A 288358-nucleotide genomic window follows, 5' to 3' on the forward strand; every position below is an offset into this window, starting at 1 on the left:
TAGAAAGCACTAGTGCTTGAGATTTTAATGGATTTTGAAAATTTTACACCCCACCCCACACAAGCTTTTTACTTAACACTGGTCTTAATTATGAAATACCTCATTTGGAAGTACTGGATACCCTTGAACATTAAGGGGTGAATAGGTGCATTTAATCCAAACCAAAGACCAGTGTTGGGGAGTAACGGAATACATGTACCGCCGTTACGTATTTAAAATACAAAATATGAGTAACTGTATTCCGTTACAGTTACCGTTTAAAAAGGTGGTATTTAGAATACAGTTACTTTGTTGAAATAAATGGATTACACGGCGGTACTTCATTTCATATTGTGGCGGGTCAGGCCTGTTTGGGTTTTGTTTGACAGCTACGTTCTGCTGTTCCAGGCGGCAGCGTTACGGTTGCCATGGTTACAGGGTGACGCTCTCTCTCTGCGTGTTTCCTGGGTGAGAGAGGCCTTTTTGTTGTTGTTGTGCTAAGCTAATAGGCAGAATGCTACAGGTATAGCTCTAAAGAATGTAGCATCATAGGCAGTGTAGTCCGTGCTGCAGGGAGAATGGACTGCTGTACACGTTATGTGTCTGTGAGCGAGGGAGGGAGAAAAAGGAAAAGTACGAGTTGTCATCGAGCAAAAACGGGAGCTGGAAGCATGCAAATATAATAATAACCACTGCAGCCAAGAAGAGTGCCTGACGAGCCCAGTTGTAAGTAAGCTATTAAGACTCGACTGTACACCGTGTTCGTGTTTTCCTCCGAAACAATAAGTTCCGTTGAAGCAGCCTTTCAACGCCTCTCTCTGTCTCTCGCTAGCAAAGTTGACCCAGACAACAAAGTAAAGCTAGTTTTCAGCTATGAGCCCGACACGAACCCGACGTATTAGCCAGAGCTCCCTTTCCTACGGTTCGGAGCCGTGGACCTTCAGTAACAGTAATAAATCACAGCATTAGTACATTCACCTAGTTGTAAACAGCATGATAATATATTAAGTAATCCAAAGTATTCAGAATACGTTACTCTCATTGAGTAACGGAACGGAATACGTTACAGAATACATTTCGGGGCATGTATTCGGTAATGGAATACATTTTAAAAGTAATCTTCCCAACACTGCCAAAGAGTGAGTGAAAAATAAAGTTCCACAGCTCTGGAAATGGGCTATAAACCATGTTGTCCAGATTTACACTCTCCCGATTTATGTCACCACAACCCCTACCGCCTCCTTATGCGAGCTTTATCGCTCTTTCAAACAGACTGTTTGCTCTTGCCGTGGCCACAACATCAAGGTTCAGACACCACAGTACACATTGTGCATATCTCATTGATACCAGCAGCTTCTGGCAGTATCTGACACCCTGAGATGAAAATGGGTGGAAGTACTACATCTTTTAAAAGCTATTCTGCCCATTGTAAACAACAGCAAACTGGAAAGGTTAATTGCCAGAATAACTAAAGATGTCCGAAGACCTGGCGAGTCTTCTGCTGTTTACTCACGACATGCTAAAAGCTGAATTTCTTTTTTTCCTTTTCACTGGTGTAAAATATGATTCTGTTACAATATGTTGAAGAGAATTTGCCTTGAAATGGAATGTAAAATAGAGCTATCATGTCAGGAGAGACCAAAGAGCTCCAGCAGGAAGCAACTTTTCAGTTTCATTTGGTCTTGCATCAGTTAGCTCTATGAATATGTTGCTATACAACGGTATTGAACAGAGGACAAAGATTTGTGCCCTGCAGGCTATAAACACATGCACTCTCTGATAAACAGCTGGGGGAAAAAAAATGTGCAGATTTTGTGTGGATGTTGCCAAAAAGCTTCTTCCTCTGTCACCGTCAGATATACATCTACACATCTACACATCTCTTCCTTTGGCTTGGCAGTAACTGCACGCAGGATTTTGTTAAACCTGAACTTTTCCTTGCCTCAGTGAAAAGTATATGAAAGAGATGGAGTTAAAAGAAAGCTGCAAACAGAGCTCAGCCTGAGCTCGATCGCTGCTGCACAAACTGATGTTTTACATCTACGGGAGTGGAGGTGGTTAACAATCGCAGGTATTAAATGAACGGGAGTCTTTCCCTCTTGTGGATGTTCTAACTTGATAGTGTAATACAGATTAGGCACTCTGCAGTGAGATAGCATAAAGAAGAGGTTGCTTTTGCATGTAAGGTTATGCTTATTGAAAATGTCTAATAGACATTAGCTACAGCTGCCCTGCACCCTGCCTACTGTCAGACACACTGTGTGAAACGTGTTCCAATTCCCTCAGGTACTGAACCGGGGCAGCCCTGGCATTTCCATCCTAATAAAAACAATGATGAGAAAAATATGTTAATCTGCTCGACTGTGGTTGGCCGAAACAAACTCTGCTCTTTTAGAAAGGCCACACGCTCCTGTGAGTAATCACCTATGGCATCTGAATCCATTTAGCTGTAACCATTATGGCTCTCTATTTGACCCATGCGTGTGATGTAAAGATTGATATCTGGCTAGCTTGTCATTTTATGACAGAGCTAAAATTATCCTTAAGTGTCGGGTCACTATTTACAAGTAACGGCCCAAAGGGAAAATCTTTCAGGAGGAACCATCATTGGCAAGTTTGAATAATCCTGTTCAGTGATGCGAAGTGCTGAAAATCATCAGTTTTACGCAGAGGACTAAACCCAGTAAACCAGAGCATATCACAAAATGAGCTGAACTGCTTTATAGAAATAGTATAAACAGTTGGGCTGTTGGATCTTGACCAATAATGGCTCCAAGGGAAGGATTTAGTCAGGCAGAGGCACTCTTAATGTGACTAATCACAGAAGAATACACAGTATGATACAAACACTGTAAAGAAAAATGTATTCGGTACAACTGTCAGTTATTTTCATGAAAACAATAACAGTGAAAAATAAATATACAATAGAGGCTTGCAGTTTTAAGCTATGATAAAAAATGGAGGTGGTTCAAAGTAGAAAAGGAAACAGTCAAACTCCAGTCTTCTGCATGAAGGTGCTAAAATTAGCTTGTGTTTTTAGAGAGGGGTGAACTACTTATAGTTAATAGTATGTACAGCTAAGACATTAGCATTGCTTATTCTGGCAAGAGTTGACAACTTGACAACAATACTGAACAGCTGCTATGTAGTGTGCATGCACCTTCTGTGTACTGGTGATGGCAGTTCTGACAATGCAGCTACCGGCAGCACTGCATAATTCGAAGGAGGTTTTAAAATGGGAACAGGTTCTGACAGACAAATGTTCCAATTAGAGTGTCAGTCAGCTCATGTGATGACAACAAATCATTATTAAAGGATAAACATGTGGGGAAACAGCTGTAAAAGTTTGTGTTGGGCTGTTTTATGTTTTTAAAATGATCTGGATTCTACTGCTCTAAGAACGATTGCAAGATTTACACTCACACTGACGTTTATTCACCAGTATGTCTGAAGCAATGTTCTCATCCTACACAAAATATAACACAACACAACACGCGCACACACACACACACACACACAACATTACAATCAAAATCATGAATCGCGCATATCGGTTAATACCGTTCCTACGTGGAGAACAATGGACATCTGATCTGTCAGCCGTACATGAGAATCTCACTGTAATTACTAAAAAAAAAGTGGGTTATCACCAAGAAATGAGAGTTTATTTTTCAAACTGATGTATGATAAGTTTACTGGTGTGTGTAAAATATCTGGAGATGTTTTTGTCTGGTGTTTTGCTTTTTTCTTTGTATTGTAAAGCTTAGTGCTAAAAAGGTCACCTATTAGAATATTTAAATATAAACTACAGCATTACCATTATGAGTCAACACTTTATGCTTTTTACATGTAATTTAACTCCTTTTGGTAATTTATTCAGTTGAGGGGTTGGTAAAATTTACTATCAAGAGTAATTTTAAGCAATTTTTGACCAGAAAATCTGTACAGAGCCGCAAAACATATTCAAGCCTTGTAATTAAACCTAAAATTTAAGATGAACCTATCAGTATAGGGCTATTTATTACTTTAACTTTGTGTTTTCATTTCAATAATACCCTTTATTATTTACTGCATTTATGAAATTATAGAAATACAATAAATTAATCAAAAATGTTTAACTGTTATTTACTTAATTTAATTACCAAATGAACGATTGTGATGTGGATGAAAAATATAATAGCTTGTTGGGTAAATGAATCAGTTTAAAGTAACCTACTTCGATTTTAAAAATTATTCTGTAAACTATTTTAATAATAGTAAATGTTTTTATGTGGGTTTTTTTTTAAAGGCTAGTTTCAATTTAATTTTAACTAAAGGTTGAGCCATAATTTAAGCATTAGCACTGAAATTAAACACATTTGTTTACACACTATTAAATTCTCATTAATTCTGAATCAATAGGTGGACTCAAAAATATTTATGGATATACATCCATGGTAGCCACCTCTACAGCTTCAACAAGATTAAGAGGATAATGTGACAGGTGCTCGATGTAAGCTGTAATTCAGATGTAAAAACATTAGGAATATGAACTACACACATTTAAAACTGTAGAAGATGATCCATAGTGAAGATAAATGAAGAAAAAAAAATTCCCATTTTGAAATCCATCCATCCATTCGCTTCCGCTTCTCCTTTTCAGGGTTGCGGGGGGCGCTGGAGCCTATCCCAGCTGTCATAGGGCGAGAGGTGGGGTACACCCTGGACAGGTCGCCAGTCTGTCGCAGGGCCAACACACAGGGACAGACAACCATTCGCACTCACATTCACTCACACATTCACACCAAATGGCAATTTGGATTATCCAATTAACCTATCCCCACAAGCTGCATATCTTTGGATGGTGGGAGGAAGCCGGAGTACCCAGAGGAAACCCACACAAACACAGGGAGAACATGCAAACTCCACACAGAAAGACCCCGGCCTGATGTTGGAATTGAACTCAGGACCTTCTTGCTGTGTGGCAACAGTGCTAACCACCGTTTTGAAATCCATAGTTTGTTTGTTTTTTGTATTCTTTTTTTTATGAAACCCACAGAGAGCTACTGGAGATGGGTAAAAGAGCTGCATGGAGTTCAAGAACCACAAGATACACCTGATTCTCAGCATGTCTTTCTCATTATTTTTGGAAAGCTGTAAATACTCACCAAAACAAATTAAAACAATAATAATAATTAAATAAATTCAATAAGACAAGGTGCTTTATACTGTAAAGACCCTACAAAGAGAAAACAGAAAACCCCTACAGTCAATTAAATCCCTATGAGGAAGCGCTTTGGTGACAGTGGGAAGGAAAAACCCTTTTAATGGGAAGAAACCTCCTGCAGAACAAATTAGTTGTAGTAATGGTGTTGTATTATGTTCAGAGATGGGCAGTAATGCGTTACTGTAATCCGATTACCTTTTTCAAGTAATGAGTAAAGTAAGGGATTACTATTGCAAAAAAGTAATTAGATTACTGTTACTTTTCCGTAAGCACGCTGCGTTACTGCATTATTAAACCTGATTTTGTTTGTGTGAGCGTCTCATGACAATAGCGTACGAGTGTGCGACGCCCGTGGTAGCAACAGATGTGTGTAGATTAACAATGGTTAATATGGAGTGCAGGAGAGAGTACGACCATACAGCACTTAAAACTTGGAAGTACTGACATTACTTTGAGTTTGATCCCATAAAAAGTGACAAAAACAAAATCTGCATAGAAAGAAGTTTTCTTCCAACAGCAAAAAATGTAACTTCAAATCTAAGCAAGCACCTAGCACACTGCCACGGGAATGTGAAATTAACAGAAACCCCCGGATCCCCCCCACTGACATGACTGGGCAAACCTCCACCGGCCCCACTCCTGATCTAATGATCATCAAATTAATAATCAATATCTTTGTTTTTTTCCCCAAAAACGTCCATTTAGAGATGAAGACACAGAAAATGTTAGGGGTTTTTCATGCTTCTCCTCATTCTAACTTTTTTTTGTGTGTACTGTTATGCGTGTACAATATCCTCTGTGTGGTGTGCCTGCACAACAACAAACTTGGCCTGCTGTATTTGCTCTAAGACAATAGAAGGCTTAATCTTTAGTCAGAGTTTAAAAAGACAAAAGTAAAGTTGTTTCAGCTGACTCAAAATTAGCTGTGTTCTGCTGTCTATGAGATACACAACAGAACTAAATGTACACCGACTAAAGATGCCAGGTTTTACCGCAAGGTCAACAATTCCTTACACTAAATATTAATTTTAGTGTAAGTTTAAAGTGGATTTGTTAAATACGTTAACATGGCTTTAAGATATCTAAATGCTCAAAACGCACAGCAGAAAGGTGTCAGTGAAGTCTTTGTAAAAATGAATGACAAACTCATACAGCAGTATCTAAACTGAGCCACCATTGTAGGAGGTGAAGGCACAACTTGTTTAAAACTAAAAACGATGTTGTTATTTTAGGCACTACCTTCAGTCTAAATGCACCAATAACACGCGGCATGCCTTCCATTCTTACTCTCCACTCTGGCATGGTCTCAGTGTTGTAAAAAATCACTTTAATAAAAGAAAAAAAATGGCTGTGCCGGTGTGTGTGCCCTCATTGTGGCTAATAAATCAAATGACGTCAAAAAAAAAAAAAAAAAAAAAATATGAGTATGAGGTATTTGTGTCCCTGATCCTTTTATGGGGAGAAGGGGCATGTGGGTGGGTGACAGGTTGCCAGCAGAAATAACAACCTTGTGGCTGAAATATGTCTGCCAGACCAACTTCCTACTGTGTGTGTGCAAGTGTGTGTGTGCGCACATGTGGGTATGTGTAAGACAGACTGTATTTAGTCATGCTAAGGGGCAGGACAAAGATACAAAAAACAGAAGCAACAGTAAGTGACAAGAGGCGGGAGGGCAAGAAAGGAGAGATTAGTCATTATCAAAGGGAGAAGTGTAACACACACACACAAAGCAGAGTCATGTTTCCATCACTTCAGAGAACATTGCATTGACTGATATCCTGGAGATTAATTCAAACCGCATCCATGCCATAAATATAGCAGCACTTGCCATTCCTAACATTCAGCCCGACTTTAAACCAGGATTTTACCGTGTTTACTGATTTATGTTCTCAAGACTCGTCCCCATAATGGAGCCAAATATCCAAAGCATGAGTATAAAATCCAGACTATGAGTAATACAAGTACACACAACCCTCTCAAGTCTCCACTAAAATGCATTGTTTCTCTGTTTGTGGCCCATGAAAACCTAAGACCACCTCCAGCGTGCACTGTGTGCAGCCTACAGGGCAGACATCTTTGTCCTCGGTTCAATAGTCCTGTCACCGGCCCATGAATTATGGAAGTGTTTGGAAGTGACAAAGCACAGCTTACAGCCAAGAGACAGTTTCACTGAGTTGCGAGACATGATGGATGTGTGCAAGTTCGTGTGCGTGTATGTGTGTATTTATAATTCTGTGTGTGTTAATCCATTCACCACGGTCCTGATAAAAAAGACACAGATTGCCACTCTCCTCATCTCTGCTTTTCTTCTTCGTCACTCTGCCAAAGCAGCGCGTCCATCACAATCTCTCGTTTCTACCTTTTTCTAAGACGCAGCTGCCACAATAAAACAAACTGAGGTTTTCCTTCTGAGCACTAGGCACAGTCGGCCTGGTGAGACCGTCTTTACTTATTATTCTCCTCCAAAGTAATGGAAAACTGGGATCGTACTTTGCAGACATATAATAGAGTGGCTTCACGGCTACGAAAAATATACAAAGTGGATATCTGGGTCCTGTTGCTTGCTGAAGACCATGTGACTAAAGTACTAAATAAGTGGGTCATGTCATATAAGGTAAACTGCGGATGTCATTTTTGGAAGCAGATTGTTTCTTTTCTAAAGCAAAACTGTGTCACATCAGGTTACTATAGCAACACAGGTAGATATAATTCAGACAGGGACTCTCTAAAACATTGATAAAGAGATGTGGATACACATTTGGCTCTTTCCAACGAGGCTCTTTCCCAACACTTTTTCTTATTTATTGTGTAAAAATAACCTTGGGTTTGACAAATGACTGTGTCTAATGATTATAATACAATTATAAAATTCAAAAAATGAAATGAGAGCCCAATTATTGATGATAAATCACTCACATTCTTAACATACAGATGTGATAACTCCTTAAAAAGGTTAATTTTTTTTAAATGTAGATTACGTACTTTGCACAAAAGCTTTGCTCTAAATGCAATTTGAAACAGGAAAACTTTGTTTCTTCTGAAAACTTTGGAAAGAAAACATAACTACATCACAGAAACAGCCAGGAGCCCTAATAAGCAGAACACACATACACTCACAACCACACACACACACAACGTCTCAGGCATAAACTGAGTGTGTTCCCTGAAATGCCCTGAAGTTGTTATCTTAAAGTGGCATCCTGGAGCTTTAGGGTGGGCGGGTGCGTGACTTGTGGAGCAGATTTATAGTGTCCCTAAAGAGTACTAAACACACACATACCCCCACACACAAACACTGAATAGTGACACAGGCATGAAGACAGAACATTTTCTATATGCCAGTTACTGGTAAAGACACACCCAGGGAAAAATATGCAAATGAATATAAGTAGAGTTATAAATATTACATATTGTGCAGTAATTGAGAAACACTCACGGGATTTTTGGTTTTGATAGTTTTTTTCTTTTTATTTCCTGGAGGGAAGCGTGGTTCTGCATGCAAGAACAAAAATCAGAGCCCAAACACACATGCATACATGTAATTTTTATCCAATGTTTAGTGGGTATCGTTCTTTGTGTTCAAGCATAGTCAGCTGGAGATAAAATGTCTCAGGGTTTCCTGGCTGGAGTCGTTCCAGGGAGGTTGTGGTTACAGTGATGTGTGTAATAGACTACTCTGCATCAGGGGTAGCCTCTGTCTTTGATTATTTTGGGATTATAGTTTCTCCTGTCTGACTTGAGCCACATGTTCCAGACACCAAGAGTAAAATACCCTGGATGTCCCCAGCTCACTATCCTCTTCTTAGCGTGACTTCTATTTTTAAAGCTCTAACTTTCTAAAACCATGCATAAAACCCACTCAGGTTGAACCTGAGACCAGCACAATAATAACCTCATGAGATGGAGCAGTAAATGGAACTGAGAAGTGGAGAGGAGAAATGTATGCCCCTTTCTCTGCTGGAGTGGAAAACACTGACCTGCGTCTAAATCATTAACGAAAAGAGAGGGAAAGGAACTTAAAGAGATACTCACAGAGTATCCTGCCGATTTTCTACAGCAGAATAACAAAACCTGCACATGAATTGTAGACAAACAGATTGTTTCTTGAAAATATTCTGCTTCACTGAATTTTTTGAAGCTACTCCCTGCTGTAATTCAATTTCAATTCATCCATCCATCCATCTTCATCCGCTTTATCCGAGGCCGGGTCGCGGGGGCAGCAGCCTAAGCAAAGAGGCCCAGACCTCCCTCTCCCCAGCCACCTCCTCCAGCTTATCCGGGGGAACACCAAGGCGATCCCAGGCCAGCCGAGAGATATAATCTCTCCAGCGTGTCCTGGGTCTGCCGCGGGGCCTCCTCCCAGTGGGACATGCCTGGAACACCTCACCCAGGAGGCGCCCAGGGGGCATTCTTGTCAGATGCCCGAACCACCTCAGCTGGCTCCTTTCGATGTGGAGGAGCAGCAGCTCTACTCTGAGCCCCTCCCGGATGGCCGAACTTCTCACCCTATCTCTAAGGGAGAGGCCAGCCACCCTTCGGAGGAAGCTCATTTCTGCCGCTTGTATCCGTGATCTCGTTCTTTCAGTCACTACCCACAGCTCGTGGCCATAGGTGAGGGTAGGGACGTAGATCAACCGGTAAATTGAGAGCTTCGCTTTTACACTTAGCTCCCTCTTCACCACGACGGACCGGTGCAGCGTCTGCATTACTGCAGCTGCAGCCCCAATCCGTCTGTCGATCTCCGGCTCCCTTCTCCCATCACTCGCGAACAAGACCCCGAGATACTTGAACTCCTCCACTTGGGGCAGGAACTCATCCTCGACCCGAAGTGGGCACTCCACCCTTTTCCGGCTGAGAACCATGGCCTCAGATTTGGAGGTGCTGATCCTCATTCCCGCTGCTTCACACTCGGCTGCGAACCGTTCCAGTGCGAGCTGGAGGCCCTCACCCGATGAAGCCAACAGAACCACATCATCCGCAAAAATCAGAGATGAGATTCTGAGGCCACCAAAGCGAAAGCCCTCCGCCACTTGGCTGCGCCTAGAAATCCTGTCCATAAAAATTATGAACAGAACCGGTGACAAAGGGCAGCACCGCTTTCCCCTCCTGAGACGCCTGGCGGTTTGCCAGAATCTCTTCAAGGCAGTCCGAAAGTCTTTTTCCATGGCCTCTCCGAACTCCTCCCACACCCGAGTTTTTGCTTCAGCCACTGCCCGAGCCGCATTCCGCTTGGCCTGTCGATACCTGTCGGCTGCCTCCGGAGTCCCACAGGCTAACCAAGCCCGATAGGACTCCTCCTTCAGCCTGGTGGCTCCCTTCACCTCTGGAGTCCACCATTTGGTTCGGGGATTACCACTACGGCAGGCACCAACCACTTTGCGGCCGCAGCTCAATGCAGCAGCTTCGGCAATGGAGACGCTGAACATGGTCCATTCGGACTCAATGTCCGCAGTCTCCCTCGGAATGCTGTTGAAGCTCTGCCGGAGGTGTGCGTTGAAGATCTCGCGGACTGGGGCCTCTGCTAGACGTTCCCAGCACACCCTCACTACGCGTTTAGGTGCACCAGGTCTGTCCAGCGTCCTCCCCCGCCATCTGATCCAACTCACCACCAGGTGGTGATCAGTTGACAGCTCAGCCCCTCTCTTTACCCGAGTGTCCAGAACATATGGTCGCAAGTCTGGTGATACGATTACAAAATCGATCATCGACCTACGGCCTAGAGCGTCCTGGTGCCACGTGCACTTAGCCAGGCCCGGGGACGGTGCCCGACGGCGAGCGTCTGGTAGCTGGGCCTTTGTCCATGGGGCCCGGCCGGAGCCCGAAGAGGAGACATGGGCCCATCCTCCCGCAGGCCCACCACCCGCCTCCTGCGGAATTTCAATTCAATTCAATTCAATTTTATTTATATAGCGCCGAATCACAACAAAAGTCGCCTCAAGGCGCTTCATAGATACAGAGAAAAACCCAACAATCATATGACCCCCTATGAGCAAGCACTTTGGCGACAGTGGGAAGGAAAAACTCCCTTTTAACAGGAAGAAACCTTCGGCAGAACCAGGCTCAGGGAGGGGCGGGGCCATCTGCTGCGACCGGTTGGGGTGAGAGAAGGAAGACAGGATAAAAGACATGCTGTGGAAGAGAGACAGAGGTTAATAACAGATATGATTCAATGCAGAGAGGTCTATTAATACATAGTGAGTGAGAAAGGTGACTGGAAAGGAAAAACTCAATGCATCATGGGAATCCCCCGGCAGCCTACGTCTATTGCAGCATAACTAAGGGAGGATTCAGGGTCACCTGGTCCAGCCCTAACTATATGCTTTACCAAAAAGGAAAGTTTTAAGCCTAATCTTAAAAGTAGAGATGGTGTCTGTCTCCCAAATCCAAACTGGAAGCTGGTTCCACAGAAGAGGGGCCTGAAAACTGAAGGCTCTCCCTCCCATTCTACTTTTAAATACTCTAGGAACAACAAGTAGGCCTGCAGAGCGAGAGCGAAGTGCTCTAATAGGGTGATATGGTACTACAAGGTCATTAAGATAAGATGGGGCCTGATTATTTAAGACCTTGTATGTGAGGAGCAGGATTTTGAATTCAATTCTGGATTTAACAGGAAGTCAATGAAGGGAAGCCAAAACAGGAGAAATATGCTCTCTCTTTCTAGTCCCTGTCAGTACTCTTGCTGCAGCATTTTGGATTAGCTGAAGGCTTTTCAATGAGTTTTTTGGACATCCTGATAATAATGAATTGCAGTAGTCCAGCCTGGAAGTAATAAATGCATGTAACACACAGCCTTTTAAAGTGTTGTTATTTTTGACCTTATGAGCTGGATTTCTTTAAACAATTAGGAAAACGGTTCATTTTTAGTGGTTCCTGTTACTTTAAAATGCAAAGCAGTGGGATAATTTCACCCAGAGAAATTAAACTTAACCTTTTTTTTTTATCAAATGAGTGGAAAAACTTTAGCAGATCAATCTTATCTGGTTTTAATATGAAGAGATCAGTAATTACAAGCACGTTAACTCAAGTATTCGGCACAATTACAGTCTTCAATTAATTAAAATTCAACCTCACAGTTAAAATCGAGCGTTAGAATTAAACAGAACACTTGTGCTTAAACCTAAGGAAAAAATATTTTGCTTTATTTAACCTTGATTCAATCACATCTAAACTTTAACTAAAAAGCTTCCCAGGATGGCAGGAATACAAGGTTTTAGCAGAAAAAACAAATAAATACTACTAAAGTCAAAAAAGGACTACAACACATGGCATATTGCAAATTAAGAGCCTTGTTTTCCCAGAGTTAATGTAAAAGACAATATGGTATAAACCTTCCCTTTGCTTCCTGTTCCAGTTCTGATGGTCATGATGGAAATGCAGCCACAATAGCATCAGGGGTAGGACAAAATATCAATATGGCAATATATCATACCACTTCCTATTGAATGTTAGTATTTTACTGATGCACTGTGCATTCCAACAGCTTTTAGGGGCAGCATTGTGTGGAACCGTACCCACAGGACAGTCAAACTTTCAGGAAATCCTTATAATTCTACTGCCTTTATTTGTATTGGCAACATTCAGGAAATTTTACTCCTATATGATCCTATTCAGCTTGATAAATGCCCCCAAAAAGCACAATTTGCATGCAAAACTCTTTTAGGTGTTTCTAACAGGCATCGACACCCAGCTGAACGTGGCACTTGTAAAAGACCGTGTAATACAGCACACTTCACTGGACAGTACCAGAGTTTCCACACAGGTCAGGTTGTCTTCAGCCTCAGCACTTCATTTCCCTTCATTAGGCCGACTCTCTGTAAAGCTGTCCTCAAGGATTTGACATACATTCTAATTTGTTGCACTTTGAAGTCTGATTAATTCAAATTACTGAAGGAAAAAGGAAGGAAAGCCGAGGACACGGGAGGCAGCGAGAACAAGCGAGCGTATAGATATGTTACAGAGCAGAGTGAAGAAGTAGCACAGTAATCTAAATACAGCAAGTTTTAAACAATCCTAATTACAGAAAGGCTGATAAACTCGTTTTAGCTGAAGAAGCTAGCAAGTGATTCTGTGTGAGATATCTTTGGCGTGGCCATATTTATCCAAAAGTAAATGTGACATAATAAAACAACATGCATTGAAATTATAGCTGCAAATACTTGTGAGTCTAGTTTATATGACAGATTGAGAGCTGTTCCAGGGCAGCTCAGTAATATTTTGAGTAAACTGCATTACATCAGAAACAGAGCAACTGGCCGAGTTTCTAAGAAGAGGCTGACAAGTATATTCGGAGTACAACTACACTGCACAGAGGATGATAACGGTGAAATTAAGCATGAACCTGGCCATTGTGGAGAAGATTTATTGAGTCACATCCATCATTACAAAGAAGAAAGTGCAAAGACAGTTTTACTACGCTGTTAAGAGCAGGAAATAATGAGAGGTTCAGCCACAGGCCTTAAAACTGCATGATGAATTTAAAGATTCGAGTAAGTTCATCTTTTTAGCACTGAGACTGGAAGCTCTAGTACAGACTGACAGATTCATCTGAGTCACATTTGATTTTATTTTTATGAAAGAGCTGTAGTACAAAATTGTTGTCAAAATATGCAGATTTTGGCATTTCACTGTTAGCATTTTCACACATCTTCTCCATTTCTGACTGCACTTAGTGACCAACTTAGCCCACACATCCGTCGCAATTTTTAAAACTAAGCATCTTTCAAAACCTTGACCTTGGAGAGTGGCAATAAGAATTAGTCTCATCTGTCGTCAAAAGGAAGTCAAATTGTAGAGACGTGCATGACAAAACAACCCTACTGCTCACTCACCTCCGTAAAACACCTTCCCGTTCAGCCTCAGTTGGAATTTTACATACTTAAATCAAACTTTAAATTCATTTTGTGGCTTAAAGTGGAGTTTGCTTGTGACAGCAGTATAAATATGCAGCATCTGATTCTTAATTCAGAGCTTCCTCGTGCTTACGAGGTCAAAAAATAATAAAAATGCTGCTCAAGTCACGGTTTTTAAAACAAGACTTCCAAAACAAGTGGATGACGGTACGGCAGGTACATTCAGCCTACAATAAAATTACAACTTCTGTTGTTAAATAGAGTCCCTTTCCTTTTTGCATGAATAACTGATAATGATTCACATTGCTTTTGACAAAAACGATCGGTTTCTGATGCAAAAAAGTTGTTGCAAAAGGTTTAAGCTTGGCTGAGGTGAGAAAGCTGTCATAATGAAAAAGCAGCTGTGACCTTGCAGTGGAAATGGCTAAATGATGATGCACATAAAGTGCTCCAATCTGCAGAGCTTCTATTCTAACTGCCCTTCCTCCAACTAATGTATTTAACTGGCACTTATTTACTGATTTCAAAGATGAGGCAACCCACTGAAGAATTAGTCTATAAAACTGTATTTTATGTTCTGATAATCTTCTGGCTTCATCTGCATTCAGTAGCTATTCAATATCCCATTAACTTCTATTAAATGATTAAAACTCAACCATTTCTTCTACCAGCATTTTTATTTATTTTTTTAAATACTTTGGGAGAGAACTACAGTATATACACATGCAAGTGTCAATACAGCCGATGCATTGACACTTAACATACAAAACTGCCTTTACACCCTCATTTTTAATTTCCAGATAGATATTCTTACAATAGCATAACTTTAAAAAGTGAACAATTTCAGCTTAAGTCTACTTTGCTAGATCTGACTGTTTAGTTTCACCAGTTCTTGTTTCTGCTGCTACATACAGTTTGCTTTAAAGCTCACTGGATTTTATTCATAAAGCACAATATCCAGATTACCTTAAATACAATTTAAGGTTTTAGGAAGGTAATGTCTTGGGGGGGGTATATCAGGTTAAAAGCAGAGGTTAGGTAAGACTCTCCATCAGCTTTGACATTCACAGATGACAGGGTAGGGAGCAGATGGAAAAAGTGGAGGTATACGCTGGAGAAAGAAAGAAAAAAAGATGACTCAGTTGAAGCAAGAGAAGAGGTGGTAAGGAGTTTAAATACCTAGTGTCAGTGACAACGCAACAGGTAAAAAGTACAGGCAGGGTGTAGTGGGTGAAGATGAGTGTCAAGGGTGATCTGTGAAAGGATGGCAACAAAGGTGAAAGGGAAGGTTTGCAAGATGATAGACACCCCTTCTATGATGTGTGGTTTGGAGGCAGTGACAAAAGGGAGGCAGAGCTGAAGATGTTAAGAGTTTCACTGGGAGCGCCGAATAGAGACAGGATTTAAAATTAGTACATCACAGAGACGACTCAGATTGGAAACTTTATCTCCAGACTGCTCAATTTGGAGACAAGCCTTAGCTTTGTTTCTGGGACCTTTTCAGCTTCTTTATGGCCCTTACTAGTGGCATGCACCTCTTGTTCTTTCTAAGAAACTTGATGAAATTTCCTGTCATACAGATTAATGTCCAAAACAAGGACTTTAGTTTAAATATCTAGAGTCAAACCTTTGATTATGCAATCAGAAATGGGATGCTGTAGTCATGCTGAAGAATTTATTTTGAAATTTCATGGGAAAAGTGAAAACACACAGGAAAGGAATGTGATTTTTTCCTCCCCCCCACAGGTGATGTGAGGCTTCACTCCTGGTACAGCATCCATTTTTCTTCATCTTATGCCTTTTTGTGTCCCAGCACCGCATCATAGATCTTCCCAGTGAGGCAGTGCCGGATGTTGGTGAATCCGGCAGCAGTCAACAGGGCAGCATACTGAACATCTGTCCTCTCTCTGCCCTCCGTCTGCACCAGCATGTTCAGGGAGTAAAGCTGAGCTGTAAGCGGGCCAGAACCGTCCTCACTGAGCAGCGCCTCCACCACCAGCACAGCACCTCCTATAGCAGGGATAAAGATACCTGCTTCAGTTCTTTTTTCCCCCCCTTTAAATAAAGTGTCCTGGCAAAGCTTAGTGACAGGTTTGCAAGACAAAAAAAAAAAAAAAAAAAAAAAAAACACAATAACCACACACACGTTAAACCAATCGATCCGATGTGATTACCCCTACTAGGTGTTGCTACATCGGGACACCTTTCAGATGGTGATTATGGTTAATGAGTGGCATAAGCCAAATCTGGGCCCAGGTCTGCTTTTAAACCCCACTTCCTTCTGTAAGCTGGCACTGTGACACTATTCACTATCCAGACTCTCATTTTTCTTTTGCTGCCCTCTCTGTTCTGTGATAGAATCGGCTGCTTTGTGTCTGACTTTGATCAAAGTCAGAAGGACAGATTTCTCTGGGATCAGCTGCATTGTGGGATACAATCTGCTGTCTCATTTCAAGCAGACGAGAAAAAAAAAAAAAAAAAAAAAAAAAAAAAAGAAAGTGCTCATCCCTTTCACACTCAGATATGCTCAGACCTGGTTTGCAGGCTTTATAGATTCTCTGGAGCAGCTCTACGCAGCGTTCGTCTGTCCAGTCATGGAGGATTCTTGCCAGAATATAGAGTTCAGCTTCTGGTAGAGAGTCTTTGAAGAAGTCCCCTGAGAAAGAAAGAAAAAAAACACATCCATATGAACATTTTAAAACTCCCTCCATTGAATTCCTAAGACACAGCTGCATTTCAGTCATCCAGTTCTAATGAATAGGTTATGTGAATGGGAGTTCTAGGCTCTGAATTTAACCCTATAAGTCAATGCTAAAGTGGAAAGGATGCTCTTGAACAGGTGAGCCATATGCATCTAGACATGCAGCAGTAAACAGAGCGGCCATGATTAAAAGTGTACGTTTGATACGTGTTGGTGGAACGAGTATGTCGAGTTAGTGACTCAAACTAGGCTGAGTGCTTCCCTTTGATTTAATTATTCCATGTAATTAATAATTCTGTTGACAAGCCTTCAAGTAGTAAGACATGATTCGATTAGTGGTTTACATTCTCAAACCTAATTACTACTAAAGGATGATGTCCATTATAAAATGCGTGCAACCTAAAAATTACTAGAGCATATCTCCAGCTGCTGTCTTGTGCTGATAGTTATCAGGAAAAATTTTTACTGCCAACACAGCACCGCTGCTGTAATATCAGTGTCCAAGCAGTAGCAATTTTTTCTATGCCCATTGTAAGAGTGTCTGCATATTTGCAAGTTGTGAAATAAAGCACACTGAGGCCAACACTCCTAAAAAGGCCATGTCACAGCTTCCATTGTGCTCAACACCATGATGGCTAGGAAAACAGCAGGAAGCAGTTTTGTGTCTGGGTTTAAGATTACCATCTGCTGCAAACCTGCGCTCTGCCTTACAATAGCTGCTGTGCTGAAGGTAACAATATACATTAAAAAAGGAAGCAGGAAGTAAAACTGTAGTATTCTACCCAATGTTTTCCAGCATGCCACACCAACTCTGGGAGAATTACAGACTCATTTGACAACATCAAAATTCTCATTGATGCAGACATTATGCAGTAATGACAGGCATTACAGACCAATATGGTTCAGACTTACTGGCCATTTTGTTAGGTACACCTGTTCAGCTATTTGTTAAATCTCTAGACAGCCAATCACAAGTAACTTGTGATTGGCTGTTTTTATCCAATTAGACATTGCCCCTGCTAAGTTCAAACATCAGAAATGTTGGAGAAAGGATTTGAATGCAGCACAACCATTTGTGTCAAACAGGCTGGTTTGAGCATTCTGAAAATGCTGATCTACTGGGAAGGGTAGGCACAGAACTTTGTGTAAACACAAAAGCATGAACCCATCCTATGATTCAAGACCTCTGCACTGAATCATACTTGTTATTAATCGCTGGCTCTCTTCCACAGCATATCTATTATCCTGTCTTCCTTCTCTCTCCCCCCAACGCTTCGCAGCAGGCATCCGCCTCTCCCTGAGCCTGTTCTGCCAGAGGTTTCTTCCTGTTAAAAGGGAGTTTTCCCTTCTCACTGTCGCCAAAGTGCTTACTCATAGGGGGTCATATGATTTGGGGTTTTTTCCTCTGCATTATTGTAGAGTCTACCTTATAATATAAAGCACCTTGAGGCAACTGTTGTTGTGATTTGACGCTGTATAAATAAAATTGAATCCTGCTTTGGATCAGTGGTTCAGACTGATGTAATGTGTATGAGATATTTGCTTGACACCCTTTGGGCCCTTTAGTACCAACTAAGCATCACTGAAACACCACAGCCTACCATGTGTACCCAACAAAGTAGTCAGTGAGTGTATATTTAGAGTTGGCCGACATGGATACCGAGCTGGATATTATGCAGGTGAAGTCAACTTGCTGAAAACCGACCAAATGTCTGCTTTTATGTTTACCTTCAACTATTTTCTAAAAAAGCTGGAGAATTTGTTTTTGCAAAAGTCACTCAAACAGAATTATGAAAAAATATTCAAATTAGAATCCATTTTTGTGAACAAGGAAACATGTCAACTAGAAAAATGAAATGATTCACTGATGTCTTTTGGGTAAGAACTGAAGAAAAAGTTTTAGCTACACAAAACCCTCATTGTCATTTCATTGGGATGGTCACATAGCTCCTGTCTTTAATTTCCATAACCTCAGTATCAGCCAGTTTTGTTGACAACCCCTTGCTCTGTTTATGCAATTTGCATATTTAGATCTTATCAAAATGCAACAGAACTGAGATAATGAGTCCTTTTAAAACCACATGTAAACACAAGAGCTCAGAGTGTAGACGGCTTGTCAATAACAGATGTGAATTATGTTATGGACACCAATCTATTGAGAAGAAAAAGGAAAGAAAAAACGCATAACAGAAAAACATGTTATATTGAGACTTACTCGATAAGTAATAATGGTGTTACCTTCATGAAAGCTTATCCTCTGGTCATCCTTGATAAAGTGTTCCTTCGACATGTGCACCACCTTGGGGAGGTCAAAGATTGTCACAGTGCATTCTGGGTAGGCTGACGTGCAGTGCTTGGCTAATGCCCCGCTGCAGCCTGGAGAGGGAGAATTACCATTAGTTGCAGCACAATGAATACAGTATTCATTAAAAGGACTGCATCACTCAAAAGTGCAGTCATAGAAGCGGAACAGATGCTTTCAGGTAGAATCTGGTTATTTATTTGCATGATTTGTATGCAGTGGCTTTGGGAATATGGTTGAGCTAACATTCATGCCAATAAAGCAGAGCAGAACAAATTACTTGATTCGACTAATCAGTTTTAGTCTGATTAGACATCTGAATATCAACCTTTATGCTGAATGCATTTGAAATCATTTTAGCTATGCAAGCTGCCTGTTCTCTCAAGCAACAGTCAGTGCACAAATTCCACAGCAGTTCATTTCATTATTGAAGTCTCTTTAGGCTGGGTAAACAAATGTTTCAAGCGCATAGAGGATTACTTTGTTTTCCACTTTGGTGACGGTCCAACTTTTCCTTTAGTGCCATTAGTAGGTCAAACCCTTCCACCAGTGAGGATATGGTGAGCAAGCAAATTTTTAGACCAGCTAAACATGAGCATGCAGGCATCCTCGGTGTGCATTTTAACACGACATTAGCATTTAGGAGTTCAAAAGAAGCCATTAGTGTTCCTCTGAGAACTTTGACTGAAAATCGGACTTTATGAGATGGGAAGAGGCTTTGAAATGAGGAAATGAACAAACGTGCACATGGGTGGAAACAATGACTTAATGTGAAAATATGAATCCTTCAACTTCAGGCTTTGGCAGCATCATTACCATCAATTATGCCTCATAAAGCAAACTGAATTTAAAAATTGAGAGTGACCGATATGGAAAGATTGGACAAGAGAAAGTTAGATTGAGAATGTATTGATGAGACCGAGTGAGGTAGAATACAAGATCAAAGGATTTCACTTTACACAAACCTACAAAGGCAATCAGACTCTGGGTGGTGTGTTTGTGGGCATATAGGCCAAACCATCGAGCCCTGTAGAGCCTTCCTCCTAGCTGTTGCTGCTATATTGTATTCTTACAGAGCTTTCTATAGCCCCTACAAACATCCACCTAATACCATATTTGGCTCACATCAAACAGGGGTCAGTAGAGGAGAAAAATCAAAATCAAAGCGCAACAAGGTGAAGCGAAGCAAAACCAAACACAGTATGCTGTTGGAGTCCCCCCAGCTGACCCGACTGTCTCAGTTTGTTAATGAAATCCTTTGATGACAGTTTGAGATTATAGCAATACAACAGTTATTGCTGCATTTTAAACTAGTAAATGTCATGAGTGCAAGTTTCCCGAATTTTTGTCCACATGGTCATTTAAATAAAAATCATAAAGAATTAGGATTTTATTCTCATGGAGGCTTTTGTTCATTGGACAGTTTAAATCCATCAAACTCATTCTGGTTTGCACCCCAGCAGTATTGTGTCAGCTGGATATTGTTGACTACATCTGCAACCAACGCAGTCACAGAAGAGTTACTGAAGGGGCAACTTTATTTTGCACATCCCTCACAATGGGGAGTACTGCTCAGCCTGTGAACAGTCAAGTAATGCCTCTGTTGCTCTGGAGCAGCTTTCAGAACAAGTGTCAGCATAATCACATTTTCCCTTTATAAACCAGAAGGTCTTTTTCAGGCTGGGGAATGGAGCTGAAGAGAATTCCCTTTGGGGAAGGCCTAATACACCCCAGAGAGATGCATATTGACGAGTGTGCAGATTGAAGTGGAGCCATGCTAGGGGTTAGAGGTGAGGATATATTGGCCTTAAGATGTAAATATTTGACCGCCTGTCATTTGGAGTTGCCTCAATTTTATGGATGAACCAATTTAATTTCAGTAAAGTCATCAGAATGACACTGCTGCTTTAACCAAGTGGCATTTCCTTAATATTTGAGATTTTGTTTGCAGTCTAACATTAAAACACCCTGTCCATCAGATATATTCTGATGTCTTAAAATGTGTTTGCAGAGAAACAAATTGATTAACATGAAAGTAGCTTGAAAGGTTTCAGTTTGCTTGTTATGCAGTTACCATTGATCCAAAGGAAACAATTAGTTTATGTGTAGGCGTGTACCTAGACATAGCTAGATTTGACTCCTAATAGACCAAATGAACCTCATTCACTTTGAATGGTGTCAGGGTTTGGGACACAGCTCACATGTCTGTTATAGTGAAGACATGTGACTTAACATTCATATCCCCACAGCAGGGTAGAAAATGTTTTCCCCACAAAGATTTGGCTACTTTTGAATGTCCTTTCTACAGTCAGAGCCAGCACTACCAAACCAGTTTCAGATCAGCACAAATGCCCAAATGTATACATGCAAACCAATTCCCAGAATTGGGCTAATTTGTAAGACATTACAAATTAGCCCAATGAATTTGTTTCAGTAGTTAACTTGGCCACATAAAGATGAAAATAACCTTTTTTGCTGCGACTACCTCTTGATACGTTTCACACATTAGCGGCATAGCCTAGAAGCAGACATTTCAACAGCTGTAAACACTAACAAGCTATAGTGGGCTTGTTTTTTGTTCCTTTCCTAGTTTTGTCATAATTTTCATTACTGTTTATAATAGTGTTTCTTAAAACCTTATTCCGCAAGTCTCTCATTAGAGAGATTCCCTTGGGGGGGATATATAGAGAGAGATGTCTTGCCTAGATGGCAGTTTACATTTTAGAGGTTTAACAGTGGTTGTAACCTTTGAGTTGATTATCCATTTTAAACAAAAACATGCCTTTTAAATTGCCATTAAATGTCACATTAAAATAAATGTAAATAAACCCAGGGAAGGCTCTTTCCAGAGATGTGCACACAGTGTGGTTTGTAATCCAAACCAAATCAACTAGTTGACAGAGTGCTGGACAGAAAGAGCTCCTGAGCAGCAGGTGTGCACAGACACAACAGATGCTGTGTGAGACTGTCTAGATGGGATGCTGCAGTTGTGCCCTTGAGGCTCCTACCATTTCCCCAAGCACAAACTTTTCAGGGATGCAGCATCATGCATAAGCATGAACATACAAACCCATGCTGAGAAAGCCACAGAGGGGTGGGTAAAACACTGTACACATGTAGGGTTCCATGTGGGAGAGGCTGTTCTTTTATTGGCTTCACAGCGCCCCTATGTGGTCAGTAGTGGTGCTACAATGCAGCCACCTGTGGTACAGTGATAGTCAAAGTAGATGTGGCATCTGTTCTCAGTGAACTAAAGGTCAGTATGGGTTCAGTGTCTGTTTAGTAGTTCACCTAGTTTGTACAGCGCAGATTCTCTTAAACATGAATACTGGACTTTCAGGGATAAGCATCAACATTTTAATGCAAGCGCCACATTGAAGTCAGGTGGCTCTGCCCACTGACAACAATTGGTGCATTGTAATATCACCCAGTACTGAAGTACAGAGCTGAGAATACACTGAGCTCTTAGCTCAGCTTGATTCACATGATGGAAACTGACTCAATATCTCAGACAAAAGCCTTTTCCAGCTTTTATTCATAGTATTTAATTCCTGTGACTACCCTTTTATTTGTTCCTCTATGCTTCTTTTTGATCTGTTCCATTGTTGGCTGGCTTTCCTGCATATCTTTACAAGCTCTGTTCTTATTGTGTTTGTTCAGTATTTCTCTCCCTCAAAGTTTATTCATTGTGCCATTTGCTCCCCTTGTAAAGCATTTTGTAAGAAACCTGCTATTCAAAATACACTATGAATAAATCTGACTTAAAGCAGAACACACAGAACAGTGAAGAAAGCTTCCTTTCAAGTATCCAAAGACGGCTGACTGCTGTGAGCAGCGTCTAGTTTCACATTCGCATATTTTTTTTAAAAGAGGCACACAAGCTGTTCGGTTCAACAGTTGTTACAATTGTATTTACTGGCTTATGCCTAATTCTAGTTTGTGGGAAACTTCTTGTGATAGGGTTAATAGGATATACATTTGTCATGCGTCTCCCTACCTGTAGAATCAAGTTAAATACAATCCACCAAAATGTTGGTGGTGTGTAAAGTGTAAAAATATTTGTTGCTCCAGTCTTGTCTGGAATGACATTCTAGCTGCTTAACCCTGGAAATCTGCATTTTGTTTAATGAGTCAAGTGTTTTGGTAGAAGCAGTACTCCAATGCACTGCAAAGCAGTTCAGCACCTGGACTCCACTGTGCTGATGTGATGCTGTTGTAATAGATGGAAAATGTGGCCTGGCATAATCTTACTGAAATGTAGAAGGCCTTCCCTGAAAGACATTTTAAGGAGCGCATCTGTTGCTCTAAAATCTGCATATGCTTTTCAGCACAGATTCTCATTTTCCAGATTTGGAAGTTACCAATAGTACAGATACTAATCCACTCTCATATCATCACAGATGATGATGAGGCATTTGAAAAGAGTGCTGATAAGCCAGATGGTTTCTTTTTAATTCATATTTTTCCAAGAACTTAAACCACCATCGCAGCTAACAAATACCAAGTTTTGGCCTGTGAGGAGATTAACCCAGATGCTGGTTCTGTTATACTGTAGATGTTCAAAGTCTTGACATTGAGGAATAGTCTGAGATTTTTCCACTTTGCAAATGTAATTCTTTGCAGACCGAGTATAAAAGAGCATCCTAGCTGAGTTTCACAGAAGGTGGCCAGCTTTTCAATCTTAACGACCTGTTGCCAATTAACTAATTCCAAGTCTTCTTTCAGCTGCTGAAATAATTCCAATAAATAAATAACGTTTAAAAATACAAACTGAGATCGGGTTGCCTCGAATTCAAGCTGACCTAATATTTTTAAGGAATGAATCCGTTTAAACATCTTTGTTGTTTGCGCAGGTTTTTTTCTTCCAGATCCTATCAGAGCCAAGTCATGGTTACTAAAATTTAACTGAAGTCCTTGACTCAGAAGGTGTGGGGAGATCAAAGATGCGTACACTGCAAATGTGTGGCTGACCCAGCAGCTGCTCAGTTAGGACAAACTTGGACGGACTTATGGAAATCAGATAAAAACTTACCTCCAAGGTCGCAGATGACTTTGAAAGGGGAAAGGTCAAAGGCTGTGACCACATCCTTACCACAGATGTTCCAGATGGAGTGCATTAACTGCATAAATGTCACCATTTCCTCATCCGACCTACACACACGAGAAACATTAATACTTTTGTCTCAATGCATTGTAGCAAAAGCTTCATTTTCTGCAAGCGATCGCCAAAAGGAGGCTTCTTGCTGCCACACGCACGCACACACACACACACACACACAGCCTCTCGTACAAAGTCTTGCCCTGTGGAGACACCATGTTGTGTGCGTGTGAGACAGGGTGAGGCAGAACAGAAGAGCCTGTGGTGACTGCTGCTGCTCTGAGGAGTCTCCACCTCATCAACCAGCACTCCACCCTGCCATGAAGGCAATGTGCATACAAACAGCCTCCAGTTTGTAACAGAATTTATCCAAACTTCAGGGTAGCAAAAGCCATTTCCATCTGATGCACAAACCGGCTTCAGACGACACAGTGACCTCAAGAGTAACTTTGAAAGTGAATCATTGTTGCTTCAGACACTGACTGCACTGGATGGGAAAAGATGAAATGACTGTGAGGTCAAACAGCAGACTGTCATCTTCAATTTGAAAACATTTGGGGTATAGAATGATGAATACCCCCCAACGACAACCTTCAGTCGTTTTCCTTCATGAGGAATACATTTACTCTCATCCCATCTCTAGTTCCATTGAGTAAAATGTGCTTAGCCTGGTTTTCTGTCCTCGTCCACATCACGATATTAGAACTACATGACGCGTCTTATATTATTCAGCATCCCCCAGTCTCCATCATCTCTGCACTTGCTGGAGACCTAGCTAATGGCTTTCTGTTGCTCCAGCCTCTACCATCCTGGCTGCAATAGAATAGTTTGAGCAGCAATGTTTAAAATATGATTCACCAAGTGTTGTCATGTTTTCTGACAAACTATTACAGTGTATTCCTGCACCAACAGTTGATGGGAGACATGTGAGCCATGTTCCATTATACTGGAGCCAGTATAAAGTGCAATCCCACAGGTTCAGATGTTTAAATGCCCCAAAATGACAGCAAAGGTAAGCTTGTTTAGATTAAGAGTTATGGGGGGTGGCTGTAGCCTATTTCAAAGATCATTGGGCAAGACGTGTGTACACACACTGTACAGGTCAACAGTCTATTGCAGAAATAAGATTTACACCCATTTAAACATACGGGCAATTTAGAATTGGTTACTCCAGCATGCATATCTTTGGACTCTGGGAGGACGCCAGAATCCCCACACAGCACATGCAGATTCTACACAGAACTCCAGCCAGCTAGTCTGCATTTTAGAGCCCAGACAATATACTGATGGGGCCCATATTTTCAATTTGCAGATCTACTGTAGTGGCATTTATCATGGCAGATAAATTAAAGTTCCAAAAGGCAAACAGATGCCTTTCAGCCATGCTATGAATTATGTTTTATAGTTTGTTCACCAGCACAACTTTCCTGCTGGTAACAGCCACAACCAACCCAAGTCAAGTCAGTGAGAGGATTACAAGTAATCCATGATTTTGTGACAATCCCAATCTTATTAAGGACTCAAATAACCAAGTTAGAGAAATCAGTTTTGCTCAGTGCTTCAACATCTGTATTTCCTGTCAATTTCATCCAGAAGCACAAATTCAGCCAGTGATCGTTTCCATTTATATGCAATCCTCAATTTGACAAGAAATTTGATTCTGCAACCCTCCTGCAGGGCTCTAGACTAACTTTTTGACATAGGCGCACCGGTACGCCCAGCTTTAAAAATTTAGGTGTACCGGCACAAAAGTTAGGCGCACTCAAATTTTTCAACCGCATCGCTCAACACCGCAGTTTTACATGTGCACTTTCTGGGGGGGGGGGGGGTCCATACAGACAATATTAATTTCTAAATTATTAACTAACTTGTGCTTAAAGTCAATATTGTAGAAAATGTTAAACTTAATCATCATCTTAGCCTCCTCTGACGACCTGTTTGCTGCTGTCTGTTGCTGAAAGGCAGTGGGGAGAGGGGGCACTTGGGCAGTGCATTTATTGCAGCATATAATGTGTTTCCTGGATACACTGATTTTTCAGCATTCAAAGATTGATGGCACTGTGTCAGAGCACTGGCTATGAATTTCAGACGGTTCAGGCCTTAAGAAAAGATGAAAAGAACTATTGATAACTTTTTTGTTATTACCCACAGCTACATCCACTTCTGTCGGGCGTAGGCTGCTCACTAGGGCTGGGTATCATCACTGATTTCTATAATCCATTCGATTCCGGTTCTCAAAGTCCTGATTTGATTCAATTTAGCCTCAGACAGGCAGAAATATTATAATCCTGATCATTTATCACTACTGATACACATGAGACTTCATCAGAATTGTGAAAATCACAGCAGATGCCTTTGTGTGAAAGTAACTGAGAATAAAACACAGAAAAACATGGAGATTTTCCTGGTCTGGCTTTTTATAGCAGATAATCTTAAAAATATTCTGCAATAGTGCATAATTTTAAGAAGTTTAAATTTCTTCAGTATTGAACAGCAGAAATTAGGCTTTGTCCAAGGTTATTTAAGTGAAAAAAAGAAAAAGACAGCGCTGTAAACAACGGTAGACTGGTGGGTAATAAGCGAATGGATAATGCAGAAAACAGATTTGAATTTTGGTTGAAGAGAGACGAAACCTGCAGCTCAGAATCAGCGCAAAAAAGACGTAAACACAGAGCGGACCCGACGCATCAGAATCGCTAAGCTCCGACAGCGTGTCCGTGTACGGGCCGTCGGGTGAGAAAGCCGAGAAAGACAAAGCTGATTCTGATGCGGGTCTGCTCTGTGTTTACGTCTTTGTGTGGAATCCGTTAATGAATTGATATCGCTTTATTCAAGCTACTCACCTCCCTCTTCCACCTGGACCACGGCCAATCAGAGAGGTCCCGCCCCAGACTATCTCTGATTTGTTTAGTCCACGATAGGGGCATAATGTGTGTCTGTTGTTGACCACACGGAGAGTTGCAGAGATTTTTTTTGTTACCCGAAATATTTTGTTGCACCACTGAAAAATTTGGTTGCATTTGCGACCAAATTAGAGATGGATCGATCCGATATTACATATTGTATCGGTCCGATACTGACCTAAATTACTGGATCGGATATCAGAGAGAAATAAAAAATGTAATCCGATCCATTAAATATCAAAAAAGCACCTCACAAAACTTGCTACACGGCGTAACTCGGCTCATAACCGTAGCACGTCAGAGTGGTGTGGTCACGTGATAGAGCGGCTGTGTGTATTTGTAGCCTGCTAGCAAACATTTCATCTCCGAGGAAGTTATCTCAGAGAGAAGTAAAGCAAGTGTGTAAGTTCATCTCTGAATGTTTGTAAAGCATTCCCGCGTTAAGCTTAACAACCGATATATAGAGCAACTGCCTCTTCTCTCTCTCTCTCCTGCTGCTACTTCAATGTGAAACTGCTTAATGATCAGCTGATCGGCTTTTCTGTCGCGAGTCCGTCTCTCTTCTTTGTTTTTGGCCCACTTTGCACCAGAAAGAGGAAACCAGCGGCTGAACAACAACAGCACGTTTAACCTTGATAAGCTGTTGTTAGAATTTATTTATTACTTTCTACACCAGGATCTTTTTCTACATAGCTGACGGCTGGTAACTGTGCAGGGGCGGATCTAGCAAAGTTTAGCCAGGGGGGCCGATAGGGCATTAACAGGGAAAAGGGGGCACAAAGACATACTTTTCTTTCTTATTCTCATTCAAAATATCTAGCTTTTAATTATTAAAAAATTATCTGAATCTTACACCCAAAGTTTTAATCTGATGTAAAATGTATAGAAGTCCATTACTGTCTATAGTAACTGTTAAGTCTAATATACCCTAGTAAGCTGTAGTACTTTTTCCTTATGGAAAGTACCATCTGTGAATTCTGCAATTCTGTTGAAGAAAAATGTTGAATCTATTTAATTATTCTTGAAAAATAATTTATTTCTGTGAATTTTTTTCACCCTGCATCAAATTAAAGTTGATTACATTGATTAAGCATCATGAGGAAGAGGGTGGTTCCCTATTTTCAACCCTATTAGTTAGGTTGCTTAATATTTCTGCTAAGTACTCTTTAAAATACCAGAATAGGGAGGATGGAGTAGGTTTAACTTTATTAGCTTGATCAGTGTTGCTGATCTATGAGATAGTTTGGGTGCAGTGCATTTTTTTTTTAACATACAGGTATAACAAACAGAATAGCTTTAGTGTTGTTTTTTTTTTTTAACTTGAGTATGAACTTATACAAAAAGCAGCAAGATATTAAAAAACAGTTTTATTGATTACAAAAAAAACACTATATCGGATTCATATCGGTATCGGCAGATATCCAAATTTATGATATCGGTATCTGTCATAAAAAAGTGGTACCGTGCCATCTCTAGACCAAATTGGTCGCACTCTAGAGCCCAGCTCCTAGTCAAATAAAACTCATCTTCAGAGTAAAGTGTTTTACTCTGAAAGGGCATGTGTAACAGATCGCCAAAGCCAGACCCCCTGTTCACTCCAAATCATCTGCTTTCTCTATTATAAGAACTCGAGCTCTAGATGAGACTTTGCTGTAAATTATTCAGGTGCAGTACATGACTGGTTAAATGGCTGTGAGTAAACAGGAGTGACTCATCCAGCCAGTTTTGAATCATCCTGCTCCCTGCTGCAGCACTCCAAGAATGCACTGATTTCAGTGGTTGTTTTCCCCCTTACCAATTTACCCACAGTATTCACAGGGGGAATCAGCTGGGACAAACAACTGCTTCTCCACATTAAACTGTGTGCAGGTGCAGAAACTCTCATGTAGGGCATTTTCATTTACAGTCAATTAACATTCAACTGCAGAGTCATCAGCACAAAGGTGTATTGTTTTACTCGCGTATGCTTCATAGTTTTTGCATGCATCTTTGTTAATGAGGTTTATTCAGTTATATCAGCTGCAGTTTCAGAGTACAAAACGCTAAAAACTTTAAATTTAGCTTTATTGATATCCTACTTAATGTGTGCCCAGGTTTACTACACTAACAACATCTTTACTTTGGTGCTTTTCAGTCCTATGGAAAATAAACCATCAAAGTTTTGCAAATCATGCCATAAGGATGTTTTATTTATATTTTTATTTATTGCCATTTGTTTCTGGCAGTGATTTACATTTACGGCCTCAGGGAGACTGCTCAAAACCTATTAGCAAACAAAGTGTGAATTTTTATTGCATGTGACCCCTGAACACAGCCATCGAGCAGATCGGTGAAGCGTTAAAACTGTGGGCACTAGATTCTATAAACACACGAGTCCTAAAGGACAATGGCGGTTGCATTCTCTTTGCCCCAAGCTTCCTCACATCACTGCCTGTCCACACCCCCTCTGTCTCACTCTCCCTCACACAATACCTGCCTTCAAATGAATTCCAGATTTATTTATTTTTTCCCTTTACAAAAACAAAACTGACAGACAGGCTTAAGATTGAGAGACATGGATGGAATGCAAATGTGGTAAAGTGTGCATTTCGTCAGTTTACCACAGAGAGAGCTTCTCACCTGTAGATTGCGTCAAACAGGTCTCCAGAGCTGACTCCAAAAGCCTTTTCATACTGGGTTCTTCCCTCTCTGGGATAAGGCAAAGAAAGAATTACTTTATATGACAACCATAACATGCAATTATCTGGTTACATGAGACTTTACTAATCATATTCAACTCCTATGATACGTGAGCATTTCACAGTCAGTTCATAAGATTATATCCCAATTTGGTAAGTGGCACATGCTTTGTTTAGCTCCTGCAAGATCAAATTAGTCATTTTGATCAAAGTGTCTTTGTCCTTTGGCATCTTCACTGAATGGTTTTTCAGCGTTTTAGATGAACTACAGCAACCGTTCATTCAGTCACACTGCCTGAAATCTGCTGGCAGCCCACCCCCGGATATGAGAATCAAATCAATTTTAGGATGATGTTAAAAAAAAAATAAATCAGGAAATCCAGCCCAAAATCCACAATCTTAAGCTACAGGTCAAAACTTACATTCTCACAGCTCATTGCTGACTCACTTTGGTATGCTTTTATTCTCAAAGTAAATCTTAAACTCCAAGCATGTGTCAAAGTTATTAAATGCTTATAGAAGTACTTTAGTGTGCCGGGCATTGTTCAATTTTCTAGCACTATATAAAGCATAGATTAAATATTTTACATAAAATACACAGTTTAATAGAAACTGAAGAGCTTACTGCTGTAAAACTAAAAAGGTAATGATCTAATAAGCAACAAATATCACTAAGTGCTTGACAAGTGGTCTGTCAAGTATTGAGAAAAATCATATTTGAAAATTGGTTTGATCATTAAAAAAAACATTTTGATAACATTTAAAGTGGATGGCAGTTCTCAACCTACACACTGGATACATTTCTAAGCTTGTGATGTGGTGATGTTCAGTGTACCGACCTGACGGCATCAGTCAGATGGTGCCAGCAGAGGTAGATTGTTTTGGAATGGTATTGGATGGACTGGTAGAGGGACAAAGGACTGGAGCGCGTGAGGAAGAGCCTGGCCTGCTCAGTGTTACTGTAAGACACTGACACAGGTGGGAGAAGGGGTGGAGTAAATTACTGAATGAATGCATGCATGCATGCAACCCTTTTACTTCATATCTGACATGACGTGATATGTGAAGAAGGGGAGGTGCGCAGGTAGGAAGTGAATCTCCAGACAGATAAATTACAATAATCGATCACAAGTGTTAAATTGTGGGCTTGTAAATTCCAATTTTCTTCCACATTCATATTTAAAACTAGTTCAACCTTAAGTGACAATTAGCAATGAGAACTGCTACATGGCTCACTTAAGTTGTATTACTGATGCGTGTCAGCTGACCTTTCCCATCGTCTTGGTGTCTTTTGAGGAGCTGCATGCCAGTGCAGGCAGCCAGCAGCCTCTCTGTGCCATCCAGACTCGCACCCACAGCCTGACTGATCTCTGCTGCAGACAGGGAGCGCTCTGAACCCAATAACACCTCAAACACACCCAGCTCGCAGGATGTGAACAATGTCTAGGTCAGTGAGCAGAGAGAATAGAGATAAATGGTGAGGCAAGATAATAGAATAAATGGACTTCTAAAGAATGTTATTAATGAACTTCTACTGGGAAGATTGGGTTCATCTACACAGATTAATATAGATGAAAGTACTTTTGGCCAGTTCCTCTCAGAGCTGCTAAGTCGTCCTGCACGAACTACATAACATATCAGAGACTACTGGTGAAGGGGGAAAAAGGGCACATGCCTGCTGTTTTGACGTAACATACCAAACATAGGTTATTAATTTTGCTGACATTCTGGCTCACATTATTTCCAGCATTTTTTGGTCCAATTATTCAAACAAGTGTTTGAAGTAAAAGGACTTTCCTTTCAGAACCCTTTAATTTTGTTTCTTAAATACTGTAATTTGCCAGTCAACAAGCTTCAGCATGCAGCATCTTTGCACTGTATGCGATGGTTTTCGATATCAAGACCTATATAGTTTAATAGATGATGTACTTATTATTATGTTGGAATTTGTGTTACATAATCAACCAATTAGTTAATGCACCACTGAAATGTCAAGTTTACAATCCAACACACACGTCTGCATTTGACCTGTATACATATACGATGTACGCATGTTACCTTGGAGATCAGGAAGCCTTCGATATACTCCATTATTCTTTTAGGGTACACGTCTGCAGTAGGCAACACCTTAGTTGGAACCATTTTCTCACTGTCAGCCATTGCCACAGATCAATCTTCCAGACAAAAGAGAAACGTGCCTTCTCAGTTGTTACACCTGCAAGAAGTTTGCATGAATGGCAGTAAGAAAAGAGGCAGACTAAAACTACACAGCGTGCCCACCCAGCAGCAGCAACGAGTGTAGCAGTGGGCTAAGCTGATTACAGCCAGATAACCTAGATTAGAGCATGGGCTCAGTGTGCCAGACAAAGAAACAACTCTGAAAATACTGCTGCCTTGTTCATTCTCACTCAGCCACTGCATTCTCATACCAGACCCAGTTTCTACAAAGATTTCATCACCCCAAATCCAACAGTGTGGGATAGCCAGCTCTTTGACAGAACATAAAAGAGCAAAGTGTGCTGCTTACATTTCATACATTAGCACTAAAGTGATACTATGTCACCACGTATTTCTTAGAAGCACACATTCATTTTCAGTTCATTAATCATTTAATCTGTGATGGTCATACTTACAGCCACACAAATATAAAGCCAAGAACCAAGACTTAATACAACATAACTGAGCCTCCTTAGTTTCTGATACACTTACAAACATATTCAGCACACGTAACGTTTTGTACCATATTTTTTTTCCTTTGTATTTAATGTAATGCACTTTCTATCTGTTGTGCACACATTTGGTTAACTTTATGCTCTACAACGTTAAACTACATCACACAAAGGGTTTTCTCTTGTTTTACCAGAGCTGTGCCAAAGTCCGCTTGGGTTCTGAGGTCTGCTAGTACCAAACAATCTTCTACCCGCCACTGGAGCACTATTACATACAAGAAGAGCTAATTGGGACATACCAAGTGTTGCTACATCATGGGGAGGGGAGAGGAGTATTTAACTTAAATACGCTGTTGATTTTCTTTGCTTTCTGAGTTAGTTATTTTGAATATGGCGATTTTTACATAAATAACTAAAAGCTTTTGTTTTTGTTTCTTTGTTATTGGATAGGTTTTCAGTGTTTGTTCCACTTGATTGCCTAAATTGGCCAGTACCAAAATGATCAATATTCGGTTTGTTTGTTATTTTGTATCCTGGTGCTTCACTAGAGCTTGAGTTTAGTTGAGCCCCTTTAATGGTCTAGAACTATACTTGACTTTGGAAAAAGTATTTTATTTTGGGGGTGGAAATAAAGCCCACTGTTCCGAAACCTACTACACGACTCACACATGGTGGCAGTGCAGTGATCAGCCACCTTTCTCTTTTTATAACTATATTTTTTCTATTTTGATGTTGTTTCTAATATGGCACCAGACAGTGGATGAAGATATCAACTAGCCAACATTAAAGGAACTAGCCATGATCATCCGGGCCTTGATGCCACAGCAGGAGGTCAAATTGAAACAAGATTCTAGGACAAAAACTGTTTTTAAGGCAATTCAGCAGTTTTAGCTCTTACAGAAGAAAGCACAGGCTTGCTCTTCCCAGAGCCCACTTCAGCTGATCCAGAACCACAGGAAGTTGTGATCTGGTGGTAAACCACCACCAGGTCCAAGATAAGACACCTTCCACAAAATAAGAGAGCCAGTATTCCCACAGGTCAGTCAAAAACCTCATGAGCCAAGGTTACAAACATTTGCAGAAAATACTGAGCCTTCTGTCCTCCTTACCTTTGAGAGAATTAGAGCCTGTAGAAATATGACTGGGTTTTCTGCCTCATTCTTCTGTTGAGGCTGGAGGTGCTGGACTATACAAGGATGCTGATGAGTCAGTTGCTGAATGTTGAGGCTGCAGACGTGTGACCTTTTCCTGTGGTGTTGGGAGATCTGCCTGTTCTTTATAACTTGTTAAAAATCAATATAAAGCTTTAATCCTGCTGGCTGTTACTGAGACCAAAGTTAACTGTCAACGTGATCACTTCCCAACTTATCACATCTTACTTATGTTTGATGCTAAGGAGTCACCCTGGAAAGTCTCAGCTGAGGTTGCTCCAGATGTTCCCTCGAGACTTCAGATGCAGCAAAATTAACCAACCTTGTCAGCCATCTTGTTAAGAACTAAAGAGAGACAGTCTGTTGTTGATGCTGAGTGCAGGGAGGAGTTTTACCCAACAGAGACATCATTAACCATTACCATTGCAGCAGCACAAGAAATGATAGTTATACAAGCAGGGAATATCACACCCACTACACCTGGCTTGTAGCCACAGCCATAGGAAGTGACTGGACAAGCACATGACCACTGCGACCACTAAACATTATTTCAGTCACCCGGGATCAGATGTTGCTTTTTTGTATGACTGGTCCCCATTGTCAGATCCCAAATGCCCCCACCCACCTAACAGATCCTTGAAATGACAACTCTGCTCCTGAATCTGGGTGTGATGGCCACATTTGTCTGTGAAGGTTCTCAGTCATCCAGGTCATCGTAGTCAAAGGAGCTTGCAAAGAAAAGCGTCTGGACTTCTTTAAGTTACTTGAAGACGTTTCACCTCTCATCCGAGAGGCTTCTTCAGTTCTAAGGTCAAATGGTGGGGAGTCCCAGATTTAAACCTAGTGGGAGTTTCCCCCCACAGAGGGACAAAAGGACCCCCTGATGATCCTCTAATCGCCTGAGCCAAGGTGTGGAACTGGGTGTGGGTCCCAATCAGCCAGAGTTTCGGGTGAGTTCATTGTGAAACCTGGCCCCACCTTATCATGCGAATTCCTGAGGTCAGATGGCCCAGGGTGTGAGTGGGCATTAAGGCGTCTGGGAAGGGATCTCAAAACTGGATTATAGATGGCAGAGAGTTGGTGTCGTAAACCACCGCCTCTGTTCAAAGATGGTCGCTCACAGTGGACATAGATGGCTTCTTTCACAGCTGAATCTTGTCCTGTGGAGGTGGCGGTGGAGGTGAGCCACCTCCACAGGACAAGATTCAGCTGTCCATCTGCATCTTAAGGATAAAGGACACTCTTTCGAGGATGCCAATGTTCACATTTTGGACAGAGAGGACAGATGGTTTGAAAGAGGAGTGAAAGAAGCCATCTATGTCCACTGTGAGCGACCATCTTTGAACAGAGGCGGTGGTTTACGACACCAACTCTCTGCCATCTATAATCCAGTTTTGAGATCCCTTCCCAGACGCCTTAATGCCCACTCACACCCTGGGCCATCTGACCTCAGGAATTCGCATGATAAGGTGGGGCCAGGTTTCACAATGAACTCACCCGAAACTCTGGCTGATTGGGACCCACACCCAGTTCCACACCTTGGCTCAGGCGATTAGAGGATCATCAGGGGGCCCTTTTGTCCCTCTGTGGGGGGAAACTCCCACTAGGTTTAAATCTGGGACTCCCCACCATTTGACCTTAGAACTGAAGAAGCCTCTCGGATGAGAGGTGAAACGTCTTCAAGTAACTTAAAGATGGCCACATTTGCAGTCAGAGCCATAATCAGCAACCTTATCCCAAAAACTGACACAGTGTCTGATTTCATGTATCACACTCTTAGTTATTAAGCTTTGTAAAACACTAGATGTATTTTTAGCACACGTTTAGCTAACTTTTGTATATTAAAAAGTGCACTCTGATTAGCCAGTTTTTAGACAAAGCTATGGACTTTGTCTTAGATCAGATTTTGTTTCAACATGACTTTGCACCACTGCACAAAGCAAGGTCCATAATGACATGGATGTGTGAGTTTGGAGTGGAAGAACTTGACTGGCCTGCACAGAGTCCTGACTTCAACCCAAAAGAAGACCTTTGGGATGAATTAGAGCAGAGACTGTGAGCCATCCTAGCGAAGTTTGTGTGTTTAAAACCATGGCCTCATGCTTAATCAGACTGCTTCCTCAAACAGCCACAAATGGCATAATACCAGCATTGCATGTTTTGTAGGCCTCAAGTTGACTGAAAAAAAAAAAGAACTCCCTTTAAATGAAAATATTACATATTGTTGAAGAGTAGGAAAAAACGTAGCAGAAGATCAGAAACTTGATTTTAAACCTTCCATTTAAGGTTCATTATAGTAAGGAAATTGCAGGTTTAACTGGGGAAAGAAAAAAACAAAAAGGTCTCAGCTTGATTTTTTTTTTATTTTAAACAACTTGCAATGTGCGCAAGACATGCTCTAGTGGATCATGAGCACATACAGGCTTTGACACAAGTACAAATGACAAAGTGTCAGCAAAACTTGGACATCCTCTGAGCAAGTAAATGTCAAGAACAGTCTGTACAGTAATTAGTAAGGTTGAAGAAATTTACCTGTCACTACAATTGGTCTGTAAAAGCAAGAGAAACATCCTCATAGTACACTTTTACAAATGCATCCAAGAAACTGCTTCATCAAAGAGCTGTGAAGTGTTGAAGAAACTAGACAGGCCTCAAATCCCTCACTTGCACTCTAGATCGACATCTGACTGTGAAAGAGCAAGTACACTACCTGCAGAGTTGGGTTTAATATATCATCAAGCCTTCAAACAAATCAAATCACGTCATTCAACTTCAAAAGCAAAAATGTTCTTTGAAATGTACACAAAAGTAATTCTTTAACTAAAACTATGTGCTGTTATTCAAAGTTGACACAGTCACAGAGAGCTGTTTGTGTTTTTCTCTGAACTATTATCAGCAACAAAGCCAATACATAAGTAGTACTTAACAAAAAAAAATGATAACATAACCAGTCATTGTACCTTACAGTCTTAAAGCAGGCATGTGTTTCATCATTTGAGAATTCTCTCCCCCCCACTGTAATTGAGCAGCAGCCATTTGTTATGGCCTGGTAGTCACCTTTACAGTGTTCGGCAGCTACTGTAACATGCAAGTGCTTGTTAGAACAAACCTTATGTATATTAATATCAGATCCTGTGTCTTATTTTCTAAAAATCTGACTACAAATCTGGACAAAAATAATAATAATCATGTCTGAACTCTCTGTTACTCACTGATGCGTCACAGTCATGGAAAAATTTGTTTTATGTTTTAATGAGAGAACAGACTGTCGATGTAATAACCTGTGGACCAGGATATAGCCTTTAACTTAAATTTGTCCAATCACCCCTTTAAAACTCACTTTTTTAGAATTAATTTTTAGATTTATGTTTTAGTGTACTTCAATCCAGTTTATACATTTTACTTCACACAGAAATAATTTTCCAGGAAAGGGAAAAAAGGTCAAGTTTATATTTTGCATCACTAACTTTTGTGAACATGCTACACTGATTATAGTGAAAATTTAGGTTGTCAACAACATCAATCTGAGAACAACTTGGGTAAAAATCCACAGCAACAACTAAGGTTCACCTGCATATACAGTCTGTAAAGTTGGAAGTTCTTCACCTAACTGAGGAACCAAAAGTATCTAATCTTCTCTGAAACTTGCTGAACTTGAAATGTCAGTCCAGAAATAGTGAGTACAAATGAATAAAATGATAACTGTCATCCATGAGTTTAGCGCCGTCTGGAGTGGCTCCTATCCCTGCTGTTGCTGTGTCTCCTGTATCGTCGACTATGACTGTGACTCCTCCGGTCCCTGCCTCTATCGCTGCTCCTGCCACTGCCTCTGCGATGACTATGCCTGTGACTCCTCCCTCTGCTGGAACTCCTCTCAGTGCTGCTCCAGCTCCTCTCTCTGCTGGAGCTTATGCTCCTGCTGCAGTGGCTGTGGCTACATCTCCTCCTGCTCCTATGATGACTGTAGCTCCTCCTTCGGTGGCTGCAGCTCCTTCTCCTCCTGCTGTGCGACCGTTGCCTCCTTCCTCGGCTGCGAGAGCTCCTTTCCCTGTGGGAATGGTCTCGTGCTCGTTCCCTGCTGCGCTTTCTGCTAAACACTTCTTCCCTTCTTCCCTCCCGGTCCTTTTTTCTGTCCTCCCCTTCTCTCCTTTCTTCCATTAATTTATTCTTCCCTGAAACTCGGGAGTGAGCACCAGATTTGGACATCTGCTTTTCTTTGCTTTCAGCTGACTTCAATCCATTCACCCCACTCAGGACCCCAAGTATCACATCATCTGGATTACAGATATCCTCAGTCACTTCAGGGCCACTCTGATCCTGGATGCCTGCAGCTTTGCTGCTGTTCTTCTTCAGCAAGTTGGAAAGCAGTCGCTCCCTGAGCTCCTTCTCTCTCCGCTGTAGCTCCAGTGCTCGCTCTTTCTCCACCTCCACCCTCCGCAGCTCCTCCTCTTGCTTGCGGCGACAGGCCTCCAACTGTTGAAGACGGGCCAATTCCTCCTTCTGTCGAGCTTTCTCCTTCCTCTCCTGCTCTTCACGCTCAGCCCTTTCTTTCTTCTGCTGCTCCTGTTTCAAAGCCTGATGAGGAGAACACAAAAGACAAAGATAAACGAAAGCATATGATTTAGGAGTCGGTTGGGGGGGAAGTATCACAGGCGTAACACTTTCCCAGGAGTTGTATTGTGCAAGTCCCAACACATGCAGTACTCTGGTTGTCAAAATGAAATCCAAATTAGAAACATTAGTCATCAGTATTTTTCTTTTTCTGCCCCAATGTATCAAAGTCCTATATGAGGTCCTCAAATGCTTTTCTGATGTCTTGTACCTTTAATAAGTGTGAAAATCCTAAACTCAACAGCAAACCCTTTTTTGAAGGGTTATATGCCATGTGTATTTGTGGCTGTGAACTTGTAGTGGGCTTAGTAATAAATTTCACATCTATAAAAGAAGAAAAACAGCACAGTTCCTAAAAAATAAAATTATTCCTTTATGCTGACATGGTCGGGTCAACTTTTATCAGGCAAGAGAAACTTTGCGTGATTCGCAGTTCAAAACAACCCTAACTGACTCTATACCAGTGCTCTGTGCAATCTCCCATTTCATCCTCTGTCTGAAACAAGACGCTTTAGCACCTCTTGCTTTAATATTACCCACTCTTTAATGCTGAGACTTTGTTTGCAACTCCAATTGAAACCACAGCATACAGACGCATCACTCCATGTTCCTTATAATAGTACTTTAAAAAAAAAGAGAAAGAAAGCAAGAAAAGAAATGGTACTAGGTCACAAAAAACAGAGGTAATCCAATGAAATTTTCAAAATATAATACCCTAGCATACTAAAAAAAAAAAAAAAAAAAAAAAAACAACTCTTGGTGTGATCCGAAGCTGTGCAAAGAACAGACAGAACAAAACTGGGTTGGGGAAATGACATCAAACACGCATACCCGGTGTATTTTCAGGATACCACAACTTTTTTCTGATTGGCTGCCCCTCACAAGCATTAGATAGGGGTGCTGCTCACAGCCAGAGCTGTGTGCCTAAGATCAGCGGTCCCCAACCATTTTTGCGCAACGGACCAGTTTATGTCTGACAATATTTTCACAGACCGGCCTTTAAGGTGTCGCGGATAAATACAACAAAAGAAAACCAGTATCTGTACTAAAAAAAAAGAAGAAGAAGAAGAAGAAGATTTATTCATAACACAGGGGAAAAGACCCAGGGAAACCGAGTTAACGATAAAAACGGTTAAAAACATAATGATAGAAACCGATAAAAACCCAGAAACCCATAAATTTCACACCCGAGCCTCAGCTCTCGCGGCCCGGTACCAAACAACAGGTTTGTGGCCCGGGGGTTGTGGACCACTGGCTAAAATGATAATATTAAGGACAATCCCTGTCACTACTACCAAACAGCCAAGGATAGCAAAAAATGTCTGAAAGAGAGCAGCCTGGCTGGCTCTGTCACATGTGGATTACTTGTAAATATGCCAATCTCACTATTTGAAACTTCTGCAATTAATAATATAAGCTTCCACTATTATAATCACTCTCAGAAACAAAAATGGAAAAGCAAGATAGTTACATTTTAAAGATCCAACATGAATACTCATATGGGGACAGACACTTAAAGTTGAGCTGTACACACTGCAGAAGTCTTAAATATTGATTAAGCTATTGGGGTTCAACAATAAAACGCAACGTTCTGCTGGACCATTGTCGGGGACTGCAGAGTACTTATTCAGATGCGTATAGTGTTGCATTGTGTAAATTGATACCTTAGCCCTGGCCAGCAGCTCAGCGATGAGCCGTATCGATTCCAAGTTGCGCTGAGCCAACAGCAGTCTCCTCTCTTCCAAGGCAATCTTCATCTGCAGCTTCTTCTGCTCCTCCTCTTGCTGACGCCTCACTTTCTTCAGATTCCTGCGCTCCTCCCTCTCTCGCAACTTCTGCTCTCGCTTCCGTAATCTTTCCTCCTTCTTCCTTTCCCTCTCCTCCTCTTCCAATTCCTTCTGTTTCCTGAAAAGGTGGTTCAATATGCTCTGTGAATATTTTTTGTTAACTTTTTGTCAACTCTTATCAAACCAGGTGGTGAAGTTGTTAATTTAAAAGCCACCAACTCCATCAAATACTGAAAATGAATTCCCCAATTTATTTATTTTTTATTCCTCATATTAAGTTGTTTAAACAGAATTTCTATTTTTTCCCCTCTAACATTTTTTCTCTTTAACTTTTCAATATAGTCCAATTTTAGTCCATGTTCCTATGTAGGCTTCCATCATACCTCTCTTCCTCCTTACGCCGCTCCTCTTCTTCCTTCTCTCGTTGTTTCTGCTCCTCTCTCTGCCTCTCCAGCTCCTGCAACTTCATCCTCTCTAGGTTTCTCTTCTTCACAGAAGCATCGCTAAGGTGCTTGCTCGTGTCAAAGGTCACCTGAGGATAAGAAACGCACATCATATGAAGGTTAATTGTCACAACAGCTTTTCATATTAAAACAGCTGAGCACTTCAGTTGACGTCATTGGTTTGACTGAATGTAGCTATTAAACTATGTGTATGTGACTTTTGTTGCTGCTGCCGCCAAGTCTCTCTTGGAAATGAGATTTTTTACCTGGATAAATAAAGGATTAATAAAAAAAAATAAATGGTCTTTATTTTGGTAAAATTATACACACAAAAAACCCCAAAACAAAAGTATGTAAATTTTTATTCAGTCAGTAATTTAACCAACTTTGGAGGGGATAGTGGCTAAAGCAAAACAAAATATCATCCAAGAATACCAGATTGATAAACCCATTGGTGAGTTTAAGGGCTTATTCAAGTGCTTCACACATTTCAGAGTGGTTTACTATGATTACAACATTTTATAACCATGCTTAGTCAGGAACAGTCATTCCAGCTCTTCATTTGAAAGCTAAAAATATTACATCCATGGCAGATTACTGTGGCAACACAGATTTTAAATAAATGAATAATGGACAAATATTCCAGTGACACAGCTACAAATACAACATCTTTTCTGCTCTACAAGTTTTAAGCTATTGTCACAGTGCATTTAACATTTTCACATAAGAAGAAAAAAAGCTACACTCACTGGTAGCCTGAATGGAAAAGGAGGTTCTTTATATTACATAGAATCATTCATTTATCAGCATGTTTATCAAACAAACCTCCCAAGACTGCATGGTTCTCTATACCTGTCCTGCTTAATACAACCATATTTGAAAGGGCACTGCATTAGAACACCTTAATAATGAGTTAAACTCCAGTTCTTTCAAAACCCTGGCATTTAAAGTTTGTACGAAGAAATTTCTCTCCCAGCAGTGTCTGAACATAATTAAGAAAACAACATTTTAGGAGATGGATTAAAAAAGAAAGTCCTGGCATGATTGGTTAATCAATTAAGAGGTAGAAAATAAAATCAGCTTTAATATGTGTAGGCAGAGGCTTGACACTACTGTAGTCTGCAGTACCTTGATGTTGCAAGCCACGGCTTTTCCATCATCTCCTTTCATCATCAGCTTCATGCTGCGCATAGTGTCCATGGCTTTCGTGAAGCCACAGTATTCCTGATACTGGACATACGCTTCAAAGTTCAGATGGCCCCCAAAGCTGAATGTGTTGAAGTTCTTGCCCATCATTTCCTCTCTATATGGGTCCAGCATGGGAATGTCAACATTTCGTACCTTTAAAAAAAGAAAAAAAAAAAATACTAATGTCTTAACTTTTTATATCAACATTTATAAGTTTCTTGTTGTTTAGTTAGGCACTGCTTATATCTTTTTTCTTTTTTTTTTAAATTATGAACTAAAAATGTGAATATTAAAAGCTTAATTTCCTTTTAGCTACACAGAAACATGAATGTGAATCACCTTGCCGAATGTCTGGAAAACTGCAACGAGGGCTTCTTCTGAGGGCCGATCTGGGTACTGGCTGTCCTTCTGACTGAACCAGCGGCAAGGAAGCCCTTCTAGGTGGATGGTGTCAGGCCTCTCACCTGGTAGCGTCTCATTCATGTCCTTGGCATCACGGAAAAAAGAATCCCAATCGTGACGTGTCGGGAAGTCCACTTTATTTTCTACTGCACGAACCTAAATGATGAGAGGGTGACATAAATATACTCTGCTGTCGGTTTATTAGTGCAATTAAATTCAACCTGTAATCAATCTATGGTAGATAATGTTATAATACTTAGAACTAGCTGCCTTGCCTTTGGATAGTTGTTTATTTTCAAGGTAATTTCTTTGAGCTGCCAAATTACAATGTATTGACAAAGAGTTACAAACATTCAGAACATTTAAGTAGCAACAACAAACTCCAGTGACTCCAATAACCATGCAGTTACTAATTATAAGTACTGCAATGCTTTACATTTGTTCACCCTTACCTTCAGTACATCAGTAAAGCCACTGAGTTTGATGCTCTTCCCATCCAAACGACTTAGCAGGCTCTTGACTACAGTTTTGTTTTCCACTTCACCTTCAAAGCGGATAAAGTCCATTGTGCTCTTGGAGATTCGCAAGACTGAAAACTGCTCGGGAGCCACCATGGCCTTCACCCGCTCCATTACCTCCCAGTTGGAGATGCTTTTGCCTGGCAGCTTGAGCTGGGGCAAAGCCACGCTGATGGTCATTTTGGCAATAGGCTTGAGGTACAGGTTGTACTCAGCAGAGAGGCACACTGCCTCTGTGGTATCATGTACAATGGTGGTCATTGCTGCAGAGAGACACAGAAGCTGCAGCAGGGGGGAGAAAATAAAGATTTAGTAGTTATTAAACTCTCTTAAAACACAAATAAAACATAAATAAGGAGCAAACTCAAAGTAATAAACTAAACTGCGCATGTGCTATGAGTAGTCCTCCAAAACCAAAAATCAAACTGCGGTAAACATCGGCTCAAATTCAGGCCTCGTGCCAAACGTTTAAAAACCATTCTCAACATTATAAAACCCGTTATAGTTAGCCTTCGCATTTGGTTTGTTATACAGCAGTGCCACAAAATTAAAAAATTAGAAAGAAAGAAAATTACACAACAAATACCACGTTAAAGCATAAAGCCCCTTGCGCCATCACAACTTCATACGGCTAACCGGCTAACCAGCTATTGTGCATTGACGTTAAGTTAACAGAGAGCATATAGGGTGACACAACGACAACAGTTTGTAGAAATAATAATGAATATAATAGTGTCAGGAGGACTACGCTACATATTTCTGGGGAACGGTGTTTACCGGTTACACAAACGTTAGCAAACTCAATGTAACATTAGCTGAAAGCTAACGCTAAAGTATTTTTGCTATGAAATTAACTAAACAGCGATCTGGTTAACGTGATTAATTTAACGCTATTACGTGCAAACTGCGCATTATTATTTGTTTACTGATTATTATTTGTTAACGTTACGGTTTTTACGAGTTGGGTCCTAAAACGTCACCGCTTTAGACAACAACATGCTAACGTCAGCTAGCACAGAAGATAACAGACTAGCCACAACCTACCAAAATCACTTAGCCCCCCTGTAAAAACCGAAAATGCAAAACACAACAAACACGCTGTTGTAATTTAAGTTGAGCCATACACTTGAGAGGCATACAGAAAATCCAACTACATGCTACTTCCGCACGCAATGAACTCCGACCTTCTAGAAGCCTATACCAGCGCCCACAGCGACACCACATGGATGAATATGGCGGTGAGAAAAATGGAAAAAGATCTCTTAAATTGAATTCAGTTTAATATTAATATTCATAGCAATTTTCTTCTTGGGCTGCCTGGTCGCCGGGACAGTGAATCATTTGCCTTCATTGCACCCATTTCCTAGCATGTTCTTTTTTTCCCCCTTTTTTTTTTAAATTAGCAAAATCAACATACAACAAAATGCACCATATATTATACATTTAGAAAATACAAATTTCAACCTTTGTACAAAGAAAAAGAAGATACAAAGACGGGGTCATAAAAGTTAACAGAGTATTAACTCACTAAATCAAAATCTTCCGAAAAGGAAACAAGAGAATGCAGCCCTTTTCTTTTAAACTAAAGTCAAAGATTTAACCAACAGGTTTAGGTTGTTTTTCCAGTAAAGCAGGGTTGAAGTAGTGTATAATCTTATAATATGTAATTACGTCTAAGCAAATTTGGAGAATAAAGACTCCTTAATGAAGATCTCAGAAACGTAATAATGTTTTTATCATAACCAAACTGAATACCATCTATATATAATTGCCTTAACTTGGGGGAGATGTCAAAATATATTATATCACTTACGACTATGTTTTTAAATGACAATGGAATGGATTTTGTAATCCGATTAAAATTACTTTTAGAACATTGGATATTAAATTTTTGGCAAAAATCGTGATGTCCTAGAGCATGTCCCTCCTCATCTACAAAATGAGCAATTGCCCAAACACCTTTCTAGAACCAATCTTGAATAAAAATAGATTTTCTATTCATCAGTATATATCTATTGTTCCAAATCGGGCTGTTATGTAGAGTGAAATTATGTTTAAATATAATTTTCCAATACAGAAGGACCTGTTTATGGAATTCAGAGACTTTAACAGGTAACTTAGTAATTTCAAAGTCACATTCTAGGAGAAAATCGATACCCCCAGTTTGTTAAAGACCTTACTTGGTATAAGAAACCAAATGGAGTGAGGATTATTTAAAAAGGATTTTAACCATTTAAGTTTTAAAACACCATTCATTATATCAAAGGCCTAGCATGTTCTTCTGCTACAACAACTCAAGGCTACCTTCTACTCAAGGCTTTTCGTAGAAGGTATAGCAACCTGGGAGTTTGTCTTCAAACAGCAACCATAATCTCCACCCTTTGGCTTCTGTCTCAAACTAGTATTTCAAATTTTTTCTCAAAATACATTTTTGACTTTATTCTCAAAATTGTCAGCAATATTTTTTTCTTAATAAGTCCTTCCTGCCTGGGAGCTCCATGTTCAACATCTTTTGTCCAATATGTCCACTCTCCCTCCTCTGCACATGTTTAAGCCAGCCTTGCCTCTCTAACTTTGTTCTCAACCTGAGGTCTCCCTCTGACGTGCTCATTTCTAATCCTCTCCATCTTCTCAACAAAAATCTTAACTTCTTCAGCTCTGGCACTTTTGCCTTGGCCTCCTGTCTTTTTGTAGTGTCACCATCTCCAAACTAAGCATCATAACAAGTCTCACTACCATCTTGTTAAATCTTGCCTTTCATATTACATATGAATATATTACAAGGTCTTAAATAATCAGGCCCCATCTTATCTTAATGACCTTGTAGTACCATATCACCCTATTAGAGCACTTCGCTCTCGCTCTGCAGGCCTACTTGTTGTTCCTAGGGTATTTAAAAGTAGAATGGGAGGGAGAGCCTTCAGTTTTCAGGCCCCTCTTCTGTGGAACCAGCTTCCAGTTTGGATTCGGGAGACAGACACTATCTCTACTTTTAAGATTAGGCTTAAAACTTTCCTTTTTGCTAAAGCATATAGTTAGGGCTGGACCAGGTGACCCTGAATCCTCCCTTAGTTATGCTGCAATAGATGTAGGCTGCCGGGGGATTCCCATGATGCATTGAGTTTTTCCTTTCCAGTCACCTTTCTCACTCACTATGTATTAATAGACCTCTCTGCATTGAATCATATCTGTTATTAACCTCTGTCTCTCTTCCACAGCATGTCTTTTATCCTGTCTTCATTCTCTCACCCCAACTGGTCGCAGCAGATGGCTCCGCCCCTCCCTGAGCCTGGTTCTGCCGGAGGTTTCTTCCTGTTAAAAAGGAGTTTTTCCTTCCCACTGTCGCCAAAGTGCTTGCTCATAGGGGGTCATATGATTGTTGGGTTTTTCTCTGTATCTATGAAGCGCCTTGAGGCGACTTTTGTTGTGATTTGGCGCTATATAAATAAAATTGAATTGAATTGAATTTCATTGGTTGACACCAGGTATTTAAACCTATCTACCATCAGTACCTCTCCTCCTTGTATGTTCATGGGGTACATGGCGGTCTGATGATTAGTGCTGTCGGCTCACAGCAAGAAGGGTTTGAATCCAGTCTGGAGCCGTTCTGTGTGGAGTTTGCAGTTTTCACAGAGAGAGAGAGAGAGAGAGTATGCATGGTTTCTCTTTGAGTACTCAGCTTCCTTCCACTGAGACCTTTTCTGACGAGGCTTCAAGGAACAGTAGATGGGTCAGATGCATCTGTGAGGTCTTCACTTGTTTTTTTTTACCGGGCTCACAAATTATTTAAGACTTTTGGTGTAAATAACCAAGGTTTATAGATACATATATATTAGCAGTATTTAAAAAGAGAAAGAACACACACCCTGCTATATATTTCAGAACACACATAATTAATATAGAAACGTTGGCAATTGATTGTAATCGCCCGCAATTTAATTACTTATTAGCAAATCGCTGATATGGTTTATGCAAAAAAAATGTTGATCAGTACCATAAAAGGGTTCAGGCTGGATTCACTGTACTTTTTTATATCTGCCACAAGACAAACAGCACTCTGATGACAGTACACATTTGTTACTCACTTGATATCTATTTGGCACTGTTTGTGACTCATTAGGGTTTGTCTGAAAGCCATCATCACTGTGGTAACTGTGTGAGATAAAAATGGACTGGACTTGGATTGGTCCAACAGTGGAGGCCCCAGGCTAAAAAGTTGGCACAGTTTCCCTGAAAGGATGGCAGAGGAATTTGCATAATAGGCATTACTCCCTTCACTGTGCATGTAGGTCAGTTACTGCAGTCAAAAAGGCTCTCTATCCTGTCCTGATCAGCAGTCATCTGGTAGAAAGCCTGCCTAAGGCAAATCTGGATTCTACATAGCCAGAAAAAAAGCACATCGCTTCTGACCTCTATAAATCTTTATTTGACTTCTAGATCAGGGAAACCCCAGAGATTACAGAATCATCAAAGGAGCTGGCTTAAGAGCATTCAGTTTTATATAAGAAACATATTGTGTGATACACTGTGACTGTTTACATATAATCCAGCTTTTATATGGTTGGTTTGATCTGGGAAACACGAAGCAGAGAACTGACAGGGTGCCAGCAGGACATCAGAGCAACAAGAGGATTGGCAGATCTGTCGTAATCTGTTCAGGCTCAGGCACTGAGAAATGTATCGTATCCCCCACACACATATGAAAGCTTGTGGGCATTAAATTCCTCTGTACTCTATACTTTCTCTAACCAATGACAAAAATAGCATAACAGGGAAACACAAAACTGACTGTCCTCTTAGGTTCTCTTAAGTATATTAAGATAAACATGATAAAATCAGATTTTCAAGTATTTGCAAAAATGGATTAAATAGAGTTTATATCCCAACAACAGCAGTGTTGACTTTAGGTCAGTCTGCATAACAAGAGGTGCAAAATAAGAACTGGATGTTAATCTGTCTGGTGGGCTATGTGGACAGGAAGTTGTGGATATACTGTAAATGCCGGAGCAAAGCTGGGGTCGTCAGATCATCAATTATTCAGCACCAACAGGCAAGGACAAGCAGCTGGTGTCAGCAGGAAGGGCGGATGAAGCGACTCGCTTCAATTGTATTTTTAATCTATCCTGGTAACGTTAACATGAGTATTCACAGCTGCTCTTTACATTTTAAACCTTCTCATTATTACCGAGGCCGTTTCTTTATGCAGTCATTCTCTTGCATCAATGGGACGATACAGTGTAGTTGACAAACTTAAAAACTTTAGTTTATGTAAATAAAAACAAAACTTCTTTATTTCACATGTATGGATGAGACATTAATCCAAAAACAAAAGTGGCTCGTCAACAGTGATTTCACACCACACAATCACTTCACAGCGTTTTACAATGGAAACACATTTTCTTTATACAGACATAAGAATCAACAGTGTGCTGCATTTCCATTTCCTCTACTCATGCCGCTGAGAAAATGACATAAAATCTCTACATCAAAAGTGTCAAGACATAGAATGACACGAATCGCCGTGATAAAAGTACAAATGCTACAAATTAGTAACAGAACATTCATGAAATTCGGGAGGAAGAAAGGTTCACATATTTGGGAAACCACTTGAGAAATCGCTGCTAAACCTATGGCACATTCTGGCCAGAGTCCTTAGAGAAAACAGAGCTTGATGAATAGATGACAGTGTGCATGCAAAGTCAGACTAATATATGGGAACAATATTGACTTTGTCTCAGTTTCATATGATGTCGTTGTTTCCGGCGGATATCTATGACCGTGGTTGCCTGAACCTTTACCCTTATGAACCAATGAATCCTGTGTCACATATTTGGAGTAAATATAGAAATGAAATGTCAGATAACAAAGCAAAACTCTGCAACTGACATTCAGAGAGCAATATCTAAATATCAGTGTCTGAACATTTGCATACACACCACACACAAAGCAATGTAGAAACAAGTGAATTAGCTTCAGAAAATTTGAGGTACGTTATCGGCAGTAGAAAAATGTATATAAAGTTGGTGACTGTGCTTCTACTAATCTGTGTTTTTGTATAACTAATTGGAAACAATTAAACAATTCTTAGCAATATCTCCCCATTAGTGAACCTATCTCTTTTTGGTTCCAACTTTAAATAAACAAAAATGAATGGAGAAATAACTTACCAAGCCCCTTTTGAATATCAGTTAACTTTGCATTTAAACGGATAAAAATCTGATCCCCTTTTGATGTTATAACTAGAATTAAAAAAAAAATAGATATGATCTGGGACCCAAATGGATTTTTCTACTACCAATTTTAAAAAGTGACAAGTGCAAACATGATGACTGTACACTGTTGCTCGTTATAAAAAAAATCTGCGATTTCAACTGTCTGAATATTAAAATCTGCCACTTTAAAAAATTAAATATTTGTTCACATTACAGGAATGTACAAAAAAACCCAAAACGTCAGCACCATCTAATTTCAGACTAATAGTGTGTGTAAATATATTACTCTGCAAACAGAAACACGGTGAGGAAACAAACCAAAGTGCTTCAAAGTGAAAACTTTCTACAATACTGCTTGTTGCTTTTGCATTTTTATGAACATAACTGTACTGTAACATATTTAAACTATGTTTGTGATGTTAGTTGTCCAAATTAAATAAAGGGGAAAAAAAGTCAGAACAAAATCAAGTTTGAAAGAATTCACAGTAGCCAAGGCAAATAAACTGTCACGTGACTGTACCCTTCCCTCAGTGACAAACAATAACTGCAACAGGAACAAAAATAAACTAGAATTTTAGAAAACATAATTTTGTAAAATGTGTTAGTTTCTGCACTTTTAGATTTTGTCACTAAAATATCTGACCTGTCAGATAAAAAAAGATACCTATGCTACAAATAAAAACACCTGGGGGTGGTGTACAGCTCTGTGTCGCTGGCTTAGAGTGGTGTCGATTTATCCAAACAGGTTGGACAGCGGTCTCGTTCGAAGAGGACTGCTGTGTAGCTCCTCTCCTCTTCCCACCTCTCCTGTGTCCCTGAAGGAGGCGCTGTGGATGATCTGGGCTCTGTGGCGTCCTCTGTGCAGCCGGGCATTCAGTCGGCTCAAAGACGTCTTCCTCTGCATCCCCCCTTTACTCTTCCCGTTCCCCGTTCCATCTTCTGATGCCTCTGTTGGTGAATTCAGCAGCCGGAGCGGGTTCAGATTCCCTTGGAGGACTTTGGCAAATCTCCAGCCCCGACCTCCGCCGCTGCCGCTGTTGTTGTTCTCACTGTCTGACTCAGGTCCCGGTGAGGTGACCACTCCTTCTTCCAGCAGGTCAGCGGCCAGCGGTGGGGACAGGTACTGCATTGGTCTCCTCCCGCTGTAATCTCGAGCTTCAGGGTCTGCATCCCAGTCTGACAGCAGGACACGAACCACCTGTCAACGCAAACACACCGCATGCAAACATGAGATGTCTCGTTTTCATGGATATTAGAAAGCGACCATGTAGCAGCCCGGGTTTGAGTCTGAGCCCTTTGCTGCATTTCTTTCCCTCTCTCTCCCCACTTTCATGTCTGTCTACACCGTCTCTATCCAATAAAGGCTAAAATGCCAAAATAATAATAATACTAATTATTAAAAAAATGAATAACTAGACATTTGAAACTTGTCCACAACTGGGTGTTCCAACAGGGCAATAATCCCAAACACAAATAAAAACTAGAAGGTGTCTGTGAAGGTTCTCAGTCATCCAGGTCATCGTAGTCTAAGGAGCTTGGAAAGGAAAGCATCTGGACTTCTTTACATTGCTTGAACATAAAGAAGTCCAGACGCTTTCCTTTCCAAAAAAAAAAAACAAAAACAAAAACTAGAAAGGATAAAGAAGGCTAACATTAAGCTTCTCGTAGGAGCACTGACCTGTAATAGGTTCTAAATGAATCAACTCTGCACAGGAGAGTGGTCAAATATCCATATGGCTACTAAAAACATGTGGTTGAGGTGCAACTTGCTAAGGAATATTGAACCAAATAACAGTGCACGTTTGAACCCCTATGTATACTTTTGGCACTATGTCGATTGCAGAATATCTAAAATAAGCTCAAACTTCTTGTCATTAACAATATATGATGTACAATCATTCCATCCTGGAAAAAAGATTCAAAGAAATCCTTAAAAAACCCAAATTACCACCCAGGATGAGTGTGTTTAAACTTCTGTCTACAACCATAGTTCAGTTAACTTGTTTTGAGCTAATGTTTCTAGCCTGGGCAGATAAAGTGTAGGTAATTATGTACTGCTTCACTGAGCAGGTGTAACACATGATACTACTCCCTGCAACCCACCTGGGTGTGTCCATGCATGGCGGCCAGGTGCAGCGGTGTGTAACCAGCACTTGATCTCACATTCACATTCACAGGTATAGTGTTCTCTTTGGCAAAGGTGAGCAGCTGAGACAGCAGCTCAGCTTTGCCCTGCTTAGCTGCCCAGTGGAGGCAGGTAAAACCAGTCACAAAGTCTCTCTTGGTCACCAGGCTGGGTTCGACAGCAAGCAGGGGCTGAAGGCTGTCCCACAGGCCGTCTGAGGCGCACAACATCCACTCGTGCTCTAGAGGGTCCAGGGTTACCGAGGCGCAGTCCTCGTCAGTGGCTGAGGAGAGGAGGGACGCCGAGTCACCTTCGCTCTTAACCGAGTCCCGGAGGCGTGACCCACGGTTGATCAGAGATCTCCGCACCTGACAGAACATACAATAGCCGTGGCTTTTGTTAAGATTTTTGTGTCACAGCACAAAATGTAGTCATTTAGAAATTCCCAGCACACTGTTACTTTCTACAGAAAGCTGCCATTCAAAGAAAAAGAAAAAGGGCAAAAGCAACAAATACTTAATGATGATAAAAAGCACTGTGTCCTACCTGAGGAGAACTACTCATCATCAGCTCTATGAAGTTCCTGCGACTTCCTTTGGGTGTTTGGATATCTCCTATATGGTCCAGTCCCTCCAGAGCACTGTCTTCAGACAGGCAGCTGGTCAGCATGGCCCGCTGTGAACCTCTAGACACCCTGCGTGCCCCTCTTGTCTGCTGGTTATGGGATCCTCCAGGTTGGGCCTGGTCGAGATCTGGCATCCCAAGAACTGGAGCTGACTCTCGTCTCCTTCTGTCTCTCAGCTTCACTTCACCTCCTCCACCAGGGATAGGAACTCCTGTGCTGGTCTTGCTCTGGGATGGGGTTGCAGGTTTCTTATTGCCATTTGTCTGTTTGTCATTGTCCAGTGGAAAGTGGACACCTGTAAGACCATTAATTTTTTTTTGTGTTCATTCAACTTCATGCAGACTTTTGATCACATGCTGCAGAATTTAACAGGCTGTTGTTGTTATTTTTCTCATTGGTGTCATTAGTATCCTGAACCTTAGGGATTTTGTGTTTTTGGCAGGAAATGATTCCAAATTAAATTGAATCAAACACTATTTTGTACGGTGAAATAAAAATAAAAAAAGCAGTAGGCTATGCGTATATTGGCCTGTAAAAACAACAAAATAATTGCCAAACCTTTTATTTATTCGCGTTGTATTACTCAACAGACTGAACGACTGGTTTTGTTGTTTTGACAAATAAACAAGTAGACAGTACATAAACAAAAATATAGATAAAACAGCCTACGTTACACGCAAGAAAGCAATTCATGGATAAAACACGTGCGTAAAAATCACGCAAACACAATGGATCCGTCGTCCTCACCTGTTTGGTCGCCCTTATCATGATTGCCGTTGACACAGTTGTTGTCCAGCGTCTCTTGGATGTTGCCATTGCACTCCGCACCGTCGTGGCCATCTACGTCCGTACGCATCACCGACGCCCCGCTGCCTTCACTGTTCAAACACACAAATTTCACGCCGTTTTCTACCTTCACGAAACCCACGCTGTCAACAATGCTTTTCAGCACCTCGCGATCCACCCCTTCCTTCGACTGTTCATTCAGCGATAGGAAATGATCGATCAGCTCCATCTGTTGGACCCTCCCTCCTCTCTCCGACAGGAACTCCTGCACGGCTTGCACTGTGCAGCGGGACGCCATCATCATCATCGTCCTCGTCCTGAACGACTCAAACAGAGCGCAAAGATCACTGGGTTATTTGCGCAAGAAGGTTTAAAAATGAGCCCATTAACGCGCTCATTCGCTTAAGGAGAGGATGACAGCATCTTCTTCTCTGGCCTCCTCCTCTCCTCCATGGGAAGACCAGTGTTTAGCTCTGTCAGACAGGGGGCGCTCACATCGTCTCACAGGCAAGGGGCAAGAATCATGTCGCGTTCCAGTGCTCATCGGAAACGCGGGCTTCCCAGACGACTAGTTATTTAAAAGTGACCATAAATACTGCGTATACATAATATATAATAAAATACACATTTTTTCCCGGTCAACACACACACAGTATTAATAATAATTACACTGCACAATTTGAACTTTTCAAAATAATATCCAAGGTTCATCCAGATTGCATTATGTTCATCCTATTTACGGCTATCTTTCATGCCCAGTTGGAGTTTCTTTATGCATGCAGTGAGGAAACCGGACTCAATCTCCTTGTATTTTTGCAAAATCTTGGCCAGATTAAGAGGATTCTGATCCTAAAACATTTACCTCACAAAGAAAAGTAATAAAAGTAATCCACCGCAGAACTTGATCTTTCAGTCCTTATTAAAATTTTACAAAACAACAAAAACAAGAGGTTATTTGAGTAAACAAATACACCTTAACGGTCAGGAAGTAAATTCAAGGGGAAGAGCACAAATTATTGACCTAAAAGGTGCAAATTGAACCTTAAGCTTATTAAACCTGTACTTATTTGTTATATTAAGATTTCAACCAAACAAACACAAAAGATAATACAATATAAAGAATAGAAACAGAAACAGGACAAAAACAAATGTTTCTTTTAAACAATGGAAATCATTCTGTTCCACATTTTTATATTTGTTTACGATCTGATTTTTAGACTGTTTTTAAAATGACATAGTGAACAGAACAATCTTAATTCCTCATTACAGTTACTCACATTTACCCATATAACAGATACACCCTGTATTTGTTTTTAAATTGTCCTGGCCCTTGCTTTTAAAATATATTTTTTATTCTTAGTTAACATGCTTTCCCTCTAATTTAAAACCTCCAAATACAGTTTAGAAGGAGATTTTTTTGTGCTTTGTACAATATCGGTGGAGTCCGAAGCTCAATGAAACAGTATGTCTGTGAAACAGTAGAATTTTAAGGCATGCAATTTAATGGATATTCTAATGCCTTGATCATAATAATCTGATAATCTTTAATCTATTTATAATTGCTTTAGCTTTCTTCTGTAGCATATAAACCGGATTAGTTAGTTGGTCTTACATGCATTTCCCCATAGCTATACACAGCAGATCATATATGGAACAGTTTTAAATTAATATAATATATATAATGATTTTTCATTTCATTATTTTATTGTAATGATCACACCTCAAAAAAATCTGATTTCATACTCTTTAATGTTTTGTCGGTGCAAACAGTCCTCAAAGTAAGCACTGGGAAAATTAAATTGCGCTGTACCATTATTAGAAAAGGGGGGCGATTTTATTACTGTATTATGTTTTTCTTGCTTTTCAGCATTATCTTATCTTTTATTTTTGTAAATTACATGCTGTAGAACATTTAAATATTGGAGCCTCCGCAAAATTTGCCATAACTTGCATGACTCTCGATATAAAGAAAATTTAGAAATCGTCCCATTACTACATTGTCTTTAATGGTCTCGTCTGTCCAGTTGTCGACAGCAGTGGGGCGGTACTGAGAGAGATTCTTTGAGAAAGAAGTCGATCCTTTTCTAATTTTTTATTTTATTTTTTAAAGTTATTTCTGAATCTGTTTACGACCCATCTTAAGTTATGGCTTCTTCGGATGTTGCACGGCAGCCGGTTAGTATTTTTTATTTATTTTTTACTCTGTGTTGTCGACAGTTAACTTCTTTCTAGACAGTTGAGCAGGGAGTGTCCGAGGCTATCGTTAAGTTAGCTCCTAGCCTGAAAACTTTCAGTTATTACACTTATGGAAAACATTCATGTTTAAACAGGGCAAAGTTTAAAACTCGACAACATATTTATCGTGTGCTATCAACACAAGCACTGAACCTTTGTTTAAAAAGATCCCTGGTTATGCCTTTCACTACGGTAAACGGCTGAGAGGGCGCTAGGTGGCTAAGGCTACACTAGCAGTGCTACATTAGTTTCATAGAATCGTTAACGTTAGCTCCGTGATAAGCTTTTGAAAATATGTGTGCAGTTCGTGCCTGCCGCAAGTATTTGTACGTTGCGGGAGCTTTGTGACACAAATATCATTGATTATTAGCCCTCACAAATCTGAATGAAAGTTGGCGTTTTCGACCTCCAGCAATGACAAGGATTCAGAAATAAAGCACAGCACTGCCCACAGAGTTATTAAAGGTTCTTAATCATAGCATATCTAAATCAGTGCTGCTGACCACCTACACTCGGGATGTTTCATTAATTTAGACTGGAGAAGGTCTGACAAAGTGAACGACGGTGATATTTAAAGTTATCTCAGGCTTTTGGAAGTTAGGTGGATTTATCTTATTGTCCTATTTAACGTCTTCTAACCGGTTTTGTGCCTCTTTGGCCCACACACAGGCTTTAAAAAACAGATTTATCTGATGAGGCAAAGAATAAAGACAAAAATCTTGGCTGGACTAGACTACTCGGTGCAATATGTGATTCTGTTTGTTTGTATGTGCAATATTTTGTGAAATAAGAGAGGAAAAAAAGCATCATAATGTTACAACCCAGCTTTTTCTGTCAAATTTATTCCACAGGATAAAGGAGTCCGGTCCTTGTCTCTTGCTGGCCATGTGGGCTTTGACAGCCTTCCTGACCAGCTTGTCAACAAGTCCATCTGCCAGGGCTTCTGCTTTAATATTCTCTGCATCGGTACTGTGTCGCTCACACATACATACATAGATGAAACTCTGCATACATTATGCAGAGTTTCTTTTTGCTGTTGATGATGAGCTAATTTATTTATTTATTTATTTTTTGGTATTTAGGATAAAATTAAGACATTTTTATTATTTGTTATGTCATTAAGGCAGGAGTAATGGACACTTTTGTTGAACAAATTGACAGGAATAACCGAACATAGACTCTCTCAGAAAGTTTTATTGCCTTTATAAAATGTAGGTAGATTGTCTGTCATTAAATAGTAATAGAAATGCATTGCTAAATTTTATTTTGCATACAAACATTCAGTTAATGATGTCAGTTTGCAGTTCTTAGTCAGGTATGCCTGCTGTTAAAGCTCCTGCACACTTGAATTCATTGTGCTAAAAAGTTTGTTTCAAGTTTAGTTACCAAAGATTGCATCATACTTCTCTTTTGTGCCCCTAGGTGAGACGGGTATAGGCAAGTCTACACTGATGGACACGCTATTTAATACCAACTTTGAGAACTTTGAGTCATCCCACTTTGAACCTCAGGTGAAGCTCCGGGCTCAAACGTATGACCTGCAGGAGAGTAACGTCAGACTACGTCTCACTGTGGTCAACACAGTTGGCTTTGGAGACCAGATGAATAAACAAGAGAGGTACGAGGAAGAGCTGAGTAGGTTATTAATGTTGGAGGATTGTGACTGCCGTGAAGTGATTTTACTGTCGTTGTGAACTTGCCAGTTACTGATGATCACTTTATGTATGTCTTTTAGCTACCAGCCTGTGGTGGACTACATTGACAGGCAATTTGAGAGTTATCTCCAGGAGGAGCTAAAAATCAAGCGTTCTCTTCACAACTACCATGACTCACGAGTCCATGCCTGCCTTTACTTCATTTCCCCCTCAGGCCATTCACTCAAATCCCTTGATCTGGTCACCATGAAGAAACTAGACAGCAAGGTAGGAGAAAGGACCACAGTGTTTTCTGCATGTCAGAGGGTATAATAAATGTGTTGTATTTCTCAGTGTCACTGTAATGTAATACTTCAGAAAATCTGTCAGTTTTAAAGTTATTTTCTTTATTTATGAAGGAGAAAAAGTAGCAAGTCAAGTTGTTTCACGCATTTTGTGTAATTGATGGCGAAACTTACCTGTTTCTGTGGTTGCAGTGCTACTAAGTAGCATAGTTAATAGCAGGCTTAAGGTCTAAAAAAAATCTAGCCTAGCAACATTTCAGTCAGACAGCTCACATTTGAAATGTATTATTGCAGCACAAGAATATAATTGGCGTTTAGCATCTAGATATGTTACACTTGTTCATTGGGGAGTGATGATGTACTCCAAAGGTTAAACCGTAATTAGAAGGGCATGTTTGGTATTTGATCTGAGGAGAGTCAGGTGTGTTGATGTGTATGTCACAACATACCTTCAAAACTGACGTCACAACTATTGGCATGCGCCATGCTGTGGTGTAGTTTGGGCTTGTCGTTTCCCTTTTCGATTCCCTTTTCGACCTGACACACAAATCTATGATCATGTTGGTTTTTAACTACCATTTAAGTAAATATCAGAACAGAAGCTAAGATTACCGGAATATACAGATGAAGAGATTATACGTTTTGGAGGAAAAAAACCAAACCAAACCAACTTGCTTTTCATGTCTTCTTCTTTTGACTTTTCTACTCTTATGCCAGCACTAATGCCAAGATTTTTTTAAAATGGTAAATGGCCTGTATTTGTATAGTATAGCACTTTACTTCGTCCCTAAGGATCCCACAGTGCTTCACACTACATTCAGTCATCCACCCATTCACACACTGGTGATGGCAAGCTACATTGTAGCCACAGCTGCCCTGGGGCACACTGACAGAGGTGAGGCTGCTGGACACTGGCGCCACCGGGCCCTCTGACCACCACCAGTAGGCAACGGGTGAAGTGTCTTGCCCAAGGACACAACGACCGAGACTGCCGGAGCCAGGGCTCGAACCGGCAACCTTCCGATTACAAGATGAACTGCCAACTCTTGAGCCACGATCGCCCCGTGCTGAATTCAGGAGAAAACCTATCATTCAGGAGAATTCCGAACTGAGCTGGTTTGCTCCAGGTGCCAATATAAACAATGACGGGGCTGTGGTGACGTTGCATTTGGTGTGCGTTGACCATAAACCAGGCTTAAGTTGTCTACCTGACCTGGACCACTGCCCTCGGTCCACAACAGGCCAGTGATTACCAATGAGGAAAGGGGCAATAATACAGTAGACATTCTGTAAGGCACCATTTCATTACAGTTAAAAGGGTAAGACAATGACAAGAATTGTTGTGTGGAGATGAGTAGTAAAAAAATAGAATATGATGTAGACCATATACTAAAAGCATTGTAATCTCCGCATTTAGTTTGGAGCTAAAGATGACAAATTGAACATTATAAAAGATGGATGCTCTGAAAAATCAAGCCTATGCTGAAGTGCCGTAAACGTTTTATGGCCGCCAGTGGATAATAACTGTGGTTCCAAAAAATAATTTATAAAAGGTTATCTGAAAACCGCCCTCAACTTCCTTTCTTTGTGACCTCAGTAAAACACCTTATTGTTATTTTTAGGTAATCCTGAATAATAAAAACAAAAGTTAAAAATCTGGTCAAGAGAATTATGGAGGATATGTTCAGTTTCAGATCCTCCTCTCTTGTTACACGCAGTTTCAAAAGACCAAGGAGGTGATGGCAAACGCTGTTCAGCTCAGAACAGGATTTCACAAACCACTGGCTGATGTCACTGTGGTTACATCCATCTTTTGTACTGCTGGCTTAACTTTGATAGCTTTGTCTTCAGTGAACTACAGGGATAACAGGAGATTAATGATGCGTTCATGATGCATTTGCAGGAGATAAATTTCAAACTTGGAAGTGACAACTGCAAATGGTGCCTTCTTTTAGTGCTTCTTTAGTAGGAATACACTGTGAAAACATTTAACATGAAGACAGATTATATGTGGTTGTGTGTGGGAGAGATGGTGGGAGTTTCTGTATAAGTTACTGCTGAGGTTGTTTTTATGTCTGACTGCTGGGAGAGGTTCACTGTCCAACTAACTGAACCCCCTTCTGTCCATTCCTCTTGAAATGGTTAGAGACTTTCCCATGCTCCCTGTGTGTAGCAACTTTGTGCTTTTTGTGTGTTTGTGTGGTTTCGCTGCTCTGGAGTGTCGGTAACCCTGGATTTGCGTGTGAAAGGGATAGAAGCAGCACTGGAATGCTGTAATCACCTCACGCACACACACTCGAGTTGTCCTTCTGTGTCAGTGTACAGAACCACACAGAAAGAGCCAATTGTTCAATCTGCAGCAGTGACAGACAGACAGTCACTCACTCAGACAGCTGTTGGATCAGATCTCTTAAGACTTCTCTGCTGGGGTCAGTGTGTGTATTCTGTATGTGTGTATGGGTGTGTGTGGTCTGGCCCCAGAAGCTCGCCCAATGACAACAAGTCATTCCAGGTCCCAGTTTGGTTTGACAACGTGACACACAGGAATGCGGGACAGCATGGTGAACTGCTGGGCCAGAAATGACATTCAGAAAACATGGTTTTTATAACACTTAGCAAAAAATAGTTTTAGGAGAAAGAATTTCTGATAAAGAGAGAGACAACAAATATAGTTCCCATTCTTGTTGAGTGATACTGTTACCAGTCTGATGACAGGATGTATTTAATGTGTCTACATGTACTTTCATGGTATGCTGTGCTGTGAAAACGACTTGTTTTAGCTCAATTAGTGGATGCCTGTGATATCAGGAGTTGCTCTTTTTATTGAAGATAACTTTGTGAATTTAGTGTTTTTGAATTTTATATATTGTCTACATGCAGCTTAAAGAGAACAGTAGTTGCTGTCATGGTATTTAGTTCTTATTGAGAATAAGAGTCTCTAAAATAATGTGATAGCTGTGATGAAAATACATTTATTTGTTTATATTTTTCAGTATTAATCTCTATATAAATGTCCTTTAGCATACTGAGAAGAAATGCAGTGGTTTGCATATCTTAGTTCTCAGTGTCATTGAACCATATCAAGCTACTGATATCAGTGCGGCCTTGCATTCTTTAGTGGATTTATCATTTTGTGCATTTGGGGCATTGGATGTTAATCGAGATGAAGGTCTGCCTATGAAAATGGAAGCTAAATTGTGACTCCATCATAACAAAGACATGGTGAAAATATGTGTGATGGTAAACTGGATTATCAGATTATCATTTTGTTTTTAATTATTATTATTATTTTATTTCACAGATGGCATGAAAAGTTATTTTCTGTAGCTGGCATGTATTTGTAAAAAATACTGTCACTATGCTTATCATGAACATTTATCACATCTGTCTGTAGGTGAATATCATTCCAGTGATTGCCAAGGCCGACACCATCAGCAAGAGTGAACTGCACAAGTTCAAGATCAAGATCATGAGTGAGCTTGTCAGCAATGGTGTCCAGATATACCAGTTCCCACTGGATGATGAGACAGTGGCCAAAGTCAACACTACAATGAATGTAAGGAAACACAGACACACAGACTTTTCTCAGATACAGGTTTAGGTGAATGTTTTTACTGGCAGAAATGTTCGAAACATATAATTCAAATTTCAGACACACACCGTGTGTGTTTTGTTTTGTCAAAGGAAACATTTCTGAGATGTAAAAGGCATCTGTAATTTTAAGTGAGAATATTAATGTAGGCGTTTGATCTACAACAGCTTTAGTTAAAGTATTGTTCCAAGCTGTGTCTTTTGCTTCAGATGCATGAATCTGTCTTGTATATGATTTTTCCTTTAAGGGTCATTTGCCATTTGCTGTAGTAGGCAGCACAGAGGAAGTTGCTGTTGGAAACAAGATGGTGAAAGCTCGCCAGTATCCATGGGGTGTAGTGCAAGGTAGGATGCATTACTCTGTTTATGGATTACTTTAAAGCTTTGGCAGTTCACCTTAACATTTTCCTTTACTGTGGTTTTCACTGGCTACACTTTGTTGTTCCACAACTTGGTTTAGCTCGGGTTTTCTGGGTTCTTGAGTATTCTTTTTTGTGGACCTTCTGTAGGTGATAGAAGAGATTTGTTGTGTTGCCATCAGGTGCGGGAATAGTTTATGGCATAGCTTGCAAATGGGCGTCTTCCGCTCTGTCGGTGCTGTTGAACCCGAAATGTAACCAAATCACAGACGTACCCCCTCTTTTCGGTAAAAGTGCTTCTTCTTGGGGTGCCTGTGTAGCTGTCTCTGCCTGTTGCATGTCCGGGCATGAAACTGCAACCTGTTGCGCGTCCATCGTTTTGAGTTGCCATAAAGCATCTCGCAAATCCGGGTGCACATAAAGCAGCACCATGTTGCAAAACCACAAGACGGAGTTTCTTTACAAAAAAATATAATTTTTTTTTTTATACTACTCGTGCATAAAGTTAGAGTATGTATAGTGACAAGACAACACTAATATATTTGCAACAGGCTATTTAATGATACATTTTATGTAATAATTCATACAATTAGGTTAGGAACGATAGAAACTATAGAAGACAAATGGCACGATAGACACTTTTCTATCGTCCACACGATATATATCGTCATATCCCCCAGCACTACTTGAAACTATTTTTTTTTAACTTGAAGCTTAGAATGTATTTTATTATGAAGAATAACCCTTTGATTTCTTTGATGTGTGTGTCAGTGGAAAATGAGAATCACTGCGACTTTGTTAAGCTGAGGGAGATGCTCATATGCGTAAATATGGAAGACCTGAGAGAGCAGACCCACACTCGGCATTACGAGCTCTACAGACGCTGCAAGCTTGAAGAGCTTGGTTTCAAAGACACAGACTCAGAGTGCAAACCTGTCAGGTATGACGTCACAAACCCATGCATACATCCACAAAATGAGAAAATGCACGGGCATATGACTTACAGCCGAGTTATGTGTGTTGCAGTTTGCAGCAGACGTATGAGGCAAAGCGTCAGGAGTTTCTGGTGGAGCTGCAGAAGAGGGAAGATGAAATGAGGCAGATGTTTGTGCAGAGGGTAAAGGACAAGGAAGCGGAACTAAAGGAGGCTGAAAGAGAGGTATACAGTGCATACATGCAAACTGATGTCCTCACAACACACCTTAAGCAATGTGCTTTTTGTCCTGAGTTTCCTATTCTTTATATTTAATAGACAAATAAAATCTTGCATCAGCTGAAGAGGTTAAAGTAAAAATGTGTTTCCTATTGGAAAAATAAAGTCAGCTTTTCCATTTTTCCCCATTAATTTATTTATATTCCGCTTTCAGTTTTATGCTCTATTATAAAAAAAAATTCACTGATGTTTTGTTTTCACCCAATCAGTCTACCTTTCTACACTGAAAATAAGACTTGACTTTTATTATGTAATGAACATGTGTTGTCACATCTCATTCTTTCAGCTCCAGAGTCGTTTTGAGCAGCTCAAGCGCCTCCATGCAGAAGAGAAAGCTGCTTTGGAGGAGAAGAAGCGGCTTCTTGATGACGACCAAAGCTCCTTCGGCAAGAGAAAAGCTGCTGCCCAACTCCTGCAGGCCCAGAGCCTCACTGCCAATGGCAAGAAGGACAAAGACCGGAAGAAGTAAGAGAATTCTGCAAATACCAGTGCCTGTGCTTTTATGGAATACTGGGAGGCGAGTCATACTGGACATCTGAGTAATGTGTTAGGAATAAATGGATGCCACATTGTTTTTTTGGAAATGAAAATTATCAACATACAGAGGGCTGAATTCATCAAACCAAAGAAAAAATGATGGCTTAAAATTACAGTTTTGATTTTTGTGAAGGCGATGCTCTCATGACTCCTCGAGTGATGCCACTGACCAGCCAATCGTTGCATGCAGTCTGTAGATGTCATATTTTTAATACCTGCTCAGATTGCTTGGAACCAGCTGGTCAGGTACTATTTTAGTATCTGGTACCAGGTACTATGACCTAATGGAAAACCCTGAAAAGTCGATCTGAGTAGGTAATAATGGAAAAGGAGCTATTGTTGCCTCTTAGTGCTCCTGTTGTTAATTTCAGAAACACCTCTGCTCCTTAACTGGCCAGATCAATACCCCAGACGTTTACCTGGCGTGATGCTATACTTTGATTAAAAAGTCTTCCTTTATACATATATAATCATAATATCATAATATTGTGAGTAAGCACCCCTGCACAGGTCATTAATTACTTGTTCTCTAAGAGACAGTGCAGATGAAGACATACTCATTGAACTCAAGGGTATCAAATCTGATAACTAATGAGGATGTTTAAGATCTGTGCACATGTAAGATGTTGTTTAGGTTATTGTCACTGATTAACTGCAAACGGGAAATTCTGTAAGTTGCTCATATGTCTCTCTCTCGTTCTTTTTTTCAGTTCTGGTTTCATGTGAAGATTCTCAGTTGTGACCAGCAAAACCGGTGACATTATACCCCACGCCCTTTCCACACCCCTGTTGCCAGTTGTAACACTAAAGAAACCCTCCACATAAATCAGTTCAACAAAGTGCAAAATGGGTTTTAAAATGAATCATGTATTTAATTTTTTTATCTTTCTAGCAGTGAAGTGGTTCCTGTGAGGTACAATTCACTTTCAGCTTGTCAGCACCATATGTAATAATCCGTCACCATTTTTGAAGGTTTGTCTAGTGTTTCTGTCATGAAGTGTCACAGGATATTATATTTCCCTGTTTCTTTCTAGTTTTCTATATTCTCTTTGTTTGGTACACCACCTTGATACTCTAAATCTTTAATCTGAACATACTAGCATTAACCAAAAAATAAAACCCAAAAACACTGTTAGGAACCTCGCACGTTCTCTTGCGGTTGTTCCAAAGGGAACAAATTGGTTCAGAGTGTTTCACTTCTCTGCCGAGGTTTACAGTTAAACGGTTTTCTGAGGAGGGTAAAACAGAGGCTTGGATTGGGATTAGGTACATGTTACTGTGTATTTTTATACATATATATTTTGTTTTACTTGCTCTCTTATTTTCATTTTTATTTTATTTTTTTTATATATTGACACAAACCGTTGACGCTTGCTGTCCTGTCTGTATGAGAAGAGCTGACTCATGGGGGAAAAATGCATCACACCGAGTCGCTGTTTGAGGGAGAATTGTATTTCTTTGAAGACTGTATTCTACATATTTCTGTTCATCGCTTTTTGGACTTTTTAACTGTGTGAAACCCTTTCTCAGCAATACTCCAGCATAAACCGCTGCTGGGTTCAATGATTTAAAAAAAAAAAAAACTTACTGTATTTACACTAGTTAAAGGTAATAGTGCCTTATCTGTATTAAACCTAAAAACTACGTTATCCAGTTTGTGATCACATCCAGGGAAACACATCGATGCCTACTGGATAAATGCTTGCCTGAGACACATTTGTACTACACTTATATTTAAGGAATAAACAGTATTATATGGGAGCTTTTCTTCTTTTTAAATAAATCTTTGTATTTTTATGATGATGGATTGTGTTTGTCTACTTCATTAAAGGCTCGGATGTTTATAGGCAACACATCTGCTCTCTGGTGAGCTGGATTGGTATAATTCCATTATAACCTGCCCATCAATGATAAGAAATCAAAGTAGATCTTGGTTTAAAAATAAATGTAAAAAAAATTTGTAACAAACTGAAGGATTTCTTTTACTAATATCCTTGATTTATCAGGTGCACAAGAACAAAGCCCCGTCCACCCACCTGCCTGCTGTTTAAAATGTGTTTGTGAGGGGCAGCCAATTAGAAGAAAGCTGGCTTGTTTAACACATGGATGTGCTGATGGTACTGCACTAAGGCCCAGTGTAAGACGAAGGTTACTGTGAACTCATGCAAGTATAGAAATATAGAATTTGTGAGCTTAATTGATTATTTTTCTGATGATTTCTTGTTCTTTTTAATTATTATTATTATTATTATTATTATTATTATTATGCTATTTTTTTGTTTTGCAAATGTGGTGGTTTACCTGGGATTTGTGAAGTTAAATAATTGAGAAGCTGCTGATTTGTGTTGGTGTACAAATCCAGCAGTGGTTCTGTTCTGGTACAGCGTGAGGTTCAGTCTGTGATATAATGAGGACTGATTTAACCGTACCCACAGTCTGTTTGCATTGGCTTCAAAGATTTGACAGTGGAAGAGCTACAAACTGAAATGTTATGTCCATGTGTAATGGCATCACCGCAGTCCTGCCAAGGAATTCCCCCAGGATATCTAATTGTGGAGATTATTACACTATTAAATGTACTGTTGGTCTGACATTATACACTGTATTTGGGGGAAAGCATTTCTTTAGCGAGGCCTGTTTTTGCCTCACTAAAGTTTTATTGTTGGTTGCTGACACTACATCTAATCACTGGAATAACACTTTTAAGGCATTTGAGCGTTTTCTTTTATACTAAAATAAAAGAAAATGCCTCCATCTGTGTGGTTCAGTTAGAAGAAATGTTAGATGTCTACATTTCATTTTCCTTTTCTCAGAAGATACGTGGAAGAAGCTCTCCCTTTGCTTTAGAGTAAGATTTAGTAGGTAACAGCAGCTTAACATCTCCCCTACCCACCTCTTGCTATATCTGAACACACACACACACACACACACACACACACACACACACACACACAGGGAGTGCCCTATATTGCCTGATAAAGGACTTGTTCCCTGCAGCGTCTTACCCTACAGCACTCTTTCCCTTAGTGCGACTCTGGAGCTGGCACACAGACAGGTGGAAAGACAGCTCTGGCGTATAGCAGAGGAATGTTGATCGATTCCTTGCAGGAGCCTGCAGCAACTCACTGGTATAATAAGCTGAGAAGTGGATACCTAGAGGAGAACCATTTCACCCAGGAAAACTGGAGAATGGGCACGTGTGTGTGTGTGTGTGTGTATACAGACACCTTCAGCTGCTCTCTAGGAGATTCAGCTCCCAGGTGGGAAGTGATTTCACCCAGTTTTCCTGGAAGAACACAATCTGTGCTCTGCAGAAATCTGAAAAATCAAAGAAAAAAAGTGCAGCATGCCCTCTCTCTGCTTTAAACGCAGCAGTTTGAGTGTTAGAGTCGAGTTTTTTATGAGTGGGTTTACAGCTAAGATAGCTGTCATACACCTGCACTCGCACATGCAGACATTCCCGTACACACGCGCCTGTCACCTTTTGCTAGTCACTCTAAATGCAAATGGGGGTGATCGCTGGAGACAGGCTCGACTCATGGAAAGATAGGGTTGTCATTTAGGGGGAGTGCCGCTGACGCTCTGAAATTTACCAATTACACACCTCATCCACGCCAGCGTTGGCATTTAGAGGCCAAGAGGAAGAAGATAAGAAAGGAGGAAGATAGAGATTTGAGAATGAGTCAAAGAGACAATGGGGGGGAAGAAGAAAAGAGGAAGAATGTCTCCTTTATTCCTAAACACCCTTCACTAATGATACGCCGACAACCATACCTGGAGTGTTGCTCTCACAGCTTTTCACAAGATAATTATAATTATAGCAAGATACAATATGACTCTCCAGGATGGATTCTCTAATGGCCAGCTGTGAAATCTTAATGGGCTATACAGGTAATGTCCTTGTTTTTGTACCAGGAGCACATAAATGTGAATTGATTCCGCCACTTCCTCTTTCATGACAATCATAAAGCTGCAGGCAACATGTAGGGAAAAAACACACTGAACAGCTGTTTTAAAACAAAGGCATTTATTGCGAAAAATGCACTTGACATGAAAAAACAATCAAATCAACCACGGGTCATCAGTACAAGACGATGTATAATGATCACATGGTAGAGAGCGCTGGGCGTGGCCAGCACAGAGCATGACTTCAATGGCACAAAAGGCCTATAAATATTCTGCACAATATAGAATAATATATATACTTTTTTTCCTCCCTCTGTTTCTCTCACTGCTCTGCTGGACTCTTTCCTGGAGAGGCATGAGTATCCATGCTCCACCAAACTGTTTTTTTTTTTAATTTATTTTTTTTAATAAAGTTTCTTTTTTTATGTAAAGAGCTACATACAGATGCCTCCTCCCAACCTCTCTCATCACACACACAAACACCCAAGTATCCATAGGAACAAATATGGCCAACATCTAAGTCAAGATGGCAGGGTGACACAGCTCAGGCTTCCTGGAAGGACAAACCAAAATTAACTATTATTATTTCAAATTCATAATCTGAAACAAGCTCAATCGAAACAGGAGCGTCGTACAAAATCCAATGATGTGTTCGCGTCCAGTGGGAGCTACCGCTGCTGTTCAAAGCCTGTTCACATTTTCCACAACCAGGAAGCTGAGGCAAACGACGAGCTTACATCACGTAATCAAAACACATGAAGACAGTTTGCAAAAACCAGCGGTTCAAGTTATTTTGTGTAAAGTGACCACCGTGCAGTGGTTTTATTCCTGACTTTTTGACTCTTGTAAACGCTTTCTCCTCACATCACCCACCCCAAAGAAAACAAAAAAAACAAACAAGAACAAACCGGGCAAACAAGGACTTGTGCTTAAGTTTGACTCTATAGAAATTAAAGTCTAGTTTAGCGGGCATCCAAACAGATCCAAACTTTGCTCAGTGTTTCTTCAGAAACTGTTCTGGGATCCGCTGGTTTTCCGTCTTTGTGCGGACTGAAAAGCAACCAGCAAACTTATCACACTGATACAAACAAAACAAAGAGGGAAAGAGGGCACTGATCTACCTAGAAGGAAAAGTAAGAGCGTATACTTGTGTTTGCGTGTGTATTGACATTTGTAGGCACTGGGGTTTGACTGACAGGTTTTGAAGGCCAATGTAGATATGTTCAGATTGAAGTTTCCCATCACAATATCAAAAAATTTGGCATTTACTTTCCCTTTTGTTTTTTTCAAGGTAAATAAACTGGCACTTTTAATCGACTGACCCCAAACGCCCCACTGAAACACATACAAAGATCATAGTCTGGTACACTTGTATAAAATAACATCATAAGACAAAATTGACCAGTTAAACATTAAACGTGTTAAGAACTGAAGCGAGTTTCTTCATATAAGTAATGTTAACGGAAACAGCCCAGCCCTAGTTTGTATGTGTTGGAAAAAACGTTAATTTAGAGTCCAGTATATTTATTTTGCTTGTTTTTCAAAATTATATGCCTACTGTTCAGAAAGCACAAGTATCTCATAGCATCAAAAGTATCCGGGAGGGAAAAAAATGGTTTCTAGTAATTCTACGTTGTAGTCTGATGTTATGTGCTTTTTTCTTCAAGTATCCACTGATTTCGCTGGAAGGTCTCAGATTTGATCATTTGGTCTGATAATTTGTGGAAAACACAGTAGCTTCCAAACATTTTATCCTCTAGAGTTTGTGGAATTTCCTCTCTGAGGAAGAAAAAAAAAGACCAAAATGCGACAAGTTTTGTGCCATTTATCTTGTGGATGTTCTTTAAATTAGCTAAAATTGTATGCATGTTCAAAAAAGTGCTCTATAAATAAAGATTCTCAGAGCAGCGTAGATACCTTTTGGCATCTACACTGCTCATTTGATCAACAAAATATAGCACAATGTCAGTTCGACTTCAGGGACATCAATTTGTGCAGGTAGGAAGCATGAGGAACCATTGTGGTGCACATAAATGTGACAGCAAGACAACCCACCACAAAGGGAATTACAGGAATTATTAAAGGATTTAAAGGCGGTGGCCACAGACCATTCCTCTCTCCTCATTCCTCCTTACTCATTTTTCAGTAGTTTTTATTCTGTCTAGTGTCCTTCTCACTACTGGCAGCATGTGACGATACTAGCAGGTTATACTACAAAGGGAGTTTTCTGTGTCTTCTGACTAAATACCGTGGTAACTTGTGTTGATCACAGTGGTCAGGGTCAGGTTCTGTTCAGAGTTTTGGTTTAAAATTGACCGGGAGCTCCACTTTCTCGCTGATTCTTTTATTTACAGCATGTTTTAAGTGGAATGTAAATTGTCTGCAGGGTGAATATGTATTACGTGCGCAAGCTGTGAACATCATGAATGAATCAGAGCGTTAAAGGTTCAGCAGTGCAAACTGGGCACTGGCATGATACATTTATTTATTTGGTGTTGCAGAAAATCTATAAATGTTGTTATACTTCACACGAATCTGCTCTTAACTCTCTTTTAGACTGCTGGAACTGCAGCTACTTTGCTACTTACTTTGTTCTGCTGACAAACTAAAGCAATTTCCATCCAGATGAGCAGACTCAACGTTATGGCATGTCTGTACGTGATCATCCATCATGACACTTTGACACAATTTAGCAAGGATGGCTTAAAACTGATACGTAACTTTGATGTTTAATTGTATCTATTTGAAAGTTTCAGAGCTCTGTGATTATTTGGGTTTTATGGAATAAGCTAAAGCAAAGAAAGCCTGGCTTTGTTGAACTTGTGTGCTGTGCTGTGTCTCCCAGCACAATCTCAAAAGTGTGGAGGAGATGGACCATTTGATGAGGAGACCTGGACATCACTGACTGGCATCAGCAGACTACACCACAATCGCCATGTCAGCTCTTGGTGGCATCATAAAGTTTGCTACGGCATCTTCATGCTCTTTCACATCTTTCACATGTGCTCAGTGTGAACCTGAACCAAAGCAGGTGAAACTGATTCACAATGGTTTGTGCTTCCTAACTGTACAGCATGACATCCCTGACATTTATTTACTTTAGTCTGTACTGTGATGATCAAATGTTCCCTTAATGAATGCATTTTTTTTGTGTGTTTTTCTTCCCACATAACATGGATGTAGGAAGGAGACTCAACAGTGCTTAAGCCATAAAGGCTCTGTGCTTAGGATCAGGTTAGAGCCAATTAGAAATCTAAGCGGTCAGCCAATGAATAACCCTCGCCTGTGTGTTTAACTCTGCCTCGTTTAAAAAAATAGGTGAGGAAGTGCCTCGTGCCCTGTACCTGCGCTCTTTGACCGCCTCTTTCTCTCTGATGTACCGCCGTGCACACAGCGAGTGAGTCAGGCTCTGAGTGTTGCTGTGCTTTTGTCTCCACAAGCAGGAAAACAGGTAGGTGGTTGTGGCAGAACGTAAACCAGGCAAGCCTGCATCTAAACTCTGGATACGAAAGAATCACAGAAGCAGACAGACTACACTTTCACTAAAGCGGAACAAAATTATTTGACACGATCTGAGTAACAAAGTCAATTCTGGCAGTTGCATGATGAAAGTTTGTGTCCTCTGAGTTTCCCCTCTCAGCTATTCTTTCACGAGCATCGAGTCTGTGCAGTTTTGGTTTGGCAACGTTGTCTCAGGATAGGTAAAAAACTGTCAAGGAAAAAGCTGAGGACGAGGAAATACTCTTCGCAATCTTTGTACTTATTTGATGAGAACTGTCAATACTGGAAACGTTGTGGTTTTTTTACATTTCAAGCTGACATCTGAAAAAAATGTTTTAGTCATTTCGCCCCACCAAAGAAATTTCTTTCTTAAAGAAAAATCATATTTGCGCTTAAAACAAGTATGTCACAAGCAGCAGTGGAAATCCCCTTTGTCAAGTAAATACTGTACATTAGTAAAATACTGTAAATGTAGATATTCTGGAAGGTTGTATCAAATATTACCAAGTGCATTTCTTTTGTTTCTAAACTCATACAGAAGTTCAAAAACAGCATTATAAATACAAATGAATTCTTTAAAGGAGTTTTGGTGTAACTTTGTGTTCCTTTTTACATTCAACAATTCAGCTTAATCCAACTGATGGGGTCTGTTTAAATCAGATGTAATAAAAAAAAAACTTGAATAAAAATAAGCGGTTCACCATTATGTTATGATATAGAAATAGAAAAATTAATGACCTAATTAAGACTTTCTGTGACACTGGCTTTTAAATTACAAATCCTGTGACAGACAGCATGGCAACATAAAATATCTATTTCAACATTTTTTAAAAATGTAATAATGCTACATGCATCGTTAACAAATAATATATCGGGTTGAAAAGAAACATACTGGTCGTAGATTCGACACAGAGATGTGCTTACAATGATTCTGGAGTGTAGGCTTATGTGCTTCCTCGTCACCTGGCTGTATGTTCTCACTTCTCAGACAAAGAAAGCACCCGAATTCAAGTTCTGAGGTCTCAGAGGAAAAGCAGAGCTAATGCTTTTTTGAGCTAGTGTTTGCTGGTGGATGATGCCGAGGAGGAGAATTGGGAGGCGGGGTTCGTCTTTCTGTGCTCTTTCAGTCGGCGTGCCTTCAGTAGTCAACATCACGGGTCTGGAAACCGAGTCTGATGGAACCCCTCTGACCCAACACTGGGCGGATAATGGGAAAAGCTGCCCTGCTTCCTGTGTGGCTGAGCTGGTCGAGGCAGGGACGAGCTTTCCTGTACATTATCAGTGTGTATATGTGTTTGCGTGTGTAGATAAGTTGGACTGATATGGATTACTATAGCCAACACCAATAATTAATAATTAATAATATAATTTCTTTATGGATTAATAAAGTATTCTCATTCTGAATTATATTTTCCAATAGAATCCAAAACATTTTAATTCCAAACAGATTACTTTGGCAAATATAAATAACAAAAAAATCTCCTTTGTTTTCGAGGTTAGCCGCCTCTTAAGGCCTTGTTGAGCTTTAATCCAATAAAACAAAGATAAATCGGGGGAACCTAATATCAGCCCAACCTTGGATTTTGTGTGTGTGTTCATGTGTTTTATGACTCAGTAACAGGAACAATGTGTGCATTCATTCGTCCACTTTTTGCAGTTCAGAAGCTCTCGACAAAGCTGCCTGGAAACAGGCCGGTCTGACCCGTCCTCTGCAGAGTGCCTTTGTACCAGCCGTCGTCCCTCTTCTTATGGACGAACACCACGTCTCCCTCCCGCAGCTCGATCTCTGCCTCGCTCTGGGGTGGGTACGGAACCACCACACGATACCTGCCTCACGGAAACACAGAGTAGCAAAGTCAAGATCGCATGCTGGGACGATCCTCCTAACTAAATGATATCAGCCAAATGATCAAAATCTCTGAGCAATGTTTCCAGCTCCTTATTGAATCTATGCAAAGAACATAAATTCCGAAGGCAAAGGGGGGCCAACCAGATACTAGCAAGGTGTATCTGATAAATTGTCAGTGAGTATAAATGTTACAATTTCGATGACTAGTTAGTCACTTCTGTGGAATATCATACTTCATTTTTTATATTTTGACAATGCCCTCACCCTCTAATATAATCTACAGTTTCACACACAGGTGCAAAATAGCAGCTCTTTTGAGTGACTGACGAGTCGCTTCTTGTTACAAGAAAAAAAAAAATCAAAAATTTTACCTATAAATTAAACCGTTTCTTTTTTTTTTGAGAACCAGAGATTAATTCCACAGGCCCGTTAAATCTTCCCCAGTGAATGATGTTTTTGTAAGTGCGTGATAAGTTGTTGTGATAACCATAGCGCTGATGTTTTGGTGTAATGCTCTCAAACACAGGGGACGAGATTTGTTTTCCTTCTCTGCTTTTTTCCTCGCACAAACAGAATAAGCATCATTCTGTGATAACCAGCATTCCCATTACACCAGCCTCCTGCTGACAGTGATAATTTCATGCTAAATGCATTTTTCCCCCTCAACGTCCAGCTGAGGAGTCTTTAAGTGCGTTCCAGCATTTACAGGTTTTTTCTAAGGAGGTACAAAGTGTGTGTGTGTGTGTGTGTTAGTGTGTGTTCATGGGAAAGAAAAAGAATGAATGTTTTCATGAGTAGGATGGCTTACAGGGAGCTGTCTATGTGTACACAGGCTTTATTCATTTGGTAGTGCTCAGATTGTTTTTGATTGGCTCTCTTATACACCTCTTGCCTGCCAGTCAAATCAATGCACATTACTGTAAGCAATCTGAGTCTGCCATGCCTGAAAACAGTCGACCATGCCAGGAGAAGTGGCTATCCGGTCAGACGAGAGCATCTTTCAGTGCTGGAAATTCAATACTTTCCTATTGAAATCAGCATTGCTATAGAGAGTAGAGCTCATTTATTTATGCTTTGAGCACTAAAATGCTTGATGTCAAACCTAAGGAAACATTTACAGTCTGTAGAGGACACCGTTTTATTGCTTAAAACCTTTGCTTAGTAAAGTAATCAAAAGTTTAGTTACATAACTTTAGTGTTGTAAATAACATAGCTAAATTACATCGCTTATTGCATTTCTAAGAAGGTAACCAGTGTTTTGTAACCTCTTCTATTTCACAGGTAACACTCCTAACACTGTCTGTGTTTCACCATAGTATTGCGATGTGTTCTTATTCAACACTTAAGCTCGGGTACTTAAGCTCACATATCGCAGTAAGTGTAGAACAACTAACATAGATGGCAGCATATATAACAAAAAACTATCACCTCAAGAGCACCAACTGGTCATGAAGGCACCTCTGGAGAGGCTCCCAGCTTTGTTTTCACCCACTGTCTGCTTATGGTTTATTATCCCACACTCTCACAAGATTTTCTATCTTGTCAGAAAATATTTGCTGTCATTTCCAGCTGGTCAGAGTGTTCATTTACTCGCAGTATTTGCGATATTGTCAGTGTTCTGCTCTCGCACATATCCAAATATTACCTTGGTTAACTTTTTAATCTCTCTGGAGAGAAACAATATAACGGATTTGTTTGAGGAATATTGCATCGCCTGCAGCCTTGTTCTGCACAGTGACAATAAACTTGTGCTTGAGCCAAGTTCATAAAAGCGTCACCTTGGCCTGCAAGCGTGTTTGTTTATCTGTGTTTATCAAGTGGCAACCTCCGGGGCTGGAAAATAAAGCCAACATGGAAGTGCCAAACACTCCTTGAAGGCTGGCATTAAAACCAAATAATCCACATGTTAAAATGCCTGGATACACAGCAGAATTTAACATATTCTGGTGCAAAAAAAAAAAAAAAAGGTTTTTGTCTTTAGAGCCAATATTCCTTTTTATGAAAACTGCAGAGGTTGTGAATTTTGGCCATGTGGCTGCTTTAAGTGACAGGCGCTCAAAGAGTTTGAGCATCCGCCTGTTACTTGATCCCTCTCTCAATCAAGTTGGTGGTATTGGTGTCTTCTGCAGAGTTTTTGATGTCTGTGTCTATACAAACTATGGATTCAGCTTGAGAACCAGGCTTACCTTTATTGACTGATAATTTATTACTCCACCTCTCATCCAAACATCCAATCCAAACCCCTCTCTCAAACATACAAATGTTAAGCTCGTAACAGCAGGTGGCTAAATCCACCTGTTGTGTACAGACTATTTAAGTGTGTTTTCATGTGTCTGTGTGCCCACCTCTCTCTGGACAGGGGTTTGGGTTCAGGTCGGAGGACCATCAGAGCATTGCCAGCACGTGTTGCCGGGGGTGACATGGGGAAGTTGGTATCCAGGGAGCCGGACTTTCTGTGCAGAGGCTCCAGCCCAATTGCCCCCGCCATGTCGCTCTCGATTGGACATGAACCGGCTCGTCCTTGCGACGCCATCGGACAGGAACCTGAGCGGGCGTGGTGGTGATGGTGGTGCACGGGGTCGGTAGCCACGGCGCCTTGACCAGTGGGGTCATGGGTGGGTGGGGAGGATGGGGGTGAGCGAGGTTTCTTCTTTGCTGCGGCGCCTGATAAGAGTTTTAATAAACCTCCTGCTTTCCTTTCCTTCTGAATACAGAGGCATGAAGAAAAAGATGGAGGGGAGGATGGAGGGATAGAATAAGGGAGGAACAAGAAAACAAATAACTCAGAGCTAGTAAGGGTCATCGTTTTTCTATATAAAGATATATTTCGGAAGGCCTTTCTTGATAAGAAAGTAATAAAAGTGATGTTGTAAAACAACAGGTCAAGAGGGTATTGTTTGTTTCCTATAACTAAATAACAAATACATTATAACATGGAGAAATACAGAGAACAATAGAGATGGCAAAACAACGCAAGCTTTACAAGTGTCAGAAAATTTCTGGTATGATTTACAACACATTAAATATTTTTATGCATACTGCTTTGCTGCCTCTTACGTTGGAAAGGAAAGAAGAGTATCTATCAAAATATTCCAATTACAATATTTGGTGTAACTAAATACTTAAATTCAAGGCAAAGCTAAGATTACAAGTGTGGTCAAAAGTTTAGATACATGTTTACTTGGGCATGAATGTCGTGGCTTTTAATGAATTCTTTGAACCATTCTTTTTCCAAAGAGGAATGATTGTACAGCATACAACTTGGAACTTTAAAGTTTAAATGTAACTATTTTGGATCCACTCCACAGGCTCAAATATATTCATACACCAGCAGTCTCCCGGTCATGGCAGGCTTGAGCCTTGTTGTTGCTGGGTTGTCCGTCAGCATCCTAACCAACGCCATCTCATCTGAGGGTAACAATCTGGATCTTCTTCCGGACTTTAGCAAAGTGGTGAAACAACCAAAGTTAATAGGCCTTGATCTTGTCAAGTTAACACACATTGTAAAATCTTCAGCACTGCTTATTAAAAGATTTAAGAACATGTATGTATATATTTGAACCTCTATGTATACATTTTACCCTATGTGGATTAGATAGTATCCATAATAAATAAAAAATTGTGCCCCAAAATTCTTGTTTTTCAAAGTAATCAAAGCTGTATGATCTACAATTATTCCCCCCTGGGAAAAAAAAAAAAAACAGTTCAAAGAAATGATTAAAAGCCTCAAATGACCATGGCATTCAGACCCATGATGAGCAACTTCTGACTACCAAGCTATGATTGACAGTTTTACAGGTGTCCCAGTGACAGTAAGCCAAAAGTAAAACTACCATTGTTCTTAGTTAACTAATATTACTGTTAATTCTTTCTTTATTAATCACTATGAAGTATTTCGTGTAAGTCTGGAATACATTGAAAATGCAGCTTGAGTCTCCTGTTTCCTGCATTAGCATGCCTTACACTCATGACTTAGAAAGAAGGAACCAGTGGATATGTGAGATTGTTAAGAAAAATGTGTTCATTGTGTTACACTGAGTGCTAACTGAGGAAAGTGGTTGGGTATGTGATCTTCAAGCTGATTACACATGCAGCTGACTATGGTGTATTGATTATAGAGCAAGCGTTTCTTAATGGTGTCTGTGAAGGCAGATTCATGCCTTTTCATACAGGCTTCACTGTGATTGATCACGGACGTGCTTGGCAATACTGTCCATTCAGCTCATACAGCTTGCTGTGATTTCACACCCTTAATCATGATGACACGAATCAATAGTAAGGATGTCTGAGCAGGATTTCAGCTGTTTTGGAGACGCACACAGAGAATTCATATTGGCTCTACCTCTGTCTCACCTATTTTGGTTGCTAGATCAATCATCAGCTCTTTTTTTACGTATATGTATATATATGTATAAAAATCGGTATAGGTGCCACTTCTCTCTAGTATCATGCTACATTCTTCTAATTATATGCGTAATACCTTTTAACTGTTTAAAATTATGAAACACCAGACAAAGGTTTAGCTTTTGGTCCTCCTTTCTTGGCTTTGTTTTTTGCTTTCAGTACACGCGAACTCTCACTTTTGACAGTGAATCACACAAAGACGTGTTCTTTGTCCTTAGACTGAAACTACAAAAAAAAGCGACATTGAAATTCAATTCTAAAAAAAAAGTCACTTTTTCAAAAAGTTATTCATGAGGTTTCCAGATCGAGTACGATCTGTGAACATATGTCCAACTCTACCATCTTTCAATGTAAAATAGTGAACAAATGTTAAAAAAGAGTCCTCCCAAAAATTGCTAAAACAGTTTGAGATCCAGAGCAAATCCTGCTAAAAAGCAGACAAACAAAAACAGAGAAACCAAACTAATCATGTTTCCTTAGGGAGACTACACTTCTTCCATGTAATTCAAATTTAAGATATCGCTGTCTATATATCTTCAGTGAATTCTGCTCACTGGCCCATGTGATAGTTCTGCCCAGCTGTCACAGTACATTCGCAAGCCTTGGCAGATGGCTTTACAATACTGTCGTCTACTGAACCAGGCTTGACGGAAAACCTGTTCTGCATGAAGTTGTGAAGACTAGAAGCCGTCATTAAATATGGAGGGCGATAAGAGTAATGATCTGTCACAGAGAAATAGCCAGAACACAACACTTTCGGGAGGATTACTTCTTCTTACTAATTATAACTAATGAGCACAAAACTGCACTGAAATGTGTGCTCAAGCGAAGAAACGAACAAGCAAAAATACTAGTTAAAAAGGCACTTACGTCAAAACTTTGTTCAGCTTGGCTTGTTTGTTTCCTGCATGAAATACACCTACTTTGGCTGGTCAATAACTTAATTTGGACAGTTTAAAAAGGTCAATTGTTCAGGTGTAAATGGCTTCCTGTGACAGTCTGCAAATTAAACTCTGTTCCTTTCGAGAAAGCAAACGTGTAGAGCATGTCATTGTTTAAACTTAAATCTAAACAGGGTCGAACATGCTAACCTTTAAAACTGCTGTCTAACTGGAGTTCACAGGAGTTTCTGAAATTGAGTCCATTAACTCTGAAATTCATCCACTCAACAGCTTATTCAACCTAGGGTCAAAGGGGGCTATCATTAGCAAAAAAAAGGCTAAAAAAAAAAGGTGGCGTATACTCTGGACGTGTTTTCAGACCACCTCTAACATCCACATTTATGGCCAATTTAGAATCACCAGTTAAAGTAACGTGCATCTGCAGAGGCCTTGTGGGAATAACGCGGGCCCAATGAGAACACGCAAACTCCACACAAGAACGGCCCCATCGACCAGGAGGTCCACACCAGGAACCTTTTGCTGTGGTCAAAATTACAAATAATCCCTAGTTGCAACCCTCAGATGGTAAATGGTAATGGTAAATGGCCTGTATTTGTATAGCGCTTTTACTAGTCTCCCCTAGGGACCCCAAAGCGCTTTACACACCCAGTCATCCACCCATTCACACACACATTCACACACTGGTGGAGGCAAGCTACAGTTGTAGCCACAGCTGCCCTGGGGCAGACTGACAGAAGCGAGGCTGCCATATTGCGCCATTGGCCCCTCTGGCCAACACCAGTAGGCGGTAGGTGAAGCGTCTTGCCCAAGGACACAACAACCGAGACTGTCTGGGGCTCGAACCGGCAACCTTCTGATTACAAGGCGAACTCCCAACTCTTGAGCCACGATCGCCCAGATAAATTCAATTATTACATCTTGGACAACCAAATTCCATTAGTGATGATTGAGTGTTTTGATGATAACTGTATTAAAATAACTGATAAAATCAAGCAAAACAAAAAAGGAGACCAATAATAATTCAGTCCTAAAGACCAAACTTATTATGGAGGTGGAATGGTAAGAAAAAAAGTGCTTGGGAAAGCATTAGGGGAGGCTGTAAAACACTTTGACTCAGCAGACCCACTACAGAAAATGAACCGCATAACCTGCTCCTACACTCAGAGAAGCAGCGCTTTAGAGATGTGCATTCCTCTAAATAAAGACATATGTTTTTTTCTTGTTAGATGCCTAAAAAAATATTGCTTCTTTAAAAACAAAAGTGCTCACTGTCTGGATAACATACAGCTGTCTCGAGTGTACTCTGGCATGGTATAACACGCATAAGATGTTGCACGGCTTTGGCAACACAGGTTTTCTTCCTTTTCATGCAAATGCAGATTGTCTGGAATCTAATTTGGGAGAGCGAGGGGGGAAAATAAAGATTAAAGAGATAGAAGAAGAATGGAAGGATGGAGGAAAAAAGGAAAAGAAGTCAGAATGGGAACGAGGTAGAGAAGAGGGAGAAAAAGAAGAAGGTCAACAGTGGGTGGGAAAGAAATACAGGGGGCAGGATAGAGAGAACAGAGAGGTTCAGGCATAGAGATAGAGGGAGGGAGGCGGGAGTGAAATGGCACAAAAAGTGAATAATCACTCCCTCTCTTCTTTCATCTGCTGGCTTAAAGGCTTAATCTGCCTCCTGCGAGTGTGTGCGCTCATCTGTGTGTGCGTCTGTTTACACGAGTGTGTCGAGGCCCTGGTGTTCTTCCAAAATAAACCACGAGGGGGCAGCAGCTACTCGCATTTAATCGCTTGCGACTCTGCCGTCCAGTCTGTGATTTGCACAGTATGTAAATAAATACTGTTGATGCTTGTGTGTTAGTGACCTTGTCTTACACTTTAAATGTGAGAAAGCTGTGTTAAAGTCGCAGTGTTTTTAACTTCACTTATGAAAGTAGGCACCATGGAGATCGGGGTTGAAAGGAGTAATGCACTGGATGCCACTTTCTGTCCACCCACAGAGCTAATTACTCTGCCATTTTATTCACCCACGCTCAACACTCTGCTAAGGTTTAAAAAAAGAAGAAAAATTGAGAAAGATTAATCAGGAAATTTTAAGAATGAACATTTCCTTCATATTCATATATCTTATTTAGTTTGATGTCATTGTTTTCCCTAGTCACAGCTGTCGCTTTAAGGACAAAAGAGCCTCTGGGTATAAGGATCAAGGTTCCAACATGATTTAATGACACCGCTATACAGCTAAATGTGAGACTTTTCCAATCAATCTCCAAAGTGTTTCAAGGCATTTTCAGACTTCCTGCAATCACTTCTGACAGCCTTTTTCTTGGCGGTTGGCCTGTGAGGGCAGGCCTCGTGGACGTGGTGTACAAATGCATTTCAGTGTCCGGCGTGATATGCGTCTGTAATGCTGGCTTGCGCTCTAGACAGTGTGTCGAACAGAGATTACCCTAAACTGCGTCTGGCAGAGAGTTATCATAGCTGCTTCATCATTTCCTCTGTAACAAAGTCAGTGCAGCCTCACCGCCACGCTGATTTCATACCTGATGTTTCAGCTGTGCCAATGCAACTGCGAACGAGCCAGTGCAAAGGGATAGTGTCATATAATGGGACAAAAGATGTCAATACCCAGTTTTTTAACCAATATTAATTAGGTTGTAACAAGCCCGTTTGTCTTCGGAAAAAAAGAAGAAGAATTATCTGGCTTTCCTCTGAAATTTTAATCAGCATTTAGATGATAAATGGATGTTACAACTACAGAAAAATCCATACTGAGAGGCTCTTTTGGCCTCAGAGACAGCTCAGAAAGGATGTTTAAGCCAGGTGATCAGTTAAAAGCTGAGAAAAATCTTCTTAAACTCTCCAAATATATGATTTTAGGAGGGTGGTGCAGCGGTGAGCTTGGGTCTGTACATGTACCTGTGTGTGCACAGGGAACTGTGCTTGTTTGGCAAATGGTGATTTGAAACTGACCGTAGACGTGGGTGTGAAAGTGTAGTTGTCATTTTAGCTATCTGTCTAGGTTCTACTGCGCCTCTGGCCCTATATCAGCTGGGATAGGCTCCAGACACCCTAAGAAAACTGTAAATTGGTTAAGTTGTTAAGAGAAGACCATAGTGTGTATAATTTTAGTGATAAAAGGCAGCATTCTTTAAAATCATAATGAAATAAAGGATGTCTGTCATAAATAGCCATTTTAAATGAATTACATGTAGTTGTAATATATTTATTAGTATGTGGAACACAAACTCCTAACAAAAAATGAGAGGCATTTCATCTATGAGTGTGACAGTGTCAACAAGGCCTCTGCCTGCTGTTCCATAGTCAATGAGCTGTTTGTCAGCTAGCCACGTAGTTAGATTAGCTGTCCCAGACAGTGAAGCCAACAGTGAAGCAAATGGAGCTGAGACAGATGTGAGCTTTCGGTGCCATCATTCACTGTCAAAGCCGCCCGACTTAACATCCACAGCTTTAACGCTGCGGTTCTTATAACATATAGGATGGCACTCAGAGTTTGTGCCAGCTGCCTGGGTGAATGACACTTACCGAGGAAGAGGACATACACAGCACAGATTTCACACCTACTTAGCTGTGAAAGGTGAAAGACAAAACACATTTTCTCCTCGCGTGGTGTGAACATTAATTAAACTATATGTGATGAGTATTAATAGGAGGAGTATAATGTCTGGAGACATAAAAGTAGAAGTGGCACCAATTACTTGTTCCCTCAGTTACTATCCGTGTAAATGAGAAGAGCTGGGCGGTCTGAAATGAGGGAATTTAGGTGCAGGCAAAAGACACAAACTGACAGATGAGTTTTGCCATGTTGAATTTCCAGCCGTGAAAAACGATTCTGTGAATATTTTCATTAATAATTTTGGTAATTCTGGTATATTTTTCTGTGTTCATGTCCATAGATATGAAATATTCTTGCCCTGATATAAATGCAGTCATTTATAGTTATTTTATGATTAAGAGGTGTGACTTTCATTTCTCATAGAACCTAATTCCCACAAAAACAGTTCAGTTTTGTAATTATATATGTGAAGAAAATAATGAAAGCCATATTGTAATGTAAGACATCCAATTATTCCATTAGAGGAAAAGTCCTTGTGGCTGTAATTTCACAAAATCCAATAATTTTTTTTCAAAATCTGATGGCAAACGTTTGTACAAAAAGACAAATATTGAAACAAGCTAATAATATTTGCTCTCTGCTGTAAAGTGTCTTCAGAATTATCAGCGAGAATGAGCCTCACCTTCTCTGCTTTTGGCGCGAGGACGCCTTGGGCTGGGGTGTGCGAGGGGCCCGGCGATGGCGGTTGCAGTGGACTGGCTGACTCTCCGTTGAGGAGCACCGCGGACACGTTCGGAGGCGTGAGGCAGGAGAGAGGGGAGGAGAGGGGGAGGATGGGGCGCGAAGCCGGGGAAGAGAGGGGCGAGGGCCCTAAGCTGGGTCCCGGAGACACCATGGAGAGAGGACGACCCGATTGGCCAGGGCAGCGCGACGGGGAGGAGCTCTGAGAACGAAGGGGAGATATGGCCACCGTGGGGCGTTCCGGGCTTGCAGCAGAGGGACTGTGGACTGGAAGACACAAAGATGCAGTGTGGATTAGTATAAATGAGAGGCCTTCACTGACTGCAGCCGTCACTCGGTATTAGGCCCTGGAGGGAACAAATCAGTGGTTTGACATTGACTCTCACTGAATAATGACTTAATATTGCAGGAGAGGGCTGGTTTTAAAATTGTGTCTCGGAAATAATAGGGCTGCCTGTATCTGTAAGCAGTTAGCATCATTATTACTTTCAAAGTCATCTTAGCTTGTTTAAGATGTACCCGTGCTACCTCACCCCTCTGTCTCCTGATACTCCTCATATACTTGCTAACACTAAATTACTTGATACACTATTGTGTCCAAGGCTCTGGTGCAATTTGCACAGGATAGAAAACGTAGGAGCAGTACAGTCAGCCGATTGTCAACACCCATGTTGGTGCAAATATGCAAAGAAGTTGTAACCACTTTAGTTCCTACATGAGAAGTCTTCCAAAACTGCAAGTTTATAATGTCTGTTTAGAAACCAACTTGTCCAACAGCTAAGATAATAGTCATTATAATGTATTACTTCATGCATTTTTAATTATGTTAATTAAATTTATAATGTAGGAAATGCAATTTAACACTATTAGGCCTGAGTTAAGCTGTTAGTTGAAATAAGGGACATTTGGTTCTTGAGAGAATAGATAGAGTGCACAAATATACAAATCCACGACAACATTCAGGCAAGCATGTGAGTGTGTTTGTGTATGCATGTGCACGCACAAATGGACACGTATGGTTGCTAGCCACCTGCTCTTCTATACTGCAGAACAGAGGCAGAAATCCACAGAGAGGTGTACCGGTCATGTGAAAAACCACAGAATGCCAGAGCTATGCGCATACTTTCTTTTGTAATTGAGAACAGATGCGTGTGTGTGCATGTTCGTGTGCGTGCGTGCGTTTGTGTGCGCATATATGCGAGAGGGAGCGCAAGAGAGGGAGAGAAAAACAGAGCGAAAGGAGAAGCTCTGTCATTACGCCTCCATAAAACAAAAAGCACAGTGATGTCATTCAGCTGTGTGTTTTGTGAGTCTGTGTGTTCACTTGTGTGTACGTGTGTACGTGGGAGTGCTCGTGTGTGTATGCGCGTTATTCTTGGCTGTCTCCTCACAGTGTGTACTCTTTAGCTTCCCAAATGAAACACTCACCATTATTTTCTCAAAGGGAGAAAGCAAAGATTCAAAGAGAGAACGAGGTTGATGTGATCGAGACCTTGTATGGACACTGCTGTGTGTGTTTCTGGGAACTGTGTGTAAGGGTGCTTCTGGCAAAAGCAGTAACACTGCATGATCAGAGTGCTTAGAAATGTCTCTGTGTTGTGTGCAGACGTCCAGTGTCTTTATGTGTGAGTGCATGTAGTAACACTGACATTGTGCTAAATTATCCAGCTGAGGTACAATGTGTTCTTGTACAGCCTCTCTGAACATAAACTCCCATCTTTAGTGTTGTTCCTTAAGGTTTATGGGGTAAAATGCAGTGATCGAGTGTATGTGTATGATACACATTAAATAATGTGTTTTTTTCTAAATTTAACAAAAATGTTTTAGTGTCTATATTTAGGTTTTGCTGCTTTACTGAGGACTGCAACCGGTTGCAATCAACATGCTGCAGATACAGACGATACGATTGTTGGAAATGCATTATATTTACCCCACAGCATACCCTCTGGGCCATTTTATTAGGTATACCTATTCAGCTGCTTGTTAACGCAAATATCTAATCTGCCAATCACGTGCAGGCAACTCAGTGCATTTAGGCTTGTAGACGTGGCAAAAACAACCTGATGAAGTTCAAACTGAACATCCAAATGGGGAAGAAAGGTGATTTAAGAGACTCTCAACCAAACTCCCTGAGAGAAACTATCCAGTGAGCGGTAGTTCTTTGAAAATGCTTTGCAGGTGCCAGAGATCAGACGAGCAAGACCAGATGGCTTCAAGAGGACAGGATAGCAACAGTAACTCAACGAACTACAGGTTTCAACCAAGGTATACAGAAGAGCATCTCAGAAGGCACAACATGGCAAACCTTGAAACAGAATACTTTCAAGCAAAAGACCAGAGAAGAGCATCATTCAAACCCCACAGACTACTAGGATGACATGTCCTTCCTTCTGATTGGCTGCTTTCAGCCGGATAATGTGCCACGTCACAGAGCTTACATAATTTCAAACAGATTTCTTGAACATGACAACGGGTTAACTGTACTCAAATGGCATCTCCAGACACAATTTGTCAATCCAATACAGCCCTTTGAGACAGGGTGAAACAGGAGATTCACACCAAGTCTGTCCAGTCGACAAATCTGCAGCAAGTGTGTGACGCTTTCATGTCAATGTGGACCAAAATCTCACCTTGTTGAAGCTATGCCACGAAGAATTTAGTTCGTTCTAAAGGCAAAGGGGGAACCAACCTAATACTAGCAAGGCGTACCTAATAAAGATGATGAGGGTATTTTATGAATGTATTAAAGCGAAGCAGGGTTATAAAAAGAAACCTTGGTTATCATGTTGAATAATAAAAAAATCACCAGCTGTTAAATCAGTGTTTTTCTCTGTCTGGTTTGGGAAAACCTGGGTGGATATGTGCACTTTGTTCATCATTATTGCACAACTGCTTGCCAGCACAATATACTTTAAAAGCCAAGTGTGCACATACCTTTGGATATTTTGTCTATGTGAACGATACTAACTGGGTTTCATTTATTTAGGCACATTTTTCTTGTTTGCTTTTATTTAGCTGCTGCCAAAAACAATCAGCACATGACTAACAACATGGAAGAAGCTGAAGATTAAAGAGGTTACTTGTAAAACTGCATATGGTAGCTACTTGAATTAATGACTGTTCAATATTCCATTATTCTGTGATCAAAGACTACGGCGCAACAATGCTATAGCACCCCAAATAATCTGGACTTGGCTCCTTTAAGGCTGGAGGCTGCTGCTGAGCAGTTTTACTGAAGCACATTAAAACTGTAAAAATACTGCACATCCCCGTATGATTTCTTTTTACTGAATATTTCTTTGCAGCAAAGATTCAGTCATCTGTCATTTAAAGAGGCTTTAATGTTTCCCCTTCTCCTGCAGAAAACCTTATTCTTTGTTTCTCAGAAGTATACGTCAATTTCAGACTAACTGATTTATCATCAAAGTAAAATCTTTTACCGATCATAGAACATACTGCCTGTGTCAGTTTGTTAGTCAAACATTTGCTTTTTGCTAACTCTGAACTTGAAACTAACAGTCCTATTAGCCTGAAATCTCTAATGCTGCAAAGTAAAGTTTTTAAAGCATATTACATCTCCTTTGCTGTTACCCTGCATTAAAGAAAAATAAACATGCGATTAAAGCAATACATCTATGTGACTTTTTCTCTCACACGTCACAACATCCCACCTGGATGCAGTAGCCTTAACCTGGCCTGGCAGGCTAGGCTCAGTACAGCTGCTTTTACGAAATGAAGGGGAATGACACTGTTATGCTCTGTTCTCTGCTGTATATAGACCTTTTTCTGGCTTATAGATTGTTCCATAATGAAGAAAGGTGGTTTAGAATAGAATAGAATAGAACAGCTCTTGTCATTATGACAAGCTAACAAAAGCACAAGAAAACAGATATGATGTCTACTTTAATTGTTATATTTGGGTTTAGTACATTAAAATCCAATTAGTAATTTTTTTTCTCACAAGAGGAAAACTTCTGACCAAGTAGAAACATATAGATTTAAAATGTTTCTGCTCACCCAGCTGCATTGAGGTGCGTGCTTGGTTGACCGTATGCTGGCTGGAGCGCAGGCAGTTTTTCAGCTGGGCGGCAGCAGTTTGTGGTGAAGAGGCGGGACTGATGCTGTTAACAGCGTTGGCTGAGTTTACCAGTGGGGTGCCAGGACGGGACGAAGAGGGCCCCGGGGATCCTGGAGACGAGGGGTCTAAGATTTTACTTGCCACCTGACTGCAGCCACTTCCTCCTCCTGGGCTGGACAAACACGAGCTCCGAGTAGCACCAACTCCAAATGGAGCCCTTCAACGAAAAAAGGTGAAAGCGATATAGACTTTTTATTAAATTTATTTTATCATTTAATTACAACTGCTTTCTACGCTACTTGTGACCCATTAACATTTACTGCTCTGAAAACATCAGTCTCTTTCAATACAGTGACTTTTCTTCTAGTGCCACATTAAGATTCATTTCAGTGGTTTAGAGTAAAAACTGTTGAACATATTGCCTTGAAATTTGATGTACCACTGGCCCCTGACAGTCCTCTTCTGTTTATTTGCTCAGTAACTCAAATACGCATTTAATGCTAAGTAGCAAATCAGAGCTTGAAAACCTCACTTTAATGTGGTCAACTCCAGCTGTGTATTCATCTCAAGCTGACTTGAGAAAGTAGCTTTACAATCCAAGACCAGAAGCTATCTCCATGTATAAAAATAAGATGGAGATAGCTTCTGGTTTGAAAAGTAAAGCCAGTGTGGAAGTGCCCTAAACATACTACCATTGCAAAGGAAAATCTGATTGGACAGATTTACCCAATGATATATTAGTTTAGTTAACATCCTTTTTATGGTCTCTAGCGATAGTCTTCTTTAACACAGCATGGTGTTTCCATTGTAAGTTAGCCATATTTAAAGTAAAAACAGAAAAAAAATGAGGGATAAGTCTTTAAAAATGGCTACCCCAGTCCTTACCAACCTGCAGCAACTCTGGGAACTAATTCTGGCCTTCTGGTGAACGATAAATGCAACTAGTTAACAGATAACAGAATTGCCTTTTTCACTAATTAATCACAGTTAATTGCCATATTATCAGAAATTAATTGCATTCAAATGCAAATGTGATCCCATTCAGATTTAAACTGATAGACTGGTAGCAGATTGATAGTGAATGCAGTTTTATCACAATCTTATTGCATCAAAGTCACTTTAAAGACAGCAGCTGACTACAAGTGGTTGCAGACCTGGTCCCTTTCTTTGAAACAACCATTTCAAAGGCAACAAGACTTTAAGTTCATTGCACGCAGTCACAGTAATTTGGTCATGCTGCAGTCTCTAACCGCTGCTTTCCCTAGTGAGACCGTAGCACAATGGGGAATATAACTGAAAAAACAAACATCATATCATACTTAATAAGCGACCGAGACAATAAACTCATCAAAAGTTATGTTAAATGTTAATTATGAGCCAGTACTGAATCCAAAATTAAAATCTGCATGCTTCCCTGTCAGTACTATTACCCTCTGTCAAAGTGAAAAATTCCAGTACTATTATCTGACCGGTGGATCAGCACGAGAAAGTGTCCTGCTGTAACATATATGGGGTTGCAGACTGCTCATGTTTCTGTCTGCAGAGTGCTGAATGGCAGAACAGTGAGCTGAACATTATTGACGCAGCGGTATTCACACACTTATGGTTGCCCATCGACTTCCCGTCAGACACATACAGAGTTATGGCTTTCTCTCCCCGTGTGTGTTTTTGCCAAAAGAAACTGCAAAGTTATCCACTGTTTCTTCGACACACTAAATTCAGCTGCTTAAAATGTGTGCTGGGTTTAACTCAGGTCTTTTAGCAGGCGTTTTTGGCCTTGCTTATGAGTAAGTTTGAAGATTTCATACAAAAGAGGATTTTTTTCCCCCCAGTATGAGTTCAAGATCGGAAATTAATCCGGCAGCACAACAATCAAAAGGCTTCTTGGGAGTCTTATGTTTAATCACATGCATTTGTTATGTATACTCACGGTTTGCATTAACCAGGATAATGAATTCCACAACAAATAGGCAAATATTCAAAGTGAAATTTAAATTTGCCAGTATGGGCCACCTGTGTAGCTCTAAAATAAACATGCATTTATGTGTTTGATCAAGTCAGTGTGTTTCTGTGTGCATATCTTTGGCAGCTTCTCATTATCATACTGAGAAATTTCTGAGCTGCACTGCAGACAAAGGGGGATGGGGGTAGGGGGGGTGTAAGGAGGGAGGAAGGCAGAGAGGGAGAGAGTATGCTTGCGTAAAAATAACAAATTGCCTCTCATTTGATTACTCGCCCATCCTGTCTTTCTCTCTTTCTCTCTTCTTGGGATTGCATAATTACAAAATGTGAAGCAGCCATTCATATCCACTGGAGAAGGACACCTGCTGTTTTTACACCCGCTTCATGTCTTTGTATCATTTTCTTTTGCTTTCTCTTCCTTCTTCTCTCTCCTGCTCCTCCTCCTCACTGTCAATTTCTCTTTCAGCCATCTTCTGTTTGAATTTCTTTCCATAATTCCCCCCCTTCTTCACCTTTTCCTTTGTCAAACCCATTCTATTCCCTTTCAACCGTTTTCTTCTCCTCTCACATTTTGCTTCCCTCCATTCGCTTCCCCTGTTTATCCTGCATAGCCTCATCATGCTCTCCAGCTTCTCATTACCTTCCTCTCTCTCATTTTTTTGGCTCTCTTTTCTTCCATTACTGTTACTGTGCCTTGCTTTCGTTTTCTTCTCTCCTTTTTCTTGACTGCATCATGGAGCGGAATACAGATGAGATATAAAGCAACTGAAAATGTTTTAATGCATATGGGAATAATGAGGGTAATTAAGTTGCAAAATATTTCAGCACACCATTTTTACTGGTTTATTTGTTTTGGACAGCTACGAGAAGTAGCTGTACTACTAAGTAACGACGAGGATGGTAATTATAATAATGACGACAGTCGCAATGATCTACGGTGAGGCTGCGGAAGCCAAACACTAGAACGGTAGAGCCAGTAGTGTCGGACTGGTTAAATTTTATGATGTATTTAATTTAATCCTCACGTAACAACATATAATTTAAATGAATTAATTAAGAATGGATTAGATCAAGATTAAGACATTTTTGCACTCAAACATAACTACACTTTGTTTCTTTTTGTCTTCACAGCAATATACAGTTTCCCTCCAAGCAATGGCTTCCCAGATCATACTTCTGGTAAATGTGCTGGCTCGACCTAATCATTTTGGTGGTTTTTGTAGCCACGTTGGAGATAATATGCACAGATTGCACCTTTCTCCAACTAAAGCCCCCCAAAATTACCTTTTTGGGTGTGCCTTTGTGACGAGAGGCAGTCTGAGTGCAGAGAAACACATGTGCAATTGCCATGCCATAATACCGGGCAAATTGCACATTTCAGTCTGCAACTAAGTAATGACTGCAAAAAAATTACACAGTAAATTACAACAACTATGCTACCATTCACAATGCCTTTGTGAGAGGACAAAATTGGGGTGTGCGTCTGATTTGATTGCAATGCTGGGTACATTAAAAAAATAAGAGGGCAAAAAGGCTTTAACAGGGCATAAAGAGATTAAAAATTTAACTCATGTGCCCTCTGCTCATACTGTGGAGAAATTCAGTTGAACTTACTTGTCCATCTTCGGTGAACGAGGTTAACTGTACTCTAAGCTTCATCACCACAGCTATAACCCTGATATGATTGGCAGTCATAATAAGAGCTGGTGGAATTCTCTAAAAGCTAAGGTGCTTTAATTGTACCTTTATTACTTCTTTGAGGCCCAGCATAACTAAGACTAATTCAAAAATCAAACATAATGCACCATTTGGGTGTTTGTAAAAACAAGCCATCACCAGGTAAATGACCACTTTTACCAATATGTTGAACCCACAAGTGCACTATAAACTTTATGCTGTCATAAAATCTGCTTGTTAAGTAATTGTTGTCTTGTATGCAGCTCGTTGTAATGTGGATTTAGAAAAGATTATAGGCTCTATTAAATTGATGAAAGTGAAGTTGATGTAGCACAGCATAAGATACTTTTATTGCCTTTTACTTCAGTCACAGAAGCTGAAAGCCTTGCCTTAATAAAGGCTAGACTTCAAATGGATTTTGCACTCAGCAGGAAGCGAAAACATAAATGGACACAAGGGTGAGCATCAAGTCTCGCTGTGACAACCATTTCATTTCACTTTACTGTTTTGCTTTTCAGCTTTGATAATGAAGTAAAAATGCTCAGTGTGGGGCCCCAGTTTATTTAGCTTACATCAAACAACAAGGTAAGAACACCCGGGGTAAGTATCTCTGTTATCTGTCTTCAGAACACTGTAGTTTTACCACAGCAGACAAGTGGATGGATGGACACATCTCAACAACATCTGTCATTGCATAACTAAGTTGCCAAGTGTTCATGCAGTGGTAGTTTCTTTCACTACTTAACCACATGCATGCAGTACTTTCCGCTCTCACCTGGACACAGGAGTGACATAGTTTCCCGGGAAGACGCCAGAGGCAGCAGTTCTCAGTGACGTGCCTTTGAACCATCCGTCTTGACACTTCTCTGTCACCCGATACATCTCCCCTTTTCTAAGCTCCAGCTCGTCAGCCTTCTGGGGTTTGTAGGCATATAATGCCAGGTATCTGAGAAAGAAAAGTGACAAGTTGCATTGCAAAAGCGAGTCATATAATAAAAATATTTAACTCTAAAGGAAATCTTGAACAACTGTTCACCTAATTATAAACTCCCACTGGACATCTTCTTCTTAAAGCATGCATGTGGATTAATGCGAGTGAACAGCAGCAATTCAATCTTTTAATAAGGCAGTGCTGTTTGGTCCTTCCACTATAAATCACCTGTTTTCGCTGTATATTTAATGTCTGTGTATTACTGTCTCCCTTAGAAATAGAGGGAAGGAGTGGGACTGCAAACACGAACAGTTGTCAACTATTAATAACTGGTTTAAGTGAGACTATGATTATCACCCTAACACTGCAAATAAATATATACATGTACAGCCCTATAATGTAAACCTGCAGTCAGCTGAGATAGAAGAAGTCACTTGGATGAGTGACGAAACGTTTCTCCCACAAAACGCTACGTCCAGATGAACAGAATCAACTTTTGGAGATTTACTTCCCTGGATGATTGAGCATGCATCAAGACGATATAATGTTTTACCTTTACTTATCCACTAATGTGTCTAAGAATAATTTCTGTTATGCAGTTGTACAGTTGTTGAGTACTAAATAAGAATGAATATATTTAGACAGATCTTACAATAGCTTCAAGTTCCTGTTATGACAATTTGAACTATAAGACGACAAAAACACTGTTAAAAAAGAAAACATCAATTTTTTGCATCATATCTAAGACGTAACACCTTTTTTGCATACTTCCTATTTTTACAGGACAACACTTTTTTCTGTCTGAAGGACCAGTGTGACCACTAGAGGTGAATGGTACACTTTGCCATACGTGTCTTGGTTTATGTGTTTACACACATATTTATTGATCAGTGTAGTATTTTGAAATGTCCTAAATGTGACTGTATATTGAGTTTTGTGGGTTCCACAACTACTACATATACATGATATCCCGGTACCGGTGCTGGAGTGCACTCATAGTTGGGTGGTGCCAGACTCCAACAGAAGACGATAATACCAGAAAGTAAACAAGTACTATATATGCTGCCTTCCCGTTTCCATGGTAACAGATGTAGGGACTGTCTTCGGTCTCCCCATGGCAACAGGAACAGTTGCCAGGTCAAGAGGAAAACGTCCGACCTCATCAGTAGTATGAACTCACTCCGGATGCACGTGTGCATATTGTGTGCGTGTGTGTGAGAGAGCGCACGTCTGAGTGTGTACCTGCTACTTGGAAAGTGATATTATTAAATCTGACAATGTTGCTGTATTTGGCTCACATCCTGCAGGAAGGACACTGGTTAATAGTAAACAGCACACACACAGGCCATCACACACACACACATACACACACGCGACACACACTTCTACTTCTATACAAGTGAAGATCTTCACTGGTGTAATGTTGTTCTTGGCACAAATGTATGGGTTTCTTTTTTAACACAATATCTTTGCTATTTGTTTGAAGAATGATTTATAGTAATAATAAAACAAACAAGCAGATACAAATAAATCCAACAAAATAATACAATAAAAAAACAAACCCCCTAAATGTCCCAATTCCCACTGACACTTTAAAAGTTATACCAAAGTAAACACTTTTGCTGTGGTTTACACTAAATAGTCAGTTTTTCTGTTCGAGCCCAAAGGTTTCTCTTTTTTCACCCTGAAAAAATAACGCTATTATCGTTTTGTAATTTGAAAGAATATTGAGTTTCATTGATGTTTGTCCATTGTTATTATACCATAGTTCTAATTCTAACCTTGTATGCCGCGCAGACTAAGCATGTGTCCTCACTTTCCAAAAATATCCTCACCCTCAAGGTCTCACTCTCAAAATTGGTCCATGCAACAATGGAAGCACAAGAGAACAAGCACATGCTCACCTTGAAGAGACCTTTATTTTCCTAGTTAATTTGTAGGTTAGTTATGTGGTAAAACTAGGTTAGCAGTGGCACTTCCCCAGGACTGCTGACCACCTAAATTTTCCAAAGGATTCAATGTAGTTTTTGTGTGTTTGTGTAAAGATAAAGTCTCCAACTGCAGCAATAAATGAATTTATCATGCACATCCTAATGCATAACACCTCTTTTTATGTTGCAATGTATGCAATGTTAGTGTGATAGTCATAGTCTCACTTTTTGTCATAATCTTTATGACAGAAATCTTTTTTGTGTGCATCTCTCATCCCTCTTGACATGGTCATCCTAATGAAATAACAAAAACCTGTACAGTAAAATGCTGTTAAGAGCCTTGTCACGAAACACTGACGTAAGCATCGCACAAGTGAAAAAAAAGCATAACAGAGGTGCAATTTTACTTTCTGGGGAGAATTTCATCATTGACCAGTGGAGGAGCGAATGTGCAGAGGTGGTGGAACACGGCCAGTATCTCAGAGCACAACAAAGGAAATATTTTTAACGCTGCCAACAGGCGGCTTGTGAAATCAAGCTTGGATCTGAGTCGCACGTATGCTGTGATAAACAGGGCAGGTGGAAAAAAGAGAAAAGAAAGTCACAGCTGGGTGAACTCACAGCACTGAGGCATACTCACATGTTGAGTGGGAGCTGAACCTTGGCATGGGCCAACAGCTCAGAGGTTATGGATGCCACTTTGGGGGGCACCAGCACCCCTGCCGAGGAGGGAGATGGACCTGGGGGAGACGCATCCTAAAGCAATGCAGAAAGATATACAATGAAAATGCCTACAACCCACATGCAGATTTACAGTATACATGCTGAGTATTATTCACAGAATACAAACTGAACCCACGTCTGAATACAACCAGAGGCAGTATTTGCAAGAGCAATGCGTCTCTAGTGAAATGCTGTAAATAAGAGAAATGATTTTATTTACATGGAACTGGACGGGTAGGTGATTGGGGAATAAGTTATTAAATCTAGAGTAACGGAGTGGCTGAAGTGAACTCTGATTTGTGAAATGCAAGCAATGCCTTAGAGGTGAAACCAAGGAATCAGCAGGGGCAATACACTGGCTGATATTAGTTCCCCGCAGATATATATGTCAAGCAAGGTATTTGTTGACTGTTTAACTAGAAAGTGCACAAAAAATCCAAGTGATTTTCACTATACACTTTTTAAATACAAAACAAGCATAGTACTTGTACATAATGGGGCCACATTACATCTAATTAAGTATTTTTTTTATGCTCAAACTGATTTTCCCTCATATAAAAGATCTGCTGCGTTCTGTAATTATGGGGTCTGTGTACATCACAGCGTTTGCATGCACCTGGATGCGTGCAGCCGCTCTGGGGTCAGAGGAGCTGATGAGGACTGGGTGGGAGATCTCCATGCTGTGTCTGTTGTTGAGCTGGGCAGCCCTCTGGCTGACGGATAGAGCGGTAAACGAATGGCGCTTCTTGGCGTTCTTCTTTCCTTCGCCTCTCCGATGGCCAAAGCCGTTTCCATTAGACGGGGACGCGCTTGGGGAGGGCCCGGAAGGGCAGGGGCCCAACGGGGCCGGCTCAGAGCTCGGACCCGGTGCATTAGCTGGTATAGGTTTGTCAATCTCCATCAACTGCTTGGCTGTTTCATTTAACTGCGAGGAGAGCAGAGGAGAGGAGAGGGGGAGGGAACTATGAGAGAGAAGACGTTCAGGTGTTCGATTTCAGACCTGAGTGGTTCAAGTACATCTCCAGTACATTCAAGTGTGTTTGTGTGGCTCTCTTGCTGCTTGTTCTCGCTGGCAGCTTTTCAAACCAGCAGCACAAGAATCATCACTTACAACAGCAGGTCTGGTGAGACTCCCTCTGTGTAACACTCTGACAGTAGCTCAAACACACAGATACTCAAATAACCCACAGAAAGGTGAGCATTCACTTTGCTTGCCAGAATTTACTCCTTTTCTTCTCACCAATAGATGCTCTTGTACATTAAATGTTTCAAATGTTTATTTACAGAGTATTTCCAGTAAAAACAATTTTTTTTCGGGGGGAAGACACAATCAGCCTGATTCACTAAACAGGGGACTGACCTGCAGAGTGTGGAGGCCATCTCCAAATAGCGCTCATAGGTGTCGTTAGCTGTATGGGTAATTTACAAAAGCTGTGTTGTTTTCTAAACACAGGTGCAGTCGGCTCATTTCAATATAAAGCACAAAAAATGAGACATGCTGCTTTTTGGTGTTAAATATTGGAACAATTAGCAGGAAATTATGTGCACAATAAATCACCTACGTTGCACTATTGATTTAAATATTATCCTCCCTATAATTTGCACCTTGAAAGAGGAATTCCCAGAAATACGTATGCAAGACTTTTAGTGGCAAAACCCCAGAGTTTCCACCTTTTACACGCAATCTTGACACTGCACTCTTTTGTAAATACCATTTTTCTGTTGTTTTGGTAAAACATCCTTTTAAGACATGGCAAAATGAATGAATCCGAAACCTCATTAACTGGGTGATTAAAAAAAAGGTTGGCTCTGTGACTCTAACATCTGGTCAGAGCTCTGGATTTTAATAATGTGTCAATTTTATTTATTTATTTTTTTTTCAACCAGAAATCGATGAGAAAGAAACACCTACTTTATTTATTTTTTTTACTTTAAGGTAGAAGACGCAGGTTGTGGTCTGTTTACAGACAGTGTGATTCACTGGCAGAGGAGAAGATGCATCATTTTGTTGAGGTAAAGAAGGAAAATAATTCGAAAAAAATAAGCCAATAAATTACGCGTGCAAAGTATCAAATTCCAGGTTCCCTTACAGCTGATAAATAATTTTACTTATTAAATCCTGATTTATAACAGTTACACATGCGATACACTATATAATATAAGTATTAGACGTCTAAATTATGGATCGCTGTGCAGGGAAAAAGCACCAGTATAGGAGGTAAAAGCACCTCTGTACTTCTAATCAATCTTGATTATTTGTGGTCAGGCACTGACCCGCAACAAGAAGTTTGTTGGTGTAGTCCTGATCATTGCCGTTTCATACTGTACTCAGTATGTATCATATTATCACCGAAGGAGCAAAACGTGTTTATCGACATAAAAAAGTAGTGAAAATATGAGAATGAGTGTTCCATAGAAATTGAATTATATTATGTTATTATCTGCAATACTTACCAAGCGTTGGAAAACCCCCTATATGAACTAATCTGATTGTGTTTTCTATGGACGTGAGCACGTATTTGATCGCAAATGGGATTACTGAAAGGAACAATTAGTATTTTTTTGACCATTATGGAGCTCTGAGGTAGATTAAGCTGGCAGTGAAGTTGTTTTACTGTCACACGTTCCTTGTACAATCCGATTAGTCATCCAAGCAATCATTACAAGAATCTGCCGCTCATTAATTCTTCTTACTCCGGTGCTTACGCTGCTTCTCTTTGTTACTGAAGTACCTGTTGCTTGCAATTCAACCTCCCTTCACCTCACTCAGACGGAAACCCTGCAGCTTTTACATAAATACTATATACACATTATAACCTGAGTATTTCACTTTTGTTACCTCAGTGAAAGTCTAACATTTCCTCTTCACATTTTTCTTCAGTGTAAAGCAAGGGTCTTTAAAGTGCTGCCTACCGGCCAATGGCAGCCCATTGTTACATGCTGTGCAGCCTGCAAGCATGCCAAGGAAAGAATGTACATGTACATGTACAGTGGGGCAAAAAAGTATTTAGTCAGCCACCGATTGTGCAAGTTCCCCCACTTAAAATGATGACAGAGGTCAGTAATTTGCACCAGAGGTACACTTCAACTGTGAGAGACAGAATGTGAAAAAAAAATCCATGAATTCACATGGTAGGATTTGTAAAGAATTTATTCGTAAATCAGGGTGGAAAATAAGTATTTGGTCAATAACAAAAATACAACTCAATACTTTGTAACATAACCTTTGTTGGCAATAACAGAGGTCAAACGTTTACTATAGGTCTTTACCAGGTTTGCACACACAGTAGCTGGTATTTTGGCCCATTCCTCCATGCAGATCTTCTCAAGAGCAGTGATGTTTTGGGGCTGTCGCCGAGCAACACGGACTTTCAACTCCCGCCACAGATTTTCTATGGGGTTGAGGTCTGGAGACTGGCTAGGCTACTCCAGGACTTTCAAATGCTTCTTATGGAGCCACTCCTTTGTTGCCCGGGCGGTGTGTTTTGGATCATTGTCATGTTGGAAGACCCAGCCTCGTTTCATCTTCAAAGTTCTCACTGATGGAAGGAGGTTTTGGCTCAAAATCTCACGATACTTGGCCCCATTCATTCTGTCCTTAACACGGATCAGTCGTCCTGTCCCCTTGGCAGAAAAACAGCCCCATAGCATGATGTTTCCACCCCCATGCTTCACAGTAGGTATGGTGTTCTTGGGATGCAACTCAGTATTCTTCTTCCTCCAAACACGACGAGTTGAGTTTATACCAAAAAGTTCTACTTTGGTTTCATCTGACCACATGACATTCTCCCAATCCTCTGCTGTATCATCCATGTGCTCTCTGGCAAACTTCAGACGGGCCTGGACATGCACTGGCTTCAGCAGTGGAACACGTCTGGCACTGCGGGATTTGATTCCCTGCCGTTGTAGTGTGTTACTGATGGTGACCTTTGTTACTTTGGTCCCAGCTCTCTGCAGGTCATTCACCAGGTCCCCCCGTGTGGTTCTGGGATCTTTGCTCACCGTTCTCATGATCATTTTGACCCCACGGGATGAGATCTTGCGTGGAGCCCCAGATCGAGGGAGATTATCAGTGGTCTTGTATGTCTTCCATTTTCTGATGATTGCTCCCACAGTTGATTTTTTCACACCAAGCTGCTTGCCTATTGTAGATTCACTCTTCCCAGTCTGGTGCAGGTCTACAATTCTTTTCCTGGTGTCCTTCGAAAGCTCTTTGGTCTTGGCCATGGCGGAGTTTGGAGTCTGACTGGTTGAGGCTGTGGACAGGTGTCTTTTATACAGATGATGAGGTCAAACAGGTGCCATTCATACAGGTAACGAGTGGGGGACAGAAAAGCTTCTTACAGAAGACGTTACAGGTCTGTGAGAGCCAGGGATTTTCCTTGTTTGAGGTGACCAAATACTTATTTTCCACCCTGATTTACGAATAAATTCTTTCCAAATCCTACCATGTGAATTCATGGATTTTTTCACATTCTGTCTCTCACAGTTGAAGTGTACCTCTGGTGCAAATTACTGACCTCTGTCATCATTTTAAGTGGGGGAACTTGCACAATCGGTGGCTGACTAAATACTTTTTTGCCCCACTGTAGTTCATCGGCACTTCATGCCAAATTAAGGTATGACTTGGCACAGAACAACACCAAAGGAACAACTCCTTTCAATTTTAACTCTTGTATTCTAGTCATCAAAGCAGACTGAATATTTAAAACTTGCTGGGCTCAGAAATATCTATGAAGCAGTGAGTTTCTAACAATAAATGTCTGAACAGAGAGATGACATATAAGCTGACACATCTGATACATTAACAGACATCGTCAACCTTGGCATCCTCCAACAAATTCCCTGAGCAACCCCTGGAGAGATACGTGTGGTATATAAGTGTGTGTGTGTGTCGGGGAGAGAGAGACTCAGACAAAGTGTGTACAGGGCCGCCCTGTCTGGGTTCAGTGTTGGTGATGTTGCATTTCCATTTTAATAGATATGCTAATCAAAGCCAAATCATATGCTAATGAGCATGATGGATTGATGCTGCAGATATAACTCAGTTTGCTCTCATGAGGTTGACTAGAGGACACACACACACACACACACACACACACAGTCAGGAATTCATCCAACACTTTCACTAAGTGACTTACACAAACACATTCCAGTTACTGTCTGTGAATGCAACAACTAGACGGATACACAGACACATATGCACTTTCAGCTTTTCCACTGAAAATGACGCATTAAATGACAGAGGTGTGTGTAGGTGTGTGTCTGCGTGTGTTTGAGTGAAAGTGACAGAGTCAAATAAAAGAGAGCGAGGTTTTGATAGGCGCAGTTCTTCATTTGGTGCTTTTGGCTGAATGAAATCTCCAAGGTCATCTATTATGTGTTGAGCTAACTGTAACGTGTGCCTTTTGGAGAGTCAGTTCCTCTCTAGGGGTAATACTGAGACTCGAGCTGATGAGCTGATATCTGCACTGGAAAAGGGTAAGCCAGCAGGACACTTGCATGTACTAGCACAAGCACACACACACACACACAGACACACACGCAGAGAACTGGTGGCAGACATGTGCCAACTTCCTTTTGCTGCAGGGATACATAAAAGTGGAAACTCTCCACAACAAAAACAGAACAAAACAAAGGAAGTCCCAAAATGTCTCCCGTTACCATCATTAAACTTAAATCAGTCATAGTCATTTAGCACAAACTTATGCACACTGAGCTCACATCTACCTGAAACCACATCAGCTCCTTCAGCTCCTGCTGCAAACTTACACAACACAGACCAGCCCACTCATTATATATCCACTCAAAGTCATGTCGGGTACAGTATATTCAAATGCAAAGCATATCTACTCCTTTACATCATCCACCCTACTGTTTTCAAACATTCAGGACCATCCAATAAATCCACCCAAACTTACCGAATCAAGCGAATCACAAATTTAACGATACATTTCCTGCAGTCAGTAAAATTAGACAGTTCCTGTCCTCTTGTTTTAATTCTCTTTTCAATACAGTTGAGATTACAAATAGAGAAGTGGTGATGCAAACTCTTGCATAAGCTCTGAAAGACCTACAGACATTATCAGATAACACGTATATAATGAAAAATTAATTATTTTGGCATGGCTCTTAACACGTGAAATGTACTGACATGAAAAGATTAGAGCACCCGGCTCTGCACGGCTTCCCATGCAATTAAGCTGTTTAAAAGAATAGTGTCAAAAAATAACACCCTTTCCCTTTAGGGGAGATCTACTAATGCAGAGGAACCCAACAAAAAACTCAAAGCTTTCTGGCAAAAAAAAATGTTGGTACAACTTTTGGTGCAAACTGGTGCAACATCAACCAGCAATGCAAGTGATCTGGAAGTGGTATTTACTTCATATCCAGTAGGGCAGACACACAGGGATCTTAGTATACTAAGTCAGCTCATGTCTGGCATTAGAATCTATCTCCACACGGTTCTTGAGTGTGAAAACACAAGCATATTATTTCTGTTTGTCAAGCTCAAATAACAGAGTCACGCACAGGTCAACGTTTGCAAATGCACACTCTATCTGTATAGTATAAAAGACTTCAAGAACCAACCTCTTACCCACAATTATTTCCAAGCAAATCTAAACCAGCTGTGACCCTTTAATATAAGTACCCGAGATATTAAACACATCCACCTCAAACCGCTTCATTTTTACTAAACACTTTGATGCCACCATTTCTAATTCACTCTAAGCTTCTTTTAAAAAAAAATCTGCTTTCTGTTATCACAAAAAGTTACCACAAATCCCAGTAATATCTGTTATAACCCAACAATATGAGCTAAATGGGCTGTAATTTTTTCTTGAGCCAGCGGCCAACAGCCTTATGCAAAAACAAATAGCTAATGACAAGCTGTGGATAATCAAGCAAGTGCAGGACTCTGCCAGACGCACTGCTGCTTTGCACCTGCGGTAGGCACGCCACTTGAGTAGAAGGTCCTTTTAAGTGGCTCGCAATGATGTAGCAACTGCAAAAACAATTTGCCCATATGTGGCTCACACCACCTCTCAATGAGGTCTGAGTGATGGGATGTTATTGCATCTTTGTTGCATTAAAATCTGGAGCTGTCTACTTATGATTGGATCACTCAAAATTAATGTTAATACCTGGTCTGAACAGGGCCACAGATCGGCAGAGGCTCCAGCTGGGTCCTCCTTATTGGCTTTTAAATGATGACACGCACGCGCGCGCGTGCGCACGCACACACATCAAGCACTCGCCCGTCTGCTCGCACGTCGTCAACATGCCCCTGCACCCCCACTGTGTGAGAGTGATGGAGAGGGCTAAATTATTGATGCATCTCGATCTAATAGGAACCCCTGTGCGTGTGCGTGTGGGTGCGTGTGTGTGTGTGTGTATCCCAACACGACTCAGCCTATGGCTTAACCACCATCACCTAAGAGAGTCCTTTTCTAGAGTTGTTAGCTAATTTCAAGGACATTGTGTGTGTGAGATTGTGTGGCCAAGAGTACAAGCATGAGTAGGCTGCAAACCCAGACAGAGAGAAAAAATGAACATGATTCAGAGAGCAGTATGATTAAAGTTTAGAGAAAAAACACACCACTGATTTCATATACACATGTATATGGATCCTGATTGTAACACATGTGCTGTGTTGTACTACTAAGTGTTTTATATAATATGTGCTTTAACCCTTTAAGACCTACCATAGAACCAAGTCTGCCAGAGCTTATATTATATTTTTACATGCTGTAGTGCCATTTTTGGGAGCATTTCAAGTTGCTATACATCAATACAACCATTACAGCCTAGATTTTAATAATATGTATGAATTAAGTGCATAGTGATTACATAAATTGCAAAAAAGTGCAATAAACTACAAAAAAATTGAAAATCGTTTTTGTTTTTTTAACATATATTTCTAGTTAGAGAAATTTAAGAGGCTTATCCCTCAAAACTGTAAATACAAAAAAGTTGCACAAAATAGTTTCCCACCACAGGAAATTTATTTTGAGTGCCTTCATAGTTTTATTTTTGAAATACACCAATTTTTATACACTGCAGGAAAAACGAAAATAAATATTATAGTGCAAATTTGCAAAAAAGCAGCATATGCATCAAAATAAACTATTTCCAGCAGTGCAATATGAGTCCTAAGCATCCCAGAAACGACACAGAAAGTCATAAAGTCAAACATAACTTTTAAAAACACCAGTATAGGCTCATTGAGGCCTGGACGATAAAAACTACATTTCCGCGAAAATGACGTCACTTCCGGTTTCGGGCAGGTCATGGCGGACATGCGATAGTTCGTGCTGACGTCTAATCCAATGTAGGAAGTGTTATGAACAGCTGATCGGATGGCAAACCGTGTTTCTGGAATATTATGTTTTTGTTGCTGCAAGCGCTTTTTATGCAGTTTTTGCAAAGCTATATGTGGAAGGAAACTGTGACCGAGGGCAAGCTGATGGTATAAGATGTAAGTACAACTCCTCAGGTTTCATATGCAAAAGAAATTATTGCGCTAGCTCACGTGGTTGCAGAGCTACCGGGATTTAAAAATAGTTACGCAAAACAGAGCATGCTGCTCCGACCGGTTTTAAAGGGTTAATCAACAAGAAAAAGCAATATAATGTAAAAAAAAAAAAAAAAAAGCAGCACATAGGATGACTCCATCCTACAGCGACTTGCCTCTAATCTGTGCATTAAAAATCTGCTTTGACTTTATAAAGAAGACAATGCAGCTACTACACTGCAACTGAACTCCTGGCACTCCCACTGTTTTGAAAATCACACACACAAAAGCTCTTTCTGGTGTGGGTGAATCTCCTGTCATTTCTGAAGACTTCATCATTTGTTTTGGACAGGTCATGCGAGAATCAGCGTTTTTACAAATTTGTGGTGTCGTAGAGATAAAAAATTGCAAACACACTTGCTACCAATGCTTTTTTCCCCCCACAACATAAAGCCTTAAATGTGATCCAGTTATTTTTTTTTTCAGTTGCACAGCGATTAAAGTAAACTATATTTTACTCTTGACAGCCATGGCACTATGAAAGAAGGTAGAATGTTTGGGGTGTTTTCAGCATTTTACTGAGAGAAGATTCCTTCAGCCAAGTTTCAAATAGCATTACAAACTATGTTTGCATTTCTGAGGGTATTTATGTGTTTGTGTTGTGCTTTTCTTTAGATACAGACAAGTGACAAATTAAAGGAAAATGAAACCTTCGCCGCTACAGAGAAAGGATCTGGCAGCTATTATGCTGGGGAGCTCTTGCTGGCATGGTTAGGGTCTGTTTGTGTCCTAAAGCAGGGATGTCAAACTTATGGCTATTGGGCCAGAACTGGCCTGCCAAAGCGACCAATTTGACGCACTCAAAAGCCCTGCAAAGTTGTGAAATGTTTTAATTTGGGAGTTTCCATTGCATTTTGCATCCTGAGGCATGCAAATCATTAAGAACGCATCATGTCTCGAAAGTGGTTTTCGGAACTGTTATTTTAATCCAAACCAGAGTTCTGAATCCTTTTTAATTTTACAGCACTCTTGCCCACAAAGGCATCGGACATGTCATGCAATACCATGCTGAAAAAGACGGATAAACAACAAGAGCGATGCTGTTAAGTTTCTTTGAATTTAGTACACTGAATGAATGGTTATTAATACAGAAAGAGAGAAAACAGAAGTCCTTGTTTGTGCCCCCAACTGATTTGTACCTAAGATAACAGAAACTCTAGGTACGCTTCACACAGGAACATCGAGGTACCTTTGACTTAGTCTACATTTTGGATTCTCTGGTTCGCTCTCGCTTTTTATCACTTAAGAAATATTGCCAAGAGTTCCACTGTGTCACACTGTGTAGATTGTCATCCATGCCTTCATTTAATCACATCTGGATTACTGTTTACTTGTCTTAGCAAGGCTTCCTTTGAACGTCTCCAACGCCGCTGCAAGCCTTCTGACTAAGTCTTCTAAATACTCACATATCACACTGTTGCTAAATCAGTTGCTCTGGCTCCCCATCAACTTCAGACTTCACTTTAAGTGAAAATGACTTGACTTTTATAGCTCTGCGTGGACAAACACTGCCATACAACAGTGAACTTTTATATCCATACATCCCCAGCAGGTCCCTGAGGTCATGTGATCAGGACCTGCTGGCTATACAGCGTACGTGACTGTGAAATAGGGAGATAGGAGACAGAGCTTATGCAACAGTGGCGCCCCCGAACTCTGCTCTCGCTCTGAGTCTGAGATCTGTGGACTTGGTGATCTCTTTTAAAAGGCAGCTAAAAACTCTGCTTGTTTTTCAGCTTTGTTTTTGGCTAACACTTTAGTTTTAGGTTTTTATTATTGTTGTTGGAAAGCACTTATTCATCTTGAAAGGTGCTATATCAATAAAATTTTACTAAATTGTTTAAAAAAAGACATTAAGTAGAAATGAATGGATGTTTTCAGAAAGTACTTGGATTTCTTTAAACTTAAAAAAATCAATTTTTCTGGTTTTTACGTAAGTATTTTAATTGTCTGGCCCAGAAAATCTCTTGTGGTCGAGCTAAAATAAGGCAGACTGCCTTGCCTGAGAGGAAAGGGTCACTGCAAATCAATACAAAGCTGTGGTGGCGCAGCCCCTCACTAAGACACTTAAATTTGTCGCCCGTCTGAAAGTGGTCAAGCCTTAACATCCTGATATGGAAGCATAATGTGGAATCTCAATGCACAAACATCATGATTAATGGAGAATAATGAACACACAATATGCCTCCTTTCAGAGTGAAATCCCAGTGTTAATTAATATTAATGCTGGAGGCTTTACAACATTTCATTAATCAGCCAAGAACATGTAACCATCTCCTCTCACATCCTAACTTTAAAGTGAGCACACACTCCGTGTGTCCCTGCTCTCTGCACTTATGGTAGTGAAGTTATTAAAACCAAAGAAAATAAATAATAGATTACTCATTACCACTGGCAGGGGATTTAGACAAGAGATATGCTTTCACTAAGTACAGAGAAGAAAGTGCAGCTGTGCTAAAGAAGAATAGAGTTAATGACTACAGTAGTAGCAGTACCTTTGGTAAAATTTATAACTGGATCGGAATGCAATTTAGTTGAAACCTACTTGGTATCAAGAAACAATAATTTAGTAAAGGTGAACATATTCAGCTTTTTTACTGGCGACTATACTGATTTATCTTCCGCTCGCTAACAAATCTGAACCAGTCAGCTTCTTTCTTTAACATGGAAAGCTTCTACTTGTCAGTGTTCGGCACATTCCACAGTAGACAACAAACAGCGTTTTATCACTCTTTCAGTGGACACATGCAAAACTAACTTTAGAAGCCTTCATCAAGCGTTCGATAAAAGGAGATCGCATTTTCTTCCTCTTCTCTTAAAAGTAGCAATGTGGCAATGACAATAGATGTGACAGCGGATGTTTTGCTACAGCATCATCGACACTTCTGCAGTGGGTTTGTGTTTGTATGTCATTTTACCTCCACATAAAGAATTGGGAAGATGCCAATCTTGTCTCCCAGCATGCCTTCTGCCCAGTTCTCATCTACTCGCCTGATTACTGTCAGCACCTCATCCTGGGGAGAGAGGAAATGAGTGAAGCTACAAACACACACAAGTATACACCGTATACCACACTTCCAGAACAATAGACATTTAACTACTTTTGATATGCTGCAGACAAAACAACGTTTATTTGTTCTGCCTTTGCATATAAAGCGTTTATGCATAATGACGTGACTTTTTTTTAAAAAAACATGAGCTACTTATGAAAGCATGATCAAATTATTCCAAGTGATACCTTGCTGCCTTGTTGAGGTCCCTGGAAATATATTTAATAAATGGCAAATCAACATTTTTCAAGGCTGTTTATGTTTATGTTGGAACGGCAACTCAGGACTGATACAATTCCAGCATGACACACTGGCATCCTTGCAAGCCACTGCATATTAACTACAAACTGTAACCCTTTTTAGTGACTGCAAGCAGGCTACTGAATTCAAATTACTTGAGCTGCTCCCATTTCAAATGCGAGCTAAAAATGAGCTAAATATGACACTCTGCAGAAATATTTAAAATGACTGCCTTAGGACAAACTTAAGGTGAATACTGATGCATCTATTTTTCCTTTTTTTTCTACATCTGCGTGCCCAACCCAAACCAACTTATGTAAATATGTACCTTTGTGTACACTTCCATCTGTACATTGTTCATATGATATAATATCACATGTAATATAATAAATATATGATGTTTTCCCCGCTGCTTCTCCTCTCCTCACATAAAGGTCTTGGTTAGACCGTTATGGGATGGCAGTGATAATGCTAGCAAATGACTCTGTATTAGTCATACTGAGTAATTACCTCTCACACTGAGAAAACAATATCACACACACTGGTTCTGCATGACAACACGCATACAGAACTCCACGGGGGCATGTGTCTCTGTGTGAATTATGGTCTTGCATGATTTTCAGTTGTTAACCTGTTGATTAGTTTAACCCTAAAGATCAAAATAATGTGATGCCCCAGCATTATCTGTTCTCCTGGATGCAGAGAGCGGTGTGTCGGAAACAACGTGTGTACACTTTACATTACCGTGATAGGTCTTAAGACGCCCACACTAGACTGAACATTACACTGTAATTTAATAAACTATCTTGTTCTCTTGCTGCAGACACATTTAGAGTGCAAAGACAGAGTGGAGGTGTCGAGCCTTCAGTCCTAGCACAAATGAGGCCTGTGTAACAGCGGGAAAAAAATGATAAGCTCAGAGGAACACGACATTATGGAGAATACAAATTACTGTTTACACCAAGCCCGACCTGGACGCGCACTGCTCAAGGACTGAGTGCCTTCTCTCATTTCCATCCTATTCAAAGTATAATTTGAGTGATATTTTTGACATCGGCTACTCACATTATCTACCTCTTATATGATGAAGGTCATTAAGATCAGTAAGACTGACACAGAAAAGTCCCGAGGATAGTTAATGCCAGTTCTACATGTATTTGAGCTTAACAGTGTTATAAGATAGAGACATCATTACTGGCAGCAACATGATACCCAACCAATTAACAATCTGCTTGGCCACAAAGAGCAGAAATACATGTTTTTTTTCATGCACTTCCAGTTCACACTTATGATGACGCACAACCACAAACGCATTAGAAGTACTGGAGAGCAAGCTCGGATTTGTAATAGACATTTTGACACTCCAATCACAGATCCACAAGCAAAAAAGAACCCATGCTACACAGCTGGTTAGGATCCAGGCACTGTTGGGAGTAATGCCTTACAGAGCAACACGTTATTGTAATCAGGTTAGAGTTTTCAGTATCATAGTAGTGTACCATGTTACTGTACTAAATTTGGCAATTATATTACAGTCTTAATTATGTCATTACTTACATGACAAAGGTTCTTCAGTTATCTGCATGCTGTATGGATAGACAGGCTATAAAGCTAAAACACATGCTTCTCGTTGTGCACTTGTGCTACAGTCATCTGATTTCAGTTTGTGTGCCGGAAAATGGTGGAGCAAGCTACAACTTTTCAGCAGTGGAGGAAATTGACATTACAGTGGTCCCTTGCTATAATGTGGCCTTGCTATTTTGCGTTTTTTCTTTTTTTGTGAAAAAGTTTGCATTTTTTTTTTTTTTTTTTTGCATTGTGTTCTGCGTCCTGATTGGCTGTAGACCATTGTCAATCAATCTCGTGCTGTGTCTCTTGTACAGTACAGAATGCGTTCAGCTTGTCAAATTTACATAACTCTTCGATCGCTAGCAGTGTGAGTACGTTTTCTCCACAACAATATTGACGAAACGTTTTACGCCGTTCAAGACACCTGCAGTGGCACCCAAAAGGCAGAGGGAGATGCTGACCATCGCACAAGAAGTTGGACTTCAGGACATGCTAAAGGAAGGTAGAAGTTACCGTATTATTCGGACCAGAAGGCGCATTAACCGAAACAAAACAGTCAGATAAGTCAACTTTACTCAGCTCATTCTTCTTGCTTCCTCTACTTCTGTACTATTAATTCATTAATGTTGAATTCTCTCGCATCTGCTCTATTCCCGTGCTCTGGACTTGAAAACCGGGTTTGATCTTTGGTTTCATTCTACAGGGTGGGCCATTTATATGGATACACTGTAATAAAATGGGAATGGTTGGTGATATTAAAGTCCTGTTTGTGGCACATTAGTATATGTGAGGGGGCAAACTCCTCAAGATGGGTGGTGACCATGGTGGCCATTTAGAAGTCGGCCATCTTGGATACAACTTTTGTTTTTTTCAATAGGAAGAGGGCCATGTGACACATCAAACATATTGGTAATGTCACAAGAAAAACAATGGTGTGCTTGGTTTCAACGTAACTTTATTCTTTCTACAGCATGCTAACACAAAGCTAGCCAAGAACCCAGAGTGATGGTACAGCTAAGCTATGCTGAGCCCAGCAGCCAGAGCCTGAACTTCAACAGTCTCTTTGTGATGGTTTTCTTTGCTTTGTGTTGTCAGCTTTTTGTTTAAATGTAAACAATAAAGAACGATCTTTTGTGTCCTCATTGGGACATAAAGCCTTTGTGTTGGTGTGTAGAACTGTAGCCTGGAGTTTATATTGTTAGCTGGTAATTATGTAACAGTGAGTTTCAGATAATTTTACGGAGTAATGAGAAAGTAATGTGACAGATGCTGTAACGACTCACTGTCTCTTCAGAGTAATTAAGTAACGTATAGCAGCAGAAAGGTAACCAGTAATTTGTAAAACATTCTTTTTTATTTTTTAAAGTAACAACCCCACCACTGGATGCAGGGACATATACCTGACCAGGTGTAGAAACATATACTTGTTTTTCACTGATGTGCTGCTTGTGCTATTTGTGAGCCACCAAATCTGTCTTGGCTCATTTTCAGATCCAATCTACATTTTTACATATAAGAGAAGGTTAGGTAGGGTTATGTAGCAAAATTCCTGAAATAGCCCTTCCCAATTTTGCAATGCAGACACAAAGCACATATCTGCTTCAATAGAAAGGCAATAGTGTCCTCCTGGTGGTTGTTCCTCTCTGGCCTTTGCTTTGGAAAATACTTTTAATATTAATTTCACATCAAACAAACCAAAACCCCACAATGGATTTTACTCTGGAATCCCAAACACTTCTCATACTGCCTAAAAGAAATGCAAATCCACATGAAAAAGAATAGATTAGACCCCACCAGTACATAAATAGTGGTATTTTAGTGGAGTTTTTGAGTATAATCATGGTGTAAATGCTGTCTTGGCATTAAAACAGAAGAATATTATTTGAAGATGGGCATAGAGAGTATCAGTTGCCAGAACTTTCATTCCCCCCCCCCCCCCCCCACCCAAAAAAAAGAGTCAGTGTTAAAATTCAACTTCAGCCAAATCCTCGAGGAGACTGGTAATGATTGCAGTGCAGCAACTCCCCGCTACTTGTCTGTTGTCTCCATAGTGGAAAACCTCATAACAAACACAATACACAATCACTTACACTGATGAAAAGGTGTAAAATAAAAAAAAAAAGTGGTGTAAACTGTTAAAATGAGAGAGAACAAAGTAAAACATGAAACTACAACTACAGTTGCTTTAAATACCAGCACCTTCAAGTAACACACTACCACAAATAGTAATACTTATTCTGGTTTTCCGCTCAGACAGATCACATGACTTTATAACAGCAACAAAGGCATTAGTTTTCTAAGTCAAACAATTAGATTTCATGAACAGCACTGATCTTATCAGAGACAGCAGACTATTTTGTTATCTGTGGACTCCACTGAGGAGAGCATGCACTTGTTTCTCTGTTTGAAGATGTTCCAGTTTACATTCTGTGAACCGATCTGTACAGCAGGGTCTGAGCTAATAAATTATTAGTGCCCTACAAAGAACCAGCCTGGTTTAACACTACAGATAAGTGTTTTCTCCTGCTACAGTATTTATGCTGTTGTAAATTCTGAACACATCAGTCCTTCGGATCTTTTCACTGATTTAAGCATGCAGCCTTTTTTTTTTAAAAGAAATGTTATTCTGTGTCGGATATTAAAAAAGCATGTGTATACTATGAGTGTGTGCTACCTTGCTGAAGGCCAGACAGTCTTTATCCTGGTCCTTGTCTTTGACCTCAAAGTCATACAACGCTTTGCCCTGGGGTGGAGTTTGGCTCAGGGGACGCAGCAGTTGGATGTAACTAGCAGGCAAGAAACCATGACAACCATTGAGCTCGCCGTGGTACCAGTTGTCATCCACCTTGCGTCGCAGGATGATGATGTCACCTTTGGAAAACTGGAGGTCGCCCGGTTCCTTGCCCTCATAAGAATAGAGGGCTTTGCCGCAAGGTAGCGCTGGGATATTCTGTGAAGCATACACACAGAAGCACTTAATATCAGAAGACATTTATAACGTTTTAGAAGGGCATCAATATAAAGCATTGAGGAAAGGTGTGGATGACATGTGCTATTGGGGTGCTTTTTCATGTTAAATACTATTTTTGTATCTCTTCGGGTTTTTAAAAACCCTTCCAATAAATCTTAGAAGATAAATTCTGTAATATACACTCTGAAATCATAACCTACATGATGAAGGGGTCAAAACAGAAGCTAAAAGGATTAGATTAGAGCACTTGGTTGCTGGTGTTTTGAAATGATTTGCATTTTTCTCTTATATTTCAATATGAAGAATGCTCTCCAGTACAGGAGTTATTAATATAAAAGGTTCGACAGCAGGTGTTCTTTTGACATAAACATCTTACACAGAGCAGCTTTAAGAGCTTTTTTACATCTCTACAGAAGACTAAAAGCATTTCTGTTTAAAATTAGTGCAACTGTGCTGAAATGTTAGGAGATAACTACACTCGCCAAACCTTGGGGTTGACAGATTACAGGGTAATGCTTTTTTATTAAATTCTGTTAAGATGCAACAGACTTTCCCTTTGTGTCATGTCCGGAATAAATGGGCTTCAGGTCTGTTTGCTAATTACAAACAAGGTGGTGACCCCTGCAGCGATGAGTAAATTAAGTTAAAAAAAAAACCCTGGAGGTAAACATGCTATAAACCAACTTAAAACACTGGCAAATCGAATATATTACAAACTACAGGCCCTGGAGACAAATTTGTAGAAATTGAGAATTGGATATGTGCTTGAAGGTTCATTTTATTCCCCCCCAGCAGTATGTGAGATATGACGGGTTATTAAAATGTTTGCGAGGTAATTGCTGCTCCCACCTTGGGCCAAACATAGTAATTTTCAAAATGCCAGAACGGCATGAAGCACGACTCCCCTGAGTTTCATCAAAATCAGGTCCGTGGTGTCTCACTTATCAAATGTCCAGGAAAAATGCACCAGTTATCCTCCACACATCAGATACATGAAGCAAACTTGAGTAAAATGATTAAAACGTCACACTGAACTCAATTTGTGTTAAAACTGCATTTAACTAGTGTGCTTTTAAAATCATTTAAAATGATGATTTGCTAGGCAGATACCCACTATGCATAGGCCCATCACAGGTACACAAGACCGTAACTCTTGCCCTATGACAGCGGATATAGGTTTCAGACCTGCAGACTCTGCAGGTCTGCAGCCCTAAATTGGAAGCTAATGGATGGATGGATACTGTATGAAATCCTTGGGGTATACATTTTGCTATATGTGCTGCTCTGTCTGCAGCACATGTAACAGAACATGAATCACAGCTAAGCAGATGGCGTCTTAATTGTAAGTTACTGACTAGCTCGTACAATAAATTGCTGGAAAGTTCATGAACAATTACCTCATCAATCCTGCCTTTTCAATATGACTCTGACATACATATATATTTGGGTTGTCAAAAAAAATGAAGACTCAGATAGTAATTGATTATAAAAAAATAATATTGGATTAGACACTCCTTTGCAACAGTATTGATATTGTTCACATTGAATTCAGGCAGGTACATAGCCCTCCCCTCACTAGCAGTTATAACAGATGATTTGTAAGGTCAGTAAAGCTCCTGTTTCGAAAACATTAATGTTTTTAACAGTTATATCATAAATGTGGACATGTTTGAGTCAGCCATTTCTTTTGGGAGCACCCCGACAGCCACATTAGCCTCTTGTTAGGTTATGATTACGGTAGTGGCGAGTGGCTGTGACTAATGATGAAAGGATAAAGTTAATGTGGGAGTCATTCAGCTAACATTATCGGTCCTGCCTGTCTGTAATAAAACAGTCTTAGTTTACCAGGATAGCTTGATTATTTGTGTCCAATGAGACATCAGAGAAGGAAAAGAGTATGGTGCAAGTCACCAGAAGCACGAGATAAATATATACTTTATAGTAATGCTACTGTATTATTATTATTATTATTATTATTATTATTTATTTATTTATTTATTTTTATTATTATTATTACTTGCTTTAGGTGAGTGTTGTGAGTGTTGTTGTTGATGTCATTATTTGTATTTTTCTAAACTTTATTTAAAAATAATTTATATTTGTCTTCCTGTGGTGTATTGAAAAAGTATTGAGAATTGCGTTTGAAAGTTTGAAATTCTCCCAGTTAAGAATAAACATGAATAAATAAAAATTCAGTATAGGCATCAGCCCAAAAGCTCCAGTAATGGTGGGACCTGCATGATAACACAGCACTGGCATATCTGAATATCTAGCTGTAAATACTGTAAGATGCTATTTCTAACTTACAATAATAAAGACTTCGGTTTAGAGTGCTAATATAAGTAGCAGCCTTTTTTCCCTGTTAACATATTCTCCCCTTTACCTTAACTTGCACCCCTTATGCCTTAGAGACGATTAGCTTAACTCCATACCCAGTTTTCTCTGCCACATTGAACCTAGGTTGACATGAGAGGTGTGGGTGCATAAACACAAGATGTGCTCTGGATGCTCTTGCCAAATATTAGCTGTTCTCTTAATTATTTCTTTTTGTACTTGGAAATGTAAGCCACTCTGTTGAGCAAACCCATATACAATATGACAGCGACAATAGGATCTGACATTTTTCCATATCATTTTTAGCACAGTAGGAAAAACTATCTCTACACTGTAACACAATTACAATGCTGTTTCTTTATTTGGTGTTACATAATGCTGCCTATTGAAAGGATCATCATCTGGTGAGATATTATGACAGTTTTCTAGTATGCTCTAGCATAATATCATGTCTGTAGATAATAGAATGAAGACATTTTCATAGAGACAATACCCCTTAACCAGCTAATTATAAGTCCTCAGTCGCACAGGCCTTGAGACAGATTAGCAAGCATCTGGCAAGTGAGAAAAATAATGTATTCCCCTGACCTGTTGCTAGTGGTTGCTGGAGATTGCTGGTTGATGCTAGGTGTAATTAGTTGCAAAGAGGGTGCTGCAGCACAACCTCCTTGCAATTGCTTTAGTAATTGCCACGCTCATTCATTGCCTGCACTCACTATTTTATTTTGAAACTTGAAAAGGTGTAACACAAACCAGAAACTTTGACTTCAAGGTAAAAGTTGTACCTTACTGCTGCAACCGTCACATTTCAAAAGGCACAACTTTTACTTTGAAGGCAAAAAGCCTCTGTTTCCAGTTTGTGCCGCACCAAGCACATTTTCACAACCTCTTGGTGAATAGTTTGCAAGCGTTTGCAGCCAAGTTGGCATCTGCCATGCAAACTATGGGCAGCCACGGTAACCAGCTAGCGACGAAAACAATCCCAAGAAGTTTTTTGGTGCAGCACCACAGGCCTCTTTGCTACCGATTTCACACTAGCGATTTCCAGCAGCCTCAGAAACCACTCAGCAACTGGTCATGGAATACTTACTTTTCCCTAGCTCAGTGACCAGCTGTTGGCAAGGGTTCGCTGACCAGTCTCTAGGTCAATGGGCTTCTACCTGTTTATTTCAGAGCGACTTTTAGCAATCTCCAGCAACCACTCGCAACTGATCGCGCAACACACTTTTTTCTCTCACAACCAGCTTTTGTGCTCAAAAAATCTCAATTTTTCTCTGACGGTGTGTGACCCTTTAGCAAATAACTGTGGGTTGAAGGTGAGCCACTGTTGGAGAAATTATTTAACCTGCCTACGTGGCATGCTATAGGGGAAATCTTGACAGCAATAGCAACAGCAAGTAAGGGGGAAAGGCTAATATAGTCTAGATTCAGCAAGTGAGATAAAACTGTCATTTCCATATAACCAGTGATACATAGATATACATCATCGCAGTACACCTATATTTACTTTCTCTAACACCACACACACACACACAAACACTGCAGCGTTCAGCAGATACTTAATACACCGAACATGTTCTTGAAGGCAAGCGGTCCTGAAAGGGAGTTTATCTTAAAGAAGATCCAGGTAAACAAACAGCACTGTGTAACAGAAGAGACAATGCATGAGAGTGAAAACGTATTTTCTTCACAGAGAAGCTGTTTACAATAACACAAACACACGCACACACACTGACATTTTATACACTCACATATAGATGGATTCTCCCCAGACAGAGCACCGAAGAGAACAGCCTGAGGCTCCCCTGCCTGACTGTTTTGAGATCAGTGATGACGCAATAAGAGGAAACACACACACAGACACACGCAAACAACTAGAAAGCAAAATAAAATACCAATGCTGCTTTAACTATTACTACTGCTACTTCTCTCTTCTACTGTAACACATTTAATACAGCTTGTGTTTCACTACTATACAAAACAACACTTGATCAAAGAAGACCTTCCACTAAACTTATTCTCCTCCTCTCCTTAGTGCCAGACCTGCCGGCACAGATGTTGGGCAGAAAGGTGTGGATTGAGGTCGGGTGTGTTTAAAACAGGGGTGTGAAACATAAGACCTGGGGGCCAGAATTGGCCCGGCAAACATTACCTTTCGGACCACTGGACCGCTTTAGAAAAAGTGAAAGAGGGCATAAAGTTTGCATATTTAAATGCATTTTAATAAGTTTTACAGTTTTTTCCTGGTGATGAAGACCTCCCCCATGACAATTTATACCATACCAAAATAATCACGTAAAGGACAAACAGTTAAATGACTATCAGCAATCAAAATGTCTGTTTTTTTATGGGTCCACAGTAAAAAGAACAGAATTTTCTGTGAAATATCAGAAAATTTCTGTTTTACAATTACAGCTCAGTCTGTGTTTTACAATTACAGCTCAGTCTGTGCAATGAGCTATCAGAAACGTTTCTGCAATTTCACACATTTCTTTCATTTACTACACAGGCATTTCTTTACCGTGTAAAAAATTGAGATGTATTGTTGAAATTGCACATTTTTACTTATATTTAGACATCTCGGGGATTAAATGTGTAGCTGAACTGTTACCACTGAAAGAAAGAGGAGTTTCATTGCTCCGGCCCACTTAAGATCAAAATGAGCTGTTGTGTGGACCATGTTGTAAAATGAGACATTCCTAGTTTAAAGGATATTCTTCTTCTTTCAAACCAAAATAATACATACGCACAGGGATTCCCATTTATGCGCGAGGGCATTCATGTCAGGTTAAAACAGGAAGGAGCTTTTCCTAACCTGCTGCCACAAAGCGCAGCTCCTGGTGCTCCATCTGTCTCTGCACAGGATGTGTTCAGGCACAGTAGCAGTAGGTTGCTCATGTTTTGGAAGTGCTCGGAGCCCAGCGCACAATAAAGCACACAATACAACAGCTGCATGTGCAAAACACAAAAAAAATAGACAACCTGCGTAGACAGCTGGTACACAGCTGGATTCATTAAAAGAGGAATCTATTCTGTAAGTAAGAGGTGGTCGACTGAAGGATGCAGCTAAAACACTTCCTCTTAACTAAAACGACGTGACCTGATATTTTAGTGGACGATTTTTTTGGCAGATAACAAAATGTAATAAACTACTTTGTCCTTATTTTAATGATACGCTGTAAAAGTGTAGCTTCCAGCATTACATCAACAATTCATCTTCATGTTATTAAAAAATGTAATCTGAGTGGCCTCACATTTCCAAGAAATATTCGCCACTTAGATTGGTTTTATAAACTGTGTACATAGTTTCAAGGAGACGTACTTCAGCGAGGCTGCAATTCATTTTGAGAAGACTCCCCCAAAACTGGGAGTTTCGCTTAAATAGTTGCAGATGGCAAAGATGGTGGTGGAGATGTGAGACATTGTAATCTGGCAATAGAAAGACAGTACTGGAGGAAGAACAGCTACATCACACGAATTTCTTAGTCTTTGTTTCCCTTTGGAAGACTCACTTGTTTCTTCTCACCGGTGCCCCTACAACTCTCATTTTCTGCTCTCCCTCTATGTTCTTCTTATCCTTCCTCCTCTGATTATTTTCACCTTTCTCTCTTTCCCTCAGCCCTCCTTCCCTCTCTTCAATCTTTATTTGCCTGCCCCTGGGCCAACAGACTGGGTGGTAGAAGCTGCCGCATGGCTTAATCAGGGAATTGCTGTGTTTGCTGCTCAGTGCCGGGAGGAGGGCGATGGCTACGCTCTCTCTGCTTGGCGATCATCTGAGACTGCAATACATGCCACAAGAACAAAGCCACTTTATCAATCATCTTTGGAGGAACAGTCTTTGCTTGGCAGTTGTTTTTGGTAATAAACTGATATGTATCATTGTGATATATTAGTATTAGTAGTGACAGGGTGGTGCAGAACTAGACAGTTCTAGGTCTGGACATTATGACATGGAGATTCAGAGTTTGCATGTTCTGCCTGTGCGGGTTTTCTTTAGGTACTGGTTGTGTGTATTTTAGTTGCTTCCCACTTCCCAAGTGTGAGATTAAGTGGTGATTCTGAATTGGTGTGGATGTGAGTGGGAGTGGCTGTCTGTCTCTCTGCTAGACCTGTAACAGACTGGGTATTGTGTGTACAAATGTGAACACTTCTTAATCTTTTATTTCAGATGTTTTAAATCCCATTGTACCGGGTGTATAAATTCAAGTACCATGCAGTCTGCCTTTACAAACATTTGTGAAAGAATGGGCCATTTCAAAGAGCTGGTGAGTGGTATTGCTGCAAAGTAAAAGTTTTCAGGAGCCACAGCAACTAAGCCACAAAGAAGCACACCATGTAAAGTTACAGAATGCTGAGCCATATAATGTGTTAAAGTTGCTAACACTCTGCTGACTCAATAATTGCAGAGATCCAAACCTCCACATCTGGAAAAAAAAAAACTCTGTTAGTGAGCATTTAAGCAGAAATTTTTGTGTTTAAGCGCAATAAACACAACCCAGCTGAACCAGATGTTGCCACTAATAACACTGCTGTCCTCCTGCAAGTAAAAAGTGTATTCTCTGTTAAGAAAGATGTAAGGTAAATGTTTTCATTACACAAGATACATAATCTGCCGCTGAAATTTAATATAGAACACATTTCAAAGCAAGAAATATAAAAACTAACTAATATAAAACAATAAAAACAGGATTATTGAAACACTGAAAACAATCTAAAATGTAGGCGCACTGTCTAAAAGGCCAAATAACTGAAATAAAATGTAGAGAAATCAAAAAAATTGGAGTGCAAGAAGTTTAATTTATCATTTATTAATTCAGCTGGAAACATTTAACTTCAACACTCTTCAACACACACTGTAGCTAGCTATTCAGTAGGTAATTTGGCATACACCAGTGCTAGGGTTAACTAGATGCTTTCAGCTTTCAAGTTGCTAAATGAAAACATTACTCTGCTACACACTAAAACCTTAACATTTATGTACAAAACTAAACTTAAAATTCCAGGAACATTACATTTAGAGGACTTAAATATTTCTTTTTACTGAATTTGAACGTTCCTTCCACCCTAATGTTTCTCTGCTGCTTTCATTCCACCCATTACCCCAATTGTTTGACTATAACGCTATTAATGCTTTTCTAAGTGTCTCTGCAGCACTGTAAAAACCCTTTAACATGTTAAATTTACTGTATAAACATTCCAGCACATATGAAAAGGTCCCTGAGTCAATCTGTTCTCTCTAATTGCATCTAATTGAGCTGTAATTCATCCCTTGCAGCTCAACACAAAACTTTGCTCTGCTACGAGGTACCCTTACCCTCATAATTTAGACATTATTTGAATGGCTACAAAGTATTTAGAAATGTAGTTTTACAATTACACCTTTGTATATAGCCACTTTTATTGCAATTTATTTCCTATGAATAAATTAAACAAAATAAACCCCTTTCATTTACAAATAAAACCCTTTAGATAAGCTAGTTCCAGCTTCATTTTTGTAGAAGATTTATATATTTTAAGCTGTCCTACTCTTGAATATTTGTAGTAGCAGATCAGGGGGTGCAAAATCTCCCCGGCAGAAAATTGCATTCTACATGCACAACACAAAGTTTTTAGAATTAATTACAATTTTTTACATCATGGCCATCCGGGAAAACTGCTTCACCTACAAGATTAACGTCAAGCGAGAGTACGGTAGGGATTAAATGAAAGCTAAAACTTATCTACAGTTTTGTGTTGAATTTAACTCCGGTGGCTCGTGTGTTGTCTGTCAGGCTGTATCTCGAGATAACATTTTTTTTCTCCATTTTCCCATGAATTAATGATAAAACTGAGGCAGCAAAGTTTAAAACCCATCACTGAAGGTTGCTGTAAGGTAAGTGACAGCACTCTCACACTTTTCTTTTGATTACTTTCAAGCTCAGCGGTGCTTTCCTGCAGTCCTCCCACCATTGTGAGAAAGGAAACCAATCTATCCTGAGCTCTCAGTACATGTGTGAAAGGATCAGAACTGCGTTGGTGGGCAAAACCAAGCCAGGACTCTCAGTGGGGAAGCAGAGGGAGTTTTTTGTGTCCTTTCAGCAGCGCAATATTCTCATCAGTAAAAACACACATGTACACACACAGAGACAGACATACACACCTCTCCAAATGGTAATTACTGCAGCAAAAGGGTAAGAAAGTGTTCGGAATACTTTTGTGTGTGTGTGTCTGATTTTCCTTGGTGACATACAATAAATGCTGGGACGCCCATCTGTTACATCTCTGAGTGTGTGCTTGTGTATGTGTGTGTGTGTCTCCTTTAGCCATAAGGTATACACAGGCGACTTGTCCCACATGTGAGTGACTGCACCATTCAGCGGGGCTACTGTGAGACAAATGCACACACACACTAAACAGATACACATGGTTACTGGGTTGAGAGATGCGTGTTGTCCACCTTATTGTTTCAGCTTATTGTTTTAAAGCTTTTCATTATGAATGATAATCAGAGACAGTTTTCACAAAGCACAGTGTACTTCAATGAAATGTGCAGTTAGTATAGTTACAGTTAGTGCAGTAATCATCCATTTAAGTCACCTACTCTTTAAATTTAAACACTTTTTATTTGGACACCTCTATTAACTTGTGTGTTTGTCAGAACAAGCACACATATGTAATTTGTAAATAAAATAACATTTTCCCAGTTTTACATTGGTTATACCACCTGACATAGAAAGTGTAGCAGCCTACATATGAGCTGAATTCTGCTACTTTTATCAGTATTTAAGAGAGAGGCACAAACATTTTCATCCACCCGTGACAAAATATTACTTTCACTATAATAAAGTAATAAATATTACTTGACAATTATATTCACAATGATAAAATTATTGGTATCTATTGAGATTGTGTAGACAAATGACCTCTAACCATGTGTCATGACAATGGTCCCTGTCACACAGTTTGATCCATGACCATCTGGCAACCACCTGTCATAAGGGAAAAATGAATATTCCCCAACCAGTTTAGAGTGGTTGCCAGAGATTGGCAGTTGCTGGGAAAATGATGCTTAATTTGTTATCATTTAAATGCCATTCATTCAAATGGAGAGTGGTACTACCTGATAGTTTTGGGTTTACATACAATATATTATTTCAATGTTCTTAAAACCAAATCTATTTAAAGTGAAGAGGTTTTATAGAAACGATAAAACCATGAAATTAACACATTGTTTTAATAGAAATGATGCACAACTGCGTGTCACTTCAGTGACCCATATACACACACAACTACATACACACATACACATTCACACACAGTATTAATGACCTTATTATACAAGATTCACCTGCTCGAACAATAAGTTGCACCATTAGCTGCTCTTATCCTTGCCAGCTAAGTGACACAACTAAGATTTTACATGAGTGAAATGGATATAATCGTCACATAGAAATAAATACACAAATTAAGTACACTAAAATAGAATCTATGAAAATCGAATACAAAAAAAAACAAACTTATTATTACCTTTGTACCGGACACGAGGTTAATAATGTTTAGGCAAAACATCAGCACCATTAACAGTAACAGCATCATTTAAAGTTATTTAAAATGGCTTTAATTCATTTAGTGAGACCAGCCAGCTCTTCAAGTTTTGGGCAAATTTGAAGACTAATTTTCCAAAGACAATTTATAAGTAAATTTGTGTTCTTTATCTTTGATATACATTTGTTTAAATGTCAAGCTAACTACAGCTGATCTACACATTTAAGGTCTACTGAAGGTTCTTCCTCACATAGATGAGCTAATACTACAGCATTACTGCATTCAACACGGCAGCATAAACAACTGCTGATGTTGCACCGCAAGTAGAAAGAGTTAATAATGTCGCCCATGAGAGCCCCAATCTCACAATGCTGACAATGGTGTTTAACATTCACTTTTAAAAATGGGGCCAACATTGTTCTTCACAACAAACATCTGCTGCTGTGATTTGTGTTTTGTGAAAAGGATTTATAATCAAGAACTATTGATTGAAATAAAGCTTGCTTTATGAGTTTGGCAGGTTGAAAGCTTCATCGGGAACGCCTGGCCTTCGTTCTGAAAGGTTTTTCTCACTTGTGGGTTTTCATTGACCTGCACTAAAGAGCTGAATGCTTCCGCTAAACACGCACGCAGACGCACATGTGTGAACCAGCTGTTACATTCGTAAGAATGCACACAGATTCCACAGGCAGAAGAAATGCAGTTGACTCTGACAGACTGAAACAACAAATGACAACAAAACACTAATATTCATTTATTCATGTAAATCTATTCATTTATTTGCTGTGAATGATGGCAAACACTGAGTCTCAAATAAATAAACGTTATGTAATGGTAAACAGTGGTGGTTGTTGAGGTTGAGGATATATTAGGGAAATTATTTGGTGATCTGTGACCGTTGTGACTAATGTCCTTTGAAATGGTGGCACATCACAGCACTCCTGGCTCAAAGATGTCTTGTTATAATGCACAGATTACTATGTAATTCATCTATCATTAGTCTTTATGTTTGTCACTTAATGTACAGCTGTTTTTCGTAGTTGGTGTTACTCCTCAGAGGAAATAGGGACAAAGAACTGACAGACGAAGCTTCTGCAGGGAAACAAATGAATATGCTGTGCTCTTCAAACTTATAGTGAACAGTTGCAGGTTATATACACTGCTGAGACAAACATTGCTCAAGCTCTAGTGTCCACTTCATGATTCCAAAATTCTACATATCAACTACAACCGAATGTATTAGAAGAATTGTTTGAATAACTTCCCTTTGTTGCCAACAGAAACCTTTGTACATTAAAGATAAGTTTAACTTCCAAACTTAACATTTTCCATTTTTAAGTGCTCTGATTGTGTACTAGGCTCCGAGTGCTGTAAAAATGCGTGACAAAACAGCATCACTGTGGCTGAATGGATCCTGAAGCTGCTGACTTGTTGCTTTTGCTGTGTGACCGATGTAAAAAGAGCCCTCTCAAAAGGCAGTTAAAGGTGTATTGTCAGTGAGTGTGCCCCAGTGTCACTTGGCAGAAAACTGGATTAATCTTTTGACCAGCTGTCACTCAACGGCAGCTCTTGCTCTACTGGGCAAATATACCACTCACTGTCTGTTCTTAAACTTGGCTTCCAGCTGGTATTGTAGATGTTGAGGCAGTTTAGAGGATTTGTCAAGCCAAGCACTCCTGAATGTTAGATGACAATGAGGAGTTCCGCTTTACTGCTGCACTTTGTTATCACCATCTGTGGCTGAGATCTTACGACCCCTTACGTTGCCTTTTTCGAGGCTCAAGTCCCCAGTAACATAACTTAAAAGGTTATTTTTTAAGAATCCAGAATTATTTTCAACTATGCTGAAAGTAAACTGTGTTAGGCACACTCTTCCCTTCTTCTTTGTCACCAAAGAAGAGGAATTATTGTGTACACAGCTTACATGTATGTGGGTGGGACAGCACATATGGGAAGTCACGCTAAATCACATCCTGTATTGCCATTAACAGCAGTGATTTCCCTGGCGTGGTGCACTGACTGTATTAGATCCAAATTGAGTTTTTCTATGAGAAAACTAATGGCCTGGAACATGCTGGGTTGCAGCTGTGAACCCATGGCAGCCCAATATGTTGTCATGAATGTCTCGATTAAAGTTACATTTATTTATTTATTTTTTCAGTTTATGGCCATGTTGAAACTTTGGCAGACACTAAGTCCTTTGTGAGTGGCACTGTACAATTTTATGTGACACATATTGATTTAAAGTTGCAAATGCAACTACAGTGCCATAAATAAAAGTGAAAGTACGATGAAAAATCTGCTCTGGTGGTATGAAATGTACTGTAATCCACCAATGAGTAGCTCAGCAGAAGACAGAAACTCTGTGCACCCGCACAAAAATAGACCCAATATTCTAACTGCTACAAAAGCGTGATACACATCACTACAGCCTCTTTTCATGCTGTTTTTGCAAGTGAAACAATATGTAGATTTGTTTTTCAATATGTGCACAAAAGGCAAGCTGAAACAAAAAAAACGAAACCCCAAAAAACAAAAACCATACACCCACAAAACATGCACTATAAAGCAGAATACTCCAAAACAACAAGAGTCAGGCTCTTTTAGGGACTGACATCTACAACATGAGCTTTAACACTCTCTAATTTTCAGATCACGTAGCACAGTCATGGTTCTAACTCTGCGTTTCATTTTGTTGTTTATAAAAGTCTTGTGTATTATGAAAGATTCTTTTGGACGTGGCCTCAAGGGTCACCAGATACAGCTGGCAAAACTGCAGCTACTCAGTCTTGACATTCATCTCATGGAGAGCAGCGGTCATCACACTGCAGTTGACTTCACTGTTCCCAATTTATCAACCTTATTATTAGATTTAACAGATATTCCGACTTCAGAAGCAACCTCATGCCAGATTTTGACTTTATGGGCAATACTGCTTCATAAAGTTATTTTATCACAAGTACTCTGCTCAAAGTAGTGGCACTATGAAGGGGAAGAGCATCAATACTGTTGACTTATCCTAAAAAAGAGAGACTAATATGTAAAAACTTTTTTTTTTAAAAAAAAGCATCGGTCTTACAGTAATGTCTATACTGCCTGCTGTGAACTGAGACTCAATTTTAGAGGTTTCGCTTCAGTGGCGACATCTGCATACTGGGTACGTGGAGAAGCTTCAGGTTAAGTGAGCTTTGAGGGAAATATGGAATTAAAGCAACTAAACGGCCATGTTTGGAGTACTGGAACACATTTCGTATCCTGGATTCACTCATCTGTCTACTCCGCTGCTCAAGAACACCGAACCGCTCCGTGTGTGAGTGCAAGTATGTGAAGAATGGTAGATGGGACAGGATGTTCCACTCGGTTCATATCCCCATCCATTTTTTCCAGCACCAAGCCATTCCTGTGTCCCCTGTAGTACGTTTATTCACCTCCCTACAGACACACACACACACACACACAAACTCTCTCTCTCTCTCTGTTTAACTGTGATTACCCTGCTCGCTCCTCGCTCGCTCACCCGTCCTTGGAGGGGCAGTGGGCCATTACAACTTTTCTCCTGCACAACCTGTGTGTATGTGTATATATATATATGTGTGTGTGTGTGTGTGTGGTAATAGCATAGTAAATCTGCAGAGGTCTTTTTCCACTCTGCTGTGAGAGCGGCATTCGATCATACGGTGCCGTTTTATTGGAGCAGACACTCAAGCACAACACAAACACACAATCCTGCACAAAAAAGGGGATTGCACACATGTTAAGCTGAGGTAATTGGCAGAAACCGCCTTTTTTTTTAATGAAAACACGTGACCACGCCCACACACAGTTACAAAATCACAGCGCTGGTGCAGGAGAATATCTGAAGATGAGAAAACGCAAGAAAATATTTATTTATATACATAAAATCTGAAGCAGCAAATTTGCACCATTATACAACAAGTCTCATGCTGACATCAGTGCATACACACACATGTGCATACACACACACACACACACGCATAGAGGCTGTCTGGCAGTAATTCAGTGCACTATTGATTCTATTTCCATCTATAATTCATGGTACAACGCACACCTCAGCTTAAGTGCAGAAACACACACACACAAACTGCCAGTTTCTGAGAAGCAGGAAGAGAAGAAACACAATACCACTTGCTGTACATAAACTTAAACCCACTGATACACACACACAGTCGCACACTAGTCTAGCCAGCAGCTACCACGAGTTCATTCATCTTAACCTTGTCTTCACCTCCCCATCATTCCCTCATTCTTCTCTCTACATGTCTCCTCTCTTTCTTCACTCTCAGCACATCACAAAGCTCAGGTGCCATTCTTCAACCCTGCTTTGGATTATCCTCGGGTTTTTACTCCCTTCCACTTCTTAATCTGAGGAAGCTTTTGTGTCACAAATGAAAAAAGTTTAATCCTCTGTGAAAATGCTTTTTTAAAATGTAATGGATAGTTCCCTAGTAGATGTCTGTACAGCCATAACAACTTACCCTAACATTAAACCAGGTGAAATTTTCAAAGTTATCTTAAGGTGAGTTGCTTTTGCATCCAAAAAGGGAAATGAGTCCTCGCAATGTGACTTAGTAAACAGATGTCCCCACAACATGAGAAAAACAAGTAAACACTCCCATACACACTTGCATGAATACTCGTGCCCCATTATTACCATATGGGAAAAGCCACTTCCCAAGTGTGTTTGCTTTATTGAAATTACTGGGTCACTGAAGCAGCATGAATGAGGAGCTCAGCAATCAGCATAATTCATGTGCGTGCTGCTGTGCTGAGGTCAGACATGCTGGCATTGGGACTGTGTGCATTCTTCACTGTATTAGGGATTCTATATACATAAGATGGGACCAGAGCCCATAAAACCTTGGAGACGTTCTTTGCTTATTTTGTGCAATAACATTCATTTATAAAGTGAAGTGCTCACACTAACAGGAAACTATAACTTTTTTCAGGATCAGAGGAGAATTATGTCGTGAAGGCGACTTGGACTTTTCTGGTTACTGATGAAGTTAACAGTTTAACAGGATCGCTAAAGTACACTCACCCATGGCGCTTCAGTCGAGCTAGTCTTTTCTAAATGAGAAGGTTCGATCAGAAAATTATTTCTCTGTCCATCCGGCTGCCTGCTTGTCTGTCTCTTACATTATCACCATGTAAAACATATATATCTGAGTGCTTGATTGTTCAATGTTTTTTAGGCTCTCACCATAACTACTTAAAAACAAAAACAGAAAAATAGCCCTTTTTATTTATTTTTAATTTGTGTTTTGTTTGCATATTGTGCCTTGGGGGTGGGGCATGTACAGGCCATGTATATGTCCTGTGCATATGACAGAATTGACAACACGGTTAACTTTAACAGTGACTCTAACAAGAAGACACAATCCAATTTGTGGCCATGTTAGACCTTGATTGAAGCACAGGATGATGCACTGCTCAGTAATGGATACTTTTTAAGTAAAGGTTTTACTTTCAACTGGGAGCAACAGTTGACAAGGGACACTCAAGGGTTTTTTTTGGTTTTTTTTTTGACATTTTCATGATCTAAAACTATTAACATATAATCGGTTTAATTTGAATTTTATTGATGAGCATTCCTAAAAACATAAATATGAATGAAAACAGATAAGAGCACCAACTGCTGCCTTCGGAGCGTCTTACACCGTAAAGGTGTGGAAAGCACAGACAAACAGACTGTTTATCTCACTAATGGTGGAAGCAGTAGGATATTTCTTTGTTAATTGGGACAAAGACAGCAAGACACAATTTAGCTACTGTAGTTCGTTTTTTCCTTCGTGCTACGTTTCACACGTTACTGTTTCATAAAGCTGACAAGACAAATCAAGATTGCCAAGAATAGCGTGCATGCCTATATCTTTATGAATATTAATCAATAATGGGATAATTTTATGTATGATCTACAATGATAAAGAAAAAGAATGACAGAAACGCATGGGACGAATGGTATAGTGCCAATATCATAATCTAGGAACTTGTGTTTACTAAGAAGAGCCAAGCTCCCGCTGGCTTCACTGCAGTTGCACCCTGCTGCGATGGCACTTCTGATTGATGGAAAAATAACAACTTTTTGTGTTTCTTGCAATAAATAAATGAAGTCATTATCACCAGAAAATGTTTATTGTCACAGAAAAATAGGATAAATTCACCAGTTATCACAAAACCTTAGACAAATATTGCAAGCACAAACATCTTGGATTCCATAACAATCTGATATATTTATAATGTATACAGTTCTGTGCAAAAGCCACCTGCATTTCTTTATATTTTGCAATGGAAATGGGAAATATGTGTAGTGATTTATTGAAATGTGTACAAACATACATGTAAATACAGTATAAATGCCAAAAAACAGAGTTTATACAATTATGATGAGATTGAAAGTCAATATTTGGTACGAACACCATTATTCTTCAATGCAGCCTGAACTCACTTAGACAAGCTTTGTTGTAATTTAAGTGTTCAGTTCTCCAGGCTTCTTAAAAGGTATTCAGAGCTCTTCTTTATTCTGTTCTCTGTCAGGACTGCTTCAGTACTGTTGAGGATCTACTGCTCACAACCATTTAAAAAAAATAAATGATATATATATTTAAATATAATAAAGTCTGTCTGGTTGTGGCTCAGAACTTTTGCACAGTACTGTAAAAATCAAAATTAAAATAAAGAGAAAGTAGAGAGAAATAAAACACAATTGCACTGCTGGAGAATTTGCTGTATGTCAGAAAAATCTGAGATAAAAAACCCCACTGATTTATGTGTGGAAAGTAAATATACCGCAATGATTGCAAGGGAAAAAAACACTGCCAGACACAATGCATACAAATTAATAAACTTAAGATACTTCATTGCACTGCTTCAGCTACACAGGGGTGTTTCTCCTCTACTTATCCAGAATCTCTTTTCTCAGAGATCATTTCACAAACATAAATTTAATTGATCAAAAGTTGCATTTTTTAATATTTATAATTCATTTATTTCATAGTTTATTAGTAGGAGCAACATGTGAGCATAGTGCTTTATGTCTCTGACTTGATGTCGCGATACGTATCCACGTTACATAACAGAGGACGTTTTAAAATCTGTGAAGTAAGACAGAATAAATGCTACGATTCTCCCAGAGCTGAGACAGCCTGTCAAAAAGAATTATAATTGTTTTAGCACACACGCACTCTTACAAACACACTGTTATCTTTAATCTCTCCTCCGACTTTTGTACAATGTCACACAAACTTTCATCTTCACATTGAATATTCTTTGTGAATATCGTCAATGATCTACTTTCACGCCTGAATGCCAGGGTTCTGCATTGAGCGTTTCTGACTGAGTGAATGACTGAGTAGAAGCGATGACAGAGAGCGAGGAACAGAGCGAAAGATGGAAAGGAGACTCGACAGCAGGCTTTAGTTCAGAAAGCTCGAGGACTGCATGCATATTCATAAGGCTCGTTTCCATCTGAGCTGTGAGAGAAAAAGTAGCCCTCTAAAAAACACATATATGCACAGCACGCTTAAATACGCAAGCACTTCAGTGACAGTGGAGTTGTGAAAATGATGGCGTCTTACCTGATTAAGTATCCAGAGGGTTGATCCACATGTTAAGGAAGGCAGAGGGGAGGTAAAAAAAAACAGAAGAGAAGAGGAGAATAAGTATAATTAGTCTATGAGTTATTGACAAATGAATATGATTGTCTATCCCATTGTGTAGATATAAGAACAACACTTGTGATAACAATAATTTGCAAAGCTCCATTCAAAAATGACACCAAAGCTTAGTTTAAGCTTTCAAATCATGGAGCAAGTCCCACAGCTCCCTGAATGATAAAATAATCCACGTAGAACATGACATGCCATCTGGTTAGCATGTGGCTAACAGCTGTCTCCATCCTTTTTTTTTTAATACATTTTAACTTTATTACCTTTTGTGCAGTTGCTGTAAAAACAGTCGAAACAGCAACGGATTTGACATGAAGCAGGCAGCTCTTTGAACTGTTGTATTTGAAGATTTTTTTTCTTTAAGTTACACTACTTCAATATAGCGCATGAGTGGATAAACTTATACAATAACGAGATTCATTATAATACAGAAAAGGCTGACGTTTCAACAGTGTGAGCAACAAGCTGTAAAAACAAGCCAAATCAATCATCAAATATAATAAATAATCTAAATTACTCCAGTAGAGTACTGCGTTGTGAAGATATTTTAAATAGAAGCCTCTTGTGCGCCAGGTTTGAGCGATGGATCTCTGTGTCAGAAAGGTAACCTTTCAACCCTAATTTCATTTTGGCGAAGCAGACAAAGTGAGTCAGATCAGGTGAGCAGGGTGAATGGAAAACAAATATTGTGTTAGTGTGATCCAAAAAAGCCCTTTCAATGCTCTGCGTGCTTCAGTTCAGGTAGTTTTTCCTCAATTTTTTCTGTGTTTTACAAAAGTGATTTACAAGTACAAAATATTTATGACCACAATTTGAGCCCATACGTTCGTCCCAAATAACAAGACTTCTCAAGTTGTGGAATATAAGTCTCAGTAGACTGAGTTTTCAAGATTAACTGTCTTCTTTGTTTTTTACAAAGACATGGAGAGGTCAACATGCATCAAAGGACAATAACTGCTTGCAGAAAGAGACAGGACAGCTTTATACTTGCAATGACAATTTCATTCTGTCCTTGAAAAATCGTCAGACCCACTACTGAAGCAAAACACCCCTAAGAACAATACCCTACACCGTCTAGCTATTCTGTTTGTTTGGAAAGGGCATCCCTATGTCCAGGTGTCCCCAACGTCCCGACCCGCACAAATATGAAACCACAACACAACAAATGATTAGCATAACAGTTATTAAATTAAATTAAATCACATAAGTGAATCATGTAAGTAATTACAGTTATGTCACTTGTTTATTAATAAACTCTCAACTGCACTCAGACATATGTGTTTTAAATTTACTCTGTTTAAGTGGATAGTGGATACGTAACACCAATCAGAAACGATTTGGGTCATTCCTGCCCTTAACTGTGCAGTACCTACTTTAACTTAAATGTAAGTCATGTAAGAAAAAAAAATCAACAGGACACAACAGCAAATACAACATACAAGATACCTTGATGCATGCTCAGTAATCTCGGTAAGGTTTCTCCAACCCGCAGTGAGCTGAGACTGAAGAAGTTACATCAATGAATCATGAAACGTTGTTCCCACTAAAAATGCTACATCCGATATGAACAGAATCAGCTTCCTGGGTACACACATCTTTTTTGTCACAGTTTACAGGAAACAGTATTTTGGTGAGAAGTAAACCACAGATCCATATGTTAAATATCACAAACAAGACTGACTTTTTAAATCTTCAACCACCGTTTGCATTTAGCACGCCACCTTGTAATTTCTACTTGCAATAAAATGCAGAATTCAGCCTCCAAGGCTTTCAGGTCTGGAATTATGCCTAAAAGATGTGGTTGACAACACTGTTAGTCCTGTCATCTGAAGCATTCAAGTAGATACCTTCATATCACCAGCTGATTCAGTTGTTCAAACCTTAAAAGTTTAAACGTTTGTGTTCTCAAATGAGTTTTTACATTAACAGACCCATATTCAACCCTTCCGAAAGATTAAGAGAGCCAAATCAGCAACGAGGACAGAAATAGATGCAGGTGAGGTTGCTAGGGATAATATGTTGTCATGGATGTGTCCTTTGAATTGATCCCCTCCCCTCTCTAGACCCCTGTTACTGTGGCGACAGGGGGCCTTGAGTGACGGACAGTTGCTAAAGCATGTCGATGGTTGTTAAGACTAGTAAATGTGTCAATCAGAGTCATAGATATAAAGAACTTAAAGGATCTAATCATGGCCAGAAGAAGCCCAATCCACAGCGAGTAGAGTGCGAATCACATGATTTGCAAAAGAATCATTATTTAGACGGGATTGACATTTTTCACTTGAGAAAAATAAATTAACTCATTAGTGATGTTTACTACACAATACAAGCTGAGATCAGGCCCTGCAACTCTGAACATTCACTAAATGAGTGGCTGGATGTGCATAAATAATGAATAATTGAGCAAGTGAGCACTAATTACTTATTAACTCTCCCCATCAAAAGGCAAACCCTCATTTATTAAGGAAAAATATGAGCGCTGGAGCATTTTGAATAACAACAGGGAAACATAAGCTAGCTTTGTCATAGTTTGATTATCTTTCACTCCAAAGAAAAATAGCCCATTAAAAAGATGAAAAAAAAATTAAATCTAGGATGCGTGAATGTTGTGCACTGAATACTAATACTATTAGAAAGCTGTTTTCTCCATGTCAGCATCAGGCTTGAGGATATTGTAGGAGATTTTTGAAAGTCTATATAAACCCTGGTCTCAACAAATTCAAAATCCATAAATCTCAACATGACAAATCCAAGCAAAGGAAAATGCTGTTTAAATTGATCAACTCTACTCCAAAACCCATAACTGTCAAAAACAAAAAGTTAAATTAAAAAACAAACAAAAAAACAACATAATTATTCAATTACGCCTCATTTAAAATTGATCATCGATTACTATAGAACGATTCAAGAACAAAGAAAAAAGTGGTTTTAGTCAGCTCTGATAATATTGATACATTCTGACAGGGTTGTGTAGGTGGATTGAGTTGTCAGATTAAACAATATTTTATCACAATATTTAATTTTCTATCAGATGATATCAATACATATAACAAAATAAATAAAATCAAAAAGGTTTTCTTTTTATTCCTAAGTGTGGAAATGAGTTCGATAAACATACTGTAGAACATCAGTTTTGTTTATTCTGGGTTTTTGTGGAGTTTTCATAGTTTTCTCTTTTGTATTTTGTATTCCTTAGTTATTCTTTAGCACTGCTGTTATTTTCCAGCCTTTAGGTTTTGTCTTTGTGCCTCCCTTGTGTTCCTGGGTTGATGTAGATGTTGTTTCCTGTTTTGATTTGACAGTCCCATGTCCTATGTCAGTGGGTCTAGTTTTGCTTCCTGTTGTCCTGTTATGTCTAATAAATCTCAGCTTCCTCCAGTTTCTCATTTCCTCGTTATCCCTCAGTGTATTTTAGCGCGGTGTCATACCTCCTTATGTCTGTAAGTCTCTCTGTGTTCCTGGTTTCAGAGTTAGTTCCATGTTTCTAGTTTCCTTGAGTTTTAGTTCACGCTTCTCAGTGTTCTTTTCCTAGTTTTCAAGTTTGGGGATTTAGTTTGTTTTTTGTGCTTATGTTTTGGACATTTTTTCCAGCAATAAAGCTGCCACGTTAAGTTCACTTTCTGTGTCTGAGTCCTGCATTTGTATCATCCTCCCGATGTAAGACAAAATCTAAAAAAAACCCCAAAACTCTAACCTGTATCATTTCTTTTTTATAGATTCAAATATTTGTAATAATTACATTTATTGTTTTATTACCCAGCCCTATATACACTCTATAATTTGGCAATTCCAAACCCAAGAAGCAGTGTCCCTGTAGTCTCTCTATTTCTAAAGCTACTTGCACTAAATCTTTAACTGGTCCAGAGAAAATGTGAGACATAAGAGACAGTGACATATCCATCCATTCAACAAAAAAGTAGACCTAATATACAGTCGACATCTGACAGAGATGAACAAGACTTAAGAGACGAGGATAGTGTGACCCATAGCTCTACGGCCTAATGTTAAAGTGTGAACTGCGTAGGTGCATGTTAATGTCAAGAGCTGCGCTACACTGATGGGTGCAGTGTGTCGAATCAGAGATGTTAACCAAGAGTCTGACCCTGCAGTCTCAACACAGGGTGAGAACGCTGTACATCTCTGCACCTCATGTGCTCCCATTACAAATTTACAAGTGCATGCACACACACATACATCGCTGCATGTACACACAGGCATGAGCACTGAAGTCAAAGGGAACAAAAAGGTTCTTCCCCCAGGCTCTTCACTGAAGACTTGTTGCAAAAGGAGATTCCTCCACCATGTCGTCAGTGTGTTACACAGTACACCCAGTAGTACACAAACACACAAACACACACTAGCTTTGACAACAAAGATGATTGGAGGATGGCTGTTGGCAACAACCAATTATCTCGCAGTAACACGCAGTGTCTACCTCCCTTATATTCCTTCCTCTTTCCAACACCTCACCGCCGTATGTCTCTATCTTTATATCCACCACCTCCTCACACCTCCACCTGGTGTGGTGCACGGTTCCTTCCTTATCACATGTCACGTCTTTCCCTGTCTCTCCTTATCTCCCTCTCCCTATCTCCCCCACCCCTTCTCTCATCCTGTTGCTTCAGGGTGTTATGTTTATTTCTGATGTTTCTCAGTTTTACATTAAAACATTTTCCCTGACAACAAAACCAAAGATATTTAAAAAGAGAACAAGCGAAGCCAGAATCAATGCCAGTGATGCACTGTTAAATCATAATAATGCAATATCATAGAGTAGTGCAGTTCAATGAGAATGAATAATTCTTTGGACATATTTTTATTTTTCGTGTCTATATCAGTACATGGTTTTAAACATTAATATCACTTAGTAATAAAAAATATGTTACCATACATCCAAACCCTACATTCTCAATAATGGTTGGAGTAAATGTTTATCTTGCAACTGTGAAATGTTACAATTGTATTTGTAATCAACACATCCTCCTTTTACTGTTTCTTGTTTTCAGGTCACCAATATATTACAACACTCAGAGAAAGGACCTATTTTATACAAACTAAATATCTTCCTATAGCCAAGCTCACCAAAAATGTATCATGTTTCATAGCAAACACTGCAGCATGGTTATAAGGCAGATGGGTAGGGGGTGTTGTGTACTCAGTGGTGGTCCAGTAAGGCTCTTTTTTACAAATCAAAACATATTGATCCTATTTCCTATTATGCAATATAAAAAGCCAGAGTTTTTTCCCCCCTCATGTGACGAATAACATTTTTTTGGTGGTGGAATGGTCATGATCAGAAAATCAAAACTTTCTTAACCATTTGTCTTATTCAGGTTCATGGTAGGGATGGATCCTGTCCAAACTATCTTAGAGAGACACTTGAAATGTTCAAATCACTTTTAAAAATGCACCTTTTTTCCAAGGGTTTTTAGGAGTAGTACCACAGTCAGCTTGTAGTCAGTTTTAGTCAGCTTTTGGTTGTTCTTAATCTTTTTTATTTTTGTTCATTTTATTTTTATTTATTGTATATTTTAATGTTATTTTACTCATTTTTATCTTTTTTTTCATTATGTATTTTATTGGGGTTTTTTTTTTTAGTTTTGTCTGTCTGTTTAATGTATGGTTTTTAACATTTATCTCTGCTTTCTACTGGAAAGCACTTTGGTCAACCATGTTGTTTTAAAGTGCTCTATAAATAACGTTGGATTGGATTCGATTGGAGAATGGTGGGGAAGACCCTGGGCAGGTCACAGATTAACACACAGAGAAAGACACACTTTTAGAACCATCAAATAACCGAACATGTATGTCTTTGGACTGTGGAGGAAGCTGAAGTACCCAGAAAGAACTCATGCAGGCAAGCAGGAACATGCAGATTCCACAGAGAAAGGCTAAAGCCTGGATTCAAAACCAGGACCTTCTTTGCAAGCAACAGTGCTAAACACTACTCTATGTGCTAACACCTCTATGCCACCCCTAAACTTAAGGCCAAACCACCCTGAGCATGTCTGATCTCTTTAAAAAAATAACAATAATAAAAATACTTTTATATCATTGATGTTTGTCTTGTTGGATATAGTATTGTGAACTTTTGTACATGGGTCTCAAACCTGTCAAGGTGCATAACAAGAGTTCACTTCAAATATGAGCTTCATTATTAGGGACTTAAAAAGAAACTCAAAAACAGAAAACAAACTAAGAAAAAAAAATGGCTTCACAAGTCAAACTTAAGGCTCTTGGATGAAATGGATTATCTTGCATGCCTGCCTATGTCAGTGTTGTTCGTCTTGCAAACCTGAGTGAGAATGCGGTTTAATTGTATGGAAGTGTATTTTAGCAGGCAGCAGGGCTACGTAGTCTACAGAAAAGTCCCAAGGTTGAGCTTTCTGGCCTGGGATTATCTCTTCATCTGTGTTTTCACTGCTACTTTCCTAATGTCTTTCTGACAAATCAGATTACAAAATGATCAGTTAACGAATTGAAGTAGAACTCAGCAAATGTTATTATATCTGTTTCTAAATTCACTATCTTATCAGAGGTAGCGAAGAGCACTGAGGGTTCTTAGGTATCATATAAATTGAAATTGAATAAAAGGGGGGAATAAATTCATCCTAACAATGCACAGGCAGACGGTTGGCGAGATTTAACTGTAGACTTGGGAGTCTTCCATCACTGGGAACATGGCAACGAGAGAGAAACAGAGAGTGGAAGGGATGCACTGAAAACGTTCTTATCAATGAGCGACAGTTCATTTGTTTTCCCACGGCACAAGTACCGCTGCCCCTGAATCTTCACATCTTGTTTTAAATACCCCTTCACATTAAACATATAATTATCTCACTGACTTATTTAAGTGTGTGTTTAACAGGTCTCTGTGGACAGGGAAAACCACATCAGTGTAGTCATTTTCACTCATGGGGAGCTCCTTTAAGTAAATCAAAGGAGAAGTACAATCTCATTCAGCAACACTGCAGAGATCCCTGGTTAAGTTCTCTTGAAAGCCAAGTACATGGATGAGCTAAAAGTTGAAAAACAAATAAAAACTTTAAATATATTCAATTTTTGTATGAAATAAGCTGATTTTCATCAAACGATTATTCAAGCGACTACTTTCAAACAGACTAGACAGTGCTTCTGAAGCTGATTCTACACCTTTCATGTTTAATGACAGAGCGGGATATGTATTATTAAAAGCAATGTGACCATGACTTGCCTCCAAAACACATCACATCACCAGACACTTCTCTATCCAGGGCCTCCCCTGCTGCCAACTTCAGCTCTCGCTTGTTTGATGTCTGTGGACGTTGACTCTATTGGACTGAGATCAGATGATTGATTCTGCCACACAAAAATGTTCCACCTCTTCATTCTGAATAACTCTTTAGTTGCTGTTGCTGCAACTTTGGGCCTCCTTAACTATGCAATGTCACAAAACATGCCTGTATATCTTACTCATCAGTAAATCCCAGTGTGCCAGTTTCATTGGGAGCCATACAAGTTGAAGCCATACTGTAACTGTTTCCTTCAACTATATTTTAGAGGTGATGTCTTATGCTTTGGATGAAGAGATGTTCCTTTTTTTCCTCCACTTTTTACCCTTTCAATAATTGTGATTGTGGATGTTTTTTTTTTTTTTTGTTTGACCAGTCCACAGAACTTTCTTTGAGGACCCTGCTGGTTTATTTTCTGTGTTTCTGTGAATGGTCACTTCCTTTTTCAAGGTTACCAGTGGATTGAATCTTGATATGAATTCACTAAAGTTCTGGTCATGTAGGCACAAATGTTATATTATGTTATATTTCGGGAAGTAACAAGAAATATTGTTGTATTCCTTATTACTTCTCAACATTTGCACTGTTAGCATTACTGTAGATGGGCATTTTGAAGAAATGCTGATAACACTGTTGAATTAAATTAATCTCTGTTTAATTTATTTTGTGCCAAATCACAACAACAGTTGTGCAAATGTACTGTTTATAAGATTGGGGAAACCTGCAGACAGCTGAGACTGAAGAAGTCACTTGGATGAGTGACGAAACGTTTCTCCCACTGAAAACGCTACGTCCAGATGAACAGAATCAACCTTTGGAGAAACAACTACAGTTGTTATATTGTAAGGTACAGACCGTACAATAATAACAAGAAAACAGAGAAATCTCCAACAATCATATGATCCCTTATGAGCAAGCGCTTTGACGACAGTGAGAAAGAAAAACTTCCTTTAACAGGAGGAGACCTCAGAGAAGCGCATCTGCTGTATCCGGTTGTGGGTAAGTGGATGAAGACAGGACAAAGACATGCTGTGGAAGACAGCCATATAATTAAATGCAAATTTGAGTTCATCCAGGTCTTTCAGATCTCCTGCAGTTTTACTATTTGGTGTGTGTTATCTGGCATCATGGATAGATAAAGTTGGGTGTCATCTGCATATCAGTAAAAATTTATGCTATGTCTTCTAATGATACTGCCTAAAGGAAGGATGTATAATGTAAACAGAATTGGTCCTAGCATTGAACCCTGTGGAACTCCATAATTAACCTCAGTGTCTGAAGAGGACTCTCCATTTACATGAACAAATTGGAGTCTATTAGATAGATATGATCCAACCACTGGAGTACCTTTAATACTTACAGCATGCTCCAACCGCTGTAATCAAATGTTATGGTCAATGGTATCGAATGTTGCACTGAGGTCTAGCAGGACAACCACACATAAGTCGACTGTCAGAGGCCACAAAAAGATCATTTGTAACCTCACTAAAGCTGTTTCTGTACTGTGATGAGCTCTGAAACCTGACTGAAACTCTTCAAATAAACTCCTCGTCTGCAGATGAATTTCTGAGATAAAAGGAAAGCTGGAGATTGGACTAAAATTACCTAAGACAGCTGAGTAAAATGATGGCTTTTTAAGTAAATTTAACTCATGCCAGCTTGAAGGCCTGTGGCACATTATTACAGATAGGTTGATCATATTCAAAACTGAAACATTAATTAATGGCAGAACTTCCTTGAGCAGTCTTGTAGGGATGGGGTCTAAAAGACATGTTGATGGTTTGGAGGAAGTAATTACTGACGTTAACTCAGAAAGATCAACTGGAGAAAAAGAGTCTAACTAAATACTAACGGTACTGAAAGTAGCTGTACATAATGTTATATCTGTGAGATGGTTATGACAATTTTTTTTTTCTAATGTTTAAAATTTTAGTTGTAAATAAATTCATGAAGTCATTACCTGGTAAATTTAAAGGAATGGTTGGCTCAACAGAGCTCTGACTTTTTGTCAGCCTTGCTACAGCGCTGAAGAGACACCTAGGGTTGTTGTTATTTCCTTTAATCAGTGATGAATAGTAAGATGTTCTAGTTTTACACTATATACTATATAAATATAAATGACATGAAACTGCAAGTTTGGATCACCCAAAAACCCTGCAACATCCAGTATCTATCCATCCATCTTTACAATTTATCCAGCCATGATTATAGGAGATGCAGTTTTGGTATGATACCACCAGTCCATCCAGTGTGTAGCTCTTTAGCTAAAGTCGACGGACACTTTTTTTTTTCCGCCACCTATATATTTTTCAGTTACTTTGAACCTACCCATCTGATATTTGAAAAACACTTAGGAAGATAATGGCTATGACGAATATAAATGAAAGCAGACGGGCTTATCAGTTCTTTTGCATTTTGCTGTGAGAGGTAAAAAGCCACTAGCATTTGTGTTGGGAAATCCAAGTGCAACAGCTAAAATACCTCTAATATACCTCTTTTATATCCATCTATTCCATTGCCTGCCTGTTGCATTGTTAAACCTGCTATCATTGGGATTATTGCCTTTTTATTTATTACTTTATCTATGATAGTATAGAATACATTTTTATTATTCTTTTACTCAAGTAGTATGGCTGTTTGCCTGTATATACACCAAGTTCAGTTGTGCTTCCAATTTCGTTGGATGCTTATGCTTACAATGACAATGAAGCTTATCTTATCATATGTGAAACTTTGTTTTCATCCATAAGCCACGTAAAAGTGAAAAACACACTGTCAACAAATGCAGCTTAACGCCAGAAATGACCACCACAACAACAAAACAAACACAAAATTATTAACACCAAATAATATAAACACAGTCGGTTTTACTCTGATGTGAGCGAAGGAGTGACGGAGTGAATGAGTGAGATGACATTGATGATACAGTCTCAATGATAAGGACCATTTCTACATATTCTCTCTTGTGGAAAAGTAAACTGTATTTTTCCCGTCTTTATGCAAATCTACATTTCAAAGTGCACAAAATGCATAATTTTGTGCCTCCTTGCACCTTGTTACTTTGAAATGCTAATGATGGTGTTGGTTCATGCTTGCTCTCTGTCTGCGCATGTGCGAAAGTGAGAGAGATGTGTGGCAAAGCGGTTAGCATAGACTCGCTGCTGACTGAATGACATCTTCAGCTCTCGTCTGTCCCATTTGCTCTCATTTGTTACACACGCAAACCCAAATTTCTAAGGGGAAAAAAAACTCTTCCATTCTCTCTCTCTCTCTCTCTCTCTCTCTCTCTCTCACACACACACACACACACACACACACACACACTTGCATTGCCCTGCATCTATCTTGATGTACAAGAAAAGTGAGGGTCCATCCAGCCATTATTCTTCATATATCAAATCATAGCTTCATGCCGCCTCCCCGGCTATAACACCTATACAACACTCATACACACACACACATGCACACACACACATTTTTTATTGCTGCAGTTACTTAAAAAAGGTCATGACCTATGAAGTGTCATTAATCATGCAACATGAACTGCTTTGACTGGAGTGCTTAGATTTAACAAGGGGCGGGACTCACCTTTAAATGTGAGAGAGTTATAACTGAAATGATTTATTTTTGATGCAATGTTAAAATGCACGAAAAGTAGAAAAACTGCATAGGTTACCTTCTTTGTTCTTGTTTCTGTATGTTCAGTTCAAACATTTATATTTGAACACGCAAAACTCACAATACCCATCTCGTCTTTCAGCATCTCTCACGACTGAGACTTCAATTCTCCCTTTGCAACGTTAACAGTTATGCATTTGGTTTGACGTCTATTCAGAGCTGTGTGTGGGTGTGCCTATATATGTGTGTCAGGGCCCTTCCTCTCTTGGGAGCCAAGCGAAGGGGGGAGGTCTACAGAAGATGACAGTGAACAGTAAAAGGGAAAAATGACTTTTACATTATCTACAGAATATGCTTCCTCGGGGGGAAGAAACGGTAAGGTTTCTAAAATGAAATCTGATTGCCAAGTGATCTATAGAAAATGCAGTGTGAAAGCTGAATTAATGAGCCTTAATGTAAATCCCGAATTCTACATCCGAGAGCTCATTTATAAACACAGAAATAAATCACGCTCTCACAGGATGTATATGCCGCGTTCCTCTGCAGAAGTCAGGATTGAGTCTTCTGACACAGTTCACTTCAATCCATATCAAATTACTCTAATAATTATACCCTGTCATAGCAGACACCGTGGTCTAATCAGTGTTTGTTTTTGTTTCTGAGATCAGATGAAATGACAAGCAGCTAATGAAGTGTGCTGTGCTGTTAGACACAAAACAAGAAGAGGCTATTTAGCTCCTCTTTTTACAATCTCAGCAGACCGTGACATTATAAAACCCCACAAAATGACTGCTTTCACAAACCTACACAAATTTAGCCTTGACAGTGAGACAACAGCCCATGTTGATTGACTCCGTAAAATTACAATACCAACGTGGGTTTGTAATGCTGTAAAAACAGACATTTTTACTTTTTTGTGATAATTTTAGCTGCAATTTAAATAGAAGGAAATATTTCGAGTCCTTAAATGGTGCAAAGAGAGATGAATGCAACAAAGATGACCCTGCTCAGAGAACTGCACTTAAATGCAATTTCTGCACACTGCTTTTTACCAGTTGTTTTGGCACTGCTTGTGAAATTATTTCTTCCACTGTGAGGTGCTGACAGGTCATTATGAGACCAAACACAGTGGTTATACTTTATACATTATATATAATGGCTTATATTTCCACAGCTGGGATATGCTCCAGTCTCCCACAACCCTAAACTGGATAAGTGGTTAAAAAAATAGATGGATGGATGGTTTGTATTTCCTCCTCATTATGAGCATCCACCTAGCCAGACTAGAATGTAAGCAGTCCAGCTTAATAGCCTGATCAGCTGTCATGCTCAGTTCACATATCTGCTTGCTTGGTATCTATCCCCTGGTCTTGAATAAGGCATGAGTCTTATAAAACTAAAATCATAAATAATGTGATTTTTGTAAGACAAAAATCTCCCAGCACCATCCATTACAATCCTACCCTAGTTTTCCAGTGGTTCTCAGAGATAATTGAGGCTAGCCGCAGAAACGTGTCTGTGTGTGTGTGTGTATGTGATTTGTGTGGATGGTTTGTGTCTGTGTGCTGCTTTGAGACAGCAGTAAGCTTGCAGGGCGACGTGGAGGGATTGGGTAGCAGCGTGTAATGACTTTGGGGGTGAGGGGTGGCCTGGATCAGGTGGCGCATTATGTGGGTGGGCCACTAGCCTGCATGGGGCCATATCCACACACACACACACATTGCAAAACCACTAGATATACTCACTGATATATCTAATATGCAGTGATGTAATGTATACTAACTGACACAGGCAGGAAGACACAAATCTAGGGCATTCAAACACACACAAACACACTTTGTGTGCTCAGAAAATCTGGTATAACACAAATATGGATTCTTCTCTGACCTTTTCCTGACTCATCTTGACCTGATAATAACCCTTAACCATTAGCAGACTGTAAGTGTGAGTATGTATCTGTTTATGAGTGTGTGTGTGCACACTTCCATCCTCAGCTGCTCAGCTCATTCAGTCCTCCCCAGTGTTCAGCTGCTTGACTAAGCAACAGTGTTTTCACAGATTTATCATCCCCAGCGAGTTGGACAGTGAGATCTCTACATGTTATCTTTTTCACAGGCTGTGGCTACACTCTGTTTAACCATTTAATATTCAGTCCCATGAACCAAATCTTTGCTACACTGTAAAGAAAAAAAACAGAGATAAGTAAATTTTGACATTTTTGACGTCCATTTGTTTCATAAATTGCATATGAAATAGCTTCTTCTATCTAAAGTTATTACATCTGGTAATTATTTAAATTAAATGTATTTATACAATGCCAAATCACAACAACAGTCGCCTCATTGTAAGGTGACGACTTAACAATGCAGACCATAACCCCAACAATCAAATAACTCCCTTTGAGCAAGCAACAGCACCAAAAAAAAGACCAGTAATTTGCAATGTGGGTTTTTTTGGTGGCAGTTGTGTGATCATAAACACAACGAGAAGAAAACCGCTAAAGACAAAAAGTAATGGAAGACATTCAAGTCAAAGAAATAGGGGTTAAAGTGGGCTTTCCAACACCTTCAGTTAATGAGTAATTAAATCTAATCAAAATCCAGCCAAGGGAGTTCATTTTTCAGTGTGGTGGTCCTTTCAGCTGATGCCACAGAGACAGTTAGATCTGCTCTGCACACACACTTTTTTCTGTCATTCCTGTGATGCATTCACAGTCCAGATGGATAAAGTTATGTTTATCTAGCTGGCACTAAAGAAGAGGAATGAGCATAACTGTAACTTTTTTAAGTACCTAATAATTTCACCATTTCAAACAGCTCAATATATATGACACAAACTATTTCTCTGCAGCTTTGCTCACAATCTGTCTGCCAGCTAATCTGCAGTGGCTGTATTTTCCAGGGAGGAGAAAAATGTTAATGCGTGATTATTTCACTCTCAGACATGGAGAAAAATGTCACATAGAGAAATACTTTTCAAAGGTAATAACTTTTCAGCAAGTCACATTACATAATCTAGAAATGTGTAATTACATGTAATTACATAAATAATCAGATACGGGTCTGTGCGTGTTGTTTCGTTGAAGTGGATGTTTCATATTCTGAAATGTTTTTGGAAATAACACATTAAAAAGTAACAATTACATGTTTCTCAAATTTCATTCTTTTATTGTGCAGGCTGAAGTGCAGTGTTATGGTACACTGTATACTGATGAACGATGTTGCACTGGTGGAGGGCAGATTGTGGAATCTTATGTCACTACTAGGTTAGGTCCTGAATCAGAGGCATCGTAAAAGACACTCCAATGATTCTGACCTGAAATTTATATTTAACCTCCTAAGACCCAAACTCCTCCACAGCATGCAATTTTAATTTCTCTTTGATATCTGGGCATATTGGGGCCCGATAAATGTAAAAACAACGAATTACCAGATTTTTTTTTTTTACCTTATTTTTGTTTTTATGAAATATCAGAGCCACATATGAGGATATTAGTTTTAAATTTTGATAGAATAGTAGCAGTATAATGTCCTCGTAAGTGGATATCAGGCCCTTGAAGAGCAAAATTGAGTATTTTGCTCTAAATAACCCAAAATGTGATGTCCACATATGTGGACGCCAGGTCCTAGGAGGTTAAAAAAATATTTATAGTATTTTTTCCAGTGGAAAAAGCTTTTAAAACCACATTTATGTGCAAAATCTGCAAACTTTTACGCATTTTTAATCACATTTGACTGAATTTTCTGTTTTCATGTCCATCCGACTTTATAATTATATATAATAAATTATTATAATTGCAATAATTTATAACTGATTACAGTGTTTCAGAATGGCTGCTGAATAACAGAGTGTGCTTTTAGAAGGTATTATCAATGATTTTCTTTAGTAACGCCAAATTCCACCTGGGGTTTGGAAAAGAGCCATAATAGCTCATGTAACATGGACCTATTACAGTAGAATGTAGTTGGCTAAATCCACAAACCAGTAAAGTTATTTACTTACGCTGAATTAGCGTAAGTAAATTATTACTTCAACCCACTACACAAGAACTCAGGGTTCCTCCACCTGCTAAATCCCACATTTACTGCTGCAAAGAACCCTTCAACCATTTTTACCCAGAAGGAAAACAAATAACTAAATCCATAAATAAATGGAGCACAGATGAGAGGGGGAAACGTGCATCAGTTTACACAAACAATTCAGACCACTCTGCACAGCTGCAGTTATTTATAGGACATTAAATTTGCTACAAATAATAATATACTACTAATAAGATGATGATGGATGAAGAATAAGTCTTATACAATTTTTGCACAAAAATGTTCATGTTAATATATCAGATATGTTTTTCTACATACAAGTAATGCAAATTCTGTAAAAAAAAAAAACACAAAAAAAACAAACAAGTCGGTTGTTTTGCTCTATGATAACATTTGGCTTCATTTTGCTTTGCGTCTTCACTTCATCTTGACTTGACGCATCTGCTTAAGCATGCATGAGGTCTGCACATTTTAGCCACATATATTTATTTTATAGATATCAGTTTATGTGTGGGGAAGAAGTGTGTGCATGGTTTTGTGAATGTACACATCCTTTATACAAAAAAATAACATATACAAAAAAATCTGATACTAAAAGGGACCTTTTTCTTAGAACTCATCTCATTGAATAATGTTAGTCTAGTTTTTTAAAGATTAAAAAAATATTTTAAATTTAGAAAAGTTTTGGTTTTGGAAATTAAACTAACAGAAAACTAGTAATTAGAAGTGCATGTACACACTGCATATTATTTATAATTAATAAGCGGAGTACACATAATTCCTCTTGGGAGTCATGAGCAATTCTTTTGAGATAATTACTGAGAACTTAAATTCATATATTCTGTCTGTGTGGTTGTTTTTCTCCATATACACATGTGCAGTACAGAGTATCAGTGGCTGGAGACGGGAGAGAGAGCTATCAGTAATGGAGACAAATATTCCTCAAATCCCTTCAGACAATGCATAATTCATTACATAGGGGTTTGAATTATATATATTGATCATCAAATATTTACAATATTTATGTTTCTTTTTTTCTTTGAAACAAAGGATGCTGGATGTACTTCTTTGCATTGGCTTCATGTATGGAGAGAAAAAAAGAGATAACGTGAGATTTTGGTTTCACAGGGATGCCTTAAAAAACTACTCTCTTCCTTCAACTATTGAATTTTTAAACTACAATAATAGATCCTTTCCATCAATCTTTATGTATTTATTTACTGGTAACTTCTACTTTATGTGATATAATTTCCCTTCACGTAAATAAATGTTGCTTATCCTGTCTGAGATTACAGTAAAACCACTGAGAAGACTGATGTAGTAATCAGATGATGAGGGTGTTACAGACCAGACTTAAACCTTTGTAAGCTCTCAGATACATGCAGACAGACATATGCAGACATTTGTCATCCAAGCCTACCTATATGTCAGACAAACACATCTGCTAGATCTCTGTGGCTTTTCAGCCAGGAGATATTGGTGGGGTACACATACAGTTTTACAATATATTACAATCCAGCCCAACAGGCATAAAAATAAACACTCTTTGCAAAGTTTCACAATATTCTTTAAGATGTTCATTGTTTTGTCCACCCCTGTTGAAATTGCCCAAATGAATAGTGGATTAATTCCTCCCAAATAGATGGATTTGGTGATGATAAGAAGCAGATTAACTCTGTGTCAGTGAGAGAAGACAGAGGGGGGAGAGAGAGTATCAGGCGAGGTTATAATTCTTTTTAAAGGAGATTAAACCTTTATTTTGGCAAACATCTTACTCAGGAGTGATCCCTCTTACATACACACACACGTGCTGTAGGGGAGTGCGATTGGGAAGTGGGCCAGATTAGAGGGATGGAGGGAAGACACCTACTGGGGAGGGGGGAGTGTAGCAAATAGGACAGATGCAAGGCCATAGTGGGTCAGATAACGCTTCACTGATGGAGACAGAAAGAAATCTGATCCTCTGATACTTTTTCATCCATTCTCTCTCTCCCTCTCTCTCAGTTTCTCTGTATGCGGCTACCTCTCTCTCTCTGTGTCATGGAGCCACTGAGTCTTGCAGTCAAGCGTGCAGCTGTCAGCCACTTTGTAACAGGTCAGCAATACGCAACCCCTCCATCACCAAGAAAATCATGCTGCATACAAGGGGTGTGATAGCACGTAAAATACAACGTGTGGTGCATTTTACAGGAGAGATTAATAATAAGGTAAAGCTTAAGGGTTACTGTGTAACCATTTTCAAATTTTAAAGTGTATTATTGCACTGTAGATGATCATTTACACTGAACTGCAGCTCAACATAGCACACATGAAGAAACACTACAGCAGGGCTCAAGCCTTGGGGGGGATGGGGGGGCTGAAGGCTGCAGACCTGTGATATACTTAATTTTTTTCAGTTTTCTTGGAAGCAACCAGTTAGACTAGGAGCTAGATAAGTGTCACAGTCCATGAAAAAAAATGTGATAAGAGTTTATAATAAAGGAACCGGATTAGTTATAAAGAAGAAGTGAACTTGATAAGAGACATTCATGAATGATAAAGGGAGAAGAGGATTAAAGGAGCGATAGTGGATTACTGCCACTGTCATGTTACTTCTGAATGCTTTACGGGTCATATGTACGTGAATAGTGCCGTTATGTCCATGAGCTTAAGAGTACAGAGCAGCGAGTAGGTTGATGCTTTGTTTGTTTCCTGCCCACATGCAAAGGCACACTTGCACATCTCACCAGCAGATTTGCAATAACACTGTAACTCTGACTAACACTTTACATTACAGGAAGATTAAAGTTGAAAATTGTACCCTTTGGGAGCCTTTGGGAGATAATCGGCAAACTAATATAGGTTTTGTTGTCAAATAAATAGATTTAAAAGATGATATTTTGTGGAAATCAGCTTTTTGGTCTGTCACTTGCTAAATATACCAACAGATTCAGTCATCTGGGAAGAAGCCTGGCTGGAAAACCTATTTATTCATGATAAAAGGCTGCATTAGAAGAGTATTAATATAGGCATAGAGTTTATCTCCTAAAAACTTTCCCCCAAGGAAAGAGTGTATATGGGTTCAGGGCCTCTTTCAACCTCCATTGCCTCGGTAATGGCCAAATATGAGCTAATGAGAAAATGTTGTTTTTCTTCTCTGTGGGAAACCAAGGATAAGATCATCTGATATGAAATGAAAATCACACGACACGCTAATATACGACATTTCAATTGTGGGACAATGCGCGGACATCCAACAGAAAAAAGAAAACAGCAGGAGCAACAAAGGGTGAAGATTTCATGAGGAGCGAGAAGGATGGGATACACAAGTGATAAAAAAAGGAAGGGGAAGGGAAGAAGCAGGCTGTTGTGTCAGATGGACAGGCAGATGGTCGGAGGGTGCAATTCCAATCAGCCTGGTGACAGGGGTGAATCCTAAAACACTAAATCCAAAGAAATCCGTATGATAAAAACACACACATACTGTATCCTCACAGCTAAAGGTTACAGTAAGCCCTCCTCTCGCTAAAAAACACCATTTTATCTCCTACAAACAGTCGCTTGCTCCTGAGCGTGACAGCGAATTTCTGACAATAATTTCACATGAAAGTCTGAATATATTTTAAGAGTTCTTATGAAGTCATTGGATATTTTTGCCCCCAGCTGATTTTCATGTTAGAGTCACAAGTCTGCATTTAAAAAAAGGAACTTGCAGCTGGAACTGATACTATGTGAAGATACTTTTGGCTCCTGCCTTATTCCCCAATGGGTTGCCAAAGTAGATGGATCCACATAGTTGATTTGTCAAGGATTTCACGCCGGATGCCCTTCCTGATGCGGCTCTCCCTTTTATCCAGACTGGAGACTGCCACTAAGCTGGATTTCTGTCTCCTCCCAGAACTGAACCAGTGATCTTTATGTAACCGACTAAAATGTACCTCATCTATTGATGAACTGTAGTTGACATAATAATGTAATGGCTCTTCACCCCAAAGAGCCAATCACCTTTTTTTGTAACAGGTGAATGAGGAATCATACGTTAATTGTGTTACGCAAAAATCACCTTTCAGCCAAGAATCATGGCAGCTACATTTATGTGCTGTTAAAGATATGAATGATATGAAAGTGTTTTATGGCCCTCTGTTGGCATGACTAATACAGACTGACCATGCTCGCATTCTAGTTTGAGCCATAAATTAAATAAATGCAGTGTTTTGTGAAACTGTGCTCAGAATTGCTCAGAACATGACAGAACTGAAAAAATACTATTGCATCATTATTACTGGGTATGTACAGTATGTCCCGTTTGGTCAGTGAGGGATGGATGGCTTGTCAGTATCATCACTGAGCTGCAGCTGCTTGTTGACATCATTACCACGGGACAGCTGAGAACAGCTGCAAGAGCCCCAGAGACAAGCGAGAGAGGGAAGCTTAGGTCATCGACCCAAACTGACCGCCCAAATCTTTTCACCTTTCTCCGTCTCTTCTGCTTCTCTCTTGTGTTGTCATTTTGTGTCTTTATATAAACCGCAACCTTCTCCTGAACCAACATACTGGAAAACATTGGAATGCTCCCAAACACTTAAGCATCCTTAATGTGTTTCAGAGACTAGAACGTGCACCCAGCCAACAAGGATTAGCTTTTTTAGTATTTGTCTCACACACGCACAGACACATATGCACATCCTACAACGGGCCATAAACTGAATTTACTATACATACACACATGCACAGTGTTGCTTAGATAACAAAAGTATATGTTTATTCCTGGTTTTAGTGATGGTGGAATCAATCAATGGCTGTAGAAAACAGTACAGTGATTGGTGGGAATATAAATGACAGTAACACACTGAGGGGCTGCTCTTACCTTTTGTGAAAAAAAAATTCTCCACATTTTCATCATCACATTTCAATACGAAGACTCGGTGTAGAGTATTGATGTAATCGGATTACTGTACGTCTCCGGGAAATTCATGTAAGTCAGTAAAATATCCTCTGAAGTGTCGGAAACATTTGTGTGTGTGTGTGTGTGTGTGTGTTTGTGTGTGTGCCAAAGTAGTCTGGCCAAGACCACAAACCAAGAGGAAGCGATACTGCTGGTGCAGACGGACTCATGCAGACACACACACCTTCCTCCATCTGTCTACTCAATCAGGTCAATTATAACTTCATTCATGCAGAGAAAAAAGGAGAGACTGGATCAGGTCTCCCGCTGTGGCTCACACACCATGTGAACAGAGCCGCTTTGGACCAGATTACACTGGAGTGAATGGGAGTGAATGGGATTGTAATAAACTGAACTGGATCATGTGAGTCTCAAACTGATTATGCTGAATTAGCGGATTATTTAGAACTGGATTACACTGGATAGATTAAGACTGTAGCAGAGGAAATAGGAATACATGGCAGTGAATTAAAGGCGGAATCAGATTATACTAAACTGAACCCAATCTTACTGCACTGGAATAAATCAGTGGGCTTGGTTTAGGTTTACTTGTTTTGCTTTTTTTGTTTATTATTCTTTTTTTTTTTTTCAGATGCATTCACTGAGCTAACCATGATTTTGGGGATTTCCTGCTGGCGTAGCGTATGCTACTTTCTCTTCACGATGAGACTCTTATCACGACAGACACTCTCTGGTCTGTCTTTCTCCTCTGATCAGCAGTAGCATGTCTACAAAGAAAAAACACAAGAGCTGCAAATACAAAGTTCAGATTTTGTCTCTGCCACATCATGGGGTGTGGAGAGTATTAAACATATGCTAAAGTTAAATCACTTGAACTTTGCTCCTTTTTGAAATAAAATAGCAAATACTGGAATAAATAGCACAGTCTCAGGAGTGGGTTTTAATTCATTTTCCTCAATTAAAACTGGACTCTCGAATAGTAAATGTCTCTTACATTGTTTCAGCACAAGTTCATGCAAAAAAGAGTTCAAGATGGTGTAAGAGTTGAACAGTGTCACATTGAGGAAATAAGACGATGAGGAGATGAGCATCATGCGCATACACAGGAATGACTGAAAGACTCAAAAAAGCAAAACTCTATCACAGAGATATCAAATATAGCAGGTTTACTAATATGAACACAAAATCAAATGAATAAAAAAAATGATAGGAAGAGGAAATATCTGAGATAAATGTTTTATCGAATCACCATGTCATTGTATCCAGTAAGGCCTTAATAAATTCCTTATAAAAAGCCACAATCACCAATGCATTTACAGTATTCATCTACCAAGTACTATGTAGGCAAAGCATGATACCACATCCCTGTGTGCTGTAGAATATCTGAGTTAATTAAATACTCATATAGTATGCTCCCTGCTTTATTACCCAGTAACAGGGTGCTGCTCAGTCCCTGACCTCCAGAAAACCCTAAAGTTTCTCCACTGGGATGAACAGAAGAGCTCATTATTATCTAGAATTAATTGGTTTAGTTCATTACGTTTCACTGTGCTCTTTTTGAACGGTTCTGTGAAATACCTCACATAGATGGCTGGCCAAACAGAGATAGATAAGGATAGACGCACACAGGCAGCTCAAATACCACATATAGAAAAGCCTCAGCCCTGCAAGCAATGTAGACTGGCTCCAAACATCTCTCACTCTGAACACACACACACAGACGACTGTAGACCACCAGAGAGACAACAGACTGTCCCACCTGTCCACTCATGGACCACCAGCAGCTAATGGATCACTGTCTGTTGATGTGCTCTGGAGCAAAAAATGACACCATGAAAATCAAGTCCGTTTTTTTTGGTTATCTGCACAACCACCATACCTGTGTTGTTCTGCCTCATGAGCCACACGCCAGTCATAAGATTCAATTATGACGAACAAGAGCTCTTTATTCACGATTGACAACAGCAACACACACACAAACATCTGCATAGTTTCAGAGCCATCTGTTGTTACAACTGCTCAATCAGCCCGATGTGTGTCTGAGTGTGAATGTCACACATCTTCCATTTAGACATAAACCATTGTCTTCTGAATGTGTGTGTGTGTGGTTTCCGAGAGCATGTGCAGCTCGTGGCGGGGAATGTAGCCTGTCTGTGAAAAGGAATGTCAGTCAGCAGAAACTCTCCGCTTCATCATAGCGGGAGCAAACACACAAACTTTAACCCAAAAGCTGTCAAAAAAACACATATTCATTGTGACAGTTACAGGAGGAATCTTGGAAGGATTTCAACAATGTAAGGAGTAAATCACTGCTCGTACGATAATGGCTGTCATTTCTCTGTAAACTGTGTGTGGCTCCGCTTTTTGTGATCAACTTTTTATGGGCTTAACAATGCAAAATCTGGCAAAAAAGACAGTAGGAGCCAGATGCCGACATCCCAACACTACACAGCGCAAGTCAATAAATAAACAAGTTGATACTTGCCATCATCATTGCATATGTTGAAGCACTATCAGCGAGACTGCTCAGAATGACAGGGAACTGTCAAGACCACTGTGTTGGAAATGAGAGCACTGCCTACAGAAACATGCATTGATTTTTTTTTCATCTAACAAAACAGTCAAGTCAAAAAACCTCATATGTCCAAATCTTGTTAATTACTTGCACAATTAATTGTACTTTCATCAGGTTTTGTCCTGAATAATGATAACTATTGACCATTTTATAGTCACAATCTTGAAGAAATCAATAAATAAAGAACAGCGTTACCCAAACGTTCTTACTCCATGTGAAACTAAACGCATGATTAACTGTGGCACAACTGGGACACTCAAATGCAGCATATGCACTTGGGGGTGTAACTTATTTTGTAAACAGTCGACAGAACGGCTCAGCAAACAGTTTTGGTTTTGTTTTAGTGAGAACAAAAAGGTTCTGGTTTTCAAAAGATGCTTGGCATATCAGGATCAGATGTTTAGTAATTTATCTGATTGGTGTCTACTTTTCCTGTCTTAACTTTAAAATAACACTTTTATACATTTTTTCATTTTGTGTTTGATTAGGCTGAAATCATGCAAGCCTCGAGACCTGTTGTTGGTCTCCTGCCCACAAGTTGTCTTGAGTATTTCCCAACTACTTGTTGGGGAATAATCAGTTAATAGTTGCTGGAAGCTGCTGACAGTTTATGGGTGAAGTTGGTTGCAAAGACTCCTTCTGATTGCTTTGGTTGCTAGTCACCATTCATAGATTGCTTGGAAGACACTGGCTTGTCTGCAAACACTTGCCGACTTGTACTGAAACTAAAAAGTGTGACACCAAATGGAAATGAGACTGCCTTACTTGAAACCAATTTTCTAACCTCTAGCAACCACTCACCAGCTAGTTGGGGAATAAACATCACTCCCTAGCAACCACTGGTTGCCAGGTGGTCCCTCATCAGTCTCAGGCTAGTGTGACTGAGACATTACTTCCAAAACTTTCTTCATAATAAAATGTCACTGTTTTAAAACCTCCTTCACATGCTCTTTGAATGAGCAGTAATTGTCCAGTACAAGTAAGAGTTAGGTTTATGAACCTTAATTGTAAGTACTGCAAAACTAATGGGCCACAGCTGATTCACATCGATGAATTTTTTTATATTTCAAGTTGTGATGTTATCTCTGGTTTCCGTATTACGCTCTAAATCTAATCCTCTGTTCAGATGCTTTTACACCCTGACATGAATACAAACAGTGAATACAGAGGCAATTAAGTGCTTCTACTTTTGGTATTAGCAGTTGTCAACAAACAGCAGTGTTAGGGTACATTTATGCATGTATGTGTGTGCGTGCATATTTGTGCCTTTATATAGGCACTAAGGGACATGAGTGACTTATCTGGGACAGAGACATCACAGGGAACAACAGCAGTAGAAATTCAATTTTCTGGTGGCAATAGAATAGGGAGAGAGAGCATGACTGAATAGGTGTGACTGCAGAGGTTTTCCTTTAACACGTCCAACATCATACAACACAAACAGAAGAACAGGCCACCAGGAAAAGCCTTCCTGCTGACATCGTTTTATGTCTTAAAAAAAACGTGTGAGAAAGTGTGGATGTGTAACGCTGCAGCAGCTGAATTCAGCAGATATAAATGAGCACTGTAGTGTCACTCAAAACAAGAGAAAAGAGGAAAAAAGAGAGAGCAAGAGAGTGCAGAGAACAAAGAGGAAATAGAAAAAAAAAGAGTGGGAGCAACAGAGAGTGGACATCAGTCAGTTGAGGTGAATAGCTCCATTTTTTTCCAGCATGTTTTAACTTCAGGGTATGTTAATGTAGTTTTTTCTTAGCAGTCATCTTGAAGTGTACTTAACTCGTGCATATCACCCAGGGGTGTTGTATATCAGGAGCTCTGTGAAGGGCTGGACCCTGGCCCTAAAGTTCAGTGGACAAAGCACAGATGCAGTACCACACCTTGGACTAAGTCACAGTTGCTGTAAGTCAGTGAAAACTGTTGGTCACTGTAGGTGGCAAGAATACGTTTCCATAAATGTACTTTGCTGCAGTGTTGCATCATTTTTTAAATTTGGAGCACCAAAACAAAACCTTCTGTACTCAAAGTAAAATATATATAGATACCTCAGTGAGACAGTGTGTCTTCTTGTGAGTGTGAGACAGTAAAACTTGGCAGTTTTGCAAAAATATAGAACTCACAGCAAGAATGATGCTATAGTTACATCCCCTAGAATATGAAACCTTCCAGTGTCAGTAGATTTTCTTCAAATACTAACTAGATATCTTATAGGGGTTTGTGGAAAAGGCAGAAAAATGTTGGATTTCACAGAAAAATGAGTAGGCATAACAGTTTTCATAGTACAAACGTGTTTTTACAGGAGCTGTCAGCATTACTTTGGTTAGAGTTTCAAACAAAAACAGTGCATTACTGCTAATTACACAAACATTATGTAAGGGACTGTTATTAAGTGCAGTTGAAGCTCAGAACTTTTTGAAGTCTGTCACCGTGCAGGTGTGAAGGGTGAGAAAACAAGCTGGCATTATCACATATTACCAGCGTGAGTCATTATACCAGTTACATCAGCTCTTCTCTTCCCCTCTAAAAGCAGTATTCTCCCATCACGATGTACTGAGAGTCTGCTGATGGAAAGTGCAGGAGAGTTTCTCCTGAAAGGAAACTTGGCCAGGAAGTGCAGTGTTGCAAGATGAAATACAGAACAGTGCAAATATGCTGGCAGGGACAAATTGGGTCTCCACTATCCAGAGGTCATCGTGATTTACAACGATTTACAACAATCCATACAATAACCAGATCTGCAGTTGCTAGTAAAACTGTGGTGTAACAAAAATAAATGAATAAATAAATATATAGCACTGTGCAAAAGTCCCCTCATTTTTTTTATATTTTCCTTCCAAGAAGCTGCACTTGTATTTTTTCCTTTTTTCTAGTCTTTTCAGTATCTGATCATTTTCATCATTTTTTTTTTTAGTGTTTTGTTAAGCCACATAACACTGGTCTATTAATCATTCACGCATAAAAAAGACATCTAACCACTGTTGTGTCTACACATAACAAAATGTCCCCATTAGTAATTAGCTCATTAGCTGAATCCACAAAAGGCATTTTGACAGGCACAAAATAGTATGTTTGACTCAGCAAGGTGATTCCCAAAGAACTGGAATATCATAGAATGGCGTTTAGCACATTCTCTCAAAATATTCAAAAATTGGACACGTAGAGGACAAACGAAGATGTGGCAAGCTTAATAGAAGCACCTGATTGGCAAGCGCTTATGCAGTAGAAGTATACTTGGATTGAAAAACAGGATTGGCCTACCCAGAGCCCGGACCTCAGCATTATTGAAGCAGTTTAGGATCATCTTGAGAGAGAACATAAGAAAATACAGCCAGAGAAGAGCTTTGGAATGTCCTCTAAGAAGCCTGGATAATTATTCCTATAAAAATACTTAAAGAAATTACAAAAAGCTTGCAACAGACAGTTTTTAGTTTTTGCTTTATATATACTTTATCTCCCTGTATGTTTGAAGGTTTCAGTAAATCACTGCATATATTTCCCATTTTCCAAGTAAAATCGAACAAAAAGAGGGGCGTTTCAAAGCCGTTGCACAATACTGCATACATAAAGTAAGTACATTTATTTATGTGGTGCTTTACATCAAGATAAAACTAACAACAACCGCAACACAATAAATCAACAATACAGAAAAAACACAAATAAATTTTAAATAAAAGGCTATTATCTTTCCTATTATCTTAACTTTTACCTTATATGGTTACCAAGGTTGACTATTTCTGGATGCATTATTATGTTAGCTGCATAAAAACAGAAACAAGATAACGATGAGTAAATCTGCACATCTGTTACATAATTAAAACATTATTTATGATACATTTTTATTAACACACACACCGTTCTTTTCAGTCTCATTATTTTGAAACTTATAGTTTAATATCTCTGGCAATCATCCAAACACTGCTTCAGGCACCGAATACCCTGGTGGCACTGAATGAAAGTAATTGAAGTATTTTTCGGCGGCTTGATGATATTTGGTGTATAAACCGCTTTACTTTGCTGAAAAGTGAAATCTAACCAGACAGTTTAATTGGTGCAATGAAAGAGAGGTTTGTGTGTGCACAGTCAGGTATTATATGTGGCTCAGGACTGCCTAACTGATTTTGAAGAACACTGCTCCCTTCAGCTAAAAGGTAAAGCCTCCACGTGGTGTGCAAACTGCAGGAATGGAAAAAAAAAGATCTCAAGTTTGCGCCCCTTGGAATACTGCTACAACCACACTTCGATAACAACACATTCTTCTTCTGCAATTACGTGTGTCAACTCTATACTTTCTAAAGCTTAATTCACTCACCAAAATAACACAAAACAGACTCGTAAAGTTACAGATGAGGGCTGGCAGTTTTGACGTCTGGCTGAGTCACTGACCACAATCTGATTTAGGTTGAAGAAACATTTGGCTACGTGTATAAATGTCCCGCAATAATGTTAATAAATGTTTTATTGTGTAATCACTGTATAAGCAAACTATAAGTATTACTTCATCATATTTTGTATGGCGCTGTTATAACTCTTTATTGTATTTCAAGTGTCTCCAACTGTGTAATGAGTAGGGATGGGTATCGTTTAGGTTTTATCCGATACCGGTGCCAAACCGGTACTTTTGAAATGGTGCTGGTGCTTAAACGGTGCTCAAACCGGTGCTTAAAGAATGGAAAACACAAAATTGGTCTAAAAACCTCTCATGTTCAGCTGTTTTTTTGTAAAAAGATAACAATGTTAGCCTTTTCTGCAGATATAGGGCATATATGGTATCACTCTTGGCTGGAAGCAGTGCTTAAACAATAGAAAAAACACAAACTTTGTCCAAAAACCTCTCATGTTTAGCTGTTTTCAACTTTTTCTTTGGTCATTTTAGCCTTTTTAGCCAGGGTGAAGGGAGTATCTGCCATCAAACAAGAAGACAGCCGCATGTAACTACGACGGTGTTTGCTAGTTCACCTTACATGCATTAATGTAATAACGTGGTTAGCCTACTCAACGTAAATTACACACGAACAACATTAAGCTACTCACGCAGAGAAGAACGGCTGCTGCTGCCATCATCATCCTCATCATTTCTGCTACACTGGCAGGGCTAGGGGCCAGGACTCTCCTCTTCGGGTTTTTGAGGGATGTTGCTAACTCCGGGTCCGATAACAGGCAACTCACCCGCAGTAGATGTGCTCGGTGTGAGGTCTCGCAGCAAGCTATCAAATACAGCGCGTTTCTCGGGTTTAAAAAAAAACGCTATGCATCGCCAGGTGTTTCATCGGATTTGAGGTGTTACCTCCTTTGACAGTATCACAGTATCACCTTAAAGCACTTGTTGCAGGCTGCTGAGTTTGCATCTTTTGCTGTGAAGTACAGCCAGACTTTTGACCGCTTCGCCTTGGGCATTTTTAATCTGTAGCTCTGCTCTAAAAGAACGTACGTACCTGGACCCGCCTACTATCCTCAGAAACGTAAAATGATTGGCTAGAATCTAAAGTGTATCATTCCATACCAGTTGGTGGCGGTAATGCACCTTTCAGTTGTTTGCCAACTGCCAATACAAATGTAAGGAAGAAGAAAGTGTATCACAGAAAAAAAAAAAGCACCGAAATAAAGCACCGAAATGTTCGCTGCTTTTCGGTCTGGTTACTACCGTTTATGTCAGAACCGGTGCCATGATACCGGTACCCATCCCTAGTAATGATCCAACTAAAAGCTTGTAAAACTGGTCTCAAAGCAGCTTTTGCGGTTGTAGGTTACCATCTTCATAAAGCATGGCACTGACATCCATTGATTTTTAATCCATTCCAAAGGACCTGCCAACCTTACCCACAACAATATATCACTTTAACAACAGTGCTGTTACCAAGCAGCGCAATGAACCTGACCTGGGTACTGGGAAGACTGGGGGAAAAAGAAGAAGAGGCATAAATGAGCGTGAGACAGAAATGTGGTGTGTGTTGATAAAGGCAGAAATGGGGTTAATGTATGAAAGAATGCGCTTTCAGAGAGGAAAAGGGAAAGCCATGGCTGCAGGGTCTGACACTGCCCCAGTTTTGCTACAGAGCCAGAATCTCCTGTGGCTCTCCAACACATTTCTACCCAGTTGATTAATGCTGCCATCACAACCATCGCCAGTCTCTTTGAAGACTGAAAAAAAGAAACTATGATGAGCCACATAAAATATCTGCTCATCACAGCTCTCCGTTTCAGCCTAGTTTTAGTGTTGATTGCCTGAGAAAAAAAGTTCTGGGACATGCTGGCATCCTGGTGGAATTAGGGCATGAAGGTACACTAGGCTGCTTCAGGATGGTGTGTGACTAACGTATTTTTATAGCTTGGTTAAAATGGTTGTCAGAAAATTTATTGCCCTGGATTCTGTGCATTAAGTGATTTCAAATTGGAAGTTCTCTAGTGTGAAAGACGTTTAATTTGTCACTTCCTATGAGAAAAAGATTTCATTCTAAAGGCTCTCAGTGTGTCTGACTGATTTGGCTTTGCATGATTATATGTAAATGTTTAGCAGCTTTGATAGAACACAATATTGCCTCAACTTAATTCTTATGGCAACCACTTAATCAAAGCCTAAGGTGGGGGGAGAAAAAATCTTCTATTCTTTGAGGTAAAGGCTTTAAATCTGAGCCTGACCCCCTGTCAGGTCAGTGCACCATAGGGCTGTGCGATATGACCAAAATCTCATATCCCGATATTAAGACATCTATCGTCCGATAACGATATAAATCACAAAAATGTAGCTCATCTTGCGGGAAGTGTTTCCAGCTGGGCGTCGCGTACCTGGAGTCCAGTGTTTTAACCGATGCATGAAACTCTACATTTTTAGACATAAGTTTTCTTTGTGAGTATTTATTACACGGCGTGCTGCGGGGAAAAGCCTGTTCTAACGTTTGAGTCTAAGGTTTATCTTTTTTTAGCACCTGACGACTCTTTTTTGCTTCTCATCCGTAAATACTTTGCATCTTTCACGTGATTCAGTTTATTTTGAAAAGTCTCAACAGGATCTTGAGCTTTATTGTTAAAGGTTTATGTGGAACAACCGGACACGCGGTGGTTTTACCGTCGTTGTTGCTAATGACAACGCATAAAAACAAACGCTTGTCTGTCTGTAGTGTGGTTATATAAAATATAAGAGAAAGCGAGAACTTTAAGAAATTAATATAGCCACTACAGTGACCATCAAAACGATGAAAAAATATTGCCGTAAACAGCTTATTTCACCACAAAACAAACGATAGCGTAAAATGAAACGATAGACGTTTTTATATCGTCATCCGATATATATCGTTATATCGAACAGCCCTAGTGCACCAAGTATTTTATTTGTTTGTTTATTTCTAATTTTGAGGCAAAAGCAACAACCATTAAGTTTGATAATTTCATCGTAGTGTAAGTTTGCTAATCACACCCTGGAGAGACACTACAGATTTCTGTACATCAAAACAACAAGACATCTGTACAGTTTCCACAAGCCATCACTTTGATGAACACTTAAATCACTCACATAGTGTCTGTACTTATCAACCATATCTGCTACTGAATTAAAACCAAGACCCTCATGCAAATGCAAAGTTTGTGCCACGGCTGCCCTCATTTTTCTTTAGCATTGAGTACCAAAAACATTTTTTATGCTTCTGTAATGGTTAATCCACAATTATGTGCAAGCTGTTTCAAATAAATGATATAATTTTTTTCACTGATAAATTGTCAAATTTACAGTTTTCCAAAAAAGCAAAGAAAATAGCGAAGCCTTTTTTGATTAACATACCAAATTATAGCTATTTACTTGTGAACAGAAAAAAATAGGTTTCATTGTGGTGGAATATTAGGCTTGATATATTTCTGACATCTTATAGAAGTCCAGAGTGTGTGTTGGCTTGTTGACAGATTTCTCAAATAATTGTTTTTCCCTTGTTTTTATGACAGGTGGTCTAATACATTTGTTAAGAACTGGCAAGTCCTTGTGTGTATGTAATAACCAGTTATTCATCCATTATTTATTCCATAATTATTCCTGCATCTTTGCACCATTACACACAAAAATACTTGCCTGAATATTTAAATTTGTTATTTTCTGTATAGTCTGTACTGCACCGGAGCCCGATTCCTTGTATACGTACACATACTTGGCCAAAAAGCTGATTCTGATTATTACCCTACTGCCCCTCCTATGAAAAACCTATGAAAAGTTAAAAAAAGAGAGCTTAAATAGTAAGAAACTCCTTTTTTCTCTCTGTGTCTCGCCATGTGCAGAGCTGCACTAACACATCGCCGCTGTTCTGTCTGAGATGCCACACAACTAGCAATTAGCTTCATAGTAAGTCGATATCAAGTGCAACATCAATTTAAAATTATAACCAGCACCTCAGCATACACACACATAACCCACTGAGTACAGCAACCTTTCTGGCACAGCCCTGCCACATGAGTATCTAAAGCAATCCATACATGTTTAAGTAGCAGAACATAGGTTCTTTATTAATTACTCTGGCCAAGCAGCTATTTGATTCTTTAAACTTTCACTTACTATACACTTACTATAATGTTCTGTACTATCATGTGACTAAGAAGTTTTTGTCTTCCCAAAGTCTGAGATTTTTTGTGCCCAACAAAGAACTCCTAACTTCTCAGGCTGCTGCACTATCAAATTTCAATGCTGTGTTAAACAGGAAATTAGAAAAATATGTGTCATGGCTTCTAATCACAGTCATCACGGCAGTAAAAAAGAAGAAACAAATGTATCTAAAGCCAATTTTAACAAACTGTCACACATGTTTACTTTAAAAGATGATGAAGGTCAAAAGCAAGTACCACAGATACACTGTTAGCTTTCCCGCAAGTGATGATATTACATGTGTGTAAAAGGGCTTAATCTTAATCATATTGCACCACATATTCTTAAACTTTCAACACAAAATGGACAAGCTACAAGGCTGCTTTACTCAGTTAATACAAAAGTCTGTTACTGTACATTTTATGCGATTTCCTGATGGCAGTGATATACAGTTGGTGCCAGAGAACAGCATGATGACCTGTGGTGTTTTAACAGAGCTGGCAGGACTGGGCAAAGGAAGCGTAAGATGAACTTGGATTTCGGCCAACTGTCTGAGGAGGGATGAAGAGAATGAATGAAGAGCTGAGTGGAGAAGTGGCTGCAATCCTTCTGTGAAAGTCCCTCTACGAGTGGACAAACATCAGTCAAAGGCAGAGATTAGAGTAATGAAAGAGAGAATGCAGAAAGAGGAGGAAATAAAACCGTGTAAGATGACAGTGATGCACAGTGGCAGAGTGAGACACAGAGGGCTTTAGCATTCAGACAGAACACTCTTTAAACTTTGAGTTTAAAGAGTGTCAACATTTGTCCCAGTTACTTGAAGAGATAGCAGATGGCAGAATAGATCCAGCACCTTCTCCTGTTAGCAGCTGTGACAGCGAGGCTAGTATTGTTTTCCTAGTGAGTCTCTGTGCGTCTCATCTTGAAAAAATATGGACACTGTTAATGCGGTTGGCTGCCTTAGTGAAATGAAATAGTGGTTTAAACTTAATTTAGGAGTCATTTTATTTTTATTTGCTTACAGTATGTTTTCTCACCTATTTACCTGCACACTTGTTTCATTAAATCAGATATACTTGATTTGCATGGGGTGTTCCACACAGGTAAGCGCCAAGGCTCGCTGGATTGATATTAAGGTTAAGATCATAAATTTAGATGAGATGTGGTGGTTATTTCCATCCGTCTATCTTCTTAACTGCTTATCAAATTCAGGTTCATGAGGACGCTGGAACCTTCCCCAGTTTTTATTGGGCAAAAGGCTGGGGACAGGTCGCCAGGGGGGTTATTTCCATTATGATGTGTTTCACTAATAGTTTCAGCAGGCAGGAGACCAACACTGAGCACTGAAAATGAATCTCTCTGTATATTTGTTCACCTGTTAGGTATTCAGTTTTCAGTTTAGGGATTCTGATGTTAGTTTAGCTGATTCTTTTTTCATTTGAAAATATAAACGGGTTGGCGATCTGACGTATCTCGCACCACGCTACAGTTCATTGTTGGAAGCTTAATGATTGTCACTAGACTTCACAAACCTGTGCACCTCTTTTTATTTTCAATGTGTTCTAATGAAAAATTTGAGGACAGGACTGCTTCACAGTAAGTTCTTATTCTCTATGGGAGAGGCACAGCTTTCATTCTGTGTCTGCTCTGTTCAACAGTAGAGTGACAAAGAAGTGAAGACAGTGAACAACAATGTCTTTTTTTGTTTCTCGCAATCTCTCTTCTTGATTATCATACATGGAATGATAATGGTAGCGAAGAAACAGAGCAAAACCATTGCAGGAGATATTCCCCTTTCAATATGTAGTGCTTATTGCTTTCAAAGCTCCAAATCCCCAAAATAATCATATTTTAGTGCAATCTAGCAGGTGTTTGTGTGTCGATCATTTGTGCCAATGTGTCTTAGTAATGGACAGTCACACAGGCCTAAAGAGTGGTCTGCGACTAACTGGTAAGTAGTGGCTGCTAGGAGACGATGTATATTCCCCAACAGGGGTTTGCAAGTGATACTGGCAGTTGCTGGAAGGCGATGTGAAATCAGTTGCTAAAACCCATTTGCACAGGCCTACAGGTCAGTCAGTGATCATAACGCCCCCTGGTGATCCCTTGGTCACTTCAGGAAACGTGTATTCCGCAACTGTTTAGTAAGTGTTTTTTGGAGGTTGATGGCAGTCGCTAGTCTGAACTAGTGTACCGAAATAGGTACACAGTAAGGCTGGGACGACGCGTCGACCTAATCGATTACGTCGACACGTAAAATACGTCGACGTAAAAAAATGTGCATCAATTCGTCGTCACTTTCAAAACAGACATGGCGGCAGCAACATTAGTGAGGCAGCCGCAGTCGACTTAAATCACTCCACCCGAACACGCAGTTGATTCAGTCGTTTGTCAGCTTTGTAAGGTGGAAATGGCCTATCATAAAAGCACGACGACTATGCACCAGCACCTCAAATGACGGCATCCAGGAACAGCTTCTGCAAAGGACAAACCCTATACAAGTCAAATAATGGGGAAATAATCAATAATCGAATCAAATCAAAATAGAATCGGATTGAAAAATTTATCGTTAGATTCATCGATGCATCGAAAAATTAATTGCTAGATTCATCGATTAGGAAAATAATCGTTTTTCCCAGCCCTAGTACACAGTGCTGCATAGTCGCCCATAGTTTACATTGCAGATGTTGATCTGACAGCAAATGCCAGAGGACTACTTGCTAAGTGCAATCAAACTCAAACTCAAAAAGAACAGGAAGGGTGACCACCTTTCGAAATGTGTTGGTTGCAGCAGTAAGGCACAACTTCAACCTTGAATGTCTTTGTTTCTGGTTTAGGTTGCACTTCTTCAAGTTTCACTAAACCTCAGAGAGTACAATGATGAGTGTTTGCAGACAAGTCTGCATCTTTCATGCAAATGATGGGCTACCACAGCAATCTCCTTGCAACCAAAGCAATCACAAGGAGGTTTTTGGTCCAGCATCAGTTTTGTGACTGATTTCACCAAGAAGCCAGAAGCCTCTAGCAACTGATTGCAGAATACTCATTTTCCTCTAGTGACCAGCGGTTTCCAGATGTTCTCTAACTGGTCTCTAGGCCTGTGTAATACCCACCACTATAATAACTTCAATGACCTTCAATGAACACTGATTCCACATGTTTCTAAAACTATTGGCCTCCCTAATATCATGATTATATTTAAGTATGCAATAATGGTTATCACTCAGGACAAGTTTCTTTAGACTAGCCTTATCAGAGAAAAACTTACACTGGTGATACTTTGAAATTGGGATTTCACACAATATAATAAAATGTCTGTATCTGGAGGACGAAATGTCAAAGAAACGTTCACTATTATAAGCACAGACCAAGAGATTTTGCTAAACAACAAACCCGCCCTCCTTTTTTATGAAGAGATAAAACTTGTAAGACTGGTCTGTGCATGTTGCAAGAGTAATGTCTCTGATGATACTTCTAATCTTCTCCCTCTCCCTCTTTACTTCAATTTCTGTTTCTTAAAATAAGCCCTATGGAGAGCCATAAAATATCTGATAAAGAGGAAAGTGGCAGTGAGTTTATTGTCAGTGTAGAGTCTGTAGGGTTTTATGTTTATTGTGTCTACCAGTGTTTCCATTGTTCCCAGTCTACACAGCTGGAAAAAAACGATGGTATTTGACCTTACTTCTCTGTGCTTACATAATCCCTGTCCCGAAGGGAGAAAACTGCCAGATCCTTCTTACATACACACACACACACACACACACACACACAACACACCAGACCCAAAGCCAAAAATTCACAACATAACTGCCACTAGGCTTTCATGCTTTTCTTCCAGCTTTAACCCCCCACCCCCAGATACACACCCTTCCCCTCTAACACACTACCATGACGGGTTTCTAAACTTCTAAGCACACAGGCACCAACAAAAGTTTGAGCAATCCTACTTAAAAACATAAAGCAGCCAAGAAACACACATACATACACATAGCAATTTCTTTACTGTAAGTACGCACACAAACCAACACCAAACACCACACACGTATGCATATGCCAATTCAAATACGCACACATAGTATTTATGCACACACGCACAAAGACTCAAAGACAGAGCCAGGAGTAGATGTTTGGACACAGACGTCAGAGTGGAAAGCTGATCACAGCTGTACTGTGGCCATGAACACTGAGGATCAGTGTCCTGAAATAACCGGCAATGCTTTTATATGACCCCAAAATTTTATATGCATGCAGACGCACATTCATTCACACACAGGAAAAAAATAAATGAGAACTCAGTATTCCTGTAGCCCCTACAGGAATATTCTATTCTATTCTATTATAGATCTTATATATTCATGGTTTTCTGAGTCTGACACCATATTCAGAATATTTTAACAGCTGTGCTATTACACTTTGTCATTTATTAAGGATTCAACGCTGATTTTAGCATAAAATATTCACACTTTAATGCTTCATGTAAACGAAACAGAGTTCACTTTATTTTGCACTGGTGTTTTTGTCTCCATACATTAACTTTTTAAAGACTGGATATAGTTCACAACTTTCAAACTGTGGAAAAGTCGACCTGAAATATTTCAGAAAGTATACTGAGTAAAAAAGGGCACTGTTTATAATTTTCTCTTTATTTAATTACCGAAGTGTGACAATAATTTCCTTACTTTCCTTACTCAGATATCACCTACTCACAGTGGCTTTTTTCAGCGGTTTTCACTCTTTTCACCTGACCATTTTCAGAAAATTTATTCTTTTTCTGCTGCACCACTTAACACTAACCTATGAATCATTGAAGCATAAAAAAGGCACCTAGGTCAAAAGATGAACCTGCACCTAACAGACAACTTATCAAAGAATCAATTAACTGCTTAGGCACTTTGTTACTAGCAGCCTGTTGTAAAAACACATTATTTACTCTGACTTCTTTAAGTTAATCTATGAAAAATGCCAAATATAAAACAGTTTGACAGGCATAAAACTCTGTTTTTCCACCAACAAGGTGATTCCCAAAGAGCTATTAGATGAAAACAAGTCGTTTCTCATCATGGTGTGTGGTGTAAACTAGACAAGTAGAGGACAAAACAGTGGGAAGCCAATAAAAATATCTCAGCAGTACTTGAAAGTCCTGACCTTAAAAATAGGGGGGGAATCCAACAAAATCCTGACACTGGCCCTGAGAGACGCATCTGGTGGTTCAGTTGATCAATCTGCTGTTTGCGAACGACTCATCACAAATGATTTCAGTGGAATGGTGATTGTCGAGACTGGCTTCTTGACAGTCACCATTCAACAGGGAGAAAAGTGTTCCAAAATACACATGAAACGATGAAATTTTTGGTCACTGTCAATATGTGTTGAGGAAGTGAGGAGAGAGGTACAACAGTGAGTTTCTACAGCCATCTGTGCAAACCCTCTGCCACGCTTTAGGGCTGCGTTTCAGCCAGTGATGTTTGGGATCTTGTCAAAATTGATGGAATTATGAACGGAGAAATAAACCATGGCAGTTTGACCCACCATACAATACCATCTGGAAAGCATCTGATTAACAACAGCTTCGATTTTCAGCATGACATTGATCCTAAACACTGGCACTGCACTAAAAGCATACCTGGAAAAAATAAAACACACACAGTGGAACACAATCAGTCATGGATCGGTCTCCCTATGGCCTGGCCATCAACATTATTGAAGCAGTGTGGGAAGAGAACAAAATGTAGTCATCATCCAAAGAAGAGCTTTAAATGTCCTTCAACAAATCGGGAGAACCTGAAGACTACTTAAAGAAATGACAAGTGTTGCAGAGCAAAGGTGATCATACCAAATATTGACTTTCAAGCTCATTAAAACTGTACAAACTCTGTTTTTGTCGTACATACTGTATTTCCATGTATATATGAACTCGTTAAAATAAATTCCTGCACCTGTTTCCCATTTAACACTTTAATTCAATCAAAAGAATGTGTTTATGCACAGTGAGCACTTTGCCCCAGCGCCTTTCTTTCGCTCCCCTGCAGTACCAGCAGTGAGTGACACTGGCAAAGTCTATTTATAAATGTAGTTCATTCATTAATATCGCCCAAAAAAGGATCGTTTTATTCAGTTATGTCTGTCTGGTCAACCAGAAATTATACTGATGTCAGGAAAAACCAAAACTAGGGTTGACATCAGCAACACCGATTCATGGAGATCTTTGGATTTTAAAATAAAAAATAAAAATAAAACGATTTAAAGGTGTTTTTTCTGCCTAATTTCACAAACAGAAAAAGTAAAGTTTATAGTAAAAATCTGGAAATTGATTACACATTAAACTAGGAACATCAACAGCTCCTGAGAATATTTTTAAAGAAAGGAAGGACTTATTTCCACACAACTGGTGATGAACTGAAGTCAAGAGCTGTGAAAATGAACAGCAGGTCGATAAAAAGGAAGACCTGTATTCACTGCCATGTTTCCAAATTCTGTTCAAATGTGTCTGCATGTATGTGTGTATGTGTGTGCGCTCTGATGTGTCTTCTCTACTCCAGCCAAGACTCTGTTTCCTGCCAAATCTAAAGTGGGTGGTGGGTGCATTTCAACATCTCTCCATTACAGAGAAAGATGAGGAGAAGGAGGAGGGGTGGCAGAGGAGGATGGAGGAGGCATTTTTGCAATAAGACAGGAAGGAACTGAAACATATTTACACTTAGGCATACAAGCGCAAGCGCTCACGCTCACACGCACCCATGCAGCGTCTGACACCTGAAGAAACCACTGCGTGTTTCCACGATTCTCTTCCCCCAAGAGAACCGTACTTCTTCAAGCACATCAGTAGTGGAACCTTATCTGATATTACAACAGACATACACACATTACATAGCAGGCTGTTAAAGGAGTCAGCACCAAAGGAAAACGTGCTACAAGTCACAAACTGTTACTTGGAGCACTTTTCCGACATTGAAAAAGAGTACACATTAAACAGTTACAATCCAGGAGAGCAGCAGGGCTGGTTTTGAATAGTGCCAGTTTCACAAGTCAGAAGTCATGTTATGAGACGCCAGTACAGAATCTGTGCCTTTCCCACCAGGAGGAAACATTAGATTCTAAATAGTGGGTTAATTAGGAAACCGTCACAATAAACAAAGCACGCAAAATTGCTTTTCATGAAGCTGCAGTTGCCCACGGAACTGCAAAACTTTTAACACATCACACTCACTCAAAACCTAACACTGTTTTTTTTTTTCTTTAAGATTGTTATGGCCCGTCTAGGCGCGGCCAGACCACAACATAAAGGGTGATCCATCCCCGTCCAACCCCAAGCAGCACGGCACACACTTAATATTTTGTGACAGTGATTTATTTACAATAAGTGCAGTTAAACCAAGGAAGGGAGCATATCGTAACGTCAGGGTGAACCCAAGGCCAAAACAACAAACAAAAGGTAACCTATCTCAGGAATAAACACAACTTACCTACTCAAAAAGAACTAAACCAAACGACACTCACTTTCCTCCCTGCCTAACAAAAACAGGAGAAAACTGATCAAACAAAAAGGTGGTCCACCCCTACATGCTCTTACATCAAGTAACATAGCAACACAGTGACACAGTGAATGGTCTGCCGGTTGGGTTGGACCGAGGATGAATGAAGTGGCAGTCCCCGGCGGTCTTCTTTATCCGCTGCCTCCCGGTCCGCAGCCAATCGGTGCGAGCCATCCACCCTGGACGCACCAATCCCGGAGGAGCACCTGGACACTCAAATTTACATGTGATTACGATCACAGTCATAACAAGATCATCAACTCCAAAGTCTTGCAGCATATGGACAATGAATAAAGGCAAATTTCTTCACTTATTCAACCCCTACACATACCTTGAGATAAGCACCAATATGGGGATTAGATACCAGGATGGTTTTCAGTACCTCACTGTACTAGTCATTATAACAGTATAGGGAATTTTGGGGCATAATCACACTTTCAGCCAAAAAATAAGTATAGAAAACTTCCTTAACTCTGTCATCTGTCATGTTTTGCTAATTGTTACCTTACCTGCTGTTCACATTCTGCTGAAGGGGCACAATTTGTATGTTCCCTTTTTTTTCTTTTTTTTTTAAATTTACTTAAGATGTGCGTGTGTATTCAAGAGAGTGGGGGCTTCAATTGTGTCTAATAACTTTAAATGAAGAAAAAGCATGTGTAATTCAGCAAAAATGCAGGGGCTATATAAGGTTTTTTTTATGTTATTTAAAAAAAACAGCATGCATGTATAATTTTTACAATTACTAAACTCAAATTAAATTAAGGTTAATAATTTAGGTTCTCTAAAGCACATTTTCTATTCATTATTCCTGTGTTTTAATGCAACCATTAGCTGTTGTAATGTGTAAAACCTCACAGATGAAGACAGTAGCTTACACAATTCCTTTCACTGGGACCAGACTTTGACAGCTATGCAATGATTTAATGAAAGAAAAAACTCCAAGAAAATTGATTGTGGTTGAACCGTAGGAGAAAAAACTGACTGAGGCGTTCTGTAATGACAAATTAGAAAGATCCAGAGTTACGCAACATTGTTTTTACTTTCCTTGAAAAATGTTCACAGGGAAACTTTAATCCGATTTCGTTTTTAATAGTTACAGTTTTAAAAAATCTGTCTAAAATGTGATGTCCTAGAATATATTTAAATGTTAATTGGATCTAGATAATAAGGTGTCAATCTTCCATCTAAAATATAATGGCTTGACTAGTGGCCAGTGACTTCTCACCCTTATCTCCATAGTAACAAAAGGAGCAGTAGTGAGGGGGTTAACCCTTAACCCAATGTGTGTGTGTATGTGTGCGTGTGTGTGTCTAACTGGCTCTCGTGGGAATAGCAGTCAAGCTCCAAAAGCTTGTTTAGGCCTTAACACCCGTTATACATCAACCCCCAAAACTAAACACATCTCCCAGGCTGGAAGCTGCCCTCTTCTGTCACACTGCTTCTATCCATTGGAACATTATTTGATCCACCTTTCTCCATATCTATAGTAGTTAGATGATGGTAGGGTGCAATATGATATAGAATTTCACAGATTGAGCACAATATAGACACTATATAATAAAGTAGTACAAAACAGGAATTGGTACTGCAAAATATATTATTTTAGGCAAAGCTGTCTCCCACCAGTAAGCAAGAACAATAAAACCACTGACAGGGGGAAAAGGGTAACATTGATCACCTTGTTACAATACCATATCCTGCAGAGAAACCTTGGCTTCTGGCATTCATGAAGATGTTTCTTTGACACATACCACCCACCTAAACATTTTTGCAGACAAAGAACACCCTCACTTGGATTAAGGTCATAACCAGCTCAGCGAACACAGCATGAATCCAAGGTGTTGATCGGGCCCCCAGTCTCCCCAGGTCCCAATCTGATTGAACATCCACTGGATTTCAACCACAGGGGTTCTCACCCTGCAACCCACGGGACCATAAGATTCAGTAATGTGCCAAAAATGAGATAACAACGGGAATCTAAAGATGCCACCCCACTGTGTCCGTTCTTTGAGTGGTCAGAACTGTTTGTCAGTATAAGGAAGGCCCACGCAAAACGTGGCACTTGATTCTAAAACTCTGGGTGTTTTATATTTCCAAAGAAACATGACACCGAAACATATCTAGCCATACAAGGATCAACATTTTTTTAAATCGCCAGAAGAAATAAAAATGACTTTTTTGGAGAACGCGTATATTTAAAGTTAGGTTTCTGTTCTTTGTCTAGTGCAGAAATAAATACATTTCCCATGAATCTACTGAAAATGTGAATGAGTAGTTTTGGTTCTGCCCCATATTTTAAAGGAGAGCAAAAAATAAACACTGGTCCACTTTAGGCGGACGAGAATAAAATTGTGGAGGAAACAATACCACAGCACATTCTGGCAAGGAAACGGTTTAAACTACAAGATTCTGGACACACTCTGTGGGCTGCTTAATTGCAAACCATTCAAAATCCCATTGTGCTCAACTGATAAACACAAAAATAAGCATGGGACCATATGCATACTGCAGCTACCACACATTTGTGCAAGCACACCACAAAACAGCATAATTCCATAGATGCCAGAGGAGAACCAGAGTGCTAAATGCACTTCTTGCATGCGTGTGGGGGATGGGGACCTTATTTTGCGACTTTATTTGAATTAATTTGATTCTTCTTACTTTAAGCAATGAGCAGAGAGTCACAGAGGGAAAAGATGTGTTTGTGCGAGTATGTGCTAACAACCTGAGCTGAAAAGGTCGCACACACTCACAGACATAAACATATACGAGCACAGAAAAAGAGAGTGTCTAGAGCGATACTATAATACTCACGAAGATGATTTGTGTGCATCTGTTTGGCTGTGTGCGTGTACATCGCTGTGTAGCGTGTGTGCCAGGCCTTCGTTCAGTATTCATGAAGTTGGGGGGATAATGTGGAGGTAATGACGAGGAGCTTGTTGTTTGCTGCAGAGATCGGCAGTTTGCAACACTAACGACTGAATAAATGTGCATGCACATGTGTGCATGAGAACGTGTGCGTTTGTATATGCAGCTGGGGAGAAGGAAATGTGGTGATTGTGCAAATGAGCGAGCAGATTCGAAGTTTGTAAGTTTTAAGTGAGTTTTAAGACTTGTTTAGAAATTGTTTTTCTAGTTAAAAAACTGCGTTCCAGAGTTTACATTAAGAAAACACCTTTGTGTGTGTGTGTGTGTGTGTGCTTGTGTGTGCACGCATTGTGTTTCTTTGTGTGTCTCTACTGTGCTATCATACAAAGGACACAGGTTCAAAGGATCATTACAGGGACTGGTAAAAGACCATTTCCTTTTGGAACCCCACCTAATCCCTGGGAATGACAGGGCAAAGCAATATCTGACTCTGGAGATGAAAGGAGGCGGCGTCATTACTGCAGTGCACTGTCATGGTAACCCCAGGTGTCACCATAGCAACCCCAGGTAAATACAGGTAAGGAAGAAGATCAAGGGCTGGGATCTTCGCGACACATTGCTTTGATGAAAATTGGACAGCTACAGATGGGTGACAAATTAAAGGAAAGACGTGAACCTTTTGACCCCTAGAGGCAGGAGATCTCGTGGCTCTGTTGTGCCTCTGAGAGCATTTTGCTAGCATGATTCGGATCCACTCGTCCCCTCAGTGGAGGGGACGAGTGGATCCGAATCATGCTTCCCTGCGGGAATGGTTACCGCAAGTAATTAAAAAGTTGCTGTGAGTGATCCTTTAGATGCAACTTTTCTATCTTGCAGCTGTGGTCTCTTCCAAGAAGGCAATACCTCCATCCGTTGGGTACAAGAAGCAACTGAACACTTTGAAAAGTATTAATGCATCATCTTCACAGCTATCAGATCTTGAACTAATTAGCTACAAGCAATTTTGGACTGATAGGTTAGACAATGCTCACAATCACCTAAAGAAGGAACCCTCCTTTATACTCTTAGACACTTTGACAGTTCATGGCAAATCACAGTGAAACTATTCTGGGGTAGCCCAACAAATTACTCTCAGTGTGACGATATGCAGCAGTTTACTTGAATAGATATTTGATAGATCGGTTTAGCTGTGAATTTTGACTGTTGATGCTCAGGTACATCATAATTATCTGTAAATGACCAGAATATAATTCCGAAGAATATTCTTGATTCGTGATCACATCAAAATGATTGAGAACTTCAAATGTTTTATACTGTGCATAGCGGTCCAAAATTAATCTCTTCTAAGACAAAATCTATCACTGACAGATGGATGAGCAGACGAACTGAATACCAAACAGGACTCTGGGTAAGTCACTGAAGTATAAAAGAGAGCCCAAATAATCCATAAGCCCCTAACTCTCAAAAAACAATCCACTCTAAAAGGACATATTCCTGCCAAGGCCAACCTGCCAGAAGAAAGCCACTAAAAATTCATGAATCTGTGAGAGTCATCCTTCAGTGTCATCATCAGGTCCTGATGATAGCATGCTAATGCTTCAGAATGCGGACGTCTTATTTGCCTCTCTTCGGACATAGCAAGTGAAGACATTTCTGATGAAACCAATGCAAAAGGCTCTGTATCAAATAGGTTTCTGTAATGACATTCAAAAATAAGATCTGATCTGTGCCATGAGAAAAACGTGACCATAAATATGTCTGCATTTTTTCCCCATTTTCCCAAGAAATTGGTTTTAGTTTTACACCTAAAACTTGATAAATGATTTTTTTTCTGTATAACAAACTTTACGCAGAATGGCCCCAGTGGGTTCAAACCAGGAACACTCTTGCTATGATTTGGCAGGGCTAATCAGTGTACAACCATGCTTCCTTTGGGCTATATACAGTGACACATTTTCTGAAAATCTAGCTAAAACACATGCTAAACAGGACTAAAACAAGAGAATTGAAAATTGAGAACAACGCTGCAGTCAGTATGAGAACTGATAATAAAAGACAGGTGCCACAATTGAGTCTGGGTATTATTGTGCTTTAATAAGACTTAACATAATTTAGTTGATTGACAGAGATCCACTCTCTTCCGCTTATGCAATTCAAAGTCTCAGGGGAGGGGCTGGAACCGATCCTGGCTGCCATAGGGCAAAAGGCAGAGCACACCCTGAATAGGTCACCAGTCTGTTGCACAGCACAGAGAGACCAACAACCACTAACACGTATGGGCAATTTAGAGTCACCAGTTAATCTAACCCCACTAACCACATGTCTTTGAACTGCAGGACAAAGCCAGAGCACCTGGAGAGAACCCATGCAGACACAAGGAGAAACATACACACAGAGAAAGGTGGATTTTATTGTGAGGGAACAACAACACCATGCTGCCAAGATTGAAAGAGACTAAATATACTAAAATTGATTTACTATAAAAATCTCGTGCTATTCAAAGCAAAACAAAAACAGAAAAACAATGAGCAAACAAATGCAACAGCTGATGTTCATCACAACGACTGAGGGACTACTTAAAAATGCAAATAGGCTCCAAATTTCTCCTTTCAAGTTAAGAGCAAAAACCAAGGCCAATTCACAGCACTTGAATGTTTGACCCCCAAAAACTGATTTAGCAGAGGAAATAACACTGTAAAGGTTTGAATATCCCTGTAAAAACAATGTGAAGCAGCTATTTTTTGACACTGTTATAGATGGGGATTGTAATCTCTCTCTTTCTGATTGGCAAAATAGACTTTATCGGTCTTGATAGACTTTAACTGGTCAAAGCACGAAGTCTGCAACAGAGGCTCAAGGAGCACAAAGAGAGGGGGAATTGCAGATCTCACTGCTGACTCAGCATGCCTGCCTCTTCTTCCTTTTCCATAGCAACACATTCATTCTAATCTACAACCCCAAATACCTGATGTAGAGTGCTTTGTTTCACCTGTTTGACTCCCTCTGTGACCATGTGTGTTTGTGAGGTAGTGCTGCACAAGTGTGTCACTCAAAGAGAGAATTAAATCCTTTTGCGAGACCCCTGCTGTTTATATGTTGAGGTGTGTGCAAATGCACACACACACACACACCACTGTTAGAGGAGATTAATTCACACTTTCATCACCAAGCCTTGGTCCCAGGAGAGCCTGGATGAGACTTGGGCAAAGTGACTGCAGTGGGATTGCAGGGGGGCGTTAATGGGTTATAGGTGTGTGCACGTGTACTAGCGGGTGACTGTTTGTGTGTTCACTGACCAATAAAAGCTTGGTCCACAGTGGAGTCCTCTCCCATGGGGCCCTAAAACAAGCACAGACTGGCCACAATTAAGTAGTAAGTGTCCACTGTGCATGTATGTGGCTGCTTCGGACAACAGCTTCTGAAATCCATGTTAGTACAGCTGAAGTGATCTGCTGATTTATTGATTAGTCAATAAATCATGTACATTTACAAGTAAATGGTAACTGGACTGGTTCTTATATGGTTCTTATTTCTACTCACAGCGCTTTATACAACATCCCCCATTCACACCTATTCATATAAGCACTTTTTCTAGTGCTTTCTATCTTGCATTCACAAACATTCACACTCCAATGAACACATCAGAGAACAACTTGGAGTTCAGCATTTAGACCCAGGATACTTCGCCATGCAGGCGGGAGCAGCCAGGGATCGAATTCAATTAAATTCCAAAATCTGTTTTATTCATATAGTGCATAATCACAACAACAACAATAGCTTCAAGGGGTTGTAAGGTAAAGACCCTATAATAGAGAGAAACCCCCCACAGTCAAGCTACCCTCTTTGAGCAAGTACTAGGCGACAGTGGGAAGGAAAAAAATCCCTTTAAATAGGAAGAACCAGGCTCAGGGAGGGGCGGCCAACCGGTTGGGGATGAAGCAGGTGGTGGATTGGCAGTGGATTGAACCAGCATAGCTCAGGAGGTAAAGTCATCTCCTGAGCTACAGCAACCCTAAATATTAGAAATTAGAAATTTAGATGTTTGCTGGATACTAGGGCTGCACGATTAATCGTTAGAAAATCGCGATCTCAATTCATACTTATGTGCGATCTCATTTCCAAATGACAACGATAAAAAAAAACAAAAAAACAACGACGATTGTACCGCATTTTGATCCGGGACGTATTCTGCATGAAAACAAGCGCTCACTCTTCCTGCTCAACAAATGACAAGGGCGGAGCCGTATACCACGTGATACAGAAGCTGGCTGCTAAAATTGTCAGGGAAAAAACAACGGAGAGCACGTCAGGGATGACGAGAAATTGACTGGAGAATATCCGTCCCGGTCAACCACCCAAACATCAATAACGGGAACCTTATACAGCGCTTCCCTATACCCGTCGAACTCCCGCAGGCACAAAGAAATTACGGAGGCTATTACTTATCACCTGACCAAAGATATGGCTCCATCAACACTGTGCAAAACGAGGGATTTAGGAAAATGATCAACACCCTAGACAAACGCTACACAGTGCCGTCCCGCAACTATTTTTCTGTTGATGCACTACAGGTGTTGTGCCAAAAAGTGATTGTCTGCCAAAAAGTGATTTCCGGTATTTGCCAAAAAGTGATTACTCGTATTTAAACTGCTATAAGTAACTTGTTGGGCTATAATATGTGAAACATATGTTAAATGCATCCCTCATGGATGACATAAAGTCATATTGAGCCACAAACAACATTCGTGTAACAAGGTAGAAGCCGCAATCAGTTTTTGGCAGTGACTTTTATATAACCTTTATTTATGCAGTTAAAAAAATCTCATTAACATTAAAAATGTATTTTGTCAGAGTAAGCTGGCCAAGAGGACAGCAGAAATGGCAGCAAATATGACAATAGTTCTGTAAAAATATTTTAAACGAGGATAAAGGACCGGATTGGTTATAATGTAAGTACAATAACACAGAGCTGTAAAGATACTTGAAAAAACAGATAATTTTTTAATTCTATATATAACCCCTTTGTAAACGCTGTTCATCGAAGTCTATTTACCAACTTACATAAAGATATTACACATAAAAAATACACGGAAACATTGGAAATCAGTTTTTGGCAGGCAATCACTTTTTGGCACAACACCTGCTCTATACACGCAGTGTCGAGCAAAGGTGGAGACGGAATTTCAAGCAGTACAACATTTTGCGGCAACGACAAAATGTGAGACATTTGTTTTTATGTTTATTTATTGTTTTTATGTTCAGTCTCAACTGTTACGAAGTTGATGTGCAGTTAATAAGCGCAATAAATATTTATACTGGAAAAGAAAATCGTGAGAGAATGTGATCTCAATTCTAAGCAAAAAAATCGTGATTCTCATTTTATGCAAAATCGTGCAGCCCTACTGAATACCATTATTTCCGGTGCAAACTGCAAATCAAGATGTCACTTTGTGCTCCAGAGCAATTGTCCAAAAACTTTTTTAAAACTAACAGTTCAATATCCTTTCTACACTTTCTGTATAAAACTATTAATATTATGAGAACTTATATCACCACATGTCGCTTTTGCTGTTCCAAGCTCCAAAATTGCCTGTAGGCCCCTTAAAGTTTAACAAGCAAAGTTAAACAAAGGATTAAGTGCTGGCAGAAATGTCACTGAGGGTCTGGATTTCTGTTCACAACCTCAAGCGCTTCACATCTTCAAATAATGCCTAGCTAATTTGAGAAAACTCAAGCACTGAATATGGTGTGAGACCTGACAGGAATGTTTTTAAGTTGCTTGAACATTCTTTGCATCTTTCCTACTCAGGTCCTCACTAAATTCATGGCGGAAACTCTTGTGTACTCCAGCTCTAAGAAATCTCATTGTTCTTATCAGAAAACACACACGCACACACAATATGTCCACAATACATTTTGTAACATGTCGCAAATTATTTTTCAAAGATCCTTCTGACACCTTACCACATTTATGGTTTTTAGCCAGTCTTTTCCATTAGCTGTTGAATTTTCTGATTTCACTGTCAGTACGCGTTTACAACTGAAATTTGAGTCTTGAAAAACATCTTAAAGCACTTTAGCTATTTGTACAACAATTTAAATTGTTTAATTGCAGGATGTTTAACCACACAATTCTGGTACTTCTGAATTCAGTAATGCAAAAACAACAAAAACAAACAAAAAGAAAAACCCTGAGCATTTCTATCAAACCGCAAACCATAAGCTTTTCCAGATTTTAGACCCCAGGTGAAAATTCCAGCAAAATGTCAATATTTTTGCAGCTCAGTGCAGATTGTCTCACATTTTACTGCCTCACTGACATATTCTTTAACAAGTTACAGCCATAAGACAATGCGCTGGCTGCACTGAAGTAAACAAAGCTCTCAGATCTACTCCCATTGAGTGTGAGTAATAAAACCTCAGAATGCTGCAGCCTGTGGGCGGCTGGACATTACCAGAAGTATGGCAACTGTAACACTGACCGATGACCCCATCCTCTTCCATCTGTCTTCACGTTTGCCTCCCTTCTTGCTTTGCAAACTCAGTTCAGATAAATTAGGTAACACAAGAGAGATTATAAATTAGTCACTACACATGTCTGTCTTTTTAACAGTATGGGAAAACCACAGCAATGCATTTCTCCTTTTCCATTCAGTTACATATTATAAACGAAAGAAATGTTCTCATTCTCTCGATCAATGTATTCAATGACTTGGAGTCTTATTCCAAGTTTTTTTTTTCCTCCCTTCATTCAACTCATGAGCAGAAGTATGACCCATGCATGAAATCACAGTTTATATAATCAGGATATAATTGGAATGTTTGCATCTAACTACACAGCACCTGAATATCTGAGCAGGCGGATGATGAGCACGCTGATCTACAGTTCCAGTAATTAAAAGCGTGAGAAAGAACGCCCGTACTTTTCTCAGTACGGTACAGAGTGCCGTGCAAACAACCTTAAAGTTGTGCGTTACGTATTGCAAAATGAAAACCAACTAACTTTTTACAAAATTGCGTATTTTCGAAAGTGTTGGATGTTAGGTGTCGTCATCCACATCGTGCACAATGGGGGGAAAAGTGACTAACCTTAGCAGGAGAGCTCCTGGTGGCCACGGGAAGCTCCCTGATCGCTGTGCCGGGAGGAGAGGCGGATATCCCGGCTGCGTACCCCTGCAGCGAGCCCCCGGCTAGGGACTGCCTGCCTCCCGCTCCTACTCCCCCTCCTCCTCCGCTTCCTCGCTGGGGCCGCTGCTTGATACCATCCAGGAGGCGAACCAGGAGGATGTTAGCGGGCAGGTCGTCCACCCCGCAGTCCACCAGGATGCGGCACTCCGGGCAGCGGAGCTCGTTCCGGGAGCTGACAATGTTCTCCAGGCAGCGGCGGCAGAAGGTGTGCTGGCACGGCAGCACCTTAGCCGTGGTGTCCAGGCGCTCCAGGCACACCGAACACTCCAGCAGATCCAGCAGTGACGAGGACTCGTCCATGTCGGCGGAGAGGGTGAGCATCTGGGCTTCAGTGTTCGTGGGGACGCCGCGGCGACTGTTTCGTGTACCGTAGAAAAGAACCGGGGACACAGAACATTCTGGGAGGCGGACTGGCTGGGAAGCAGTCCACGGACGCCTTGCGACGACGGTGTTCCCTCGTGCCGAGCGGTTCCCCGCTGAGTTGTGAATGTTCTCCGCTGTTCCGCGCCTCTCTCTCGCTGTCTCCCTCGGCGTGTTTATGTTGTTCGCTCCGCTCTCCGTGCGTCTCCCCCGCTCTCCAGCAGCTGTGCGGAAAGCGGTGAGGTCACGCTCTCATCATCATCATCCGCGCGCCGTTCACAATTGCGGTGCGCGCTCACGCACCAAAGACAGATTGATAAAGACTGAGAGAGCGCGAGAGGGAGAGAGAGAGAGACCTTACACCTCAGAACCACCACAGGCATGCAGGCGGCTCCACAGCCCCCCTCGGTAATTACCAGCAGCCCGCTCTCTCACTCCTCACACCTTCACACCGACTGGTTAAGAAGGAAGCTGGTATCGCTCCTTGAAAGGCCGAAAGGTTCTTTGTCATCTCACCTTCTTATACCTGTCATAAACAATTCATTCCTAGTTTTTGATTCTCCAAATCCTCACAGCTCGCAGCATCCAGAGATACAAAAGTTGATTCCTGGACGCTTTTTCTCGATTTTGTTTCCCTATCTGTTCAAATGCGACCAACAGGGCGCGGGCTTGTTCTCAGTCTCTATGCTGTCTTTTTGTGTGATGCCTACCTGACAGGAGAATACATCCTTTTGATCACCTCAGTAACAACATCCAGCTGATGGTTGAGGGAATGGGAAAGGGTGGTTTGTGGCGACGCCTGGCGGTCGTTTCCCGTGACTCCTTAATTTAAATCAATTAGTCAGAGATTCTCAAAGTTTTCGTGACTCAGTGTCAATTTACGGAGTCAATGTACAACTGGGGCGCAGGGGAATAACGTATACATCACGCATTATTAATCATTTTTAATATAAGGAAAGTGTGGTCTGCTATCATAGGTAGAATAGATTATTTAAAACAGGAGTGATGGTCGCTCAGTAGTTATAGTATGACACGAACTTTGGATTAATTACATAGTAGTGCCTTCTTTCCTTGTCGTGCTTGCTGGTTACGATCCATCCATCCTTTTAACATCTTATCAAATTCAGGCTCATTCAGGCTGGGGACATACAGAGCCTAGCTCATATGACAATGGGCAGCTAATTGCCTCATTATAAACTAGTTGGTTAGCGCAGTGAGAAGGTCCTGGGTTCAAATCCACCAGCCATCCAGAGCCTTTCTTTGTGGACTTTGCATGTTCTTCTTATGCTTATTTCCCGACTCTCCGTGTTAGCCTCGCAATACACTGGCGACCTGTCCAGGGTATACCCTGGCTTTCGCCCAATGATAGCTGGGATGGGCTGCAGTCAACTGGATAAGCAAGTGAAAAATGAATGGTATCAATAGATGGTTATCATGCAAAGCCTCATTATCATTAGTTTCATTACAAATTGTAAGAGGAATGTCACTGAATAATTACAGGATTCTATTTACAGATAACATTTTTGACAGCTACATTAGAAACATGGTAAGATGATTACAATGCCATTTCCTATGAAATGACATGACCTTTATTTAAAGATACAGGGAAAGAAATCTGTAACATTTCCACTGACCTATTCCTGGCATGTGCTATATAATGAGCACAAAATAGACAAAGGACAAGGAGATGTATGTGTGTGTGTGTGTTGGGGGGGTGTCCATGTATTACTCATTAGCCAAACTGCATTACAAATCTACATCATGTAAGCTAAATCAGTACACTGGCTTTAGTTTAAAGTTATGTTTAAGTTAAGTTTGGCTAGTATTGTTAATGTTACCACGGGGTATTGCTAAGACAAATCCGCAGCAAATTTCTGTGCAAGTCAATTAAATTCTCTGCGAAGTGACGACAACATGACCATGTGCTCTGTTTCTCAGCCATAGTCTTTCTCAGCTCGTCCACCTGTTCAGACTTGCTCTGCTCTCACATTCAGGGAGTGATTAAGACCACTGTGTGTGTCTGTGCTCATTTGTGTGTTTGCGAGTGTCTATGTCTGTGTGACTAAAGTGACGCCTTCCTGGTTGCAGGGTGAACCCACTCTTTACCACCCACGATGAAAAGAAGAGGGTGTACAGCTTAGGGATACGATAAGAAATAAGGAGTGTATGTGTGTGTATGTCAGTGTGTCTGTTTTTGACACAGTATTGCAGGTTTTTCTTCGTTTTTATGACAGTATCGGGCTGTTAAAATACACTTACGCATTCTGTACAAAGTTTTAAACACTGAAGAAGATTTCAGAGCAGAGAAGCACAGTTAAAATAATGTAATGAGGCATACTGATTTAAAAAAGCACTCTTACTGGAGTCCATGTGTTTGGTAATGAATGGTGTAGAGCTGAACAGATAAAAACTGCAGAAAACTGCATAGCACAGTAAAGGCTATAATAAAGGAGCTGGAAAAGAGGCTTCTATTGCTAACTAGAAAAAGACTGAAATCAAGGGATTGTTTTTTATGCCAGTAATGGGGTTATTTAAAAAAAAAATTCTCTGTGACACAGAGCTCCACTTGCCATTTATCTACAGAGGCCTCCCATTTCCTAAGGTGTATTTGTATGTCTATAGCCACGGAGCAATCCAATGCAACTCAGCTGCTAAAACACATGTATGTTGTTGTTATCAAGCCCTGATTCTCAATACCTGACTAGTGCAGCAGCCCACGAGTGCTGGCAGTGAACCAAAATTCATCCTGTCTCTCTCCCCTCTCGTTATCATACTCACTCCTGTCTTATGCCCAGTGTCTTTCATCTGCTTAATACAATTCTTCACAGCCAATGATTCAGAATTAGAGGGGAACTACAGAGAGAAGTGAACATAAATGATTATTGGATGAAAATCCCCTCAATCCATTTAAGCAGGATCGTCAGGGCTCCCTGTAGGAAGCACTGCTGTCAATAATAGACAAAAGCTGGATGCTGTTTAACCAGGACACGTGTCAATTAGGAATGATAACTAGCTTTCTGCTAATATAAGGGGTTAGTCAATTCTCAGAGAAATTACAGAGTCTAACAATGTTGCAAATCATGAACACACATGCACTCCACATGCTTCTCTGCTGCAGTGCACATGCTGTTGTTTTGCATGTTAATGCTTTCTATTAGATACTGCAATGATGAGCTAAAAGATTATGCAAAAAACGTGTTATTTTTCATGTAATCAGTTAGTACAATAGAGCATTGCATGTAAGTTAAATTATATGTACATTTGTGTTGGGTTTATTTGAATTTTCTTTACATTTCCCAAGGAATGAGCGTCTGAAAATGGCAGATTGCTCAGTGCTTTGCGAAATAAGTTACAGTCAGCCTTGTGAGTGATTTCTTCATGTATTTTGTGCTCTGTATTCAATTTTACTGCATAGTGTGCTGCAATGTTTCACTTTATTGTTAAAATAAATAAATAACTTATTGTTTTTATTACTGCTGTGTAGTTATTTTGCAATTGGATATTGTCCTCTGGGAAATTCTTGCCGTGATGAGCCATGAAAATAAACCTGATTTGTGCTGACCTCACTTCAGCTGCATTTATATTCACATTCCTCCTGCTGGTTTTCCTGCTGTTTACTTCTGTACAAATCTAGTTCACCAAAGTTTCACAGAATCCTATGTTATCTTCATCTTTATCAGTTCTAATTTCATCAGACTAAACTGAAGGAAGATGAAATCTTGTTTGCTTTAGGTATAAAAATATAATAAACATTTACTGTGCGTATATGTGTGCACGCGTGTGAGTGTATATGTGTAAATGGGTGGATCTTTACCGTGAACCTATACCATACACCTCTCTCTCAGCCGCCAATGACTTTCCTTCATGCAAAAGTAGGTTAGCTGACACGACAGTTACCATGGCAACCGGCTCTTGCTTCCTCACTGAAGAGTGGTGCGTGTGTGTGTTCTCACTGAAAGACTTCCAGGGGTAATGGCAAGGTCATAGAGTCTGTTGTAGGCAGTCTCAGTAGTACAGCGTGTGCATTCCTCATGGCAAAACACCTTTTTTAATGTGTAACAAAAAGTACAATGTTCAAGAGGTGTTGCCTACCTGCGATGTGACACGTACAAAGTTATTTTTTTATTTTCTGTGGACTCTGACTGCTCATAATAATATTGAAACACACAGTAACCCTGAGATCAAGTGGGAAGCCTGTATAATTTGTGGTTGTGGTTATTAATATGAATCAGAAGAGATCAGTGGTTGCATTTTTATTCTGTCTTTTAAATATTCGGATTACGGATTTTTTAAAATAGTGTTTCGCCTTTTGTACATTTAAGCCTTATAAAAGGCATGAGAAGTGTGTTTTGGTGGTAAACTGAAGTCATCCTAATTCAATATACCAAACAAATTAGGCCTCCGCTGACTTCTGTCTTCTCAGAGCTACAGTGCTTTGATTGGAGCTTAGCTGGGTTATACACAGGGTAGGCATTCTGTGACAGATGCTGTGCTCTTGTGATTCTTTAAAACTGAGATGTCCTACGTCAATGCATTTTAAGACTTTGTAGAGCCTAAATATATTCGATTTGTTCATTAAGTAGTGGTAGCTGTAAACCTAATTTGTTTAGCATATTTCATAAAGACAGGCCCCAAAAATGAATGAGAAAAAAACCATGAAGTGAATAAATAACAATCACATATGATTCATACCATGTATTATTAAAAGGAGAAAAAATGATCAGAGCTGTCAAATTTTTTTGCATCTTTGTCACATGCTTCAAACGATCAAACACGTTTTAATATTAGACAAAGATAAACGGATTAAATACAAAATGCAGTTTTTCAATGATGATTTTATTTATTAAGGGGAAAAGGTTATCCAAACCTACCTGGCCCTGTGTGAAAATGTATTTGCCTGCTAAAACACAACCGGTTGTGCCAGCAAGAAGTGCACTCAAGCATTTGCGAAAACTGACAATGAGTCTTTCACATCACTGTGGAGGAATTTTGGCTCACTCTTCTTTTCAGAATTGTTTTAATTCAGCCACATTGGAGGGTTTTCAAGCATGAATGGCCTGTTTAAGGACACGCCAAAGCAACACAATTGGATCTTAGTCTGGACTTTGACTAGGCCGATCCAAAACTCATTCAAAAGATTTGTTTTTTGAGTGGACTTGTTGGTGTGTTTTGTACCATTGTCCTGCTGAATAACTTGAGCTTCAGGGCATTAACTGATTTGGTAGAGAGCATGTTCTTCTCATGCTTTGCTGCTTCAGGTCCTGAAGCAGCAAAGCAGCTCCAGACCATCAAACTACCACCATGTTTGACCCTCGGTATGATGCTATGTAAGTTTTATGTCAGATGTGACAGAACCTAAACCTTACAAAAAGTTTAACTTTTGTGTCATCAATCCACAAACTCTTGCAAATTGTTTAGCAAATGTGAGATGAGCCTTTGTGTTCTTTTTAGTCAGCACTAGTTTTCACCTCAGGACGCTCCCATGAATGACCCAGTCTCTTTGCTATTGGTGAATCATTAACACTGACCTTAACTGAGACAAGTGAGGCCTGAGGTTCTTTAGATCTTGTTATTGAATTTGTTGTGATCTGGATGAGTCATCAGTGCACCACTCTTGGAGTAATTTGGGCGGACCGGCCACTACTGGAAAGATTCACCATTTGTGGATAATGGTTTTTACTGTTGTTTACTAGAGAACCAAAACCTTAGAAATGGCTTTGTAACCCTGGATTGAAATATGTAAATTACTTTCTTCTTCATCTGTTCTTGAGTTTCTCTAGATTATGTCATGATGTGTTGCTTTCTGAGATCTTTTCTAAATACTTTTTCACATAATGTCAGGAAGATTTGTGTTTTTCAAATACATCCTGTTGAACTGCATAGTTCAAATCTAGCAGGCGGAAATAAGGATATTTTCTTGATTTGAATGCAGACCAGAGGAGCCATTAGAGCATGATAACTAAGGCTTCATTCATTTGAAACCTTGCTTTTCATTATAAGATGCACTACATTTTCCACATATAAGACGTATTAGATAAATTGCATGCTGTATTTAGAAAATTACATAGCAAAAAAAAAAAATCCTTTATCTCATGACATCTGCTTCTGTTTCTTTTCATTGCATTATGGTTCATCTGTCCCAGCTTGTCTCATTAAAGCATCTCTTTCATCATCTATGTCATATTATCTAAACTAAAATGTGCTCCACCATCTACCGCGGTAAATACAGGTTTTGCTTAATATGTGTTTTTGTCCGGTGTGTGACAGAGCAGCCATCGTTCTCTCAGCAGCATCACTTTTCTTGTTATCCCCTCCTCATCCTCTCTTTATCCCCTCCTCTCATCTAATCTCTTCTCCTCTCATCCTCCGTTTCAGTCAGGAAGCCCTGGACAGACATCAATGAGGCTCCAAAAGAGGAGCGAGGATGACAAAAAAAGAGAGAGAAAGAGAGAAGAGGATGGAGAAGGAAGAAGACGATGAAAAGAGGGCAAAGAAAGTGGGGGGAAAAACAGAAAGTGACCAAATAAAAGAAAAACAAAAAAGACATGAAAGTCGAAGGCAGAGACAGATAGACGGACACCGAGATGAAGAGTAAGTAATTACAGGCCTCCCAGTGTTTTCAAAGCCCCTCTTTTATCTCATTCTTCCTGTGGCTGAGAAAAGGAGAAGGAGCGGAAAGGAAGAGGAGGAGGAGGAGAAAAAGACTAAAGTCGAAGCTTTATTCCAACTCAGACATCAGGCACCAGTTAGCTACATCACAGACACACTCAACCTATGTCTTGTGTGTGCATGTGTGTGTGTGTGTGTGTGTGTGTGTGTGTGTGTGTTTGTGGCAGTGGGGTATTTGCAGGGTGTTTATATTAAGAAGTTTAATTGTATATTTTCAGTCTTAATGTGCAACTTTTGTTTATCCATCTACAGTAGCAATATTGTGGTTATCATTTATTGTTTAATGTGTCGTTTGATGTTCTGTTGTTATTCCTTCACTGTTTAGCCTTCTTGTTTCAGCTGCTCTCTTTAGGGTTCACCCCAGCGGATCATCTACCTCCATCTCACCCTATCCTGAGCATCCTCTTCTGTCACACCAATCCCCTCCGTATCCTCCATTACTACATCCATGAACCTTCTCTGAGGTCTTCCTCTTTTTCTTCTGCCCCGGCAGCTCCATCTTCTACGTCTTTCAACGTCCAGTGTATCCACAATCCTTCCCCAGCACATCTACAAACCATCCCAGCCTTCCCTCTTTGTCTCCAAATCGGATCTCTCGCTCAGACGTACTCATTTCTAATCGTGTCCATCTTGGTGACTTTGAATGAAAATATTAGCATGTTCAACTTTGCCACTTCAAAATACAAACATAAATAAACAACTTGCATCATCTCACACGATGCCAAGTGAAGTGAAATGAAGTAGCTGAGGTCACAGAGGTGGATGTGGTAGTTGTGGTGACATTTTTATGAATTATTAAATGTACACAAAGTGACGTTTAGTGACCTTATTCTGTTACTAATTAGACTTTCAGTACTTTCGTGTAAGTGCAAACTATAACTGAGCTTCTTGTTTCCCTCATGACGACCATCGACTTGTTTAAGACTACATTCATGCCAGTGTGGTCTTATGAACGCTAGATGGCAGAGTCGAGTTGTAGCCTGTAGCACATTAATTGCCCCGACTGAAAAACATAGTCTACCTGGGCCACGTTAATCCGTTTCTTATCCAGGGCGGGGAGAAAACTTCTCACTTTTTTCTTATCAAGGAGGAGCCTGACAAGCAGCGGCGCAGAGGCTGGGGCACAATTTGACTTTGCGGAGTAAAAACTCTTAGACAGCGAGTCAGTCCCTCGGCGATGCTCACCCGGCTCCACGCTCGAGATTGATCACCAATTACCGGGACTGATCATCGGGCAGCTTAGCCGGTAGCGCAGGGGAGAAACCAAACCAGTGCGCCCCGCTCCTGAGCTCCAGGTAAGAAGAGTGATCAGCTCCGCTCTCAGGAATGCAAGGACGGATTGCTGCAACACTCGGGGAAATTCCTGAGCAGCACTTTTTTATGCCAAGCAGACATGTGCTTCACTGTAATTTTCACTCAAAGGGGGAATGCACGAATTGTTGCTTTTATTTTGTTTTATGGGAAATGATAAAGAATCAGTGGACCATGGCATATTATCACACCGGTAATTCCTTTTCAGAAGTGACTTAAAACAACAGCGCACAAAAAAATCTTTCTGCTTTCATATAAACACTTGACAGGATGAATTTGGTGCAAGGCATAATTATCTAGTAATAAATAGTTTTGTTTATAGTGAACACGGCTGAATGAAAACATTTTCAATGTTATGATTTGCAGGAATGACAGCTTCAAGAAATACATTTTTTTAACAGTGAGTGTGTGACAAGCATATAGCTAGATGATTGTGGAGCATGTTAAAGGTAGCTCACTGTACGTGTTGATGCAAAGGTTTTAGCCTAAGGTGGTAGAAAAAGTAGATTGTTTTTCCATTTCTCACATTTTTCACATTTCCGACCTCAGTGGTTCATGATGAATGGTTGATAATGAATTGGATTAAGTACTGTGCTGATTACTTTAATTTGAAAAACGGATAGCGATTTCTATTATTAATTTCGTCTCAGTCAATCATTTTAGAGCTTCTATGAATAACAAGCCACGTCATACTTACAGTGCACGGTGTTATTTTTCCTGTGACACTTGAGGTAGTGCGCGTTTGTGACCTCGCACAACTTTCTCGTCTGTCTGCGTAATTGTTTTTCTGGTGCCGCCTGACTGTCCCGGGCCCCGGGCCCCCCAGGGGAAGTCCTGCCCGCAGACAGGCAGCTCGGCCCGGCTGGGGACATGCCGGGTCCTGCCGAGCCTCTGAAGTCTGCTGGCTGGCTTTGAACTGAAGCTGCTGGAGGTGGAAATCAATCCGTCTCGATCCCCCTCTCTCTCTGTCTCTGTGCCTCTTGCCCTGACTCTCTCTTCCCTTCACTCTCACTCTCTCTCTCTCTCTCTTTCCCCTGCAGCCCCCGGTGCAGACATCTCTTCTGCCACTGAATCTTTCATGTAGAAAGGCAAAGGATACACAGAGAAGAAACAGGAGGGATTGTAACTCATCTTCAAAAGAAGTTAATATGGTTTCTGAGGATTAAAGGGATGAAGGTAGAAAAACTAACAAAGCCAGCGCCTGTAGTCATGATCATCCTATACTAGGCTTGAGTGAATGGAAAATTTGTTTACTTACTCGCTTTTTTGGCATGTTATCATTGCAAGTGTTTTTCTTGTGAAAGTTTAATGTTTAAATTTATGCTAGATGTCACAGCTGATTCCAATAGAGGAAGCATAACCATTTCCCCCCATGGAGAAATTTATAGAGCTCAGGAGGCCTTCTGGGGTTGAATGTTTCGTAAATGCTTCACACATCTAAGAGGAAACTCAACTAAAACACGTCATTTGGAGTTTACTTATGGTAGTGAAGTTATTTCAGCTCATTATTTTAGTTAGCAGGACAATTTATGATACAGCTGTTTGGTGGAGTCTTGTAGCCAAACTTACTGCACCGGGAACATGTGTAAGAGTTACAGTGACCCTGTGCATTTTGCATAATATGCAATATATTGTTTATAGCTTTATATGAAGAACATAAAAATCTAGGTCCCATTTATCCACAAATTAATACTTCCATTTATTTAAGAGGCATTTATTGCTTTTAGAGCTGAAAAAGTAGGCTGGAGAAAATTTTTTACTATTACTTTTCTGCATTAGTTTTGCATTAGTTGTAAAATAAATGTGTCAGTTCATCAGCTTTCAAAACTTTTAAAATATATTCCATTAGTAGATAAATTATTTGATTTTAAGCTTTAGCTTAGTTCTACCCTTGTATAATAAAAAGGTTAGCTCTGTGAATAAAAACGTTATAGCATCAAAGTAAATTTAAAGTAAATTTAAAGTACAAACAATGAAAATCCAAGTAATATTTTTATTTTTAAAAGTACATTTAAGTCTGCAGAGATTCTTAAAAGCACATACACAAATAAATGATTGTGTATTGTGTGAAGAGATACATCAAATACTAAATGCCACCTAAATTAAATCATATGATCCTAAACTATGAGAATTATTTTGTAATTTTACAGACAAAATTACAAAATAAGTCCAATGGCCTTTATGATACTTTTGTGATAAAGAGTGAAGTGAAAAACTGACCCTCCCAAACTCTTGGGTGGGCCATTAATTACTCATTATGGGTCAACTGCTTAAAACAGGGCAGTGGTTCTTCTTTTCTGCGTTCCGTCATGGGCTTCCAGGAGGTCCCAAACAAAATGAGAGGTAGCAGCTCCACTTCATTGTATTTTATCTTTGCAATAATACTTTGTAATAATCCCAGCAAAGGAACATAAAAGCAAGAAAGCTTTTCTAATCATAGGTTTTATTCTCACCGCTATTATTTCCCCATGCACAGTGAAGACAGTTCAACAAACCAATACTAAATCCTCTCCGTGTAGACCCCAGAGAGGGAAGTTTTAACCAAACTGGGGTTTGTGGTCTAATTTGTGTCTACTTACAATTCCTCCTGTGTATGGGTAACCTACTACATCAATGTCCTTCATGTAGAGTCTGTGGAGAGAGCGATCTGGCACTTTGTGTCTTACATTATGGAAAAATGCTGAGAGTGGTTTTAGAAATCAAAGTTCGGATAAACACATGCAAGAACGTTTGTGCCTTAAGATGAAGTTAAAGTAAATGTCTTTTGCTGGTTGTCAATTAGAGGAATTCATGGGCATTGAGGATACTTTCATCTCCAAATCTAGTGTTTCTCATTTGGTTGTTGAGACATTTTGCAGGTGGAGAGTCTGTTTGGCACCGTGTCATCAGTGCACTAAGTTGGGCACCTGTGCAGCTGAACATATGAGCTGTTAGATCTATGATAGCATGAGCCCTCCTTGGGCTGTTAGTGATGGCAGATGAAGGCATAAAGTGTGCTTTTGATGGTTTGCAAATACCTCTATGTAAATCTTTAAATTCCCAAATTTGGAGTCTTGGGTTGATTGACTAGGAATTTAGCTTTGAAGATTTCCCTTCTCTCACAACCACATCCATCCATCATGACAAGCTTCGGCTCAAAAGACTTAAATGATCCCTCAATTTCAGCCGCTTGAAAAATCTGATTTGTATTGAAAGCTTTTAGAAGGCACAACTGTATGGTTCCTTTTTTAAAATTGTAGAAGTAGCAATGAACAGTGCAGATTGATTCTACTTTGAGCCAGAGTTTTAAAATGCACTCGCTCTGTTGATTATGAGTGTGGCTAAATTCTCGCTAATCACATCAAATGAGTCATTGCTGTTACTGAAAAGCTTGTCCGCTGTTGATTTGAGCTTGATTTGATCATTAAACACTCTTTAACACTCTTTGTTACAGCACAGTGTCTTCTAGGAGCAAAAAGGCCAGTGAAACCTTTTTTAAGTGGCACACCCCACCAAAAACATATTTATGCTAATTTTTGAAAGTTGTTTTTTCTTTACTGTAGGTCTATTGAGAGAAGGAATAAGACATACAGAGGAATTTCAGGTAGAAGATTAAGCTTCCCACCTACAGTCAATGCAAAATAAACAGAGACAGACGTGGAGACAGGGAGAGAGATGTTATGCACCGGCAGAGCTAAAGAGAGAACAAGGGATCAAGGAGTGGAGACGATGAAAGACAGATCACCGGCAGGCAGAGAATCAAAGAGCACGGTGACTGACTTGAACTGCGATAGGTGTGTGCTGCATGTGTGTGTGTGTGTGTGTGTGTAGGCATTTGCGACTTCTTTTCATGTGCCCTAAGAGTTTGTTTTTCCTGCGCACTGAGTGGGAAGCTGACAGTAAGTCTGTAATTAAACCAATCAAAAGATGAAGAGACATGAAGAAACATCACACATGTATGCACACACACACACACACGCATGCACATAAACATACATTTCGCTTTGTGCGTTCAAATTATTGAAAGTGTGTTTCTGTTCTGCTTAAAAAATATGGACATTATTCACCATCAAGGACTCAAGTCCGTCTTCGAGCTGGCTCTCGTCATCGCGTCTCTTAGTGCCACATGTTTACATGAATCACGGTTCTCTAGATGATATCCGAGTCACTGCACTTGCTGCGTGTCCATGTTACCGTAGAATTGCACTCTGATTTGTTGGTGGAAATTCAAGTTGCAGCAAAGCATGTTTTGACGCTCCTGTGAAAACGCAGCTCGAATTGATACAAGCACGGATGGTGCTGTTGGGTGGGATTGGAGTAAATGGATATTTAGTGAGGAGGCAAGAGCCAGCTGTTGTCTGAGGTTTGGGTTTGTCTCCAGAGTTGGAAATCCCTTTAATCAGCGTTTATTTTCACATCAAACTTAAGACAGTAATCATGTTGCAAATCAGATGTATTTATTTCCGGCTCATTTAGTTCCCCAATAGTGAGTCTTGATGGCTACTTCATTCAGTGAGTTTGACTTTCTCAAGGACTTGTCAAGACTTTTAAACTTTAACTTTTTTAAAGATTAGTACAAGAAGTCAGTGAGATCCATTAATAGAAGTTTTGATTGAGTTTTTGATGGCCTGACTCAGCTGAAGGTGAAAGCGGTTGGTCTAATTTGAGTGACAGGCCTGCTGCCACCACCCCTTTATTTACTTTCCAGCTGCCTGCAAATCATTCAAAGGAGACAAAATGCCAGCAGCGCATTCCTTCTTCATAATTCACTGGAGAAAAGAAAGACAGTTGGTGCATTTATGATTACTGAGGATACCTAAATATGAAATGACAGCAAAATGGCCTCATTTTTAAACACATAGTTGGATTAATTTTGAAAGCCGCACATTGTTTAGGAGTAAAGTGTGATTTTATGCTTTTCGAGCAGGTTGTTAAGTGCAGTTAGCTGATTATGGCCACTGTTCAGTTAATGACATGGTGTTACACTGAATAGAATAGTTTATTTCTTTTTTTCCCCTGATAATTATAGGCTCGTGCAGTATGGGTTTTATGCTTATTATCTCGTTTTAATCTCTTTATAATTTGAGGTTGCATTGTGAAATTTTACTTTATTCTACTGCGTTTCAGTGATTTATTCTCTTGAGTGTAAAACCTGTCACAAAACACAACAACGTATGTATAAAAAGACGTACAATCGTCCAGTTTCGGGGAAAAAAATCTGTGCTATCTAAGTCTTGTTAAAGTAGGTTGTTTATCGGAGATGGTGGAGGTTTAAATGACAGACTATAGAAACTTGATAGTGGGGAAATCCACAAAATGAGTGGTTTTCTGCTTTCTGTTTTATCTACAAACCCACGCCACTGAAGTTTTACTACCTATAAGAAAACCGATAATTGACTTGCATAATATCCCAACACTATAGTTTACATTTTAACTGATCACAACTAATTGTCGGTTGGTAATTGGTATAAAGTTGTATACAGTCTGTTGCGATTCAGGGCTAATGTAGTGGGAATGTATTAAAACTGTAAACTTCCTTAACATGTTAGAAAATGCACTAGAAATGAAATGCTGTAATAGCTGGAATCCTATATAGAAAGACATCAAGTGAAGACATCTTGTGTTCTGACAGAGGCTTAAAGATGGTGATGCTGAAATACAGCTGTTGTTAGGTTTGCAAGAAAACAGATGGGTTTGAGGTGTTGTGCTTCTTGGATGCACACGCAGACAAACAAGGTAGTTTAAGGCAGTCAGATTGTGTTACATGTGTTTGAAATTGTGCCTGGATTTGACAGGTTGAGCCCTACTCTGTTAAGGGATCAAATCATTTGCCTGTTTAGGGATAGAGCTCCTCCAGAGAACGCTGATTAACTTTGGAACTTTGTTTATGACCTGGTTGGATTGTGTAGGAATGTGTTTATGGCAGCGTTTGGCAGATTTATTGGTTAAAAAGACCAATAAACTTGCTTTTTTTTATATAGATGTTCAAATTGAAGTATAATTCTCCTCAGGTATACTGGATATGTTATATTAGATAGTTTGATTTCTTTTTTTAATATGAGGAATGCATTAGTACTAATTGTGGTTTTCTTGCAAAACTTTAATTGTTTCTAAATTTGCATTTTTATGACACTAAGAATTAATTTTGGCATCACTTAAACATTATATAAAGTATATGACTATTAGGTATTTAGTTTTAACATGTACTTTCATCTGTATAACAAGAAGTTACATCGTGTTTAAGGATCATTAAAAATGTCATTAAGACAGGAAAAGGGGTTGGTTAAATGAAAAAGTGGGAGGAAGAGTGAAAGAACGATCTAAATGGGAAACAGATTTTTCCTTTTAGAAAAACCAAGAAATCCCAAGATGAAAAAAGGCTGGACCCTGCTGCTGATTTGATTGTCATCAGAAATTAAGTGCATTTCAAGAGACCACAAACCATCCTCTTACCAAATTCTTCATTTTCTACATTGGTTAGCTTGTTGGCTTTGTTCCCTGGCCACTGATTGGCCTAATACTTCACGGGGCAGGAAGTCAGGGTAATAAATATCCTTTACAGGGTTAAACACTGTTGCTGAAAAGCCATTTTCCACACAATCCATCTGTAACATTGCTTAATGATACAGACGTAGGAGAGCACAGAAGGAAGGAGTGAAATACACGTGGCATATTTCCCAGAAAAAGCTTAATGAAAGGAATTAAATCAGTGACACAGAGGAGAAAGAGGCCGGCATCAGGAAAGAGCAATGTTTAAGATGATTACCATCATCACTGGGTTCACTAAAGATCATAGTAAAACACTGGTTGACCACTGGTGAGAACAAATTACATATAGAGTGACAATCAGACAATCTTTATGGCCTATAACAGATCTAAAAACAGGTGTACAAACGGTGGACTACCTACATGCTAACTAACCATCAGCCTCTTTTACTTTGAAACTCAGTGGTCTGTTTCGAGTCTTGGTTGCAATCTTGAAAGTTAAACCACTTAGTGAGCTGTATTTGCAGACAAGTTGGCATCTTCCAAGCCAAATACAGGGGACTCTGGCAGTCTGCGAACAAATAAAGCAATCACAATGAGGTCTTCAGTGCAGCACCAAATACCTCTTGGTGACCGGTTTCACCAAGCAACTTCCAGCTACCACTTGGGAAATGCTGATTTTTTACAAACAACCAGTGGTTGCCAGGTGGTCACCGGCAGGTCTCTTGGCCTGATAATTGGGACTCAAGATGCTTGAAACGTCAGTTTTCCAAGGACCCTTGTGAAGTTAGCCACAGTCTTTCATCTTACTTTCTGCTTTCTCCGTACTTAATCTCAGCTTACTCCATAATGCTAACATTGACTCTCTTTAGGGCTTTGCTGTAGGACTCTTCTAGTTTTTCTATGGATGCATTTTTGTAGATACTGAAGAGTGAATTTAGGACCCGTCAGACAATCCCCTCATTGTACTACATAATGAAAAACTTTAGCACTATGTTTCAGATGTAGCATTTTTATATACTAATATAATAATCCTCTGACTAAATGATCTCATTGGAATTAACATCTAAAGAACTAGACAGCTACATTAACAGGTAAAGTTGGATTGAAATTACATATATGAGAATTTGCACTTTTAAGAAAGTCTGTATAAGCAGACAAGAGCACAGATACACCTGGCATCATTTTCAAGTTTTCTCTTCATTCCGTTTAGTTTATTTTGACAAAACCTGATCACAAAAACAACTTATTAGAAAATCGCCTTTACAATTTCACACACATGCTACAGGACTCGATTTTCTGACTAACTTAAGTTAATAAATTAACAGCTTGCACACACAGCCTGTCTGCTCACGTTCTCAGGGTGGACATCCTCACGTAGACACCGGACAAAGTACTCTGAACCACATTTGTGGTCATTTCTGCTCCACTAAGTGTAGCATGACCTCACACAAAAACACACAGAATCACTTGCATAGCTTCCAACAGCTATGGTATCACGACTTGTAATTAGTCCACTATACAACTCATACAATAAAGTGTCTTATTATTTGGATGTACAAATTTCAGTCCTCAGATTAAACAGACTGCGACTGTCTGTTCAGTCCAAATAGTGATTGTTGACATGATAGATAGAATTAGTCCATTTCCCATAAAAAAGTAGATCCTATAAACTAATCATTGGACTTACACACACTTACACACTTGACAGCCTTTAGTGTTTTCTTTGTACATATATAATTTAAAGCATTACTGCAAAAATTCAAGCACACTGAGCACATTAAGCCACGTCTATGAGTGGTACATTGCTTCACTTGCACAAAAAAGAGGACAAGTGGAATTAGCAAGAAAGACGTGGAGCCTGTCTACTTAGTCCTTGTATGATGTAATCTATGGGAATTTCCAAAGATCAACATCTCCTTTCACCTGCGGGATGTAAACATCACCGTAATGACTTTAAGTAAGTCTATCACATTTAGCTGACACATTTTGTTGCAGTCCATATCAATACAGACTTTAACCCGCTTTGAAGTTCTGCTCTGGATCTTTAGCAACATTACAGCATTATACTTGTCACTGTAGGCCAAACAGCTTTGGCAAAAGATGCCTTCTTTAGGTCTTGCTGTTTAGTGTTACATGCGTTTAAGGTTAATGCGTTTGAAATTGTGCATTTTTGAAACGAAGCGAAGTAAATTGCCGCCCCCTCGCTTTGTGGTATTGCACATTTCATTTCTTCCGCTAACAAAAACAGCAATCAGATGCAACCAAATGAAAAGCAGACATTAAGACAGAGCTAATGAAGCCAGCGAGGCACCAAAAGGCTTCTAGAAAATGTTTACTACTGTAAAAATGTACTACAGATGAACAATGCTGGACTGTGATTCATACACAGTACATTTGCTGTGTAACTAAGAGCAGCTTACACTCTTACTTAGTAATGACACAGCTAAAGACACAAGGGTTATTTATCTGTGATTTTAGGATCGTTAGAAGATTAATACCCTTGGGGGGTTAAAGGCTTGGGCTTACTTTCATCTTAGACCTGCCCCGACAGAGAAAGCTGAGGTTAGAGAGACAGCGTGCGGGTTGAAAGAGGTAAAGCAGACTGTCAGAAGACACCAAGAGTCTTCAAACGCTGCCATGTTGGAGTTATGTGTGTGTGTTGTGCATGTGTTTATGTGTGTATCACTTTAACCCCATAATGAGAAGCCTGGAGGGGGTCCATAGCCATTTGGCAGATCTTAATTTCCTGATTTAAAAAAAAAAAAACTGTCTCCCCTTTTATCTCCTTTTCAGCAGTAACACACACACACACACACACACACACACACACACACACCGGTTGTGGTCTTACCACAAGTACTTGTGCAATTAAGCCTGTTTTGCCCTTAAAAGCAAATTGTGTGCATTTATAGCCCGCGTATATGTGTGTTCATGTGCGTGTGTGCGTGTGCGTGTATGTGGATGCTGTAATTAAGCAAGATCAAACCTCTGGGTTTGTAGAATTAGCCATCGTTGAAGATCAGAAGGTTTTTAGTCAAGTGTGAGACAGCGAAGAATGAATTTAGAGGTTTGGAGCCAGGCAGCAGACAGATTGTGACCTCAGATAATTGTGGTCTCTTCCTTTTTTTTGTCTCTCAGACACATTGACACATACACAAAAATACTTTGATACTCTCGACAAGTTCAGATGTAAAGTTCAGCCGTCAGTGTGCGAAACTGAGCTGATCTGACCTGGGGCCACACCGGTTAAAACGGTAAAACATGTTTTTATCAAAGTGTCAGGGCATGTGTTTGCTGGTTTTCTGATTTAGGCAGCTAAAACTACTGGTACATGTCGGGGAGTCATTGCCTTGACGGATGATGAAAGCCAGTCCTGCTACAAGACAGCACTGTTGGTAATTTCCATGAATGCATCTTGATGACTGTTAAACTGATCCATACTTAAAAAGATATCACAGAACAATATGAAATTGATTTTAATGAGCGATTTTAATGAGGTCACGTACTTTTCTGTATAATGTTCTTTTGATAGCTGATGACCATGTAATCAGGATTCAAACATGTTGGGATTTTTGTGGATTCTTCAAACAAAAATGTTATTTAATTTTATATTGCAGGAAGAAAAAAAATGTTAACTGTACTGAGCCACAGATACACTGGAAATTGTGACATAATGATGTGTCATCCAGTATTTAGTATGTGTCATGGCCCGTTATAAACAGGCAGAAAAATGACTGTATCTATTATCTGATGCCTGTTATCCAGCAGGATAACACACCATGTCACAAAGCTGAAATCATCTCAGTCTGACAACGAGTTCGCTGTAGTGAAATTTGTGACTAAGCGTCAGCAGCTAAGTGATGCTATTTAGTCAGTATGGACCAAAATCTCTGATGAATGTTTCCAGCACCTTGTTGAATCTATGCCATGACGGACTAGCAAGGTAGAAATAATAATAATAATAATTAGAACGGATCCCAGCCAGCTGAGTTACTCGGAGACATATGTATTTATTTCCCTGTTGACAGTGATAAACTAATGACTTAATAATAATTTAGTAATTTAATGTTACAAGCAAAATATATCAGTGAATGGTATTTAAACATTGACACAGACAGCCACACACACACACACACACACAGAAATGCTGTATACTCAGTGCAGGACAAACATATAGTGACTAAAATCAGAGACACTTTCTTGGAAACGCTTGTATTTCCAAGAAATAAACAAGCAATCAAACAATACCACACGGCAGATTAATTTCTGGCACATTAAGGGGGAATACACACATGTTTTATGAAGTGCTGCTATCAACAACCTTATATCCAAACACAGCTGTCATTTCACAAAAACCAAACTAAACAAGCTTTCTCTTCCTCCGGGATTTTATAGCTTTCCCGACCTTTGCAAAGTCTTCGTCTTCGCGTCAGCTTGTCATTAAACTGTTTAGCAGCGAGGTAAAGAACATTTTAGCGTGTTTGCAGAAACAAACACAAAATGTAAAATTGCTGTTTACCTAATGTCAACTTAATGCTGTGGAAGTGTAATGTGAAAATGGATCCTAGGCATTTTATTTTAAGTGTTTTCCTTCTCCTTTAACCTGTGCTTAGCAGAACTATAAACTGAATTAGAAACATCAAATTGATTTATTACCTACTGATCGACTATATTACTCTGGGGATTTACACCCTACTGCAAGCCAACTTTTTCCACCCTGATACAATACCAGGTTAGCATTAAATATTAGTTGCACTATTAATTGGCAGCCATCAGTGTGAAACTAGGCTTGAAAGATGTTTTTACTCGCGTTTCAGCTGAGGTTGAGGTTTGGAGAAAATTTCTAATCCAACGTGAAAGAGACATAACAAAGAAATAGGCGTATAATTAAATGTTGTTAAGTGATATCACCAACCTTTATTGAAGCAGAGGTTAGCCAACGGTGATGTGTGCTTGTAGTTATGAGTCAGAAGAATGCCATGGGCTGTTCTGTTGCTATTACTTGCTCTCGGTGTGACGTGCTATCAGCATGAGAGTGAAGTCATTTGGGCCACACCGACACGTACACACACACAGACACACAATATCCCCACTGACAGCACTGCTGTCGGCAGGATGCTGAGATTCATAACAATGCTGTTTTATGATTGAAGTTTTGTGCAGGAGTCTGAATGCTGGAATGTTTGCATGAATATAATTCGAATTAACAACCTGTCTTTCTCTCAGCTCTCCCAGGAAGAACACACAAAAATGTCAGAAAGGAGGGAGAAGAAGTCGATCTTTCTGTCCTCGTTATTAGTAAGTTTTCTTCTCCTGCCTCATATCGGCTCATTTTACCTTATATTTGATAATAATATAAGGGCAGCTTACACTCTTGCATATCTTCATACATCACTTACTCCCCCTCTCCACCCCGTATCTTTGTCTGTTTGCGTTCCTCTGCTCTTCTCTTTACTTTTTTCTTCTTTTCACGCCCTCTCTAAAATCATAAAGCAGTAGCTTGAATTTAAATTTGTCATCTTGTTTTTGATGCTGACCCCTCAGAAACCCATATTGGTCCAGCAGTATGGCTCGCAGCCATAATAAACTCCACATTTGGCACAGGAAAAAAACAGACTTTGTGGTTTTATGTGCCAGCAGCTTGGATAACTCTTCAGCACTTGTACCAATTAGTGAACCTTGGAGTTTTTATAGAACATATATCTTTATAATCTGTCTTACAATCTGGAGATTCTCAGCTTGTTTTGATGTCTTAACCTCTTTCCCAGAATGACAGACAGTATACTTCTCGGCTACTGTCATACAACATAGCACCCTTTTGATGATTATAGAAGTGATGGATACTAGCACTATATTATTTGCAGTCCCCTTAGTTTCTGCTAAATTTTAATTCTATAGGCTGAGATCATTATTACACGTTAAAGAATGCGTCATCTTGCTTTAAATGCTTTTTAAATACATCAGTTGCATACAAAAAAATTGAAAGCTGATGTGCTTTAAACATGCATACACTTGCAAAGACAGCAGGGGGCGACTCATCTGTTTGTCTGTGGTTCTCAGTCATCCAGGTCATTGTAGTCAAAGGAGCTTGCAAAGAAAAGCTTTTCTTTGCGCACTGCAGTTGGACAATCTGTGCTGTTAGTAAGGGGAAGTAAATATCGGAACAGCTTACTAATGACAATAAACGAGCGCTCTACTTATCCCACATTTAAAGCTCATCTTAAAGAAGCTGATGGGAAACCAGGTCTGTGACCATTTGAAACTAATTTCTCTCTGATGAGGTATTAATATCTGTTTTTGCTGAATCTCTTTTTTATGCGACTTTCCCTGGGAAACCAGATGTAAAACAGCAGTTTTGATCAAATCTGGCATCTTTAAATCTTTAAATATTTTTGGTATCTTGATGTCGATTAGCATGTGTTGTAAGTGTTAAATGAATAAAGACACAAAGAAAGACAATATCTAAGTATTTCAGTTTCAAGCTAAACATTTTAAATCCACCAGTTTTAATTTACTCATCACTGGAAGCACTACTTAACCTGTGAACTATTGCAAGCTAATCTGGAGGATCTGGTTTGACTCACCAAATATCTGGTATGAGATAATATATGCAGTCAAATACTGATTATCTAGACACATAAACACACTCGTGGTGTAGATGTATATTTATTTAAATGGTGCCTTATGTCTGCTGACATGAGATGGTTATTAGGGAGAATACAGTGAGTGGGAGATGTTATTAAACAATAGAGAAGATGGAGAAACTTAGTCATGCACAGTCATGCACTCATTTACTTTCACTCCATCATTTTCTGGACTGCAAATGATTTTTAAAAGTCAGTTTGTTTGTTTGGAAAAGGACAAAGTGTGCTGGTAAAGCTATAAATACCAGCTGCTACTTATTACAGTGAGTCACAGTGACACGGCACAATGACACATAGGCTACACCGTCACATTTTCACATTTTAGAGGATGTTATACTGACTTGCGTTCATTTCCAAATCTTAACCAATACCACAACTTTTCTTCATGCAACCCTAACCTACACCTGAAAGGTTTAAACCAGGTCTTCACCTCACACTTCAGCGATTGAGGTTAATGAGTTACTGTGCAGATATATTTATGTCTAAACAACACGAGTAATACAACCACAAACAAATACACACACATGCAATTGATGGGATCATGCAAACTCTCGTTTGACATGAGGACAGCTAACGACGGTCTCCAGCTGAGCTATTGCAGACAAAGAAGTCAACATGTTTGTTTTATTTGCTGCTTGTTTATTTCCAGTTAAAGTGAAGATGCTGATTCACGGATGCTTAATTTTATTTATAGACTCTATAAATAAAATGACAGATGGATGTAGCCCCTATATATATATCATCAGCCATTTCTTTGTGGCCCTTTGGAGAAACTGGAGTATCTGCTTTTCCAGAACTTATGATAATAAGAATTAAAAAATGATGTTTAAGGCAAATACCAATACCAATATTAGGTGATTTAAATATCTGATAGTCCAAAATATTGGATGATTAAGTAAATAAACAACTACAACAGTGTAGCTGTTTGTTTACTGATCTGTTTTTGCTTGAATAAGCTGGTTGTTGTATTTCCAAACACAACTGTTAGTATTGGGAAACTTGCAGAGTGCCCTCTGGTGGACAAACTACGCAATGTCAACACTTGTAACATAGTTGAAGAGTTTTTCTCCTGATTATGATTTATTGGAAATTACAAATTCCACTACTGACAGATCAGCAAATAAGTAACATTGGCCCTGCGATAAATCTGTTAGATTAGGCGTTGATCTGGATCTATTAATGACTTTAATTTTTTTGCCGGTTGCAAACATGTCTTGCACAGGGAGTCTGTCAGCAGTAGTATGCATCTGTCATTTCTGTTTTCACAAGTTATTATATGTTGTTTTGTCCTTATTTCGTCTGATCTCGACTCCCCCTTTCTGGCTCTCTTTCTCTTCCTCCAGGTGTGTTGTGTGTTTGCTAGTGCAGAATATAACATCTGTGGACAGAATGAGTTCTTCAACCAGACCAGTAACAGCTGCCAGGCCTGCCCTCAGTGCCAGCCAGGACATGAGCCATATATGGTGAGAATGCATGCATGCACTCATACATAAAAAATGTTAATTTAACTCGTAAAAGTTTTTCACTATTTGAGTACATTTTGAAATCAATTGTTGGAATCAACTGACAGCACGAGTGAAGAAAATGCAGTAGCGAATCATCATCAAACTAAGGCCGTCAAAAACTGAAGACTTTTTGAATGTAGGTGTCAGTTTTGCTTAGACCACCCACAATCCATGCATTCCAACACATACGCATATATACAAATACACAGCACGCACACATAGCTGCATGGTAAAGAGTGCCTTAATTTAAATGAACAATTTCTTTATGGTTTATTGCTATCATTGACTTCAACGTGAAGGCATGCATTACAGTGAATGGCTTGCAGTAGTCACATAGTGATTTAGCCCTCGTCAGTCAGTCTGCCAACAGCCAAAGCAAACAAAGTACAGGTAAATGCTTCAGTGGGCACCTGGGGGTGCCACACCCGCTTGAGAGAGACAGCTGCACTCAAGGGTGAATAGAATGAATTGTTGTTTTCACACATGCACATCTACATCTCTAAACTTTTCTCGGTATTACTGGTGGAGCTGCTTATGGGAATGCAAGTGTCCTACTTAGTCAAAGCAGAACAGTGTATGGTCTTTACCCGGCCAGGTAGATAGCACAAAGACATTGTGAGGCATCCGTGTCCAAACAGAGCTGGCAAATATCCAGAATTCCCAATAAGTCATAAGTTTGGCCTCTTGCATGTTTTGCTGAGACCAACTACATTATTGTGTGGTACAAAAAAAAAAGCAATGATATTTTTTCATCATTTGTAGAATTCTTGTGCATAAACAGGAAATCTATATGCTGCATTTATTCAATATTTTGAGCAGACCCTTTATCAGGATTTACTTTTATATATATATATATTTGTGCGTATACATGTGTCTGTTCAGTAGAAGCTGGATTCTCTGGGCTCATTAACCTGCATGAATAATGCTTAAATCATTTGATCAAAACATAACAGAAAGAAAAATTCAACTTCTCCAACTACTTATCTAAAGTCGATGTCCTTTAAAGCAGCTGTGGGTCATCTACTGATTGGAATGTCGGTCATTTGATCCATGGCTCCTCTAGTGGGCAAGCAGAAGTATCCCTGGGCAAGACACTGAGCCCTGAGTTGCCTCTGGTGTTTGAATGTATAAATGTCAAGTTAAAAGCTCTTAGACAAAAAAACACTTGTGTAGGTGTGTGTGTGTGTGTGTGAATGTGGCTTGTAGTAAGAAAGCCTTTTGAGTGCTCAAATAAAGGAGAAAAGTGCTGTATAAGTGCAATTTAAATCTAAATTTGCATAGTAGTAAGAGTTATAATTATGTTGATATAGATACGGATTTTACAAAACAATGAATTTTAGAAGAACCTTTTTATCAAAAACAGAAAACATGGCACACTGTTTTGTCTCATATTTTATCCTGCTGAAAATAAAATAAATGAAATAAACCTGACTAAAAAAAATGAATATAAAATGTTAAAACACCCTCTAGGTATTGTTAATTAAGACTAACAGTTCAAACTGTCTTGCTTTAAAAGGGCTGCGTGGATGCAACGGTGAATTTGACTGACAATGTCCTCAGGATCTGATTTGTACCGGCGCACTGAAGTATGTGGCGTCACTGTTTTTCCAGCTGAATGCGACTCACCTGAAATTAGGCATGATGTTATGAACGGTCAAACCACCCAATACTGCAGGTTCCCTCGGCACTCTGACTGCTCAGTGGCAGTTTTTAACCACAGCAGCTTATTAAAATAGACAAGAAACCGCTCGGCACTCTAGACTCAGCGCTGGATGGGCAAAATTAGCAGCAGCTGGATGGATGTTGTAGTGCATTCTGTATTTAAAGAGCTTAAAAAAACAAGATCACAGAAAAAGCATGAACCAAGACACGATCAAATACTACAAGTATTTTAATGATCCCCAAAGGCAGACAAAAAACCCCACAATTACACATTTGCATGGAAGTGATCACAGTGCACTAAACCCTTTGTTTCTATCTTAGTTCTCTCCTCTGGTGCTTTCCTCATTCCTGCTTTGTGTTTGCGCATGTTAACAGAAACTTCTATAAAGCAGCTGGTGAAATCAAATGATCGTTCTCCTCTTTCTCCACCTGATGAGAAGCTCGGTCTGATAATCAAAGAGTATTGCAGCCATTTGAATGTAAACCTCGAGTAGTTTCATCAGTGACATGAAAGCCCTCTTTGCACTCTGATCCTTTAGGTGCCACAGTCTGGAACAGTCTGTCACTTGTTCTTCTGTTTCCCTGACATGTTTCTTGTACATGTGTGTCTTAATCACAGTATAACCAGAAAGTTCTTGCTCAAAACAGAGACTCCAAAAAGTACATGCCTGCACACACTCGCACAGACACTATGCAAGACTCCACACAGTGCAGAGAGATATTGAAGACCGATTTCAGTGCACATCTTGTATGCAGATTTCCAGGCTAGTTAACAGCCCACCCTTACATTTCTGATTTTGTTGGAAGGGTTGGTGGGGGAGGAAACATTGAAGATGTGAAGAAGTACAGAAGTTTTACATCAGATTGCATCTTGTATTGTGTATTGTGATTATGGTCCCTTGTAACCTCGGCGTTTGATGAATAATATGCACTGCAAGTCTGAGGTAATCGCCTTTATTTCTCTTCACGGTCAAGTATTATAATACAAGCATAACTATCTGAGTTTCACTCACCTCCATAACTCCTATAATAAGCAAGATTCAAAAAGGCATCAATTTGCTTTTCAAAGGAACGAGTTCTTAATCATTCTGGAGAAGCTTTGAGTCACTGTAATCCTGAGTATAAATGATCCAACGAGAGCTTTAACTCAAAGCGACAAGATCCTGCCGATAACCCAGCACAGTTTTATATCAAACAATCACACCGAGACTCACGGACGTCAAAAAAAGAAGGGAGAGAATATTAGATTTCTGTAAGAGTCAGCCTGCTGTAGCCTAAAGCTAAGAGGCATAGGCTTTTTTTTAATAGACAGATGAAAGTGGGAGGGAAATGAAAGATGAAAGGAGCGAAAAAGAGAAAGAGGTTGATGTGTTTTTACATGTGTGTGTTTGTGTGTGGCCTGTTTGGCCTCCTAACTGAGAGGAATTACCATGTGGAGATGGGAGGAGATGGATGCTCGAAAACATACCAGTCGTCTTAAACAACACCAGTCATTGAAAAGCATGCGCAGCGAGCCCCAGCTTCTCCAGCCACGCACAAATCTGATATGCGAAAAAATCTGATTTTCCTCGTCTTTTGAAAAAGTAATGTCAGATTGTCTCAGAACAGAGATAGAAACACATCACTGTTTTATAATGTGTGTGTCCACGTCACAGATCAGCGATCTGTAAATTGTATTTATTTGTTATTTGATTTAATAATTGATCATAAAACTTAAAACGTCTCTTTATAAAAAATGTGTTTGTGTGTGCTCCGCAGACCTGCGGTCATGGTGTGAAGGATGAAGGCTTTACCTGCATGCTGTGCCCAAAGGGAAAATACTCCGGAGGGAAATATGAGATCTGCAAACGTCACACAGACTGTCATGCGCTTTACAGTGCCACTGTTCACATACCAGGAACTTCCGAACGCGACGCAGAGTGTGGACCCTGTTTACCTGGGTAAAGCACACTAACAAGCAGAGGCAACAGCCATTTAACACACAATGCAGGACACCTTTTAAATGATCACACAAAGAATCATTGAACTATTAAAATATACTCAGTGTTTTTCATTGGCTTCAGTTACTTTATCACTGGTAAATGGTAAATAAGACAAATGCATGCGATGAATTTCCATGTCATTTATGGTCAGCTTCACCCATCTGTTATTCACTTTGCATTATAATAATGAGGTAGTGTGTCAATAAAAAATAGCCTTTGTAGCCTTTTAAATATGCAAATGACACGTGAACTGTCACTTTTTTCCTGGTGCGTCTTCTTACATGTCCTTGTAAATACGTGTCTCATAAGAAAAACAGGTGCTTAAGCCTTAAAACATCTGGCGCAATGTTATATTTAAAAATGACTCGAGCATTTGTTTGCCTGCAGTTTTAGCTGCTTAGTTTCTAAGTTCTTTTTACCTTTTCCTGATGCATTACTGCATTTCTTGGCACACTACTGCCCCCTATAGAACACTGACTGGTGTAAAACCAATGACATCACTCGAACAAATCGCCCTTTGCATGCAGACACAAGAAGAAGAAAGAATGGATCCAGGTGCTTTGTAGCACTAATTGTGATCAGAACTCCATAAAGTACATTTAAAAGCAGCCTGACATACAAGAGACATAAAAGAGTAGTCACGTGCAGTCTGAAAAAGAAAAGTACAGATCTTATGAAAATAAAATAAGCATGTGACTTTTTTAAAGAGACTTTTTTTTTTTTTTGCTTTGTTTTGTTTTTTTCTTAACAAGGTACTTAATCTGATCAAGGCAGATACAACAGACGTGGTTATTTTAGTTGGCAAGATCAACATTTCCCAGATGACTCATTCGGTCTAATTGTACGCATCGCCGCCGTATACTGCTGTCTGCCGATAAATTTACAGAGATGGATAACTTTGCTATGGATGCCAGTTAATTGTGCCAAAGAAGGATATTTATGATCTGATCTTTGGGCAAACAGACACGGCTGATTACGTCCTGAATGGATGTTCTACTCAAGCGTCAATTTACTTTACAGCATGCATTTTTAATATGATTCGCACTCGGATGCATTATTTAGCATGTGAATAGGCTGCCGTGCTCCATTCGGTTTCGTACATCCTCTCGCTTTGTATGCATACACACTAAATCTTGCACTTTTCAATTTGCACATGGCAGTTGTCTTTGCAACCCCATGCCACATAAATATTAAGTCAATAAGGGACTTTTAAATGTTGCCAGACCTTCCTCTCCTCCCTCTTCCTTATTTGCCCTTTGCATCATCAATCATGTTGTGTCGCCGCCGATAAATTGCTTGTGTTTATTTTTTTGTTTTTTTTTTCTATTCAATCATATTTCATTGGAAACATTTATTGGTTACATGTGGGCAATATAGCAATATATTATATAGTAGGTAGGAAATTCATGATTAGGGGATTTTTTTAAGAAACATCCCACTCTATCACAGGGAGTCTAATGTTGAAATCATCTCATCGTGTCATCGCCTGGATGATGATTTGCTGTCTTCTAATTTTCAAATTTAATTTGAAAAGCACCAAATCACAACAAGACCTGCTAAAAAATGTATAATTTGTGGCGTTTTTCCAGTATAATAATTATTATTCTGTTAATAAATAAATAAATAAATTCTTTATTGACTGTATTGAAAAAAAACCCCCTGCTCATCAGAAATGAATAAGATGCCTTTTTTTTATTCTCATGAACTGTTGGACTAAGTTTGCTGTTACGGTTATATTTAAAGTCCATTACAAACATCGAATCAGATGTCTCCTCATATGTCTGCACAGCGAAGACCTCACATATGTGTTCTATATTAAACCATTACTTAATTATCTGCAATCATGTGCATTTATTCAGATATTTCTCTTGTGCCCTGAAGCACAAATGATATACTACCTTCCTCTCTCCTTTCCTCCCACAGACGCTTCATAACTTCATAAATCTGTACCAAGCCATGGTTCGTGCCCTCAAGGCATCAATTATGTACATATCCTCACAGATTCAAACTTTTAACCTTCGCTGCTTCCACATACTTTTGAATCGTGTTGAACTTATAAGTGTCTTGAAACCCGAGTTTCAAAGTCTTGCGTTTCATACATGATGTGATTTCTCTATTTAGTTTTTCTCTTGCTGCCTTTTTTAAAGACACTTTGTGTTTTCCAGGTATTACAGGTTGGGGAACAGATCAGAAAAGCCCTATTGGATGGTTTGCCATTCCTGCCAAAACGCACCACGCAACACCAAAGAATGTAAGTTTAGCTATTTTTTTCTTAATTTTTGCTCCATTTCTTTTCTCGCGATTTTTTAAAAATGTTATCTCCCAACTTTAAATTCAGAATTTTAGACTTTTACGTTACAGCTTTCTCTATCCATGCATACAACAACTACAAAAGCTACCAAACATTAAAGTTTTTTTTTCCTAAATGAAAGGAAGTACAATATGACAGTGGAAAAGCAGATGTCTGCCGTAAGCCTGTGCTCCATTTAAGGAAACAATTAAAGGTCAGAGGTTGTGTTGAGTTCTGCCAGACTCTCTGATGGATACAAGGAAGTTGTACACCCCCTCCCCCCCCCACCCCCCCACCCTCGGATCAGTGCTCTCTGACTCCACAGGGCTGTTTGGCTGCTTATCAATAACATCGTTGCCTCACTGGTTATTCTGCTTACCTGACACTATATTCTATATATGTTTGTGTGTGAGTTTGTGTGCAAACTGTTGCTGCAATCACAGACATTTCTTGAGACTTGCAACACGGCGCATAAATCTTGAGCAGTCACATCTTCTTGTTTGTTTGACCGTCCTGAATTGGAGGCATAGTTGCTGTGTAGTGGATGTGTGATGTGTTGTGATATGCAAGCAGATTAACTGCTTTTTCATTGTACAATTGTCACAGAGTCTCTTGCGGGTTGTTTTCCTTTTTGCAAACTTTCAACAGTGCTAGTGTGTTTCTAATGATGAGCAGTGCTGGAGACGTTTGCTGTTCTGCTTTGCCCCCCGTGGGTTCATCCAGATGTGACAGATCAGAACATCAGCAGGATCTGAACTGCGTTTGTGACCCTGGCTGGTACATCCTGCTAAGCAAACGATATTCATTGTCCCATCATTGCTCAAAATCCCCTTTGAGCCGGAAACTATTTTTATTGTGTCATAATTAATGAGCATGTTTTGAAAGATTGAAACCCCAAAAAGCAGCCTGGGCCTGCAGAGAAGAGGGTGTGAAGTGTGTGTGTGTGTGTGTGTATGTTGTGCTTGTTTCTGTGTGTAAGCATAAGCACTTGATTTTCAACAGCAACCTAATTGTCTCTCCCAGGCATGGAAATGAGTGATTGAGTGATGTTGTAAAGCAATGCAAATAAGATAAGATAAAGTGATGTGAATACTACAAAGAAATGGCAAATATAGCAAGTATTTTATCTCATTTAAAACCCTTTTCATTTAAACATTTTGCATTTCTCCTCATTTTGAAAACTGGAAAATACCTTTCTTTAGATAGGGGGATTGATAAACTCCTGTAGCTCAGCTTTTTATAGTATGGATGACTGTAAAAGGGTTACCAACTGCGTATTTCCTAAACCTTCCTACTTGTTATGCTTCAGCCAAGGTGGATCTAAGTTTTGATGTTGTGCCTTCTCTTTCAGCAATATTATGCAAAAAAAAAAATACCGGCTCGGTTTTATTAAACTCAGAGAAGCTGAAGCATGGCCAAAGGAAGAACCCATTAAATGTTGGTGCCGATCCAGATCATTCTTTTATATTTCAAGACCAGGCATCGGCCTCCAAGTGCCCTTCTACTTTAAAGATTTTAACCATAACTCTAAGATATGTTTGGGATACCAAATCAGTTTAAAAAGCAAATAAATCAAGTCTTTAACAAACCTGACATGGATGTAAATCATGCAGTATGGCTTCCTAGAGTTAGGTTGGTTAGACTGGATGAATTTTTTCTTTTAAATCATGCACAATTTAATTACATCCCTTTGAATGAGGTCTTCAAAAATAATGTGCCCCCAACAGTAAATACGAAAGCTGGGAGTTCTCTTTGCTTAAGGTGAAGGCAGGCTGACACTTGCCATGTAATCTGTAAATTACCCTGGCTCCTGCCTCGCTCTGTGTGTGCGATAATTAAAACTTTGGCGGGTATGAGAAAAAAATAAAGAAAAAAAAAGATGATTAGCATGTTTGTGCTTGCGCTGATGCTACCCTTTGGCAGGCTGCTGATGAGTCTGTAGACGTTGCTCAATTTCTTCGGTCACCTTTTGATTTCTGTGTGCCATTTCTCAAGTGAGCATAAATGCACTAAAAATAAAAAGATGGCATTTCCAGTATCAACAGAGATCATAATGTTAATCTTTTTTGCCAACTCTGCTGTAAGAGGCGTCACCTCACACACTGCTGGGTAATTCTGCTCTTCTTAGTTTGTTGGGACCTAAGCAGTCAGATCGCCCAGCGAAATTATCAGTTTTTCAGCCTGGGTTGAGACTCCGAGACACGATAAAGAGATTAAACCACAAGATGCTAAAGAGAATTCCAGATCAGGCTCATATCCTTATCCAGAGAGTCTAAACAGATACCTCACATTACTAACTTTTAACCACAGGGCACTGCAATCTGCGTGTGTGCATGTGTCTGTGTTTGTGTATGTGTGTGTTGATATGAGGCTCTGAGACCATGGGAAGTGGCAAGCCAAATGCCAACAAGGTCTATAGTATATCAGCTCGGTGAAAGGAAAGACTGATTACAAGAGTTGATTTATGAGCTGCCAGGAGTTTACGGCTCCATTAGGAAAGAGGAAAAGCAGCTGATGAATAATCCAGAAAGAGTCACAGTGAGAGGAGGTGAAAAGAGCAGGACAGATAGGAAACAGAGGGAAATCTGGACAGAGAGTTACTGCTTTGTGTCCCGCTGCCCAATGTAACAGTTTGTTTACTGCAGTGGGAGAAGGTCTGAAAGAAATAAAGTTTTACTGCTCCTAGCGCAGATGATTTTCTTTTGTGAAATGTTAGCGTTTGAAGAATTATCTAGTGCATTGGTTTTGAGGTCAATAAAATGCAAGGCCAAAGCGAACACGCTGCCAGTAGTAAATGATGGGATGCAAACTTTGCCAATAACCAATGTCCATACCATGAAGCATCTGGGGCACCTCCCTTTTTGGAGAAATCTGAAACATTTACTCATTTATAGAGGAATATGGTGATGCAGGCCTCACCAGTCACCATTTCTTTGCTTGATCCTCAATATTTAAATAGGAAGTTTAAATATTAAATGATTAATTAAGTTATTTAAACTTAGCATAAAGCCTGAAGACAGACACTAGGTAACAAAAGCCACCCACAAATGGTGAAAGGATTCTAATATACCTAAAGTCTAAAGTGCCTTTAGGCGACTAATGTGATTTGTTGTTTTTATCTAAATAAAAATAAATTGAATTAGTTTAGTTTTCACTGAATACTTGAAGTAATGGGATTTCCAGGTCACGTGTGTTGAAATGCGTGGCAATGGACGTGAACTCCAAATTATCCATAAACGAGAATGTGTGTGTTATAGCCGCAGTTGACAAAGTAGACTGAATTACGACACTCAGCCTGTCTCTGTGTGTGTTTGTGTTTGTTTCCCAGGCATGCAAACCAACAAACCGAAAGAAAAAACAATATTTCACAGTGGTAGCACAACTGTGTTCCCTTCTGTAATTAAAGGTATACACAAATACACACAAACGCAAATATCATCTTCTGTCTCCATCAATCATCCATTCTTTCTCTTTCCCTCTCTCGTTTCTCACAACGCATAACTTTACATCATTGCCTCCATCTTTCAGATTCCCACGGACAGGGTCACCTGGCAACAGCTCTCATTATCGCCATGTCGACCATTTTCATCATGGCCATCGCCATTGTTCTCATCATCATGTTTTACATCCTGAAGGCCAAACCGAATGGCCAGGGTGAGACGAATAAACAAACACGCGCGCAAAATCTCATCTGAAGAGTAAATGTTTGCGTTTTGTGATATTCATAATGAGCGCGTGTGTTTTTTGGCAGCGTGCTGCTCCGGACAGGTTGTGAAAGCAGTGGAGGCTCAGACCAACAAACAGGAAGACAAGAAAGACGTCCCTGGTGAGACAGGCTGCGCACACTCTACAATTAATGACACAAACACTGTTATTATTGTTTGAGATGTTTTTTCCCGCTCTCATAATTAGTAGTAAAAAACAATTAATTTGTTTACATGTGTGCTAGTATCCCGCTTATGACCCTTATAATGGTTTTGATTATACATTGCGATGTTTATGGGAAATATGAGTAATATACTTGCATAAACAATTGTAACATTTTCCACATTTTTGGCCATGTGTATAGATGCAGACACACTTTTGACCCCATCTTGCGTATCCTCTCTCGCTCTCTCTTTCTTTCTTTTTTTTTAATTGGATAGTGGCTTGGATTGAAAACAAGTCAAACAAGTTGACATTTTAAGGCAGAAAAACACAAATACAATACATGTGTTTAATACATGTTTTTAATAACTAGGATACTAGGAAGCCAGTGAGGAACTCTCCACTTCCAGCATATGTGCCACAAATTTGGCTTTCAACTCTAAGGCCACATAAAGTTGATGCCCCCCCCCCCCCCCCCTTTTCTTTTTGTTCTTAAAACCAACGTCAGCTGTACTTAAGAAGAAAAGTAGCTGCAGTTACCGGCATCATTCAGAGTACTTAGTTAATATAGATGCAATTATAAGCTAATATACCACAAAATATTTCTTCCACAATCTGTTACAAGAGGATAGTTCCCTGTCCTGAAGGGTAGAAACAAAATAACTACAAGCATACATTTACTTTGGGACATTAGGGGTTGTTTATGCGCCGACCATCTGTTTTTCTTCTCTAACTTTCTCATTGTTTTCATATCTGTAAAAGTAAACAGGCCGACAGTCACTAACTGATCATTACCATGTTTCCATAAACTCCCCTCACATGTTGCACGTTTTCAAAAGCTTAGCCCACAAAATATATACTCGATAAAGTTAAATCAAACTTAAAAAGCGCACTTCAAATAGCACAAAGACACACAAATGTACATGATTAGAGAAACAAAAGCAACTCTAATTAGCATTTTTTCCACTCTTAGCTTTAAAGACTGTAAGATGACTCAAAAAATAGTTGCGATGACACGAATGCGCTCAGCAGTCAGCGGAAGTATGAATAGAAACCACAAAATCCTGCAGAAAAAAAACGTTACAAACCTTAATTCAGGTAAATGAGTGACTGGCTTTGTCAAACCAAACACCGAATGTTATCTTTGGACAAGGTGTCCACACGTGTATTACCCAAAGCTTTATTGAAGCGCTCTGGGCTCAGCTGATAATGATTTTTCTTTTTGATTGAAGTTAGACATTGCAGTCTGTTCTGCAACCATTACATAGTGAAGAAGAAAAAAAAGTGTTTCCTTGTATTTGAAGAGCGCTTGGAGCAGCTTCCACATGTGAATTATAGGACACATGTTAAAATCTGTCCTGCAACCAGTGCCGTGCTGACCATGTGTCATCAAACAAACTGTATCATCTCATCAGATCTAATAGAATCCTGTATAAATGTTAATACTCTGCTGTATTTATGTGCACACATGCGATTTGGAGCGTTATGTATTCAAATGCAGCTGTGTGCTTTTACACTTTATGTGTGTGTGTGTGTGTGTGTGTGTGTGGGCTGATAGACGTGCAGCGTGATGAATACATCATGGTGGAATGCAAAAGCTTCTAGAGACGAAGCCGTACGTTGCTTTAGGCGCCATTTTTCATGACAATGATGCTCTGTTCGATTTCAATCCCAGACTGGCTGACTAACCACTTACATGTGGTGTGAACGAGAACACACACACACACAGTTACTGTATCACTGGCCACAGACACATTAAAACTTAAGACGTGATAGGTTAAAAAAGAAAAAAAATAAGTGGTTAGAGTGTCATTAAAGCTAAATGTCTGCATTGTTAGTTAATTTTGGGTTAGCGTAATTGGCTGGGTCAGTGTGAGTCTGTGAATGCACTCTGGATGACTGGTGTGTGTATTTAGGAGACAAGCCCATTGCTTGGAGCTCTACCGGTGCTATCTGCCACTCATGTAGACACTGACTTAATAAGGCTCCAAGATGAAAGACACAGGCGCTTTATTTCACACACACCCTTACACACAAACACACACACAGGGCTTGTTCCACTTTGGTATTCACTCATTATGTTGTCTATCCCTATCAGTGTCCATGATGTAAGTGTAATTTAATATAATATCCGCTGTAATCATTTTTATGTATTACTCCAAGTGCAGTTCCGTTTTAAGGAAAAAAAGCTTTTAGCCTCAGGAACCCATGTTCATATTTATATTCTAATTGATGCCAACGTGGATTAAAAATTGCTCATTTGATGTAGTCAAAAAACGGCGGAGCTGACAAAACTGGATTTGTGCGCTTTTCTTTTAAGTTTGGGGCTTGTGGATCACTTTTGTGTTCGTAACAAATTTTTGTCGATGATATTTTTGGGTTTGTTTGGTGAATAATGTGTCTCGACACCATGTACTGTAGCACACTTGATGTCTTATGGTCACTGAAGTTTTCTGTGTGTCTCTTGGTTTTCTTATTCTGAAAACACCAGTAATCCTGTGTGCTCTCTCTTTTGTTGTCGCAGACAATGTGGTGATATTCTCAGAGAAAGACGAGTTCGACAAACTGAAAGCTCCTCCTCAGAAGGCTGTGAAAAGGTGAGAGAAAAGTCTGACTCACTGGCCTACTTAAACCTGAGTGCACAAATAGGTTCAGACAAAATGAAAAGCTTCTCTGTGATTGCTGGTAAATAAAATCCAGGCAGCTTAACGTTTTAGGCAGCAAAAAACTGAAAGCGTGATCCGGTAAGAGCTGACATGCTGCTCGTTATGAGCTCAGCTACACTGGGTCTGCAAAAGATGAAGGGTTCCACACACACGTGCATGATTTTAGGGATTTAGATCAAGGTGATAAACAAAGGACTTTATTTTATCCAGTGAGATCTTTATAACCAAGGCTATAATAGAAAATCTGCTACAGTACAATCAATCAGACATGGTCAAGACAACCTGTTGATGTTCAAACTGAGCATCAGAACGGGGAAGAAAGGTCATTTAAGTGACTTTGAAGGTGGCGTGGCTGTTGATGCTGGATGGATTAGTGTGAGTAGTTCAGAAATTGCTCATCTACTTGAATTTTCCTACACAAGCATCTCTAGATTTTTGCAGAGAATGGTCTGAAAAAGAAAAATATTCAGTGAGTGGCATCTCTCTGGCTGAAAATGAGTTTTTGATGCCAGAGAGGAAAATCGCCTGACTGCTTCGAGCTGACAGGAAGGCAACGGTAACTCAAATAACCACTTGTTAAAACCAAAGTATGCAGAAGAGCATCTGTGAATCCACATGTCAAGTCTTGAAGCAGAGGAATTACAGCAGCAGAAGTACCACTGTGTACCTATATCCTGATGGCCGCTAGAAGCGCGGTAACATATCACAAATAGTCTCAAACTTGTGTTTTGAACACGACAATGAGTTCACTGTACTCAGATCATCTCCAAAGTCACCAGATCTCAATCCAATAGAGCATCCTTGGGATGTGGTCGAACACGAGATTCATATCACGGCTGAAAATTTGCAGCAACTGCATGCCGGCCTGTCAAGATGGGCCGAAGTCTCTGAATGTTTCAAACAGCTTGTTGAATCTATGCAAAGTATTAAAGCGGTTCTGAAGGCAGAAGAGGGTCCAATCCGGTACTAGCAACATGAAACTAAGAAAGTTGGCAGTGATAGTATTTTAAATACATTATTAATTACAATAATGATTAGACAAATGAGTTTAAATGGATCTGCTGATTGTTTATTGACTTTTTTTACTGTATGAAATTTCTATAAAACAGCAAAAAGGGTCTTGTAATTTTATTATACTGAGGTTATAGAAGCCAAACATATCCAGTGGAAATAAGCAGAAAAATTATCACATTTAGGAAAATAAGTTCAAAAAAGGAATAATAAGGTACGAAAGAATAACTGCCAATCCATTTACTCCTTACTCCCATTTGCTTTCATAAATTTTTACTTTATGGCAAATGCAGATTCATTAGATTTCACATGTGTACCCAATGAAGAGGCGACACTCTCTGAATGTGCATTATATGTTTGTGTATACTAATGTGTGTGTTTGCATTTGTATTTGGTGCCGTAGACTCAACAAAGAGAATCTTTAATCAGTATTCCAGAATGTGCCCGTAATTAAGCGACCACAAAACAAGTCACTGCAGTTTTGTCCTGTATATACATACACATATGTGTAGTGTTCAAAACACATTCATTTTGGTTTTTTTTTTTTTTTTTAAATTTAGTAGAATTTAGTAGAAAGCCATTATGTGGTTTTGGAGAAGGCAAAGGAGGTGGGTTTGGAGGGGGATGTGAGGGCTACAGATGAGCCCTGAAGTCTGGCAAATACTGAGAGACAAACAGATAGGGTAGTTGTCAAGCGGGATAGGGGTATTTATTCCAGGCCTCATCTTAAACCACCACCAGGTAAAAGCATGTCCTGGCAGACAACAAAAGAACAACAGTTTTCTTACCTTCCTCTTTCACCTACACCTTGTTCCGCATGTGAGGACAGTGCTGCTGGTGGCTAATGTGCATAAAGCATACAGTACTGCACACAAAGTTACAATGAAGCACTGTGTTCAGATGTTACAGTGCTCGTAGTCAGCACACTTAGATTGATAATACTGAGATGGGTGTAAATTAGAGAGTAAAAGAGCCACACATATGCACACACACACACTCCACAGCATAAATAGTGTGGTACAGCAGCATGCCAGGGATGTGCTAACTCACTGCATTAGCTGCCAGAGTGGGTGTAAGATGTCTGGGAAACAATGCCATGTTGTGTGTGTGTGTGTGTGTTTAGAAGATGAGTCCAGGACATCGAAACAATGGCATTCTGTAAGCATCTCTGTCAAAAAAAAGCGCTTTTGCGAGAAAATCCAGAGCAGAGAGAGAAAGAGGGAGAGGAGCGGTATTAAAATGATATTACATAGTATCATATTTTAAAATGACCTGCTTATTTCAGTCAATCACAGGAACTGCTTAGAAACATCAGCAACAAAACAGCATTCTTCTCTGATTCCTGCTACGTTTGCAAAGACAAAAGTCATTCTTTGGGTGTTAGCTGTCACCATTTGCATGTTAATGTAATAGTGTTACAGCAGGCAGGGCAGAATTGCTCTGACTGCAACAAAAGAGTGGCTTTTTATGCGTGAAAAGCAGCGTTCAAGTGTAAACGTGCAGTCGCCAGTTTATTTGGCATACCTAGCTACAGCTAGGGCAGATCAGTACATTCACCTTATCTTATTTATTATGTCATTAAATAAAAAGAACAGCAGCTTGCTATAGAGCAATTCGGCGGGATGAGGCAGAGTGGGTAATATTAAGTTGAATAAATGTGATTTTTTTTTTTAGGGAAAATTAAAAACAAATAGCTGATTTTCCATTTATTAAATAAAAATGTTTTATGATTACTGATTGCTAAAAACGCTGCATGGTGGTGAAGCAGTGAACTTTCCTTCACCTCTGAAGTAAGGCATGCCAGAAAAAGTCATAGAGACTAGAAATTGAGAAATAGAACTGCCCGCAGGTAAATAAATCCACCAATCACTGTCTCTGAAGTTCACAGAAATAATTAATCCTCACCAGGAAGTAGTGAGGTGGGTTAACCCTTTAAACTTTGTACACCTTAAGCAAACTGCATTTGTGTTCATTATTTAGGCATTGAGGTGTTGGTGGACACCTCTGTAGCTTAGAGGTGCCTGCTGCTAATCCACTGAGGACTGCTGACTGTGGTCTTGCGACTGCATACCATATACTCACATTTTAAATACGTGCAAATATGAGTATCATCGACCTATGTATGCATACTGACGTATGTGTTTATATTTGCAGTGAAAATGATGCATCTTCAGAAAATGAGCAGCTGTTGAGCCGCAGCATCGACAGCGACGAGGAGGCGGGAACAGAAAAGCAGGGCTCGGCAGAGACCACTAACCTCGACCCTAACCTGTGCCTGGTCAACCTAGGCAACAAACCCGACCTCTGCCTGCTCTCCCTGGGGCTCTTGGACCGTGGCCGCGTATGCAATGGCACCCCAGGCATTGCAGCCAGTCAGACTAACATCCCGAATCCCAACCACATGAACAATGTCAACCGCATCGCAAGCAGCAACCACATCAGCAGTGTGAATGGGATCAACAACAACAATAAAACCCCAGGGGTAGGAAGACGAGGCCTTTATTGGTTATAGTGGAGAGAAAAAATCTGATTATGAACAGATTCTCAGTTAAGTATCATCTTGGGATAACGTTTTTTTTTTCTTTTTTCTTTTCTAATTCACAGATGCTACAGAGTCGGAGGAAAAAGATTCTAGATCTGTATGCCAGAGCCTGCAATGCGACTGAGGGTAAATCTGTCACTTAGAGGAAAAGTTTTATCATCAACAACATGTGGGATGGTTTCACAGTTTTCTGGTGGCAACCTGTGACCCTCGAACTCTACTCCATAAAATAAAGCTAAATAACAAAAAATAATTCAGTATTAATTTATATATATGAGTTTTTTGTGCCATACTTTCTGTTTTTTTTTTGCAATTTATTGCTTAAAAATTAATTGTGCAATTTATCAGGTATTTGAGAGGAAATAAATATCACACTGATTATTTAAAAGTCTCAAAAACTCATAAAAACCGATATGATAAAATAGGTTTTAAGGGGGTAATGGCATCTACAGCTCCACTGAACCTTTGAATGAAAGTTTTGAAACAAGCTTATTTGTCTCTACCCAGGCCTCAGCCCCACAGAGCTTCCCTTCGACTGCCTGGAGAAGGCCAGCCGCATGCTGAGCTCCTCCTACAGCAGCGACGCCGCCGTGGTGAAGACGTGGAGGCACCTGGCTGAGAGTTTTGGACTGAAGCGCGACGAGATCGGCGGCATGAGCGACGGCCTGCAGCTCTTCGAGAGAGTTAGCACGGCGGGCTACAGCATCCCCGACCTCCTGACTCGCCTGGTGCAGATCGAAAGGCTGGATGCCGTGGAGTCGCTCTGTGCAGATGTGCTGGGCAGTAGCGAGGTGGCAGCAGTGGCTGGACGGCAGGGAATTGGCAGTTTTCACAGCCAGTTAGTGTGTCCTTCTCCCTGCCCATCTCCATCCCATCGCTGTGCCAGTGTTTAATTAAGAAGTGAAGCAGAAACATAAGAGACTTAGAGACTTGATTGCCTTACAGTACACATGTATGTACGGACATTTACTGCTCTGACGAGGAGGAAAGCACATTTAAATACACACGTTACCCCATTAGATGAAGAATGTCGATGGACTTTAGTGTCCACAATCCTTTTTTTCTTTTATGTATAAAAGCTAATAGTTTGAAAAACACCTTCTCTCTTTCAAAGTATTTGAAAGAGAGAGCAAAATCAAAGGCCTCAGATTCACATTAACCTCAAGTTTGCCATTTCAAATAATTTCTCTTTTGCAAGAATATAAGAATCAGAATTAGCTCCCATTTTGATAGATTCTTCACTTTCATAAATGCAACACTTTAGTAAAAAATCATGTGGAAAGCCTGTGCGCTGGATGCACAGTTCTTTTTTTTCCTAAACATTTTTTTAAGAAATCACCAGGAAAAGATGAAATGGCATGCTAATGGAAAGTCACTGGAAAGTGACAGACTGAGGATGCCTTCCTACTGGCTCACTCACTTAAGTTTCTCACCAAAGCCTTGCCGCAGTGACATAACCAGATGTTTGTATCCATATACAGAAAGCGATCTGGTGTGACCGCAGCATGAGCGAACATTCATAACTCAGTCATGTCTTAAAACAGGAAAAACGGCTGATTAGAGCAGTCATTGTGTCTGAGTGGAAAACATCCTTCAGCTCAGCTCGGCTTACATTTGGTAAACCTGCTTGCGAACTCTGGAAGTTTGTGGACGCCCCGGCGTCTCTCCCTAAACCTTGAAGTCACCAGCAAACACACAACAGTGTGCTAGAGTGGATTGTGATATTTTTATTCTCGAGGATCAGTTTTGGATTGACTCGGCACTGTTGTTTACTTTAAAACACCGACCGGATTTATTCATTGATTAACATATGTGTGGTAAATGTGGAAACACTGATCACAAGCAGATGTTGTGTATGGAAAAGTTCAACCAAGCACCTCACACAAAAAAAAAGAAAACCCCAAAAACACATGGACTCGTTTTAGGCGGTGTGTTCAGTGTTTCAGCTTTAATCCCATACACTGAATGAACACTACTCCGCTGCCTGTACTCCATCTAAGCACGTGCGTCTGCAGTCCACCGCCTACAAGTTTAACACACAACTCTCACATACTCTCTTACTTCACGTACTTCCTTAGCAATGACCCATTCTCTGACCCCCCTCCACCTCAATAATTCGCCCTCTTCCATCTTATACCCCAATACTGTGGTCTAGTGCTGCCGCCAGCCCTAATTATTTGGCGTGTGGCTCCCCATGCCCCTAATAGGCTGAAGTGTTGTGGTTTACAGAGCGGGTGTAAAGTGCCTGTGATTTCCAGCACCTAATTAAGCATTTAGGGCCACTTAACCACTGAAAGCCCAGTGGAAAAGCTATAAAATCAATGCATTAAAAAGAGCAGTGCCAGGCCAGAGGAATGACTAAATGCCTCCGGGGTTGCTGCGCTGTCAACGGTGAGACGGTGCAGTCGGTTGCGGTGGAGGTAGCACTGCAGTTGTGTCCTATAACGTCTGGTCTTATTCAGCTCTTGTGGTTAGCTCAGTCATGCTCACACACAGGATTATAGCTCGCCTCTCCCCGATGGGACCAATATAGCAAACAAGATCAGCATGCAGTTGTGTGAGTTCTGGAAAGCAGCTGAAGCCACTTAGGTGCTGTACGTACAGTAAATAAACTGTGGGTCTGTTAAGCATCTGATTGAACCTTTTTAAAGACCTGCACTTTAATGATCCCCTGAAGTCCATTATAAGTGATGTTAACAGTTAACATGCTGTAGGTTGACTCTGCTGCTTCCTGCAGAATTTAAGCTTCAAAACTTAACCAAGCAGTGCCGAAACTGGCTTTGATCTCATTTCTCGGGAATGGAGCTGATCTTGATCTGATACCTGATGTTGTCTGCGTAATCTGCCATGACTGATAAGCGCAGACTTTTTTCTTTCCTAAAGCTCGTCGTTCCCATTTTACATGCCAACCTGGAGCTGGACTCCATTATTTTAAATTTATTTACATCTATGCTTATCAAGTATGACTCCAGAATCTGTTTGTTCTTGATTTAAAGCTTACAATTAAATGTACTGCTTTATTAGAGCTTGACTGTCATCATCAAATCCACTTCAGTTCACAAATATTCTTTTTGAATTGTAATATGCTGTTGATAGATTTTTAAAAAGAAAAAAAAAATAGTGAATCAGTGGACTGAAGTGCAGCCTATTTTAAGACAAATTTTGTACGACATGTAATATGCTGACATAATTACAAGCAGAAGCCAAACATGAATTACTTACCTCAGTAGCACATGCAGTATAGTAGAGCATGTAAAAACACACAAACTCTTTTACAGAACCAAAGTGTCGCTGTATATATAACTTATTATTGTACATAAACTATATCTTAATAAAGATGTATGGCTGAAATGGCATGGTATTTTAATCTGTTTGTGTATCTATTGGTTTGTCCTTATGCAGCATTCAGAAATCAGGAGAATGAAACCAGATTTGAAGGTAGATGGTTATTTATAACCGAGCTATAGGGCGCAGTATACTTGTGATTACAGTATATGTTGGATGAATGTGTATTTTGTGCTTTTGCCTGGTATGTTGGACCCTTCACAGACTAGCAGCCTGTCCAGGGGCATAAAACCACATCTTGTCCTGTGGCAGCTTAGAGACTCTCTTCAGTATAAAACAAGAGAAATCATCACAGAGATCATCTTTACCCATTTTTTTCCTTAGCATGACATTAGCCCAATCTGCAGGGCACAAGGTGGCACTGAGCAGCTGGATGGGAGGTGAAAATGATCCATTCATCCGTTCTCCTTCGCTTATCCTTAAATTATATGATACACACATCCCATGTATTAATTTTAGTTACCAGAGCTTAGCTCACATGAACCCTTTTTTGACCAGCCTGTCAGGGAGCTCTCACTAGAACCATCTTCAAAACACCAACTGAGAGAATATATTTTAGGGGAATGGCTTTTGTGAGCATGAAGTTCCAATGAACTTCTAAAATCTATACAAAGGTGCATTGAAGATGATCTGCTCTGTGAGAGAACGCTTTACTAAGAGACTTTACATTGATATTTCTTTTAATATATCACCTATGCAGATATGGCACAGGAGTAAGAGAATACAAATAAAGTATTCAGTTTGGATTATAACTTATCATTATTACTTTATAATCTACAACAGTCAATACACAGACTGAGTATACATAAAAAGAGTACCATATGTGTCATGAATCATGTCAGAAATGAATGACATATAGGGTGGTAAATAACCCAGAAAGTTCATCACAGATGGCTGTTAGTCAACCGTTACTGCTGACACTGACAGGGCTGGTTAATGGCTTGAAAACACCAAACGGAAAATCACTAATCGCAGCATTTTCCACTTCATTAAACATTAAATTAAAGGTCATTAAATGTGACATATTAACTAGACGGTTAGACAAATGAAAGATGATTTTATTGGAAAAAGACCTTAGGACAAGACAACACAATGAGTTCATCGACTCATTATATCTCTCCCTCAAATGTTTGATCTTTCCCAGTTGTTTTCTACTGCTAACCAAAGTACTGTTTTCTTTATCGGGATAATTACTTCTTATTATCATGCCGCACTACAAGGTATTTCTTTTAATCACTAGTTCTTACCAAAGTATGAAGAATATAAACTCTTGTGATCTTTGCGTTTGCGTCATCTTTCCAGTTTGAGAACATTTAGATAATGTAACCTGACCTGCAAAAACACAGATCTAAGTATAGATGATACCTGCAAGAACGTTTCTCTATCCACGTGGCATTATCCTCTGCAGTGGCAGTCATCACCTCTGCACACATTTCTGTTATCAGGCTTTTGCTTAGTGTGGGTGTGTGCCAGAATTTGAATAGACCTCAGTCAAACAATAAAGTGTCTATGTGTGTGTGTGCTGGAATGGGATCTTAAGGCTGGTTGAAAAACAAAAAAAACTCAACTCTGGCTGGCAGTGGAAACACGCCGATGCTGCTTTGGGGCATCGGGGATGCATTGAGGTCTCTCTCTCATCTAGTCTCAAATACTCAAAATTGACCACAAATAGTCTTTCCCACTAGATATGCCTTCCAGTCCTCACACGTACACATAGTAGGTACACATGGGTAGTAGTGAGGAGGGGTGTGTTTGTCTTCAGGGGCTGTTACTGCATCTAAAGCACTTGGCATGGCTTACTTTCATATGACAAGGGATGAAGCCATAAAAAGCTTCTTCAGGGCAAGGAGTGCCAACCATGAGGGTAATTAAACCTTTGCCAGACAGCAACACCAACATGCACACACCAAGCCCTGTCACTCACCGGCAGACACATCAAAGAGCCTGTAGTGTCCAGACCCCAGCCAGGTGTATTTTCTATAACTGGATCTAAACTAAATCTGTCTGGAGTTCCAGATAAATGTGTTCACATCAATTAAAAGTTCTTCAACTGAAGACTGGTGCACTCACATGCCTGGAATATGGAGGGGATCGTCTTAGCACTAAGAGTAAAAGCAGAGGGACACCGATGGCCTGTATGCGCCGAGCCTAAAATCTTCAAGACAGCCCTAAAGCTCACTACCACATAACCAACTTTGACTCTTTTTTTATAAAATCCTACTAGTTGCTGTAACTATTTCCATCTCACAAACAGAAGGATGAAGCAAAACAGTTACATAAAATATATAAATCTGGGACTCATGTTAAATTCGAAAATAATAGCGTTCATATTGTTCTTTCCCTTTGACCAACTCCGCAGTTATGTTGAGCAACAGAAAAAGTTTACGAGTTAGAGCCATCACATGCAGGCCTTCAGCACATCGTGAAAAGCAGAAAAACAAACAGAAATTTAGAGGCACGGGGACACACACCAGGCAAAGCAATATGTACAAAAATCCCCTGGTTTAAATCAGGCTTGACATTTGACAGAAGCGAAAACAAACTCAGAGTTGGAAACTGGTGTAACCCCAGCCTTTCCACCATATATGAAACCCCGACAGCTGGTTCCACTTTGCCTCATCACACAATTGCTCATTTACAGTCAGGTATATTACCAGAACCTCCATGGACCTTTTTTTTTTTTTTTTGCATTACTTAAAACTTAAAGAGTGTATTTACACATATTGTGGCTGGTGGAAATAATAAACATTTGGTGGGCTGCCACATTAAATTGCTGATTGTCTCAGCTCTAAGGTTTAGCTGGATTGGAAGTGCTGATGCTTCCCCCTTACCAGAAAACATTTTAATAAGGTTTACCAGCCAAACCAGAGTAGGGCGACTTTTGGGGTTATTGTCTTAATGTTTTTTACCACTAAAAAAACCCCAAATATAAATCAAGTACAGAGGATAAAGTCATGCAGATAATATTGTTCAGGGCAGACTCGGAGACGTGAGCCTGTTAGGAAACAAAGGCCAGACACTGCAGTGTGAACCAGGCTCATAGCGTAAATAATTAATCTGTTGACAGTTCCTGGAATAGACACATAGGCAGTCAAGGGCTCGTTAGAGTGATACTCTGTCCAAAATCCATTTTACTGTCAAACGCCCATCGCGTTTAGTGTAGAAAGACAGCTGTAAAATGTTTGAAGAGCACCTTGAATTCATGTCAGCTACAATAAATTTCACTGATGAAAAGTTAGCTGAAATAAATAGCAACAGTGAGTTCCATCAGTTCTGTCTATCCTTTGTTGGAGCGTTTCAGTCACGTTGCTACAGAAGTCTCTTAGAGAAAAGATCTGTGTTAGCTGTATATAACACAGTTATTGGCCACTTAAATATCACACTAAGTTGTGTAACATGCACCTATGAGAACACTATTTAATCACAGAATATAAAGCAGAAAAAGATGCTTGAGATAATTCAAAATTGTGTTTTTAAATAAATATGTATGTTGGAAATGTCTGCATGTTTTGGCATCAGACTGCATTTGATTTAGACAATCAAATGCAACACTTAGAATTGTAAAGCCTATAATGAGAGAGGCCACAAGATAGCGATAGCATATTTTATGATTCTGCATTCTTTTCAATTACAGTGTTTTTTTAACATTCATTAGTACTGCATGCTGACTACAGTACAGTTGAAGTAGAACAAAGGGAACGAGATTACATTAAGGCTAATGAACTACACTTAAGATATATTTGGTTAGTTCTAGAGAAACATCTTTGTGAGGCGTAATTAAAAGGTAACCTATTTAACTGCTTTTTCTCATCCATTGCAGCAACTCACACAGTTTGGCATGTAGAGGCGGTGAAGAGGACCTGAAGTTCAAACTGAGCAACAGAAGAGGGTTAGGAAAGTGAATTTCAATGTGACATGGTTGTTAGTGCCAGAGGTGAGAGGACAATAGCCAGACTGCTTCAGGTAACAGTAACTCAAACAACCACTAAGGTATGCAGAAGACCAAAATTTCATCCAGGCTAACCAAAACTGGGCAAGATTGGAAAAACATTGCTTGTTCGGTCTTTATTTCTGTTTTGACATTCAGATGTCACAATTTGGTGTAAACAACATGAAAGCAAGGATCCATTCTGCCAGTATCAGTTGTTCAGTCTGTGGGGCATATTTCCTTGCCATGCATGGGGTCCCTTAGTACCAAGTAAGCATCATTTAAACACCTACCCGAGTATTGTCTATCTCTTTATGACCACAGTGTACCCATCTTCTGACAGCTGCTTCCAACAGGAAAATGTTGGTCTTTGTGTATCCACAACAGTGGTACCTATAGGATAACTTGACTGCTCATCGAGAAACATTGTTTTAATCTGACAACACTGTTTAAATGGCACAGACTGCATGTGTTACCATTCTGCACAAGATCTCCAGATTGCAGCTTTGCCAAAGCAACAGATGAGTTGACGAAGTCTGAAAGTGACGAGTGAATGGATGCTGAGCTCCAGCTCAATCTGTACTACATCCAAAGAGAGAAAGATGAGGATGAAACAGCGGATTTAACATGCTGATGTTGACAGAGATTTCATTAACCACACAGCACATGCCCTGAACCAAAAGATTAAATTATTCAGACTTCTCTAAGATAAATTCAGAACATATTGATGTGCTACCACAAACACTTTAAGTTTATTCTTTTGTGTACTGACCTTACAAAAGTGTGAAGCAAAAGTCAAGCAAATAAATAATTTTCATCCACATTTGGTCTTCTGATACTCCTAATTCTATTTTCATATCAAGGGACAAACATAATATTTACTTTCAACAAAGGAATACAGGAATAATTGAAAAATCTCTCTCTCTCTGAGAGACAGATAGTGAGCGAGAGAGAGCGAAATTATCTATCTATAGAGAGATCTACAGATAGAGATATAAAGATATCATATGATTTAAAGCCCCTATGTTTAAGAGCGATAATGACCTGTTCTATAGTTCTAACTATAAACACATCACTCACACAACTGATCAATAAAATTGTTGGTGCAACATCAAACATAGTAATAAAAGTTTCTTTATAATTCTTAAGCAAAATCCTGAAGCTTTGAATTTTAGGGTCTGTTACTTTAAATAAGTAGATGTAAGTGGATTTATTGGTTTGTCCTTCTGCAGCATGCAGGAATCAGGAGAATGAGAGCAGATTTGAAGGTAGGTTATTTATAACAGAGCTACTGGCCAAAAGCTACGTTGTTATCCATTATCATCCCATGACATGAAAAACATCAAAGATGGATATAACACAGGTATTCCTTGTAACAAAGAAATATACAAATGACTTTATACACAGATTAAAGTGGTGCATATACACTGTGAGGTGCTTTCTGCAATTAGGCAGAATTGGATGGTAGTCTGTAAGACTTCAAGAACAGGAAGTGAGTGAAGGCAGAGGCAAGGATTAAAGGGTGGAAGCTGAAAATGGAAGAATGTTGCACCACATTCAGGAAGGAATTGAGAAAGGTTCTGGGTAGTAATGAAGAGTTACAAAATGACTGGGAAGGTACAGCCATAGTGCTGAGAGAAACTGCCAAGAATCTGTTTGATGTATCCTCTGGACAAAGGAAAGAGGACAAGGAGACTTGGTGGTGTAATGAGGAAGTAGAGTATTCAAAGGAAGGGGTTGGGAAAGAAAAAGTGGGAGATGAAGGAAGAAGACAGTAGTACAGAGAGGCTGGACATACGGCATACAGAGGTGGCAAAGGAAAAGGCTTATAGTGAATTGTATGTGAAGCTGGACAGTAAGAGAAGAGAAATGCACTACATGGAATAAGTTGATGAGCCAAGCCAAGCCATGGCAGAGTCGGGGTGAGGTGATGATCAATGCTGAGAAAGAGCTCTACAGATGTGATGTTTGCTTTGAGAGTGCTGATGGAGAACTGCAGAGGTCAGAGGGAGTTATACGGGTCTTTATGGATCTAGAGAAAGCATGATAGGGTTCCAAGAGAGGGACTGTGGTAACTATGAGGAAGTCAGCAGTGGCAGCAAAGTATGTGAGGCTGGTGCAGGACGTGTATGAGGACAATAAGAGTGATGAGGTGTGTGGTTGGACAGGTGGGATTTTATCAGGGATTGGCTCCGAGCACCTTTTTTTTTTTTTTAAATTCGCAGAGGCTGACAGATGAGGTCAGGTAGGAGGCTCTGGGAAGTCTCTCCCGGAAGACAGTCTGAAAAGGTGGAGGTCTGCACTGAAGAGAAGAGGAATGAAAGTCAGCAGAAGCAGGACAGAACACATTTGAAGGGGTAGGTGAACATGCAAGGAGTAGAAATAGTGAAGGTAGATGAGTTTCAACAATCAAACTAAAGCAATGTATAGGTGCACAAATGAGGTGAAGAAGAGAGTGCAGCAGGGTAGAGTGGGTGGAGATGAGTGCCAGGGGTAATTTGTGACAGGATTGCAGCAACAGTGAAAAGGAAGATTTACAAGATGCCAGTGAGATCTGCTGTGATGTATGGTTTGGAGATGATGGCACTGACAAAAACATAGAAGGAGCAGAAGACGCTCAGATTTTTACTGGGAGAAACAAGAGGAAAATGTCAATATAAATCACTTGTCAGTTTTACCTGAAAATGACATGTTGCCTCCCAGGAAGTGCGTCATGTTTACCACTGAGTCAAATCATGTGCAAATTTAAATCATTTTTTTGGGTTTTACAAAGAAACCCAATGACAGAGTACATGGTAGTCTATATCTTACAATAAACACGTGATTTAAGAACACAAATCTTTCATCATGATGAACTCTTTTATTCCAAAAACCTAACCTGAGCAGAAGTCTGCACTTAAACAAAGGTAATTAATTGGGGATTTGCTTTGCGGATATTAAAAAACCTGCATGTATAACCTTTAAATTCACCAAAGAATGACTCAATTATATTTGAAATATCAGCTGTAATTGCTCCAGTGCGTTCCATCAACCACCACTAGCGCATCTCATATTGAGACTATTACTCTCTGTCAACTCAGACTTGCTCTGGAACAAAGAAATGAGACAAGTTTATACAAAACACAGGGGGGGTGGGGGGGTTCAGTACTTCATGTGCCATCCAAACTTAAACTTATGATTCAGTTCTTTTTGTTTATTGCCATTAAACTATTTTACAGTCACAACCTCTCTTGGCAAGAGTGACACTCACTTTTATATGGAAAAATGGGTTTAAGATCTCCAAAAAAAAGAACAATTTGCATTTTGGAAAACGAAAAATATGGGTCAGAGACTTAAAACATACACAGCTTTAAATCAAAGTGCTTATGACAAATAAAATACAAACACTTCATTGTATTACTAATAAAGAAAGCATGTCTCCAGTTATAATCTGAGGCAAACCAGAGTGGAGCTGCTGTTTTCATGTACTTTTGAAGTTTAAGCAAATCTTTCAAAAAGAAGAAAAAAACCAAACAGAATCCAGGGAAAGTGTTGAAATAGTGAAGGAGAAGGGATGTCATCTTGAATAAGTCTCTGCAGACCAACATGATGAGAATTGTATTATTTAATGTTGTGGAGGATCAATCTAAGGTTCAGGCAGAGGAAAGCGTGTGTGTTTTTGGTTTTGTGATGCAGCTCTTCGATTTGGAGATGCAGGGAGGAAAGTTCAAACAGATGATGGTTCTTCCTGGAAAAAGTTAAAAAAGAAAATGAAAAACAAAGGGTTTGTGTCTACCTGCTGTGAAATCCATTACTGTGCTGTTTCAAATTTCACATTATGTCTCTAGCCTCCAATGTTGCATATCAAAAATACAAATAAGTGCTCCATGGCACAACATAAGAAGTTTTGGGACATTGTTTAGGTTGTTTGATTAGACTGCTAATATGCTAAATGCTAGCAAGCATACCCCTTAAAATTTAGTAATGGGAAAAGGTCTTGCGCCCACCCCTCATTTCTTTATATCTTTTAAGGAAAATGGGAGCTGAAAGCGTTTTAACAAAACCTGTAAATGCACATGAAAACAGGGTCTAAGAAGCAAATTTAGTGTTTACAACATTCTAACAAGCTTAAAAATCAATATTTGTTATGACCAAATGTATTATTCAACACAGCCTGAGCTTTTATAGCCAAGCTTTCTTGTCATTTCTTTCAGTAGTCTTTGGTAATAGTTCTCCAACCTTGAATGCGCTTCTTGAAGCACAATCAAAGCTCTTCTTTGGATGTTGGCTGCATTTTGTTCCATTCTCTGTCAAAAAGATCCCACACCGCTTCAATAATGTTGCGGTCTGGGCTCTGAAGAGGCCAGTGCATAACTGACAGTGTTTGATTGTGTCACTTTCTATTGAGGTGTACTTTTAGTGCACTGGCAGTGTATCACAAGCTAAAATGCAACCCCAAACCATGACAAAGCCGTTATACCTTCCTCCCAACCTACTTCATACAGAGTCATGATGATTTGAACCAAACATTTCGAATTTTGAAATGAGCAATTTTATGAAACCCTCCATAAAACTTTTGCTACTGATCTCCAATAAATAAAAGAAAACATTCTTCTAAAACATGGTGCAGTATTAGGACTGGACTGAAAAAGAGTGAAAGAGCACCCAGTATCCAGGGTAAAAACAAAAAGCTGTGATCTGAAGCTGTGCAAAGGATGGACAAAACCATGTTGAAAATGCAAAGACAAATCTTGTGTATTCCTGGAGTAAGTCGCGACAATCCACAAAATAAATGTTGCAAAACATGTTCACTTCCACTAAATCTTCAATTCAAATGCTGATTGGCTGTTAAATATTTCTATCCATGAAGTCAAACGTAAACACATGAATCCAAGCAGGCAGGTAGTTTTTAGCCACGCCCAGAGAAATGCTTCCATGTTTAATATGGACATCACTGTGTCTACCTGATGTTGGAGAGCTTCTGCAGAAGGATGGAGAACTTCTCCAAAGATGGGAGGTCCAGTTGAGGGTTTTTAAGGAGCAAGGAAGCTGTTTGGAAAAACTCTTCACAGCTACATGCATCCAGAAAGGAATTTAAGTAGCCTATGAGCACAACAACAAAAGCAAAGAGAGCAGGATATTATCAAGGCAATCAGTTCTGATGATCTGCAACACATTTTATTCAATGTCAAAACTTCTAAAGAGATGGGAATTATCAGCTTAATTTTGCCAGCAAGAAAACTACACGAACACACTAGCAAACCATGAATAACACAGAAAAACAGGAACACATATGCTGGTCAGAGTGTCTCTTAGAACATTGTATTTCCATATTGTCACTTTTAACTTGACCTCAAACCTCAACCATACACAAACTCACACAGGGAGATGAAACAAAGGACAACAACACCAGCGCACACAGATGGGAGCTGTAGATCTCTTAAATTAATAACAGCAAACGTTGACCTTAAAATGAAGGCGATTTCAAGTAAACAAACATTTGTTTCTGCTAAAAGTCACATTCCTGCTCCTTGAAAAAGTAGCTGTGTGTTAAAACACACATGCAGCGAGGGAATACAATCTGAGCAACAGAGGAACTTTTTTTGGCTGGTGAAGCAGCGCCACTGGCATCAAATCACAGCGGAAGATGGATGGTGAAGAATAGCACCAGGCTTAGATAAGAAAGGATCAGACAGATACAGTGGGGCAAAAAAGTATTTAGTCAGCCACCGATTGCGCAAGTTCCCCCACTTAAAATGATGACAGAGGTCAGTAATTTGCACCAGAGGTACACTTCAACTGTGAGAGACAGAATGTGAAAAAAAAAGCCATGAATTCACATGGTAGGATTTGTAAAGAATTTATTCGTAAATCAGGGTGGAAAATAAGTATTTGGTCACCTCAAACAAGGAAAATCCCTGGCTCTCACAGACCTGTAACGTCTTCTGTAAGAAGCTTTTCTGTCCCCCACGCGTTACCTGTATGAATGGCACCTGTTTGACCTCATCATCTGTATAAAAGACACCTGTCCACAGCCTCAACCAGTCAGACTCCAAACTCCGCCATGGCCAAGACCAAAGAGCTTTCGAAGGACACCAGGAAAAGAATTGTAGACCTGCACCAGACTGGGAAGAGTGAATCTACAATAGGCAAGCAGCTTGGTGTGAAAAAAATCAACTGTGGGAGCAATCATCAGAAAATGGAAGACATACAAGACCACTGATAATCTCCCTCGATCTGGGGCTCCACGCAAGATCTCATCCCGTGGGGTCAAAATGATCATGAGAACGGTGAGCAAAGATCCCAGAACCACATGGGGGGACCTGGTGAATGACCTGCAGAGAGCTGGGACCAAAGTAACAAAGGTCACCATCAGTAACACACTACAACGGCAGGGAATCAAATCCCGCAGTGCCAGACGTGTTCCGCTGCTGAAGCCAGTGCATGTCCAGGCCCGTCTGAAGTTTGCCAGAGAGCACATGGATGATACAGCAGAGGATTGGGAGAATGTCATGTGGTCAGATGAAACCAAAGTAGAACTTTTTGGTATAAACTCAACTCGTTGTGTTTGGAGGAAGAAGAATACTGAGTTGCATCCCAAGAACACCATACCTACTGTGAAGCATGGGGGTGGAAACATCATGCTATGGGGCTGTTTTTCTGCCAAGGGGACAGGACGACTGATCCGTGTTAAGGACAGAATGAATGGGGCCAAGTATCGTGAGATTTTGAGCCAAAACCTCCTTCCATCAGTGAGAACTTTGAAGATGAAACGAGGCTGGGTCTTCCAACATGACAATGATCCAAAACACACCGCCCGGGCAACAAAGGAGTGGCTCCGTAAGAAGCATTTGAAAGTCCTGGAGTGGCCTAGCCAGTCTCCAGACCTCAACCCCATAGAAAATCTGTGGCGGGAGTTGAAAGTCCGTGTTGCTCTGCGACAGCCCCAAAACATCACTGCTCTTGAGAAGATCTGCATGGAGGAATGGGCCAAAATACCAGCTACTGTGTGTGCAAACCTGGTAAAGACCTATAGTAAACGTTTGACCTCTGTTATTGCCAACAAAGGTTATGTTACAAAGTATTGAGTTGTATTTTTGTTATTGACCAAATACTTATTTTCCACCCTGATTTACGAATAAATTCTTTACAAATCCTACCATGTGAATTCATGGATTTTTTTTTCACATTCTGTCTCTCACAGTTGAAGTGTACCTCTGGTGCAAATTACTGACCTCTGTCATCATTTTAAGTGGGGGAACTTGCACAATCGGTGGCTGACTAAATACTTTTTTGCCCCACTGTAGAAAGATAATATGACAAAGATAAGAAGGGAAACATGGATTGGTCAGTCTTTTTCCAACAATATTTTGCCCTCAAAATTACTACGGATAACTATGGTAAAATGAATACTACTGGTATTCATTTTACAGCTTATAGGTACATTTGACACATTTCAAATTTAAGCATTTTAAACTGCCTTTAACTCCAGACTTTTAATGTAAGCTTAAACATGGCCCACACAGACAAACATAATCCACCAGTCAAGCAGAAGGTACAAGGCTCCAACTAATTATACGTTTCAATAAGACAATTTTTTTTAATATAGTCAAATCAAATGTAGAATAAACAGTGTTATCACCAAAACCCCCCAAGGTCCTGTTATTTAAAACTATGCTGGGTTAATAGTTGAAAAGATTGAGTTACTGGTAGGGAATGTGACTACCTCTGTACAAGAAGAGGCGATTTGACCACAGATGTTTGGTACATTTGTGTATAAATGGACCTTTTTACATTTTTTTTTATTGCTAAACTTAAGGTGTAAACCTTTCCCCCTCTTCCTCAGCCCTTTTCCATCTCCCCTCATTACTGCTTGTAAAACAGAATAATTAGCAAGTCTCGCAAGGCTTACAATCCCCTTGAAACACACAAATATCTGCACACACATACAAACACACAGACCTCAGTCCCCAGTCGCCTCTGGCATATGGTCCTGCTGTTTATTAGTATGCAGCAGTTTAAATAATACGGCTCATAACCCCGCTGAACTCACCCTTCCATGAAAACACACTGCAGCTGGTATCTTAACCTTGTCCACCTCCATGTACTCTTTTGTCTTCCAATAAGTAAGACAGAAAGTGGTAGGGGTCCAAGGTTTTATGACCACGATTTCCAGATCTATTGCCTGACCACTAGTTATGATTGATCTAAGTTCAGAAAAAAAAACCAACGTAATTTTTCACATGTGGTTTTTATGTGGGGAATATATGGAGTGATACACCAGGAGGGCTGTTTTAACTCAAAGAAAATTGTGATATTCAAAGCAGTCTATAAATCAAGGCTAGCAAAGTAATCACAGCAGCTTTGTCAATCAAAACCAGTTTTTAGGCAATATGAATTATACAGTTTTAAAATTGGCTCATAAGCTGGATAAAACTTGAACCATCCATTTAAAAAGTTGTTTTCAAAGAAGTCAGCAGAATCTAAATAAAAGTAGAATGCAATATGTTTTAAAAAATAAAATCTACATTTTATTGGAAATTGTGAAAATATAAATATGCTTATTTTAAATTGAATTAAAATAACCTTTTTTGAAAAGTCAGGAGAGGGACTTCTTTACCAATGTGTTGCATCACTTCTTTTTTTTTTTTGTTTAAAGCCTTTGGGAACAGAAAAGACCAACCACTACCATCTCGAAACATGTTTTATACACAAGCTTCCTGTGTTGTTTCCTCCAACTGTAATGAACGAATTGTACACTTTTAGAAAACTCATCCTATAATAGTAATAGGAAAAACCACTTTGTATATGAAAAACAGTTGTGGTCAGAGGTTTATATACACTCATCTTGGACATGAATTTCATGGTAATTTGAGTCTTTTAACCCCTACTAGCATTTCGTTAATTGTCCATCAGGACCCCTGACCACTCTTTTTGGACTTTTTGGACATTTAATTGGGTCGGTTTACTGGGACGGACTCTGCTTTAAAGCATAATCCATAAATTTTCAACACGGTTGACATTGGAGCTTTCTAGCAGCTGAAAATGTGCATGCTTTATCCATTCCAAAACCAATTTTGATGTGTGTTTGAGATCATTGTCATGTTGGAATACCGAGACATGTCCAGTTTTAAATGTGTAGCTGCTGAGTTCAGAAGAAGTTGAAGAATTCGGATGTAGCCCTTAATTTTCATGATTTCATCCACTTCCTAAAATGTACCAGTACCACTGACCACACAACAGCCACAGAGCATGATACTACCACCACCATGCTTGACAGCTGGTACAGTGCTTTTTGAAAGCCTGACATTTACTGAGGTCTTTAGTGCCTTCTTTGTTGGCCGACACCCTCTCAAGTCCAATGTAAAACCAACTTTACTGTGGACAGGGTCACTGGTGTTCCAACAGTTTCAAATTCCTTCCAAGCTTGAGCCTTGGTTGTCCCTGAGCCTCATCTAAGGGTAAAAATTTAGGTGTTTTCTCCAAGACCTTGGCAAATTGGTGACACATCTAAACAACTCATATGCAATTGTTTAGAAATGGCTTCAAGTGCCCTTCCCAACTTGTGTAAATCTATTGGTCAATCAATTGGTAAAGCTGGTAAAGAGAAACTACCAGTTATAGTCCATCATAATCACTTATGAGATGTTAAAAGGCCTTAAAAGATTGAGCCAGTATATATACACTTTTGACTCTGTGTGGATTAGAGAGAAAAGAAAAAGACTTGTATTATTGCTTTTTAAGCACTCAATCTTTGTTAAATAATTAACTGTTTACCATTATTATGGGATGTCCATACAGGAAGTCATTCTTTCACTGGGCATGGGTTTGTAGCTAATTATTGGTCCTGGACATTCCAAGGTCCAGTTGCCTAGGTAACTCTCTAATGTCTTTACCACCCTGTAACATTTCAATCAACAGTAGCCCTCACTATGATTAGTAGTTATTTTAAAGTTTCACCTTGAAGTTCAGAAAAGTTTAACTCAGAACATGCTCACTTTGTGTTTGTCTGTGGTTATTTTGCTTGTCATTGCTTGGAGTTGGTGAATGCCAGTGACAGTCTATGGTTTCATGTGGCTGTCCATTGCTTCCTTTGTGAATGTTCTTTTAAAATATAATTACCTTTAAAGAAAATAGTCTGGATTAAGAAAAACAAAAACAACACCCCAAACAAATCAAGGACCACCTCAAACAGCATTAAACTGTCAGATAACAGAGCATCAATACATTTTAATATCTTCTAACATTGTGCAAATACCAAGTAGCTTAGATTTAAAAATGTTTTCAATTGTGAAATAGTTTTTGTTATCACTGTAGTGTAAGGTACAATCATTTAAATAAATAGACTACAGTTATTCACATTAACAGATAGTATTCATGTATCAAATTCCCACTTTTTAATTATTTCCTAGGCTAAGCGATACCAATGACTGAATGGTAAATGGACTGGTTCTCATACAGCGCTTTTTAACTCTGAGAACTCAAAGTGCTTTATATAAACTTGCCTCATTCATCCATTCATACAAGCACTTTATTTCTATGCTTTTTCTACCCAAGTGCTTTCTATCTAACATTCACACATATTCATACTCTGATGGATGCATCAGAGAGCAACTTGGGGTTACTACAATGCCCAAAAACATTTGGCATGCAAAACGTCTTGCTACTCAATGCAAATGCAAAACTTCTACTACTGCTACTCAGCAGGCACATGTATCAACATTTATGAACTGATCAGCATTGACCCTTTTAGGTTAAATGTACCAGAAGGATGCTGCAGAAGTTGCAGAAACTGAGTCACCACATTATATTCACTAAAAATAGGGGGAAAATATTACAATGGAAGCCAAAGCCTTTTACTGTAAGCCTGTCTTTGCTCTAAGCTGCATTGGAAAAGGGAAAAAAACAAAAAAAACAAAAAACAAAACAAAAAAAACCCACACACTCCATAACCATTCATCTAAAAGTGTTTACCACAAAACAAGCCTACTTACAGGACTCCTCACTGAGTTTCATCAGAATGTCTATAGGCATACTGAGCCCTGTGCGACTCCCCTGAAGCACTGAAAGCAGCCTCTGCACTCCTCCATAGTGGATGAACAGCCCTCGACTCTCCTCATTCATCAGTTCTCTATAGAGACTTTCAAGTGCCTGGGACAGCACATCAGCTGCACATGAAAAGAGTAAAGTAAAAACAGTCAAAAACACTCCAGGTGTCTAGATGAAAATGACACATTTCTTTCAGTTGAAATTATAGTCTTAAAATATGTAAAAATAATGTTGTTTTGTTTTTACATTTAAAGTAGCTGTTTTTGTTATTTTAATCATTTCCCCCCCAATAATTTTAAAAATAATAATAACAATTATATTTAATGGTATTACTAACAATTTTTTTAAAACTGTGTGTTTGAGTTTTAAACTTTACACTGACACCAAGATTAAACAAACAACAACAACAAAAAAAGAACAAACAACAAAAAAACAACAACAACAACAACAACAACAACATAGCAGAACGAAACAAGACAAAAAAAACCCCAAACAGACAGGCAACCCGGCTCATGAAATCAAAGAAATAAGTGGAAAATCCAGACACTTTGATTATGAGATACAATTAACAATACATATATGTAAAATAGCAGTGATTACTAACAATTTTTAATATATTTACATACATACATGTTTTTTTTCAAATACATGTTTATCATGTTAAAAGGGTAACAGTGGAAGATCTCATCGAATTTTGTTTGAAGGTTTCCATGTGTTCATTTCAAGCTCAGAGACCTCTTGGTAGCCTAGGCCCCACCATGTTCATTGTTTTCTGTTCTTGCTGAGAATTTCACATACATAAAAACAGTTTGTACAAACTGTAAAGTCAATTAAAAGAAAACAAAACAACATGCAAATGTTTATAAGTCTTGGGATATTGTATTGAGCCTCATACTGAGAGGTCCAGTGAACAGCTACGAAATGCAAGTTCATTTCTTGTCAGTCAGTTGTTCAATTTCTTTTGAACATCTAAACATGAAAGACTGTGTGTAAGAATGGCTGTATTTCCCAGACAATTAATGCAAAATTTACTGAATCCCTTTAATTAAAGCTGAAAATCTGCACTTCAATCACATCTTTGCTATTATAAAATCCATTGTTATACAAAAACATAAAAATTCTGTATTTGTCCAAATACTTTTGGTTCTAACTGTATGATTACTTATTTGAGGTTAGATTACTCACTGAGGCCTTTCTTAGTGTATCCCTTTGCATTAGATGCATTACACATGGAAAGTACTCATTCACCAGCTGTTTCCTATCTTCTCTCACTTAACTCACAACTCTCCACTGTACTTTGGATGTAATGGCTACAGTCCTCTGACAAAGTTATTTTCAGATTTCCAAAAGCTTCATATTTTACCTGACATATGATAAAGGCCAAGCTTTGTTAGTTTAAGTGCCTGAGTTTGGTTTATATAAAAATGAGCAATTAGCAAAGGAGAAGAAATATCTCTTTATTACAGTCAATTTGGCTCCTCAACAATCCACAAGGAGAAAAAAAAACTAAACCTGGTAGGCAGATTGACAGAAAACAGTCTGCACTGACGTGCTGAGGGAGCCCTCGAGCAGACGGAAGGTCATTTTAGAAAAGAGTTTCATAAAATATGTCAGGATTTGTCAGGTTTGTGGGCTGAACTCAGAGAGCCAACCAAGATTTATAGTGTGGAAGGGCAAAGAACTCCTTGCCTCTTTAAAATATTTGCACGTAACGGAAGAGGGCCAAGAACCTAAAGCAATGCTAGCAGCTCTGTGATCTGAGGATTTTCCTTATCAAACCCAGCCGAGAGTTTAGATCCAAAACAATTCCTATCACTCACTGTCAATATATAAACTGTGGATGGAAGAATAACATGTTAGTGTAACATGATGCCAATATCCTAACGTTTAGCAAGAAGATGTTTACCATTCTACTGTCTTAGTTAAGCTTTGTTTAGGAACAAACAGAAATCGCGTAAACCCATCCAGCAGTTTAATATTTAAGTCTGCACTCAGACACCAAACCCTGACCCAGGTTCAACTATATAGAGCCAGGCATATCCTCTAATTATCTCAGAAAAGACAGTAGTTACTTATATTTTTTTCTCTCTTATTTTACTGGTTGCGAAAATTGTCACACTTATTTCTCTGAGCTCTGATGGGATGAGACGCTAACCGTGTCTGCACTTGGAACTAAGCTGTTAGTGATGCATATGTAGTAGAAGTATAACTTGACAGAAAAAAAGCTTTTAAACCTCATTTAGGACCAAAAATGTCAAAGTTTTATGTATTTTTTGTATCATTCATTTCCTTGGAAAATTAAATGTGACCACTGATTCTATATATGCAGATTTTATATCCTAGTGACCAGTCAGTTAAAGTTACCGCTCTCCATCCATCTTTGTTTTAAAATAACATTCAAAATAACTGTCCAGCAGCGTTAATGACATAGCTGCTGAGTGCTGACACTTGCTTCTAAAAGGAAACTTCAGGGCTGGCTACCTCTAAATGGCAATGGATAACAACTGGTGTGCCTAACAATGCTTTAGACTGCAGTACTGCTTTACAATACAACACAATTTTTGCAATGGAACTCAACTCAAAGACAATATTATATGTTGTTAAGGTAATTGATGATAATAAACATCATGTCTTTGGTACTTCTAATCATGACAGTGAATGCCAAACATGTTCATTATTTAATCTCTGCATTTATTTTAAAGTATGGTCCCATGCTTTAAATCAGAGCATAGCATCAAGTCAGTTATACTTCCAGAATATTGATCTGGTCATTTAAGTAGCAGAGCGGGGTTGTTAATTAGTCTCACCTGCTTCGGTGTTAATGGCATTAACAGCAGATGCACTAGAGCAGGGGTGGGCAATTCCAGGCCCCGAGGGCCGGTGTCCTGCAGGTTTTAGATCTCACCTTGGGTCAACACACCTGAATCACATGATTAGTTCATTACCAGGCCTCTGGAGAACTTCAGGACATGTTGAGGAGCTAATTTAGCCATTTAAATCAGCTGTGTTGGTTCAAGGACACATCTAAAACCTGCAGGGACACCGGCCCTCGAGGCCTGGAATTGCCCACCCCTGCACTAGTACACAATAATTGGGCAACCCGCAAAACAGTAATGGTTTTACAGGTGGAGGCCTCTGCCTTTTTCCCCCAACCATCTTTTTAATGTATTTTCTCATTAGTTTTGCATTTGGCTAGGGTTAGTCTCACTATTGGTAGCATGATGAAGTTGCACAGATAGTACAACTCCTTCTAGGATGGCACATCAATATGTGCTATTGCCAGAAGATTCACTGTTGCTTCCAGCACAGTCTCAAGAGCATGGAGGAGACTCCAGGAGAAAGGCAGTTACTCTAGGAGAGCTACACAGGGCTGTAAAAGATACTTAACTCATCCGCAAGAATGGTATCTGCTCCCCTGAGGAAGGAGGGACATGATGAGCACTGCCAGAGCCCTACAAAATTACCTCCAGCAGGCCACTGGTGTGAATATTTTTGACCGAACAATCAGAAACAGACTTCATGAGAGTAGCCTGAGGGCCCGACTTTCTGTATTGGGTCCTGTGCTCACTGCACATTGAGATCTGGTGTGCTTTCAAAATGTTCTTTTAATTTTTGAGGAGTATATATATATATACACACGTGTTTTCATTAATACCTTGTGTGATGGTGCTGAAGATAACGAGGACAGAAAGGATCCGTGTATGAGGACAAGGGCTTCGGTAAAGGGGCCAACTTCCAGCTGCTTCAGAGCATTTCATAGGGTGATCTGAATCTTCTGCAGGCTTTGACACTTCCTCTCCTATCCATTCCAGAGTAGCAGATGGTGCTACATGCTGGGCAAAATATACAGAAACACACACTCAGATGCTCTGGCCATTGCGCAATATTAGCAACTGTGCCTGCAATCATTCACTTTTGTTATATAACTGTCAAAACAAAAATTACATGCCTACAATGATCTTCATCAAATGCTAGTGTATAAAATACAAGGTCAGCCTGACAGGGAGCCAGCAGGCTTCTTCTGCAACTTTTCCATAACTGATGGATCTAATAAATCAGCACAGTAAACTACAGCTACTATCCAAGATTTATGTATTTTGAAAGCTTAAGAGCTGGTGGTCTTTCCCTTTCCCCAAGGTCTCCACTGAACCCTCATCTTAAAGTCATCTCTGTTTCTCCATCTATGTGTTTTGGCTCAAAGCCAGTTGGTATTCATCATATAAAGGGAACACGTTATTTAGCAATAAGGAAACAAGTGGTTTAACGGGCCCAAGCTCCCTGTAGCAGGACTAGTGACAAGGACTTAAGGCTGGAAGATTGGACACGGTAGAAAGTAAGTGGATAAGGACAGTTGGTGTAGGCTGAACCCAAGCTCATAGCTGGGACTGAGGCCAGATGACTGGCAGCTGGTAAGGACTTCATACGAGCATGAAAATTGCAGTCCAAGTCTGCAAATGGGATTGGGCTACAGTTTAATAATGTCTCACATTCAGATAGCAATTGCTGATGTACAATGTTTGTTATCTAGGACTCTTGAGGGGCTTGTGGCCAGATAAGGAGAAGGACACACACCCTTATCAGAGCCACAAAAACGGCGACAGCCTGCTCAAATGTCTAGACTCTGTCTGACACACATACAGGCAGGGGACTTCAGAAAACCAAGCATCTCATGTAAACACAAGATGAAACTCGACAGGACTACCAAACAAGAAAGCCTTCCTTAGTGTGAAGGGAGATGTAGCGATAAAGTGGATATCCCCCACTTGAAGTCAATGTGTACCTCTGATGTGTGGGGAGAGAAAGACTATTTCAACTTCAGAGCCAGCCTCATGTTTTGAAATGGGGTCCAGCAGCTTTCTGCTAGCAGAATAATACTCAGCTTCATAAAGGCTGATGAAATATGAATGAGCCAGGCCACAGAATTACCTGCATCTTGTTATAGATTGTAATCTCACCCTGCTGTGTTCTTACTTTCTAAAAGCAAAGCTTATCTAGTAACAGGAATAACACTGCTGCTGAAAAGTGTCCAGAAGCAATGTTTCAGGAATAAAACGTCTGTTACTTAGATTAATGTCCTTTCAGGCAGCTATGCGGGAGATTTAGTTTTTAAACAGTGGCAGATCAAATAAACAAGATGCAGCCCATTTTGTCTTTCTTGCAGAAAAACAAACCATCCCCTCTGAAGGTCACTGTCTTGGCATCGTTTTTTCAGCACTGACTTGTTTGCTCACAGTGAACACACGCTTAAAATTTTCATGAAAAAGTATAGTGACTGTGTTAGACTTTGTTTATAATAATCTCAGCCAGAGCTTAAATAGTCATAGCGTAACATTTCTTTCAACAACCCAACAAGAACATTTCCTAATAAATATCATGCCTGGCCAAAGGTTTAATTATTATTATTTTTTTAGCTGAATTCCGGTAAAAATGTCATGCTCCACATGTCCATAATATAATACAGTAAGTTCCTTGGTGCATCTAAAAATTACCTGCTCTAAAAACACAGCTTGCTCACAGAAATAATATTATCTTTACCTGCCTGCTGTTGTCCAAGTGTCTCAAAGCAGAGTAAATGAGGCGAAGCAGGTTGAGGAGGAGCTTAGGTTCTGACAAAGGAGTGTGATGAAGCTGGTCTGCTAATAACGGCAGCACCTAAGAAACCCAAGATAAGTTATGTCTAATCAAACTCTGTCCGTGTCTCATCATCTCCTGCTTTTTTGTTGTTGTGACACCAACTGTGTGTGTTGGAATAGAGCCGGGATGAAATGCAAAGATCAGAGCAAAGCTGCATTAAGCACACCACCTTGAGGCATCTTTCGCTGAGCAGAACCTCTGAACACCGGCCTACACCTTCCACTTTGTTTTCTGTTACATCAAGCACCCACTCCAGCAGAAAGGCTATGAACTTCAGTGGAGAGGGAGTTACGCTGCCCTGAAGGAAGAAGGGTGAAAAATAAGTTGCAGTTGCTGTGTTTATTAGATCTCTCCCAGCTCAAATATACTGCAAAGAAAAAGTGTTAAAAAAGAAAATAAAGCAATAAAAGTTTGACAAAACCAGCTTTCTCAGCAGGGATATAACTGTATCCAACTCCGTATATCTATCTTCATCAATAGCAGTGATGATAACTTAACATAATCACAAACTATGATTTATCATGTCAGTTGGAAGTATGTGTGTGGTTTGTGGAGAAGGGCTGTTGTACCATTTCCTTTCCGGGTATGTGTAAAGAGCAGTGTTAGTGTTTGTCTAACCACACTAAACCATGTGCAGCGTTTTTCACTAAACACATTAACGATAAATTAAGTAACATGGCTGTAATTAGAGGAAATCTGTAAATCCTGCTGATTGGTAGTACATTTAACTGTTAAACAAACAACCCCCCCCGGTCCCACTCCCACAGAGACGCACACACACAGAGTCTGTCTGAGTAGATGAAGTACCTTGTTGTTGGGTCTTCCAGAAGCTGTTGCTTTCTCCTTGTTGCATGGTTTAAAACACTCGGTACTCTTAATACTCCCTGTGTTGCAGCTTCTTGTTGCTAAATTGTGCTCATATTTCCTCTTAAAATAATAAAAAAAAAGCCAAAAAAAGTAAATGTCAATATCTGTTTTGTCTATTTACTAAAGATAACAGATATCAGAATGGCCTCCTTTATTCAACTCTCATTATTAGATGCTGAAAACTGATTGTGAGACTAAACATCACAACTTGAAGGCTTTTCATATAAAACATGAAGGAACGGCCTTTTCTGCACTGATATATTTGTTCTTACCTGAAGATTTTCAAGCCGAGCCTGCACCCTCTTGGATTGGCTCTCCAGCCTCTTATTTCGTTCACTGGTCTCATTCAACTGTTGATTTGAAAAAAAGAAAAAAAGACAATGACTGTCAGCGCGCTGTTGCAATATAAATTCCCCAAAAGCACTTAGATCAACAAAACAAGTGTAGACAAAGCAATCCTAATACACTGTCGTATTAGTGAACTTCCAGATATCTTATGCTGTAGCGCCCTCCTCTGGATCAACAAGCTACTGGCTTGGTAAGAAAACTTTAACTTCATTTTTGGGAAGATCTGAATGGTAATTTTGAAGATGCCATCATCTTCATTTTGAATATGACATTCAAAAGTTGGAAATAATCATGCTTATGAAATGTTCAGACCTAGATTAGAAATGTTACGAACGCAACCAATTCCAACCTGCTTCTTCATGTTATCATTGAGCTCCTTGATTGTCTCAAAATTGCTTTTAAGCCTCTTGTTTTCTTTGTTTTTCTCTCGAAGAAGGTCCTGCAGTCGGCTCAGTTCATGCTGGTGTTTCTGGTGAGATGAACACATAACTACATTCACACAAAATGAAGATAGCAGTGACACCTTATGGAATAATCCATGGCCTGTAAGTGCATGGATGGTTATATAGAAGGTGGAAGGAAAAGGAACTATGTGTGGTGAAGAACACGTCCCTTCTTTTTAATGTAATATGAGGTTTTATTCGTGTCAAACCTCCTCTATAGTCACAATGCGACTGTGGACCATCTCTTTCATCCCAGCCAGCTTCAGCAAAACCTCTTCTTGCCGTTTTAGCCTCCTTTCTCTCTCATGCAGTTCTCTCTCCCGCTGCTGCTGATTTTGTCGCTCTGCCTGTGAACACACAAATGCATGCTGAGTCTACAGCTTCAGCACAACAAAAACCGAAATACCTAACATGCCATGTTTGTAAGGTTTCTTCATTTTAATTGATTGAGCAATTCTGGACATAGAGCTTTATTTATTCTATTATGAGAGGAAGAAATACTAATGTGCAAACCTTTAGCTGTTTGTGTATGGTCATCATTTCATGGTAAATCTTGACTAGCGCAAAGGAAGATGAGTCACATGAGTTGGGAAACTGGAAATCCCATTGCAGCTCTCTGTCACTCTCAGTTTCCTGGGACCCAGAGCTACCATCCAGATAGGAAGGCAAGGTCACATCTGGACAAGAGTATCAAGTTACCAAAAGAAAACTTAAACACTTAAACAAAGTGGACTACGAGCTGTGAAACACACATACCTGTTTCTGTAAACAGCACCTGAGACTCCTGAAGTGGGACTACTGTGGAGTCTGCACTCAGGTCCTTATTACTGCCATGCAAACTACAACTGTGCCAAATCAAACCAAACACAACCACATATAGGTTTTGCTCAAAGAAGTCATCATAAACATGCAAACACTTCCATGGTGTTACTGATCACCTACTGTTCAGGATGATTGGCGACTGCTTTGAACAGTTCATGCAAAGCTCTGTTGTAGCATTTCAACTCTTTGGACCCACCAGTCAAAACAAGTCTTTGTGCAAAGTCTAAAAAAAAATTATTAAAAATAATAATTATAGTCATTCAATAATTTATTTCATTTGTGTAGCACTGTCCGTACATGTGATGTGGCAAGTGCAATATGTGGTCTAACTTTAGAAATGTGTCCAAAATGGAAAAACTAGCTCTTAGTGAGATTTTATATCAGCAATTGGCAATTTGTTTTCTCAAAGGCCCACATGAGAAATCGGGATTGTTGTAGGCGGCCGCACTAACAAGCTGAACTCAATTCTGCTAAATATGAATTTTAGCTCTTTATAAGCTTTCCCATGAATGCCTCCACAGCAGTGCCAGTTTCACATGTGACCCTTGGGAAAATTAACCGCCCACTCCTGTTTTAGAGCTTCAGTAATTTGCTTAGACCAGTTCAATGTTTTTCAAAACACCAAATATTTAGCAATTGCGCTTGAAATTTCTTTTAAAGAAAGCTGGGCTACCAGCTGCAGTAGCTCTATATACTTTGTTTCACTTAAAAAACAAACAAACAAGAAAACAAAAACAACAATGTAATTTCCCCAAGACTCTCTGAACTTTTGCATTTTGTTATGTACAAAACATTGCAACCCACTGTGTCAACAGTAGCATTTGGGGCTTGCTTTTAAGCTTTTCACCATTTTTAAAATAGAAAAAAAAAAGCTATAACTCAATAATATCCTGTTAACCAGTGAAGCCAAATGTGGTGTGACGTGCAATATTTAGTAAACATATAATGCTTAAAGATCTGTTGGAACCCAAAAGGGCATGTGACACCCAGACTACACTTACCATCACTGGTTCCTGTGGTAGTTCCCTTTGGAGGTAGAACCTTAAAGACAGTGCAACAAGTTTCAGAAAATAGGTGCAAAAAGACAAAATGTTACATAACTATTTGTCGAATAACGTGGTGACTACTCTTACATGAAGCCTACACACACAGCTTGTAACCCACAAATACAGAGGCTCACTGTTCAACTAGCTACACGTTAACCTAGTCTGTTTCTTATGAAGTTAGACACAGGGATGGGAGACCAGATATTAATAATTTAAACGCGTAGGTTAACGTTCATTTAACCAGTAGTAACTATGTAAACAAGTTTGGTAAACGTCGGTCGGAGAACAAACAGAAGAATGGACAGGCAACTTTTGCACAGGTTAGCGTTTCCAAGATACTGCACCACAAAACTTCACTGTGTACTTCAAATTGTCAAACCTGCTTCCTCCTCTCCAAATATTGCTGCCCAGGCTTTTTCACTGTGTTATTCAAGTCGGCATCCTTGAAATGTTGGTTCATAGCTACTATTACTGTGATTAGAATCCACTGAATCGTCCTCCTCTTCACTTTTATCCCACGAGTTCACGTAAAATAAAAAATAAAACCAACTTCCGGTTAAAACTTTCGAATTAAAACCTCTTCATATCGTGGATAAAGGTACTTTTTCTGAGCTCGTATTCTGTAGAGTCGTAACATATCCGACATTACTAGTGGCAGGTTAGAAAACTTCCTTAACCAACCGTGTTCGCTAACTTTAAAGCACCATCCAAAATTTGGCGGATGATTAATCACGTGATGCATTTTCTTCAACGCCACCAGCGCTGTTTAGTGGGGGACAATGGCGCCAGCTAGTGGCTTTTAAATGTAATCCATATGTGTGAACGAGAGCCAGACAGGTATAAAAGTGTAGCTGCAAGGAGCAGAGGCAGTGAAGGTGGATGAGTTTAAATACCTGGGGTCATCCAAGCAGGTGAAGGAGAGAGTGCAGGCAGGGAGGAGTGGAGAGGACAAAAGGAAGACCTATGAGGAGTTGCATGGATGTAGTGCTGAGGACATGCAGAGGGTTGGTGTAACAGAAGGGCATGCTAGGAATAGGGTAAAATGGAGACAAATAATCCTCTGTGGTGATCTCTAAAGGGACCAGTCGAAAGAAGAAGAAGAAGAATATTGCTCAAAGAAAAGAGTTATTGCTCCAAATAAAAAGAGAGAAGTACAGGACTATAAGTGACAGCAGGTGCTGAGGATGAATGTATGATCAGCATAGTCATCAGTGACTCTAATTTTTCCAGCAGTGTGTAGTCATTTGATCCACCCTTTCTGTGTTCACTAGTTTTAGGCTAATGCAAACAGTAAAGCACATTTTTTTTCAGTAGCTTTTTAAAAGAAAAATCAATAAAGCTTATCAAAAAAGTTGTTTTTATTCAGCAATTTTATGAATATAGTGTAATTGTGTATAAGTCAATCCTCTAAAGCCCTTATAAAATCAAGTACATTTGACATAACTCCTCTCTTATTACTTGCCTTTAAATCGCAATATTTGGTTTAAAAAGCTAAATTTTATACAGTGTACGTTTCATCTAGATTCAGTTTTGGATTGCCTGAGGTGAGATCTCTGCGACTGATGGATGAAATCTTACCGACTCAGTTACAGTGTAGTTACACCAATCAGCCACTAAGTGTCAGTGCTTCATCAAAGACAATAGACGCCATCAGTCTTTAAGCTTGTCAAATCAGTGCACAACATCAGACTGAGCAACTCAAACATCCCACTTTCACTTACAGTTCACTTACAGTTTTTCACCGCCTATCACAACATAAATATCTGTCTTTTATATTATTGCTATCAGTGATAGCTTTGTTGCATGCATTCCCTAAAACCCTGAAGGGTCACTGAAATCAGACACTGTGCAATACAAAACTTTACATTTCTAAACAAACAAACAAAAATTGCATAATGTTTTCTTTTCTTTTCTATCTGACTGTATGAGCTTTAAAAAATTTAAAAAAAATCCATCATCAGCAAATATGATGACTGAATAACAAATATCAATTGAATTCTGTGGGTTTTTAATTGCAATTTTGTAATAAAGGTGTGAGAATTTAAAAAAAAATGCATAATGCATCACTATGAAGTCAATAAAAGTGCAATAAAGATAAAAGAAGAATCTTTATTGTGTATTTCCACAGATTAACCTTCCTGCAGCCCTGTACCCCTGTGACTCACAGTTTAGATTTTAGCCATTAGGCAGTGCCAAGTTTGCTTTAGACTTGAATAGTCTAAAATAGCCTTTAAGATTAATGTCCCCTCTCTCTGTTTGGCTAATTAGCAGCCTTCACCATTAATACACATTCTCTTGATTCAGTCACTTTGTCCCTGCAGGCTTTTGCTTGATGCTGTGAGAAATTAACCAGCACGCATAATAACACAGATCTTCATTAGAGCTTTTTCCTTTGTCCACTTTGTATGGAAATGACTCTTCCCGTTATATTAATTGATCATAGACGTTCTTCATTCAGCGGTATTCTATCCATTTAGGCCAAAAAGAGACTGTATAAGGCAGTCAGTAGTGCGTGTAAATTTGTGAGTAGTTTTGTTTGTGAAAGTTAAAGACTGCATAGTTTGGAGAAAAGTACTCAGTACTATAGTAATGTCCACTTTTGATTCATTTACATTCACTAAACAGTTTTTTTTTTCCTATTTATGGGTATTCTAACATGAACAGCTCTCATGGAAACAAGCAGTTTGTACACAAATTTTATGAAGAGCAGTCATGAAATCCTGGGGACCCACTCAAGATACGATAATTGGGTTTCATTTTCACTAAACAGTGGGGCACTCATATAAAGAACAATTCTACTCTTTATTATAGCAGAGTGTATGAACTCTCCAAGCCCATGTTTTAGCATGCGGCTCTATTTATTATTGGGAGGGAATATTTCTCTCTTTAGTGGGTGAGTGTAATGAGTGTGTGTGTGAGGCAGTAACAGATATAGCGCAGACAGTAAGAAAAGATGTGGCCAACATAAACACGTGTCACCCCATGGGACACAACTAGACAAAAGCAATCAGCTCTAATCATTGAATTACCAACATATTGCTGTGTTGTATTGCACAACCAATTATCTCCCGTCTCATGATACAAGGCAACGCACATAGACACCCAAGTACTCTCACACTCAATTAAAGTGGCGATGGCAGTGCTCTGCTGTGAAAATGATTGCTTTTCAATTGGCATGACTCGTTGAGTCCACAGAGCAGCATTATGTATGCTAATGCAAGCTGTAAAAATGGATTTGCAGTTCAGGGGGTGGACTCAGAGCAATTAGAGAGCCCCAGACAAGACACTGCTACCCAAGGCAAGCAAAGCAATTTTATGAGCTCTTCCATATTAAAAAATATATATTTTTTGAAACATTTACAGGGGCACGCCTGTAAAAATGTGAAGGCCAGTAGATACCGTAGCAGTAGACTGATGCATAAAAGTAGCCCTTTCTTCAGTGGGAGAAGCATGACTTTTTTAGTCTTTTAGATAATTATCCAAGCCTAAGTTAGGGGTCAGTGAGGAGTAATAACATATACATATGCTCTGGTCAGCGTGTTTTCAGTCATCTCCCAGCTCTGACATTAATTGGACTTGGAGTAAGCATTTAACATGCACATGACCGAAAGATGTGGCTCTTCAACTTTGAGCAGCAGCTCATTCTTAACTTGGAAAGAGCGATCCATTGTTCTCTATAAGAACTCCAACTCCAATGCACCCTGAAGGTCACATGTCAAATAAAGCCAGTGGAAGAAACCCAAAAAGCAGAGAGGAAACTCTAATGTTCTCAAACTGGAGGCTTGTCAGGCAGGAATGGTCGGCATGTATCATAAACCCAAAGCACTAAACACAAAACTCCCTAAGGAATGTGGTCCATTTCCACAGAGCAGTCAAACCCACCCCTCGGTGGTGACCAGTTGGCCATTGGGCTCTTCTTTTTCACCCCAGCGTCCAAGCTTACACTCCACTTGAACTTTATGGCTATCTTTGCAGTTTCCGGCCTCACAGCGTTCCCACTGTGCCCCACAGGTAAAGGCCCAGCCACCGGAAAACTGACAGTAAGTGTCTGTTTCTCTCTCACTACAAGTTGGGGCCACTGTCTTTCTAAATTGGTCATAGAGACAGATCACCAAAAGAGGCTATCTTATCGTACCAATGTTGGGTTTTTTTGTGACTAAGTTTGAAATATTCCCACCCTTGCAGACTGAAGATCAGTCCCCAAATTTGAAAATGTTAATCTACATAAAAAAGGAATCAAAAGATCACTTAAAACTGCAGCGAGCTATCTAAGACAAAAAGAGTTCAATACTTCTAAAGTATGACATTGAAATTAAAGTAAATAATTTATTCATAGCTGAGAAGGGTCAGTGATACTACTTCCTTGTCCAGCCCTATACATTTGCATTTGTCAGAACTACTGCAATCAGCAGCCATAAAATGCCCTGCAGGATTTATCCTTATAATAACTTCTACTATTTAAGAGCCTGTAATAGCTTTGTCGGGTTATATTTATTAGATTAATTTCTACAGATTTAATTGATACATGAATATTTTAATGTTTACCCCTTACTTAGTCTAAAAGGCTCTTGGTTTCTCAGGAAACCAGGAGGAAAAGTAAAGTAAATCCACTTCTGGGGAAGCCCCTCGATAGCCACTTTTTTGTAATGGAAATGCATGAAAATGTTTTAATTATTCAAAGGATTCATAGTTTATTCGGACTTTTCCATTTGTCTAATCATTATGGTGCTGAAACTGAAATGGGATTTAGTGATTATAGTAAAGTAGGTGACGATAAATCTGGATAAAGTCTGGCAGAATGTTACAGTATTTCAGAGAAACTGCCTTTCATTGTTCTCGCTGTAATGCACTTCCACTGATACTCTGGAAAAGTCAGCGCTGTATAGGAGTAAGAATCATTTTTTAAATAAAACGCGGGCACATTTAGCATATATCTGCAGATAATGTTTGCAGATCACTTTCTTATATTCATTTACCTATCCATCAGCGACCTCGTGCACAAACAATAATATTAATGTATCATTCCTATTTAAAAAAAACAAAAAACAAATCACAACACTGAATGATCCTCACCCCAAAGTGGGCATGTGCAACGTCACAAGCATACGCAGGAGATGAGTGGAAGGTGATCGTCCCCTTTAAAATGCTTTAATGATCATTTAAGTTGCGTCAAAGGCCCTTAAGTGTCAGTGGCCCTATTTTCCAGCAGAATGAATGGAGCCACTGTTAAACAGCTAGCCTGCCTTAGTCAGCCTGTATAGAAACCGAATACATCAACACAGTCCGTGATAGTGAAGTTTGACCTCAACTCCCACTCACAAACATTCCTCTAAGTGTGTGTGAGTGTGGTTGTGCACCAGTGTTTTTGAAGGCCTGATGCAGACATTAATATCTGATAAGTTTACAGCACTGTGCAAAAGTCATGAGCCAGCCTACATTTCTTTATATTTTGCTTCCAAGGAGCCTGACTTTATTGTGGACTTGAGTTCCCCAGGCTTTCTAAAGGGCTGTCAGAGTTTTTCCTCGGACACTGGCTTCTTTTACCTGACTTGTTTCAGAAGATTTTGTGTTTTCATTATTAAGCCACTCAACAGTGACCCAGGAATCATTCAAGCACAAGTGTGCCATGCAAAGATTTGAGAAGACAGGATGATTAGAAAACAAAAGACGTGGTAGGCCTTAAAAATCTATCAACAACAGATGAAGAGGATCTAAAAGTCATGACTGCAAGAAACAGGGGAAAAACTGAGCAATAACCTGACACATGATCTCAGAGATGTATCTGGCCCATCAGTTTATCAAATTTTACTATTTAGCGAGAACTCATCAGAAATGGTTTTAGTGGATCTCCTATTTTCCTTAAGGAAGGAAACAAACAAGATTTTCCTTAAGGAAGGCAGAAAAGGCAGACGTATGGCAACTGACACAAGACTGAACTGTAATCATTGGCAACAGGTGTTGCGAGGTGATGAATCCAAACTTGAAGTTTTTGGTTAAAATCACTGCCAGTATATACAGTGGAGGTCAGAAGAAAAATACAACATTGAGTCTCCACTGTCATCTGTAAAACGTGCATGCCCAAATCTGTCATGATTTGGGCATGCATTTCAGTCAGTAGTGTTGGTCTTCTTGTTGAAACTGATGGAATTGTGATTGCAGAAAGATGTAGTGAGATGTGATCGGCCACAGCTTCATTTTTCAATATGACAATGAGCTCAAACATACTGTTAATGCAGTAAGGACGCATACCTGGATAGAAAAAACACACGATGGAACACTATCAATCATGAATTGGCCTCCCCAGATTCCTCACGATTGTTGAAGCAATGTGTTCTTGAGAAAGAACAAAACAAAAGACCTCCAACATCCAAAGAAGAGCTTTGGGTGTCCTTCAAGAAGCCTGGAGAACTATTGGTGAAGATTACTTAGAGAAAGGACAAGGTTGCTTAAGAATAAAAGTGAATATACTGAATATATCAAAATATCAAGAAATGAGGAGTGGCTCAAAGCACAGGACTGGTTTTTATGTCAGAAAATCATTTGAAAAAATTAATAAACATTAATCATACTCTAATAGAGCTTATGTTTGTTTTTTTTTACAGTGGTTAATAAAACATCCCACCCTATTTTTTCGGGGGTGGAAGGGGGTGGGGGTGGATTTTATCTATATTAGACATAGTTCTGCAACTGCCCCACAAGCGACCAAATAAGTTGAGCAGATTAAGCCATCATATGTTCTAAACCAACTGATAAGGGAGCAATCTTAATGCATCCAATCTAATCACAAAATTAAATAGCTGCTCTCGGATTGATATTAAATTTTCATGGGTACAGGAGGCCTATTTGACATTTGATAAGGAGAGTTAGGGTGGGAGACTCCACTCCTTTCCCTTGTGGGCTCAATATTCACTCATTCAATTTAAAGCTGTAAAGTACATCCTTCTCCCCTCATCAGATTTAACTGCAGGCTGACCAGGTTTGTGACCGATGTATAGAATTATCGCTGGCCCATAAATTAATTTAGGAAACAAGTCCTGCAGATATCTTTAAAACTTCCCTGTGTCAAAATCAAACCAAAGCATCTTATGTCCTTTTTTGGAAATGTTCCAGAAGGAAGACAATTAAAGGGTTAGGGGATTATTGCTTTTACTATACTATTGGCACACTGCCTGATACTTCTGAGATGAAAGGAGGCTGTTACATCCACATCACTTACTGGATTAAGAATCTAATCTCAAATCTGACACTTAAAAAAGAAAATCTGATCCACTCTCCAGACGTCAGAGCAGAAATCCTTATTAGATTGCCGAAGTACTCTTGAGGAAGCCCCTTAAAACGTGACTACACCAAACAAAAGAACATATATTACAAGTGAGGATTATTTCATATGTGAGATAGTATTATTAAACAGAGGCTGAAGGACAAAAATAGCGAGAGTAAAGGATTGCAGAGGGAGTGTATCTATGAGAGAACCTTCATCAGCGACCCTGGCGATGCTGTAATTCCTGCAGGGTTAAGTCATGTGGGATGTTTCTGGGTAGTCTCAGGGCCCAGCAGCCCTTTTTTGGGAATGTCATGTTTTAACAACTCCAATGCCTTTTAATTCCTGCTTCTGAAAGTCTGTCTGGATGTATTGGAATGTGTGTGAGGCAGCAGGCCAGACGCTAGTGTTTGGAAATAAACTGTCTATCCAATCTGATTGGCCTCGTTCTCAGGGACGTGGGAGCAGCAAGTCTGCCAATACGCAGCGCACTCATGCACGCATAGATAAACAAGGACGGAAACGCTTCCAAACACACCTTACAGCGACGCCTTTATTTTGCACTCCCATTTGCTCGCGTGCCCTAAAACATGCACATGCAGCCCTGTTGGACACACAAGATGAAACCTTTGGGATAATAATGACAACAATAAACAGTGCACAAAGACAGACAGACACACAGAACATGGACAGTGGAGAAGCAAGGAAATACTTTGATCTGAGATCGAGTGTGTGTGTGTGTGTCTATGTTGAAAGAAGGGAAAGAGGCCGACAGAACGGCTAATTCTTTTTTTGTTAATATTATTCCCACAGCACTGCCTGATGAGCCTGATGGCTGCAATTGAACTGAGAGAAGCTCCTGGGAGACTGGTAGAGTTAATGGACCATATGTGTTCATATTCTCGCGTGCGTGCGTGCGTGCGTGCGTGTGTGTGTGTTTCTGGTCTAAAAGGGAGGAGCAGTGGAGGAGTGTGATGAAATAAGCTACAACAACATAAAAGGAACGTAATTGTTCCCTGAAGGCACAGTGTTAGGAAAGTGACAAGAATAACTCAATCTCCCAGATCTGAGAAAAGACACTGGCATCCAATAAGACTGAAGTTTTCTATTTTTACTTTTATTTTTTTTTAAAGGTTGAACAATGAAATGTAACTTAAAACAATGAAAAATAAGGGACTGAGGCTTGAGGAACAGAAAGCTTGTAAAAGAGCTATTTTGCTTTCTAAAATGGGATTTCAAATAGAAATATTTAAAACAGACATTTTTTGACCACAGTTGTTTTATCCTGCTCTTATTGACCTCAGTACAGTATGAGTCAAGAAGTGGAAAAATTCATTTATGGAGTAGATATGTTATTATGTTCTCATTATACATACATTACAGGTTTTTACAACCTCCGTCTTTCTATGGGGATTGTACTTTGTTTGACACTTAAAAAAAGATTTTAAATGATTTTATGTGTGCAGAGAGCTGAGACACTCTAACAATGAGAAATGTATCATCCACCTCTAATCTAGAAGCACATAATTTGAGTTAATAAGTGCTCCTGCTAACACCCCACCAAAAATCAGTGTCTCGTTTAAAAATAGCTTGACTTACACATCTCGTGACATTTCTCATTTCTGGTCATCTGTGACTTTCATATACTGTAACCTTTCAGACCTGCCAGCACCTTCCCACTGAAAATTGGAGCCTGATTTGCCACCATTCAGCATTTCTTCTTCTCAACACCTTCCAACTTCATGTCCCCAGATTAGTGAAGGGGTAAAGCCTTCCAGGCTCTTATAAATATTTCAAGCAAAATCTCAACACACATTTAGCAGCAGTTTAGCAAGTAGTAGTATTTATATAATTTATTTAAAAAAACTTGAAGTAAACAAACAAATGTGCATTTTCCATCTGGAAGTTCAAACTTCCTAAAATGAATAGGGTTTATAACTGTAAAGGACAATATTGCGCAAACTGGTCTAATCCTACTCAAAACTGCTGATGCATTGCTGCTGCCAAGCCTCTGCTAGGTCCATGAAACCTCATGTAAACACATAAAACACAACCCCTGGCATGGAAATGCAGATATACAGCTGTGTGCGTGTGTGAGTTTATGTGCATAAACTGGCCAACTTCTGCACATGTGGGCACCATACCACTGTTAAGATGAGGATCAGGCATCTTGGCAGAAACTGCTATGTTTGTGTGAGAGCTGGAAGTAACTGCATGATTACTGAGACCAGAAAGAAGAATGATGTTCTCAGCAACATACTATTTCACAGCCTGGCCATTAGATAAACAGAGTGATGAGAGAGAAGCATTAGATGGAAAATGAGGGAAGAAAGTCTGAAATTTGGAACAACCTGCCTGAATAGTTGAGTCTTCAGTACCGTTTCTCCAATCACTGCTCAAAAATGAAGTTTTATTGACTTGCTTTCATGTATTTTACTAGATTATTGGTTTGGCAAAAAGAGCAGAAAGCACAGCTGCCCACCAGCCCAAGAGGTCAGTCTGCCCTTGAAGTTAAGCAAGTCTGATAATGGAAAGCATGCAGAACCAAGGATTACCTGTGTAACCATGACTATATGAATAAAGAGATGACCTTTCAAGCTTAAGCCCACCAAATCATTTTTCAATCAGGGAAGTCTGCTCATATTGGGATACTTGGGTTTCGCAGAATTATTCAGTCTTAAATATTATAATTCTGACAGAGTATTGTTTACCTGGCAATAAAATTATTCTTTAAAAGAATCCATGCCAAGTGATCAATTCTTCCAGATTTAACCAAACAGATTAACTAGAATAGGAAAATGCCTTGGTGTCACTGCATCGTGTCACGTTTTTTGTGTTTTCTCCCTCAGAAGTTAAAAAAGAAGTTGTCCAAGAGAGAAGAATTCCATGTGGAATTTGCATGTTGTCTCTGAAACCTTTACTTATTCCCACAGTCCAAAGCCATGCTTGTTAGGATAACTGGTTATTCTAAACTGGCTGTAAATGTGAATGTGAATACCAATTGCTGTATGCTTGTATATTGTAGCCCTGCCATGGACTTGCAAACTGTCCAGGATGTGCACCACCCTTTGCTTCATGACTAATGGAATAGACCATAGCACCACTGCAATCCTGAACTGGACAAGAAGAAAACAATGGCTGTATAGATTCATTTACCCAGCCTCCAAGCTCTGCAGATCCCTATCAGAACAAGCATCTTTGGGATTCACCACAACCACTTCAGCAAGACCCTACCAAAAAACACAGGAAGCAAAGTAAGGACACCTCTGACCTTAAGGGTTCAGAGGTGTTTTGGCTGCACGAGGTAGACCTACAGTTTTGGACACTCCACCTTGCCTGATAAGTCTTTATGTGACTGAATCATTTTCCTAAGTGTTGTATAAACTGCATCTTTTGTTATGAATTTAGCAAAAATGAATGGTCTTGTGTGCATTGACACGTGTACCATCAACACCACTTATTCAAGAAATCAACCCCTACATCACCATTACTATAATCATTATTATCCTTCTTTGTTACCAGTAACAGTTTCTTTTGTTTTTGAGTTCTTTTGTTTAAAAGCACAATATAAACCCATGTTAGCCATCTACTTAAGACTGCTGAAAACTCTAGCAGCCAAACTGATCCGGTTGTGTTGAGATATGTAACCTAACAGAAAGTCTGTTCTATTCCATGGCTCATTAGCATTTTCCTTGTTGGTGTTAGCAACTCTGTGCCACAAACTCTTTCCCTCACTTGCACACATACTGGGGGTGTGCGTGGGCAGATCGAGAGCAGAGGAATCCCTGATAAGCCAGTGGCCTGGCGGACGACACAGAGAGAGGAATGGCAGCTATGTCGGGCATTCACAACACTCTGTGGTGTCACCAAACAAAGCCTTCCCTTCTCCCGCCTGTCAAAGACGCCATTGTGTCACGAGGAGAGAGCCTTTATATCACACACATTCCACGCATGCTGTCCCTCAACATGCATACACGTTCATACACACACATTCACACATATAAAAGCCGACAGCTTTTACAGGATATAGGGAAAATACGGAAATATAAAAAATTTAAAAAAATAACAGACACCTTGCATTTTTAATTATCATATTAAAAATATTAAAAACAAAACCCTAAACTATGAAGATAAAATAAAACAAATGGGCACAAACGTATATACCAATAATATATATGCAGTGTTTTATAAACATACATACAGAAATGGCCTCTCTTTCACTTTCATTCTCCTGCCTTTGCCTGTTTAGGTTGTCAGGTCCAATATTCCCAGCACAGAGTCTGGGCATTCCCAGCATGCAGCCCCTAGTGAAAGTCACCTGCGAGTGGGAGGGAACAAAGGGGAAGCTCCCCTGCACACTGGAAGTCTGGGAAGTTAATGACAGCTGACATACTCACAGGGGGGTTGACAGTGAGTGTGTCTGACGGTTGGTGCTGTAAGAGAGAGGGAATCTGTGTGCGTGTGAGAGAGTGCTAGCCTCTTCCTGTTGCTCTGACAAGCTCCTGACTGCTCCTGCCACCTGCACCTCAGCCACAAAGGACTCATGGGAAGGTGGACATGACAGGAGGGTGGGACTCCCATATGTCTCATGTCTGACTATCCAGTGTGGCTCTGCAAACACCTGTCAATCACTGTCAGGCTGGGGACTACAGTACAGCTGAAATCCACGTGTTTGTATGTTTAAGATTGCGAAGTAGAATGAGAACAGGCTTAACACGTTAAAAGACTTGGGATGTGTGGGGATTAACTTTGGATATGCGGCAGTGAGAGAGAAACCCCGTGTTTTCTTAACATCAGAATAGAAAACACAATCATTGGTGTTTGCTGGCACTCCTTCTAGCAAACCAAATGAAACCGAAAAAATCATTTAAAGACATTAATATTTCTTGTTGTAAATACATTGATGTGATTTTTAATTGATGGTCTCTAACTGAGGGTAAGACATGACGAACACTCCTCAATAAAGACACATGTCAGCCATTAAATCTGTGTTATTGTTGTATTTACAATACTTCATGATTTTTGGAAGGAGTAGTTGGTGACAGGTTGAAAGTATTTGGGGCCGGCACTCCTGTCAGCCCTGTGGAGATCTTCCCAGCATGGGGGTTACCATGAAAGAGGAAGCTCCCAACTTCACTTCCCCAGTTTACAGTGACAGTGCACACTGGGTTTCTGGGCTTAGACAAGAGGTCCTGCTGAGTGACTCTTTGTCTACTGGGTGACTGGTAAGATTGGAGGATAAAGAGCCAGACAGTAGGGGTAGTAGTAGAGTACACGGACAATACAAAGTGACAGCAGCCGGCCAGTAGGGGAGAGGAGAATTACCTGCCAATTAGGCAAAGGTAATGTGGAGAATGATGAGTGTCAGTCTGTCAGAACCCGGGGTGGTGAGGGATCAGCTGGATAAGCATCATGTTATCCCTCAGATTACACTGTCTACTGACATGCTCACACGCACACACATAAAAACACACAACCCCTCACACAGGCGCATACTGCAACACCATTTATGTACATTTGTGATTCCTACATATTAAACAATACATGTATTGATGTAATCTAAAATATGGAGTGCGCTAAAAAAATGTGAAACTTAAGAGATTTCCAGAAAGGTGCTAACAGAATAAATTGTTTTTTGTTTATTTTTCATACTGAATGTTTCTCGTTGGAGGTGTCACAGCAGATAGAAGATAACGATAATCATCCATAAGCAAAAGATATATATGTTCCAAAACATTGGATTAAATAAGGAGAGAACAAGACACAAAAAGAATGTCTTAGAGGTGCATTAACTGAATTCCAAGCTACACGGGACGTCAGGGATAAGCTCAAAAAGTTGGGCAAAATAACTTGTTAATATTGCACTCAATGAGAACTTTATTAGCTACACCTTGCTAGTATTGAAGCCCCTTTGCCTTCAAAACTGCCTTAATTGATGGTTGTTAAGATTCAACAAGGTGCTGGAAACATTCTTCAGAGATGTCCATACTGGTCCATCCTGACACGGTAGTATTAAACAGATTTGTTGGCTCCACATCCATCCAGATGTGCTCTATTGGATCTAAAATGTAGTAACTCCAAAATACATTTAAGTAGCTCTTTTTCATTACAGCATTTTCCTGCTGAAAGCAGCCACCAGAACATCAGAACTCTGGTCATAAAGGAATGAACATATTCAGCAAAAATACTCAGGTAGGCTGTGACATTTAAACAATGCTCAGTTGGCACTAAGCAAGCCAAAGTGTGCCAAAAAATATCCCTCACACTATTACACCATCAGCAGCAGCAGCCTGAATCTTTGATACGAGGCAGGATGGATTAATGCTTTCGTATTGTTTACACAAAATTCAGATGGTAGGGTCAGAAACTCAGACAAGGCATTAGATCAGCCAACTTTGGTGAGCCACGTGCTAATTGTAGCCTCAGGTTCCCATTCTTAGCTGATAGCAGTGACACTTAGTGTGATCTTTTGCTGCTGTACTCCATCACCTTCAAAGGTCAATGTGTTGTGTGTTCAGAGATGTTCTTATGGATACCTTGCTTTAACAAGTAGTTATTTAATTTTACAGTTGCTTTCCTATCAGCTCAAAGCAGTCTGGACACTCCCATCTCAACAATTCAGTGAATCTCTGCTCACTGGATATTTTCTCTTTTTCTGATAATTGACTGGAAATTCAATTCTTGGTCACAAATTGTAAGAATATCTATTTAGTTCAGGCAAAATATAAAGTTTGCTTGATGAATAAATGATAAGTAGAATATATTGTATATATTTGTTATGTTTGTTTTTAGAGAGATTGTGGAAGGAAATGCTGGTGTCCTTATTCTCCCTTCAAAAAGAGGAACCTAGCTAAATATATAAATGCAAAGTAAACTGGCTGGAAAGTTTTCACACAATATCGTAAAATCTTAACAATACTTTAAATTCTAATTGGTGCCCCATGTTGTCATTATGCAGCTTGATGTAATTGAAATCCATCCATTCATCCATCCAGCCAGTTGTCCATCCGTTTTCGATTTTCTTTAACTGCTTATTCATGGCCGCGGTGGGCTGGAGTCTGTCCCAGCTGTCATTGGGTGAAAGGCAGGATAACCTGGCAGGCTGCCAGTCCATCACAGGGCAAACGTATCATCATAAGCAAAATCATTCATCAACAGCATACAACCCTTTTTAAAAATAGATTAGAGCTGTTCATTGCTGTGTCTACTCCAAAGACATAATGCAGAGTAAAAAGCTAACTCTAGCCACCAATCGTTTAAAAAATGCTACCCTCATACTGGGGGTTTTCATACTGCTGTGTAGATGATCCCTTTCCAAAAGCTGAAACCCATGGAAAAATGGATCACTGGAAACGTTTAAAATCATAACAAACCTTTAATAATTGCATATTTATCATCACATTCTTCCAGCCTTTGTTGTGACGCTATATCTCCTTTGGGAATCGATCCATTAGTTGCTTTTATCTTCAGTGGAAAGCTGCTTCCACTGACAGCTAGGAAGTAAGAAACAATCTGGGTCAATGGAGCAGGAATGCCCCTGTGTGACTCTGGTATGTGTGGTATGGTCATTATGGAGAGCATGGGACAGTAGCAGCAGGTAGGGTCAAATAACAGAAGCCTGGATGATTGACAAGCAGGTGGGAAAGCAAAGGATTCCTCACTGCTGAGTAACTGTGTGTTTTCAGGCTCTTTTCAGATGACTTGGCACAAAAACAGAAGAATTTGTGTGGAATTGTTGTCATTTTATGCATTTGAGTTAAATGCTATTTATAGTCTGCTATTACTGTTTTTCTTTATTACATTTAACAGGCTTTTTATTAATGTAATGTTAATCAAAGGGGGTTGTGTCATTGCTCTTGATATAATGCCTCAAGACATTTTTCTTTGAACGTTCTTTATACAATATGATTAGCTTTTGACGTTTTATGTAGATGGTAGCAATTAGCAAACTGACAAGTCAGTGATAGATTGTAGCTCAAAGCTGCGTTGACCTAAATATGTGTTTGACAAAACTAATGGGTACAGATTTTTGTAAAAAGTGTGGCATACAGACAGAGTGTAAGTTTAGGATTATAGTGAGACTCTAAAGACTGACCAGTAACCTAGCCACTGGATAAAAAACACTCCACTTGAATAATGCTTTACTTGAGCAATGCTCTTCAATAAGCGTTTGCCCTTTTACCTTACGAAATCCAAGTTTCCCAAGCTGACCTCTGATCTGCATTGTTCGAAAAGAAAGCTTCAATATCAGTGACGTCTGCAATTATTTCTTCTGCAGTACTAATCAGTGTACTGTGTTAATTTGGAAAGGATGGTGTGTAAAACCGGAAATATGGCTGATAAAATGCAAATGATGCAGTGTTCCTTAATTTAATCCCTTAGATTAGATTATTGTATCATGTATTATATGGTAAATGGTAAATGGCCTGTATTTATATAGCGCTTTACTAGTCCTTAAGGACCCCAAAGCGCTTTACATATCCAGTCATCCACCCATTCACACACACATTCACACACTGGTGATGGCAAGCTACATTGTAGCCACAGCCACCCTGGGGCGCACTGACAGAGGCGAGGCTGCCGGACACTGGCGCCACCGGGCCCTCTGACCACCACCAGTAGGCAACGGGTGAAGTGTCTTGCCCAAGGACACAACGACCGAGACTGTCCAAGCCGGGGCTCAAACCGGCAACCTTCCGATTACAAGACAAACTCTTGAGCCACGATCGCCCCCATATATCTGAATTTATGCAGATTAATCAGGTTAAAAACTGTCTAACTCTTCATTTGGAAAACATTCCCCTTTCCTGTGAACTGTATTGACTGCTGCAACAACTCATTCAAAACATGAATTATTCCTGAATGGAACTGCTACTAATCCACACCCACACCTGTGTTTATTAACCTGAATGTGAATGAAATGAAAAGTAAATATGAGCTATTTTTTACAGAGCAATCAATCCTCAGTATTTGCTTTTTATAGAATGTTATACAGGTTCCAGAGCAAAGTGTTGAACTCTTATTGAATAATTTGCTGCCAATGCTCGTCCAACTGTAAGCGATGGCAATAAAAATAGTATCATAGCTGCATTCCACAAATAGCAGAATTGTTGAGTATGAGCTGAATCCTCACTCCTCTAGATGCAGGCGGGGCTGTATTGGAGCAGCTTACAGTGGAGACTAAGCAGGGGAAACAGGTGTTGGTTGCTAAATGTGCTTCCAGTGAACACAGGAATGACAGCTATGTACTGGCCTCTGTGGTTGCTGGCACATTATCCACAGTGGAGCTTATAGACACAGGCTATTGCTGCTCCTACGTTGGTCTTTATGAATGGAGTGCCTTTGCCACTGATTATTATTGTATTTTATTTTATTTTTTTGCATTTTGCAAACATTGTACCAACCTTTATTTGTTTTTTTTTTAAATATAGCAGTTAAAGTTATTATTTTACTAGTTTACTGCCACGTCAAGTGTCACTAATGGTAACAGTTGGTGTCAGAGCCCCTTGAAACTCTACTGGTAGCATACTTAAATATACATTTATTTTTACTTTATATGTCAATGTTTGTTTTTTTCATTCTCCTTTTTTAATATTGAAAAGAAATTTGAGAGAACTATTATCAGATTTCCGAATATTGGCTTCCCTGTGTGTGGGCAAACACAGGAATGCTGCTGGCCAGTGTTATGGGTGGACGTTCTTGTTGTACACTATAAACAGCCATAAATGTTGATCTTGCCCTTTGATATATTTATTGATTTTCATTTAACGGCCTTCCCTTGGCTGATGCCATGCTGCATAGACATGGGCAAATGTTCCCTCCCTGATGCCATATAGTTGCACCACATATCATCCCACTAGTTCTGCTCAAACTGTTATAAATGCCTCTTTTCTTTCTTTTTTCTTGTCTTTTTTTTTTTTTTTGCAATTGATCCGTTTTATAATCTAAAGCGATAAACGTTCAGCAATAGTTAAGGAATGGCTCACTTTTTTCTATTTTCTGTAAAATCACATCACATTGGTAGCTCTTATGCCTTTAAAGTGGCCAAAAGGTCATTAAAACCAATATGTATAGGAATCCAATGGTTTTCAAAATCATCTACCTTTATTGCTCCAAAATCAATAACAAAAGAAAGTCAAGAAAATAAAAGGAAGGCAGGGAACCAAAATGCATTTTAATTAACTGTAGTAAGCTATAATAAACATTTTTTTAATCACCTAATAAAACGACTGTGTAATGGAAAAAGGCTTGCTCATAGTTAAAAATACATGCCCACAGCTTTTCTAATCACCACTGTTTTCTAGCACCAGCTGTTAAAATGCTAAACAAACAAACAAACAAACAAACAAACAAACAAACAAACAAACAAATTGCTACCTGCTAAGAAAAAATTTAAAAGTTACCAAACCAAAATTAGAACCTTGGTTCTTTGTACATTTTAAAATAATCCTAAAAGACAAACCATAAAACAAAACACACTGGGGTGCCCCCCTTGTCCACTTCTAGTTGTACTAGCTTGTTTAGATGCAGATTTTAGAAAAAAAAAACAGCGAATCCCTAACACAAGCCAACAAAAATGGATCTGATAGCTTCATCACTGCCCTTAGTTCCTGGACCTCTTTCTGGTCTGTCTGTCCACGATGGTTTTCCTCATTGGTTTTTGGCTCAGTGTTGGTATTTTGACTGCTGCCATGTTGTTTTTCCGCAGCCAATAATATCTGGATGAGAGGGCGGGATGCTAACTTATCAGCTAACACTATCAAGCCTAGTTAGCAAGCTACATTCCTAAAACATATGTGCGCAACACAAAGAGATGCATATCAGAATAATGAACAGACTAATAAACATTTTAATTTTGCTTACAAGAACTGGAGCAAATCATCTTGGATGAGCAAAGCCAACAATGTTATTTTTCACGAATCCAGGGAAAAAAAGGCACTAAACCCAATGTACACAACCCACTCTCACAGCAGTCCATCATAGAGTCACAACCTTTAATCTGCTGATTCTTGTTGAATTTTCTTTTTTTTTTACCATCTTCCTCAACACAAATCTCTTAATATTATTGATTAAAGTGTTCGCTTGTGTGCATTTGGAGGTTTGAGGTTGTCTTGTGGACAAATAAGTCAACTTGAAATGCACGCAAAAGACCCAAATTCAAGTCGTACACGTCGCAGTTTTTCACACATCATTGCTATAATTTTCAAATAGGTTTGTTAGATTCAATCTTTAACAAACTCCTGTGTTAGGATTTGAATCATGGTTAGGATAAAATACAGGACTTACCCAACTTTTCAAACTTTGACTTCCTGGTTGACATGGTAACACTTCCCGCTTTCTGTAAAAAACACCAGTGTTTGCAACATTATTTACATTTCATATGGAAATGCATTAATCATTAGGTATGTGTTCAAATGATGATCAATGATGTTATGAAACAGATGAGTACTCGTAGCGGCCAAATCCATTTTTTTTTTCAATTAGCAACTTCACCATTATCCTTCCCGTATGTGGACAAACAATTAATTAGTACAACTTTAAAATGTTTTCTTTTTCAAAAACACAGCCAATTAAACCAAAGTTTCTTGAGCAATAATGTCAAAACGCCTCATTGCAACCTTTTCTAAAAAAAGTGAATAGAAAATGTTACATGTTTGGGCATTCGCAGCGCTGTTGTCCTTCAGCACTTACATATTACCTTCTCTGTACTGCTGTGACTCTTCTCCATGGTATCATTAGAGTTTAATCTAATCTAAACAAAATTAAATTAAGCTGTAATGATCTAATCCAATCTAAGTTTGATGAGAAAGCTTATAGAATTTTAATGTTAGTCGTGTTCGAACCTCCATTACGTGGCGTGTTCATTTGACCTGCTGCATTAAGGAAATAATTGGCAGTTAAGAAGGAAAGACTGCAAATATTTTACTGCAAATATTGATCTGAACCCAATGTTAATAAATATACTAAGGCTTGAGAAGTAGAACACGAGGTTCCTGGCTCCTTGGGTGTTCCTTGTCATTTGTTAAACAGGAATCAGGTATCACTTGAAACACAGAGGACTTGGTAAATCAAGTGTAATCAGCAGGACAAGTGTTCTGCGACAGTCCCAGCACGCTTCATTAGGCTGCCCTGTTGACACAAACAGAACGGTGAAAGCTGAGCCTTTCACTAATACCCCTAACACCCGTAATACTTGTTCAAGGAGGGCAAATTAGCTCTAATTACCCCAGTGATTTGTAGACACTGAGCTGACTTGTGGAAGTGAGGAAAAAATGTTTGAATGGAAAAGGGAAGCAAAAAACAGTGAGAAGGATGTGATGAAGGATTATGACTACCATATGCTTTACTTTCCATTTCTTTTTCTAGCTAGATCTTCTCTCTTCTCCTAACCATCCTCATCTCTGTATTTATATAGTTTTGTGTTCAGACAGCTGGTGTTGTGTTGCTGATTGTAAAACTAATCATCCGCTCAATTACTCTGGAATGTGTAGCTGGGCTGTGTTATGACCGATCAACTTTCCCTCTCCTACTCTTTTTTTTCATCTCTTTTCTGTGGACTCTCTCCAGTCTGCTAGTCTAAACATGTGTTTTCTATCTCCCCTTTCTCTTCTTCACTTGGGCTGAATTAATTCAGTTCAGTCCAAATTCACTTTTACGGCACAATATGAACAAAAAGCAAAGCAAATAAAGAAAATGGCAAATTAGATTAAGTCCACAATCATCTATCTTTTAATGTTGTTAATATATCATGTGCGGCAATAAGGTTAATTTGCTTTTTTAAAGAGGTTTCAAGCTTAAAGACAGATTATGGTTGAGACTTAGCTGTGTTTCAAAAGAATACAACCTGCTAGAGATGGGAGCATTGATCCAAACATCAATAGTATCAATACCAATGCTTGTATTAGTATTGGATCAATACTGGAATTTTGATAGGGTATTGATTACTTTCTTGGTAATGAAAAAAATAAACCTCAAAAATGCACTATGCAAAGCTTTGGAACCTTTAGAGATATGAACATTAAAAAAATCCCGAAAATTGCTTTTCAAGCTTTGAAAAGCCGTGGAAAAGCTGTGAGGTGTGTTTTGTTGTGTTAAAAAATTATTGTGGAAAGTGATTAAGTGTTCATTAAAATTTGTTAAGAATTTGTTTCGGTATTGGTGTCGGCATCGGCACTGGCAAAATTGGCCCTGTATTTACTTGTTATATGACACTACTACAAAAGTTTGACTCAGTACCTTTTCAGTAACAAATAGATGGGCTTGCAAAAGCTTTATTTTACCAGTAAAGATACTGGTTAATATGCTTATAACAGAGTACAACCTTTACCAGCGATAATAAAAGTGCACATAGTATGGGATGATAAAATATAGTGATGTCTGAGCAACATACAGCTTAACAAATTAAATGGATAACAAACAGGCTGAGGTTTAGAGGATAGCAATGATAGAATTATGAGTATGAGTTTATTATGAGTTGATATCGCAGAAGATCCAAAAGGTGCACCCCAGGTTGGAGGAAAATATGAATGCTGAGAAAATAAAAGGGAAAATAAAACAATTTACTTTCTTTTCTTAAAATAAATGCATTTGTCTGCCACAGAAAGGATAAGGAGATTGGCCATGGAAGAGGCAATCATGGCAATGAAGAGATGAAGAGCTATAACCCTAGATTGGCTCAGCACTTATCCTTTTCTCATTTGGTATCTTTTGTCCAGTGAAGCACAGTTCTGTGTGTGCATGCATATGTGTGTGTAGTTTTTCTTTTCGTGTGTGTGTAACTGGGCTTGCAATAAGTTCTTCTGATGAATGTAAGTGCAACTTTGAACTTGAGCGCAAATAAGATTCAAGGATAAAATTGATTCATTTTGGAAAGAAAAATTTAGAACAGGAAATCCACATGAAATAAAAATTGCTTTATTAACCTACATATTTAATCAAATCAGCTATTTTAAGCAGCAAAAAAAAGTGGTAATGTAATCCTTTAGCGTTTGGGATATATTTATTGTAACATCAGCACAAAGCATAAGCTTTAAACTTTTAATAAAAAATCTAATGCTACATTTCCTGAAACTGTTTAACCCCATGGTAATTTTATAACAGATAAATTAATTCACTTTCATTTAACTTCCATTTCTGTGTATCTGTATTTTTTCTCCTTCCTGCAGTGGAAGTGCCTGCAGTGATTCTCCAAGGCTGCCAGCGGGATGCCTGTTTGCATGTAACTACACTACATGCTGATGTGGAGGCTGTATGCTAATGCAAATGAAAAGCTTACTTGCAAATTGTGGCCTTTCATTTTCCACCTTAAAATGAACCCAAACATCAATATCTTCAGCAAGCATGGGAGACACAACCAGAACTCCAGTCGTTGATTGCTCCAAAGTGGTGCAGTGCTTGGTGACAAAGCTGTGTTGTGCAAAACAAAAGAGGAGCTAAAAACATAGATAAATGTGATCATGTTATTTAAGTAGCTAGCGTTAATTGCATGCACGTGTAATAAATGTCATTTCTTGCATAAAAAGTAATATATAATTACATTTTTTTTTACATTTTGCATTGTAAGAGATCTTTTGAAGTCATTTTCTTACAATTATTTGTTACTGCTAGGCTGGACAATAGCAAATCTTGATGATCAGGCTGTTCTGAAAGCTCCCTTAAGACTTCAGTTGATCCACATTGGTGGCTATTGGCTTAACGTTGCTTAGACTGCAGGCTCCTTGTGGTTCCTAGAGTTTTTAAAAGTTGAATGGGAATAAGCTCAATAACCCTCTCTAGTTTTAAGATGAAGCCTAAATTGTTCTTTTTTTAAATAATTTTTATAATTAGGATTGAGTCACGTGACCCTGAACCACTCTTTAATTATGCTTTCATAGGATTAGGCAGCTAGAGAATTTCCCATGATGCTCTGAGTGTTTCTTCTCCACTCTTTTCACTCATCATCTGCTTTACTACTGCACACTATAAAAGGTTGTCTTCTCTTTTTGATACGCTGTGTTTTGTCTTCTTGGGCTTTCCTTTTTTTTTGTACTTCTCTTTCCCCTCATCCCCAAACCATGGTAGATACCTGCTCCTCCCTTCTCTTTCACCTCTTCCTTAAAAAAGGGAGTTCTTGTTCCCTGCTCTTGCCAAGTGCTTGCTGTGATGGTTGGGATTTTCTCTCTAATACTGCAAGATCTTTACCTACAGCGTAGTACCTTGAGGCAACTATTGTTGAGAACTGGTGCCATATAAATAAAATATAAACTACTTAAAAATAAAGTATATAAAGTAAAAGTGTTAGCTTTCTAAAGGCCTATCTGTAAAAAACAAACAAAAAGAAAAACAACACAACACGAAACAAAGATAAAAATAATACAAAGTTACAATTTATTTTGCCTCATTTACATTTTGTTCAGGTTGCAGGAACTCGTGTGTTACGTCTTTCAATAAACCATAGACCAGCTAACGTAAACAGACAAGTGAATGAAATGATAGTGAAACAAACATTTAGTTCTGATTAAATAAGTGTTTCTCTGTTGGGCTTTTCTTTTCTATGCATCATGATTTGTTGATAGTTTGGATGGAAATGCAGCTGCTGTGCTCCAGATTTAAAGTCCTGCTGTTTAGTCGAGATGGAGAGTGAGATACGTGGGAGCGGAGCAGGAATGTTAGTGGGCTGGTACTGCTGATCATACCACCTGGTCAGACCACTCACCACACACACACACACACACACACACACACACGCACACACACACACACACAGACAAGTGTGTTTCTATTAGTTCAGAGGACATTACATTGACTTGCGATTATTTCCTATGAGCTCAACCTTTAAACCAAGCCTTTACTTTAAAAATGAAGCATATGCATTAGGGGAATATAGGATCTGACCCTACAATGTGACACATGTGAATATATTTGTTCTGTCACATCATGTGTAATACAAGTACCCTCACACACATAAACATACACACACTATTTGTGTAATCAGTTCTTGATTGTAAAAATTAGATTTTAGTCATATTATAAACATGTCTGCATTTGGTCAGTCAGTTCATTCTACAAGCTTAAATCAACCAAGACTTCCATTCAAGTGATTGATGAATCTGATATAAACATATCAAACTTAACTGTGGTACGTAAGGTCAGAATTTCTGTGTGTGTGCCTGCCCCCGTCCGACAAACTTCCTGTCCAGACGGAAATGCATTCCTCGGTGTGTATTTGTCAGTCTGGCGGTGTCTGTTTTTAAATGTGCGTTTGTGTGGAAACAGACAACAGACATTTCGTGGTATCAAACAATAACGGTCTGTGGAATGTAAACCACTTCCCTTGGTACTGCAGCACAGATCCTGTTGGCTGAATAACATAACATATATGCTCACAGCTGAAGCGCTCAAGTTTTTTCCTTTCTTATGTTGTTGTGTTTGAATTTTATAGTATATATGTGCAGCTTCTACTTGAGTAAGTCTTATCTTTAAAGATACTGAGTCAGTATATTAACATGATAAACTTCTGTTTTATTAAATTTTTTATTGACTTCAATAGTTATTGAAGTCATTTCTCTTTTAAAAAGTTATTCTACCTTTATGACATATGTGAAAGAAGGTCTTGTACATGAGATGTACTGTTAAAATACAAGGCTTCTGTGGCTCAGGGGGTAGAGTGGCTTGTCTATCAATTGGAAGGTTGGGGAATAGGCTAGGCTCTTCCAGTCTGCATACTGAATTAGTGACCAAGGGTTGTCCTTGATGCATCTATCTGTATGTGTTTGTAAATGTTAGAAAACAGTCAAACATCTGTAAAAGCTGTATGAATGTTTGTGTGATTGAGTGAATGAGACTTGTAGTGGACTATGCTTTGATTTGAAAGATGCTGTATATGTACCAGTCCTTTTAAAAATAGAGAAAATGCCAGCATCAAATCAACATGGATGCTTTTCTTTATTCTCAAAGACGTTTCCTACATTTGGAAACAACAAACTAACACATAATGGGAACAGCAATTTATTTCAAAGTGCCGCCTAAAATAAACTGATCCTTTTTCTAAACTTTGCTTTGGATTAGTGCATCGTGGTCTTGATTTCTACATATTTGCACGTTTCTGTCAGAGAAAACAAAGCACCTGCAAAGGTTTTGCTTTTCAGTTGTTGAATTTATTCCTTAAACATACAGTATCAATATTTACACTACAAATTCCCCGAAAGGCAAAATTGAAAGGCAGCTTCCAAACAACAGTTTTAGCAGAGGTCATCCAGCAAATGACAATATAGCATGGCTTAAATGAACACAGACACATAAGCAATTTATAGTCATCATCAAACATTTTACTGTACAAAACAAAATGGGGGTCAAAATCAAGCTCTTGAAACAGAACCACTTAGTCACGCATCACATGGAAAGTAAATTGGTGTTTTGTGCTGACAGAGAAGAGACCTTCCATTCTTAAAGCTAGTAGTCTTTTTTTTTATTATTGTTCTTCGAGGGCCTTGACGTGCAGCCAAAGCATACTGATCACTGTCATTTAAGTCCAATCCTGAGTTCATATCAGTAATTGTTTGGACAGTGCAGGACTCGTAGATTAAGCTACAGTTAGCATTCTATAGCTACATTTTGAATTACAGTGCTGGTGTTGCAGCCATACATTGATAAGCCACATAGTAAGTCCTTTTTGGCATGAGTTGAGCTTTTTGCCAGTCCATCAGTTAGAATCAAACTGATGTCTTTGCTTTGGTTTGATCAAGAGCTGCAAAGAGAAACAAACAGGGTTAAAATGTTATTGTGAGTTTAAGATTTAATGGTGCAGTGAAAATACATGTGAACTTTGACCAAGGCTTGTCAGAGTTACTGAGCCGTTATATCTACCTGTGTCATATGCCTCTAAAGATCCATGGAGACCAGAAGGAGTCCAAGTGGCAGAGGTAGCCGTGACATTGTTGTTGCTGCTGGGCTCGATCTCTGCCTTCACCCCTTTGCCGTGTGGGGAACCCCCTGTGTTGGTGGATGTCTGACTTTGGCTCCTAACACCAGGCAGCACGAGTGAATTGAATCTGGGATCCAATGGCGTGCTGTGAGCTGGGTATGTATGAAGCATGGGGTGATGGTGCCGAGTGTGGATGTGGGGGTGGGAATGGTAGACGTCATGAACATTTGGGTAACCACTTGTGCTCTGGTGGTTCAGGCTGTAGGTCCAGCTATCAGGAAGGGTAGCTGCAGGTGAGAGGCTGGCCTGGGAAAGCATGTGGCCGGCCCACAGAGCTCCATCCTGGTGGTTGAATGAAACAGGGCTGGAGGAAAAGCCTGGGTGGACTGAAACAGAAACAGCGGGGATACAGGAGCTGCTCTGAGATGGATAAGTGTTGTTCCAAGCTGAGCTTCCCTGACCTTCAGGGAGAGAGCCACCATCTGAAACAATCACATCACAAAGACTTAAAAGACTGACACAAGCTATTTTTCACAATTTTTAAATTTAATTTTTAGGGGTTTTGTAACTATTTAGATCGTTAAACCAGGTCAGTGCACCAACTACATAGGCAAGTGTTGCCTACTCACCTTTCCATAGGCCAGCGGTGGTTGAAGCCAAAGGCTGAGTCACTCTAATGGGCTTGGTATCGCCACTGAAGGTGCTGGACTGACTGAGAGCACGAGAGAAGTGCTCATCTACCACATCACCAATGTTTCCTTGGAAGTAGGTAAACAATACACACCGAGAACTCAAGTACTCCGTCTCTGCTGGCTGAGTACCATCCTTTAACTCGGAATCAGATGAAGATCTGCTGCCTGATTCAGCACCTGCTGCACCTGCAGGACCCTGCTGTAGGACCTCTTCTCTGGGCAGTATCCCTCTTCCCCCTCCTTGGTGTTGGTCCATACACTCCTGCATCTTACTGTAAACACTCAGCTTTCTCTGGAATGAGATACAAATAGAGATTAAATGAAAGTTTAAAAGAACAGTAGCTCAAGTTTATTAGAATTTAAATTTTAAAATAATGACCATCTTTGTGTTGGTTTTGAATAGATATAATACAGAAGACAATAATTTCTCACATGTTGGTGGTGCTAACAGTTACACAGAGTTCTAAATGTCATAAATAAATGACATGGAGTCACACTGTACCACTAATTGTTTGATGTGGAAGATTGGGAATCGTGTGAAACTAAGATTCTTTTAGCCTCCATTTTGCATTCAAACTATTTGTAAAGCTCAGTGTGCCTGATCCACATTCCTCAGTGACTGACTGACTGTCATTACATCACCGTTTGACCGCAGGATTAATAGTTCCGTGTCATTACGCCTGACCTGTGTTGAATACCAATCCCCAGACTGGAATTTAATCACACAAAAAGGAAATTTAAGGTAAAAGTTATTAAAACAATTGAAGGATAAAGACTTTGGAACAGAAACAAATTGAAATCGATTGTTCACCAAGGACATTTTATAAATCATCTTAAAACTTTCCTCCGTTGATGATATTTAACAACTTTTTTCTGCTATAATATTTTAATTCCAAACTCAGTTTTAGTTAGTTTTTTTGTCTTCTGCCAGGTACTTAATTATTATACATTTAGTTTTATAAATATTTTGCTTGTAAATTGAATGCTAATTTCGATTATCGATTAACTTGTGAAAATAGAAATGTCACGCGTCCCCCTGTAGGGCACACGAGCCCTCAAATGGAAAAAAATAAGCTTATTTTCAAGCAAAAAGGAAAGCCTCGAGCTGAGATCTCGGTGTCTGCCCCTCTTAGTGCCTTCAAAAGTTTTGCGATGAATGCCTCACCTGTTGTTGTTGGTGATGGTGGTTATAGTAAGTTGCCTTGTACGCCGCTGCTGGGAGGTAGTGCGCTCCATAGCTTTGGTGGTACATCACATCCAGGCAACTCATCGCGACGGAGCGAAACGGATAAGGAGAAGAGGGAAGCCGAAGGAGAGAAACTGGCGAAACACAGCCGAGGGGTACTCTCCTTGAAACTTCAGACGGGCTGTGTCTTCTGAGCCATCAGTGTCTCCATATATGCCCAAACGCATACAATAGCCATGTCGCCCAGTTTGCATAGAAACAATGCGCCTCCCGTTGCGCGCTCCACCAGCACCACCCGGGGCCACAAAATAGTTCAAAACGGTATGAGACGCACACAGTATCCGGGAAAAAAAAACCTATCCCCTGACAAGTTTTCAGATAGTTCTTGATTGGACAAGCATCATCTTCTCTTGTTTTTCCCCTCTTTCTGTTTTGGAGGGGAGTTATATATTTAGAGAGGGCTGGGGCCGTTACGCACGCCCACCGGGGAAGGGCCTCTATGGCGCAGAGTTTAGTAATGTAGTATTATTGCCGAAAGTCTGAGGGTTTGTCGAGGTTTCCCTACAGTAAAGTTTAACACTGAGCGCTTGTGTGGCATGCCACTATTAATATCTGAACAAAGATTAGATTAGAGAGAGACTACAAATCAACATTATCGACAAAGAAGTTTAATTTATTACGTGTCATTTCTTATTTTCAGCCGTTTTCATTGGTCTGATTACAAATGTCTTTATTTTCTAAGTACGGGTCTATCAAAATATTCTCCACAGTGTCAAACATTGTTAACCATTAATAATTGTAGTAATTGAATCACAGTCAGATTAGTCTAAAAAATACTGCAGCAGGCTCATTTAAAACTCCTAATATAAAATTAACACTGTCAGGTTAGTCATTATAGGAAAGGCTGCTTTGAAATTTGCTATGACAGGACTTTAATTTAAAAAAATGTACGAGACCCTTTTTGTGGTCAAACAGCCTCGTCTGTAGGTCGTCTGTGAGCAACAGGTGCCTCTCAACGGCTGGTGCGTTACAATGACTAAAATAATCTGAAGGATAAGTAATGAACGTTTTTTTTAGCATCGAGATGAAGACCTCAGGATCTCAAAACAGCAGCAAAATATTTTTTAAAAAATCGTGGCAACTAAAACTCAGTAGGGCCTCGCTTTTCATTACAAACATTGCCTGTTAATCATCGTTCCCCCCTCAGCGCTTTGATTGGGAGATCTGAGCTGTTTGCTGCCATCTATTGACAAGGATAATAACATCACATGGTTATCAGTTTGTCCCATAGTGAAGCAGCCAGCTAAAGACATTTTGCCATCATGGTTATGAAGCCAAACATGTGATTATATATTAATGTTATTGAGGCAAGAAAAAAAAAGCTCCAGAAATCCCATATATACATGACGAAGCTTGCTTCAATAGTTGTTCAAAACATTAAAAAACATTAAAAAAAAATTCTCATCACTTTTTTTTCCAGTGAACACGTGACTGCTCCTAACCCATCATTACATTGATTTTTATTTACAATGAGGCTGTGTCACTCTTGCATCTTTTCTTATGGTATCATAGTATTCCATATCGGTTTTGTCTGATTGAGTAAGTCCAAAAGCAAACTTTGAAATTTGAAAATGTTTACATATATTTAATGCAGTTCATTAACAACAACAGGAAACACAAGAATGTGTAAGTACATTCATTGTGAACTGAAACAAAAAAGTGTGTTTTGTCCCAGTTCCAAATGAACACTTACATAAAATTGCTTCTGATCTCATTGAATGCATAGAGTGCTAACCAGGTGGTAAGCCAGGTGTTGTGATTTTAAAGAAAGCAACTGGCCCACAGTCCACAGCAAAGGAGATGAGAAACAAAAAAAAAAAAACAGACAGTCCCTCAAAATCTAAGTTTCTATTAAAAAGAAAATCAGTTACACCGTGTCAGAAATAATGGTTACATGTAATTTTAAAAAGTAGAAAGGGTGGCCATGACACTAAAACAATTGGTCTAAAAACCCGAGAGCTTATATCTTATTACACTAATTAGCCTTTTCTAATTCCTGCTGAGTTAACACTATATTGTAACTAAAGCACTTCCTTATTCTGCAGTTTTTTTCTGCAAAAATGCTGCTGCTTAAAAACAGGCTGTATTTGGGCTAATGACACCTAACTCCTCCTCTCCTTCAAGTATCTGGCTTATATGTAGCTTCCCTGTTCTTCCCTGTGGTTCAGTAAATTTAAAATATGACAATGAGGTCTGAGAGCTTTGTTACTGCCAGCATATTTCTTTGCAGACATGTCTAATGAAAAAATATTTATAACATACATGAATCCAGTACTGCTGACCTGAATGCTGAACAGCTTTGGAGCACTGTGGATGTTGTTTGAAAGCTTGGCACATGCATATATACACCCACAGTGTATGTATGCATGTATAGTATGGATTTACAGTAGGTGTCCTGTTCATTTTCCTAGTAAAACAAGCCAACAGGCACAACACCAGGGTGTTGAAACTACAAAATGGATTCCAGCAAATGTTATTCACAAAGAACTTTTCCTACTTCCCTTCTGCACGCGTCAAAATGTGAAAAGGGGTACTATCACAGGCCATTTCATTAGGTACACCTGCTCAAATGTAAAATTACTTTCTGGTCTTATGAGTCTTGATTTTATTGCAGGTGGTAGGGCAAGAAATTGGTGCAAACAACATGAAAGTATGGATCCATCCTCCTTTATATCAAAGGCTCAGGCTGATGGTGGTGTAATGGTTTGGGATATATTTTCTGGGTACACTTTGTGCTTTTTTAATACCAACTGAACATCATTTAAATGCATTGCTGCTGACCGTGTCCATCCCTTTATGCCAACAGTGTATGCATGTTCTTATGGCTGCTTCCAGCAGGATAACACATGATAACATCACGTCAGCTCAGATCATCTCAGATTGGTTTCTTGAACATAACAATGAGCTCACAGAACAGTCAGTTCTGAAGGTAAAAGGGGGGTTCCAGCTCAGTACTGACAAGGTGTAATTAATGAAGTGGCCAGTGAGTACATCACTTACAGTGCTTTGAAAAAGCATCCCCCCCTTCTTGATTGTTTTTTATTTTTGCATATTTGTTGAAATGTTAATGTTTCACATCATCAAACCAATTTCAGTGTTAGACCAAGACAACACAAGTAAATATAAAATGCAGTTTTTAAATTATGATTTCATTTATTTGGGGAAAAAAGCTGGACAACTCTACCTGGCCCTTGGTGAAAAAGCTGTTGTCCCTAAACCTAATAACTGGTTGTGCCACACTTGCCAGCAAGGACTGCAATGAAGCTTTTGCAATAATTGTTTTAATTTACACACTTGAGGATTTTCAAGCATGAACGGAACTCAGATTTTCCGAAAGGTTCAACTATTGTCTCGTCAGTTTACAGAATATTTTCCCAAAAATCATCAAAATGTTGAGATGAGCCTTTGTGTTCCTTTTGGTCAGCAGGGATTTTTGTCTTGTAACCCTGTCATAGATGTAATTTAAGGCCAGTTTATTTCTTATTTTTGAATCTTGAACGCTGACCTTAACTGAGGCAAGTAGGGAATGACGTTCTTTAGATGTTATTCTGGGTTCTTTTGTGACCTTCTGGATGAACTGCTGATCCCCTCTTGTCATAAGTACTTCGGCCACTTCTGAGATAGTTCATTGCAATTTCAAGTTTTCTCCATTTGTGGAGAATGGCTCTTACTGTGCTTCAAAACCTTAGAAATGACTTTGCAACCCTTCCCAGACTGGCAGATGTCAGTGATTTTGTTTTTCTCTTTTTTGTTTCTTTAAATTGTGGAATGATGTGTTGCTTCTTGAGATCTTTTAGCCTACTTTGTCAGAAAGTTTTCATTTAAGTTACATCTTGATTCATGTGGCTTGTCAAACTGATCTCAGCTTTGTTGTTTAATATTAAAAGTTTTTGATGATCTAAAACATGTAAGTCTGACAAATATGCAACAAACTAATAAATCAGGAAGGGTGCAAATACTTTTTCACAACATTATATAATCAATTGCCTGATCCATTTTGGCTAACTCAAGGATATCATAGGCTTCTTCATACTTAACCTTTTTACACCAAATATATATATATATGTATGTATGTATATATATATATATATATATATATATATATATATATATATATATATATATATATATATATATATATTAAAAAAAAACACCCAGCACGCCCCTGCGGGCGGTTTTTTTATCCTTCAAGCTTGGGTCCTCTACCAGAGGCCTGGGAGCTTGAGGGTCCTGCGCAGTATCTTAGCTGTTCCCAGGACTGCGCTCTTCTGGACAGAGATCTCCGATGTTATTCCCGGGATCTGCTGGAGCCACTCGCCTAGCACTCGCCTATATATATATATATATATATATATATATTAGGGGTGCAACGATACTCGTATCGATATCGAACCGTTCGATACAGTGCTTTCGGTTTGGTACGCATATGTATCGAACAATACAACATTTTTAATTTATTTTATCAACTTTCATGTGTTTTGGTTTTCATGTGACGTATGACCCTGAAGGTAAGCGCGTCATGGACAAAAGTAAAACAGTATGTTGGATGTGCCAGCAATGCTCAATTGGTGGGAACTAGTGTGTTAGCGCAGTTAGCTCGTTAATGTGTTGACGTCTTCCAGCCCCACTCATGAGGCGATCCGCGGTAGCTCGTTAACGGAGATTTGCCGTGTTGTGACCTTAACGTCATTTCAGATTAACGCTGACAGCACTAGTGGGAACACAACCAATATGACTGCACATTTACTCCGACATCATCCTAGTGCAAAGACAAGTGGAAGCAGACAAAAACAAGCACGCATGCTACAAACTTTACCCGAGTCATTTAGACAGCCGTTAGCACATGATTCTCCTTATGGGGACCTGATATGTTTAATATGCTGCTGAGAATATAGCCCAGAAGAAGCGTATAGTATAGCTTTTATTTTGGAAAGAGACATTTCTCCATAATAAACTCTCTTTTCCAAAGATGAGTGATTCCTCAATCAGATACAGGGCTCGCAAAATCGCTAGCCCGACGTCCTGGGGCTTTTTTCCAGTCGGGCTACCAAAATCTATCTCTGCCCTGCCCGTCGGCCTATCGTAGGAAGGAAAAATATATGTCAATGCTTTTGCATTCTTTCGGAAATGTAGCTGGGTAATTATGTCATTGGCATCGGCCACTGTCAATATGTGACATACTGAAATCGCGTTTGAATTTGCGCTTGTTTTTTGCTTTCACTTTGCAATCGCGTGAACTGTGTATAGAGAGCGACAGTACTGATTGGTGAGTGATGATAATTTGCGCACCAATTCCTCTGACATCGTCTTATCAATCGTTAGCTTACTATGCAAACATGACAAGTGAAATCTCCTGCAGCTTAAACATGTGAGAGGTTGATCGCGCAGAGAATCGCTGAGCGTCATGTGAGTGCGTGTGTAAAAGCAGCAGGATATATATTTTAGTTCTGCTGAGCCAAATAAGACAGGTCAGGGTGAAGAAGTGACAAAACGGAAAGGTTATGACAAATCAGACTATAAGGCAAAAAGAAAGTGCAGCTTTATGGTTTCATGGACAAACGAATTTCTGTGGCTGCAATATGACGAGCTAAATAACCAGGGCTGCACATAAGTGGTCCGCAGGTGCGCATTCGCTGTCAAAATAAAAACCCGCACAAGATAAGAAGTTGCAACGCGTGTTTGCGTACATAAGATTTTCAGGAGGAGGACAGACATTTGTTTAGAACTCTTAAAGATGTCGAAGAAGCTCCTTTAAGCAATTACTGTGATGTTCCTCCACCTCCAAAGAAATGTCAGAAGGAGTCCGAACCACAAAAGAAGCACGTATTCTCGGAAAAGTGGTTGCAGGAGGTGAGCTGGCTTCAAACAAATGATGAACGCACAGAGATGTGGTGCAGAATGTGCCGTGAAAATTTAAAAAATGACAAATTAATAAAAAGGCATGAACATTTTTTTTGTATCAAAAAAATATCGAACCGTGACACCAAAGTATCGAACCGAACCGAACCGTGAATTTTGTTGTATCGTTGCACCCCTAATATATATATATATATTTCATGTAAAGAAAGCACGTGTTTAGCCCAAATATCCCTTTGAAAGTGCACATAACAAATGCATGTACCATTCATCTTTCTCACTTTATGCACACCTTTAATCAGTGTGCAACTCTCCCACCCACAAACATGAGCGCATGAAAAACGAATCTCTGAGAAACACAACAGGAAGATTTATTATTAATCTTGCTCATCCTGCCTCACTGCATGTTGTTACCAGATATGATGGCACTTCGGGGACTGTGGCAAGAGAGTAAGTGTCATTATTTTCACTGATTTTTCATTCACTTTGATGTCACAATGAGAGTGTGACTTATTCCCTCATAAGCAGAAGGTGCTAAAGTGGGGCAGAGCTGTTGAGAAAAACAATACAATATACAGGAACATTTTCAGTTTCCACTTTTTATTAACATTGACAAAGGGTAGTCAAAGGAGCTTGCAAAGGAAAGCGTCTGGATTTCTTTAAGTTGCTTGAAGATGTTTCACCTCTCATCCGAGAAGCTTCTTCAGTTCTAAGGACCCCCCTGATGATCCTCTAATCACCTGAACCAAGGTGTGAAAATGGGTGTGGGTCCCAACCCAGGTTCTTTTGACTACGATGACCTGGATGACTGAGAACCTTCACAGACATTGCCAAAGGGTGGAAAGCCAAATTATCATGGGGAGTATATTTTGAGCTTTTTTTTAAATGAATATTTTAATTAGGTTCTAATAACTTAATTGCCAAATGTGTATATACTAATTTCCGTCCCCTGAATTAATAACATTTAATTAGAACCACTGAAACGACAATTATCTAATCAGTTATACAGTGGATAAAACAATATCGCTCAGTCTTATTCAATACAACAAAGACAGTGATCGGTAACTGGGACAGTTTGACACATTACTCAGTGTGACAACACTAGCAGCCAAAGACTGATTATACAATTGTGCAGAGATGGCAGAGTTTATCCATATCTCCAGCTAGGAAAACTCACAGACTGGCTTTGGAAGTGGGGCAGTGGAACACGCGGATGCCGGGAGACAGTGCGAGTATTCAAACTTTATGATGGTATTCCATACACATTCATGCACACATGCTGCACAGTTCAGAGCATATTACAACAGACACATACACACAAGCTCTCTGACACAGGCAGTGGAGCTCAGGGGCTTTCTGCCAAACATCTGGAGAAGCCCGTGCCTCCGCTGCTCTGCTCCTTAATGAGGCACAGAGATAATTATTAGTGGCTGTTTTAGAGGGGGAAATTGAGGGAGGAGAGGGGAAGGGAGAGAAATTAAAGTGAAATTGGATAACTGTTTGCTTTTTACTCAAAAAAAAAAAAAAGAAAAAAGAAAAAATGAGTGGAACCTCCAGTGCTTTAGATCTAAAGACATTCCACATCCCTATTAAAACTTCACCTTCAGAGAAACATGAACAGGGTTTGAGGGGGTACATCCCAAGAAACCAAAAGAAAAAAGAAGTCACAAGTGTAATGTCCTACATTAGAGTCTGACACATAGTTATTAAGGCCCCCACAATATGAAAAGCATTTTTAGAAGTGATTTTAGAACAAAGTTTTGCACCAGTCTACTTTTGCAGGATTTTAACAAAAGGTTTGGCTTTTTTGTTAGCTTCACCCCGCGAGCCTTATGAAGCAGGTGTGACATAATGCTGAGTGCTGTTGATGATATGTCACATTAAGCAGACTGCAACATCATGAGTTTTGAAGTGAGGTTGCCATCCTTCTTTTCCCCCAGAGATCCTATGGAAACACACACCTGCCTAAGCTGGGCATATAGATAACCTTATAGAGCGATAATGATGATGAAGCTGATGAGGTGATAACATTGACTGTAATAAATGCAAACCTGCAGGCTGCAGGCAAATAAATGCTGGTTCTTTAGAGTGTAAATTCTCTTTTAGAACAAATATCCTCAAGACGCACTTGACCTGAGGTTCATATTTTTTTACAGTGTAAAAGTTTGTTAATATTATGATTCAATTTTTTATTCTTAGTGGTAAACCTGTGTAAATATGACAAAATTAAATAGATCACATCACCATTTAGCATCTCATTGTCATACATCTAATTTAATTACTAAAAGAACTACTTGTACAATTGCAAGCATTACCCGCTGACTATTATGATGGAGATGGATGAACTCCTGCTCCATGTCTAACTGGTGACCGGTTGAAGGTGTAACATGCCTTGCTGTGACCTTAGTTGGACAGGCAGTTAAAATAAATGAAAAAATAAAATAGAGCAGGCATGCCAACCACACAGTTCATATTCAGCCATGTTGTGTTATTATAATAGCTAATAACTGCTCACTTCACTTTAGATGAAGATGAGCAATAGGCTTTCCTTTTCCACAAAAAGCATCAAGAGAAGCTCAATTGTCCATTTAAGGCCAAGAAACCTAAATTGCATCTGTTAAATTTCTTCCATCACACACTTCTTCTTTCACACATTTGATGCGGTTTTAACAGGATATTTAGTTTGGTGGAATTCTTCAGTTAAAAACATGCTATATGGTATGTGTATGTGCCTGTATTCTCAAGGTGGATATTGCACTCTTTGTTGCTGTAGTAATGCTTTAAAATGCTGTAAACCACTCTTCATAGAGTGCGTGTAAGAGGTGGGGGAGGAGTGGAGACTAAGTCTAATTAAAGATCCATTAGTGCTTCTCCAAGCACATGTATATGAGTGGATTCCTGTTCATTATTAGCCATTTTCAGACTTAAAAAGTAACTACTTACTGTACTTGGACACATATTTTTTCCTCTCTTTTAACGTGAGATTGTGAACATAGATGCATAATTCAGTTTAAGTGAGACACAAAGCAACACAGTGGAATCATTTGCACTGTAGCGCCCTGCTAATGAGGAGCAGCCATTCATTTGTGAGTTAATGGAAATGAAATTGACATGTTAATCCAAAGAAAAAGAAACTGTTAGAACTGTTTTTTCTTCTAAAAGCCTTCTTCATTATCTATTTCTATTGTTCTTGCCATTTTTGCACATTTTATAAATGAAAATGAGACTTTTTAATTGCAAAGTCTAGACAAAGAAAAGCACTTTCTCCACTGTGTGTGTTAGAGTAAGAGTGTCCACAAATAGTTTGTCTGTTACAAAGTGACCGGTGGATTTTAGGTTCGCAGTAAGCATGCTGACCTTGCTTAAAAAGCAGATAATTGCCCAATCCTCAAGTTTTAGCTCATATTCTGCATGTATGAAGATAATGGGAACTGCCCAGGCATCCCTGCAGAAGTTAATGAGATGACAGAGACTCAAAAGCAGGGTCAGGTGGATGGAGGGCAATGCACATGAGAGATGTGGCTCTCCTTTAGAGGATCACGCTGGGAAATATGTTCCTTTCAAGCTAAATGGACAAGGATTTCAAAGCTGAATGAGAGAATCCACACCAAATTGGAAAACAGGGTAGTAATATAACATTGTTTATGTATAATATTTGGACTATACAGTAGATATGTGTGAAATTAAGCACTTAAGGTTAAGAAATGTGTTTAAATAACACTATTTTTGCACTATTACCTTTCAAAGCTAAATTTTGTTTCCTAGTTTAACAAATTACATGGGGAATTACACAGAATACATTCATATTATATTTGACTGTAACAAAATGCCCTCCATAAAAATAAAAAACACAAGGGAAGAGAAACCTCTTTTACTGTTCTGGCACCCTGATAAAAACAGAAGAATATGCCCGTTTCGTTGCCTGTTTTGCACATATCAGCAAAATATGTCTCCTTTTTAATCTTTAATGAAACACACAAAAGGGTTGTAGGATACGGGGACCAAAATCAAACCCATCCCCAAGATGCAAATACATGCAAACTGCATCAATACATACAACACCTTTCTCAGCTATCTGTTCCATAAACTCTCTCATTTTGTCTGATACCTCCTTTGCATAACTTTACAAATTTCCTCCCTCCTTTTGCAGAGCGAAGAACTTGTCCTCCATTGCCCTTCCAGCTGTAATGACTCTAATTCCCTCATGCTAATGGTGGGTCTGAGCCTCAGCTCCTGCTGGGACCACCAGCCCACTTCTTGTGGTCACAGCTTGGCCCTAAGGCAAGAAGGCCCGTGGACTGGAGAGACAGACGAGAGAGACAGAGAGAAAAAGAGAGGAAGGGCAAAAGATGGTTCTGGTTTGATGCATGTAGAGCGTACCCTCAGACAGATTGGCATCCCCAGGCAAAAAGGACCTGTGGATAAAAGAGGGTTTGACTGAATTGTGTGTATGTGTGTGTCTCACTAAGTGTGACATCTAAAATTGGTGCCAGCAGCAGATTTAAACAATAACACCTCACTGTTTGACCTTACTCACAAAACCAGCAGCCTGTGAGATGTCTTCTTATGTGTGTGTGTCTGTTTGTGTGTATATCTATGTATCCCTTTCATTGATTTTTATACATCATAAATCATGTACATCATGCAGCTCCACACCTGCATCTTAGTGTTGTTTCTTCCAGCTTGTATGATGTGGTGTATGTGTGCATATGTGTAGGCGTGCTTCCTGGGAGGCTGGGGAGGTCGGGGCAGGCAATGATGATGAGCACACACGACAGGGGAAAATAATCTCTCATTACCCAGAATTCCCTGATGCTACGATGCGCTGGTGAGCGCGACTAGATTTGTCCCACAGGCAAAAGCGAGTGGAGTCACTCACTCGATTTATTAGACCATTCCAAACTCCCCTGCCCTCTGCCTCCCCTGCTGTTACCACCCTGCTCCACTCCTTCCTATCATCACTCTGTCTCGCACTCTCTCAGTCACCTGCTGTCTTCCATATGTTCTTAGTCCCTTGCCGGCTTCGCACTTTTTTTGGGAACTGGATGGAAATATCTTATTAAATACTTATCTTAAAAGTTTGTCTTTAAAGTGTGTCATCTGGAACTCTTACTTTGAAGAGTTTGACAGTTTTAACTTTAGCATTCATTTGTGTTCTTGCAGAGTTAGATAAGAAAATCAATGCCTCTCTTACATGTGCTCAACTCGAACCTGCAGTCTTGCTGAGTACAGCATAAAGACTGGAAACATGAAACTTCTAGACATCTAGTGTGGCTCTCACTGTGATGAAATAAGCCTACAGAAGCACCTTTAAACTTACTAATAGGTTTATAAATTTTCTTTTAATTTTAATGGGTAGAAAAACTACAGAAAATGAACAACTCTTTATTTTATGAAGGGTTATGGAAGATCTTTTGTCTGCACACTCACATCCAAACTCAAACCCAAGAAAAGGTCTACACATTTATGATATCCTCCGATCTTAAAACCCTGAATTTAGCATTAACGTTGGTACCTTTGTTTTTATTGAGCTAGAACTATAATATTTCAATTAGAAAGTTATGAGGCAGTTTTAGTAAGTGTGACTATCAGTGTGCATTCTGATGCTACCTGCAAATCAGTGTTAGCATACAAATGCATACAGAAACTCACTCCCCACATCTGGGCAGCCTTCTGGTACAATTTACAAAGTAAACCATATTTTTTTGTAAGATAATTGATAAAAATGCTCCGCAAAGAACCAACGCTAAAGACACAATATCTAGTTCAGTGAATGAAATTAGCTTAGGGTATGTCATCAACTTGTGGCCTTGTCGATACACACATTACAGAAAGTCACCTTGCCCAATGCAACTTTAACCCTTATTATAAAAGGGCGAGTTATTGAAAAATCTCTGCCTGTAAAGTTGTGAGAAAAAGACAGCCAAAACCATTTATGTATCACAGGATAAACATGTTTATTTATAAAGTCTGGTATTATAAAATGGGACCATATAGCCTCATGTGGACATTAGAGGAACAGTTTTTTAAAAAAAACAAACAAACTCATTGTTATCTTCATTTTTCAAGTCGCTGATTCATAAAATCTGATTTTTTTTGTACCAGTGGTGGTTACACACTCTACTCAAGTGGTGATGCTAATCAGTGTTTCTATGACCAAAGGATACAGCTTCAATTGCATTCCTATTTCCCTAAGAAGGTTCTTTAAAAAATAAAATCCTCTGTGCATAGCTAGTGTATCTGAAGCTTGGGCTGCATGAATTATGTCGTTATTTATTTATTAGTTTTTTTAGAGAGAAATTGTTTGTGTGTAGCTTAAAGACACATATTTATACATATATGTGTGTATTTGTTGCATGTATTGAGATTTGACCCAGATTTGTACACTTTTGTTTTAGGGGTTTAAAATGTTTCGGAATGGCAGTTCAAACATCATCACTGATCACCTGCTGTGCTAATCCCTTGATTTTGCCACACATTCTCCTCCTGTGTCTGTGCCCTTTTCTCTCTTTCTCTGTCGGTCGTTCTCTCCATCCATCTGGGTATCACTGATCCATCCATAAGAGTGAAGAAGAGCTGTGGAAATCCCACCTCACCCATCATAGCCCCTTGATTTTCTTTATTTGCATACAAACATATTTCAGCTTGTAGTTAGATGTCAGGGGTTTATAGAAGAATACAGAGTATAATCACGTCTTATATCCTACAGTGATTCAAGATTTATGCTTGGCAAATAGGAGAATGAGATGCATAGATTCTGGAGTCCTGTGGGAGATTTGGTGACAATCAGACACAGCATTAAACAAAATCATTGTTCTGCTGGTGTATTTGACAGATTATAGTGCTCTATTGTAAAAATGAGATATTTCTGAGCCAGAACTATCTGCCTTGTTGTGCAGGATATAAAGCTGGTGACTATGATTACTAATAAGTCACTGTGTAATTTTTCTAAGCTAAAATAAAGTTGAAATTAATAACTGTTTAAAGATTTTGTAACGTGTGGCTAAATCACAGGCTGCAAGACTAAAAAGGTCGATTGAATCGCGGCAACATTTGGGGTTTGTTGAGGCACGCTCGGCTTCATGACTTCTTGGGTTTATCTGTGAAGAGAAGACATAAAAACCCCACACACAGTTGTTACTAGACTGCAACAGCTTCACAATCACCCCATGAAGGGATTTGTGCGATTTTTTCCATGTTGCTACCTTAAAGCTGTAAGGCTTGATGTGCTTTATGGCTACGACTCCCACTGATTGTGCTGAGATCTCATTTCACACATGAACGTCTCTCTCTGCTGTGTGTGTGTCCATACACTCCGTAGTTAGTGCCTTAACATTACACTTCTGCTCGCCCTGGGCTACATCACACAGTGAAGGAAGGGAATGGGATAGACAGATAAATGAAAATGTAGGGGAGAAAGTGGTGCAGGAAACCACTGAAAATGAAAAAGAAGAGAGAGGCCTTTTTCCCACACTTTTTTTCATGCTTAATTCTATTTTAAATCATAATTAAATGCACTTCTGTATGTAGAATATGTTGCACAAGCATGAACTACTTGTGGACAGAAATCTTTTGACTTTTTTTGTTAATGTAGTGTGATTTTTAATTATTAGTACTGAAAATCTTTGCTTTGCAGCTATATTAAGCCATATTTCTATGCAATCCAGTCTCATCACAATAAGCTCGATTTCAAATTTATTGTAACTAATTACAGTGATGGTAATTAGTTACAATTAACTTGAAATTAATTGCCAAAACAGCAACATCAGAGGTAGAAAAAATTGCAAATTTGATCCCTAAATATTGAGTTATGGTGCATTCAACTCGTTTGTAGCTACAAAGCTGGAGACAGATGCAGACTTAGTAAAAGTCGGCCCTCTGGGTGCTTGGAGCTAGATTTATCACCACTGGGGCCCTCTGATGATGAGGCCGTTTAGTGGGGTCCCTGTAGTCCTCTGCTGATTAGCGCCAAACATCTTCCCTAATAACCTAACAAGAACAACGCCTCAGGACCACATGCCGATGCACACAGGCAACTGTGCACATGCACAGATACACATCCACACCTCCGCTGAGATTAAAAAAAAAGAGCTAAGGGTTACCCATCCTCCTCTTCTTTTCCTCAAAGTCACCGGTCTCTCCTCTGCTCCAGCCATCATTTGGCATCCCTTGCTATTTCTGGGATGAGACCCCCTCCCACCTTATGTCTTCTCCTCCACTCCGTATCGCTGCCCTCCTATGTACTGACACTGAACAAAATTGAGTTGGTTATGGTTCAAGAGTCCCGCCACCCTACATAAAGTTGGTCTCAACATTAATATGATATAAGACAATACGAATATATGAATACAAACAGGAGAGTATGCGATACTAGTCTTCTGGGGATAAAGAGGAGAGGAATGAAATTGAGAACAGAATTTATGATGCAGTGTTTTAAGCAGTGGGGTTGATGTTATAGACAGAAATCAACTCTGAGGATTGTTTCCCTGTAGTAGTTTACACATTTGTATGTTTTGGTTTTTTGAGTAGTTTATATTTAGTGTATATGTATAACTGAAAAGCATGAAAGGAAGTGCAAAAAATAAAATCAGATAAAAAGTAAAACCCCTGCATTTGAGGATGCAGTCCCCTGATTTGCTAGCTTAGGCTTATCATTGCACCAAAATAAATGTAATTTTATTTAAACTTTACTCACCATTTTTTAGTTTTAATAGGACAGATTGAAGGCTAGGATAAAACACAGCATTCACCGTGTTTAAAATCCTACAACCAGAGACGTTTATGCAACAAAAACAGTGTGGATTTTTTTTTAAGCTGACAGTGCAGAGGCAGTGAGAGTCCGACAGTAATGGACCTGCTGTGCACATCCGCTATTACACCGAGGCGCCCATATTTCTAATATTTGAGTTCCAGAGTCAATTTTAATTTACTATTTATTCAAGATTACGAAAGGCTATTTTACGGAGCACAAGTGAATGCAACGCGAGAGTCCCGCCGTGACGTCACGTGGAGCCTTTGAGTCATGTCAGCTGAGGGAGGAACTTCGACAACAGAAAATCAACCAGGAAACAGAGGCTGCCAAACTGATCCACCGTCTCGGTCTGACGGATAAACGGCGGCGTTAACAACAGGCATTACACAACACATTAGTACAGGATTTATATTTTGTAATTAGGTTTGATACACAGCAGCAACATGGCTTCCCTGTTCAAGAAGAAGACTGTCGACGGTAAGTTTGCTCAGGGTGAAAAGCTAGCTAACTTGTTTTTAGCCCGGTTGGCCGTACAGCTTGTTCTGTTGTTCCCGTGTTAGATGAGACGTCCCAATTTAACTTGTTTTACCTGTTCTGAGTCGAGCTGAGTCACACTGCTGCCCTCGACGCGCTGCTAAACTTAATGTATATATGTAGCTGTTTTACAATGTAACCTTTAAAGAAAAAAAAAATGCGGTGTTAATTGTTACAAGTATCCTCTTGGTTTCTTTCCTTTGAACGTCACCTGTAATCGTTAGTTACAGGCTGTGGAAAGGTCTGTGTATACACTCCGTTACACCATGGTTTCCAATGACTTAGAAACGGCAAACATAAGCCGTAAAATTAAGTGTACATGATATTTTTCCCTGTATGATTACTTTGCGTGTGTTGTATTTATTTATAAACTTTAATTTGGTTAACTTACTGTCAGTTTGTATCCTACACACAGACTGAAACTAATGCCTCATTGTGCTGTGACTAAAATGACGTCAGTTTTGTGACAAAGAGTGCAATAAAATTGTACAATGGAAAGTGAGGCTGTTACCATATGAAGTTAAGTCATTTAAAGTGGGCTATATTCAGTTACAAAAAAATGTCAAAATTCTGAATAGCCTTTCAGTCTAAAAAAGTGAGTATTTTCCCCCCAGGCTAGGCAACCACCTCAGAAGGTCAGAATGGAAAATCAGTCAAACTTACATCAAAATTAATGAATCAATTATTCACTCTCAGATACTAATTATATTAACTCCTAGGGCTGGATTTCAAGAGAAAAGGCTGACCGTACCTCAGCTCTTTGGACCTGAAACTTATTCTTGTGGAGAATTACAAAGAAAAAATGATCAACTTTGTATCTTTGGGTTTAAAAATAGACTCTACCGGTTAAGGCAAATCTTTTCAGAGCACTCCCTGTTTACTCCTCCCATCGTTGTCATTCTAGTTTCACCCATACCGATCATCTGCATACTGTACTCACAGTGCTCTCCTGCCTCCACTCCATTTCAAGGCGCTGTCAGGTCTTCTCAGCCGTCCCCCATCCAGTACATTTCTTTCTTGTCTTTTTGTTTGACATCTCTTGCGCTCTGGACACAGGTTTCTCGTTGATGCCCTGGGTTTGGATGTGGGTCGTAGTTTCTGGTTATTTGGCAAATTTAGTAAAGGGGGGTGGGTTGATCATCCATATTTGTAGGACGATATCCCTCCCTCTTTGAGACGTTGGCGGCACGTCACCTTATACGTATACAAGCATCGTTCTCTTAAGTGGTCCAGCATATTGACGTGTCTCGATCAAGTTTGTGGGTGTTGAACTTTTCAGCAAGAATAAGGTTTTTGTTTTTTTGTTTTTCTGAAAGTGGTCAATTTTTTTTTTCTTCGCAAAGTAGGGCATTTCCTATTATATAATAGCTCATGAATATAGAGTTAGCTATTTACAAGTTTTTTCTTTTTTTGTTGTTGAGTTTTTTATAATTCATTCATTCATTCATTTATTTAATGAATAAATGAATCCGGTGCACATCTGTCTTTCCTGGATGAGGGATCCACCCTTTGCTGTTTTTTCAGAGTTTTTTGTGTTTGTTTTTCTTTTAGTTTTTCCTCATTGAAGCCTCATTGAGGCTTGAACTCTAAAAATAGAAACTAGTTCAAAGCCCTTTGAGGCAAGTTTGTAATTTTGAGCTATATGAATACGACTGAATGAGAATTCTTTGATTCATTTATTCATTCCTCTATTTATTCTTGATTCTCATTTTTCTATTCTTAAGGATTTATTTAGTTTTAGAATTACTAAAAAGTTCCTGCGTTTTAATAACAGAAAAATGCCAAATTTTGGAATAAATCTCAAAACTATATTTAAGTCTTGAAGTAAGGTTACTATTACACTGATTAACTGGGTCATCCCTCAGTGACACAGATTACTGCCTGACTTCATAGTCATAAATTATGTCACATGATGCCACTTTGTGTTTGTGTGGGTGGTATAGAGCTGACACTGTATTGGCATGAGCTGTCCAAGCATTTCCACAGTTGGCAGTGTCAGCATGCTCTCAGTGTGTTACTGACTGCTCTGAGATATTTCACATGCGTCTGGGCACAGAGTCAAACATGATTACTATTGAGGCAGTGGCTGGATGTTTGAGATTTCTTCCAATATTTGGCAGCTGCTCGGGAACCATCCTTTCTAATGCTCCAACAGCGTTGATGTTGAACAGAAAGACAAAAAAGATACCACACATGACACATACTGAGGGCATAGGTGAATATAAATTGATTTTTTTTTTTAGAACGAAAATATGCTTGTCTTAAATTTTTTGTTGAACAAAGATCGTTGTAAAATCACGCATATTGATAGTCAGTCAGAGAGGGTACGTTTACATTGGAAGTTCAGTGGTTTGAGCCACAGCTGCTCTAGTTTGCATATCTTGCATCCTTAGGGCAAGGTACTGAACCCCAAATTGCTACGAGTGCATCAAAAGTGTGTAGGTTATTAGTAAAAAGCACCCAATTGCATAGAAAAGGCATAAAATGAGTGCTTAATAAGAGTAGAAAAACACTATATACTGTATATGTTTCATCCAATTTATCAGACATTTTTTTCTTTTCATTTTGGTAAGTCAAAGGCTTGTGGGGTGTTGTACCATCACCAAAATTCTCGCTCTCTCAAACCTTTCTAATTTCTGAAGATATAATCAAGGAGCAGAACAAGGAGCTGCGCGGCACACAGAGGCAGATCACCAGAGACAGAACAGCGCTGGAGAAACAAGAAAAACAAATGGTAGGAAGCATGCAGACAATTTAAATATAAAAGTTATGAGGAACAAAAGTATGTGCATTCATAGCATTTTTTTTTTTTTGTAGATTTCTACATATTGCATCAAAGCCCTTTTAGGACCCTCTGATTCCCTAACAGACACAATCCCAGCCCCAGATGCATATTAGATTGTCTTTCTATGATTGTGCCTGATTGGCTAATGGGGCTAAATGAATAGACAAGCGATTTGGTGAGGTGGCTCTGCCTCAGGCAAGTGAGCCTATCTCTCATACACTCTCACAGAGTTAAACAATTAGGCTACATTCATCGTCGCACATAATCTAGAAGATGAAAGAAGCTGACTGTGTCCTCTCCTCAGTTGTGTTAAGTAAATATCATACAGGACATAATTACCTCCCTGGGGAACGAACATTCTTATTCTACATTAATGTCTTCCGTTAATTAGTCTCGTTTTAAAAGCTTTGTTGCAGATTCTGAATAAAAGATTAAGACACAAAAATGGAAATGACCCATATCTGCATTTTTAAAAAATTTTTTTTTAGCACGATCATGGCTGCCTCCCAGTGTGCTGGCTCGCAGTACCAGTGCATGCACACACATCCATGTATGTGCTCACTGGATGCAGATGGCACAGGGCAGAGATTATCCCCCAAAGATCAAAGTACTTATAAAAGTTAAGCGTTTCATTTTCTCAATAAATTATTTGGGAGTTTGTAAAAGAGTTCAAAAGTCTAAATAATATAGAATCTTTTTTATTTTTAAAATATTTGTGCTGCACAGCATTTGGCTGCCTGAAATGTTACTAACAGCTGGATTGAGGCTCCTTTAGCAGCACACTGTGCATCTGTTGTTCAGAAAAATCTTCAGCACTGGGCCTTGTTAATGCATTAAGGTTCCCATTTGCTAGCATGCAAAGCCCAACAGCCTCACGGTTGTTCCTGCACTATCTATCCATCACAGCCCCACCTCCTCCACCCTACCCTGACAGGCCAGTAAATAAGACATTATAAGCTTCCCGTCAGCATCAGTTCGTCGTACTCGTCTCTCTTTCCCCCGTTAATGCATTCTTAGTCTTCCTTTTTTCTTTCAGATAACACTGCAGCTGACAATATTATTGCCTTTTTTTTGAACTAGGTCTGCTCTTTTTCCCCCATGGCATTATTTGAATTGTTTACAAGCAGGGAGATACAGGTTGAACTCAAATGACTTGCTGAATGTGTGTCTGCATTAGAGAAAGGCACAGATGCATAGAGCTGAGCGAGGAAAGCCTTTAGCTTTATCAAACATTAATAATTGATTGTAATTTCCTGAAGAGAATGCTTTCAGCACATGTACGATAAATAAAAGACATATTGGCTGGCTCATCGTAACCTGGAGCTTCTCCGTTGTCTCTCGGGAATCGTGCCCACACACAGGATCCCCGTGGGGCTCGGAGTATTTTTGGCTGTGTACTGAAGCTAAAAGTGTATATGAGTAACAACTGATCTGGATGATTGTGTTTACAAATTTGTGTTTACAAACACAATGGTTTCTTTGGGACTCGGTGGATGTATTTGTTTTATGCATAAATATATATTTTTAATATAAAGAGTATCCCTAAAGTCCAATAAAGTGTTTTATTTAGTGCATTATCAATGTGTTTCTGTGAGGAATCTTCCCCGTATTTTCATTTTCCTGAACCTCGGGCTGGCTGTGGTGTTGAAGGTGTCGGGAAATCAGTGGCATTAATTGACATTTCTCAAAACAAAGTAGTTTCCTGGCTTCAGCTAATCTGCAGCATGTTGTTTTAGAAAGGCCATCCCTAAACGCTCAATTTTACTCAATTTATATGGGCAAACACAAGCACATCAACTCTAAATATAATGCTTATTTACAATATTAGGCAGATAACCAGGAGACAATGGTGCATTTCAGCAGCCTCAATCAATTGGTTCCAGATGTGGACAGTATATCTTAATGAGAATTTTTGATTCCCTGTTTTCTGCCAGTTCTTAGAATTTTCTTTTATGTTATGTCTATACTCACGCTTGGTAAATTTGCACATTGACCATGCATACACACACTCCAAAAAAAAAAAAAAGACAGAGGTGAGGAGTCATATCGTATTCTTCTTTCCTTCTCCAGGAAGCAGAGATCAAGAAAATGGCAAAGAGCGGTAACAGGGAGGCTTGTAAGATT

At 39.5% G+C, this 288358-nt stretch overlaps 9 protein-coding genes across 14 annotated transcripts in view; 3 read left to right on the forward strand and 6 right to left on the reverse strand.

Moving 5' to 3' along the window:
* Nucleotides 1-15643: 15643 nt before the first annotated feature.
* asmt (acetylserotonin O-methyltransferase) lies at nt 15644-32608 on the reverse strand. The gene is made up of 9 exons (XM_087829660.1): nt 32577-32608; nt 31775-31890; nt 30985-31159; nt 30556-30685; nt 29658-29726; nt 24070-24188; nt 18974-19111; nt 16568-16690; nt 15644-16044 (listed from the first exon to the last, which is right to left on the reverse strand). The coding sequence occupies exons 2-9, from the start codon at nt 31874-31876 to the stop codon at nt 15827-15829; spliced, it is 1074 nt and encodes a 357-aa protein (XP_087685786.1). The 5' UTR covers nt 31877-31890; nt 32577-32608; the 3' UTR covers nt 15644-15826.
* A 3278-nt stretch (nt 32609-35886) lies between these two features.
* akap17a (A-kinase anchoring protein 17A) lies at nt 35887-43688 on the reverse strand. 2 transcript variants are annotated; one of them, XM_006802364.2, is made up of 8 exons: nt 43530-43688; nt 42420-42767; nt 42243-42281; nt 41905-42123; nt 41506-41718; nt 40318-40466; nt 39812-40052; nt 35887-38111 (listed from the first exon to the last, which is right to left on the reverse strand). In XM_006802364.2, exons 2-8 carry the CDS (start codon nt 42744-42746, stop codon nt 37254-37256), a joined length of 2046 nt encoding a protein of 681 aa, XP_006802427.2. In that variant the 5' UTR covers nt 42747-42767; nt 43530-43688; the 3' UTR covers nt 35887-37253. The 2 variants fall into 2 exon arrangements, with proteins under 2 accessions (XP_006802427.2, XP_006802428.2); XM_006802365.2 differs by lacking the exon at nt 42243-42281.
* A 3505-nt stretch (nt 43689-47193) lies between these two features.
* Nucleotides 47194-52728, reverse strand: sowahca (sosondowah ankyrin repeat domain family Ca). Its single transcript, XM_006802366.3, has 4 exons — nt 52195-52728; nt 51369-51742; nt 50801-51190; nt 47194-49895 (listed from the first exon to the last, which is right to left on the reverse strand). The coding sequence occupies exons 1-4, from the start codon at nt 52538-52540 to the stop codon at nt 49431-49433; spliced, it is 1575 nt and encodes a 524-aa protein (XP_006802429.1). The 5' UTR covers nt 52541-52728; the 3' UTR covers nt 47194-49430.
* Nucleotides 52729-54259: 1531 nt separating this feature from the next.
* septin10 (septin 10) lies at nt 54260-63910 on the forward strand. 2 transcript variants are annotated; one of them, XM_006802367.2, is made up of 10 exons: nt 54260-54408; nt 55320-55434; nt 55891-56086; nt 56204-56390; nt 59802-59963; nt 60247-60343; nt 61129-61297; nt 61384-61516; nt 61857-62035; nt 62818-63910. In XM_006802367.2, exons 1-10 carry the CDS (start codon nt 54379-54381, stop codon nt 62831-62833), a joined length of 1284 nt encoding a protein of 427 aa, XP_006802430.1. In that variant the 5' UTR covers nt 54260-54378; the 3' UTR covers nt 62834-63910. The 2 variants fall into 2 exon arrangements, with proteins under 2 accessions (XP_006802430.1, XP_087709373.1); XM_087853247.1 differs by lacking the exon at nt 62818-63910 and having other exon boundaries at nt 61857-62039.
* A 2207-nt stretch (nt 63911-66117) lies between these two features.
* Nucleotides 66118-175393, reverse strand: sh3rf3 (SH3 domain containing ring finger 3). 4 transcript variants are annotated; one of them, XM_087853028.1, is made up of 10 exons: nt 174670-175393; nt 108398-108673; nt 103783-103878; nt 92906-93214; nt 92207-92322; nt 89480-89650; nt 85005-85282; nt 80929-81254; nt 73709-74064; nt 66118-71341 (listed from the first exon to the last, which is right to left on the reverse strand). In XM_087853028.1, exons 1-10 carry the CDS (start codon nt 175087-175089, stop codon nt 71173-71175), a joined length of 2517 nt encoding a protein of 838 aa, XP_087709154.1. In that variant the 5' UTR covers nt 175090-175393; the 3' UTR covers nt 66118-71172. The 4 variants fall into 4 exon arrangements, with proteins under 4 accessions (XP_087709154.1, XP_087709153.1, XP_087709155.1 ...); XM_087853027.1 differs by having other exon boundaries at nt 73709-74067; XM_087853029.1 differs by having other exon boundaries at nt 66118-71345; nt 73709-74067.
* Nucleotides 175394-182895: 7502 nt separating this feature from the next.
* On the forward strand, nt 182896-217106 carry edar (ectodysplasin A receptor). Its single transcript, XM_006802369.3, has 12 exons — nt 182896-183092; nt 194803-194874; nt 197564-197683; nt 201146-201327; nt 203535-203620; nt 206988-207065; nt 207188-207313; nt 207411-207485; nt 210051-210123; nt 213358-213685; nt 213808-213871; nt 214253-217106. The coding sequence occupies exons 2-12, from the start codon at nt 194827-194829 to the stop codon at nt 214636-214638; spliced, it is 1566 nt and encodes a 521-aa protein (XP_006802432.1). The 5' UTR covers nt 182896-183092; nt 194803-194826; the 3' UTR covers nt 214639-217106.
* A 7032-nt stretch (nt 217107-224138) lies between these two features.
* On the reverse strand, nt 224139-241914 carry ccdc138 (coiled-coil domain containing 138). Its single transcript, XM_006802370.3, has 15 exons — nt 241586-241914; nt 241162-241201; nt 240281-240383; nt 240095-240183; nt 239852-240015; nt 239548-239685; nt 239245-239364; nt 238820-238897; nt 238488-238607; nt 237850-237978; nt 237582-237698; nt 235702-235879; nt 231992-232165; nt 225962-226100; nt 224139-224745 (listed from the first exon to the last, which is right to left on the reverse strand). Exons 1-15 carry the CDS (start codon nt 241664-241666, stop codon nt 224619-224621), a joined length of 1797 nt encoding a protein of 598 aa, XP_006802433.2. The 5' UTR covers nt 241667-241914; the 3' UTR covers nt 224139-224618.
* A 23688-nt stretch (nt 241915-265602) lies between these two features.
* On the reverse strand, nt 265603-268671 carry vgll3 (vestigial-like family member 3). Its single transcript, XM_006802371.3, has 4 exons — nt 268227-268671; nt 266999-267353; nt 266312-266851; nt 265603-266192 (listed from the first exon to the last, which is right to left on the reverse strand). The coding sequence occupies exons 1-4, from the start codon at nt 268329-268331 to the stop codon at nt 266158-266160; spliced, it is 1035 nt and encodes a 344-aa protein (XP_006802434.2). The 5' UTR covers nt 268332-268671; the 3' UTR covers nt 265603-266157.
* A 14501-nt stretch (nt 268672-283172) lies between these two features.
* chmp2ba (charged multivesicular body protein 2Ba) overlaps nt 283173-288358 on the forward strand; it is a 9509-nt gene continuing 4323 nt past the window's right edge. The window contains exons 1-3 of the mRNA XM_006802372.3: nt 283173-283392; nt 286092-286183; nt 288305-288358. The exon at nt 288305-288358 is cut by the window's right edge and continues 141 nt beyond it. Coding sequence (XP_006802435.1) covers nt 283359-283392; nt 286092-286183; nt 288305-288358 — 180 coding nt within the window. The 5' untranslated portion in view covers nt 283173-283358. The remainder of the gene's footprint in view (nt 283393-286091; nt 286184-288304) is intronic.

The sequence above is a fragment of the Neolamprologus brichardi genome, chromosome 16 (assembly GCF_056152115.1).
Source record: "Neolamprologus brichardi isolate AB-2024 chromosome 16, ASM5615211v1, whole genome shotgun sequence".
Lineage (NCBI taxonomy): Eukaryota > Metazoa > Chordata > Actinopteri > Cichliformes > Cichlidae > Neolamprologus > Neolamprologus brichardi.

Coding starts and splice junctions, on each gene's coding strand:
- asmt (XM_087829660.1), bottom strand. CDS start 31,876: ATGGCTGACAGTGAGAAAATGGTTCCAACTAAGGTGTTGCCTACTGCA. Junction 31,160..31,774: donor AAGGCTTCCTGATCTCCAAG/GTAACATGCGTA, acceptor TCACTGACCTAG/ACATTGTTCACATCCTGCGA. Junction 30,686..30,984: donor ACACCAAGACGATGGGAAAG/GTCAGCTGACAC, acceptor CACCTGTGTCAG/TGTCTTACAGTAACACTGAG.
- akap17a (XM_006802364.2), bottom strand. CDS start 42,746: ATGACCACCATTGTACATGATACCACAGAGGCAGTGTGCCTCTCTGCT. Junction 42,282..42,419: donor GCTTTACTGATGTACTGAAG/GTAAGGGTGAAC, acceptor GTAATTTGGCAG/CTCAAAGAAATTACCTTGAA. Junction 41,719..41,904: donor TTTTCCAGACATTCGGCAAG/GTGATTCACATT, acceptor CTTTTTTTAAAG/GTACGAAATGTTGACATTCC.
- sowahca (XM_006802366.3), bottom strand. CDS start 52,540: ATGATGATGATGGCGTCCCGCTGCACAGTGCAAGCCGTGCAGGAGTTC. Junction 51,743..52,194: donor TGATAAGGGCGACCAAACAG/GTGAGGACGACG, acceptor ATGGTCTTACAG/GTGTCCACTTTCCACTGGAC. Junction 51,191..51,368: donor TGATGAGTAGTTCTCCTCAG/GTAGGACACAGT, acceptor ATGTTCTGTCAG/GTGCGGAGATCTCTGATCAA.
- septin10 (XM_006802367.2), top strand. CDS start 54,379: ATGGCTTCTTCGGATGTTGCACGGCAGCCG. Junction 56,087..56,203: donor CAGATGAATAAACAAGAGAG/GTACGAGGAAGA, acceptor TATGTCTTTTAG/CTACCAGCCTGTGGTGGACT. Junction 59,964..60,246: donor AAGTCAACACTACAATGAAT/GTAAGGAAACAC, acceptor TTTTCCTTTAAG/GGTCATTTGCCATTTGCTGT.
- sh3rf3 (XM_087853027.1), bottom strand. CDS start 175,089: ATGCTCACCCTCTCCGCCGACATGGACGAGTCCTCGTCACTGCTGGAT. Junction 108,674..174,669: donor CCAGGAGCTCTCCTGCTAAG/GTTAGTCACTTT, acceptor TATGCTTCACAG/AATATCCCAGCGCTACCTTG. Junction 81,255..85,004: donor ACGCACCTCAATGCAGCTGG/GTGAGCAGAAAC, acceptor TGTGTCTTCCAG/TCCACAGTCCCTCTGCTGCA.
- edar (XM_006802369.3), top strand. CDS start 194,827: ATGTCAGAAAGGAGGGAGAAGAAGTCGATCTTTCTGTCCTCGTTATTA. Junction 197,684..201,145: donor CAGGACATGAGCCATATATG/GTGAGAATGCAT, acceptor TGTGCTCCGCAG/ACCTGCGGTCATGGTGTGAA. Junction 213,686..213,807: donor ACAACAATAAAACCCCAGGG/GTAGGAAGACGA, acceptor TCTAATTCACAG/ATGCTACAGAGTCGGAGGAA.
- ccdc138 (XM_006802370.3), bottom strand. CDS start 241,666: ATGAACCAACATTTCAAGGATGCCGACTTGAATAACACAGTGAAAAAG. Junction 240,184..240,280: donor GTCGCCAATCATCCTGAACA/GTAGGTGATCAG, acceptor GATTTGGCACAG/TTGTAGTTTGCATGGCAGTA. Junction 239,686..239,851: donor CCATACACAAACAGCTAAAG/GTTTGCACATTA, acceptor GTGTGTTCACAG/GCAGAGCGACAAAATCAGCA.
- vgll3 (XM_006802371.3), bottom strand. CDS start 268,331: ATGAGTTGCCTGGATGTGATGTACCACCAAAGCTATGGAGCGCACTAC. Junction 267,354..268,226: donor ACCATCACCAACAACAACAG/GTGAGGCATTCA, acceptor ATCTCATTCCAG/AGAAAGCTGAGTGTTTACAG. Junction 266,193..266,311: donor TTTAGAGGCATATGACACAG/GTAGATATAACG, acceptor TTCTCTTTGCAG/CTCTTGATCAAACCAAAGCA.